Source organism: Xenopus laevis, chromosome 2L (genome assembly GCF_017654675.1).
Source record: "Xenopus laevis strain J_2021 chromosome 2L, Xenopus_laevis_v10.1, whole genome shotgun sequence".
Taxonomy (NCBI): domain Eukaryota; kingdom Metazoa; phylum Chordata; class Amphibia; order Anura; family Pipidae; genus Xenopus; species Xenopus laevis.
Genome location: NC_054373.1, coordinates 150831034 through 151077172, shown reverse-complemented (window position 1 = coordinate 151077172; position 246139 = coordinate 150831034). Strand labels below are relative to the sequence as shown.

At 39.7% G+C, this 246139-nt stretch overlaps 7 protein-coding genes and 1 pseudogene across 13 annotated transcripts; 3 read left to right on the top strand and 5 right to left on the bottom strand.

Annotated features, from left to right (window-relative positions):
* Nucleotides 1-10704: 10704 nt before the first annotated feature.
* LOC108708617 (disco-interacting protein 2 homolog B) lies at nucleotides 10705-137084 on the top strand. 2 transcript variants are annotated; one of them, XM_041582566.1, is made up of 38 exons: nucleotides 10705-11045; nucleotides 67741-67812; nucleotides 81157-81285; nucleotides 88912-89037; nucleotides 90768-90980; nucleotides 91750-91932; nucleotides 94172-94291; nucleotides 95855-96052; nucleotides 99951-100042; nucleotides 106724-106816; nucleotides 109741-109864; nucleotides 110794-110903; nucleotides 111540-111642; nucleotides 112642-112706; nucleotides 113546-113639; nucleotides 114794-114913; nucleotides 115815-115929; nucleotides 116330-116469; nucleotides 117243-117379; nucleotides 118200-118280; nucleotides 118506-118633; nucleotides 118957-119071; nucleotides 119615-119816; nucleotides 120004-120113; nucleotides 120199-120279; nucleotides 120425-120548; nucleotides 121833-121954; nucleotides 122870-122981; nucleotides 124063-124172; nucleotides 124276-124406; nucleotides 124796-124964; nucleotides 126448-126618; nucleotides 126825-126886; nucleotides 130878-130935; nucleotides 131561-131635; nucleotides 132980-133154; nucleotides 134561-134684; nucleotides 135493-137084. In XM_041582566.1, exons 1-38 carry the CDS (start codon nucleotides 10961-10963, stop codon nucleotides 135743-135745), a joined length of 4722 nt encoding a protein of 1573 aa, XP_041438500.1. In that variant the 5' UTR covers nucleotides 10705-10960; the 3' UTR covers nucleotides 135746-137084. The 2 variants fall into 2 exon arrangements, with proteins under 2 accessions (XP_041438500.1, XP_018102996.1); XM_018247507.2 differs by having other exon boundaries at nucleotides 10741-11045; nucleotides 106724-106834.
* A 6960-nt stretch (nucleotides 137085-144044) lies between these two features.
* On the bottom strand, nucleotides 144045-161219 carry trim39.L (tripartite motif containing 39 L homeolog). Of its 5 annotated transcripts, NM_001091577.1 has the most exon segments (8): nucleotides 144045-145863; nucleotides 145865-146346; nucleotides 146492-146577; nucleotides 148707-148729; nucleotides 148844-149071; nucleotides 151663-151758; nucleotides 153461-153882; nucleotides 161037-161127. In NM_001091577.1, coding segments are annotated over 7 exon segments (1386 nt in total). In that variant the 5' UTR covers nucleotides 153881-153882; nucleotides 161037-161127; the 3' UTR covers nucleotides 144045-145812.
* A 9536-nt stretch (nucleotides 161220-170755) lies between these two features.
* On the top strand, nucleotides 170756-186914 carry atf1.L (activating transcription factor 1 L homeolog; the record flags this gene model as incomplete). The annotated part of the gene is given in 10 exon segments (NM_001095495.1): nucleotides 170756-170892; nucleotides 176465-176497; nucleotides 176548-176578; nucleotides 178444-178541; nucleotides 180851-180976; nucleotides 181062-181162; nucleotides 182761-182891; nucleotides 183421-183600; nucleotides 184992-185151; nucleotides 186662-186914. Coding segments are annotated over 6 exon segments (843 nt in total). The 3' UTR covers nucleotides 186807-186914.
* A 3629-nt stretch (nucleotides 186915-190543) lies between these two features.
* tmprss12.L (transmembrane serine protease 12 L homeolog) lies at nucleotides 190544-205163 on the bottom strand. Of its 2 annotated transcripts, XM_018247506.2 has the most exons (6): nucleotides 204887-205163; nucleotides 203555-203692; nucleotides 202339-202534; nucleotides 201040-201302; nucleotides 196826-196968; nucleotides 190544-190833 (listed from the first exon to the last, which is right to left on the bottom strand). In XM_018247506.2, exons 2-6 carry the CDS (start codon nucleotides 203622-203624, stop codon nucleotides 190546-190548), a joined length of 960 nt encoding a protein of 319 aa, XP_018102995.1. In that variant the 5' UTR covers nucleotides 203625-203692; nucleotides 204887-205163; the 3' UTR covers nucleotides 190544-190545. The 2 variants fall into 2 exon arrangements, 1 of the variants encoding a protein (XP_018102995.1); XR_005965509.1 differs by lacking the exons at nucleotides 196826-196968; nucleotides 201040-201302; nucleotides 202339-202534; nucleotides 203555-203692; nucleotides 204887-205163 and adding an exon at nucleotides 192260-192824 and having other exon boundaries at nucleotides 190703-190833.
* A 6627-nt stretch (nucleotides 205164-211790) lies between these two features.
* mettl7a.3.L (methyltransferase like 7A, gene 3 L homeolog) lies at nucleotides 211791-217196 on the bottom strand. Its single transcript, NM_001095444.1, is given in 2 exon segments — nucleotides 211791-212118; nucleotides 216664-217196. Coding segments are annotated over 2 exon segments (738 nt in total). The 5' UTR covers nucleotides 217165-217196; the 3' UTR covers nucleotides 211791-211881.
* A 5607-nt stretch (nucleotides 217197-222803) lies between these two features.
* Nucleotides 222804-226963, bottom strand: mettl7a.2.L (methyltransferase like 7A, gene 2 L homeolog). Its single transcript, XM_018247505.2, has 2 exons — nucleotides 226366-226963; nucleotides 222804-223279 (listed from the first exon to the last, which is right to left on the bottom strand). Exons 1-2 carry the CDS (start codon nucleotides 226861-226863, stop codon nucleotides 223040-223042), a joined length of 738 nt encoding a protein of 245 aa, XP_018102994.1. The 5' UTR covers nucleotides 226864-226963; the 3' UTR covers nucleotides 222804-223039.
* A 4593-nt stretch (nucleotides 226964-231556) lies between these two features.
* On the bottom strand, nucleotides 231557-235442 carry mettl7a.L (methyltransferase like 7A L homeolog). Its single transcript, NM_001092436.1, is given in 2 exon segments — nucleotides 231557-232008; nucleotides 234938-235442. Coding segments are annotated over 2 exon segments (738 nt in total). The 5' UTR covers nucleotides 235436-235442; the 3' UTR covers nucleotides 231557-231768.
* LOC121400135 lies at nucleotides 233114-233267 on the top strand (annotated as a pseudogene).
* Nucleotides 235443-246139: the final 10697 nt, after the last annotated feature.

Below are 246139 nucleotides of genomic sequence, written 5' to 3'. Positions count from 1 at the left end.
GACTGTTTCTGTAGAAAACTGACACATGCCCTCCGTAGGTATTTTTGTCTTTTGGGGGCTATTAAAGCAAATGTTAAGGCTGTGAAGATATTTAGAATTAAGTATAAATTTTGTTGCAGATATGTTGCATGACAAGCACACGGCCGTCGTTGGCTGGCTGCTAACTCAGTCATATTCTCCACTTTTCTCAGGAGGCTCTTCCTCTAAAATTGTCTTTGTGATCCTATGATGATTGCAGCATCCCTCTGTGCTTCTAATACTGTCATTCATTTGCTTTCAAAGCCCAATATGTTCCATTATTTATTATTTTTTTCTTTTAATTTGAAACCTTTGTTAGTTTGTGGATGATTAATTTTGCTGAGTTCTAAATGTGCTTCAGTCTTTTATTACGTTGAGCATTCTCTACCACTAGGAACATGGAGTCCATCACATAAAGTGCCGCACAGTAGAGTCCTGCGCGGGTCCATTTTTTTGGAACCTGTACTCGCAACCTACATTCTTACCTGCTACCCGACCTGACCTGCAAGTACCTTATCCGCAACCCGGGCCCACGACCTGCTGACCATCAAGAATCGGAGTGCTGTCATTGTAAATCGCAAGTAGGCATGATCAGAAAAAAAGGAGTAAAACAGGAAGTGCTGTCGTAAACTGGAAGTGACATCATCGGAAGTAGGCGTGATCAGAAAAAAAGCAGTAAAAATCGCCATTGAGAAGACCTGCAGCCCGACAACCCACAGAACCGCCGACCTGCATCTATACCCACACTCTGAACTACTACCTGCAGCCCGCAGGTTTTTGCGGGTAACCCGCGGGTACCCGGCCCGCTGCAGGACTCTACCGCACAGCTCGGAGCAGATTCATCTGAAACGGGCTGGAAATATATTCCTTTATCTCATAGGTCGGCTCTTCTGTTGGATTGATATTTAGGCCTCATTTACAAAAATCAGACTCCGATTTAACTGGATGTGGGCGGCATGGAATTGGATTCAAATCTCCTGCGTTCAGCGGGATTTGCTTATCATGTATATGATCTGTACAACCAGATTTGTAAGATGCCATTTAACTAAAGGCTCTGACTTCATATACAGTATTTCATTGCTCTTTATCATTTCTTTTTCACGGGCCAATTGTCTAATATACCTCATTGTTTGGGGCCGAATTATATTGGAAACATGGCATGCGCGTTCTTGGAAAGCCGAAAGCGTTAAATCCTGTCCCTTGGAGGGCCGGCGGACTCTTAGCTCTGTAGTAAAGGGGGATAAACACCACTGCCTTGAACTGAATATGATTTTAGTTTGATCAGATGGCAGTAATGAGTGAAACAGGACATGCAGATCAGGCTAATTGCACAGGGACAGTAGCTGTTCCTAATAGCTGGCTGGAAATAGGTTTCCTTGTTTGCTAAGGGGCATGAGCGATTTCTTGCATCCCAGAGAATAGTGAAGCAGTGTTTTTGGCCGAGCACAGGCAGGGGATGCTAATCTCTGTGTGATATTCGCTTGGGTTGCCATTGTATGCAAGGCCTCAGGAGAAATGCAATTGCTGTGTGTGCTGTTTGATATGGAAATGCGCTTAAGCAATCTGAACCTAGATCTGAATGGTTTTATATATATATATATATATATATATATATATATATATATATATATATATATATATGTGTATTTTTATTTGCTATGAATATTATTTTTCTTTATCAGGTCTTTGCAGTTTTAGCCTTGGAACATTCTCCCCACCATAATTCATATCTGTATATCCTTCTCTGCATCTTGTATGGGATTACTTTACCATAGAACCTTAGAATTGCATCGCATTGTTCACTAGTCGGATGATTCCCGAAGGCACAGGCTGATTTGCTCCCTGACCTGGGATGTGATCATGAAACTATGCTTATTTGCAAACCCTTTGTTCAGGTTTAATGGGCCTCTGGCACTTACAAAACTGCTTGTATCAGACATGAGCTGTAATTGTAGCAGTCCTGCTTTGAAGGGTTGTAATTTTTTTTTTTTTTTTTGAACTGCAAATCATATCCTTACCTGGTAAGTTCATCTTACCCCTTGGCATTTTTGAGATATATATATGTATATAATTAGATATAGATATATATTTATATCAGGGATGCACAAAATCCAGGATTCAGTTCGGGATTCAGCCTCTTTCAGCAGGATAAGAATTCGGGCGACTCCTTCTGCCCGGCCCAACCAAATCTTAATTTGCATATGCAAATTATGCATATGCACATTAGGATGGGGAGGGAAATCACATGACTTTTTGTCACAAAACAAGGAAGTAAATGTTTCCCCCTTCCCATCCCTACTTTGCATATGCAAATTAGGATTTGGTTCGGCCGATTTGGGGCATCCCTAATATATATATATATATCTATCTCTTATGTTTGTTTTTTTGTTTTTCCTTTAATGCTCTGGGTTGTTCTGTCATCCTAATTCAAAAGGTGAAGTTAGGTTCATGCTTTAAATGTTAAAATAAAATACATGTATTTGTATTCTGTTTTGGACTTTGCCAAGGTGCTATGGAAATATTAAAATAACAGAGTTAGAAGAATAAAGCTGATTCAACGGATGACCTGTCTCCAGTTACTTGTGTTACTTAGAGTTGATGTTCATGGATTAAAAAATGTACTGCTAGCAGGGTTTTAATCGAGTATCCGCTGGTGGGCTGACTGCAGTATACCGGGGAATCTTGTGTGACATCTAAATATCTAGTCTGGGGGAGGGGTGTTAGATTAAGGGGGTTATTTACCTTTCAAATACATATGATTTGTGACGTCACATGCATGTCTGTGGTGTGGGAAGCATTGCACTTGCAAGGGACGTTTAAAGGAAAGCTATTCCCCCCCAAACAATGTAGGTCTCTCTTAAAATACATTGCAGTAAACAGACATGTGTTAAACCCTGCTTCATTTAAATAAACTATTTTCATAATATACTTTTTAGTAGTATGTGCCATTAGAAAACTGCCACTTTTAAAAATAACGGCTGCCCCCCTGGGACCGTAGGATTCACGGTGCACACACACCTACCAAACAAACCATACATGTTAGGTCTCATGAGCCAATTAACATACAGAGTTGTGTCTTTTGCTTCAACACTTCTTCCTGTTAGAGCTGCAGTATTTCTGGTCAGGTGATCTCTGAGACAGCACACAGACCATCATGAAATGGTGGTTCAAGGTGATAGATGTAAAAGGGCAAGATTTACTTAAATATATATTCCAGTTTGGTAAGATTCTTTTAATATGTCACTTAGAGATACTGACCCCAGAAAATATCCTTTTTTTGTACTTGTCATAACATTGTTTTTGAATGTTATTTATTATTTTGCCATAAAAGTATTTGTGTGATGCTCTTATATTACCTTTCTTACCCCCTGTTCCTTTTGGAGGGTGCTGCCATATTTGTGCAGCAGGAGTCCATTAGCATTAGAAACTGTGACAGGCTAAGAAGAGACAGTCAGGTTGGCAAAACTGTCAGCTTGAGGAACTTCAAGTAGCAATTACTTACAAAATCAGAACTATCAGCGAAAAATGATCATGACCCATTGGTAACTTTTAATGTAGATTGATATTTTGAAAATATATGATGTAAACTATCTGTTGCTTAAAGTGATACTGACACTAAAAAATTAATTTTAGCATATGAATGTACATTAAATGTTACCTATAGGTCATGTTGATCATTTTTTGCGGAGAGGTTTGTTTTTGTATGTAATTGTTAGTTGAAGTTCCTAAGCCTGACACTCTGACTTTGCCAACATCTCAGCCTGTTAGTTACAGTTTCTCATGCTAACGGACTTCTGCTGCACAAATATGGCAGCCCCCTCATACAGGAACATGGGGGATCAGACAGGTAATGTAAAAGCATCATGCAAATACTTTATGGCAAAGTTAGAAGTAGCTTGCAAAGCCAATATCATAATAGATGTAAAAAAAAAAGTTTAATTTCAGGTGTCCGTATTCATTTTGGGAGTAAAGTTTTCCTTTAACAAAAACATTTTTTTTTTTTTAAATGATTATTGGCCTAAACAATCAAGTGGGGGAAGCAACTTTTGGGTGACTGGTGACCTTTAAATGTAGCTGTTAGAATTGATACAACAGTTGCTAATTTTCCACAGATGCTGCTGAAAAATGTATCAACTAATGGAGCAAATTGTAACCGTTCAGAGGCTGTGCCTGAATTACTGAGCTGCCAGACTCAAACACCCAAGACAGGAATATTCAAATTTAAGCCTAGGGACAGATGTAGGGGAATCTGCTCCTCCCTTTGGATGCAGCAGGTTTCAGTGCCGAAATGCTTAAATCTAACGTGTCTGTCTGCACCTGAGCGGAGTCAATGTATTTGGGTGTAGGCACATGAAAGCAGGTGTGGCTTCCCGCCTGTGTTTCTCTGCAGGCCTGACATCCGCTATTTGTCCCTAGCCTAAAAGAGACCTATAGTGTTAGCCTCATCTCCTATTGTATTCCTTCTTCCTTTGAATGTATGTCCTTAAAGAGATACTGACATCAGAAAATAACTTTTTTTTTATTATCTATCATAACGTTGTCTTTGAATGCTATTTATAATTTTGCCATAAAAGTATTTGCCTGATGCTTTCTTACTACCCTGTTCCTCTATGAAGGGGCTGCTATATTTGTGCAGCAGGAGTCCATTAGCATTAGAAACTGTAACTGAGAAGAGACAGTCCGCTTGGCAAAACAGTCAGGTTTAGGAACTTCAACTAATAATTACTTACAAAAGCAGCCCAAGTCCCACCTCTGTCCCTATATCCCTCCCTGTAAAACTGTGGTTAGTGGAGCGGCAAGTTTCCTCCAAACTGTAGTAACTGTGTAAGTTTTACTGTGTCCCAATATCAGCTGTTCGATCTCTTTTCCAGCATTTCTCTTTGTACATCTTGTACTGTGTAGAACAGTCTCCATTAATGCAGTAGCCCTTGGATACTATGGTGTGGGCCACCGCCTCATGTATTTTAGTAACTAGGTGGCCTTCCAGTTGTTACAAGCCGACTGGCTTTAAGGAGAACAACCCCCCCCCTGGCACAAAAGCCCCCTCAACTGCCCTCCATTGGCCCCCCTCATCTCTCCCTTCCTGCCGTGTCAGAGGACCCCTGGTTTATATAAACAAGCTCCTGTGTAGCCATGGGGCCAGCCATTCAAAGCTGAGGGAAAAAGGAGCAATGGCACAGGATACACAACCGATAAAAGATGATGTGTATGGGGTTTTTCAAAATGTATCTGTTATCTATTATGTATGTATTCTGTGCTTGAATGGCTGCCCCATGGCTACACAGTAGCTTGTTTATATAAACTATAGTTTTGTTTATGAAGCAAAGACACACCAGTTTTACCAGTGCAGGGCAACACTACATTATATTATCTTTCATTTAAAATTCTTTCATTTGTTGGTGTTACTGTTCCTTTAAGGATCCTGTCACTATACAATTCTTATTCTGGTTATAACCCAGTCTGGACCTCAGCTGATATCTTTCCTTTAAAGTTCACCTTTAATTTATAGTGTGCTAATCTGTAGTCAATAATCTGTATTCTTTATTATTTGGGGTTTTTGAATTACTTTTTTTTTTTTTTTTTTTTTAGCAGCTCCCCAGTTTGGCATTTCACCCTAGTTCAACCAGACAGTGACTTGAATGAATAGTGAAATAAAAATAGTAGGGCACTGAATTGAATGATAGGAAATTAAAAACTATAATGAACAATATAATTGTAGTCTCACAGAGCAATGTTTTGTTTTGCTGCTGGGGACAGTGACCAACTGTTGAGAATTGGAAAGAGTAAAGTTTATCATTTAGAAACTATAAGCAATATGAAATTTAAAATGTTGCAAGAATAGGCAATTCTGTAACATCCTAAAATTTAACTCAAAGGTGAACAACCCCTTTAATATTTGTTTATTCTAAAGCTAGAATACACCGTGCAGTTTTAGTCTCCAGTGATCAAACAGGACATTATTGAATTAGAGAGGGTCCAGTTAGGAGAAAGAAGGTACCTTTCAAATATTTCCAAAAGGGATGTTTTTTTTTTACAGTGAGAGCTGTGAAGATGTGGAATTCTCTCCCTGAATCAGTTGTACTGGCTGATACATTAGATAGCTTAAAAAAGGGGTTGGATTGTCCCATTTTATGAAGCAAATTGGAGAGACTTCATACAAGGGTTGTTTTTTTGGGGTTTTTTTTTGCTTTCCTCTGGATCAACTAGCAGTTAGGAATGTTATATATAGAGATTAAGGGGGTTATACAGTTTATGAAAGGTCAAGTTTGTGAGTTTTTTTTCTAAATCAAATAAACTCACAGCTTGAATGTTTGCTTATTTAGGACAAAAACTAATGTAAAAAACAGAAATGAATGCAATCGGGTGAAAAACTTGAATACTCATATTGATTGAGTTATAGGGCAAAAAAAAGTCGAATTGATCGAGTTTTCAAGCGCAAACAACCAAAAAAAGACCCAAAAATCATGAAGGCTAAAAACATCTTCAAATGGTTCAAGGTACCTCTGAAAATACTCCTGTCTCATGTAGAAGTCAATGGCAGATTCTGGCTTTTTGCAGCTTTGGATAATAATTGATCTCATAAAATTCTATTTTTTTTATACTGAAGAATTTGAGTTTTTACTGAAGCTACCCTCAAAAAACTCACATTTTTTGGTAAAAAAGTAACTCAACCTTTAATAAATAACCCCCCCAAAGGTTGAACTTGATGGACATTTCTTTTTATCAACCTAACTTACTATGTTACTCATATTAAACATTAGTTAAATTGCGGCACATGTGCAAACTTGATGATATTGTCAACTTTATTGGCACCTGTGATCCCATTGGGAACCTTGCTTTTCCCTAGCAAAGGAAATACTGTCCCCCAGATTTACTTGAGGAGTAACTTCTCATGCTCATTAGATAGTATACTGGATCCAAAAGGTCAGAGGTCAGGGCAAACAGAGGCAGAGTCAAATATACAGGGCAGGGGTCGCAGCAGGTGGCAGCCAGAGTCAAATATACAGGCCAGAGGTCAGAACAAGTGTCGGGGAGCAACTAACTAAGCAGGGGTCGGAACTAGGAAATCCAGGAACAGGCATGAGTGTCTGAAGGATCAAATCATTAGTGACCAAGCGCAGGTAGTAGTTAGCCAGGCTTATATAGTCTCTTGATGACTGGAATGCTACACCCAAATGATGTCACAGAGAAGGGTAATAGCCAATAGTTGCCTGTGTACATGCATAGTTAGCTTTTGCACCAATAGTGTGCCCTCCACACAATATTAATTCACTTACACCTCCTGCCAGCCAGTGAGTGCTGGGGTCGGGGTCCCTGGGGCTGCTATGTTTTTGGCAGATGTTTCTCTAGCTGCAATCCTTTCCCAATATTGGTTGCCTGAGGATGTTGCAAAGGTTCTCTGTAGGTGGGAGAGATGCTGGAAGAGTTCTAAACTCTACGTATTGTGCAAAGTGCAATGTTCAGATGCAAGCTGACTTTCTTTGTTTATACCCATCATTGTGCATTGCCAAGAATTCCATTATAACTGCAGCTACTGAGAGTTGTTCTCCCTGCAGCTGATTCTGATGCACTGAAATGAACACAATACACATGCAGGTTTGCAAAACAAATTGAGGGTAACACTTTTGGGCATTGCATCACACTGCTTTTGCACAAGCCTGCTGTGGGAACCTGGAATTATTGCTACATTGAGGATTGTGGTAGCTCCATGCTTCCCCAGCATCAGTAGGGGCACTTGCATATGATACAGTAGGGGCACTCGTGTACGATACAGTAGGGGCACTCGTGTACGATACAGTAGGGGCACTTGCGTATGATACAGTAGGGGCACTCGTGTACGATACAGTAGGGGCACTTGCGTATGATACAGTAGGGGCACTTGTGTTTGATACAGTAGGGGCACTTGCGTACGATACAGTAGGGGCACTCGCGTACGATACAGTAGGGGCACTTGCGTACGATACAGTAGGGGCACTCGTGTACGATACAGTAGGGGCACTTGCGTACGATGCAGTAGGGGCACTTGCATATGATACAGTAGGGGCCATTGTGTATGATACAGTAGGTGCAGGATGGCTGCACTGGCACTTTGCAGCTTGTGTTTATAAATTATGCTATAGAAGTCATGTGAAACCCAAGCAGGTCAAGACTCTTGCCTTGTTTAGGCCTATTGGGAATGAAACTGCAGTGAGGAATGTCTCCTTGGCCAAGTACAAGGCTTGCTGTACAGGTGCAGTTTAGGAAATCATCAATTTTTCTGGCACAAGTCATTATCTCTCTTTAGTAAATAAACGCCTTAGTCTGCTTTACAGCTACATCAAGGACTCTATCTTCCCTCTACACTTTCCATGAGCAAGCCCAAATGCAAACATAAATTGCACAAATATGCAATCTATATTCTAAGGCACATTAAAGCGCCCATACAGGACATGGAAAGTGCACTTCATTGGATGGGGTGCTGATCCTCGCTGAAAAGCACATGGACCTAAGATCTGTTTCTTCTGAGTGCTGCAAAGCCAACTTTAAAAGGGTTCTTCACCCTCCAACACTTTTTTCAGTTCTGAATCAGCTGGGGGGTCACTGTAAACTATTCTAAATTGATACATTTAGTTGATACATTTCTTATCTTTGTCCCTGCTGAGCAGAATCCCTGAGTTTCATTAAAGGCAGCTGTTAGAACTGATACAATAGTTGCTAATATTGCACAGATGCTGCTGAGAAATGTATCAACTAATGTAGCAAATTGTCACAGTACAGAGTCTGCACCTGAATTACTGAGTTGCCAGACTGAAAAATCAGAGACAGGAAAATTCAACTTTAAACTTCACATTTAGAAAAACAGTAGAAAATAAAAAATGGAAAGCAATTGATAAAAAAAAAAAAAATCTTTATTTCTGGTGAACAATCTGAAAACAACTGAACTGAAAAAAGTGTTTGGAGGTGGGTGAAAAAGCCTTTTATGAGTTCCCAGTGGTCCTTTGGGGCTGTCTAGGATCATTTGCACAGTACAATAATATTTTCAGTGTTACTTTACTGTTTCTGTACTGTTTCTCCCTCTGATGTTACTATAGTGCAAATGTGTATGGTCCTGGGAAAGAGCAGCACTGGTTCAAGGATAGTGCTTATATTCACAGCAGGTGCTCAACAAACTCATGTTATTTGTGCCTTAAAGGAAAAATAATACCAAACAATGGAAGCATATTAAAGGAAAGACAATATAATGTACTGGTGAAACCTCTCCCCCCCCCCCGAAACGTTGATATTGTTTTTGGTGATAATATAATAAAAAACTGCAGAAAATTGGGTGAATGCAGATTTTTCGGAATTTATTAAACCAGGAGGATGGAAAAGTCTAAATCATAAAATCCCGCATCTCAGACCTGTCGAAGTTGCATATAAGTCAATAGGAGAAGTCCCAATGATTTTTATAATGTGCGCTGGGTTTTGTGCAATACCTCGAAGTTTCCGGCCAAAAATCTTGGTTTTTGGGCAACACTACATTATGGGTGTTATTTACTAAACTCCAAATGCAAAAGTCACGAAAAATTTGTGATTTGTTTTTTATCAAATCGGATTCGTAAAAAACAATGAATTTTTCGGAATTTATTAAACCAGTAGGATGGAAAAGTCTGAATCATAAAATCCGGCATCTCAGACCTGTCGAGGTTGCATATAAGTCAATGGGAGACGTCCCAATGATTTTTTGATGTGCTCTGGGTTTCATGTAATACCCCGAAGTTTTCTGAGTTTTTGCCCAAAAATCGGAGTTTTCTGGCAATACTACATCATGGGAGTTATTTACTAAACTCACAAAATCACGAAAAATTTGTGAATTGTTTTTATAAAATCGGATTTTTTAAAAATCACAAATTTTTCAGGATTTATCAAACCCTGAGTTTTCGGGCAACACTACATTAAGGGGGTTATTTATAAAAGTCCGAATTTATCTCAACATTTTCTGCTTCAAACTCCGATCAAATCCGTTCGGGGTTTTTCACGCTTATTAATTATTACATTTTCCAGAGAATTTGCTTTGCGGGAAAAAAATCTAATTTTCACAAATTTTTCAGACTTTTTCATCCGATTTTCACAATTTTTTTCTGTAATTTTCACCCAAAAACTTCACGGTACTGCCCGAAAACCCAGTGCACATGAAAAAATCATTGGGACTTCTCCCATTGACTTATATGCAACCTCTGCAGGTCTGAGATTTTCTGACTTTTCCATCCTCGGGGTTTACTAAATTCCGAAAAATTCATGATTTTTTAAAAGTCAGATTTTATTAAAAAAAAAAATCACGTGATTTTTGCATTCAGAATTTAGCAAATAACCCCCTAAATATTCAGTACTTTAGGACACTTTCATTTTTTGGTGTAACTGGTCCTTTAAGTACCTGGGTAGAACAGAGAGACCTAGGAGTAAAGGATTATGGTCCAGGAATCCCCTAATATGTGATTGGTTGTGTCTGCTTTCCATTGGTACAACCATAGGAGATTAATCCAAATATATTCAAAATGATGCTGTTGCTAAAACGGAGCCAAGTTCTCTGGGGATGAATGCCCTGTCGAGTCAAAAGGCTGGATCATAAAACATATAGCTGACTGGTTGCCATGGGTTACGGAACTGGTGCAAATTTGCAAACATTTCCTCCCCACACATTATAGCGATGCAGTTCCCGTCCTGTCCGACAGGTGTCACTCCAATTCTTAAGATGAAGTCCCACAAACCAGCCGGGGCTGAGAGCTGCAGTACGCACAGTGTCCAGTAGGGGTCGAGAGACTTAGTCCCTGTCGCTGCTCAGGCAGCCCAGATGTCTATGCGTGTGCCTGTGGTCATGTGACATGAGGCTGGGCCTGGCATGGCGGCCGTGGGAAGAGCGATGAGTTGAGACCTGGGTGATTCAATCCCCGTTGCTTTATTATCCGCTGTTACCGACGGCTCCATGGCGGAGAGAGCTTTCGACCTGTCCGCCCTCCCGAAGGAGGTGAGAGAGCAGCTGGCGGAACTGGAGCTCGAGCTGTCAGAAGGTAAGAGAGGAGTCAGCACCTCCCCGGGGATCTCAGGATCCCATTGACTGTTATGGTGGGGGGAGACACACCTCGATCTATCAGAGGCTTCTGGGAGTTGTAGTCCTACTGTCAGACATAGGATTAAATAAAGGACACGGTTCGGTTCAATGGACATGCCAGTGTAGATGGGGAAGTGTGACTGTGGGCAGCTGTACAACTACAACTCTCAACATGTGACAACCCAGCAGGATTGTTTGCTGCACAGCCCCTATTGTGTCACAGCTTATTGCCACTCTCCTGCCCTTGTACAGAGCTGTGTTACAGCATGATGCTTTATACATACACATATATATATGTTCTATAATACTCTGCACACAATCACAGCCGAGCCCTTTATATGGCAGGAAAACAGGAATAATTCACATTGCACCAGGCTGAACAGCAGTAGCAGAGTAAATAGCCTTATGCATTTCGTGCTGTTCATATTTTTATATAGAGTTCCCCCACTACTCACTGTTGGGAGTCCAGATTTTCTTTGTTATTATGGGTCGCTTCCTATGCTCCTGTTATTGGGCACATTCAGAATTAATCTGAGGATAGATCTGGGATCACAGGGCCCACCATACCTCAAAAGTTTTATGTTATGCAGGGAAATGTGTTTCCCCTTCCCCAGCCTACAGAATGAGTGACTACACAGTCGGCGTTAGCCTGGCCCACTGGCATCTTTACTGGCATCCAAAGTGCCATATTAACCACTGGGCCACGTATGCTTGTGTCATGGCCATGATGGTGAGAACAATAAGGAGAATGGAGGGAGGAAGAGAAGAGACTGGGAGAATAAAGAATGGTAGCTGAGACAGCAGGATAAATTGGTAGGAGAGTGAGTCTGTGGTTTTCTGGTGTCCCCCTGGCGCCCCAGTCCAACACTGAATGTAGCATGAGTCGTTTATGTGGACATGAGTGCAGAGGGGTGCAAGAGCGCACAACCTCCTATGTGCCTCTCAGGAATACAGTGCAGCCGAATGCATGCCTTGCTGTATTCACAATGTAGGTCTCTGCGTCTGGAGCTCAGAGACGTTGGGCAATTCTGCAGGGCAGGGGCAAAGCACAAATACATATAGGGAATTGCACCCCCAGAGTGTTAGTTAGTTCTTCTGCCCAAATTGATAGCTAGGATATTGTATATGCATTTGTTGTACTGATGGAGGAGTCAGCCTGGCACTGTATGTGGTTTCAGTAAAGAGCCTCCTGTATCTTTAGATTAAACACATTACCCTGGGAATAAGCTGGTGATTTCTGTGTAGGATAACGTATCTCATGGAGCGGCGGAATGCATTGGCATCTTATCAATAAGAGCGAATTAATTGAGGGGAGATGTGGTTTCCGTCTGGTGGTGAAACAAAGAGGCCTCCTGCTTTGCAGAGTCAGCGCAGTTGTGGCTCCGGCACAGAGAAAGGCGCCGATGTCTTTGTAGCTCCTCTTCTTCATCATCAATGTCTTAGCAGTCCTGGCCTCACCAAGGAGTTGCCTGAGATGGATGCCTGGGGTGCAATTTTGCATTTGAAGCTGATAACGGCACAGTAGGCTTAAATGAATGGCTTTATAAAGGCATTGTGTTAACCCTTTCACTGCTGTAGGTGTCATTTGGACAGAAGCAATGGCACAGAGCGTCACTCCCTGCTTATTGGTTGAGAAACCCACGTGCCTGTGTCTCATGCATCAGTGAGATTATTATGAAATAAGGACCGTGCCTGATATATTGTAATAGGAAAAGCTGTGTCCTAATAACATTAAAGCTCTAAATCACTGCTGCTCCATAAAATATTTACCTTGATATATTGTTTTTCTGTCAACATTGAGTATACTAATGGCATTTGTTATTCTGTGCAGGAAAATATGGCTTTAGGGGTTACTGTACCCAAGAAACCTTATTAATTTACATGTTTGAATTGTGAAAGCTGCCATTCTGGTTAACATCTTTGTTCTCTCACCCATAAGCTCTATTGCAAGTTATTTGCTAGAATCCACTCCCTCACGCACTGAACATTATATCTTACAGACATGGTTTTACCCAGTAGGCAGAGCAGAACAATGAAGTCCTACAGTTGATTTATACAGTTGAACCCATTTTAGTGGGGTCACATGGGACCATGCATGTCATATGGGGCAGCTGCAGGTGGCTGGGCACCCACACCCCTGAACAAATTGGAAACTGCAGTCAGAAATTTCACGGGACCAGCTTTATTAGTTTTTACCCTTTTCTTTAAAAAACAGATGTTGCATGAAAACCATATGTACTCACATGATACTAATGGCCAATATTCTCTGAGATAGTTGCAGTAGAAGTACAGATGAAATTCAGACCAAAACATTAGATTCAGAAACCACATGGAATGAAAATATAAGCCACGAGAAGAGCTTCGAAAAAAAAAAAAAAAAGCAATTCTCTTTATATCAGAATTTAATTTCAACTGGCCCTTTAAATTGGTTGTTTACCTTCCAACCTTTCAGTTGGTTTTAGATAATTTACCAGAAATAAAGACTTTTTCCAATAACTTTCTATATTCTATGTGAGACTGTTTTTATCAAATTGAAGTGTCATTTTTCACCTTATAAAGCAGCTCTGGGAGGGGGGTCACTGACCCTGTAAACTGTTCTGAATGGATACATTTAGTTGATACATTTCTTATCTTTGTCCCTGCTGAGCGAAATCCCTGAGTTTCATTACTGGCAGAATAGAATTGATACAATAGTTACTAATACTCCAGAGATGCTGCTGAGAAATGTATCAACTAAATGTTGCAAAATTGTAGCAGTTTATAGTCTGCGCCTGAATTACTGAGCTGCCAGACTTGAACACCAGAGACATAGACATTAAACTTTAAACGTAGATTTTGGGAAAAACGGTAAAAAAGAAAAAATGTAATGTAGTAGAAAAAAAAAAAGAAAAAGTCTTTATTCCTGGTTAACAATCTGAAAACAATTGAACTAAAAAAAGTGTTAGAAAGGTGAACAACCCCTTTAACTGCCAGTGGAAGCTGGGGGTATAGTTTTCCTTTAAACGGCTGTGCTGTGGTTAATTGGGGTAAATCAATGCACAAACCGCGAATACTTAATGATGGAGCACTTTAATGCATACATACCCTGCTTGTATCTATCATGCTGGTGTTGAATATCAGTCATACACAAATACGCAAACCAATTAATTTGCTTAGAACTGCATTGGTCACTTTAATGATATATCATTATCTGTTGGTTAAGTATTTGTTCATAAGGTTTAGTTTTCCTTTAAAACTCTAAGCCTCTAACACGTCATTAACGTATGTGACTGCTGCCTGCGCTCTTCCTCTGGTCCAGTCATTTGGGTTGCAGGACAATGAATTCCTTTTTTGACTTCCAATCTCTGGGTGTCTCCAGCTGCATTCCTACATGTTTGTACCTTGGTGATAAAATGTTTCCAGGCAGAAAATAAAATTATTATGCCTAGGGTGCCAGCTTTCCTCATTTCTTCACATAAAAATGTGGTTCTATTCATTCAGCCAGAGTGGTACAACAAGGTGGGTGGTGCACGGTGACAGATTGGGAACCAATTAATTCAAATAGTGAAAATAAATGGGTATGGAATCCATTATCCAGAAAGCTTTGAATTATGGGAAGGCCAACTCCCATAGACTCCATTATTATCAAATAGTTCAAATGTTTACAGTACCATGTACTTGATCCCTTCTAAGATATAATGAATACTTATTGTAGGCAAAATAATCCTATTGAGTTTAATTAATGTTTATACTAAACCCTAAAAATGACTGGCTAACAATGCCATCATTTATATACAGAACTTATTGCATCAGCCTAAAGTTTTAACTTGTCAATAGCAGCAATGATCCAGGACTTCAAACTTGTCACAGGGGAAAAGGAAAGTGTCTGTGACACTCACATGCTCAGTGGGCTCTGAGCAGCTGTTGAGAAGCTAAGCTTAGGGATCGTCACAAATTATCAAGCAGAAAATGAGGTTGGTCTGTAATATAAGCTGATGCTACAGGGCTGATTATTAAATTCTGATGCTAATTGCACTGGTTTCTGTGCTGGCATGTAGTAATTATCTGTAACCTTATATTGTGACATTTATATTCTATGTGTACTGTATATTGTGAGTGGGTCCCTAAACTCAGTAAGTGACAGCAGCACAGAGCATGTGCAGTGAATCAGCAGAAAGAAGATAGGGAGCTACTGGGGCATCTTTAGAGATACAGATATTTATTGCTGAAGGGCTGTGGTTGCCTTGAACTGGTACAGAAGCTCAAAATATAATGTTCAACATCTAGCCTACTTCTTTAGTTAAGCTTTAGTTCTCCTTCAAATATTTTTTTAATAGACTTAAGGTATGGAGATCCAAATTACAGAAGGTTCCCTTTTCTGGTAAACCCCAGGTCCCGAGCATTCTCGATAATAAGTCCCATGCCTGTATGTTAGGTTCCTGTGCGGAACCGAAACGTCGGCTTATATTTTATTTGTCTCTCTAATCAAACCCTGTGAGTGCCAGTACATTGGACAGTCTAAATACACACACACACACGGCTGTTGCCCTGGGTCCAATCCAGGTTCAGATCTCTCTCTCTTTTTGTTTTTTTTGTTTTTTTATAGTTGTCGCCTAAAGACCAGGTCAAGCAGGGGAGCCAGTAAATCTTTTAGGCAGATGGCCTTATACAAACACTGATATGATCATTGGGTGTAAGGGGATTACCACCATGTTCAGTCATAATCTGCTTAGTCTCAGTAGTGCGGTTGTTTCTCAGAGAACAGCGCTAGTGGGAGCTGATACTGTGACACCCTCCTGTATTATGAAGTGAGGGGGGGGGATACTGTAATGCAAATGAATAAATAAACCCCTGGGCCAATTATAGGGCTCTTCCTATGAACTTTGTTTATTTCTCCTGTACCACAGTCACTCAGGGAAGGTTGGCTCAAAGTCATGAATCCTTATCTATAGTTTTTACCTCCCCCTCTCAGGGTGTTAGCAAAGCCACTCCAGAGATTCCTGCTTATTGTTTCCTGATCTGTGCATGTGCTTATCTATCAGTTCTACCCACAAACAGTCACCAGTGTGGTCTGTGGTAGATTCTTTTTTGCACAGGGAGAACTGTGACCCGTCTTATCTTCTGATTTCTTTATGCCAATCTGATGCATGTCTTTGTAGATTAACTCTAATGTATTGTTCACGGTGTCCCTGCACACAAGCTGCGTTCGATTTCTCATCCCTGCCTTCTATAGGAGTTAGCCGTGGAGGAGAAATCGAGCGCTGCATGATGGATCGTTTTCCTGTCGCCGTTTCTAAAGCAAACACATAACTTTAGCAGTGTAGGACAAAAGTACATTTTACTTGAATTACTTTAAAACACTTTAATTTATTTGTGTTACTGTTCCTTTAAGTCACATTCACAAGTCATTTGGTCTGATGTGTTGTAGTTTAGTTAGATGGGAGTCGATACTTAGCGTTTCATAAACAGGCTGACATTTGCTCTCGACTCTAGTCCAAGTCGGTAGTTTCTTGGGCCAGAATAACCTTGCTGGCGATTGCCCATATGTCTGTAGGCATAGGTTAGATTAGGTTTGCAGTCCTGATAAATATGCAAAGGCCCATATTGCAAGCCAGTCATTAGCCACGTGATATCCAGTTTGTACTGTTTTGTTGCTGCTGTCAGAAGAAAGGCTACAATTCCAGTGATGGGCATTTGAGCATTACCTGTGTTTGTCTCACCCAATCTGGTCCTGTTACTTGAAAGGTAACTCCAGTTGCACATGAATTGCTTTAGCTGGTGTAGAAAAGCCAATCCCCTGCCTCCCCTGCTTGGGTTCAGCCACACACAGTGGATTTTGGTATGGAAACTGTAAATTATTCATTTTTGTGATAAAATCTACTGTGTGAGTGCTGGCGGGTTGGTCCTATGCCTGTCTGCTACATACGTTCAGGAGGGGGAAGGCAGTGGATTGGTTTGTGATCTGTTTACCGTTGGCTTAAAGGGGTGGTTAACTTATAGGGGGTTATTTATAAGTCCGAAAGTTAAAGAATTTTTAGTGGGAAAAAAACCTTGTATTTTTCTAGATTTATTATACCCTGAGGCTGCAAAAAGTCAGAATATAAAAATCTGCCATCTCAGACCTGATGAGTTTGTATATAAGTCAATGGGAGAGGTCCCTATTCTATTTGGAAGTTTCTGTGGTCTAAGCTGGAATTAGCCCGAAAATCAAACTATTTCGGGCTTTTCGGGGAAAAATCAGAGAAATTTGGCCTTTTTGGGGAAAAGCCCTAAAAAAAAGTAGCAATTCTGGAAAAAAATCTGAAAAAAACATACGATTCGAGTTTTCACTTGATTTTTTAGAGTTTGTCTCCAATCCAATTACATCAAGCTTTTTTTAATAATAAATAAGGTAAAATCGTGGATTCTAATTTGATCAGACTTTTTTTAAATAAAATAATCAGAAAAATTCAGTTTGATAAATAACCCCAAGTGTTATAGCCTGGCAAATTTTATGCAACTTTTCAATTGGTCTTCATTATTTTTTTTTTAATTATTTCCAGCTTTCAAATGGGGCCCATCGAAAAACAAATGCTTTTTAAGGCTACAAATGTATTCTTATTGCTACTTTTTATTACTCATCTTTCTATTCAGGCCTCACCTATTCATATTCCTGTCTCTTATTCAAATCGATGAATGGTGGCTAGGGTAATTTGAAACCTAGCAACCAGATTGCTGAAATAGCAATCTGGAGAGCTGTTGAATAAAAAGCTAAATAACTAAAAAAAACAACAACAAATAATAAAAAATGAAAACCAACTGCAAATGGTCTCAGAATATCACTCTCTACATCAGACTAACATTTAATTTAAAGGTGAACATCCCCTTTAAAACAGGGGAGTGTTGTTACAGCTTCTTGTGAGTTGCTTTCTGTTCAACGATTTGTATCTATTTGCTCTGCTACACGTGTTATTCTAATGTATCACTTAGCTGTAATACTGGAAACAATCAAATGCAGCTTTAATTTACTCTAGAGACCCGAAGTCAATTTTGGGAAGTCCTTAATATAATACAGGATAATACAGGAGCAGACTAAATACATCATTAAGAGGCAGTAAGTCCCTTAATTGAAGTAGAAATATATATAATAATGGACCTTGTTTTAATCAGTCTAAATTGCTCCCAGGGAGAAACTTTTATACTTTGTAGCATTAAGATCTGGGAATTTCCAGCACAAATGAACAAGTGTCCGTTCTGTGGGAGAGTGAAATAGAGCCAGAGCTGATCGCTGCACAGCTAAGTAATACATTGGAGTGATAATTGCTCCTTCTTCTAGGCGAAGATGATTCTTGTGCAGCTCAGTTCTTTGACTGGGTCATGGCAGCACATTCACTTTGTCCTTGAGCCACTCCATTGTACTTTGCTCTTGAGTTTGGGATCATTGTCCTGCTGAAAGATCAACTTTTGCCCAGATTGCAACAGATCTTTTTTGCAGTATTTCCTTGTATTTTGAGTCATCTATTCTTCCATCGAACAAGTTGCACTGTAAGGAAGCTTCTGTCTGTATACATAACTATGAATGTGCTGTAGCAAACATTTATTAAAACAAAAAAAGGAAGTGCATTTTAATGAACATATAACTAGCATATTGCACGCCCTTTTCGTATGGACAGTCAATCCTATTCTGTAAATCAGATATATATATAGTGTTGCCACCCAGCCGTATTTTACCGGCCTAGCCGGTAAAACACCTGCGAAGTCTGGGGCCAGTATTACAAATTTACCGGCAATGTAGCTGCCGACCCCTCGGCCTGCCCCCAATCCCCTGTAAAAACATAGCTTTTGTGGCCGTCTTGAAGTGTCGGTGGTGTGGCCACGCCCCTTTATGACACGGCACCGCCCCTTTTGACTTCACACCCCGCCCCTTTTTGTTCCCGCCCCCCACCAGTCCGGTAAAACAATTCTGAAAAGGTGGCAACCCTAGATATATAACATGTCACTTCAGCTGGGTATCCTTCTGCTGACAATGGGCCAGATTCAATTCAGAAAAAGGTTTATCACTTGAAAAATCATGGACGAGATTCAATTTGAGATACAATTCAAATTCAGAAAAAACATATTTCCAGGTTTATCACTTGAAAACTCTGTTGAAGTCTATGGGGGAAAAACTGGAAGTGAACTAGGAGAAAAGATTTTTCTCACTGAATTGAATCTGACCCATAGTATTAAAGCAGTCATGCATCCTTTGAGGACTGGCAGAAAATCAAATGTAACATTGAGATATCCTGTAAAAAAATAGTGACCACACATGCAGAGTGAGTGCAGTGGAGCTCACTGGTGCCATCTTCTTCTCTTTGCAATCTTCGTGTCTTCTTTCTCCCATTCGGCAATCTCCGTCTCTTTTTATGTGCAGTAGTTGTGGACTGGAATACTGCTCGCTTTGCGAAGATTACCGAAAAGAAAAAGATGGTGCCCGTGAGCTCCACTGTGCTCACTCCGCTTGTGCGGTCGCTATTTCTAGAGAGAAAAGAATTCAGGGGTAAGGGTTAGTCCACATGAGGATATTCGGGGAGAGGAAACTTTGGAAAACCAAGCTCCGCGTGTGCTTTAGCGCAGGCGACTTTTCATTATAGCGGATGGGAAGACAGTTCAGGGAGATTATAGCCCAGAAGAAGAGGTGATTAGTCACCAGGCGACTAAATCTCCCCGTATTTCCTTGTGTGGACTAACCCTAAAGCTGGCCATAGACGCAAAGATACGATCGTGCGAATCATGGAACGATTGCACTTCCCCCATCTCCCGACCTGCCACTAACCATTCCATGAAATAAAGCACAAAAGAACAGATCAGCCGATGTTCTGCCACTGACAGCAATCGTACAAAAGTTATGTCCGACAAAGCTGGTGACAGTCTCCCTCTGAAAATCGTACGATCGGCAATACATGCCGAGATATTATCAGCAGCCGACAGAAACCTGTCTGATCGACCAAATGACCGAAAAATGCCTCCACACACGGTCCGTAAATCGTATGAATCGAGGATTCGTATGATTGGATCTTTGCGTCTATGGCCAGCTTAAGACTGTGCAGGGGGGAGGCAGGGAGGGGGGCCAGTGGGGACTTTTAAGAATGGGTGGTTTAGTTCTCCTTTAAGCTCTATGGGGCTTGTGGGAATTTGGTCAGTTGCCTGTGTGTCCTTCAGCAATATTCCTAGAGCATTTTTCATAAAAACATGGAATGAAATGGCTGTTTTAAAAGCCAAGTAGTTACACAGTGGAAAATCCTGGTATGATTTAACAAAAGAAAATTGCTAGCCTTGCAATAATAATAATCTTGATGTTGGCCAAATGTACTTTTCAAGGTTTAAAATCCTAAGAAGATATATTGATCAAAATGTCATCCACAGATCTATTATTATCGGAATGTCAGACAGAGACATTGCCTGTTGGGCTGCCACATTGTGCACTGCAGACATCCAATTGCTGTGGAGACTTTCTTGCTCTACATGTGCTTTCAATGGTTACCTTTGGGTTTCCTGCCACACTCCAAAATTATAAAGGCAGGTTTATTGGCTCCTGATGAAATTGATGCAGAATCCACAGGACCACAATTATAGAGGTAAAAGCAATATTTATTGATAAAGATAAAAAATACACCTCTCCAGAGGCCCTAAACGTTTCATGCACAATAGGCATTTAGTTGTGGGTCTGTGCCTATCTAACCAATAGGGCCTATAGAGATGTGATGGGGACTTAGATTGAAATAGCTACACTGGGACAGGGACTGATGTGAATGATGTGTAATCACTGGAAAGCGTTGCCACATATGTCAGCTAGATATATATAACGACAATAATCTTCTGATGTTGCTTCTTGGCTCATGGATGGAGAATTAGCACATGACGATGATGGCTGCCATAAAGCAGTTAAGGGTGAGAGGATCTAGAGAGAATAGAATATATAGAGTGGGTAGTTATAGCAGTAAGTGCCTTGCCTGGCCTTACCTGTCACGCATTTCAGAGCCTCTGCCATGTTCAAGGCAATATTTAGCTGATATATGATAATGGAAAACTCCTTACATGGAAACTACTGCCGAGGTCCAGGATGAAACTATATTTAGCAAAGCTTTAGCATACAGGCTAAAATTCCAGCTGCTGCCCACACCTCCACATATATTATTAGAAATTACACATTACACAAATTACATATTTTTGGCTGGAACCTCCAGCATTATATCGATACATTCTATGCTGTTGTTGATATTCATGGTGTGAAATCATGGAAAGAGCAAGAGCTGCGTGTCATGCTGACTAAAGGCTAACGCTGTATTTCAGGAATTGTGCACACTGCATTTACTTATACAGAGCTTTTGTCCTCTTAACATTGACTTTTTGTGCTGGTTGACTGCTTTGGTTCTTTGAATGAAAACTGTAGTGAGATGTTCCATGTCTGAAGCTGGGGTGTTCTCCTTGCATTCTCCTGTCCTCCTGTCACTAAGTTACTGCTGTTCACTTCCATGGAGTCAGTAATCTAGTGTAATGTTTCTGTAAATATACTGTGTGTGCTTCTCTTTTATCCTGCTCTGGGAGTGTATGGCTAATCTTATAGTCACATATTTACTCTCGCAGTGTAAACGTATTTCTCTCATACGTATTATATGTCTGTGCATCTGAAGGCTGACTTATTAATATGTTCAGAGCAGCAGAGTTACATAGTTTATTAGGGACGAAAAAAAGGTCCATAATGTTCAACCTCTCCATATGAACCCCAGTGCATTAGTGATGAGTTGACACGAGGCTTGACATATTGTACGTTTCCCATGAGCCCCCAGTCATGTGACTCTGATAAACTTCAGTCACTCTTTACTGCTGTACTGCAAATTTGAGCTATATCACCCCCCCCCAAGCTTACAACAGAACAATGGGAAGGTAACCAGGTAGCAGCTCCCTTGTAGATCTAAGAATAGCACTCAATAGTAAAAATCCAGGTCCCACCGAGACACATTCAGTTACATTGAGTAGGAGAAACAACAGCCTGCCAGAAAGCAGTTCCATCCTAAAGCGCTGGCTCTTTCTGAAAGCACATGACCAGGCAAGCATGACCTGAGATGGCTGCCTACACACCAATATTACAACTAAACAAATACACTTATTGGTTCAGGAATAAAATATTATATGGTAGAGTGAATTATTTGCAGCGTAAACTGTGTAATTTAGAAATAAAAACTACAGCATAAAATCATGACAGAATCCCTTTAATTAAATCATTAACCTGCTTTGTGGTACTACAGGTATATCAAATGCGTTAGCAACATCTAAGTAGATTACATCCACTGCCACCCCAGGGGCTCATTTCCTCATAGAAGATAATTGGCTTCTCTTAATGGGTGTTTTTGTAGATAAAATGCAGCTACCCTTGCGTACGATCCAAGGAACCCATCAAAACTTCCATACACTGATAAACAGGGTCTGGCCAGTTGGTCTTTCTGTGTTGGGCAGTCATTGGCATGTGCAGGAACTCACTGATATGTACTATTTTCAGCCGTCATGAATAAGATGAATGTTCATCCCTTAAGACTGAACTTATGATTTCTCATCATCAGCAAGTACTGTGCTTTCTTATAGATTTGTTACAGTAGCCACATTGTGGCTTGTTTAAAAGCGCCATTAGAAAGTCAGGTCAAAAGTTAGTAATTTGGGGCAGGCCCTGCATTACATTATCAGTAGCATCCATTGAATGCTCACTAGTGATTGATGGTACTCACTTGAGAGACTTCTCTCTGAGTCACAACTGCTATTATTATGTTATATCATGGTGTAATGGTGTAATACGAAAGGAACACTCAATACATTCTATTTATGTGTATAGAAGAAGATAGAAAAGTCCTTGCTCTCCATTAGCATTTTGGGACAGATAGTGTCCTGTGAGCTTTGTTTTACATACAGAAGCCCTTCCCAAGTGTCAAAACATAAAGGCAACATCTGAATTAGCATTTTTCTAGAATCATCTTTTATATATATATATTTGCTAAACAAATTTCACCTCTATTTTTCATAAGACCTGTGTGTACTCGCCTATTTTTGGATTTCTATGGACTTTGCTGGCTGCACCCAGGCACAGTACACATCGTTTCACGAGTTGCCGGCTTCCAACCGCTTTTTATATGTGTGTGTGTTGTGTGTGTGTGTGTAAAGATGCTTGGGTTTCCGCACTCTGTTTTTGTCGCAGGCGAGGTGCACGATCAATTGGAATGATACAATCGATGCAGGGATCAGCACACTCTAGTAAAGGTCCTTGATAAAGGTCCCCAGGTGGGACTGAAACGCTGGACAATGCTGTGTTACAAATAAAAACACTTTAATTCACCTTTACTAGAGTGTGCTGATGCCTGCATCGATTTTATATAGATATATGATATATATCTATAGATAGATATATATCTATAGATAGATATATATCTATAGATAGATATATATCTATAGATAGATATATATCTATAGATAGATATATATCTATAGATAGAGATATATATATATATATATATATATATATATATATATCTATAGATATATATGACACAGGAAACTGGTATCCTATCCTTGAACATTAAACCTTGTTAAAGGAACAGTAATACCAAAAAATGAAAGTGTTTTAAAGTATTGGAAATATCATGTAATGTTGCTCTGCACTGGTAAAACTGATGTGTTTGCTTCAGAAACACTACTATAGTTCATATAAACAAGCTGCTGTGTAGCAATGGCAGAAATTGAAAAAAGGCTATATGGCACAGGATAATTAGTGGATAGCAGATAACATTATGTTCTACAGAGCTTATCTGCTATTTGCTGTGTAACTTGATCCTTTTCTCCTTTGAATGGCTGCCCCCATTGCTACACAGCAGCTTATTTATATAAACAATAGTAGTGTTTCTGAAGTAAACACACCAGTTTTACCAGTGCAGGGCAATACTGCATTATATTTTTAATAGTTTAAAACAATTACATTTGTTGTTGTTACTGTTCCTTTATTACTTATTAACCTCCTGTATCCAGTCTGTAAAGGCATGGATATTTTTTTAAAACTACACATTTTAAATGTATTTTCTTTTGGCTTTGGATTCTTTCTCTCCTGGAGTTGTAGGCCACATTATAGGACGGAGTCTGAGCACAAGTTGTTTATTTTTCCCTACAATATCTAAAGCATGATGTACAGGAAGGAAAGATTAGGGGAATTCTGCATTAAGCAACTTCTATTTTCATTTCTTTGCAGAAAAAAAGCTATGATACTTTCTTCTGTGACAAGGTGGACCAGTGCCCTGCTTAAATATGGCAGTGGGTCATATCTGTGATTGTTTTTAAAGGAAAACCTATACCCCTCAAAAATGTAATTCTCTATAAAAAGATGTTGCATAAACAGCTAATGTGTAAAACTCTGCTTCATGTAAATAAACCATTTTCATAATAATATACTTTTTTAGTAGTATGTGCCATTGGGTAATCATAAATCGAAAATTGCCATTTTAAAATATAAGGGCCGCCCCCTGGGATCATAGGATTCACTGTACTCACAAACATACCTACAAACTATACTTGTTAGGTCACATGAGCCAATTAACAGACAGAGTTGTGTCTTTTCCTTCCACACTTCTTCCTGTTACAGTTAGAGTTGTAGTATTTCTGGTCAGGTGATCACAAAATGGGGGTTCAAGGCAAGAGATGTAAACGGACAATATTTACTTAAATATATATATATATCTTCTAAATTATTTCTCCAGTTTTGACCGTATTGGCTTACCTTCGGAGATTATTTGGCATCTTGAAGGGAGTTGGACTGCCCAAACTGCCCATGTCATGATCTTGGTGACTGAATGGGGAAGTTGAAAAAAAAGAAAAGATGCTATTTTGCCATCTGCTTAGTGGTGGTGACACTATTCTCCATGGTTTACCTTTAAAGAGGTGACCAGTTAAAGCTGCTTGCTATTGGTTACTGCTCCTAAGCAAACTATAGAGGTTATTTATAAGCAAGTTTACGCCTGGGCTTTAACCCATGGTAACCAATCAGATGTTTGCTTACATTGTTCTACCTGCAGCTGGTTAAAATATGCTAATTACTGATTGGTTGATATGGGTGACTGCCCTGGGGCACATTTGCTGTGTCGCTTAAACTTAACACTATAAAAACATGCAGAATTTTAATGTACAGGTACGGGATCTGTTATCCAGAAAGCTCCAAATTACCAGATGGCCATCTCCCTTAGACTCCATTTTATCCAAATAATCCACATTTTTAAAAATGATTTCCTTTTTCTCTTTAGTAATAGAACAGTACCTTGTTATTGATCCAAGCTAAGACATAATTAAATGAATCCTCATAATCCTTACCTATTGTGAGCATTTAATGTTTACATGATTTTCTAGTAGACTTAAGCTGGCCATACACAGGCCGATAAAAGCTGCAGACAGACCGAGTCGGCAGCTTAATGGCCGTGTGCGGGGGCCCTCCGACGGGCTTCCCCGATATCTGGAGAGTCAGAGAGTCTGCCAGATGTGTATTGGGTAGGGGTAAAAATCCCCAATTCATTGCAAGGGCCTACGATTGGGTCAACCTGATATCGACCACCTTTAAAGTGGACATATCGGGGATAAATCCACTTGTTTGGCGAAATCGCCACCTTTGAGGTATGAAGATCCAATTTACTGAAGGATCAGTTATCTGGAAAACCCCAGGTCCCGAGCATTCTGGATAACAGGTCCCATACATGTACTTTAATCTTGATATAGTTTTCTGTTCTAAAAAGCTGCTCCTTAGCATCATCAGAAAGTGAGAAGAGCAGGTAAGCATGAAATGCTGTGTAACACTCTCATTCTTTGCATTGTGGGATCCTTTCCCTTTATGAAATATTTATAGGAAATAACATGCAGCTGGTATGTGATCTCGTTGCCAGGTGTATTGAGTCAGAATAAGTACAACCAGTAAGTAAGATAAACATTTATGGATAACAATGTTGTTCCAGTGGCATTGAGAGGCCTGAACAATAGGCTGTTATTCTATTGTAGCTCTGAGGAAAAAGGGGCTTTCCCACGTGCTTGTTTTGCTCCTAGTCTATCAGCTTGACAGAGTGACCCATAATGCTCTGATTAGATTTCTATTCTTCTCATGGAGCGCCCTAGGTAGGAATATAGGTAGTTCTTATTATTTTTTGACCTTTTTTGCTCCACTTTCTTTGTTGCCTGGGTTTGAGTCAGAAAAAAGGCTGAGCACATGGGTCACTCTGACAGAAATCGGTTTACTACATAACATTAAAGGAGAAGGAAAGTCTTCTTCCACTTGGAGATGCCAAATGTTAGGCACCCCAAGTGATTGTATATACTTACCTGAAACCCCCGACTTCTTCTTTCTTTTCGTGGTTGCGCATGCGCAGTAGAGTGGAAAGCCAAACTTTAACAAGTCAGCTTTTTCGTTCTACTGCACATGCGTTTGCCCCGGGAAATTTGAAGAAAGAAGAAGCCGGAAGAGTAGGGATGGGCGAATTTTTTCGCCTTGTTCTGCTGCGGAAATGCCGCCCATAGACTTGTATGGCTTTGTGCGACAAAAAAAAAAAGACGCGAGTCAAAAAAAGAATCGTTGTGTAACAAAATTTTTTTGACGCCCATAGACTTTAATGGGCGTCGGTGACATTTCGCCAGCGGCAAATTTTTGGCAAAACGAAACGGGTCAAATTCGCCAATCCCTACGGAAGAGGATTGTTCCGTGTTGCTTACTATTTGTGTTTTTTGAGTTATTTAGCTTTCTATTCAGCAACTCTCCAGTTTTCATTTTCTGGTTGCTATGGTCCATAGTAGCCTAGCAACCATGCATTGGTTTAAATAAGAGACTTGAATATGAATAGGAGAGGCCTGAATAGAAAGATAAGTAATAAAAAGTAGCAGTAACAATACATTTGTAGCCTTACAGAGCATTTGTTTTTAGATGGGGTCAGTGACCCCCATTTGAAAGATGGAAAGAGTCAGAAGAAAAACTATGAAAAAATAAATAATGCAAGCCAATGGAAAAGCTGCTTAGAATAAGCCATTCTATAGCATTTAACATAACCACCCCTTTATGTTGTAGGTTACTTTAGTAGTTAGTACATATACCCCTAGAACTGACTTGGGGAGCCTTTGGTGCTACGGATGTTGCAGGGCTATATCTCCAGGCAAAGCTAATGGTGAAGGGCTGGAGTCTTCTGTGTAATGAGGGAGTGATGCATTTATTGATTTCCCAAGACATAATTGGACACACTCTCTCCTACACAGCTCTCCTGTTATGTCAATACCATTTCCTGATTAAGAAGTGTTGTCTTAATGAAATGAATATCCCAAAGCTGTTAAAACACAGTGCATGGATTTCCGATAAGTCTACAAATCAGTCTATGAAAATTGTGTTTTTACCTTTCTTTTAAGGAACATTTTTGATTCTGCCTCTGGTGTTTGCTATAATAATGAAATATATCTTATTATTCAGATGGGGTGTGGCAATTTAGATTTCCCTCTCCAATCAGAAGAAGGATGGCGGCTGCCTCTAAAATGTAATAATAGAGAGAGAGAGAGAGAGAGAGAGAGAAAAAAAAAAAGAAGAAAAGTCCAAAAAGAAAGCCTGGGTGCCAGTCCGTATTTCAACTGCAAAAGTAAGGTCAATTAATTCAGGTTTATTCAGTCCGACGTTTCGGTTCTATATTGAAACAAATGTCGGACTCAATATACCTGAATTAATTTACCCTACTTTTTGGTTTTTGTTACTATACTCCTTGGAGTGCTGTCACTTGTTGATATATAGTATCAAACGTATGCACTCTGAACCAGTCTTTTGTTGATATATGGTATAGGGTCAAAGCATTTATGTAAAGTTCAAAAGGACCCGCACTCCAAGATTGGCGAGTGTTTTATTCTTTAAACTTGTGCAGAAGTTTGAAGAATATATAAATATTCAGTAAAAATATTTTATTTTGTGCATATCATACATCCTACCTTTCGTTTCCTTGTAAAAGGCCCTAATGTGGGCCGAAACACTGGATGTATTATATGCACAAATTAAAATCTATTACATATATATATATATATAACAACCAAGGGGTCGGTGCACACAGAGCACAAAATGGATGCCTAGGTGCTGGAGCAATTAAACATAGAATGGAGGTAACAAGAAGAGCCCGCACACACAGGACTTGAGTGAAGCAAAAAATTAATTGTTTATTCAACGTTTCGGCCCAGTCCTGAAGACGGCTCATGTGACTGGGCCGAAACGTTGAATAAACGATTAATTTTTTGCTTCACTCAAGTCCTGTGTGTGCGGGCTCTTCTTGTTACCTCCAATATATATATATATACATATACATATACATATACATATACATATACATATATATATATATATATATATATATATATATATATATACGGCACAGCACGTATACTGGTATAAGGTGCCTGGGTGCAGAGCTATGTATAAGTATTTATAATGGCTCAAAAGAAGCTAGCACACACAGGACTTATGAAGAAAAAAGGTTTTTATTTTAACAGAAAAAAAACTAACGTTTCGGCTAGGTCCCACGTTTCGTGCTAGCTTCTTTTGAGCCATTGTAAATACTAATACATAGCTCTGCATATATATATGAAAAATAGAAAAAATATATAAAAAATAAAACCCTGTGAGTGCCGCAATCCTTGTTCACTATATATATATATATGAACAAGGATTGCGGCACTCACAGTGTTTTAGTGAAAAAACAAAAAAATGTTTTATTATTAAGCCTCAACGTTTCGATCCCCCACAGGGATCTTCGTCAGGAGCAAAAACAAACAAACTCCTGACGAACATCCCTGTGGGGGTTCGAAACGTTGAGGCTTAATAATAAAATATTTTTTTGTTTTTTCACTAAAACCCTGTGAGTGCCGCAATCCTTGTTCACTGCTTATTTCCCATGCTGGCACCCAGGTATTAATTTTGTCTACGGAGTGCACCATTCCTTTGGTTTTATTTATATATGTATATATATATATATATATATATATATATATATATATATATATATATATATATATATAGCAGCTGCCAATAAGGACTGCTGGCGTGTGAGCATAACATACATACAGATGCAGGAAAATTGCTCACGTCAGAAGATTTATCTGCTGTTATAATGCTGATGTATTTACACTGCACCTTTAAAACTGTCTTAACCCTTCACCTGCTTTGGTGCCGTGTGTTGCCCAGCAACACATTCTTTTCCCATTCCTTGGAGTGGAAATTCTACATTGCTTTTAGTGAACGGGTTAAAGGATAAAATCCTTTATTAATGTGGCAGCCCTGACCTAATTATTTATATATGGCAGATATGCTGTAAGGCATTTTCAGCTGATCTCATTTTTTATGTTTTACTGTGAATACTCCTGCTTGGTGGGGTCATTCTGACACATCATACCGTTGTCTGTAGCTTTAAGGGCCACCGATCTCCTTAAAGTCATCCATCATATTCTGGGTGAAGGCATTTCAACAGAAGTGCTTCTGGCAGCTTAGTGTAAAGGTTCAGTATTGTCATTATTAGCAAAGAAATTCAGAATAAAAAACATTCCCACTTAGATTGTCTCACTCCTTTCCCCATGAATAGCCAAACGGTGCAACTGTCCACACAGGTAGTGGTTCCATTTGTAGTAGGTCATTGTGTGTTTAAATTGTTACTCTTTTATATTCTTATTTAGCATAAAATGCCATCTCCCAGCACCACAACAGCTGAGTCATGGACGGTGGGCGATTATTGCAGAAGAACAGAACTAGACTATTTATCCATTCAACCTTACATTTTCTCATAACATTAGAGGGGTTTGTTAAAGGCGTTGTTCACCTTTGAGATAACTTTTAGTATGATGTGTAGAGAGTGATATTCTGAGACAATTTGCAATAGGTTTTCATTTTTTATTGTTTGTGATTTTTGAGTTATTTAGCTTTTTATTCAGCAGCTCTCTGCTTTGCAATATAAACATTTGGGTTGCCAGGGTCCAAATTACCCTAGTAACCATGCATTGATTTGAATAAGAGACTGGAATATGAATAAGTGAGGCCGGAATAGAAAGATAAAAAGTAGCAATAACATACAATAGTTTAAAAGACTGTGGCTGTATGGTCGTGGTGCTCTATCCAGAACCCTTGCTGCTTGACTTGGTTCCCGTATTCCATATAGTAAAGAAGTAGGATGGCACACATTGTTGCAATTGTGCTAAAACATAAGTGTTTTATTTGAGATCAAAATAAAACACTTATGTTTTAGCGCAATTGCAACAATGTGTGCCATCCTACTTCTTTACTATATGAAAAAGTATAAATAACAATACATTTTGTGTTGTTACATTTGTTTTTGACTGGGGGTCAGTGACCACCATTTGAAAGCTGAAGAAGGCAAACCGTTAAAAAAATAAATAATTAAGACCAATTCAAAAGTTGCTTAGAATTGGCCATTCCATAACACTAAGGGGCCCATTTACTTAGCTCCAGTGAAGGAATAGAGGTAAAAAACTTCGAATTTCGAATGTTTTTTTTGGCTACTTCGACCATCGAATGGGCTACTTCGACCTTCGATTTCGATTCGAACTATTCGAACTAAAAATCGTTCGACTATTCGACCATTCGATAGTCGAAGTACTGTCTCTTTAAAAAATGCTTCCTAACAATTTTCTGATCGAAGGAAAATCGTTTGAATCGTTCGATTATTCCTTTGATCGTTCGATCGTAGGAATATCGCTAAATCCTTCGACTTCGATATTCGAAGTCGAAGGATTTCAATTCGGCAGTCAAAGATCGAGGGTTAATTAACCCTCCATATTCGACCATATGTAAATTTGCCCCTAAAAGTTAACTTAATAGTGAACCACCTCTTTATGTCTCCCCATAACTATCTTCATTTTAATAGAATCCCTTATAAGAATATATTTGCTATATAGAGGCAATATGTTTTCAATGTTCTGTTCTGTTTATTCCAGCACTGCTATCCATTGGCACTGACCCCAACAACAAACAAACATATACACTGTAAGAATCTAGCTTTATTGTTATTTTTAATTGCACATCTGTCTTTTCTGACCCTCTCATATTGATCTCTACTTTTGAATTACAGTCATTTGCAACTGTGTGATGCAGAAATATTTATGCTAGGATATCCAACATGTGGCCGCAAACTGGGAGCCTGCAGGCTGGATGTGTCTGACTTCTTATGTTACTGTGCTTTTTGGTTATGGCTTAAAGGGGAACTAAAACCTCATTAAATATCAGTCACACCCAGGGTTGCCACCTGGCCAGTATTTTACCGGCCTGGCCGGTAAAAATGATGGTTGATCCCAATGTTATTAATAGGGAAAAATAATAAATCTATAGGAAGGCCGTTTTTTTTCCGGAAAAGGTGACAACCCTAGTCACACCTGATAACCTACATGTAAATCTCTGTATGATGATATTTCTGTTGTCATATTCCTCTGTGCTCTCCTATCTGTAGAGGGCTCTTGCTTCTGGCTTTGTAATGAAAACATGAGCAGTGTGTTTCTCTGAATATTCGCAGCCTTTGACCTGTATTTCTCTGTTGGAAACTATCCATGAGATATTTTTGACCTCCTCTCTTTTTCAGCCCTACATGAGCTTATTTCCTTGGATTGTTCTTTTTAAGTTTATTTTTGTTTCAAAAATATGCTTCCCAGCATGATAATCCACCTTCTCTAAGCACAAGTATATACGTTTAGGGTAATGCTTGGAGAGGGTGAATTGGCTAAACCCTGAATATATATTATACTGACTGCTGTTAAAATTGGCCAGGCCTTTATAATTTTAGTAGACTGCAGATCCCTATGCTTTAGCCCAGGGGTCCCCAACCTTTTTCACTCGTGAGCAACATTCAGATGTAAAAAGAGTTGGGGAGCAACACAAGCATGAAAAATCTTCCTGGGTGGTGCCAAATAAGAGATGTGATTGGTTATTAGTAGCCCCTATGTGGACTGGCAGCCTATTGGAGGCTCTGTTTGGCAGTGCATCTGGTTTTTATGCAACCAAATCTTGTCTCCAAGCCTGGAATTCAAAAATAATCACCTGCTTTGAGGCCACTGGGAGCAACATCCAAGAGGTTGGGGAGCAACATGTTGCTCACGAGCTACTGGTTGGGGATCACTGTTTAGCCCATCTGAATTGTGCTTAGTACAGGCAGATCTTACTTGGAATAAATTAATTGTATACAAGCTGTGAGAATATGCAATTGTTCCCATGGCTTGCATAATTGTCAGGCCAAAGTAAGTAAGTCCAATGGCACCCGAGTATTTTTAGCCAGTGGAAAAGCACCCAATAGCAATACATGCCACCTGTTATTTAGATGAATGGAAACCACCCATCACTGTCCATGACACGTGCTCCTTTTATTTAAATAAGCAGAAGAACAGAGGGATGAGGAGCCAAATAATGCTGGTGGGAAACATGTTATACAGGTATGGGACCTGTTATCCAGAATGCTAGGGACCTGGGGTCTTCTGGATAACTGTTACTATTGCAATTTGGATCTTCATACCTTGTAAAATCATGTAAACATTAGATAAACACAATAGGCTGGGTTTGCTTCCAATAAGGATTAATTATATCTTAGTATGGGTACTGTTTTATTATTACAGAGAAAAAAGGAAATCATTTGAAAAAAAATTGGATTATTTGTATAAAATGGGGTCTATGAGAGATGGACTTTGCCTAATTCAGAGCTTTCTATATAACTGTTTTCTGGATAATTTATCCCATACCTGTACTTGCTATTGGCCATGGCTTATGCCTAAAGACATCATTATATTTTCCATAAATTTGATCACTGAAGGAAAAGAATGTTTCAGAAACACTTGTTTGACATCTTGGATTCAAGAACCGCTTTGTTCAAGTGTTAAAAATGGGTTTAACCCAAGACTTTGCATTTTGAGACAAAATCCGGCGAGTCTTTTTGGTCCGGGCCGGCAAGAAGATTCAGCTAGCGGTTGGGGCTGAAATAAGCCTTTGGATTTCGGCAGGCTGATTTCTGCCCCATATGGCCCTAGCCTTAGTTTGGCAACATATGCCTAAGTATTCTCTTAAAAATATGCAAATTAAAGGACTTAATTGTTTTTTGCCCTATAACAGAGACTTTCTTCTCTAGATGGGGTTGGGATTTGTTTGTTCAGTAGCAGCTCGTGTTGAGTCGAGACATGCTGGAGCTTGTTGGCTGACGCGTGGCCTTTCTCAGTACCATGATATAATGTCAGACATAACCCCCCAACTGCAGCTTTTCTCCATTATTTGTAGGATTTTGGAAAATAACCTTCTATTAGCCCATTGTATAGTGGCTGCAGTGATTGCTGAATTTATGGCTTTATGCCTAACATTAGTGGCTCTTTTTTTCACTTTCAATAGATCTTTGTGCCATTTCTCGTCCCTAACAAAGAGACCTTGTGTGTTCAATCTGGAAGACATCTCTGTCATTGTTTTCCATTGGCCGCCGTTTATCATTCAGTAGCAGCTGATCACATATCGTTTAGTGCAAGTGTAACGTTATATTGCTTGGGTGACTTGTGGCAGCTTTGCTTTACCTGTTATTAAACGTAATTAACTCACTGCTAAATAAAATCTTGATAACAGGGATCTTGCTTGTAGCCAGTCTATGAACTGCATATGAATGACTTGCTGGCAATTTATTTTCCACTGAAGATTAAAGCTCGCCATTCATTAAAAGATTTGCTCGTTTTAATGAGACTAAAAGGAGCGGATATTTCCCTGATGTACCCATTGGATATTGGGCTGATCCGATCTATTCAATGAATATTCGGATCAGGCCAATATCCAACTGTGTGTAATATTATTATTAAAGGAACAGTTCAATGTGAAAATAAAAACTGTGTAAATAGATAGGCTGTGCAAAATAAAAAATGTTTCTAATATAGTTAGTTAGCCAAAAATGTAATATATAAAGGCTGGAGTGAACAGATGTCTAATAAAACAGCCGGAATCCAACTTCCTGCTTTTCAGCTCTATAACTCTGAGCAAGTCAGCGACTTGAAGGAGGGCCACATGGTACATTTCTGTTCAGTGAGTTTGTAATTGATCCTCAGCATTCAGCTCAGATTCAAAAGCAACAGATATGACCCATGTGATCCCCCCTCAAGTCTCTGATTGGTTACTGCCTGGTAACCAGGGTAACCAGTCAGTGTAAACCAAGAGAGCTGAAAAGCAGGAAGTAGTGTTCAGACTGACATGTTATATATAAAATCACTCCAGCCTTTATACATTACATTTTTGGCTAACTAACTATATTAGAAACATTTTTTATTTTGCACAGCCTATCTATTTACCCAGTTTTTATTTTTACACTGTACAAGTCCTTTAATATTATCAATAAACCTTAATGACAAAAATAATGGATGGTCCTATTGCAGAGAACCCCAGTCTGTGGGATACCATCAACGAAGCAGCTTAATTGCAAAGGACCATCAAAAAATGTTGTTCCTTATGCGGCACAAAATGCGTTAGACTGCTTTCCTTGTCCTAATAAATGGCTTTTAATCTTTCATTTATTCTCAATACTGTTTGAACTTTGATGGCCCTTGCATTTAAGCTGATTGACACTCGGCCAAATGATCAGATCTTTATGATAGGAATGGAGGCCGTTGGGACAAAGACCACATCAACAAGCCTCATTCAACAGGATTTTTAAACCTGCCCCATTGCCAACGATTAGATCAAAATGCACCTATGCGGATCCCCCAAGATAGGAATGCATCAATGTGCCAATGTGGTCCCTGGCCGATGGGATTTTTAAACTTGCCCAATATATATCTGGCCAAAATTCTATCAGATAGACATAGTCAGATAGTCAGATAAACTACTGGCTCAGTCTGCTTATGTGTATGCCCAGCTGTAGTTGTAGTTCATTGCAATCTCCTGACCTACAACTAACCAGTTAGATGAAATAAAGTAGTAAAAAGGACAGCTCAGATGATATTTCTGGCCATTACTCCACAGACAGCAATTGTACAAACGTTATATTATGAAAGTTATGACAATTAGTAGTCACCCATTGATATTCTCAGATCGGCAATACACGCCTCATAACTCCCAACATTTGATAAATGAAAAGAGGGACAATATGTTTTGCTGTGCGCAGCATGGCAAAGAAATGTTGACCCTGCCTATTTTATGGCCACACTCCATAATTACCATGTCCATTTTACAAAATTTGGCAGGTTATGAAAGTTTGAACATTTTTTTGGGAGTTTTAGTGGAATGTGTTATAACAGTTTTGCTAATGAAAGTGAATTGCCCTTTAGGGCAGAGGCACACGCAAAGATTCAGTGAGATTAGTCGCCAGTCTTCGGGCGACTAATCTAACTGTCTTCCTGCCGGTTAGAATCTAAATTGCCGGCGGGATGGCACTCGGAGCGCTTTGTTTTCCAAAGTTGCCTCACAAGGAAACTTCGGGCGACTTTGGAAAACGAAGCGCTCCAAGTTCCATCCCACTGGTGATTTAGATTCTAGCCGACAGGAAGGCTTTTCCGGGAGATTAGTTGCCCGATGAAGAGGCATTTGTCGCCGGGCGACTAAATCTCCCGAAATCTTTGCATGTGTCTCTGCCCTTAAGCTGTGTCTCAGTTCTCCCAAGAGACCTGCTTATCTTAAATAGTTACAATTGATTCTTTGGCTTATCTTAAATTGTTACACAAGTATCTAAGTGCAGCTGCTGACTGTTTTGGGCTGTGTGCCAAAAAGCCTTTTATTTTAATTGTTTCAGAAAGTTTGTATCTTTTTCTGGCCTCAGTGCAGGAGTTCAAAAAGAGCGTCTGGACATTTTAGTAAGAAACTCGGGACTGCGGGCTGAGCTGTCAAAATTGAGACTGTCCAGCAGAAAATGGGACTGTTAGGAGGTATGATGCAGAGATTTTAACGAATCCGACAGAAATATTCAAACCTGTCTGATCCGACCGATCTCCATGGTATGAAAAAAGTTGGTACGATCCACACACAGTCCGAAAATCATTCAAACCTTCAATTTAATTCATATGGCTTTATCTATGGCCAGCTGATGTATCTGGGTCTTAAATGCTATGTTTTTAGACTACTTGAAAACACACAAAGTGCCAGAAAAAGACCCAGGTTCCATGCCTCTGTTGGTGCCTGAGTTATCAACTGATGGGCTTGGGGTTTTAAATGAATTGAAAATAAACTCCATAGGGAAAGTGTCCATACTCAATGTAAATATCCTGAAAGCCCCATTACTCAGAAGTGAGAGCTGAACCTTCCTAGCCCTGAGTATTGTCACGCCTAGTAACCTTGAGATAAACACAGAGCAATGATTGCTGCCCTACTGAGTGATACGCATCGCTTGTTCAGTCTTGTTTAAGCTTCGTTATATGAGAGCAGAATGAATAGAAAGCTCATGAGTCAGCAGAGCCATGGGCAGTGCTTTGTACCACTGATTTTGATGGCCATTTATATTGCATTGTCTTCTAGCTGCAGTTTTCCCATATAGAGGATTCCCTGTTTTGAATTAGGCACAGGCCCCTGCAGCCAATTGATTCTGCAGCTTCCTACAGAGATCATTCATCATTCATGTCAATCTCTGCCCCAGTGGAGCTTGCAATCTTATTTCCCTGTCACTTTGACACAACACTCTGCTCAAATGACTTGAGAGTGAATTAAAGGAAAATGAAAGTCTGAGTGTAATTGCTTACCTCTTCTTGCAGGCCGACACTCCTCTTCTTTAGTAAATGAACCAACCTGAGGTCATTTCTCTAAGATGGGCCACCACCAATTTACTCCGTCTTCCCAGGCCTCCCCTGAACTTCTTCATACTTGGTACATTTGCAGTACAGAATTCAGTCATTGACTAATGTCCAGCCCTGGCTTAATGGACTCCTGTCTCTAAGCAAAAACAGTCACCATCAATGAGAAGGGGGCTGTTTATACAGAGTTCAGTTAGTAAGTGTGAAAGCAAAATGTTATTAGTTAGTTTATACAGGCATGAGACCTGTTATCCAGAATGCTCGGGACCTGGGGGTTTTCAGATAAGATTTGGATCTTCATCCCTTAAGTCTGCTAGAAAATCATGTGAACATTAAATACCCCAATAGGCTGGTTTTGTTTCCAATAAGGGTTAATTATATCTTAGTTTGGCGTAAGTTAAGGTGCTGTTTTATTATTACAGAGCAAAAGGAAATAATTTTTAAAACTTTTGATCATTTGGATAAAATGGGAGATGACTTTTCTGTAATTCAGAGTTTCTGCATAACAGGTTTCTGGATAATGGATCCCATTTCTGTAGCACACACTTTTTTTCTACTTAAAAAAAAAAAAAAGAATGTGTTTTTGTAAGTTGTATTTCTGCTGCTATCTGGTTACCTTCCCATTGTTCTTTTGTTTGGCTGCTGGGGGGGAAAAGGGAGGGGGTGATATCACTCCAACTTGCAGTACAGCAGTAAAGAGTGATTGAAGTTTATCAGAGCACAAGTCACATGACTTGGGGCAGCTGGGAAATTGACAATATGTCTAGCCCCATGTCAGATTTCAAAATTGAATATAAAAAATCTGTTTGCTCTTTTGAGAAATGGATTTCAGTGCAGAATTCTGCTGGAGCAGCACTATTAACTGATTCATTTTGAAAAAAATTTTTTTTTCCCATGACAGTATCCCTTTAAGTATATTCAGGGATTCTATAGTTTTTTTTTTTTTTTTGTAAATGTAATTATAAATTCCATTTCCCACAATGCTTTTCACACTTCAGTGATTCTTCTTCTTTATAGATCTGTGTGAAAGGCATTCCAGGAAATGGAGTCTGGCTGAAGGGGTGCACATTACTGGTACATTTTTTCATTAGTGCATGTAGTCGGGACCAGCAGTACAATAAATAGTAAAGCACAGACAGCCATAGCTTATCTGCCAATGTATGGGGCCCTCCAATGGGCTTACTCGACCAATATCTGGGCAAAAATGGTCCAGATGTCAGTTGGGCTGGTTTTATTTTGCTGTTGGATTGAGGATCACATCTGCATGTTGATAGGGCCCTTGAGCCACTTGCTGGCTTAGCGGCATTTATTAGCCAAACCAACTCAAGGTGGGCATATCGGTGAAAATCGCTTAATTGGTGACTTTGCCAAACAAATTGATCGTATAGTGTATGGCCAGCTTTAGATTTGTTGTCTTTATAACCCCTCACCCATTGGTTCCCATTGTTATCGTTTGCACCTTGTATGATTTCTTTTGTTTTGTGTTGTGTAACTGCTTCCTGTGTACCTAAGCCTCTGAGTCACAGCTTTCACGCTGATTTTATCAGTACAGTTGGTGACAAGAACTTTGACTGCTGGATCTGCCAGTGGGTGGTGATGAATGGCAGTGCTCAAGCTGCATAAAGGTTAGAAAATTCACTGGCACACACGTGGCAAAAACAAGCAGGCACGTGCGTGCCAGTGAATTTTCTAACCTTCTGGATTGGGAGGGTGCCAATTAGAGTTCTGCTTGGTACCAATTTCTAAAACCCGGATCCGACCCGCATATTTACCCACTTTGAACCACTACCGACCCGGAACCACAACTGCCTTATATGCCGACCACCATGATGTTGCTGCAGACCGGTAGTGACATCATCAAACGTGCCCGATAGTTGAGAGGGACAGAAGCACACCCTGTGATGTAAGAGAGCTGTGCTAGAAGTCAGATGGGAGACGAGTGGAGGGAAAGCTGCAGGGAGAGAGCTGTAGCAGGAAGAGACCCGCAACCCGACCCGAGGCCCGCAGGCACGCATATATACCCACACCTGAAAAGCCTACCCTCATTCCGCAGGGTACCCGCTTTTTTTGTGGGTAACCCGCGGGAACCCGACACGCTGCAGGACTCTAGTGCCAATCCCTCCATCATTAAGCACCAGGAACGTAAGAATCAGAAGGCCAGGGATACATATCCTGTATGGATAATTAAAGGACCAGTAACACTAAAAAGGAATATTTTGTAATTTGATGTTCTGGTTTTTAATGCCACTCAGTTATTTTTTTGTCTGTTGTATAATCAAAGCTTGTGTTCATTAAATAGATAAGACATATTGACAACCTTACAGACTAACTGAATATTGTTTGTTAATTGCTTTTAGGGAATTTCAATATTCTAGATTTATTGGTCCCTTAAGGGTGGTGGCACACGTTATGATTCGGGGGAGATTAGTCGCCCAGCGATAAATCTCCACTTCTTCGGGCGACTTATCTCCCCAAATGCCTTCCCTCCGGCAAGAATATGAATTGCTGGCGGGTTGGCATATGTATCACTTAATTTTCCAAAGTCGCCCTGAAGTTTCCTCATGAGGCAACTTCGTAAAACGAAGTGCTACGTATGCCATCTTGCCGGCGATTTACATTCTTGCCGGCGGGAAGGTATTGCAGGTAGATTAGTCGCCTGAAGAAGAGGAGATTTGTCGTTGGGCGACTAATCTCCCCCGAATCATCACCAGCCTTAATATTCTCACTTAAGAATTTGCCTGTACCTATAAACTAACCATTCCATTAAGCACTAAGAAGATATCTGGTGACTTTCTACTGTTACCTAAAGAAGGTATTCTACTTTGTTCTTTTATTTTGATAATACATTACAGCAAATAAGCTTTCACTTTAAGTCTCACCCAACTGGCCTTCTTGCTGCCTACCCACCTCTCACTACTCTGAGTATCCTAAGGGTGCCTGTTCCACATTGCCCTAGAGCAGGGAACCCAAACCTTTTCTTACCCATGAGCCAGATGCGTGTGTGTGTGTGGGGGGGGGTACCAAAATAAAGGCTATTTGGTAGTCTATTTGTGGACTGCCACCCTACGGAGGCTCTGTTTGGGATTTCTATGGGTTTTCATGCAACCAAAACTTGCCAAGCCTGGAAGTCAAAAATAAGTACCTGCTTTGAGGCCACTGGTAGAAACATCCAAGGGGTTGGTGAACAACATGTAGCTTAGGCGCCACTGGTTGGGGATCACTGCCGTAGAGGAACTCAACCTCTGCCCAAGGAGGCCTATATACTTGTCTTCCGTCACTGTTCAGTTGGGCATTAGCCCACTGACACATTCAGATGTTAATTTTGGGGTTCTTGAGCTTTGTGGTGTGTTTGTTTTTTTTACAGAAAAAACATGTAGCTACAAAAAGGCTGGCATAAAATGGACCCACTCCTAAAGATAACCCCACTTTTTATACAGCCTCTTTATTCTTGTCTTCATACCAGACATTCTTAGCTACGGTAACTAAATTTGCCCCTTGATTTGTAATTGGTTATTAAATATCCACAGGGGTGCCAAATAATGGCATTATTTATGGCATTAGTCTGTTATTTAAAAAAAATACACACCTTTATAAATAGTTTAATTAGCTGTTAACATATTATTAGCTGTGTAACATATTATTTCTGTTGTAAGAACAACAAAGCTTCATAAATACAGTATGTCATTCATTTTACACCATCTTTTGGCTTAAAATATTTTACACACCTTCATAAAAATGGCCCTTATTGTTCCTAATAGCCTTTTGGGTTATATTTATAAATCTGCTACCTTACCATAGAAGTCTAAAGATTATATTCAGTCTTGTGCTGGTAATCTTCTCTGTCTCCTCTTCATACCGGGACTGCTAAACATTCTCAGGCTTTCTATTTTGCCAGAACTATTGTATCAGCCTCATTTGGCTTAAGGTGGCCATACACTGGGAGATTAAAGCTGCCGATATTGGTCCTTTAGACTGATTTGGCAGTTTATCTGCCCGTATGTGGGTGCTCCCGATGAGCCCCCCCCCAATTGATATCAGGCCAAAAATCGGCAGATATCGATCGGTTTGATTGTTTTCTGTGATCCAGGAACGCATCAGCTAGTTGATGCTGTCTTGCGACCTTGCGGTGCCCGTTCTCAGCATTGTAATCCGAACGTTCAGATTCACTCTATCGCCCAGCCGTTAGTTGGCATTTTAGGTTAAGATTTGCTTGTTTGGCAACCTCGCCAAACGAGCAGATCTAATAGTGTTTGGCCATCTTAATTCTAATTTGCTTTTTTGGAAACCTAGGCAGACAAAATGTTTTTTTTTTTCATGTATGACTGTCCTAAATTGTGTGATAACATGTTCACCATATGATTTACATAAGAACGATGGCAATTTATTCAATATCCAATTCAGTAGGGATGCACCGAATCAACTATTTGGGATTCAGCCGAATCCCTGAATCCTTCATGAAAGAATCGGGCGAATACCGAACCGAATTTGAATCCTAATTTGCATATGCAAACTAGGAAGGGAAAGGAAAAAGTGGAAAAAACATATTTTACTAACTGTAACAAAAAAGTTGTGACAAAAAGTTGCGTGATTTACCTTCCCGTCCCTAATTCACATATGCAAATTCAGATTTGATTCTGCCAAATCCTGCTGGAAAGGGCTGAGTCCTGAACAAATCCTGGATTTGGTGCATCCCTAAAATTCAGTAATAGGGACTAGATTTCTCTCATTTTATACTTCATTTGTCTCTATCCATGAATATTGTTAGAGGACAACTTCCAGCATGCTTAAACCCTTGGTTATAAGTTGAAGCTAGGAGATGTAGTCTAACAACTTCTGGCAACCCAGGGTGAAGGGGACTGGTCTCTAAATGATAGTAGTAGCCATACAAGCGGAGTGGATCCCTTCAGCTTTCTCCTATATTTGTATGAATTAGGGCAGTGCTGTCCATCTGGAGGCCACTTGGCTTTATGCATCCCTCAAGTGACAATTCTGGCCACCAGGCTATTCTAGGCCTCCTAAGACTTTTCTGAGTGGAGAAGAGGTGCCCATTCTTGTGGGCGCCAGTCAGTAGCTAATGCTTTTGAAGATGAATTCTTCCTTTGTTTTTTTCTGCTCAGTGGACCCTTTTTGGTGTTTTGGAAATGAAACATGCAAAGATATTTGCTAAAAGATAAGTGGGAGGAATAGAGAGGAGCTTCTTCCTCATGAAGGAGCCCTGAATGTTCTTTTTAATCCCAAGGCAACAGCCAGACCTCATGTGTTATTCCAGGATCCTCTCCTGGATCATTTGATAGAAGAAAATTAATTATTTGTTCTTTAGTAATTATAATTACACCGACAAGGTGGTGTTGCCTCAGTTCATCCATTTAGCACCTCACGGGGATAAAAGTGAACATGGAACCAACGTGTAACAATAAAAATAGATGGGGTAACTCCTGTTTTTTGGGATATTAGAAATCTGATCATATTTAGTACATTTTGACTGTATAAAGAATGATCATTGGGACACTAAACTATAGGTTGTTTATTTGTAAACACACACACACACTCATAGTCTCTCAGTAGTGTTTGTGGTTTTGGAACAAGTGAAGCTAAATTGTTTGGCATGCCCTTGGGGCTAGTATCAATAGAGTTGTATCACTTGTTTTTCATGAACATTATTTGTTGACTCTTCTCTTAAGAGAGTGGCTGTATTTATGGGGTTGTTTCATGCAATACTTACTGTAGGTGGAGGTTTGAGTAGGTGGTATACATTTTTTCTGTAACACTTTGTAGTGATGCAAAATACATTTCCAGCTATTCCTGATTGGCTTTGTGGGTGTCCCTTTAAAAGCTTATCACATGGTCATTACATTCTAAATTGCTGTGGGTGGGTTGTACTGACCGCAACCCCTGCAAATTACTGTAACTTTATTGAGAAACTGGAATTGTTTGGAACTGATTGAGAGGTTTCCCCACAGCCCACGCCCTCTGTCAATGTTAGCGGTAGAACAAGTCGTTATGGATTTGTATGAGCTGACGAATATCACTCACTACCTTGAAGCAGCAGAGCTTTGACTTTGCCTTTACAATGTAGGACATGCTTCTGTTCTAGGAAAATAAGGAAGTGGTTTCTGTGTCTCTTTATCTCGCCCGGCTTCCTCTCAGCTCCACAGTCCTCTGCTATCTTGAGAACAGATGCCTGGCTTTCCTTTCATGCATATAATGCTGGAATTTCTTGTTAGTGAGGTTGCCACATTCAAGTTCTGCCTCCTACCAGCACTTGTATAGTTGGTGTATTTATTGTGTGAAGATGTTTATTTTGCTTAAAGGAGAAGCAAACCCTCAAACTAATAAAAACTCTCCCCCCTCCCTGTTCCCCCCCCCCGTCACAGGTGTTAATACCTGTAAATGCCCGTAAGTCTTTAATTACCCCTCGATGCAGAGTCAGCTCAGCAGAGCTCACGGGCTCCATCTTCCAGCACTTCAGTAATCTTCAGGTCCCTTCTGCAATTTCCGTTTCTTTCGGCGCATGCACAGTTGTCCTTTAATACACATTATAATTACGATCTTTTGGCCGCTGGAAAGATCATTCGTTTTCTCTACTAGTGGTAAGAGCTGAATTGTCAGATATGCAGGCAGGAACAAAAGAATTATACTCTATCTAATGATTCAGCATTAAGTTTTGCCGATGTACGGGCGCCTATAAAGGCACCCATTAAAAATTTTCCATCCTGTCCGATCAGCTAGATGATTGATATCCAAGCCTTTTGCCAATATCATTCGCCTCGCCTCGCCATACACCTCAGGTTTGGTGGATTCGGGCTGGCTACCGCAAAAAAACTTTGATCGGTCCTCCCTTCAACTCTCCCCGCCCACGACCTGCACCACCCCTTTCGGGACACAGGGGTGGGTGCGGGTCTATAAAAAGAGGAGATAGAGCAGGCCGGATTTGGGTTGGTAGGGGGGCGGGTTTGGGCCGCACATTACTACTGTAGGGGTCTAAAGCTTCAGAAACCCATAAAGGATTAAATTACATTCAAAGAAATATTCCCACAGGTCCAATAGGGAGTTGGAATTTATAAAAATTCAGAATTGTTTCTAGTCTAGTTCTGTCGTGTTGAGGGCCATTTGGTCTTGCTTTTGGGACCTTACCTAAAATTAACATTATTCCCTGCTTTTACAATACCTATTTAGAACATGACTTTAAAATCTGTGGCTTCCATATGTTCAACTTTAATTCCTGGGATCCCACCGTCAGGCTAAATACTGTCATAGGTTCTGAAAGTTGCAGTTCAACAACATCTGGAGTGCTGAAGATTGTCCATGTTCAAAGAAATATGTAGTGACCCTGCTTTTTAACCTTCAAAATCCATTTCTGAATGATTTCTTCAGTGTAAGTTGTTTCTCCTGGTTGTGTAGAGAAAAGCTGCTTGTGCATTACTGCAGGAAGTTATTAGCCATTCCCTAGGGCTACACGGACATCACAGGCAATTTAGCATTAATTATATAGATCTGAAGAGCACTGTAAAATAATATCTATGTTTTCTGCTGTTAACCAGGAGAATGAGAGCAGGTTATAAAGGTTTAAAGTGCACACACGTGATTATGGGAAAGCATAGTTTTCATAGCACCTGCCCGAGATCTGCAGATTAGCAGATAGGTTCCAGAAGTAGGGGAAAAGAAATGTCACATTTCTTTAATACATTTACTGATTTTTACAGAATAGGCCACCTAAACAGGCCTGCCTTGTGCACACAATCTGCCCCTCCTGGAAATTGATTGAGTGGAATCCCCTATAACTGAATTTAAGTACATTAGGATATGTATTGAGATATATAGCAAAGCTATTGCATGTATGGGACCTGTTATCCAGAATGCTTGGGACCTGGGCTTTTTTGGATAACGGATCTTTCTGTAATTTGTATCTATATACCATAAGTCTGCTAGAAAATCATGTACACATTAAATAAACCCAATATGCTGTTTTTGGTTCCAATGAGGATTAATTATATATTAGTTTGAAAGAAGTACAAGGTATTGTTTTATTATTACAGAGAAAAAGGAAATTGTTTTTAAACATTTTTATTTATTTGGATAAAATGGAGTCTGTGGGAGACAGCCTTTCTGTAATTCGGAGCTTTCTGGATAAAGGATCGCATGCTTAATTCATACTGTACCAATACAGCTATGGTAGGCTCTCTATATGGATATAACTGGGGCATTTCCAGTATTTCTGTGACATATTCTTCAGCTGGAGCTACATATCTTTTGTGCTTTGTTTTGCTAAATAGTCAGATATTATGCAGCAGAGCACCTACGCACACATTTTTAGCTGTGGTTGGCAGTTCTTTTTATAGACTTGTGTGTGACGATTATTGAATATGTTCTATTATAGGTTTTCCTCCTGTGGTAAATGCATTTCAGCAAGAAGCCCAAGTGGCCCTTAAAAGTGCAAATACCACAAGCACTTGGGTTTTCAGTTCCCTACATCCTGTAGTGTTAGTGTGATAGACAGAAACTGCCGACTTGGATTGTCCCTAAACACTGCCAGTCAGTCTGACCCCCGACCCGAAAAATGGGCGATACGCCAGGTCCAATATTCATTTTGATTTTACTGTTTTACGATGGCTTTTATTTATATCTTAGAAAAATGGAGTAGAAACCCACAGGTCCTGTACAGAGATCCCAGCTTGTTGGACTCCCTTATATGTCTAACAAAGGATGTTGGGAGTTGTAGTAGGTCATTGCTCGGCTGATCCGGTTGAGAGCATGCTTTGTTTTGTTTTTATGCTTTAGGGGATCTTTTGTGATCTGTGCAGTGTTAGGTTTGACATAAAATCCCTAAAAATCCCCATAGACGCGAAGATTTCTCTTGCCGAACGACCGATTTTAGCGAAGTCCAACCAATCCTTTCGAAATTATCGTGCGGTTAGTGGGATTCGAGCGATCGAACATCTTACGATTTTTCGCCCGACATCCGCCTGGAAATTGATCGGCCAGGTTAAAAAATCTTTGTCGGTCCCAGTGCAATCTATCTATGTTTGCAGGGCCAAGCAGGCAGCTCCCCTTTGTTTTCCTGGCAAATTGGTCTTTTTAGTTGATGGACGATTCGTACGATCGTACGATCGTTCCGAGATAATCATGGTCTCACGATGACGATCGGATCTTTTAAAAATCTCAACATCTATGGCCAGCTTAAGGCATTAACACAAGCACAGAAAGTCCAGTCCAGCCCAGCCCTGCTGCAGTCTTATGCAAGTTTCCAGGTGAATAGAAGGCATGCAAAGGTAAAGAAGGACCAATTTTATGATTTCTTCATTATACAGGTATTATTCAGTAATTATCCCAAATAGACAGATTTGTGGCGTAAGGTTCTTTATACCAGTGTGGGTTGGTCAGTGATGCTCCTCTGTCACTTTTGATGTGTCAGACACTGGCCGCCCAATCACTGATGGGTTTATCTCCAAGGTGAGATTAATGAGGGAAATATCCAACACTCCCGATTCTCACTATTTATCAAACCGAGGCAGCTGTTTTACAAAACATTTCCGGCCTTTACACAATGTTGTGAGGGCTGTGTGCTCACTCTTTGTAAAGATAATGACTCTCCGCAGAGCAAAAACAGCTGGAGGGCTGACAGTTTCACCCACTGGTCTCCCGTGTGACTCATTCATGAGAAGACAGATCTCCGCTTTTAAGCATGTTCTTTGTGAGGTCATTTGCTTGAGGAAATACACCTTGTTAGTGGAGTTTTACTGCCTTATCCGTTATAACATTCACGAAATGTAGCAGTTAGCAGAACTCTCAGGGCAAGAAAATAGATTTTTATATTATTTATCACTGCGGTTTAGGACTAGGATATATACTATGCATCCTATTCATATCAGTCCACTCCAAGTTTTGTGCATTATGGCCAACACGATTTTAAACTTGGGGATTGGTCAGGAAGTCTGTGTTTCGCTCATATATGTATCAATAAGCTGACAACTTGGTCTGGGATGTCTAAGCCAGCAGCTAATAGAAGCTGTTCTATGGTCACCCCAACTGTCTGCATCTAAAATACATTGTTCAGGCACTTACAGTAAATCTGTCATGCAAATGGCTTTATTCTCTGTCATTGACTTATTTGAGTTCATTTGAATTTCTATCCTGCTGAATGTTCCGTTTGGTGGAAATGTATAAGATGCCTTCCCATTATTGGTTTCCCCTATGTTGGAACTTCAGTCATTTATAAACACAGAGTTCAAATAGTTACTTGCATCTGTAGCCTTATATCAGTACATTGCTAGTCAGCACTAAACCTGTATGCAAAATAGGATTCAGCATCATGATAAAGCCCCTTCCTGGTACACTAGGGGCAGGCAACATGCCATGGTTTTACACATAACAACAGATGTCCACTACATCATAGGTGTCTGCGTTTACTCACCAAGTCGTGGTCCGACACCCTTTTAAGGCCCCCATACACGGGCTGATAAAAGCTGCTATGTGGGACCATCCGACGGACTTCCCCAATTCATATCTGCAACCCTTTCCATTATCAGATTATCAAAGGTGGTTCTGTGCAAGTTTTGAAGCCCATTCTCAACCTTGGAGTAGGTGTGGGTTGGGAAATTCCTGATCAAGTTATAGTGCATGGCCAGTTATTGGTAATTTCCAGTTCACTGCATGTAGAAGAGTCTTATGTACCCTTGACCTGTAGGTGTCCCAGGCAAATGTGCCATGGTGTTTATTTGAGTAACTGTCTCAGGCAGTGGGCTACTCCATCTGCCTGCAGGACACCAACTTCATCAACTTTCAGTATTTTCGTGGCACTTATTACTAAGCCCTAAGAGCAAAACAATGTTAATGGTTGTGCTATTATTTTTTTTATTTTTCCTGCTTAGGTGACAAACCCATCTTTGGTTTTGAGGTTTTGCTGGTTGAAGCCAAATTTGTTGCTGAAATGCCGAAACATAGAAATAATTGCAAAAATAAAAAAGAAGGGGGCATTTGACCCCCTGAGGGCACAAGTGCAAGAGTGCTAAGGGGCACAAGACTTGCCCCCCTTAGTGTTCATTCCCTAAGCACTTGTCCTCTTCACTGCTACTTCTACCTCTTGCCTTATAATGATGTGCAGGGGAGGACATCTAGGTGCTGGCAAGCTGGAGGGCTTCAAATTCCTTGGAGGGTCACATATATCCTTTAATCCTAAAGTCACCATGAAAGGGAACTTATATTGAGTTGTAATGGATCAAGTTACATTTTCTGCAATGAAGGTATCATCACAGGACCCAGAATTGGAATAAATCATAGAATTGGGCTAAATAGGCATCATGAGTCAATTAGTATGGTGATAGTAGCTGGCAAACCATCTTACCGAAAACGAGCAGACAAATAAACTACATGGCAGTATGTGTGTTAATGGAACATGTGTAAAGTTGGCTATATGCAGGCTGCTGAAAGCTGGTGACTAGTGATGGGTGAATTTGTCCCATTTCGATTTGAGACAATCGCTGGTGTCAAAATGGGCGCCAGCATCAAAGTTGATGCTGGCGCCCATTGAAGCAAATTTTTTTTGACCCCGGCGAATTTTCGCTGCAAATCCGTGAATTTATTCGCCCGTGACGAAACGGCCAAATTCTGCGCGAATTCACACCTGTCGAATAAATTCGCCCATCACTACTGGCGACATACCAAGTCATCGCCTTATTGGCCCATGTATGGGGCCCACCAACAGGCCTCTCAAACTGATAGGCCGAAAATAAGGTAGATATTGATCATGCAAGTTTAAAAATCCCATCGGGATGTTGAGAGCCTGTTTGTACAAGGATGGCCTGCTTGTACTTGTTGTAATCCAGTCATTAGGACAAAGGGCCAAGTGATTGGATCAGCGCAATCAGTGAACGATTAGCTAATTTGTTGACCTCTCCAGAAGAGTGGCTTTCTACATGTTTTGCCAGCTATATTGTCAAAGGGATACATATTATATAAATATGCTTCTTATATGGACACCTCCTATTTACAGCCTTTCCAGGAACCTATGAGGATGTTGCCTACAATGGATATCATTATCTCATTTGCTTTAAGTTTCCATGAAGAAATGTAGTTCCTAGTAACTATCACTTATTTCTAGTACTTCCAGAAATATTCAAGTCTTATCAGTTCTGTGGCAAAGTCTACATGCAGAAAACATCATTTATTTATCTAACATATAGTTAGTGCTGGCAAACTAAGCAGTGCTTGAAGTTTTGACTTTTAAAGCAATGCTACATTAACCGGCTGGTTGACAGACCTGTAGAAATCATGCCTGACTGACTTCTGCTACATTGTTATAAGAGACTACACCACCTGCGCAGTATGATTGAACTTTTTGTATTGTTTTAAACACACAAAAAAAATCTGGGGTTTGTGAGCTAAACATGCCAGCTGAAGTGACTCTGGCGTGTCCAGTATATCATTAACTTACTGGTGCACAGATCACCGCCCCCTGTTCAGCCGGTAAGAAGAAGGGTAAAACAATTGGCAGAAAGTAAGTTCATCACAAGCCCTATTCATTGCACTCATGTTGAACAAGGGAGTAACTCCTAAGGGAGCCCTTTTAACTTCCAAATCATTCAAAATCTGTACTGGAAAGTTGATTCGAATTCCATTTTATTTAGACAGCATTTTATTTTTGAATTTACATGGCCTTTAAATTATTAAAAATGTCTATGCCCCAGTTAAGCATAAAATATAATTTTCTTTCCGCTGACACACTAGTGTCACTTCATTAGAACTGGTCAGTGCACAGAAGAGACTAACAAGCTAGTGTCCTGCAGCGGGTCGGGTACCCGCGGGTTACCAGCAAAAATCTGCAGTACCCTGTGGGTTGTGGGTAGTTCTGGGTGCGGGTATAGACGCGGGTCGGTGGTTCTGCGGGTTTGCTGTAGTGGGTCGGCCGCGGGTCTTCTCAATAGCGATTTTTACTCCATTTTTCTGATCACACCTACTTCCAATGATGTCACTTCCAGTTTACAATGACAGCACTTTCTGATTCTTGATGGTCAGCAGTTCCGGGTTGCGGTTAAGGTACTTGCGGGTCCAAGCGGGTAAGAATTCTGGTCCGGGTTGTGGATTCTAGGTTGTGGGTACGGGCTGCAAAAAATGGACCCTCGCAGGATTCTACTAGTACAAGCCCCACAGAGATAGTGCCCTGGTTAGAATCAAACGCAAGACCCTAGTACTGAACAGACCAGAAACCTTGCAATTAATTTTACGTGTTTGTTTTATCTAATTGCTTCTCAACCCCTGGTCTATGGCACATTCTGACGTTGGCTTTACCATTCATTATAAAATCTGTTGTTTATGTCAGTCTGCCCATTACATTTTTATTTTTGCACATCATTTCCGTTGGATGATTTGTATTCATGAGAAGAAAAAAAACGTTCCCAGTCACACTTGCCAGTTATACAGCATTTACAGCACCTCGTTGCTTTCTTGCCGTCTGTGGTGAGGGCAGAGCCATGAAACAGTAATTGACAGAGAGCTATATAATCATTAGCCTGTGTCATAGTGTTGGCAACTCCAGAGCGGACATTGCAAGCCTGGCACGAGTAACTGATGAAAACTATATAGACTTATGGCAGTGTAAATGAATTGAGGGTCTGTATCCTTTCTTTCAGATCAGATAACTGAGACATTCATGGTCCAAGGGTAAATTCTTATGTTTCCACATATGGACCCTCCTCAGGTTCCTCCCTGAGAGATAACTAGGTTTGAAAATCTTGCCAAGGCAGGGACTGCATCAATGCAGGTATCCCCCTCCATTATAATCAATTTTTGTCCCGAGGGCAAAAGGATTGGATCAGCCCATTATGGCCAAGCACATAGGTGGCCTCACCAGTGCATCTTTGGGCGTATGGCCACCTTAAAGGACCAGTAACATCAAATTTAGAAAAACGAAAAAAAACAACAACCCACAAGGACAAATTAAATTTTGAAATTACTAAGTCTTTATTAAGAAATAACTTACCGAAAGTCCACTTGCGCTCCTCTTCAGAAAAGGCGATCCATTGTGCGGTGCTCGATTTCTCCTCCCTTATAGGAGATAGATAGCCAGGGAGGAGAAATCGAGTGCCGCACAATGGATTGTTGCCTTGTTGCCTTTTTTGAAGAGGAGTGCTAGTGGAGTTTCGGTAAGTTACTTTTTAATAAAGACTTAGCAATTTTAAAGTTTAAAATGTCTTTGTGTTTTTATTTCGTTGTATACTAACAAATTTAAAAATAAATTATGTCCAAATTACTAGGGATGCACCGAATCCAGGATTCGGTTCGGGATTCGGCCAGGATTCTGCCTTTTTCAGCAGGATTCAGATTCTGTCCGGCAGAACCGAATCCAAATCATAATTTGCATATGCAAATTAGGGGCGGGGAGGGAAATTGTGTGACTTTTTGTCACAAAACAAGAAAGTAAAAAATGTTTTCCCCTTCCCACCCCTAATTTGCAATCTGCAAATTATGATTCAGATTCGGTTCGGTATTTGCCAGAATCTTTCGCAAAGGATTCGGGGGTTCGGCCGAATCCAAAATAGTGGATTCGGTGCATACCTACAAATTACCCTATATGTAATATGAATAGGAGTGGGCCTGACTAGAAATATGAGTAATAATAATATAATATAATAATATAATGCAGTGTTGCCCTGCACTGGTAAAACTGGTGTGTTTGCTTCAGAAACACTACTATTGTTTATATAAACAAGCTGTTGAGTAGCCATGGGTGCAGCCATTCAAGCACAGGACACACAGTAGATAACAGATAAGTTCTGTAGAATCCTATTTTATACTACAGGGCTTATCTGTTATCTGCTGTGTGTTCTGTGCCTTTTCTCCTATTTCATCTTTGACTGGCTACACATCAGCATGTTTATATAAAATATTTCTAAAGCAAACACACCAGTTGTACCAAGGCAGCACAGCAGTACATTATATTTTCATTAAATTAGACTTTCATACTTTGGTGTTACTGTTCTTTTAACAGTTTATTGGGGAAATGTTAAAAAATTCAAATTGGTGAAAAGTAGCATTTCACAATGTCATTTAGACACTTTTTGCTGGTCTTGGATCAATTTTTTTGCCACCAATATGGATATCGGCACATTAGCTACAATCAAGTACACAGTAGCGATCCTAGAGGGGGGCGGGCCCTGGTGCGTGACGCGCAGCTGGGCCCCGCCCCTCCAAACGGCCACATTTGGCCGCATTTTCAGCGGCGAACGGACTGCCGGGGGGCCCTGAGGTGGTGCGGGCCCTGGCCCGCTCGCACCCCCTGCTCCCCCGGTAGTTCCGCCACTGCAAGAACATGGTACTGCTTTATTATTACAGAAAGAACATATAATTTAAACCATGTTGAATTATTTGCTTAAAATGTATGGGAGGTGGCCTTTTTGTAAAATTCTGTACCTATGCATTGCTGATAGGAATATGAAAGGCCTCTATTATAATTTGCTTGTAATATTCTCAAAGCCCTCAATGGTTAGATAGTTATCACTTTCAAGTGTCACCATTTTTGCATTTTTATATATTTGAATTTTAATTTTATACACAATATATTCACATATTCAATTTTAAATAGTAATGGTGATGATGTCCGTAAAGGCTCATAGGTGGTCACACTGAACTCATCTGTTTGTTTGGCAGTGGGATGTCTCAGTGGAGAGAATGGCCACCCTCCAAGCCAAGCCGTGCGGTTTCATGTTCTTAGCCAACAATATTTTCATTTCTGTGTGAGTGATGACCTTGCCCTTGACTGAACTAGTCAACACTTACTGTGGGTACCTGCGGTCATAAAAGAAACCCCTGAACTGATCTCTGGAGCTCAGTGGAGAGTTTTTTTCCCCATTTTTACAGGAAGTAACGTGGAAGTAATGTAACCGTTGGTGTGCAGAGGGGGCTCCATTTTCCTGCAGTAGCTTTTAATGTTTGAAACTCTAGGATTCAGCAGGGTGTACCTCTTAAGGCTCATGTAGCTAATGTTACACACCTTAAATTAATGTTTAGAATATTATAAAACCAGACAGACCAGTTTTTCTGTATCAAAAACGTTTCTGTTGCTTATCCTTTATCAGATACACCTGTACTGCCCGAGTCCTGGCTTTGACTTTGGTTTTCCATAACTAGTTCTGTATATGGAAATTGTTATAGCCACCATAATATAATGTGCCAAAAAAAATATTGCGTTCTAGTGCATGCAAGTAAAACACATCACAGTGAACAAAATAAATAGAACCTATTCTGAAAATGTACTCAGAATTCTTCTATTCTTTGTCTTTATTTCTTAAGAGCTAATCATTGTTTTGTATTTATACTTGCTACGCCCGCTCCCTATCCCTGTAATAAGGTGAGTTTGTTTGAGTAGAGATAATGAACACTGTATAAACAACCCCAGAAGTCCAAAAGGCTATGGGCCACACAAAACAGAAATCAGCCTTCTGAAATCTGTCTGCCGATTTTAGCCTCTTCCGTGGGTAGAAGTTTCCTTCTTCTTTCAAATCCAGTACTATTGTGGTGGCTCCCGTGCGAACGCACATGTAAAGTTTTGCGTTTTCTTGCCATAATCTGCCTAGTGTGTGTTTGCGTCGGAGTCGACACAATGTTTCCAGATGCAAACAGAAGCTACTGAAACCAACCAGTGGATTCCAGCAGACTGATTGGCCCTGTTTAGCCCTAGCCTAATGCCACATGGGGCTGATCTAGCTCTAACTTTTCAATGCCGAAATCCACCGCATGTGCCTGCAACCATGCAATGGTTTCTGGGTGTAGGTGAAGAAGAAAGCTTCTTCTTTTTCTGGCGTTGCAGGTGGTTTATCTGTGCACTGGAAGATTCATATCTCCATTTTCTTGCAAAGCTCAGGAAGTAGAAAAGTGAAACTATATTTTTTCTGTTTTTTAGAAAACGTTTTCAGTACCAGTCCTATTTATTTGATTTGTTATTCAGTAAAATGAGAGTAAATAGGAAAATAACTGCAGAAACAAAAGGGTTGTGTGTGCATTAATGTGTTTCATGCTATCAAGTATATGTTTGATTTTATGCACAGCTTTTTAGATATAGCCGACTACCGGAGACCAGTCTCTGTTGGATTCTCATGGTATTACTGCCCCCCCCCACGAGTGTCTTCTGCACTGAGCACGGTCTCGACAAGTAGTGGTTGTACATATATCTTTCTCCGTCGTTAAAGGAGAACTAAACCCTAAAAGGGAATATGGCTAAAAATACCGATATTTTATATATTGAACTTACTGCATCTGCCTAACGTTCTAGCTTCTCAATAGCAGCAATGATCCAAGACTACAAACTTGTCACAGGGGGTCACCATCTTGGAAAGTGTCTGTGACACTCACATGCTCAGTGGGCTCTGAGCAGCTGTTGAGAAGCTAAGCTTAGGGGTCGTCACAAATTATCAAGTAGAAAATGAGGTTGGCCAGTAATATATGCTGATGTTACAGGGCTGATTATTAAATTCTCATACTAATTGCACTGGTTTCTGTGCTGCCATGTAGTAATCATCCATATTAATTACTAATCAGCCTTATATTGTGACATTTATATTCTATGTGTATTGTATATTGTGAGTGGGTCCCTAAGCTCAGTAAGTGACAGCAGCACAGAGCATGTGCAGTGAATCAGCAGAAAAGAAGATGGGGAGCTACTGGGGCATCTTTGGAGACACAGATCTTTCCTGCTAAAGGGCTGTGGTTGTTTTGGGCTGGTGCAGAAGCACAAAACATAATGTACAACATTTCTAGCTACTTCTTTAGTTAAGCTTTACTTCTCCTTTAATAAAGTGATAGTTACATAGTTAAATTGGGTTGAAAACAGACAAAGTCCATCAAGTTCAACCCCTCCAAATGAAAACCCAGTATCCATACACACACCCCTCCCTACTTTTGATTAAATTCTATATACCCATACCTATACTAACTATAGAGCTTAGTATCACAATAGCCTTTGATATTATGTCTGTCCAAAAAATCATCCAAGCCATTCTTAAAGTCATTAACTGAATCAGCATCACAACATCACCCGGCAGTGCATTCCACAACCTCACTGTCCTGACTGTAAAGAACCACCTACCTTGCTTCAAATGAAAGTTCTTTTCTTCTAGTCTAAAGGGGAGGCCTCTGGTACGGTGATCCATTTTATGGGTAAAAAGGTCCTCAGCTATTTATCTATAATGTCCTCTAATGTACTTGTAAAGTGTAATCATGTCCCCTCGCAAGCGCCTTTTTTCCAGAGAAAACAACCCCAACCTTGACAGTCTACCCTCATAATTAAAGTCTTCCATCCCTCTAACCAATTTAGTTGCACTCAGTCTCTGCACTCTCTCCAGCTCATTTATATCCCTCTTAAGGACTGGAGTCCAAAACTACATTGCATACTCCAGATGAGGCCTCACCAGGGACCTATAAAAAGGCATAATTATGTTTTCATCCCTTGAGTTAATGATAACACCAAAAGTTATCTGCTAGAAGTTCGTTTATGGAGGTGACTCATGTTGTCTGCTCAGGTTCCGTGTTTGCTTCTGCTGACTCATAGATAACAACTGGAGAACATTTGTCTTCTACAGAGATGATGTAGTTAGTCAATGACATCAGAGGTAAATAGGCGTGGTTGTGTTCTGTGTATTTATTTTGTCTGCCGGCTTCTCCTAATAGTCCTCATTAATAATGAACTAGCATCGCATAATGTTATTATAATTTTAATTCCTTTTTATCATTGCTTTAAGGGGCAATATACATACATAGCATTTCAATTTTCTTCAAATATGATTTTCAGGCTGGTCAGACTAGTTATCCCATCAATGTGACAAACCTTCTTGTGTAATTGTTCAATATTAGAGCAGTTTGGACTGGGAATGGCTGTGATGGCAATGACTGAGCGTTTGTGATCTACTTTGTAGGGCTACACTGAATCCAGGATTCCGCTACAGCCGAATAAGGATTGCCTCCCCACACCGAATCTACACCCTTAAAGTTTTATGACTTTAAACCTGTAGACAACTAATTGAGACAATGTTTTGTTCACAGATGGTGCACTTTTTTTTGATTTCTCTTACATCTGAAAATGCAAATTACAATTCTTATTTATTTTGTTATGTGAACCAATAGGTATTCAGCACACAACCCTATTAGACTCTACACATCAACCCCTGAAACAGGATTTGCAATCCTTCTTGTAACATCCTAGTAGTGATGCGGATGAGGGACACAAAAGGCAAGAGAACTTGAAAAAAAAGTCCTTATATTAAAAAGATGATTTCACTTGTAAAATGGTTGTTGGCAACCTGAAACACTTCAATTTAATAAAACTGCAAGTTCTCTTGACCATTCTATGCTCCCTTAACACTACTTTGTTGCATTTTTTACCGGCTTGTATCATCTACCTGGTCTTACCTGCAACGGCTTTATCCACAACCCAACCTTCTACCAACAGCTACCATAAAACCAGAAATTGCATAACTATAGAGCAGGGGTCACATTAACTGAAGGAGGTTGCAAGTAAGGCAGATAATGCATGAACGGCATGCGTCCTTTAAAATTGCAGAATTACCAGTCGACCTTTGGTTTACTGTAGTTAGTTCAGTGCGTTACTTGGTCACACCTTGCCATTACCTTGAATTTAAGTTTCTGCGTGTCACTGAAATCGCATAATTGCAGCAAAATACAGCAGCAGGCATTTCTCCTTATTCATGTGATTTCAGGAGCACAAACACTGGCTGCCTCTTCCGCTATCCAATTGGTCTGCCCCCAGGCCTTATTGGGGGAAACTGTGTAATTTGGCTATCTTTTTAGAAGACCAGGTAGCAATAATGTCCGAAGCTTGTGCCTCTGGTCCTTTAAACTATATTTTATTTGTTATGGGTATTTTAGTGAACGTTTTTATTTAGACAAAATGAAGAAGTAGTTCACACAATAGGAAGAATTTACCTGGTCTCACTAAAGATATGACTATTATCACCCATCTGCCAGATGGGACCAAGTTCCTCTTCTGTTCTATTAAACATATGCTTTATTATCTCTGTTGAAAAAACAAATCACAATGAGGAATAACATCTCACCATATGATTACTGGGTGATTACTTCCTTTGAAAAGAAATGAACAACTGTCCTATAGAAACAGAATTACAGTGATTGATTCAGAGTAGTTTTGAAAATAATTCAAAGGAGGCTATTTATTGGTTTCTGGCCTTAGTTTGGATTTCTGTGGGTAACATGGGGGTTCATTGAGAAGGGAGATCATAATCATAATTCAGGGTGCCTGTGGATTTTTGTCTGTGATGGATCTTTGTGTGTCCAATAAAGCTGCAGTGTTTGGTGGGCATAAAATGAAGTGATACAGTGCTGGGTTCTGTGAAAGGAAAAGTGAAAAATTTGATCCTAATCTTAAACGAATTTGTCACCAATACTGCATAGTCTAATGAATGGGGTTACCTGACCTTAATAAATTTAGGCCCGGCACATATACATGTCTAGTTATAATTAGTGGCAGCATGATATGGGTTTCTGAAATTTGGCAAGTGCCTGATGAATACCTTCAAAGGCTTGACATGCCCGTTAGAGTATATTTTACACTCTAAAGCTATTTTCTGAGAAGAATGCTAGAAATACCCAAGGTCAACTCTTCATTTTATATTTAGTCATAAATTTAATTTAAATGTAATTTTTATTGCTAAGAAGCAAATGCAGTATTTGGTATCCCAACTTTAAATGATTTATCCCGCCCGCAATTTAAATAATTGCCGATGGGAAAGCGTTTTTTTGTCACTTCTGGTTTTATGCATACTGGCTCATCTTGTCTCTTCTTTTGGTCAATGGTCTGTTTGCTATATCCATATGTGTCCAATTTTTGCCCAGAAGTGTATGGGGAGATCCACCTCAGGTCTGGCCATTGGGGTTAAAGTGTTAGTATGTCGGTACCTTTCATCCTTTGTCCTGTAATTATGCCCATGCGAGATTGATATTTGTATGTGTTAGAATGAAATGCTTTGGTGTGTGAAGGAGATGGAAAGACGTGTTTGATAGGAAGTGCCTTAGAAACGTGAAGCTATGAGAGTAGAATTGTGACTTGTATAAACTAACAGCATATCCTTCATCGTTGACATTCTGGAAACCTGTCAAACCGTACAGCTTTATATAAACAGTGTCTTTAACAAGAGCTTTACCCGTGTATAAGGTGAGTTATGCAAGACATTTGCTACAACTAAGTTATGCATATCTTCCAGACACAGATTCAATTTCCACTTAATAGTTACTCACTTTGAATACTACTGTAAATGTGCTTTAGGCTTCCACGTCAAATGATAAAAGACAAATATGTGCCTCCTGGATTATTCCATTTGCTTGCCATTAGAATAGCATAAATAGTTGTATTACTTCTGATGCCAGCTGATAGAATTCCCACTATTTAAGAAATATCACACTGAGAGACGCTGCAGTTGGCAGTAGTGTATTATGACGTAACGGCTACTTGCCAACTGGTATTTTATACTGCAGTTTAGTTTAGGTGCTTTCAAAGGTGTGTTTAAACTCCTTGGAAGCCGTGTTGGACAGTGGTGCCAGGGGCTCACCATAAATCCATAGACCACAGGCCCACTCTGCAAAATATTTTTCCATTTCTCATCACTCATGTTCCTTATTTTCTTAGACTTTTCTCTTTATATCTCTCTTTTCTTATAAAGAAATCAGGAATTGCCATGCTATAGTCATACAAGGGCAGCTAGTTGGATGAGCATAAATTCAGCCACATTCAAATGTAAGAAAAGTGTTGGGGAACCACTCAAGCTCATTGGGGTTGCCAAATAAGTGATGTGATTGGCTATTTTGCAGTGCCATGTGGGCTGCCAGCATGTGGAGGTCCTGGTTGGAGTAGATTTGTATATTTACACCTTTAAAACATGACTCCAAGCCAGGTATTTAAAAACAAGCACCTGTGTTGAAGCCAGGGGGAGCAACACCAAATACGCCTGTAGAATATGCCCAGTGTAACTGACTGTCACATAGGTCTAGAGCATAATAGATCCACCTTGCTCTTAGTAGTTGGCATGTTGTTTTTTGTTTTTTTTCAAATACTTTTTTGCTTTAAAAATACTTTAGTGATTTAGGCCAAAGAGTTTAATTTTTGCGTCATCAATCTTTAGCAATTTAAGCAACAAAGACCTGACCTATATCTGCTAGAGTCCTGCGTGGAAACCATTTTTGAAACTAGGACCCTAACTTGCACCCACATATTTAGCCGCTTGGACCCGCTACCTGACCTGCCTTATCCACAACCAGATCCGCAACCTGCTGCCCACAATTAAAAAAGAAGTGCTGTTGCTGCAAACCGGAAGTGACGTCATCCAGTGAGTGGAGCAGAAACCCATTTAAGAATGTGTAAAGGAGTAAAACTTGCTATAGATAAAACCCGACTCTCAAACATGTATCTATATCCCATCCTACCCGCAACTCGCAAGTTACCCATTTGTTTTTATTCAGGTAATCCACTGCTTCCTGACCAGCTGCAGGACTCTATCCACAGATGTATAAAATTGTAATCAAAATGAATGGGGGTGGATTCTGAGCATTTTGCATGTTGCACACACTGACTTGACAGTCCCCAGGGTGACAAACCTCTGTGAATCCTATTTGTACTCAAATGCCAAATTTAAAGAGAGGATAGATGTTCTTCAGCAATTACACCTAGTGGAAGCATAAGAAGGGCCTCTGAAATTTGGCAAGTGGCTGATAAGTACTTTTAAAAGCTTGACATGCGTATTAAAGGTTATTTGGCGCGCTAAAGCCATTTTGTTACAAGAGTGCTAAGAACTAATGGAAATCGAGGGAGTTCATTACATTATTTTGTTTTGAAGGGAAGTATAGACATGAATAGCATTTTAAAATAGTGCCAATAGGTATGATTGTTGTATCAAGTAGGCTGGTGTGTTCTTTCCCGTTAGTTTTAGTATTTTATGTGACACCCATCAGTCTGTGTGGTATACAATATTAGTGCCCATGGTATTTTTCTTGCAGCTCATATCTCTATGGACTAAGGCAGAGATCCCCAACCTTTTGGACCCATGAGCAACATTCAGAAGTAAAAGTAGTTGGGGAGCAACACTAGCATTAAAAATGTTCTTGGGGTGCCAAATAAGTGCTGTAATTGGCCATTTGGTAACCCTGTTAGGGAGTCCACCTGCATTTTATGCAACCAAAACTTGCCTCCAAACCTGGAATTCAAAAATAATCATCTGCTTTGAGGCCACTGGGAGCAACATCCAAGGGGTTGGAGAGCAACATGTTGCTCACGAGCTACTGGTTGGGGATCAGTGGACTAAGGGGTAAGCGATTTCTATGCTGAAGACACCTACTTTCCCCGCTCGGTATTGTCACCAACCGTGTCACACTCACAGCACAATTATTCCCTTTCATCTACTTGTTCTGTGTCAAACATTCAGTGCTTTTTTCTGCAGGGAATTCATTAAATAAGGCAATAGGATGGGGGAATAGGTGCAGTTGGAATATATTCATGGGAGCATATTGAAAAAGCATTCTTAATTGACCAGATGGATGTGCTCAACTGTGCCAGTGACCCCTGCTGATATTTCCTGCAGTTCTCCAATGAAAACCACAAAGATTGCTCTCATGGAAATCAGATCATTTCATATTATCGCTAAGGAGCCATCATGTTGTGTGGCCAAGTGATTAGCACAGATACTTTACAGGCATGTGGCTACTTGTATTACCTGTGGAATTACAATGCAGATGAACCCAAGGGCTAAACAACGGAATGAAAAATATGATAGAATATGCAGAGGAACTCTGATTTCCATTAGACTGATTTCAGACTAATGGTGGAACTCATTGGGTATGTGATATAGTTGCCATGTTATATGATACAGGTACATGTTTTGAAGTGCTCTAAACCTCCTTTTTCTTTCTGGTTTTGTTAAAACGTGATGCTTTGTTTTCCCTCACAAAGGATCTGCTAGTCTTTCAGGGATTTGCAAGTGTCAGATAACATTATTATTGGGGAATTATATAGAAGCTGTCATCTTTTAATTCAGACCAAAGCAGGACACACAGGTTGTTATGCCAGGTGCATTGTGGGGATGCTAGAATTTTTTTTAATGACTGGGATTAAAACTGCTAGCAGGAAGAACTATAGGTGGGGATCATATCTTTGCTTCCAGGAAAGGAAAGTTGAGTCTCGGCCGGGGGGGCATTATGTAGACAATTTAAAAGAGAAGGAAAGTATTTTTAACATGGGGGGGTTCCAAAAGTTAGACCCCTCCAAGTGATTGTATTTACTTACCTGATACCCTGGGGCCAGTGCTCCCATCAGCAGAAAACTGCATTGTGCCTGGATTCTTCCAGCAAGCACCCAGGTGCGATCCTCCTCTTCCACCTCTTCGTTCTTCAAATTTCTTTTGGCCTCTGCATGCACAGTAGGATAAAATGGCCAACTTTTTTGTTAAAGTTTGGCTTTACTGCTGAGCAAAGAAGGAAGAAGTGGGAAGGGGATTACTCTGTGGTGCTCGCTGGGAAAATCCCAGGCTGGTGAAGTTTTTTGTTGATAGGAGCACCTGCTCGAGGTATCGGCAAGTAAATACAATCACTTGGGGTGCCTAACTCTTGGCACCTCCAATTAAAAAAATACTTTCCTTCTCCTTGCTGCTGTGGTATTGGAGGAACCTTGTAAGCTCCACCGAAGCAAAGAATTATATATATTTCCGTGAATGGTACATTAATGGTGTATAAATAAGTACCTTGTAACTAGGTACATTCATGGCAGATATCTCCAAGATTGGAGAAATTGACACTTCTACATTAGCAACTGCTATGGGTAAGTGAACCCACTCACCAGCTATTTGGAACTTTTGTGCTCTGCCACATCATTTAATTCTCATCCTTTCCAAAGAAGCCCATTAAAGTCTATTGATTGTTTCAGTTTCAGCAGTGACAGTGAATAAAGGAGATCCGCTCCTTTGGTGACTTTTAACCCTGCCCGATTGTCATCTGGCCGACTTTCGGCCAGATATCTTTCGGGGAAGCCCGTTGACTCAGTCTGTCGGCAGCTTTTATTGGCCCGTGTATGGCCAGCTTAAAAGGTTGTGCAGAGGAGACAGACGGCTGCTGATTTTGAAATGATGAAAAGCCAAGTCTCTGTGATTGTCTCAATATTATAGAAAGTGGAGCATGGCTTGGAATGAGTCAGGATAAATAAACTCAGCTTTGTGTATTTTAGTTGGTCTCTGTGGAAAGTGTACGTAGTGTTCATGTACATGTGTTTAACCGTAGTGCAGTCTGTACTGGAAACCAGCTGTATTAAGAATCACTGCTTTGCTCCTGTCCTGACAAAATAGGGTTCCTGTAAACCTATATTAATCTAGAAATTAACTTATTAAAGGTGAAACAGCAGTGATTGTCAAACATGTCTAAAGAACTTTATTTAATATTGATGCCTTTTTCTTGTGCAACTTACTGTATGTATTAAGGGTGATCGGCAGCTTTATAGAACTGAATCAATATACACTGAGTGAATTATAGGAGAAAGAAAGGCTCTCTTTACTGTGGGATTCAAAAAGTTAGGGAAGTGATTGTATATACTTACTTCACACCCGGGGCCAGTGCTCCTATTAGCAGAAAACTGCACCGGCTTGGGGTTCTTCCAGCAAGCACCATGGAGGGATCGGCTTCAGCCATGTTCTCTCTTGGCGCGGTTGCACATGCCCAGTAGTGCGAAAAGCCAGACTTTAACCAAGAAGTCGGCTATTTCGTTCTACTACGCATGCGTGTGTCCCCAGAAATTTGAAGACAGAAGGAAGCCAATCGTTCTTTGGTGCTCGCTGGAAGAACCTCTGGACCGGTGCAGGTTTCTGCTAATAGGAGCACCAACCTGGAGTGTGTGGTAAGTATATATAATCACTTGGGGGTACCTAACTTTTGGCACCCCCAATTAAATAGGCCTTTCCTTCTCCTTTAAGCGCTGCTGCAACTTTTGACACACTGCGCTGTGTGAATTCTCAAGGTACTGTCACCTCCTTACCAGGCGGTAGCTCCGGGGTCCTCTCAGCTCCCTTTGTCAATCACCACAGCAAAGTTGTGCCTAGAGAATTGGGTTCAGATGTCACTCGCATACCAATGGCAGAAATTACATCAGATAGACTTTTAAAATACTCAGCATAACTGTGCTCGATTTACAACAAAGTGCATGCATAGTTTTGCCTGTTTTGACAAATATGATGCACTTGTGCCAGACACAGTGCAATTGTGCCCTATTCAACCCCTGCATTTAAACATATGAATTCTTGGGAGAAATGGTGGGGGAAAAAACATCTTAAATTGTACTTTGCTCGATGTGTAATGGTAATTACAGTAAGTGAATGAGCCTTCATAGCTTGACTGCAGGATTCTGACCAACCCTACAAATCAAGTCCATGTCACCTATCATTTATGGAAGCTTTGTGGCTTCTGATGTAGTGTTACCCTGGTTGTATGCATTTCCTTTTCATCATTTCTGAACAGAAAGTCCCACTGAGATTGAAAGTCTAGTGTCTGCCTTTCAGTGATTGTGTTGCTTGTATGCACTAGTAATTGGCATTCATGCCTTGCTACAGTGATCGTCTCATGTCCTTAGTGTTACCTTTTCTCCCTGCTGATAGATCGTTTCTTGGGTTTCTGAACACCCTTATTGTCATTGTATTTTCCTGCGACCACAGTCTGTAGCAAGTGACTTAGCCAGGATATCCGTGTTTATGCTCAGATATGATTGATTGTGCTTCCTGACACAGCAGGAAACTGCAACTAAGAAATTGACATTCTTCTCTTTTATTGGTTGGTTGCAGTTACCCCATAATAATTAAAGGTTACATTTTTTGCCTTGCACATGTGCATCATAACTGGTTCTTGCCGTGCAGAGAATGTTAACGCCTGGAGACTTTTGATCCTGCTGCATATTAAGATGGAATAGTCTTATAGCAGTCACACTGCAGATACTGTCCTTTACATTATGTTCTTTGCCCTGCCCATGAGAAGGGGACATTTCCCAGAATTTGTCTTTTATGAATAAGGAGGTTTTTTTTATGTTGTCTTATGCTGTGTGCTAAGTAGTGCCGAGAATATTTAGGTATTTTTTAAGGAAACCATGGAGAAAGGGTTGCTTATTTGTTGTGTACTGGCGTACTTGAAACTAGCAAAAACAACAAGGCCCCAAAGTAGTGCAGAAAATAGGGGATTCTGTTCAAGTACTGTGGATGACAAAATCGATTTCCAGAGTCGTCTGAAGTTTCCTCGTGAGGCAACTTCGGGTGACTTTGAAAATTGAAGTGCCACGAGTGCATTGGCGCTGGCGTTTTGTCATTATAGCAGACAGCAGTCAGGGGGAAGGCAGGAAGGGGGAGATTGTCGCCCCGCAGAAGAGGCGATTAGTCGCCAGGCGACTAAATCTCCCCGAATCTGTCCGTGTGCTTGAACCCTAAATGTTGGGGACCCCTGCTGTAGGGGAAGGTCAAAGCTGCAATAAATAGTGTAGCAAGTAAATGGTTAGATCATATCTATTAAAGTAATCTTTTGCTTTGATCTGTGCATGAACAGAGAGTTTGCCATTTTGTGTAAATGCTCATTCATAGGCAAACTGACAGTTGGTTTTGGGGCTACAACACATTTACATTGTTGCGGCTATACACATATTTCATTCCAATTCTTCCAATGCTTCCATTGCATTAAAAATCATTAAGGCAACTCATACTTAACTCATTACCAATCTACTGTTTGTTCAGTGGTGGTTTACACAGTAAACATAGAATGACTAATTGAAGGATAAATACACAAAACTGGTAATTGGAAAAAAATTGATCATCTGACGTCCAAGCATACCACCCTGCAGATGGTCTATTTGCTATCTTGCATAGTTATTAAAGGAGTTAGGGTAGTTTGACATTGGATGCTGAGGATTCAGTTATTCATAACTCACCAAGGGAGAATTTACACCTCCATGATACCCATCTGTATCGGAGGATTTGTATTGCAGATGGAGTGGAACCTGCCATGGAAACGCAAGACTTGTGCTTGATGTGATATTTAATGACTTGAGGTCACACAACTCCTTATTTCTTCCTGAGCACACACCAAACACGTACAAAACACCTAGAGAACTTTGTTTGCTTCTGGCTTGTGTCTAAATGAAAAAGATGAACAAATGAAATATACCAAGTCAAGCACCTATAATTTAAGCTCTGTCATACCAAGGCACTCATCACTTTTGGAGCGCTTTGTGTACTTGATAATATACATTTTCTTCCCCTCTAAGGCTGATGGCACATGTGATGGTATTCACTTCCTGAAAAGCTCCCGGATTGGCTCAAATTGCCTAAAAACACTAATACTGCTGCTTTTTTTTAACTTGTTTTTAAATTATTGGTCATAACGGTGAATTTAATTATATGAATTGAGCTGAATGGGATTGTTGTTTATTACTGGGATGTATTGTGTTTAGAAAGTTTGTGGTCAATACCTACATTGCTGGTGGCAATAAAATTGATCGGGCTTTCCAACTTTGGTTTTATCTTCTCTTGAAAGACATGTTTCTTATTTGACTCTTTGTAGATGGGCATATATGTATGGTGGTCTTATATGACCACGTCCTGCAAGTCACCAAAAGGACAAATACTTTATGAGTATTTAAACTTCTGGAACAGCAGGAATTGAAGAGATGCAACTTTGTTCTAGCTTTCAAATTAGTGTTCAGCATGGAAATGCCATATTATAGGGTATAGTAGAATCCATACATTGTTTAATGGTTTCTAAAGTGCAGGGCTTTATCAAGAGTTCTCAGCTGCTCATATCAGGCAGCACATAATAGTCGGCTGGTGATGTGTTTAAGGAAGTGAAAGTAAAGATGACTAAACAGTTAAAGAACCATTCTAATGTTCTCATATTCCACCCATATATGTGGCTTTCCCATTGTGAAGAACACAGGGAACTCAGTGGTGTATATTGTATGTGCAAGGTAGAATCTGTTCTTATTGTTTTGATTCATTTGAGATGGAATTACTCTAACTCGGGATCATTTGTAATGATCTTTTTTGTATTTAATTTAAAAAGATGCTGGTTCCTATAAATACTCAGCCATGGCTCTGTGAACCAGTAGAGGCCAGCACCAAGTCTCCGGAACACTGAGAACAATTAAAGAAGTAATATTTTTTTCTTGTTGCTGTGGGCTATTGTCAATAGTACCAATTGGTACCTTTAACAGTACAGGTATGGGATCCAGAAACCCGTTATCCGGAAAGCCCCGAATTACAGGATAGCCATCTTCCATAGGTTCCATTTTATCCAAATAATCAAAATTTAAAAAAAAAAAAAGTTTCCTTATTCTCTGTGATAATAAAACAGTCCCTTGTACTTGATCCAAACTAATTAGGGATGCACCGAATCCAGGATTCGGTTCGGGATTCGGCCAGGATTTGGCCTTTTTCAGCAGGATTCGGATTCGGCCGAATCCTTCTGCCTGGCCGAACCAAATCCGAAACCTAATTTGCATATGCAAATTAGGGACGGGGAGGGAAATCGTGTAACATTTTGTCACAAAACAAGGAAGTAAAAAAATTTCCCCTTCCCATCCCTAATTTTCTTATGCAAATTAGGATTCGGTTCTTTCGCGAAGGATTCGGGGGTTCGGCCAAATCCAAAATAGTGAATTCGGTGCATCCCTAAAACTAATATAGAATTAATCCTTTGTACTGGGTTTATTTGATGTTTTAATGATTTTCTAGTAGACTTAAGGTATGAAGATCCAAGATCCATTATGGAAAGATCCGTTATCCGGAAACCCCAGATATATATATATATATATATAACCACGTGTAGATTAAAATATAAAAGGGTATTTGTTTTCTCTCTATAACCTTTAAAAAGTACATTTGCAATTTAAATAGGATTGGAAGTGCATTAGTTACTTTTATACACTTGGAAATTCTCTTAGGGTAGGGACACACTGGGCGATTTGGGGAGATTTAGTCGTCTGGCGACTAATCGCCGCGACTTTTCTCCCCAAATGCCTCCCCTCGCTCTGCGCCTGGCTAAAATGAAAAATCGCCTGCGCTAATCACACGCGGCGATTTGTTTTCCGAAGTCGCCCGAAGTTTCCTCGTGAGGCAACTTCGGGCGACTTCGGAAAATGAATCGCCATTTTAGCCAGGCGCAGAGCGAGGGGAGGCATTTGGGGAGAAAAGTCGCGGCGATTAGTCGCCAGGCGACTAAATCTCCCCAAATCGCCCAGTGTGTCCCTACCCTTAAGATAGCAAAATAAAAATGCTAATTATTTGTCTTAATTTGATAGCACATTTGGACTTCATGATAAATGACTCTGATGTTTGAATTTACAGATGGATGGTTATCTGCCATAATGCCTTTAGGCAAATACATTTTTAAAAAAAGCTGTCAGGGTGTATTTCCCCTTAAAGTGGGAGTTCAACTTTAAGTTGACTTTTTGTATGTTATAGAATGTCCTATTCTTAGCAACTTTTCATTGGTCTTAATTTTTGTTTGTCATCGTTTTTTAGTTATTGGACTTCTTCTGCCTCTTGCTTGGTGAGGCTACAATTTATTTTTGTTATTTTTTCTTTCCTTTATTCATCTCTCAAACCACTACCAGGTTGCTAGAGTAAATTGGACCCTAGCAACCATATAGCTTCAAAAATCCATTAAAAATATTAAAGACTGCTGACAGATTGTCTTAGTATATCACTTTCTACATCACACTGAACTTTAACTTAAAGATGAAGTACCCTTTTAAGAATGCAACTATGTTTTTTTGTTAGATATGCTGCTCTGAATTCAGTTCTGTGGCTGAATTCTGGGCTTGTAATGAAATAACTGGTTGCTGTTCCAGGACACCAATTTTACATGTCTGTTTTGTTACTTAGGTGATATCACCCAGAAGGGTTATGAGAAAAAAAGAGCAAAACTATTGGGTCCATACATCCCCCAAAAACAAGGTAAGCTCTTATATTCAATATACTCATTATTGGATTTAAACAGTGTTTTATTTTTTATTGTCATAAGGTTCCCAGAATTACAAACTTTCATCACGGTATGCTGTAGGTATCTAGGGTTACCACCTTTTAAAAATTTTTTTTTAAAAAATATATAATAAAAGGCACAAACTGCCCAGTTGCTATAACCTATTGCAACCAGTACGATGTTTGTGTTTAAGAACGTGACCGATAAATATGATGATTGGTCACTATAGGTGAGTAGACATTTAGTATAGTTGCATATTACATAATCTCTTATGTCTGTTACATTTCATTAAGGTTGTATATACTAATAAGGTAATAATGTAGTGGCCCTGTGGGGGTTGCAGGTTAGTAATAGCTGGTTGAATGTGAATTGGTTCTATATTGTGCTGGAAATTTAGTTAACAGAGGTCACTTGAGGTAAAAGACAAAAGTTTATTTGACAAGAGCTCTGTAGATGCTGAACTTGTAAAGTCAGATCTCTGAACAAAGAGATCACAGGGTTATTATAAAAAGGGTGTTACCAGTGGGAGAGCACAGATTTATCGCTCCACAGCACAGAAAAACAATTGCTCTTACAGCCAAGCAGGTGGCTCTGTCCTCAAGGCCAGGGTACTAGTGACCAAGGCTAGCTTGAGAATAGAATTTATCCAAGTTAGGGGGGCTCTCGGGGGAATCTGCATACACAGAATTTTATTCTCTCTCAGTATTATACACATGGAAAGCTGCTAGGAGGACAAACAATAAGAAACTAATATTTATGTAAAAAAAGTATTTATATGTATTTTATCCTATGTACTTTTGGATTATGCTTAGTTATGAAAATGACATTCTGTCTCTGGTGTTTTAATTCAGTTTTGTATTTAGGTTGTTCCCTTCAAGTACAGTCATGCTTTGCAGATACAGTTGAACGCAATGTTGTGATTCACGTTATAAGATCACTCATTGCCTTGTTAGTGTGATTGCCAGGCATTGCCTCACTAGTAATTAAGCATATAAAGCCTAAAAGCACTTTGGAAAACACTTTCTTACTTAACATCTGAGGACATAAAAACACTATTGCTCTTGAACCGATCACATAGAAGTAATATATTCTTTCTGGCACAGAGAAAACGATTTTGTTCTCATAATTAATCGAGAAGTTCACTTATCAGCCAAAAGACTCCCGAGAGACAAATCTCTCTGGAAAAAGTCTGGTGTAACTACTGCGTTTCTGAAGGTTATCATTCTGAAGTTATATTTTTCATTTAAAAAATTTGTAGGTCAGCCATGCTCTATTTGTTCCTTACTTTGATGCTTCTTCTAGTACATTGTCACCTTTGTAGTGATATATAGTAAAACAATATGTATAGGTTAAAAGTTTAGAATCCACAAGGAGAATAGGGGGAAAAAGTGAACAAGCCAGGCAGTATGGAAAATATGTGGGAATAGACAGGTTCAGTAAGATGGTGATAGTTTATAGTTTCTCATGAGAAAGAAAAGTGGCTTGGAAGATTGATAGTAATTGAAAGTATTGAAAGTAATGTGTTGTTGAGAAGGAAAGCTACCGAAGCAGTTTATTTATTGGAAGCCCGTCGGGGGGGCCCCATATACGGGCCAATAAGCTGCCCGTATACTCGGTCTGTCGGCAGCTTTTATCGGCCCGTGTATGGCCACCTTAACTTAGGCTGAGGTCTGTTGAGGCCAATCCTTCTACGCTTTATAGGAGATTAGGCACTCCACAAACAACCTCCTCCAAATGCTTTCCCAGTGGCTAACATGCTAATTGCTACTGGTGAAGGACACGCAATGAGAAGTTGCTACTTCGGAAATTAGTCATGCCGTGTATGTTTTCCCAGTGGCGATTCACATGTTAGCCACTGGGAAAACATTTCAAGGAGATTATTCACCTGCACTAGAGAAGATTAATGGTGGGGTGCCTCATCTCCTCATGTGTCATACCCCTGACATATGAATCCAGAGGAATGCAGACAAGTAGCGACATAGGGGTGCCTTGAGTTTGATAGTTTGGGGTAGATAACATTTGCAGTGTTTGTTAGATAACATTTGCAACTATGGCCTGACTAGATGGATTCATTGGCTTAACTCCTGCAGAAAAAAAGGCTAAAAAAGCAGAATAGCTGTTTCAATAGATAATGAACCTAAAGAGAAGTGGCCTAAAGACAGGCTGTGACCAGAAAAAATAAATGATACAGACCGGCTGACTGTTTTCTGCAAAAATGGACTTGGCTTCCTTTGTTGCAGGAAAACCCCATTGTGTTAACGTTCTACTAACTCCCTGCCTGCTTAGCACAAAGCAAGTAGTACAGTCTTGTCATGTGCATAACTTCACTGAACTCATGGGAATCTCTGGCCGGAGTCCAGCTCTCTCTCCGCAAGTGGGATCCACATAAGTATGCGTTTCTCATAGCTAGAAATCCCCAGCACTCCCTCACACAATTTCCCATGTACTGAAAAGGGCTTTCTACTGGCCATTTAGTTTCTGGAATAAATCATTGTTTTCTACAGGCCTCTTGTTTATTATACCAAAGGCAGACCCATATATGATAGGTCTTTTTGTTGAAAACATATTGTTTGTTTAAGCCATTTTCAAGTTACTAAGACAGTATTTTTAAATGTTTTATAGTATGGCAGCTCCACACCTATCCACACAGATAAGTAAGACTCACTTCATATCTATTGCTACTATGGCAGCTCCTTATCAGAGTTTTCTTTGAATATTTATTTATACCTAATGATCTAGGCTGGACATTCCAAAAAAGTGGAATCCTAAAAAAATCGCCTAATAAAAGAAAACATAATTCTAAGCAACTTTTCAATATAAATGTATTAACATTTATAAGTGATTTCAAAGTTATTTGTAAAAACAATTGCTATTGAAAGCTGTATTTGTGGAGCTTTTTTAAACAATGTTGCAAAGTCTTCATTTCCCAGCAAAGACAGATCTGTTAATCAGCTGCCTTGTCTTACATTGTTTACAGTTTAAAAATGCAGACATCTCAGAAACAGCTAAAAATGACAGTTTACATCAATTCATTTGAAGTTTAGATCCCCTTTAAAGGAAAACTATATCCCCCGAACAATATAGGTCTCTATAAAAATATATTGAATAAACAGCAAACAGCTCATATGTAAAACCCTGCTTCATGTAAATAAACCGTTTTCATAATAATATACTTTTTTTTAGTAGTATGTGCCAGTGGGTAATCATAAATAGAAAATTGCCATTTTAAAAAATGTAAACCATACATGTTAGGTCACATGAGCCAATTAACAGACAGAGTTGTGTCTTTTGCTTCCTCACTTCTTCCTGTTACAGTTAGAGTTGAAGTATTTCTGGTCAGGTGATCTCTGAGGCAGCACACAGACCATTACGAAATGGTGGCTCAAGGCAAGAGATGTAAAAGGGCAATATTTACTTAAATATATATTCCAGTTTGGTAAGATTCTTTAATATGCCATTTAATTTGATATAAACCATCTGGTGCTTAAGTATTCATTTTGGGGGTGTAGTTTTCCTTTAAGCTTTTAGCTGGGCAACTAGAAAGAGCTGCATATATCTGTATAGCCTTAGGTCAGAGTTTCTGTAATTATGTTTCATTGTATTTCTTAAACCTCTCTTTATAAGCAGTTGATCTGGCTTTGTTTCCTCCCTATACACAAGGGTTAATTACAGTAGACGGCTACACACCTCCAGGGACTGACTAATAGGCATAAGCTTCTTCCTTGGTTTTGTTGCTGTGACATTGGCTTTTTTGGGGGAACTTTATTCTGTTTTCTGTGAGTTTAGTAGGCAAACTTCCCTTACTAAAATTAGAGCTGTAATTGCACATCCACAATGTGATAATCACTTGATGACTCTAAATCTCCCTAAATCCCTTTCTGTAAATACTTTAACTAATACGTTCTTATTCCCTGGTGAGTACCGTTGTCTTGACTTACATTTCCCAAGCTAGGCAAAATGTAACTTATGCTATTGTGTCTCTGATATTTTACATCATGCTTCTCAAATCATATGCTGCTTTAGTTTTGAGTCCTAAAATATTAATAAAAAATATTCTCCCACGTTTCAATAGGGTGAGATAGTAACTGTAGTAACAGTGGGATAATAGTCTCTGGGAAGAGGCTGTGGGATAGCAGGTATAGAAGGGAGAGATGGTGCCTATAGTAACTGTGGGGATAATAACCTTTAGGAAGGGACTGTGGCTGTGGTATTAGCTGGTATAGTAGGGAGAGATGGTGCCTAATAACAGTGGGATAATAGTCTCTGGGAAGGGAGTGTGGCTGTGGGATATCAGGTATAGTAGGGAGAGATGGTGCCTATAGTATCAGTAGGGATAATAGTCTCTGGGAAGGGACAGTGACTGTGGGATAGCAGGTATAGTAGGAAGAGATGGTGCCTATAGTAACAGTGGGATAATAGTCTCTGGGAAGGGAGTGTGACTGTGGGATATCAGGTATAGTAGGGAGAGATGGTGCCTATAGTAACAGTGGGATAATAGTCTCTGGGAAGGGAGTGTGACTGTGGGATATCAGGTATAGTAGGGAGAGATGGTGCCTATAGTAACAGTGGGATAATAGTCTCTGGGGAGGGACTGTGACTGTGGGATATCAGGTATAGTAGGGAGAGATGGTGCCTATAGTAGCAGTGGGATAATAGTCTCTGGGAAGGGACTGTGGTTGTGGGATAGCAGGTATAGTAGGGAGAGATGATGTCTATAGTAACAGTGGGATAATAGTCTCTGGGAAGGGAATGTGGTTGTGGGATAGTAGGTATAATAGGGAGAGACGGTGCCTATAGTAGCAGTGGGATAATAACCTCTAGGAAGGGACTGTGGCTATGGGATAGCAGGTATAGTAGGGAGAGATGGTGCCTATAGTAACAGTGGGATAATAGTCTCTGAGAAGTGACTTTGGTTGTGGTATTAGCCGGTATAGTAGGGAGAGATGGTGCCTAATAACAGTGGGATAATAGTCTCTGGGAAGGGACAGTGACTGTGGGATAGCAGGTATAGTAGGGAGAGATGGTGTCTATAGTAACAGTGTGATAATAGTCTCTGGGAAGGGAATGTGGTTGTGGGAGAAATGAGCAGAGGAGGAAGGAACAAAGGAAAGTTAATGAAGGAAGAAATAAGGAAACATATAGGAAACTATTTTTGCTGAAATATCTTATAAAGTTATGAATGTTTTATAATTGTGGGTAGTAATGGCCAAGTACCAAAGGAAATATTGAGAGTCCAAAGATGCAGTTTTATTGTAAATGTTTCCAGATTACATTGGGAAGCTGCCAGCATTCTTTCATAGTGGTAACTTTAAAAGACAGGCACAGTTATTCTCTGGTAATATGGTGGGGCACTAGGTGCCCATTCTGGTCACAGTAAGAAGTAAGAAGGTATGTTATGACACAGTGCAGTTCAGGTAGAATTGTGTCTATATTTATGCCTTGAAGAGCAATCTCTGGTCTGTGCAAAACTAGTTGAGGGGGTCATCAAATAAAATATTTATTAAGCAGGGAATGTGACAGAAGTAGAACTTCTATGTCTTCTACAACATGCCCCTTATTTATACTGTGGAGGTGGCCATCTTCAAATCTTCATCCATACTCCAGGGATTGATCAGTGGGAAGCTGGATAATGGAAGAATCTTGCTGATATGTTGCTTGTTTAACATCATTAATATTATTAATCCATGCACTGGCACATTAGTGGCAGTTCTGCAATAGCCAGTCTGTTTCACTGCAAGCCTAATGGGCAAAGTCTCTGACTATAGCAGTAGAGCTGAGCAGTCTCCCTGGGAATATTAAACGGGTCATAGAACTGTGCTGGGGGGGGAGTGAGAGCATGCTGTCGATCAATAGAGAGGGAATAGTCTTTGGGGGGAGAAAACCTGACCTCTGTAGGAAAAATAGGGATCTGGGGATCCAGGAGTAGACTTGTGAGGATTGGCAGACACAGTCTAATTGATACAACATTTCCATGTCTTTGCTAGTATAAAGGCTATTCCCGTTCAAGAGAATGAGGCAGAACTAGAACTTGGCTGAGCTTTTATACTTTGGAGAGCTTTTTCTCCTCTTCGTGAACCTCCCGCAGGGAGTGAGGGAAGGGGGCAGTTAACCCTGAGAATGGGTTTTCTATTCCTGAAGAAAACATCTGTAGAATGATTGTTCCCTTGACACGGCTCAGAGTTTTTTAATTAAGGCAAAAAAAGAAGTAAAAAGAATGATTTGGGTCACATCCAAGCCTATATAAGTATGGCTGTGGAGAAATGATTTATGTGTAGAAGCAACGTTTTTAGTTCTCATTTATACCAACTGTATGAGATGTGCTGTGTGTTCCAACTCTACATGATAGGTTGTATCTGGCTGTGGCTGAGGCTATTGTCTTGTGTACACAAAAATAAACAGATACATGGCTAGAAGGAAGGCTTGCACAGCCATGCACAGCTCAGCAGCATTCAAGGGAAAGTAAGAATCTTACATCACTCTCATACTAACTGGTAAATGTTTGTCAGAGCTTACTTAGGTTTTGTAAATTGTAATACAGGTATGGGACCTGTTATCCAGAATGCTTGGGACCTGGGGTTTTCCAGATAAGGGATCTTTCCCTAATATCTATCTCCATACTTTATGGCTATTCAAAAATAATTTAAACATTAAATAAACCCAAAAGGACCATTTTGACTCCAATAAGGATTATTTATATCTTCCTTTGGATTAAGTACAAGATACTGTTTTATTATTGCAGAGCAAATGGAGAGAAAAAGTGGATTATTTGGGTGAAATGAAGGCGACCTTCCCATAATGTGCCACTTTCTGGTTAATGAGTTTCCGCGTAATGGATCCCATGCCTGTATGTGGATTGTGGTTCAATTAAATGCACAACCTGGGATTATGTAGCTATCTTGATGCCCTGAAGCCTGGGGCAAACAAGAAAATGTACCAGAAGTGGAACAAATAGCACCCTACAGCTCTCTGGATCACAGGTTATGAACCTGCCAAGGAATTGGCACTGAAACCTTGTTACTCGCCCGCCTTCCAGTACCTCATGAAGGACTAGAGCTAACCCTGAAACTAGAATAACACACCCAATTTCTGAGGCTGATATAATATCACATCACAGACAACAATATGACATCACAACTGATATCTCAGGGGTAGGGTTGCCACCTTTTCTGGAAAAAAATAGCGGCCTTCCTCTATATTTATCTTTTTTCCCTATTAATAACATTGGGATCAACCATCATTTTTACCGGTCAAGCCGGTAAAATACTGGCCAGGTGGCAACCCTACTCAGCGGCTACCCTGGTGGCCTTCCACTAATCTCCTCTCTTATACAGGTAGTTACATTTAGGAGACATGTTTTTCAACATAATCAATGGATTCTCTGTGCAGGCAGTTGCATTTGGAAGACATTTCTCTGAGCACAAGCAGATGGAGTCTCTGTGCAAGCAGTTGTATTTGGGAGACATTTCTCTGAACACAAGCAGATGGAGTCTCTGTGCAAGCAGTTGTATTTGGGAGACATTTCTCTGAGCACAAACAGATGGATTCTCTGCGCAGGCAGTTGCATTTGGGAGACATTTCTCTGAACACAAGCAGATGGAGTCTCTGTGCAGACAGTTGCATTTAAATAGCTTTACAAATGCCTAGAGAGCCTGGCTTGGAACTGAACTGCACATTAGTCTGCTTAGCATCTCCTCTGTGTGCCTTGCACTGCTGCCATCATTTCTTGCCATGAACTGCCTTTCCTTCCCCAGAGCCTATCACCTATCCTTGCCTGGGGCTGCATTGTGTGGATGCCTGTTCAAAGCCTTTACTGAGTAAAGGCTGTGTACTTCTCAGTATATGGCAGATTATCTCCCCACTATGACAGAGAAATAAATAAACATTGGCTAAATATTGTAAATTAGAATCTACAGTAAATAGAAGGAAAACACAGCAACATAAAATATTTAATTGCCAAACTTTAATTGCTTACCCTTGCAAACTTTCAAGCCCCTGTATCTGACTAATGAAACGATTCTTTAAGGAAGAGCACGAGCTCAAGCTAGTGTGTGTGTTACTGTTAGACTATTTCACAGGCACTCATCTCTCATAGCTATAAAGCAGGAGAGGGTGGAGGTTGGTTGACTAGAGGCTATATGTAAATGAATGTGCCCTCCCTTATGTGGTATTCTTACTCTATCTGCAATGAGTGCATTCCGGTTAAACATCCATTGACTGATATTCCTAACCGAGACAATACATCGTCATTCTGCCACCTAGTGATCTATCTGTGTGCTGCAATGGACAATAAAGAAGAGTGTGGACATAAAGCCTTTTTGTTGTATGTAAATTTTTTATAATTAGCAGAACAATACATCAATAGAACAAACAGGTCAAGACAATAATAAATATAAATAAAAGCAAAGTGCACTTTCATTCAAGATTAAGAGCTGAATTAGGGTAGCATTGCAAAGGTTTAGAAGACTTTCTGGTGTAATAATGGCTAAGCATAAAATAACCCCAGTATTAAAATCTTCACCAGTACAGGTATGAGATCCATTATCCAGAAACCGTTTATCTAGAAAGCTCTGAATTATAGAAAGTCAGTCTCCCATAGACTCATTTTCTCTGTAATAAAACCGTACCTTGTACTTGATCCAAACTAAGATATAATTAATCCTTATTGGAAGTAAAACCAACCTATTGGGTTTAATTCATGTTTACAGGATTTTCTAGTAGATTTAAGGTATATAGATCCAAATTATGGAAAGATCCATTATCTGGAAACCCCAGGTCCCATACCTGTATTTCATTTCACAAAAAAATATTATTCTTATTTTTCTGTACATATATACATACATATACTTTTATAGGTTTTGGAATGCCAGCCATTGTTTTTCTAATCATAAGTCCATCCCCAATATTTTTAACACATTTTAGTTTTTAGTTTGTCATGGAAAACAAGCCTGGGGCTGGGCATCTTTACCCAGTTGAGTAACCCTGAGGGGCCATGTTTTTATCCCTGTAGTACCCTTGGAAATCACTGACCTGAATTGTCCTTCATGTAATTCATGCATGGCTAATTCTTTTCTCTTGTTTAAAAAAAAAAAAATCTGTTCCACCTCTTTCATACGTCCTTGTCTGACCTACAAGGAAACAAGATTTGATCCTGTCTGGATTTTCTGTGTGCATCAGCACTTTCCAGAAGCAAATATTACTTTTTTTTTCAGTTTTTTTGGATAGTTATGTAGTGCTATATTTTAGGATTAGAAATGTAAAAATAACTTGGAAAGTCCCTTTCCTTGTGAACGTTGCAGAATCAGCTTATTCCTCTGAAAATTGATATAGAACCAGGTTTACTTGCAATTTTGCTCTATAGGGAGACATTTTAGGTTATTAAAGAGGTTCATTGAAACCCAACCTAAACAGCCAGGAGTCCTTTTTTGGGGTACCGACCGAAAGCTTAAGAATCTCTGGCCAACAATATAAGATCAGCGTACAGAGCAGCATGTTTGTATTGTGTCCTCAATTATGTCCCAGTCTTCCTTAGTGTGGGCTCCATATTGGGGTTCTCTCTTAGCTACTGCTTCCCATATTGTGGGGCTGGATGGTATGATAGGCTTGAAGGTAAATTAATGTATTGAAATTATAGGAGAATGACTTTTAATGTCATGTTTTATGTTTTTTATTTTATCTGTCTCCTAAGGGAGAGAATTGCCCCAATTCTAGTCTGTGCTGCTGCACAAAAGTTATTACTTGTGGGGGCAGGCAACTCATTGTGGAACACACAAAAAATGTTTACAGGTACTTAATAAGGCGTCACAACGTTCTCCTTTTCTCTCAATGCTGTTGTTGTTTTCTCAGTAAATGTGTGTATATGTATGAGTAAGTTACAGCCCAGCTGAAATGGTATGGCAATTTATCCATTTGGATTTTGCCACAAACTTGCATATAGGGGTTGAGCACATTCAGTCAGCTGCTCTGTACTATCAGCTGCTCTGTACTGATTCCCTGTCGGCCGCTGTGGGGAGTTACAAACTGTTGTCTTTTTGCCCCCCTTCAGTTCGTTTTGAGAAACATTTTTTTTTCCTGATAATATAATAAGCTTATCTGGTCTTCTTCAAGTTTTATAAACCTGCAATGTAAATGTAACTTGTTCTTCTTGATTAAGAGGCAGACCAGTAGTCAGTCTTTATCCTTTGATACTTGTATCCCTTTATGGCACTGCAGATATTACTGACCATGTTTGCTGGACAGCAGCATCTAGTGACTAAAAACAGTAAAAACACTTGTAAAAATTAGGGTGAAATTATGCACATTTCCAGAGTGGAGAGATTGCTGTATTTAGTTTGGAAACATCAGTTAACATGATGCCACTCATACTGATCAACAGCAGGAAGGGCTTCCATTTAATCTGACTTGAGCCTCCTTAAATCTCTAGATTGATCTGTTTCTTTGTAAATGAAGAGATGCTGCCAGCCTGCTTGCTCACTGCTGCTTTCTAAAGGTGGCCATACACGGTCCGATAAAAGCTGCCGACAGACCAAGTCGGCAGCTTATTGACCTGTGTACGGAGCCCTCCGACGGGCTTCCCCGATCGATATCTGGCCAGACTAAAAATCCCTTCAGATCACGGGCGCATCTGTTCATTGATGCTGTCCCGCGATCCGACCGCCCGTTACCCATCGTTAGGATCCGATATTGCCCACCTCTTGCCAGATATTGCCCACCACTTGCCAGATATTGCCCACCACTTGCTAGTTTCACAGGTATTGGAGATACTCTCACATTACTAGTGTGTGTTGCTGATATATGTGGGGGCAAGCCACAAACTCAAACACAGTATAGAAGAGGAACCTGACAATATTGTAGGAAAATAACTATTTCTAAATATCATTTCCATTTAGGTTTCTTTTGTAAAATATGATGACAGTATATAATCTGAACAAATGAGTGGCTGTGGGTGCTTTTCTATTGATTACCTTTTTGGCATTTAGGTATCCAGCAGTGCAGCCTATTGATTTAGCAATGCATAAAAAAGCTTTGTTTTCCTACTTTGTCCGCTATTTATTGTGCTAAATGGAAGATGGTTAACCTACTGTATAAATATTGTATCTTTTTCTATTCAGTTCACTTGTAAAACTATTTTAGGGGGACATATATCTGCAATTAAATGAATGACTGAGAATTCCTTGCTAGTTATGCAACACTATCTATGAGGATTTGCATAATCAAGATGCATAAGCACGGCTTTCAAACTGCCCTCCTGGAATTTTAATTTAATTTGAATTATGGTAATTTACAAAATAATCTGGATTAGGATGGGGTCATCCTAATCCAGATTAGTTTGTAAATGACCATAATTTAATATAATCTGGCTCCTGAACATACAGTGTATTGACACAGTGATCCATTACATGAGAAAAATTAGACAGTACTGCCTTTCTTATTTACTAGCATTTACTTGACCGTACCAGTTATTTCCATTGCATGATATACAGGTATTTGCTGTGCCCCTTGCTGTGAAGGGATTAAAGCCATTTCCCTTTCACCTTTTCTTTTTGCTATAGGCTGGTTATGCCTGCTTGTTTTGATAGGCTGAGTGCAGTAAGCACTATCAATTGTATTTATTGTATTGGGGAATCTGCTATTCTTTGCACTTGTTCAGTGTAATGAAACAATGTAGGAGAAGTCAGTCTCCAGTCATGTTTCCAGGTCTTGCCAAATAACTGCCTTTAGGGTTGCCATCTGGCTGGTATTTAACTGGCCTGGCTGTTAAAAATGTTACTAATCTTATTAATATGGAAGAAGGATACATTTATAGGAAGGCTTGTAATTTTTATCTAGAAAAGTTGGCAACCATAGCTGGCTTCTGCTACATTGGTTCAATACTCAGAATCAGCAGCGCAGAGAATTGCAAGGGACAGATAGACATTGCTTTTAGTAGCAATGATCTTACTATGCAGCGGCATGTAATCTGTTAACTAGTCCCTTGTGTATCTCTGTGTGTGTGTGTGTATAGTGAATAAAGTACCCCCTCTTGTAAAATATAAGGATTTCCTAATATCTTCATATTTTGCAATAGGGGGTCATTTATTTATTATAATACTCAAGTTTCAGTAAGTCATGTGACAGAAATGATATCACTAAGCATTGTTTATACAGACATAATACAGGATATTCATGGATATATAAAGCGATGAGGGATCAGCACACTCGTTTTGCTTGTGAACAAAGTGTTTTTATTGGTAACACAGCATTATATCCGTATATTACCAGTAAAAACACTTCATTCACTAACAAAAAGAGTGCGCTGATCCTTCATTGCTTTATATCACAAGTATTGATCTTGCACCTCTGCTTCATGCATGAAAGACTGAGTGCAGACACTCTGAGCATTTATATATATATATATATATATATATATATATATATATATATATATATATATATATATATATATATATATATATATATATATATATATATATATATATATATATATATATAATGAAAGGCTGACATGTAGGCAGGAGTCAGCAAAGGAAGGATTAATGAGAGAGCAGCATTTCCATGTTGTGTGATGAAATGTGCACATATCACAGGGCTGCTCATTAACCTTGTTTAGAAAGGAAGGAAATACATTTGCTGTGGGGAGCACATTCTGAGGGGATATTCTGAGACAATTTGCACTTGTTTTTCATTATTTATGTTTATTGAGTTAATTAGCTTTTTATTCAGCAGCTCCAGTTTGCAATTTCTGCAGCTGGTTGCTAGGGTCCAGATTACACTTGCAACTGTGCATCAATTTGAATAAAAGACTGGAATATGAACAGGAGAGGGCCTAGATAGAAATATGAGTACTACAAAGTAACAATAATAATGAGGTCTGTGACCCCTGTTTGAAAGCTGGAAAGAATCAGAAGAAGGAGGCAAATAATTAAAAAAAACTATAAAAGTAAATAAATAATGAAGTTCAATTGAAAAACTGCTTAGAATTAGCCATTCTATAACATACTAAAAGTTAAAGGTGAACCACCCCTTTAAAAAGGGCCCTGCCCAAAAGAGCTTACAATCTAAAAGAGAACTTGAACTTTATGTCCATCCTGCGTTGTTTGAAACAACCTCCATTTATAGCAAGTTATTTTTCTTTATAGGACAGGCCTTTGCGCACAAGTCTCTGGAATTCATTAGAACTTAACTCTCATTCAATAAGACTAAATGAATGCCATGGAAAATATATCATACTCATTCCATGTAAAAATGAATTGTACTGGTGTTTTTTTGCTTTGGGTTTTGCTTTGATGCTCACTGTAATTCATATGGCTCTTTCATTTCAGGTGTTGATCCAGCACTACAGAAAGAAAATCGAAACCAAACAACTGGATCACCTGCTGCTCCTACGCAATCTTCTTCTAAGTACCATCGAGGCCGATCCGGAGGAGCTAGAGATGAGCGTTACAGATCAGGTAAGAATGGAAATTGTAGTTATCAGCCATAGCCACATCCTTGCATAGCTAACAGCTTTTATTATATAACTAACCACATCTTAATAACCTTCAGATATTATGTTGTCTCTGACAACCCCCCATAGTGCTATGAATTGCCCACTTTATTAGAGAGCTGCCAATCACAGTGAGCCTTTCTGGAATATTTCAAGGGAACCCTTCAGCCTCCCCTTTTCCTCAGTCCACAGCTACTGGTGCTCATACAGTTCTTTTTGTTCTAAAGCTTTATTGGATGACTGTATAACTCCAAATGGCAGTGGCCCTAAAGTGATCAACATTTGGTAAAGAAACTACATTTAGTTTAGATTAAAGGATACAGTTCCCATTTTTATAAGCAGGATTTTTTCAGCATAGATTCACTTCCTACCCAGTGACATTACACTCTGTTGAATCTGTTTCTTCAGTGACTTTGGGTATAACTTGTCCAGACTTACCAGGACATCTGTTAATTAATTTCAAGCACTGTATAAAATTCAGTGTAAGATAAGGTAAGTTTAAGGTGAACTTTACTTGGCCATTTAATCCATCATATCTACACCATCTGTGTTATCTTCTGATTGGCTGTGGTTTCCCCTATGTAAGTACAAAAAGTGACTGCAGCTAAAGCTCTATAGTTACAGTTACAACACTACATAACAGTATCCCTTTAAATGACTTCTTTTAAAACTGGCTACCCTGTGTAATGCAATAAAATGAGTGCATTAGGCATTTTTATTAAAAACGCGGTTTTGCTGCTAGGAATGTAATAGTGTTACCCAGCTGCTGCTCAGCTGCCGCCCAGACAGTGCTGTCAGCATTTTCTAAGGATAATTGTTGGAATGGCAGAGATCAGAACCGAAGTCGCTTTCTGAAATTCTCATCTCCGTTCAGTTAATAATTTAGCATGGAATCCATTCGTTCTCTGCAGAGGCTCTCAGATTCCGCAAACAATGGCTCATTTGGCAGCCGGTTTATTGCGTTCCTCCTTATTGTCTGGGTACGTTTTTAATTTCCACAGAAATTATTTAGAAGGATACAAACAGTAACAGGCAATTTGCTGATATAATACAGCAGCAGAATGGAATATTTCGCAGTTAAAGGGGAAGCACATTTCATTTATTCTGCCATCTAGTTCTTAGGTGTCCCTATATGGTTCCCTTTGTGTAGGGTCAGAGTGTCAGTACCAGTGTCATGTGGCACATGCCAGGGAAGTACTGCTTCTCTGAGTAATCTGTTTAAAGAAACACTGCATTTCTTTCCTTCTATTGTGTACACATGGGCTTCTGTATCAGACTTCCACTTTTCAGCATAAACCTCCAAGGCTAAGGCTTGAGCATGCTCAGTTTGCTCCGCTCTCCCTTTCCCCCTCCCTTTTCCCACCTCCCTCCTCCCCTCTCTACTGTAAACTGAGCCCAGAGCTATGAGTGAGCAAGGAGAGACTCAGGCAGGAAGTGATGTCACACCAAGCTAATATGGCAGCTGCTATCCTAAACAAACAGAGAGCTTCTAGAGCTGTTTACTCAAGTATGGTAAAGCATTCTGCAGAATAAATATAGCATTCTATCTTGCACTATTGTCGCTAATCTATTGGCAATAAACTGCTTCAGTAGCTTTCCTTCTCCTTATTATTCTGACCCATCTTTCATACACATTTATAAATATTGGACTCAATATATTGTGTGCGGATATCCTGACTGACTGAGCTGAGATTTCAGGGTCTGTTTCATGGAACACTGCTCCATGCTGAGAATGCACTAGTGCCAGGACCCATTTTCTGTCCTCCAAAATGTCTACTGAGGCACCAATGAGAATAGACAGAGCAACCCCTGTCATTTTGCTATCTTTTACCTGGTGCTATTTATTTTCTAAACTTTGTAAGCTTTGCTTCAGAAAGATTCAAATGATCTAGAAGTTCGGCCTAGTATTTCATTCCTTGCTTAATTGAGCTACAGTATATTTATATTATTAAGGACAAATAAAACCTCAGGAAAAGTTTTGCTTGTGTGTTGGTAGGCTATATAGAACAGCTGTAGTTGACAAATCCTATGGAAACCCTATGAAGAGCAAAGTTGTTATTTTTCATCAGTTCCCATATATTTGCTAAACATTATCTTACAGAAGGGAAACTGAGTCAACGTCCCTTTAAGCAAAGTATTTTCTCTACTTGGAGAAAGGTTTTATCCATGGACCAGCATGTGTCCTGGCATGTTTTATGGAATGTAAGGACATATTTCTAAGGTCAAACCCCCTAAAAAAGTGTTTGACAAGTTCTAAGGGGCAGGATCTAGAGATAAGTGAGGGTATTTAAGGAATGTGGAGGTAAAGGGTGTAGTTATTAGGCATGTAAGGATGAAATCTGAAATGGAGAGCTTCAGGGAAGAACTTGTTTTTATAACCACAATCAGCACCACAAATAACAGTTACTGCTTGTACAGCAGAAAGCTAACAATCAGTTCCTATTTATTTGTCATTTTCTAGGTTACAACACAATAAGTCCTCTGCAGACTTTATTTAGGGACTTGCTCGATCAATAGTGTATCCGGTACCGTTGCTAAACTGTAACAACCAATATGAAAGAACTGACAAAAATTGGACCGTTTACAAAGGTGTTTGTTCCAGTTTGATAAAACACTTTCCAGACTCTCGGTTTAGGGTTAAAAAACGGATACAATTCAAATGGAAATTTATTACTTATCCGTGTTTGAATTTTAGCAACTCTTGCCCCTTTGAATTTGCTGCTCTATGCTGTGTTTACCGATGAAGAAAGTAGTAGCAATAGTGTTCTCTTTTTGGAAGCAATTAAGTTGCATTAAGTTACCCTTTCCAGTAGTTATGATGGGCAGCTGGAGGCTAGTTCACCAGATTTGACCCTCCAGAATGTTTAATTTCTCAGGAATGCATAAAGATTCCATAAATAATTTTTAGTGACATGATGATTTTAAGAGTTTATGGGTGTTATGCAATAAAAGGCACTGCGTTTACCCAGGAGCAGTAACACATAGCAACCAATCAGCAGGTAGCATTTACTGGTCACCTGTTTAAAAGCAAACATCTGCTATGGGTTACTGTTCCTGGGCAAACTTAATGCCTTTTATTAAATATGGGGGTATGTCTTCTAGCGTAGGTGACAAAACGTAAGGAAATTCAACCAGTGTCAATGGGAATGGCAGTTACACAATTGAAATGTTATTTTGTTACCCATGATAAAGTAGATGAAGTGACAACATTTACTGTGTGCCAGTACCCAAGCATTAATGCCACATGGGGCTTCATGGACAGATTTTGGGGCCAAGGCATTTTGATCCTCTATGTGCCTGCACTCGACTCAATGCAGTGCATTTATCTTCAGAGTCAGCTCATTGTTTGCCTTAGACCAGGGGTCCCCAACCTTTTTTACCATTGAGCCTCATTCAAATGTAAAAAGAGTTGGGGAGCAACACAAGCATGAAAAAAGTTCCTGGGGATGCCAAATAAGGGCTGTGATTGGCTATTTGGTAGCCCCTATGTGGACTGGCAGCCTACAGGAGGCTCTACTTGGCACTATACTTAGTTTTTATGCAATTAAAACATGCTTCCAAGTCTGGAATTCAAAAATAAGCACCTGGTTTGAGGACACCGAGAGCAACATGTTGCTCACGAGCTACTGGTTGGGGATCACTGCCTTAAACTATGCATCCCACATCCATCCAGGATTTGCAGAACTGAACATTGTTTATGGGATCTTAATTAAAACCTCTTTTACGTCTGAAAAATCTACCTATAAACTAATGTAGCAAATTTAATAAGTAAAGACAGTTGGCCGCCCCCTGCCTTTTACAGAGTTGCTAATGTTTAACACGAGATGGTGGAAACTAAAACTTTTATTCTTAGAAAAAGGGTAAAAAATAAAAAGCTTTTGAAAAAGCCAGTATTTATGGTGTACTAAAGTGATCATAAAGTTTGCACCCAAACCACCCCTTTAAATTGACGCTATTCAGTTCTTCAGCCAATAAGAAGAAATAACTGACCACAACTGCTCTTCTGGCTCCTTCACTTTCTGGGTTTGCTGCTTTGCCTGCACATCCCATATAATTTATCTTTTTTTGCTGATTTGGGGCAATGGTAAACCCAGTACTGGCAACATGCCCTGAGCTGCTGACAATATGTGTGCTTGCTTTTGCACACAGCATTTGAAACAGTAAATTTATGGGATTTACTATCCAGTATCTATTATCTTTCCTGTAATTTAGATCACCATAACTTGAGTCTGCTAAAAATTAGTTAAACATTAAATAACCCAATCGAAATGTTTTGCTTCAAATATGGATTTATGCAGCTTAGTTGCCAACAAGTACATGGTACTATTTCATTACAGGTATGGGACCTGTTATCTAGAATGCTTGGGACCTGGGTTTTCCGGTAACTGATCTTTTCTGTAATTTGGCTCTTTGTATCTTGACTATTAAATCATGTAAAAATTAAACCCAATAGGCTGATTTTGCTTTCAGTAAGGATTGATTGTATTTTAGTTTGGATTAAAGTGGGCCTGTCACCCACACATAAAAAGTTGTATAATGAAAGTCCTTTGCAAATTAAACATGAAACCCAAATTATTTTTTTCTTTAAAACATCCATACCTGTTATAAACTCATTTAAAAGTTTCAGCTGTCAATCATGTAGCCTCAGGCATAGAGGCGAGGCAGTCACTTCCTTTCACTTTCCATTCAGTACTTCCTAGATGTCACTGCACTTCTTACATTCGCCCTCCCTACTCACACTCTATAATTGTGTATGGTACCATGCATGAGCTTTAGGTCCCCGATTCTGGCAGACAAATGGGGCAACAAATTGCCTTGTCACAAAATAGCACCTGCCAGCTTACTATGATTGGGAATTCCAAGACTGAAGGAAACAAAAGTTAAGTAATACATATAGGGGCCCATTTACTTAGTTTGAGTGAAGGAATAGAATAAAAAAAAACTTCAAATTTCGAATGTTTTTTTTGGCTACTTCGACCATCGAATTGGCTACTTCGACCTTCGACTATGACTTTGACTTTGAATCGAACGTTTCGACTAAAAATTGTTCAACTATTCGACCATTCGATAATCGAAGTACTGTCTCTTTAAAAAAAACTTTGACCCCCTACTTCGCCACCTAAAACCTACCGAGGTGCAATGTTAGCCTATGGGGAAGGTCCCCATAGGCTTCCTAGCAATTTTTTGGTCGAAGAAAAATCGGTCGATCGATGGATTAAAATCCTTCGAATCGAAGGATTTAATCATTCGATCGAAAGATTTTTCTTTCGATCGTACTATTTGCGCTAAAACCTTCGACTTCGATATTTGAAGTCAAAGGATTTACATTCAGCAGTCAAATATCGAGGGTTAATTAACCCTCGATATTCGACCATATGTAAATCTGCTCCATAGTGTGAGTAAACTTAATTTTGCTCAACTAACATGATAGAAAAGCATTTGGAATTATTTCTTATGGTGACAGGTCCCTTTTAAATACAAGCTACAGTTTCATTGTTACAGAGAAAAAGGAAATCATTTTTTAAAATTTGGATTATTTGGATAAAATGGAGTCTGAGGGAGACAGCCTTTCTGTAATTCAGAGCTTTCTGGATAACGGGTTTCCAGATAACGGATCCCATACCTGTATTAAAAAGAAAAAGGAAATAATTTTTAAAAATTAGAATTATTTGATTAAAATGAAATCCATGGGGGTGGCCTTCCCACAATTCAGAGCTTTCTGGATAACAGATTTTCAGATAAAGGATCTCATAGCTGTGTCACTGTAGAACACAAGCATATATATAATTAGATATACAGTATTGCCACCCAAATATAATATATTGTAGTAGGTCATAGCCTTAAGAGATTCATTCACTGTTATTTGCTCCTTATATATTTCTGGTTGATGTGACAATGAGTTCCTTGTAGGATTTCAGTATATTTAGGATATCTTAAAATTACTATAGAAAGTGAAGTCATCCCTGCAATAAAGGTATGTAGGGAAGAGTGGGATGAAGTGTTATTGTGAGTTTTGGCATCAGTGCCCTCCTGTTATTCTCTCCTGCTGTCATGTAAAGCACACAGAGTTCATCTGCACTTAATACTTCTTGTTTTTCACTAGGAATTTTATCTGGAAGTGATGGTTTAATAGTCAGAAAGCAGAGCAGGAGTTACCTCAGATTTGGCAGAAACTCTTATAACCAAGCCAACAACTACAAAGAATTGCTTCTTTCCTACATGTAACCATCACAAAGTGTTATTTTCCAAGGAGAAGCCCTTTGGCAAATGTCATAATATTATATGCACAAATAGGAAATCCTCTGAACACCGCTTGTTGACACAGTCAGTATTGTGACACTTGCCAAAGGGCTTCTCCTTGGAAAATAACCCTGTGTGATGGATACATGTAGAGAAGCACAATAAGAAATGCTCTGTTTGTGTCTTGGCATTTTTTTATGCTATTCATAGACTTGCCCAGTAAAGCAATGGAAACATAAGCCAATAGGTTTCACTGAACATACAGAGAAACAAGCGTGTAGCCAGGACAAATGCAGTAATTGCTCATAACCCTGTGAAACACACCTAATAAAATAGAACGCTTATTTATACAATAATATATTTTTCTCTGTTGCAAAGGAATTACTTGTTGTGCCAAGATAATATAAAATATCATTCCATTACTCCAGTGAGACAGTGCTTGTTTGGTGTAGCCTAGCAATACTATTGGTGCTTAGCATCTCTCAGTCCTGCTAGTCCCCTAGGGACATTATTATTAATATAGTGAATAAAGTACCCCCTCTTTGTAAAATATAAGGATATTACAACTCACTGTTTATAAGGATATAATTTACAGGATATTCATGGTTTTTGTGTATTATATAGTGAATAAAGTACCCCCTCTTGTAAAATATAAGGATATTATAAGTTACCGAGGAGTTTCATGACCATATAAAAACACGAGGCCGAAGGCCGAGTGTTTTTATACAGGTCATGAAACTCCAAGGTAACTTCTAATATCCTCATATTTTACAACTGGGGGTACTTTATTTATTATAATACACACATTTCAGCAAGCCATGTGACAGAAATGACATCAGAACTCACCGTTTATAACTGATGACATCAGAACTCACCGTTTATAAGGATATAATTTACAGGATATTCATGGCTTTTGTGTATTATATTCTTATAATACACAAAAGCCATGAATATCCTGCAAATGATATCCTTATAAACAGTGAGTTCTGATGTCATCAGTTATAAACGGTGAGTTCTGATGTCATTTCTGTCACATGACTCACTGAAACTTGTGTATTATAATAAATAAAGTACCCCCTTTGGCAAAATATGAGGATATTAGAAGTTACCTCAAAGTTTCATCACCTGTATATGGTCATGAAACTCCTCGGTAACTTATAATATCCTTATAATTTACAAGAGGGAGTACTTTATTCACTATATATTGCATCATTTATCACTGGGCAGGCATTATTTAAACAAGGTCTGGTTCAGTGTTGGTTGAGATGTATTGATGCTGGAAATAGTTATGAAAGGAATTCATGAATACTGTTTGGGTTCATATAAACATATAAACATTTTTCCCTTACAGATATCCACACAGAAGCAGTTCAAGCGGCTTTGGCCAAGCATAAAGAACAGAAGATGGCATTACCGATGCCAACCAAAAGGCGGTCAACGTTTGTGCAGTCTCCAGCTGACGCATGTACCCCTCCAGGTATAATATTCAGTTACTTTGTCTGCAAGATTTCAAACTGTTTCTTACCTTAGCTTTGTTTTCCCCTGTATGCTTAAATGTTACTGACTCTGCTTTTAAGGTGGCCATAGATGCAAAGATCCGCTCATTTGGCGATGTTGCCAAACGAGCGGATCTTTCCCCGATATGCCATTAACAGGCATGGCTATATCGGGGGTAATCAGATTACGATGTGCCATGAGCTCCGGCGGGATCGGTCGGGTCAAAATCAAACCTGACCGATCTCCGCCAGACGAAAGATGTCGGCATACGCCACACACGATCCGAAAATCGTATGAATCCTCGATTCGTACGATCGGATCTGTGTGTCTATGGCCACCTTTAGTTTCAGCATTGTGTAAGCTGCCATTTTCTTAGGCAACGAACAACAACTTTCCTTATGTCTTGCCAACACTGTGATCAGCCAGAGACATTTATGAAACTGTCATCCATTTATAAAACAACATTTTTTCTGTGCAGTTGTACAATATATGGGACAGAGAAAAAAAACTCAATGCAATGAGTTAAGGTAGACACAAACGACCGATTTTAGTGAAATCCGACCAATCCGTCAAATTAACTTGAGGTTAGTGGGAATTGAACAATCGTACATTTTACGATTTTTCATCCGACATCTGTCAGAAAATTGGTTAAAAATTGTTTATCGGTCCCAGTGCAATCTATCTATGTTTGCAGGGCCAAGCAGGCAGCTACCCTCAGTTTTCCTGGCAATATCACCTGAAATGGACAAATCGTACATTTAAACGATCGTTTTGAGATAATCGTGGTCTCACTATAACGAAAAGATCTTTTAAAAATCTTTACATCTATGGCCCGCTTAAAACAAAACCAGCAGAAACAAGGACAGATAGCCAAGTTTGGAGAAGCTTAAAATCTAGAGATAACTGTTTAGATTTAAAAGGAATTAGGAAATGACTGATCCAGGTAAATTTTGGGGCAATATGTATATAGTGAATAAAGTACCCCCTCTTGTAAAATATAAGGATATTATTAGTTACCGAGGAGTTTCATGACCATATAAAAACACGAGGCCGAAGGCCGAGTGTTTTTATACAGGTCATGGAACTCCGAGGTAACTTCTAATATCCTTATATTTTACAACTGGGGGTACTTTATTTATTATAATACACACATTTTAGTGAGTCATGTGACAGAAATGACATCACTACTCACCGTTTATAACTGATGACATCACTACTCACCGTTTATAAGGATATAATTTACAGGATATTCATGGCTTTTGTGTATTATAGTGTTATATGTGGCAAAAGCCTCACAGTGCAGATGCTTCGTGTAATACTAGTGGAGCATACATCTGGGGAACTATACATCTATGCAAAAAAGGGATAGTAGATATCAGGGAGATATGGGATGGAGGCTCAGAAGTAGGCATCATATATTCACTCTTGCCCGCTGGTTAACCGGTTAAAAATCAAACCGGTTAACCGGTTAAAAATCAAACCTTCCCGATCGATATCGTGCCCAGGGAAGACCCGTCGGAAGCCCCCATACACGGGCAGATAAGCTGTCAAATCGGTCCAAACGACCAATATCGGCAGCTTTATCTGCCCGTGTATGGCCACCATTAGGATTGCCTGGAGACTGCTTCCAAAGCATGATATCAGCTAAGGTGTCCAGTCACGTTTCTTCTTTGTATGTTCAAACTTCAAATACAGTTTTTCTCTGCACAGATACATCCTCCGCATCAGAGGACGAAGGATCCCTAAGACGCCAAGCTGCTCTCTCTGCTGCTCTTGCTCAAAGTTTACAGAATTCAGAGGCCTGGATCAACAGGTCCGTTCAGGGTTCATCAACGTCATCTTCAGCGTCCTCTACATTATCACATGGAGAAGTGAAGAGTACCAGTAGCACCTTAGCAGATATACTTTCTAATACATACATAGGTATGTCCCATATAATCATGGTGCTGTTGTGATATGGTATTAGAGTACATTGTTTTTTTAATGCTCTGAAACGATGATTAAGCACTGCATTTGTCAGCCTAATGCTTCTGGCTTCTTAACCAAACCAAAAACGAAAATTAGAATTAAATTACCTGTTACATTAGGGACAAACCTGTGCATATGTTGGACGCTCCATGTATATTAAGACAAGCACAACTAAGACCATTTGCTAACTAATATATTAGCAGAGACATGCAGATGCTATCATTGGCTGACGTGAATATCAGATTGGAGTGATCCATATAAAGCAGGTGATTTTCAGCATAAAGTTCTAAAGTGACACTATAAAAATCTATAGGAACATGTCATTATTACTAAGAAAGAATGGCTCCAATATTTTATAATTTAATCGCTCTTTTCTTGCGGGTAATTATTGCAGTTAACACATAGGCTTTAGGAACCTGGGGCTCTGGTTTTCAATAGGTTGGAGTACTGAATACATTTTTGCTCCTTTCTATGGGAGTTGTGTTGCCTTCAGCCAAGCGCAAGAAATAAAGCAGCACTGCTCCTGCTGTATGCATTATACGACATTCATGTATATTCAGTTACCTGGGAGTTAAGATTACAAATTGTTCCATTAAATTCTGTGATAAACGTACTTAAATAATTTCTCTCATTACTAAGTGCCTTGGAAATATTCATGGTCGTATATGGAATAGTTAAATATTGTTGTTTCTTGATGTCTGTTGTATCCTGATATCTATTGCAGACAGTTCACCTGCTCCACCTGATGTCACTAACACCACCAACTCCACAACCACCACAAGCACATCTTCATCTTCTTCATCCTTGTCTTCAGTCCGCCCAGCAAACATTGACCTTCCACCTGCAGGCCTGGTTAAAGGGGTGCACAAAGCAGCGAGAAGGTCTAGCTTAATGGATACTGCAGATGGTAGGTGTACTGTGGGGTTCATTCTAGATCAGTGGTTTTCAAACTTTTTTAGTTCAAGTTCCACTTAAAGGTCCAACCTTTTGGACACGGCCTGCTTGAAGGTCCAGCCGTTGGTCAAGGCTCCTCTTCACTCATGAAGTGGGTACAGATATAAGGGTGCCAGGTTCACACTTTAAAAAATTCTCAGCTTGATAGAAGAATGTCTATAGTGTTTCCCCAAAGATGTCAATTTGGGTCACTTACATCAGAGAAGGCAGTGAGCAAAGTGTAAATAATCGGTGCAGCTGGCCATCTTTTGCACTTTGTGCCGTGTCTCCTTTTTTGTTATTAGAATTGCTGCAGGTCTTGAGACCAGAGGCTCCCCCAATGACGACATAAAGGCCTTTATTCTGCAGCCCTGTATTCATGAGTGGTGGACTGGGTGAGACTCTACCTTCTGCACCTTGCTTTTGATTTTTTTAATCTGATGCAAGGTGTAAAGCGTAACCTGACCATGGGAATAAGTGTTTGCTTAATGGGGGCACTAAGGGGTAGGTTGTTGCATTTCTACACCGCTTCTAAGTAAATGACTTGTTTTGCACTTTATACTTCCCTTCCCCCTTCCCGGTAGACCAACATGGGGCTATAGACGCTAGTTAATGAGAACTATTTCTAGTAAGAAGCCTTATAAATCTATGTGCAGTTTTTTGTAAAAGGTACATGGATGTTAGTTAATACAAAATTAATTATTTAGCTGTTCTTAAATTTCCTAGGTCTGATTACTGTGTTTTCTGTTTTGTTGCTGTCATCAACCTGTTGTGTTGCAATCCTTCTCTAAAGTTTTATTATCTATTTTACCACTTTCTCTTAAAACAAATAATTTCCTATATTATTCATAAGTTTCAAATGCAAATCTCAGAATCCTTTCCTGTAGCCAACCAAATGCTGAGCGAACATTTGCTCAAAGGGATACCGTTGTTACATAATTTCCCCTTTTTTATCATACAGTGTAATAAATGGGAGTCACTGACCTCATGTAAAAACAAACGCTCTGTAAAGCTACAAATATATTGTTATTGCTATTTTTTATTACTCGTCTTTCTATTCAGACCATCTCCTATTCATATTCCAGTCTGTTATTTAAATCAATGCACGGTTGCTAGGGTAATGTGGACCCTTGCTACCATATTTCTTAAAATGCAAATCGAAGAGCTGCTGAATAAAAAGCTAAATAACTCAAACACTTTGAATAATAAAAAATGAAAACCAATTGCAAATTGTCTCAGAACATCACTCTCTACATCATAATAAAAGTTATTTTCAAAGGTGAACAATACCTTTTAATATGGAGTGATTATCTGTGTTGTGTAAATTATGCACAGATGTTTTAATTGTTCAAATGCCCAAACCCCTATTCACAATTTTCCCTTAAAGAAGTGGTTGCAGTCCTTTTTAATTTTTATCTTTGAAAATCCAGTATTTGGTCAGGGCCCCCAATGGTTTATAAGGTGGCAGATTCCACGGTCGCTGGTAGAGCAAATTTACATTCACCAAAAATTTGAGGATGATTCTGTATGTCTGTTTGTTTTAAAGAGGCCCTTCACCCACAAACCATTGTAAAGTGTCAACAAAAAAAGCAAAGCTATACGGTACATTTATATAGTGAATAAAGTACCCCCTCTTGTAAAATATAAGGATATTATAAGTTACCGAAGGCCGATTGTTTTTATACTGGTCATGAAACTCCGAGGTAACTTCTAATATCCTCATATTTTGCAACTGGGGGTACTTTATTATAATACACAAGTTTCAGTGAGTCATGTGACAGAAATGACATCAGAACTCATCGTTTATAATTATAAAATTTACAAGATATTCATGGCTCTTGTGTATTATATTGATATAATTGATATTTAAAGGAGATTTTGTCTGACTGTTTACAGTCTCTCTCTTAAGGGGAAATAAGCTGCGTGAGACAAGCGATGTGATCCTTACTTTAAATCTATACACCGGTACACTACTTTATGCAATATTACACATTGTTTCCAAGTCTATTTTGATTTCAGTATACTTTTAAGAGCTGGCGTGTCATCAGTTTGATGGCAAAAATAATCTGCACTGCTGGGCACTTGCTTTGGGACATTTCTCAGGCTGCCTTCTAGGAAATGTACTTTTCTTGCTATTACAGTACTGTAGAGCTTCATTTTTTCCTTGCAGAACCTTTTCTACAGGGGATTTAAATGCCATGTTGGTTTTTTAGGTGTTGCAGTGAACAGCCGAGTATCAACAAAAATCCAACAGTTGCTGAACACCCTCAAACGACCAAAGAGGCCTCCATTAAAGGAATTCTTTGTGGATGATTTTGAAGAGATTGTAGAAGGTAAAGATCATTCTAAACTAGATTTTCATCTATGTGTGCCTGTATTGCCATTATTCACTACAGTATGTGGCGTTACAATGACCAACAGATTCCTTGTAGTTCAGGGATTCCCAACCTTTTTTACCTGTGAGCCACATTCATATGTAAGAACTTGAGTTGGGGAGCAACACAAGCATGAAAAAAAGTTCCTGAGGATGCCAAATAAGGGCTGTGATTGGCTATTTGGTAGCCCCCAATGTGTACTGTCAGCCTACAGGAGGCTCTGTTTGGCAGTACACCTGGTTTTTATACAACCAAAACTTGCCTTCAAGCCAACAATTAAAAAAATAAGCACTTGCTTTGGGACCACTGGGAACAACATCCAAGAGGTTGGTGAGCAACATGTTGCTCACAAGCCACTGGTTGGGGATCACTATTGTACTTGTTATGCTTTATGCCCAGGTGCTTCATATGTTATCATGTTACAACCCACTCTTATGAATTGACAGCTTTATACATCTAACTTCTCTCACCCTCTGCTTGATGAGGTGTCACGCTGCATACTTATAAGAAGTATAATAAAGAAAGTGTGTAAGGTGTAGAGTTAAAGCTTACTACTGTGTATGGTGGGCCCGGGTGCACACGCCCCAGACCATCAGCAGAGGGAGTTAACACCAAGAAACATCAAAGGAGCCTGGCACATACCGAACCACACCGAGTAGAGAAGCAGTAGCCGGATTGTAATTATAAAATATCACATTTTATTTCTCATAATTAAAAGCAAAGGCCTGACGCGTTTCGTGTCACCAGGGACACTTAGTCATAGACTGAACACTGAGTACAACATATGTGGTATATAAAGGGAAAGAAACCAGTGGGAAATGTGTGGGTGGGCTACCAATGTATCAATCATTGAAAAGCTATCAAAGTCCAATAGAGCATTTTTGAACACCCCCCCAAGGCTAATAGACAATGATAGCTTAATTAGGAAATACAAAATGAATATAACAATGTAAAAGTGTTTGAGATTCCTTATTATTAATACTAAAAATCTGCTGTCTATTCCTATCCTTTAACTTGCGACTCGTTTGGCCAACATATTTTTTTTAAACATTTTTTCACAAGTGAGGAGATAAATTACATTCTTAGTGTTGCAGTTAATTTAGTGTTTGATTCCATAGGTTTTTTTTTGCTGTTGGTTGAAGTAAAAGATTTAGTTACAAATCCACTTTTCCCATGAGCCTTAGCAAGCCTTAGTGTTTACGAAATTTTAAATATAAATGGGTAGGCTATTGCCTTTTGTGTGAAAGGTATGCTCATTCACTTTACAGCTGTTACATTTCTATTCCCCACAGACATAAACATAAACCACGTGTTGTTTGCCATTTGATGGTACTGTTTATTTAGATTCCCTGTTTACTATAGAAGTAGAAATTAATTGGTGTAAAACTAAACTGACTTAAGATTTAAGAAGATTTTAAAGATCAAGAAATCCTTATAATTGGTACTAGATGTGATCACTATATGTACTGTGTCCAGACTCGAAGTTTCAGTTTATTATACACAAATTGCTTTGTATTGCAGTACCCCAACCAGATCCAAACCAGCCCAAGCCAGAAGGTCGCCAGATCACCCCTGTGAAGGGGGAGCCCCTTGGTGTTGTCTGCAACTGGCCCCCATCAGTGGAAGCTGCACTGCAGCGCTGGGGAACAACACAAGCTAAATGTTCATGTCTCACCGCTCTTGATGTCACTGGAAAACCAACTTATACACTAACATATGGTGAGGCACAGTTCATTCTCTCTGTTGTTATTCTTACATGCTGGGTGTATTTGTGTTCTTGCTATTAGCAGAAAGCAGCCAAATATATGGGGAATCATTGTTTTTGCATAAAACACCTTGCTGTTGTGTGATACTACAATTTTATGGTTATGCTTACTTTTATTTGTCATATTTCTATATAGACCCCCCTCCTAATCATATTGCAGTCTCTCTCACTGAAATGACTGGTTGCTAGGATAAATTGGACCCTAGCAACAAGATAGCTGCTGAAATTCCAAACTTGAAATCTGCTGAACAAAAAATACACAAAATACCAATTGGAAAGGATCTCAGAATCGTTGTCTAAATCATAGTACATTGTTTACTTTACTTTCTCTTCTTTGTTCTCTTTTAATCACTTGCATTACAGTTTTTTCCAAGGGTGAACCTCGCAACTGTATTAGTATTAGTAAAATGGAACAAGTTTGCATATTCAGATTGATTGAAAGCTGAAGAGAGGCAAACAAGAGGCAACACAGAGCCAGGAGAGTTGTTTGCTTTTTACTAGGCAGGTTTTAAAGGACTGCTAAAAGGAAGAAGGAGCCAGCTTCATCTTCTGCATTACACCACCGGGAGAGGAACATTATAGGAGGAATACTTTATTTATTAATGCTTTTGCATACATGGACAGACTTAAGAATTAAGCACAATCATTTATATTGGATGTCCCATCTGCAGACCTTCAAGTCTTACTTTAGCTACAGTTCTCATCAACCATGTACAAGCAGTGCTGAAATTCCGGCGGGCCCAGGTGTCAGTTGGCCCTCATGCTGCTAAACATTTGGCCTATTTCCCTATTTCTATGAGAACAAAGGCTAAATAGATGGAATAATAGATTATAGTATGTAAAGAAAGAGGGAATAGCAGAATAGAGGATGAGTAAGAAGAAAAACAAAATAGTACTGAGAGTGGGCCCTTGGTCTAAGATGAAATGGTGGGCTCCTGGTGAAATGTTTTTGGGTGGGCCCCTGCTGTCCCAGTCCCAACACTGCTTTTGTACATGTAAGCCATTATCTGCATATATGGACTGACTTTATTATTTTATTATTAACATGTATTTATATAGCGCCAACATATTAGTATGATGAAGGAACATAAGTGTAACGGCAGTATAGGAAGTCATACTGTTCATACAAAGATTTTGCAGGCAGTTTGTCCAGTTTTCAAGACACTGCAAAACCATCTGATTATGGTCCAAACAGAAATATTAGCTGCACATGGATGGCCCGTTGACAAATAGAGAAGTTAGTGGAGAGGTCACTTAAACTCAGATATGCTCATTTAGGCCAATCAACTAAACAAACAAAAAAATCTATTTAGCTGGCACAAATTGCCAAAATGCATTATATTCAACCCTTGGCCTTTTGGGTTATTTATCAGATAACAGGCTGGTCGGTCTGTGTATGTCCAACTTTACAGGACAAGTAACACTGAACATTTATAAGTAAAAAAATTATTACTCCCCCCTCCAATAATACTGGCATCCTGGACAAAGTTATCTATCTCTTATATTTAATACATAAATAATGCCATAAAATCTCACTTCCGGTTTGTTTTAAAAAGGCGATTTAGCGACCTGCACTTACGCGTGCGCTCTAATGTGCTGCTAGCTGGCTTCTTTTTAAAACTGGAAGTTACTTGCTCTGCATTACGGATGATTTTCAGCCTGCCTTCTCCTTCTTTTTTGCGTTCCTGACGCATTTAGGTTTGGGGAGACGGTGTGTGGTAATTATCTCTTCAGCTTCACTTATCTCTTTAAAGGGATACTGTCATGGGGAAAAAAATGTTTTCAAAATGAATCAGTTAATAGTGCTGCTCCAGCAGAATTCTGCACTGAAATCCATTTCCCAAAAGAGCAAACAGATTTTTTTATATTTAATTTTGAAATCTGACATGGGGCTAGACATATTGTCAATTTCCCAGCTGCCCCAAGTCATGTGACTTGTGCTTTGATAAACTTCAATCATTCTTTACTGCTGTACTGCAAGTTGGAGTGATATCACCCCCCCTCCCTCCCCCCCAGCAGCCAAACAAAAGAACAATGGGAAGGTTAGCAGGATAGCAGCTCCCTAAGGGTAGGGACACACTGGACGATTTGTCGCCAACGTTTTAAAAAAGTAAATCGCGGCGACAAGACGATCGTCTTTTTTGAACAGACGATTCACAGCGACTATTGGCCAGAGCGATTTGTATCCCATTACTCTGTGCGGTACGTGCTCCACCCAAACCGGAAACGGTTTATGCTTCCCGCTGTAACCTGGCGTCTTTACGTTCTTGCGTCATTGTGTTCGCATTGTAATTTGAATACAATTGCTGCTACTTATCTGTATGTGTGTGCGTGTCTAGGAGATTTCAGTGCTTTTCTAAGTACATGCTATTTCTGATAAATCGCTCGGAAAAGGGTCTCAGTGCGTTTTGGAGCTACAGGCGATTCACAAACGCACTGTGGGCACAGGAGCTGGCGTCTTTCATTTGGTTTTGTTCAGAGACAAAACGAGCGTTATGTCGCCGCGATTTGCTTTTTAAAAACGTTGGCGACAAATAGTCCAGTGTTTCATTACCCTAACACAAGATAACAGTTGCCTGGTAGAACAACACTCAATAGTAAAAACCCATGTCCCACTGAGACACATTCAGTTACACTGAGAAGGAAAACAGCAGCCTACCAGAAAGCATTTCTCTCCTAAAGTGCAGGCACAAGTCACATGACCAGGGTAGGGTTGCCACCTTTTGCAAAAAAAAATTCCGGCTGGTGGGGGCGGGTACAAAAAGGGGCGTGGTGTGACGCATAGGGGCAGGGCCACAGTTCGGCCAGGACAAAAATCGAAGGACAAGCTAAGTTTACAGGGGATTGGGGGCGGGCCGAGGGGTCTTTTTAAGGGTATTACAAATTTACCGGCAGCTACAATGCCGGTGAATTTGTAATACCGGCCCTGGCCTTGGCAGGTGTTTTACCGGCTAGGCCGGTAAAATACCAGCCGGGTGTCAACCCTAGACCAGGGGCAGCTGGGAAATTGACAAAATGTCTAGCCCCATGTCAGATTTCAAAACTGAATATAAAAAAATCTGTTTGCTCTTTTGAGAAATGGATTTCAGTGCAGAATTCTGCTGGAGACTACTGATGCGTTTTGAAAAAAAACGTGTTTTCCGATGACAGGATCCCTTGAAGACCTGTGAGCCATGAAGGCAGCAGACAGGTTCATCCATAAATCTGTCAAGGACCGAAGAAAACCCAGGACAAAGTCAGTACGTTCATGCTCTTGCTCCTTTACTGCTCCCAGCTCTTGGGGAAAGAAATCACACTAACCAAAAGGAAGGCTGATAATCATCTGTAAAGCAGAGCAAGTACTGTAACTTCCGGTTTAAAAAAGGAGTCTAGCAGGGTATCTGAGGGCACACGTAAGTGCAGGTCGCCACATCGCCTTTTTAAAACAAAACGGAAGTGAGATTTTTTTGCATGATTTATGTATTAAATATTAAAGATTGTTAACTTTGTCCTGGATGGCAGTATTATTGGAGGGGGGGAGAAATTAATTTTTACTTATACATTTTTAGTGTTACTTTTCCTTTAAGCTTGTGCACAAGTGGTAGAAGAGTGGCTCCTACTTGGATCTACATAGATAAAGGTTTCATTGTTTGTTTTGGGCAATAAAATATACTTGTCCATATGGAAAGCTTACACCTATTTCTAGCCTTCTACAGGTAGCAACTACTAATTTCCATGTTACTATCCTGATAGGTGTAAAAGAAACACCATAAATAACTATCAGTAACACACACTGACGATAAGTGATTGTTTTGTTTTTCTGTTCTGCAGAGACTGAAAATTTTAACAAGTTTTATTTGCATTCATTTCCAGGCAAGCTATGGACCAGAAGTGTTAGACTGGCGTATACCCTACTGAACAAACTGGGCACCAAAAATGAACAAGTGCTGAAGCCTGGGGACAGGGTAATGCAACATATTTAAACATACATGTGCCTGTCTTTTCTTCCCTTATCTGTGAAAAGCTGTGATTGATTGTTTGTAGCCAAGAAAAGAAAGTGGCTACCTCATGGAACCAACACACAAGCAAGTTATGTAGTACTGGAACCTCTTCTTTGTTCTGGTCAAGGAGAGGCAACCTTTCTGCCAGCATTTATAATACAATACATTGCTAAGAATATGTACAGTAAGGTTAGAAAGGAACCTTTTATTGTTATATTTGCCTTTATGGTTGGGTGGGTTTCCTACTTGGTGGACAGGTGACAAAATATTCTGAATTGCCCCCCCCCATCCCTTTATTTGGGGAATTTCCTGCACCTCCAGATACCTGTCAAGCTTGGCACCACTAGATCGGCAAACTGTTTGAGGTCACTCCCTGTACCATTAGCCAGAGGAGTGGAGAGAAAGGCGGGTTGCTTATCACTTATGGCAGGGCTGTCCAACTGCCGGCCCGTGGGCCATGTGGCCCTCCACATCAAAGTCTGCCTGCTGTGGTTACTTACCATATGTAAGGTTTAAAAGGTATCACTACAGAGATTAACTGCCCCCTGCATTGTTTAAACCTCAAATTAAAACTAATCCCCTGCATTGTTCACACCTGTGATCCCCCTGCATTGTTCCCACTTGTGACACCTCTATTGTTCACTCCCCTAAAGCCCTGTACTGTACACACCTGAGACCCAGACTGAAACTGCCCACATTGTTCAAACTTTATCCAAAATACTAATGGGGCACCAGCACTGTGTCACTGTATGTAGTACATATTAGAGTGGTCCTGATTCCTGTCTCCTGCTCTGTTCTGTCTTCCCTATGCTCCCTGTGTGTGTCATACTTTGGTATTTGTTCTGGGAGTTTGTTAGCATTTGAAAATTATTGTTAGTGGCCCCTAAGGTGTTTAATCATATGATGGGGTAGGGCAGGGGAGGAGGAGGCATATGAATTTATGGGTATGTCTTAATATGACTTAGCTTTTTTTACATATGAGTGGCAAGAGCTTCAATCAGTGCCCCCCTGTCCTGCATTACCATTTCCCTCCTTACCATGATGGTTTTTAAATAAAAAGAGCAAGAAAATGTGCAACACTTTTTCATTTATATTACTGCCCCCTGTACCTGTACCAGCAAGCTCAACAGTCATCCATCATACAGCCCTCCTGCAGCCATCATATTGCCCCCAATCTTTACCTGTGTCAGCAGCAGCCAAAAATAAATCTGATCACATCATATTGCCCCCAAGTATATATGTCACTGTGCCAGAGCCCGGCAGCAACAACAAACATATGGGCCCCAAATCTGTACCTGGCTGTGCCAGCCAGAAGCTTCACACTTTACAGTAATAGAAAGAATGTCTTCAGTTCAGTGCAACTGTGCAAGGCTGAGAGCAGTGAGAGCCACACCAAGCAGCCCCCCAGCTCTCTGCCTCTATCTCTGTCACCCAACACATCAGTGACACCATTGATGCGTGTATGCACGTTGCGGTGCACTGCACAGAAGGAGCTATTAATTGCCGGCAAGAGGGAGAAGGGGAAGGAGATGGATTCCACCCAACTGGGTGACCATGATTACTGAAACAAATTATTAAATAAACGCTTGAAAAAAGTGCGCCCCTCAATGATGGCGCCCTAGACAGCCGCCTACTCTGCCTACCCCTAGTTCCGGCCCTGATCCCTGCAGTGAGCACCAACCATTTAGTTTTTTGGTGTGCTATTAATCTGGACATGGTCTTGGGGTAACATGGGTGTGGTTTAAAGTGGGTGTGGTCTAAAAACAGGGAGTGGCTAACACTGGCTTCCGTTATCGGCCCTCCACCATGTAGATTGGAAAAATTCCGGCCCTCGGTACCATAGAAGTTGGACAGCACTGACTTATGGCATTTGTAGGATGGAAACCATCCAGGGTCATCCCCTCTCTAACTCCTGTTGGATTTGCTCTATTTTGGGGTGCCAGGCTATTGACTTGAGACAGCCTGATCTTTAAATAAGTGGTTTTTATTTACAAAGAAATTAATAGGTGTAAATTAAAAAGCAAAGTAACTAAGATGGAGGCAGGAAGAACGGGATAGGGAAAGGTGCAATGGAGGGGAGTGGAAAGTGCCTAACTACCAAAGTATTCACAAATGCTCTTTATATGCACATAAGGAAGACCATTCAAACAAGCATATTACCCTTTTCCCAGGACAACCACACACAAAAAACAGTCCCAGCCAATCAAGTCGATGTTAGCTGTTTTTGGAGATGATTCATCTCTTCTTAGATAGACAAGGGAGTGAAATCAAGTCAGGATGCACTGTGAATGAAATTCCATAGTCCAATGCCCCAGGTTTCCCTTTGTTGATCCAGCAGAGTCTCATTTCCTTCTGAATTATCCCTGTACCCACACCAGTGTGTCCAGTTATTTGCATCTCTTTGATATGGACTTTACTGTAGCTGCAAGGATTGTTTTATTGCAGGATGGCTGTTGTCCAGGCTTCACAGTTGCCATTAATGGAGAGGCAGATATCTGTTAATGCACATCAATAGATGAAGGGCTGGCACATACCGGACCACACTCCGTAGGTAGATGTAGTAAAAAAGTATTTATTTAAGCAAAAAACATCACAGCAAGGCCTAATGCGTTTCGTGCCTTAGAGGCACTTTATCATAGGCTGGCAGCCTATGAACTTACACTGCACTCAACACTGAATGCCTTCTTTCTTACAAATTGCAGATATTGGTTAACCCATTGTGTGTATGGGCTTACTGATGAATATCCAAAATTCAGTACTACAACTCCCTATTTAGGTGTGCAAGAGACAGCTTCTGGCAGAGGCCTCTGTGCAACAACACAGGCCAAAGTGGGAGTTGTGGGAGAACAACTACCATCAGTTATCTAAACTGACCTGCAAATCAATTTTGTTGTCACCGATTTAATGAGATTTCCTTCTACTTTTAATTTCTTGGTGGAATGTTGTAGTTTCATTTTTAGTGATGATCTTGTATCATTTATTCAATGACTTGTTACTTCTAGCATTAATATTCAACTTCTATAAATGCCATCCTCCCACTGTCTGTCTCCATTCATTGCCTTCTTCACAGTACCAAGATCACTTCAGAGAGGGAGAGGGACATTGAGACAAGTGTAAAAATAGGGAGCCCAGCAGCCAACTTGATACTGAGCCTTGTGTCTTCTTGTTTGGATTTGGGAGGAGAATGAGTTCTAAGGAGCACTGGTTCAGGGGTTTAAAGGACAATTCAACCTGTTCTGAAAATAACTTTGACCCCCCCCTCCCACCCCAGGTAGACCCCCTCCCTCCTCCCCCAGGAGATACCCCATACTCCATACGTACCCCTTCGCCGCAGATTCTTCCAGCGAAGTTCCACTCGTCCATCTTCTACGTCCTCTGTAAGCTGACTGCGAGATTGGTATTGGCATGCGTGGAATTACACGGAAATTGCCAATCTCGCAGTCATCTTACAGAGGACGCAGAAGATGGACGCATGGTACTTCGCTGGAAGAATCTGTGCCGAGGGGTAAGTATGGCTTATGGGGTATCTCCCAGGCGGAAAGTTAACCTTTTGGGGAGGAGGGAGGGAGGGCTGCCTGGGGTAGGCTTTTTTCCCCACAGGTTGATTTCTCCTTTAAGTGATGTGCTAATTATTTATCTTTATGTTGGAGGGCCAATTATATTAAAATAATGATACCATACAAAGAAGTCTATAGGACCTTTCAGCAGACAAATGCCATAAAAATTCCTTCTAACCCATGGGCCTGAGTTGGGCAACTCTGAAGTAGATGGTGTCATTAATAAATTACTTTCTGTCAGATGATAATTACCAAGTCTTACACATAAAGGTATATGATATCGTTGTGATTTTTTTCCTTATAATTTCCTTAACAAATGAGAAACGAAACTTCTAAATGATCCTCTGTTTTTTGACAATTAATGTTGACTCTGGAGACTATTCCATTGTACTTGGTGATGTTAATGCACTGCCCAAATGATACTGTAGTTCTTATATTGTATCCTTAATGATAATATCATGGTCTTTTCTTCTGTGTCTTCTTATTGCCCTGTCACCGCTGATCATGTACATCCGTTGGATGAGTATAATTTTTTCTTATATACATCTATATATATATATTTGGCCAGCGGGAGCATAGCATCGCATGGCTTATTTTCATGAGCTCTAAGTGGATTATGTTTCATTTTCATTCATTAAAACCATGATGAATAATGCATGTAATCTCACTTAACTTAAGATACTCACATAGGGACATGAATTAAGTTGGTTTAAGTGCGGCACATGTTTCTGGGCATATTTTCTTATTCACATGCAAAGTGGGGAATTCTGACATTTCTGCATACGTTTGAAGGTGAATAGATTTTAATATTTTTTAGGTAATTTTTTAAATTTATTTATTTATTTTACTTCTAAGAAGCACAAAGACTTCAGTTTTCTTTCAGTCAATGTTGGTTGCAGACAGTGGTGTAACTATGGAAGAGGAACTGGGGGAACAGGGGGCCCATGAGAAGGGGTCCAAAAAAATGGACTTTCATTTGCCTCATTGCTGTGCTTTTTCTAGTAGATAATCAGGTTGAGTTGCCACCTTTTCCTGACCCTCTTTCCTGGTTGGTGTTTGGAGATGACATCATAGGGGAAGTGGCTGTGATGTTGCCGGGTGGGGTGATGACAACACGGGGTGGGGCGATGATGTGGTGATCTCTGTGTCAATTTAGGGGAATTGTGCCCAGTTTTCCTGATTTGGATAATGGGGCAATCAGTTTTGACCTGCGCAGCCCTTCTGAAAACCAGGCTGTCCAGGTCAAAACCTGATGGGCGGCAACCCTATAATAACATACCTCCCAACTGTCCCTCTTTTGAAATCTCAACCCACAGTCCCTTGTTTGTTTTGGAAAGTCACAATTTTCTCTGCACTGAACGGGCAGAAAAAGAAACAATGTTTCTAACTTTATTGGCTTTTGGCAGAGAGCCCAGAACAGCTACAGCTGCAGATAAGATACTTTTGTAACAAATTTGAGATAAGCAAATAAGTAGTTGTAGCAATATAAGATAACAGGTCCCTTGGGAAAAGTTAGACTCACAGCTTAAAGTGAAATTCGCCTTTATTAGCAAAACAGTAATAACTGAAAAAAAACACAGAAATATGTACAAACTTTCATAACCTGCCAAATTTTGTAAAATGAACATGGTAATTAGGGGGGGTGGTCACAAAAATGGGCGTGGTCCAAAAATTTGCCCACTGCACGCGACAACTTTTATCCCTCATGAATACAGCTATTTTGGAGCTCAGTGACCTGCTGCAATTATTAAAAGTGCAAGAAAAACAATAGTCCATAGTGTGCAGGTCTCTCATCTCCAAAATGCCCTGTACTTTATACAGTAAGTGACCCCAGGGGCCTATTAATGCATAGGCTAACCTAGGCTATAGCCTAGGGGCCCACAGTGCTCAGGGGCCCATGGGGCTATTTCAAATTAGTTTTTTGTTTAAAAAACACTTTTTTAACTGTGCTGCAGGGCCCAGTACGGTGCTGTGCTGCTCCTTACCCTTACCTCCTGCACAGGCAGTACCTGCTTTCTACACGACTTCGGAGTATTGTCAAGCGTTAGTGACGTCACCACCATACGCCGAGGCAGACACAGCATGTACAGCACACAGACACGCGCCTTGCCTAATTTTCTTCCTGCCAGAAAGCAGGTACCGGTTGTGCATGGGGGCAGCATGGCACCAGACCAGGTCCAGCAGCAGTTGGGGGGCCCTGTGAAAGGGGGGCCTCTGTGGAAAGTGTAGCCTAGGGCTCTCAGGTATTATTAATCCGCCACTAAGTGACCCATATGGTGTATATAACATCAGGCACTAGCTGATAATATGGTGTATGGCTTTTGGATAAGTTGTCGCATAAATCCTCATCTTTCTACTTGTGCCCATAAGTACCACCTTCATTCGTTGCATTTAGCAGGTGTAGCTTTCATCCTTCTTCAGCTTAGTGAATAGTATTCGTATGTACAATGTCAAAGTTGGGTACCTCTGTAGCACTTGTCATAAAGGCCATTTGACTCGGAAGAGGGTATCCTGCTGGCTGAATCACTGCTCTCCATAAGTTATGTCACTTCTCATTGCCAAATGCACCGTTCCCAGCATGGTACAGCCTGTGTGCACTACCGTGAAGCAATATTCTGTAACTCATTACTAAGGAAGCGCCAAATCTTGGGTTCAAAGGAATCCAAGCAATTTAGTACCAGGCCAAATCTATTTGATTTTAAAGCATTGAACAACTAAGGAATATAAAAATCAGAATATAAACCGCTCAGGTTGGGTTCAGTATTTGGCTGAATCTTTTGTGCAGGATTCTGTATTTCCCTACTCATTAGTGTGGTGAGCAGCTCTTTTCCTATTCCACAGCCAATTCTCCCCTATCCAATAACTTTTATTTGTTTTATGTATATGTGTGTAAGGTTATTAATTTAGTCTTACTGCTTGGGGAGAAATTGCGGTCACAGAATAAGAGTGGATTCTCTATTGAACTTCATGTCAAAGCTTTGTCATTTACTTTAAGTTATATAAGTATAATGTGATTTACTTTAGCTTGAACTTAAAATGCCATTTTTGGATACCATTCATATATCTTTTTATCGGTGATGTCTTTCAGGTTGCCCTGGTTTACCCCAATAACGACCCAGTGATGTTCATGGTTGCTTTTTATGGCTGTCTCCTGGCGGAGGTGATCCCAGTGCCGATTGAGGTACCTCTTACTAGAAAGGTAACAATGACGTTTCAAAGGCTGTTGGACAGATAAGTTCCCAGCCACACGGATCTCTTGTGCGCTGTTACAGTTCATGCAGCAATTAATAGTACATTAATGATAGGCCAATGGTTCCATAAATGTCTACATACAGGTCATTGTCACATGGATGACCAGACCTCACTGATTCAATCCTCCAATCAATGTTAGCTGTGGTGGAGTGGGTGTCGATTGACAGAAGTCATGGCATTTCTGGTTTTGTAAAAGGACATAATATGTAATCAAATTGTCCCTTCTAGTTTCCCAATAAACTCCTGAGGCATAATATGAATTTATTATATAGAGCATGTTATCTATCCTTAATTTTTTTTCATTTGGCTAATTCTGTGGGTGTCAGGAGAGGGAAAATGTCTGTATACAGTCCCAACATCCATCCAGCCATAAAGAAAAAATGAAAGCTTTACAATGGTTTTATTATGAGCATAGGAAAAGCATCTTTAAACCAAGTACTATTTATCTCACAGGTCTGATCTCATAACTAAACGCTTAAACTTTTTTTATCTAAACAAATGTAATTTCGTTTTTTTCTAAAGTGATTATATATTTAGAAAAATAAATAAACACATAAAGCAAATCATACTAGTATTTTTTTACGTTTATTAAAGGAAAACTATACCCCCCAAACAATGTAGGTCTCTATTAAAAGATACTGAGTAAAACAGCTCATGTGTAAAACCCTGCTTCATGTAAATGAACCATTATCATAATAATATACTTTTTTAGTAGTATGTGCCATTGGGTAATCATAAATAGAAAATTGCCATTTTAAAAAATAAGGGCCGCCCCCTGAGATCGTAAGATTCACTGTGCACACATACAAACCACATGTAAGGTCACATGAGCCAATTAACAGACAGAGTTCTGCCTTTTGCTTCCACACTTCTTCCTGTTACAGTTAGTGTTGTAGTATTTCTGGTCAGGTGATCTCTGAGGCAGCACAGATAGAGTCACGAAATGGTGGATCAAGGCAAGAGATGTAAAAGGGCAATATTTATGTAAATATATATTCCAGTTTGGTAAGATTCTTTAATATGTCATTCAATTTGATATAAACTATCTGTTGCTTAAGTATTCATTTTGGGGGTATAGTTTTCCTTTAAGCTAATTTTTCCTTATTATAAACAAGGCTTGCCTTCCTTGTATTCCATTTAAATACACTGGAAAGCAAAGTTAATTAGTTTTTCTTTGAGTTTGCAGTTAAACTAGTTGTAACTAGCTCACTAGTTATGTCAGTAATCTGCCACTAGGTGGTACATGGTCTTTGGAGACTCTCTTCAGATGCAGCAAATACATCTATTCTGCATACAAAAATGACTATTATTATGCTATATTTATATAGTGCAGACACATAGTTATACAGTGCTTGCTCATAAATTTTATTATGCCCTTCCATCATTCCCACTTGAGCTTACAATCGAAGATCCCTTCAGACACATGATTGTCAATTTTATCAGGAGCCAATCAACTTGCCCGTATGTTTTTGCAATGTGTGAAGAAACTGTAATACCCACAAAGACACAGGGAGAATATACCAACTTGTTACTCAGGTTGGGATTGAACTCAGGACCCCAGATCTGCAAGGTAGCAGTGCTGAAATTAACTGTTAAATACAATGAGAAATGTGCAACCCAAATATATTATATAGTACTGTGCTCATAGTTCAGTAAACCACAATAACTTGGCTTTCATTCATTGAAACTGATGATTGGTGCTATGTATCAAAGGACCAGTACAAACTTTGCTAATGATACTATATATAACCTTTAATGTTCCCAAAAAAGACTTGATTGTTCTTAAAGGGGTGGTTCAACTTTGAAGTCACTGTTAGTATATTGTAAAATAGCTAATTCTGAGCAACTTTTCAATTGGACTTAATTTTTTATAGTTTTTGAATTATTTGCCTTTTTCTTCTGACTCTTTCCACTCTTTCACTGACCCCATCTTAAAACAAATGTTCTGTAAGGCTACAAATATATTGTTATTGCTATTTTGTATTACTCATCTTTCCATTCTCCTAATCATATTTCAGTTTGACCCTAAACAAATTTGAGTCCCAAAGTCAATTGTGTTCACAATCCTTATCCGGCTCGCACTTGTATCCGCTCAAGCCCGAAACAGTATCTAGAAAAAAAGAGCCATCGCCATAGGCACAGGACCAACAAACAAAATATAGGGCAATATTGTTTCAAATAACCCCACTTTGTGCTCAGAAGTAGGGCCCTATATTTTGTTTGTTGGTCCTGTGCCTATGGCGCTGGCTCTTTTTTTCTAGATACTAATTTTGACCCTAGCAATGATATTGCTGACATTGCAAACTGGAGAGTTGATGAATAAAAAGCTAAATAACTCAAAAACCACAAATAATAAAAAATGAAAACCAATTGCAAATGGTTTCAGAATATCATTCGCTTCATCATACTAAAAGTTAATTTAAAGGTGAACAAGTGATGATGTGATAATTGGAACTGTCAATTTATGCATCACAATCAGTGGGATTTGGGCTGCAGGGTAGTCCTAATACACCATTGCTCTTATCAGTTTTATTCTAGTCCCTCTGTATTAAGACCTCAGCAGTCAAAAGGAACATTTTTGTTCTGAAAAGGAGGTGTGCTGCAATTTGAAAGCAAGGGCCAGAGAGTGCAGAGCCAGGTCCGAAATGAGATTTAAAAACCAGGCCCTGGTATTTCAAGTACAAGAGCCTCTCACAGGGTCAATAAATAGTGGCTGTCTATGGCATCTTGTTGCCAGGCTTAGTACAGATAGACTGGCATGAGTAATGACAGCCTAATGTAAACCTAGATAGGTAATGGATTGCGTGGATTAGTCGTTTAATTATTCATGTTATGTTCCTTTTTCCATACTAGGATGCTGGAGGACATCAGATTGGATTCCTGCTGGGAAGCTGCGGTGTTAAGCTTGCTCTTACTACTGAGGTTTGCTTGAAGGGGCTGCCCAAAACACAGAATGGGGAGATTGTGCAATTCAAAGGTGCGATCACAAGCATAAATATTATATGTATAGTTGCAAAAACGTACCAGTTTTTAAACTGAGACTATTTCATGCCACTGTTAACCCTTTCCTGACACAGCATATATGGAAAATAAAAAAACATTTATATGTTAATGTCTGTATCTTATGGTCTTATGATTATAATGAAATCTTCTGGTTCTGAGCCCGTTGCCCCTAGCCTGCCCTTTCCTAACCTGAACCTGAACTGAGTCAAGAGACCTTAGGCATTTTAATAACCTTGATGCAAAGATGTCAACCAATGACCATTCCCTTAAGTTTGCTGCCCCTGGCCTGAACATGAGTGTGAGCCTGGATTTTCTACTGTGCTGTAATGTGCAGGTTGCATTACAGTTATGCATCACTATTCTATTTCCCTTAATGTATTTATTATGGCATTTTTATTCATTATAGGTACAAACAGCATAAAGTTGCGTTCAGTTTACTGCAAACACACACATACACTATGGGGCAGATTTATAAAGGACGAATTGAAAATTAGAATTTTCGATTTTTTTTTTATGGTCAAAACTGTCAAATTCGACTAGGGAGTTAGAAAAAATTCAAATTAGATTTTCAAGATTTATCATACTCTGGCCCTTTAAGAATTCGAATTAGACTATTGAATTATGGGGTTGCATGAATTGGAAATTCGACCCACGATAAATGTGCCTCTATGTTACGTACATGTTAGTTATTTAGTTTGAACTCACTTATAACACCGACTGGCCTTCCATCAAATATCAGCCTCTATCATCATATTCCAGTGCCAGGGGGAAGCTTCAGTGTATAGTGAATAAGGCCAGTCTAATAGCTATAGGGGAGTATAGGGGCACTTTGGGGGTTAATGCTTGGTTTTAATGTATATATATTTACATATTGTATCAATCTCTCTTTTGGTATTTGTTTAGGCTGGCCAAAACTCAAGTGGGTTGTAACAGACTCCAGATACCTGTCTAAATCACCAAAGGACTGGCAGCCGCACATCACCAATGCTGGCACAGAACCAGCATACATTGAGGTAAATCCCCCCACACAGATATGTGGGTAAATCTTCTATAACTTGGTGCAAATGTATTTCTGATATTTCCTTTAATTTGCTGAAAATGAAATACTCTGACTTAGGGAAATACTATTGAAACTCAGGCATTGATTGGGCTGATCTTGTGACCAACACCGTTTATTTTATTATGGTGACTGTACTAGACCATCATTGTGCTAATATACGTTCATTTTTTATTAATGGAAATATGTATATTTCGTTTCCATTTGTTTATATCTCCAAAGATTCTTCAAGGTACTACTAAAAACGAGCCATTAGCTCACTTTAGGTTGACCACAAGCTCTTTACCACCTCCCTTAGGGCTTCAATTTGGTTTATAATCCCATTTCAGGAAGCAAGAATGGATCAAGGCTTGACAAAGAGTAATGCTGTGGTGTGACCTGTTGAGCAGGACCATAAACAGCTCCCTGTTTTCCTATAACCTGTGAAGAGCGATATGATAGCATTGTCATTTTCCTGTATTAAGAACATTTCTAAGCGGCCCTTTTAAAGACAGCTGGTTACTATTGGTTGTAGGACCTTACTACACAACAACCCATAGTGACATGACTGCTGTGTAACCTAAATGATTTTTGCCCTCTTCTCTTTTATTAGTACAAAACAAGCAAGGAAGGCAGTGTGATGGGTGTGACTGTGTCTCGGATAGCCATGCTGTCTCATTGCCAGGCACTCTCGCAGGCCTGTAACTACACAGAGGGTAAGTACCCAAAAAGAGTGAGTCTCCTTTGTGACATTCAGATCCTGAGAACATTTATCGCATTAAAACCTTTAAGTACATTTTCACTTGAAACTCCCCCGTTGAAGAGGGGACCAAATGCATGGGGATGTCCCAGCGCCAAAAACAGATGTTACTGGAACCCACAGTGGAATTGTTTAGGAATCCCTGGCTTCCCAAAACATGGGGAAGGTTTAGCACATGTCTCCAGAAAGTTGCTGGGGGTTTTAGCTCATATTTAAAAACAGAAGTGGCACTGAAAGAAATGTAACTGTTATAAGTTAGATCTCTATCAGTTTCATTTGGTCTGTTATGTTCCGCTATGTGGGCTGGTTTTCATATCTGTGTTTACAATATTTGGCTGGAATTTCTACTAATTCATTGATGATAATGGTGATGATACAATAATTGCAGAAATTATTCTTCAAGACTGCTAAAGCCCATTCATTTTGTTGCAAGTATGAGATGTGTTGTTATCCAGAAACCTGCTATCCAGATATGTGGCAGTTCCTATAGTCCCAATAATGTTCCATATAAACAAACATTATCACATTTTTATCATTACTCTATGATAATAAGACTCTACTATATATTTGGTATACAACAAACCCAACATAAATCCACTAAATTAATCCTATTGCATTTTTAATGGTTTAGATTTTTTTATTAGCTTTATTTCCTGGTGCTGCACATTAGTCTGAAAACCCCCATGTCCCATTATGCATAATAGGTCCCATACCTGTAAAATAATGAGAAATAATGAAGTTAATCATGTTTATAATGGATAAACTAGAAAGATATAGAAACAGAGTATGTTCCCAGTACGTTTGCCTTTGACAGCTGCTGAATACGCCTCCTTGTTTTCTATTGTGGCCGCCTCAGTGTCTAGCATAGAGTATAGAAGCCAATATTAAATGCTTTAAATTCATATTCAATTGTTAATATGAATATCATGATCACATTTGATTCCTCTTTGTTCAGCTGAGAACATTGTTAATGTCCTGGACTTCAAGAGGGATGCAGGGCTGTGGCATGGTTTATTAACGGTAAGCTTCTGAATAACATGGTAAAGAGGAAATCTCCCAAATTATCTTCTTTTACCAGAGCTGTACATTTTCTAATGGAGAGCATGAGCATCATTCTTCACTGAATGCAATACTGCTCTGAAATGGCGTTTCAGCAGTTCCTGGCTCATCATTACTATGTTCTGTATGGAAGGAAAATTGGCTTTTCCCAATTAGCTTTTTTCTTAATGACCAGTTATGTTATAGGCATCTGCAGAAGGTATGAGCTTCTTGTGTAAGCATTGCGTTAAGGAGTATTTCATAAAAATGTTTTGGAGCAATCTTATAGGAGCTGAAATAAATGTATTTTTTTATCCAAAAAAATACCCATTTGAACCCTGAACATTATGTAGATAAAAGGATGAGTAACTGGAGTAACTTAACTAAAATTTTCTTATGACCAGTCTCTTTTCTGCTTTTCTACAAACTCATAGAATGGAGGCTTTTACTGTGAGTAGCCACTTCAATAGGTTTTCCTGGTCTTCCCATTTTAACAGATTCTGCATCGTGTGTGTTTAAAGCCAGCGTGCAGGTACCAGAGGGTTGTGTGTGCAAATTAGGCAGAGAATGGGCAATACATGGCTTTCATGCTCTATGGCATGATTGCATCCAGAACATTAAGTATTTGACGAGGTGGCCTGAGAGCAAAAAAGTGCTTCAGTAACTTAAGCAAGAACACTTCATCCTATTACATCCATTTGTATATACCAATAAAGTCATTGGTGATATAGCTTTGATAGGAAGGACAGTATTGACTTGTCAAAACACAGAATATAATAGGAAGTTGAGTATATTTTTATATGTGCATTTTTCTCTTTCAGAATGTAGTGAACAAAATGCATACAATCAGTGTGCCGTACTCGGTGATGAAAGCATGTCCATTATCCTGGGTGCAGAGGGTGCATGCCATTAAAGGTAACAGATCTTGTCATCACAGTTCATCAAAAAATCTTCACTGCATTACATGCAGACACATGAATTCATATACTGTACATACACTTGAACAGACGTGTACTGGTATATGCAATATCAGTTTTGGGTAAACATGTGTTATAGACACAAGCATAGATAACACATATGATTTAGACCAATATTACAGTGGCAGTAGCTATACACAGTTGCACATATGCATACTTGCTATATATATATATATATATATATATATATATATATATATATATATATATATATATATATATATATATATATATATATATAAATATATATATATGCAAGAACATAAATGGCCTGGGGAAACCCACACTGTGTTTGAATAGTTCATCTCTATTTAAAAGCTCAGTGAGAGACGTACTTAGGTACTTCACTCTAATCAAGGGGGCCGCTCCAAGCCCACAATCTCAAGTGACTGCTCCCAAGCTTCCTCCCGGGTGCTCTGTCCACAGCATCCCCAATGCACACAATATATGGTACCAAGAATTCAGACGACACTCCGGTAAAAGGAATGTTTATTGCAGTGAATCTGCAGTAAATACTGCAATAAATCTGCCTTGCTTTTACCGGAGTGCCGTCTGAATTCTTGGTACCGTACATGGGATATTGTATGTTTTCATTTGCATTGGGTTGTCTCCAGATTATCTTGAGATGACTACTGTAAATAGTATTGCTATTTTCCGATGAGAAGTGCAGAGTAATAAAGAGCAGGGTAATTTGGAGGTTTATGTTTGTCTGTTTCTAGTTAGTTAAAGAGACTGTGTCGGCATCTTTGGTGTAACTCAAGAGCCTAAAAATTCTCTTAATATCTTAATATTAGGCAGGCTGTTGCCAGAAGGTAGACATGCTTTAGAAAAAGGAATACTAATAATGCTAATTGTTTACATGATGCAAAGTCTCTTTAAGGCCATTATGGATACACCGCCAGCGGATGCAATATTATTAAACACATTTTCATGCTTGTACACTTTATACAAACCAGGCACACACTAACCATTTGGTATCCTCATGAGGAGTCTATAATGAATGTTCATTTTTGTGTTTTACTTTGTCTTATCCCTGCTGAGCTTTGTATAATAATATAGAAAGCAAACTCTTTGTTCTTTCTTTCCTGGCAGCCAGAGTTGCTGTAGTGAAGTGCCGGGACTTGCACTGGGCCATGATAGCCCACCGAGACCAAAAGGATATCAGTCTGGCCTCTCTCCGTATGCTCATTGTCACAGATGGAGCTAATCCTTGTAAGTTTCATGCTGTGTTATGTGCCAGGACAATTAATGAACAGTAAAGATAAAATAATGGCGTGTGTGTGTGTATAAATAATAATATATATGAAAAAAAAAAAATATATATATATATATATATATATCAGCAAGATGTACCCGCACTCCAGATATTGTTTATTCTGCATTACAGTGTATCCAATGTGCACGATAAAACGTCATATTACTTATATAGTTCTCTGGTGTACTCTGGTGTACACCGGTGTAATATGATATTTTATAATCTGCACTCACAGGTCAACATTAAAAGATGAGAAAAAAAAGAAAAAATATATACGTGAGAGGTGGCCCTGCCAGAATTGTGGCTGATGCATTAAAACGCATGCAATTTAACATAATCTAATCCAGATGCGCTGAAAATCTCAGGATGTCGTCAATTCCAGCGCAGTGTCAAAACAGTGTTTTGATATGCGAAGAGGCAGCTTTGTGAGCCCATGAACTACTGCCACCTTCGAGGTGTCAGGCAAACAGACTGCTAGGGCTTTTTGGCACTTTCCAAGTGCAAGGACACCAGTAACTTATAATGAAAAGTGCTGATTTGTGCAAGGTCTGTGCCAGAAGCCGTGAATGTTGTTCTAATAATTTTAACTCTGGCAAATTTCTTATCTTACAAAGTGTTGTGCATGTTGATTACCCTTTCTTTATCTGGAAATGCACGCAATCTATTACTGCCCAACTCCATCTGCATTTCACTGCTTTGATGTACAGTGGAACCTGATGCAGCAATAAGTAAACATGACAGCATGTTGAAGAACCTCTGCTTCCCCTTGTTATACTCTGGTGTTAACATAAGCTGTTTTTAGATGGATATTGCTTACATGGTTGCTTTCTTCCTATATGTAATGCTTGTTTCCTACAGGGTCGGTTTCCTCGTGTGATGCATTCCTGAGTTTATTTCAGAACCATGGCCTAAAGCCGGAGGTCATCTGTCCATGTGCAACTTCTCCAGAAGCTATGACCGTCGCCATTAGAAGGTAAAGTGGTCAGCAAGAAACTGCTTCACAGTAAATATACATCACTTTATCAAAGTAAAATTACTTAAATTCTTTATTCATGAATTGGCAATCTGTTCCACCAACCTGCATGTCGATAATAACACATTATGCTGAAATCTGATTTAAAGGATGTATCATAAGTCGCACAAGATTCTACAGAGCATGGTTATAAATGGGTTAAAGGGAAATACATTCAGTTATATACATTCTTTTTACAACTAGGATTAACCCCGATCTGATCCTAGCTATAAATGTATAGTAAAATGTAGCATAGATCTAGGCAAAGGGATACACTAAAAGTTGTCTAAGATTCTTAAAATGTGTAAACTGAGCAAACTGATAAAGAGATAATAATAAATGATGTCCCAAATTTATTAAGGCCTGGAGTACCTGGTGCCCCCCTGCCTGGAAGAGCTATTTTATCTATGAATGGTTTAAGTTATGGCGTGATCAGGGTTAACACAGAGGACAAGAATTCAGCACTGACAGTCCAGGACGTTGGTCATGTTATGCCAGGAAGTAAGTAGATCAACACAACGTTGCAATGAAACTATCATGAAGAACAGCTGAATTATATCAACAAATCATACACTTAGGGGCAGATTTATTAAGGTTCGAATGGTAAATTCAAATTTGGAATTTTCAAATAAATTTTTTGGTCAAAATTCACAAATTCGAATTTTAATTCACCTACTCGATTTTGAATTCAAATGTGAGATTTATCACATCTTGACCCTGGAAACAGTTCTAATTTGAATATTCGCCACCTAAAACCTGCCGAGTTCATTTACAAGTCAATGGCAGAGGTTCCATCACCATTTGAGGATGTTAATTGCCTTCCTGACATTCAAAGTTTTTTTTCGGAGGAAAACTCGATTTGAATTTGATTCAAATGTTTGGGTCGTTCATATTTGATCGAATATTGGACCTTCAAGTTTTTTCAAAATAACCTCCCTTTCGAGTTGTGAGTTCGAATTTATCTGAGATAAAAAAAATTCATATAACTTTGAAATCCAACCTTTGATAAATCTGCCCCCCGTGACACTAACATTTTCTATTTATTAATATTGAATCCAGGAAGATCATCTGTTGCTTAAGAAGAAATTCCATATTTTGAATTGATACATATATCCAAAATGCCTGGCCAAATTGTATGCCCCATATTTCATTTTTTTGATTAAAAGTCTTGTGGTGGTTTTACTGGCATTCATTATACAGAGGGGCTTTCGGGTTCTAGCTTTAGAGAAGGGTCATGTTAACACAATAAAACAGCATTATAACATTTCCTGAAGGTGTAATGTGCACTGTGAAACCAGAAGGTGTGCCCCAGCTGTGCAAAACGGATGAGATAGGAGAAATCTGTGTGAGCTGTAAAGGAGGAGGCACAATGTACTATGGCCTGGCAGGATTAACAAAGAACACATTTGAGGTATGTACTTACACTGTGCATTTAGCTTGTAGATGGAGCTCTGTGTTTAGATTGATGGGCAGTGATAATATATGTGTTTATATCAAGCAGTATCAAAAAACTCATACCTTTTTTCTCTTTGTGGCTATGGAGTTAATCACATTAGCAGCTAAATACATTGTCACTGCAGGAATTTTACTGGCTATAAATGTAAGGAGCTTATAGTTTAATCCCATAAACAGGTGTGCCTCTCCAGAATTTGCTTGGGAAAATACATTCTAGGGTCTTTGTTTGCCTTTCATCTGACAGGCCATCTGTTACATCCAGCCATGCTCTATTGATTGGTGGAAATAGAAGTCATGTTGGTCTTGAGCACAGTCAGGTGGATAGAGGCTCATGGGTTTTTGCTCCTGTGTCAGACCCAACTGTACACTTGTTTGTGTTGTTGTCGGCTTAGTTTCTGAACTATTTGGGTCTTTGCTCTCTTAGTCTCCGCTATGGTAGGTATTGACAGCGGCAGTTAAAACGCCCCATGGGATAGAGGCTGAAAACCTCTTTTAAATAAAATAGGACTGTTCTTGCCAAGAAATCTTTTAATTGCAGGTGCTGTACAAATAGATATAACCTTTTTCTTTTCAATAAAATATTTTCGCTTTATGGCGTTACTGAATTCTTCAAAAGTAAAACAAAATATGAACAGCTTGTTTACCTTTGCTACCATCTGAAGAACATGAGACTTTCAGACAGTTGTTGGGTTCATGCTTGCATGTGATTTGCTGCAGTCCAACATACACTTGTTGTTAGTTTTATCTTGACTTTTTTTTTTTGTCATTTCTTTTAGGTCTTACCAGTTAATGCTTCTGGCGCTTCTATAGGAGAAACACCCTTCATCAGAACTGGGCTACTTGGATTTGTGGGGCCGGTAAGTATAACACTGCCTGCTGTTCATTTACAGGGTGAAACAATAAAGGAAGTAGACAGACAGAACATTTCATTTTACTAAAATCTATGAACTTTAATTGTTCTATTGATCGTAATCATATTTACTGCATTGTAATGCTAGAATTTAAGTATGGTCATACCCTGAGCTGTGAAACAATAAATCTGTTGGTCTTTGACCTGATTTTAGTTGAATTTTTTTTTTTAGGGCAGTTTAGTGTTTGTGGTGGGAAAGATGGATGGCACAGTGATGGTGAGCGGGAGGCGACACAATGCTGATGATATTGTGGCTACTGCACTGGCCGTGGAATCTTTTAAAACCTTGTACAGAGGAAGGTAAATATTTATATGAAATATGCACTCAGAGTTTTATATGCATGGAGCAGCAACAAGAAAGATATTAAAGTGCTGTGAAAGTGGGAAGAAACAAATGCAAAATATATGTCAATGTGACTAAATGTAGAGCTTCATCTGCCAGACTAGATTCAAAACACTGCCCTCTTAGAATTTGTTTGATCAGAATACAGTAGAACTCATGTATAGTAATCACCATGGCGCCTTCATTACATGTGTTTATATTGAATGCTGGATAATTTATGTGCTTTTGTATTACTGACCCAAATACACAAGACTCATTGCTTTGGGGTATATGCTTGCAGGATTGCTGTGTTTTCAGTCACAGTATTTTATGACGAGCGGATTGTGGTGGTGGCGGAACAGCGTCCTGATGCTTCTGAGGAAGATTCCTTCCAGTGGATGAGCCGTGTTTTACAGGTATGAATGTGTTATAAACTGTCACAAGTACATTTGGACTTATTCAGGCCGTAAATGGATGAGGCTTGGGCCAACTGACCAGTTAGTGTTCTGTAGCGCTACTCCCATTGCACTGAGTCTGTTGAAGGGCAGGTGCCAGGGTGGTGATTGGCACACATCCTATTGTTTTCAATTGCAGTACTCGCTTGGATGCTGAAATAGGGTTTCCTTTAGCTTGCGCCACTTTGCTCCTCCTTGTACAGGTGCCATATTTATCCTGTGCCAGCATTGTGTAAAGACTTCAATCACAATGCAAAATATAGCCTGTGTTGTGTGCCAGTAATTCACTGGGCATGGGTTAAGCAAAAGAAATGGGATGTAGCTTGGCTACTTAAAAAAGGAATTCATACAGAAAGTTAACTGATATAAATCCATATGTGTGTGTGGCTTTCAGTAGAAGGCAAATATGTTTATAACCTATACATGATGCTCTTGAGGTAAATGAGTCTTGTAGACGGAGTTCATCTCAAAGAAATGAACTTAAAACCTTGCTTTTTCTTTCAGGCCATTGATAGTATCCACCAAGTGGGGGTTTACTGTCTTGCCCTGGTTCCAGCCAATACGTTGCCAAAAACTCCACTGGGAGGAATCCATATATCTCAAACAAAACAACACTTCTTGGAGGGCAGATTGCACCCGTGTAACATACTCATGAGTCCTCACACATGTGTAACCAACTTGCCAAAACCAAGGCAAAAGCAGCCAGGTAATGCCACATCTGTTTATTGTTGGTAGCGGTAAATTGGGACATGTCAGACCCAAAGGAGGGAAGGTTTGCACTAGTTACAGATGTGAAGGTTTATTTATTGTACAGAGTTGCAGAATATGTTGCCGCTTTATAAATACACGTTAATAATAATAGTGTTTGTATCATATATTTTTTATAAATGAAGGCGTTGGGCCAGCATCTGTCATGGTGGGTAATCTGGTCGCTGGAAAAAGAATTGCTCAGGCCTCCGGAAGAGATTTGGGACAAATAGAAGAAAACGATTTGGTGAAAAAGGTAAACATTTTACTTTGGTAAAATGCATTCAATAATGTGTGTCAGACTGCACACTCCATTAACCTGCTCTTGGTTGTTCCGACAGCACCAATATCTGACGGAATTCTTACAGTGGCGAGCACAAACCACTCCCGAGCACGTTCTTTTTATCCTCCTCAATGCCAAGGTACACTAATGTGTTCCATTACAGTTTTACTTTCTCATTTTCTTAACATAAAAGAACAGGAAAGGGCTTAAGCCCAAATACTTGTTTTTTTTAAGGTGGAAGATATAGTCATTATAAAAGTTAATCATTATTTAATTGTGTCTAGGGAACGGCAATTTGCAATGCCACATGTTTACAACTACACAAAAGAGCAGAAAGAATAGCAGCTGCCCTATGTGATAAAGGTCATCTCAATGCCGGCGATAACGTGGTGCTACTTTTTCCTCCCGGTGAGTCACATTTCTCTATGATTGAATTGCCGCTTTCCACACATCATCCTGTCAGGTCATCTTTATACCAGTGGCAGCCGTGTAATACTGTGTCCAGTATAGAAATAGAGATGGTGGACTTGATGTTCATGATCTGTAAATCAATGAGAAATTATAGTATTTTCCATAAGTCCACCAATGGCACTGTGGTAAGGGGATATAAAGCATCACCAGTGGGTGTAAGACAGGGGGAGCAGCTGTAATGAGTGCCTAGCGAATCAAGTTAATAAACACAGATGGTGTGGATATCTGATTTTAAAGAAAAAAGTATATATATATATATATATATTAAGTTACAGGAGATGTAAATATCCCCATATGGTTTTGTGGTCAAACCCCAGTTAATTAATAATTGAAAGAGACCCATGGATAGTAAATACAGTAGCAAAAATAATTATAAAAATTGAAGATATTTGTTAGGACATGTTTAGCCTAACGCGTTTCGTGCCAACTGGGCAAGGACAAGGGCACAAGTGGCTTTTTTTTTTGAATGTATGTTGAACGTAAATACGTACAAAATGAAGTCCTATTGAAAATAATGGAATACGCATTATAGCAATTCCCACGGGGCCAACATCAGCCACAAGACAACAGTATTAAGAAAAGAAAACTACAGGCTAAAAAACGCATATTATCATGTGTGTGGTTTCATTGGCTTATTTACGCTCGACCACGCATTTAAACATGAAAAAAGGCCACATGTGACCTTGCCCTTAACCTATGAGTAAGTGCCCAGTTGGCACGAAACGCATTAGGCTAAACATGTCCTAATAATTCTCTTTGACTCTTGTAATTATTTTTGCTACTGTATTTACTATCCATGGGTCTCTTGCAATTATTTTTGAATTAATCCATGTAAGAGTTTAAAGGCATATTAGGCATAATGTCTGTTCTTTAAAGTTAGTTTGCCTAGTTTTTCCTTATAAGATAGTGTATGTTTCACTGAGATTGTAAAACTATTTACTATATGGGAAACTCCTTGTAGCACCCTAAGGTCTCCTGGAAAATGCTGGCGGCACAAACAAGTTCTTTGTGACTGTTGCTGGGCTACAAGAGATAGTGGCATGGAATGTGCTTCACTTTGCATATGTGGGCAATATACCCAACTACAACTACAGTTTATCTAAACATCCATTTAGGCAAATGGTTTAACCACAGCTGTATTATCACTCAAGCACTATGTGGCATCTAGCCATTGCCCATCTTCTGCTCTCTCATTGCTCCTGTTCATCTATTGATTTCCAGGAATTGAGTTGATAGCTGCATTCTATGGCTGTCTGTACGCCGGCTGCATTCCTGTAACTGTCCGTCCGCCTCACGCACAGAACCTCACTGCCACCTTACCTACAGTACGAATGATTGTAGATGTAAGTCACAAACCTTGTTTATTTATTTATGTCATCCATTGGGTTGGGAAACCATAAAGAAAATCCTGAGTACTAAGACTGAAAGATTGATAGATGAAGAATAGTATTAGGGGAATAATGATAGAATGTCATTAGGGCTACAGCCTCCCTATTTCAGTTACAGTAGAGTAAATAAAAATAAAAACACTTTATTCTGTGCAATAATCAGCAGGTCCTTTAAATGGGTAGTTTACCTTTAAAATAGATTAAAGACAATATAGAATGGGTAATAGAGCATCTATGCTCCGAGCACGGCAACTTCGCTCCACCCAAGTAAAGAAATTAATACACATGATAAAATAGATTAAGGTACTGAAACAATTTGCAGTTGTATGTTAACTATTTTTAAATTATTAGTTTTATAATTATTATTTTTAAATTATTTTTTTTTTGGATGCAATATTTTCAGTTCAGCAAATCTCCAGTTTGGAATTTCAGCCGCTATCTGGTTGTTAGGGTCCAATTTACTCTAGCGACCAGTCAGTGGTTTGAATGAGAGGATGAAAGATGAAGAGCAGAGGAAAATGGAGAGAATAGAAAGTAATACAAAGTAATAATGAAATTGTAGCCTGTATCATGTTTGGTTGCTAGGGTCAGTGACCCCCAATTGAAAGCTGGAAAGAAGGAGAGGAGGAAGGAACATAACCTGAAAACTATTTCAACAATTGAATAAGAATATGGCATTCTATAGCATAGTACAAGATAAATTAAAGGTGATCTACCCCATTAAGGTTTTATTTATTTTACACATGTTCTGCCAAATTTATGGCTGTTTTGCCATAGTGATCGTTTCATCTTTTCTATTCTTGGACTTGTGTTGCTGAGGTTACTTTTCTATCCTTCCCACCTATGAAACATTTCTTCTTCTTATTGTAGGTCAGCAAAGCTGCCTGCATTCTCACAACACAGACATTGCTGAAATTGCTCAAGTCCAAAGAAGCAGCAGCAGCCGTGGATGTGAAAACGTGGCCAACAATCATCGACACTGGTATGTTTTGATTCCTTCTCTATACAATGCTGAAAAATTATATTTCTGATTTCAAAAATAACCTGCTCATACAGGACAAGCTACTTCATCTAGACATTTAGCACATAAGGTCAGGGCTGAAACTAAGGGAAGGCAGGACATGCACCTGACTAGGATGCATTACTCTGGGTGCGGGGTTCTGTTAACCAGATTAATCAGATTGCCACAAATACCATGGTCAGTAAATATAATTCTTTTAGGAGTTATTAGAACAAGTACAGCATTGACATAAAGGTGTGGGACCTGTAAGGAAGTTCAAATTTTAGACAGAGAGGAAATTAATATTTTTAAGCTTATCTTAATCATAGATTAATTTAGGACTTAACCCCTAGTAGACCGATTAGTAATGCAGTACAATAATTATCATAAACATGTATAAAATGGCAATATTTATTCACAACCATGCCAACAAATATTCAATTAAAAACACATTTAAATACCATTGGTAATACTAGAAAGAGAACGGGACCCTCCTATAGTTATATACAAATTGCTACATCCAAAATACTAAAAGGTACTTTAAAAATGTCGACAATAAGATTATACCTTATTAATAAATAACTTATATAGTTGCATCTTATTAAAAGACAAAGTGTTTCACCATATTAAGCATTAGTGATAAAAAAAAGTTTTGTTATAATAATTAGAAGGCATTAGTCTCTCAGCACTATATCCTATGAGTGATAGTTTGGATGTAGCATATTAAGTCCACCAAAATGTTTATAGATACTTCTTGAAAATCTTCATATCGATAGGAGATGCACAGTGTTTGGAAAGTAGCTTCTGAAAATATAGGACAGCAGTCTCAAGAACTTTAAAGTGATCCGATCATGCCACACATACATGTAAGTCCTGAAGATTTGCAATGATAAACTGGCTACTGGCCATGTGCCAAATGGCCCCAAAGTTGAACACTCTTGGCTATTCAATACATGTCCCACACCATCTCAGTATGGGCTCAGTATTTCTTTATTTATTAGGGTTGTTAATATTTTTAAGCTGCAGCAACTGGTCTATAGGTTATAATATAATGTCCTTTCAGATGATTTGCCCAGGAAGCGGGTGCCACAGCTGTATAAACCACCTACACCTGAAATGCTGGCTTATCTGGATTTTAGTGTGAGCACGACTGGCATGCTTACAGGGGTTAAGGTCAGTATCATGTATAGGGTCTCGTACAGTTGCCTCATTCTCATACTCACATACACTTGCACATATTTGGCCTCTACATTAAACAGTAATTTCTGTGTTTCAGATGTCTCATGGATCAGTAAGTGCACTTTGCCGGTCCATAAAACTGCAGTGTGAGCTGTACTCTACTCGCCAGATCGCCATTTGTCTTGATCCTTATTGTGGGCTTGGCTTTGTACTTTGGTGCCTTTGTAGGTGAGTATGTTATGTTTAAAAAAAGGGTAATTGTATTAAATTCAAATAAGACTATGCAACCTCCATAATGCAGATGGAAATGTTGACGAATGATCACTGCTCATCATGACTGATATTTGTACAAGGCCATACACCTAGATTGCAAGGTCAGAAAAATGATTGGATCCTTCTCTGATATGCCCACCTTGAGTTGGGTGATATTGAGCTGCAGGTCCATCCGTGGGCTCTATACACGGCCAATCATCAGGCAGAGTAGGCAGCTTTTATCGGCCCATGTATGGCCTCCTTTCTTATCAGTTTGTGTGCAGGCATATAATGCAATGATTTCATGATTTCATTTCTGTATGTACTACTTGCCATTAATTCATTACCCTGACTTTGTCTTGCAGTGTTTATTCTGGTCATCAGTCTATATTAATTCCTCCTATGGAGTTGGAATCCAACTTATGCTTGTGGCTCTCTGCTGTGAGTCAGTATAAAATTAGGGACACGTTCTGTTCTTATTCGGTTATGGAGATGTGCTCAAAGGGACTGGGGAACCAGATTGAGGTGCTGAAGGTAAGACAATAGAAACAACTAAATGCTTCAACATTTTGCTGTAAAGCAGAACTATATGTTAATCAAAGCATTAGTCTAAAAGTAAAACAAAGCATTAGTCTAGACAAATTCCACCATACCAGCCCAAGGTCATCACAGCCCTGTACTAATGAGGATCGGTGCCTCTGAAGATGCCTCCTCTGTAGCTCCCCATTTTATAGTTCCCCATTTTCTTTTCCATTGACTTACAGCACATGCTCTGAGCTGCTTTCACTTACCTGAGCATAGGGACCTATGCACTATATACAGTACAGAATATATTTACAGTGCAAGACTGATTGGTAATTCATTCAGATTCCTATTGCTTAGTTAGTAAATAGAAACCAGTGCATTAGCCCTATACCGTTAAAAGGGTGGGTCACCTTTAAGTTAACTTTTACTATGTTAATGACCCCATCTAAAAAACAAATGCTCTGTAAGACTACAAATTTATTGCTATTTTTCATTACTCATTTTTCTATCAGGACCTCTTCTATTTATATTCCACTCTATTATACACACAGAGCTACGTGTAGCAACTACTTGTCACGTCTATGAAATAGACAATAGTTATAATTGGCTTTGCTAAGACACTACATGTGTTTTAGCAGAGACAATTCTCAGTATTGTCTATGGCAGGGTATTTTTGTCATTTTATAGCCACAAAAAGTAGCTGCTACCAGTAGCTCTGTGTGTGTTCATTCTAAATGATTACATACCATGATCCAGGATGGAGAGCTGCTGTGTACAGCTTTGAAGGCATGGACCATTACTGTTATAGGGGTGCTGAATCTCTTGGTGGGGACATTATGTTCAGTATTTAAATTACAACATTTCCAGCCAAAACAGAAATAAATGACACCCTGATCCTTAAGACAATTCTGTTGGTGACAAGAAAGATATAGATGTGAAACTATTCTTCTTATTCTGTTCCTTTAAATGTCACTGTAGCTAGAGGTTCTGTCCCAGAGTCTACAAATGTTACTCTAAACCAGGGGTCCCCAACCGTTTTATCCGTGAGCCACATTCAAATGTATAAAGAGTTGAGGAGCAACACAAGCATGAAAAAAGTTCTTGTTGGTGCCAAATAAGGTCTGTGATTGGCTATTTGGTAGCCCCATGTGGACTTGTAGCCTACAGGAGAGTCTGTTTGGCAGTACACCTGGTTTTTATGCAATTTAAACTTGCCTCCAAGTTGGGAAATCAAAAATAAGCTCCTGCTTTGAGGCCACTGGGAGCAACATCCATGGGGTTGGTGAGCAACTTGTTGCTCGTGAGCTACTGGTTGGGGATAACTGCTCTAAACCAATAAAAAAGCTATAGCACTCATACTAATACATAAAACCCTAAATGATTGCTGTTTGTCGCTCTGTGGAATTGCCTCTGCATGATATTCAGTATGAAGTCTCACATGTGCTCAAAGAGTAACCAAACCAATGGAAACAATCTCTTCTGTATTGTTTAGACCAAAGGCATTAATCTGTCCTATGTACGGACCTGTGTGGTGGTGGCAGAAGAACGTCCGAGGGTTGCTTTAACGTATTCCTTTTCAAAACTCTTCAAAGACCTTGGACTGTCTCCCCGTGCTGTGAGCACAACCTTTGGATCCAGAGTTAACACAGCTATATGCTTGCAGGTAAGAAAAATAAAACATTCCCATGTTTCCCATCTGCGTGGTCACATGGTATAATAAAGCACCTGTTTCCAGCTACTGTAACTATATTAGATACATTTTTTATTTTGCACAGTCTATCTATTTACCCAGTTTTTATTCTTATACTGAGCAATTCCTTTAAGATGAGATATCATGTAACAATTTTTTCCTTCTTATATCATCCGCAGGGAACCTCAGGGCCAGATCCTACAACTGTTTATGTGGATCTGAAATCCCTCCGGCATGACAGGTACTATGATCACTGCTATGAACACTGCTAAATGTTTAATATGAATGATATAAAGATATGGATGCAAGCATTAATCAGAAAGAGCTCTGTATCTACGCAAATCTGCATTCATATGACCAAAAGAAGAGTCTAGCCTAGTTATTCTGTAATATCACTGATAAATCCCGGGATGTCAAAGAGCTAATGTTAAAGCTGGCTCATCTGTTGCAGAGATTCTTGCTATTTCTGACTGTGTAACAAACGGCAGGGACTGAATCCTGTTATGACCTTGGTGCTAGAGGATAAAGATGTAGTGATTTTGGCAGACTCAGACAGCTCTGTTGTTAAACCCTTCAGTAGTTGACTAATCTCATGCCAATCATATGCATATTGTATTTCTAATAATATGTCACCCTCATTTATTTTGGTAAACAGATGTATCCTTTTAATAGGAAGTTCAACCGAAAATTCTCTTATTGTGTCCTGTAATAAACTTTGCAGCATCTGCTCCAGCTCTGTCTGGGTTTTCTGCTGCTGCTTTGTTAAACCAGTAACTGTGGCTGCCAGTAAGGAGGCTGCATTTTTTATTTTTGCTGTATTCACTGCTATTGTGCAATTGCTCTCTGCACCACTTGCACTTTTGTTAGTGTATCTGGTGCAAGTTGCTAATGCAGCACTCTGGAGCACAAGGGAGACCTGTGCTTAAAGGAACAGTAACACCAAAAAACTTGATGTTATCTGTTTAAAGTAATGGAAATATCATGTAGTGTTGCCCTGAACTGGTAATCAAAAAACAAGTGTTTAAAGGGATACTGTCATGGGAAAAAAAAATGTTTCAAAATGAATCAGTTAATAGTGCTGCTCCAGCAGAATTCTGCACTGAAATCCATTTCTCAATTTTGAAATCTGACATGGTGCTAGACATATTGTCAATTTCCCAGCTGCCCCAAGTCATGTGACTTGTGCTCTGATAAACTTCAATCACTCTTTACTGCTGTACTGCAAGTTGGAGTGATATCACCCCCCTCCCTCCCCCCCCAGCAGCCAAACAAAAGAACAATGGGAAAGTAACCAAATAGCAGCTCCCTAACACAAGATAACAGCTGCCTGGTAGATCTAAGAACAGCACTCTATAGTAAAAACCCATGTCCCACTGAGACACATTCAGTTACATTGAGAAGGAAAAACAGCAGCCTGCCAGAAAGCATTTCTCTCCTAAAGTGCAGGCACAAGTCACATGACCAGGGGCAGCTGGGAAATTGACAAAATGTCTAGCCCCATGTCAGATTTCAAAATTGAATATAAAAAAAATCTGTTTGCTCTTTTGAGAAATGGATTTCAGTGCAGAATTCTGCTGGAGCAGCACTATTAACTGATGACAGGATCCCTAACATACCTATGTATGTTATATATGCAGTGAAAGTGTGCCTGCCATGCATATGGATGTCCATGTAAACGTTTCATTCACAAGTAGGAGAAGATGTAAGCTTATGGTTCACTGGGATCCTTAGACTTAGCACTTGCTCAAGGCAAGTGTTAAAGGAAAATACTATAGCTGGTAGCCGCACCTTCTAACCAGTTGTTTTTCTTTAGGGTTGCCCCTTAAACCGAGAGTTAGAAGCAACTTGACATGGATGTGCTGACCACTCCTATATAAATATTTGGTTTGGTGCTCAAAGGAGAGACAGAAAGCGGAGTATATAGCGTCGCACAATCCTGAATTACCCTTGTGTTAAACAATGTGTCTGCCTGCCTGAAGCGATCAACTTGTATTGAAATAAATAAATAAATTATTATATTCGTGTTGTGCTCATTGCAATCATGTCTTCTGTGATTAACAAAACAAAATTAATTAAAGTGCATTTATAAACAGTTCATGGTGACTTAAATATTTAAAGTGCATGGTGCTTGGTTGTGAACATGGGAATGTGCTTGAACCTGCGGCTTGGACTAATTAAAGAGACATCATAAAAAGTAACTTTTATTTCATCTACTAAAAATTCATGGATAGAGAGGAGGTTAATTGTTAAAACCACTAAAAACAAGTAAAAATTCAGGGTGGAAATCGGATCTAGATTTGGTATAGAAAAGGGGTGACAGTAAAATGTTTCCTTTAGACTGTTCCCATATCGATCTTACAACACCCGTTTCCCTATACTGGCTGATTAGTAGTATGGGAGTACGTTAAGAATAAATTAGCACTGTTGCAGTGATCTCCAAAAACGACTGAGCGAAGGTAAGTGAGGATTGGGGGTTGTGGGGAGGTGCCCCTTAAGTAGATAAGCGTAATGTGCCAGCCACTGTACAGTAGCTCAGCCGCTAACTTAGCGGTTTAAATTTTGGGAACTATAAGGAATCTTACCAAAGCACGCAGTGGGTTAGAGGACCAGGGGGGAAGGATCGGATGATAATTTCTGGGTGGGGGAACCTATCCTCAGAACGTCCTGCTCAGCGGTTCTGTCAGTGCGATGTGTCGCTTTTGTAGTGTCTAGGGAATAGGCCACAACTCATTAGGTGCCTCTGAGAGGACACAGTGTCAGTTAAATTTTGCGCACATCATACTGTACAGTGGCTGGCACATTACGCTTATCTACTTAAGGGGCACCTCCCCACAACCCCCAATCCTCACTTACCTTCGCTCAGTCGTTTTTGGAGATCACTGCAACAGTGCTAATTTATCCTTAACGTACTCCCATACTACTAATCAGCCAGTATAGGGAAACGGGTGTTGTAAGATCGATATGGGAACAGTCTAAAGGAAACATTTTACTGTCACCCCTTTTCTATACCAAATCTAGATCCGATTTCCACCCTGAATTTTTACTTGTTTTTAGTGGTTTTAACAATTAACCTCCTCTCTATCCATGAATTTTTAGTAGATGAAATAAAAGTTACTTTTTATGATGTCTCTTTAATTAGTCCAAGCCGCAGGTTCAAGCACATTCCCATGTTCACAACCAAGCACCATGCACTTTAAATATTTAAGTCACCATGAACTGTTTATAAATGCACTTTAATTAATTTTGTTTTGTTAATCACAGAAGACATGATTGCAATGAGCACAACACGAATATAATAATTTATTTATTTCAATACAAGTTGATCGCTTCAGGCAGGCAGACACATTGTTTAACACAAGGGTAATTCAGGATTGTGCGACGCTATATACTCCGCTTTCTGTCTCTCCTTTGAGCACCAAACCAAAGTGTTAAAGGAACACTAACATTAAAAAATAAGTGTTTAAAATTAATAAAAATGTAATGCAGTGTTGCCCTGCACTGGTAAAACTGATCTGTTTGCTTCAGAAACACTACTATAGTTCATATAAACAAGCTGCTGTGTAGCAATAGAGGAAATTGAAAAAAGACTATATGGCACAGGTTAAATAGTGGATAACAGATAACACCATTATGTTCTACAGAGCTTATCTGCTATCTGCTGTGTAACCTGAGCCTTTTCTCCTTTGAATGGCTGCCCCATTGCTTCACAGCAGCTTATTTATATAAACAATAGTAGTGTTTCTAAAGCAAACACAGCAGTTTTACAAGTGCAGGGCAACACTACATTATATTTTTATTAATTTTAAACACTTATTTTTTAATGTTAGTGTTCCTTTAACACTTGCCTTGAGCAAGTGCTAAGTCTAAGGATCCCAGTGAACCATAAGCTTACATCTTCTCCTACTTGTGAATGAAACGTTTACATGGACATCCATATGCATGGCAGGCACACTTTCGCTGCATATATAACATACATAGGTGTAAATCTTGCAGCAACAAATGTCTGCTAAGAAAAAACGGTGCATTTTGGAAAAAGCCACGGTGATTTGTTTCTGTATTTTGCATATAGCACACTGCATCATTTTTGTAAATGAGCCCTCAAATCTCTGTCTCTATTTTGCCGGTGTACAAGTGATAAATGTGGTGCAGATCAAAACACAGATAAGAATAGATACAGATTTCCAAAGTGCTTCAAATAAATAGTAAAGAATTCTCTTTCCTGTATGATTCAGGGTGCGCCTGGTGGAGAGGGGATCTCCGCAGAGTTTGCTCTTATTGGAATCTGGAAAGGTAATTCAATGCATTGATGGTATCTTTGTATGTTACATGATATAGATATATTTCACATACATGGAGTCAGGGTCGTCATCAGAGGGGGACAGTTATAGGGGGCTCGAGGGTAAGGGGGGCCCGACCACGCCACACTTACTTGATTAGCCGGGCCCCCCATCCACAGCCCAGGGGGCCCAGGAAATGTAGTCATATGGGGCCCTGTGATTTCTGATGGTGGTCCTGCATGGAGTGATCATGTAAAGCAGTGATCCCCAACCAGTAGCTCGCGAGCAACATGTTGCTCCCCAACCCCTTGGATGTTGCTCCCAGTGGCCTCAAAGCAGGTGCTTATTTTTGAATTCCAGGCTTGGAGTCAACTTTTGGTTTCATAAAAACCAGGTGTATTGCCAAATAGAGCCTCCTGTAGTCTGCCAGTCCACATATGAGATACCAAATAGCCAATCACAGCCCTTATTTGGCACCCCAGGAACTTTTTGCATAACTGTGTTGCTCCCCAACTCTTTTTATTTTAGAATGTGGCTCACAGGTAAAAAAAAAGGTTGGGGACCCCTGATGTAAAGGATAGCGTTGGTTGGGACATAACGAGGAGCATTTCAAAGTAACCAATTTGTTTGTGTTTCAGATTTTACCTGGTGTCACCGTAATTATTGTTAATCCAGAGACCAAAGGACCATTGGGAGATTCTCACCTTGGAGAGGTATGTTGTGCTTTAACATAAATGTGCCAAAATCCACTTAGTGTATTTTAGTTTCCAAAAATTCAATGTCATTTGACTTTTTTATTCGTAATTCATGTTACTGGCAGAGCTGCTGGGTTCATAAATCTGTCTTCTCTGGTCCGAGAGAGAAACTTGACACACTAACCATATCATGTTATATCCATAAATCAGTTTATTGTAGTTCATTTTAGTTAAACAACAAGGAAACTTTCTGGACTGGCTGAGGAAAGTGGCACCGCCATCTTCCTTATTTTCCCAGGTCAGTGGTGTAATGATCAGGCCCACACACAACTACGCAGCCTCCTTCTGCCTCCCGCTCATTTTCGGCCAGCAAGTTAAAGGAGAAGATGTGTCTGAGACCATGGGGGTCTGCTGTATGGTAGTCGCTGTCCCAGATATTCTTTGTAAAGACTTGGGATGAGTTTATTCTCTGTACAGGAAGTACTAGCATTGCTAATTTGCACACGAGCCTAGCCCAAGTTACACAAGGAATGCCTGGGACAGAGAGATGGCAGCGCTTCCCTGTACCACAGAATGGTGCTTTTTATTTTATATAGAAGAGACACTGTGGCCCAGGGCAGGAGGTTGTTAGGCACCCCCCAAGTGCTTTAAAGGGGTGGTTCACCTTTAACTTAACTTTTAGTATGTTATAGAATGGCCAATTCTAAGAAACATTTCAATTGGTCTTCATTATTTATTATTTTGTAATTTTTTTAGTTATTTGCCCTCTTCGTTTGACTCTTTCCAAACATAAACTCTGTAAGGCTACAAATGTATTGTTATTGCTAGTTTTTATTACTCATCTTTCTTATTCACATTCCAGTCTCTTTTATTCAAATCAATGCATGGTTGCTAGGATCATTTGGACCCTAGCAACCAGATTGCTGAAACTGGAGAGCTGCTGAAGAAAAATCTAACTCAAAAACCACAAGTAAAAAATGAAAACCAACTGCAAATTTTCTCAGAATATCACTCTCAAAAAGTTAACTAAAATGTGAACAGCCTCTTTAAGGTTTCCTTATTCCTTAATAGCTGCTACAAATAGTAACCATACTGTTCACACTCAGTCCTGTGACCCATAGTAACTAGAATTGCCATTTTTTGCACCAAAATTTACTTCTAGGTGTAAAAACTGTTTTGTACATGTTCTGTCTGTAAGCCAGTCGTAATGTAGCCAATGTAGTTGATTGAGATTGGGGGGTGCTTGTTATTGCACTAATGGGGGTAACATTTCTTAGAAAGAATTTGCAAAGCTAGATTTAAGTGTTTATGTCTGCACTTTATACAGACTGTTTAGTTGCTTTTGTTGTGTTCTTATTGCAGATATGGGTGAACAGCTGTCACACAGCCAGTGGATACTACACAATATATGACAGTGAGACTCTGCAGGCTGATCATTTCAATACCAAGCTGAGCTTTGGGGACACACAGACACTTTGGGCCAAAACTGGGTATCTTGGCTTTGTCCGCAGGACAGAATTGACTGATGCAAATGGAGGTAAGTTAATGTGTCTTCCCCTTTAGTTTTGTTATACTAGTGGAGACATGGGTGTCTCACAGTATTCCTGTGGAAGGGAGGCTTGTTATCACTAAAATGTTGCTGGAAAGGTGTTTATTCACTTTTGTACCTGCTGTATCTGTTGTGGCTCATTGAAAAGCTGACTCAGCTGTAAGCAAGGGGCTCTATTTGGCTTCCCATTATGTGCCGCAAAGAACTGAGTTAAGGTGGCCATACACGGGCCGATAAAAGCTGCCGACAGACCGAGTCGGCAGCTTATTTGCCCGTGTATGGGGCCCTCCGATGGACTTCCCCGCTCAATATCTGGCCAAAAGTCGGGCAGATTTCTATTGGACGGGAAATCCCATCGGATAACGGCTGCATTTGTTCTTCGATGCGTTCCTGCGATCCGACCGCCCGTTAGCATCGTTAGGATCCAATCGTTGGGCCCTAGGGCCCACGATCGGATCAGCCCGATATTGCCAACCTCAAGGTGGGCATATCGGGGAGAGATACACACGTTTGGCGACATTGCCAAACGAGCGGATCTCTCCGTGTATGGCCACCTTTAGAGTTAGAGAGATGCCCTGTTCTTGTGAATCCAATTGTGACACCCTGAATACAGATTTAATAGATGCTGTTTAATAGCTTTGTATTGGGTGCCCCCCCCGAGGGTGATCTGGACATGCACAGGGCCACTGACTATGGAATCCCATTAAGATAAGGACCCCCAAAATAAACGGGTGCATGCATGCTGATTTTCATTCAGTTTCATAAGGCTCTTGTACCATTTGCTCTGTACAAAAAAAGGCTCTTGAAACAAACATTAAAACCTGTGTGTCTTTCTGCTCTGCAGTTTCACAAACCAGCATTCCATATTCAAACTATATTCACACTCTAATATGAAATATGTTTTCACTAACACCCACATAACTGCAAGAGCGCAGGCGTCTTCGAGAAGAGGAAAGAGTTTCTCAGATGCAACTGATTGACTGATGCCCTTGAATCAAGCAGCCATAAAACATTAAATCAACAAAAATAAATGGCTTGTATACAGTATCTGCTCTAAGAAATAATTGCAGAATATAATAACGTGCAGTCTCACTACATAGACCCCAAAGGTTACCCAAAAACTGGAAAAAAAAATAGTTACCCAAAACTGGAAAATATCACTTAAGTATAGAGACCTGCTAACAATGAATGCAGCAGCAAAAATAGCTGTAAAATGTAAAAAGTCTTTATTAGGCTTTAGGCTATACAAGTCCTAATGAAGACTTTTTACATTTTACAGCTATTTTTGCTGCTGCATTCATTGTTAGCAGGTCTCTATACTTTAGTGATAATTTCCAGCTGTAAAACATTCCTTTGTGACTCATGAGTTTTGTGTTTGTGTGGCCTTCATACAGAGCGACACGACGCGCTGTTTGTGGTCGGAGCACTAGATGAAACGCTGGAGCTGAGGGGCCTCCGTTATCATCCAATTGACATTGAGACTTCAGTTTCACGCATACACCGGAGTATTGCCGAGTGGTACGTAATAATCCTGCCAGAAAATGTGAAAAGTGGGGTCAGTAAAACCCAATGCCAATGGTTTGTCCGCCCAGAGTCTCATGCATAGGGGTAAATTTATCAAAGAGTGAAGTTAGAGATCACCGCAGTCCTCTACAGTGAAATTCCGCCACTCTCCATTCATTTCTATGGGATTGTTAAAGTATTTATCAATGGGTGAAAGCTCATCCTTTGATAAATACGCCTTTCAAAATCCCATAGAAATGAATGGAGAGTGGCAGAATCTCACTCTAGAGGACTGCGGTGATCTCTAACTTCACTCTTTGATAAATATACCCCACAATGTTTCTTCTGTAAATCCCTAACTGCTCAATACAACACCCCTTAATATTCCAGCGTATTGCTCGGCTTTGGTGCCTGAAATACAGTTCTTTCCCTAATGGAAACTGAACGCTTTAAGCCCATTTAAACCTTTGGTGAGGGTCCCATCTCCCTTATTTTAAGGTTACAGATGTAGTGTTTCAGCCATAGTTTTAACAATATATAAAACAGCAACTAGTTTGCCCCCCCCCCATCCCACTATGATTTCTAAAAAAAAATATAAACATTCTCAACTCTCAATTGATTGGACTGAGGAGCTCTCTCAAGCGCTACCATAGGGGTGAGTTCCACAAAGGGGGTCTTATAAAGGGGTCAGTCTGACCATTTGGGGATCACTGGTGTAACTGTATTGTAGTGGAGCAGGAACTTCAAAGACAAATCTTCCAGACAGACTTGTAAAAGTAGTTGTAGCTGCCTGTGTGTAACGTTATTCCCTGTCTGTATTCAGCGCTGTTTTCACATGGACCAACCTGCTGGTAGTGGTGGTGGAGCTGTGCGGCTCTGAACAGGAGGCTCTGGACTTGGTTCCTCTGGTGACCAACGTGGTGCTGGAAGAGCATTACTTGATTGTGGGAGTGGTGGTGGTGGTGGACCCTGGTGTGATTCCCATCAATTCCCGAGGAGAGAAACAACGGATGCACCTGCGGGACAGTTTCTTAGCGGACCAGTTGGATCCAATCTACGTGGCGTACAACATGTAACCCTGCTCCCAGATTCCACTCAAGGACTTGCGCTTCTGTTTGTCTCTCTGTAATACCCATGCCTGATGCTCGTCTCAAACGTCTATTATCTTCCTAGAATAACGTCTAGTGAGTCCTGCTCTCTCTGCATTCTTTTCTGAAAGGGAACAGTTGTGCTAAGTAGTATTAAATCACTGGATGCTAGCGGCCCCCTCCCTGCGCAATAACAGTATAAGTGCAATGCTTTGTTAATGCAACCTCCATGTAGCAGGGGTTTCTTTCCTCCTCCTTCTCCTCTTTCTCCTCCTCTACTTTCTTCTCCTCCTCCTCCTCGTCCTTTTTAATCTCCTTTTGATTTGCAGCCGTCGCTCCTTTTGGGTTTACTGTTTGCCCTTTAACTTAATGCAACTGCTTCTATATACATCTATATAAAGGTGCCATGATCACCTTCTGTATGGGCGGCACAGGTAGGGGTAATGAGCCTCGCTAGCCCTGCAGGGGGTGGGGATTGAAAAACAGAAATTTGACTAAAAAAAAAAAAACTAGATTTTTTTTCCATTTAGAGATGTCTTAAATGTAAAATATTATGCTTCTATTTTAAATATGTAAATATTAATATAATGTTAAGGTAAATATGGAATCGCTGTGGAGCTGTTCTAGGACTGCAATTTGAGGGTCTTTGCATTTTACTAGGTTTTCAATGTATAGACAACGCAAGTGATAGGAGGATTGTCTTGTTCCATACAGAAGTATTTTGTTGCTACTAATGTACATGTGCTGAATGTTTCACCAGTCGCTCCGTGGGAATTGGCTAACTCTCCCGCCGTTTGCCAGCCGCTTCCTTTGATGCACTTTGTCATAACTGCCTTGCGTCCGGCGTAGTCGAAAAGACTTTATTTTTGTTCATTCCTAACCAGCATTCTGCGCCCTCGCCCAGGCCTCGTTTATTTAATGCAGCCTCCTTTTTCTAACAGTGTAACGTAGGGACGGAAATGTGAATGTCGATAGAATTGTCTATAGAAGAAGAAATGGAAGCCTGCAGAGCCGTATGCTTTAATCATACCCGCGTATGTTCAATGGCCTTTGCATTTCTTAGCACAAGCCCCGTGATACAACAGCCTTATAATGTGCATTTGTGTTACCAGACTCCTGTGTGTCCCCACCAGGGGAGAGATACAATATCATAGAGCTGCTCTATCACCAGCCTGGGAAAAGCCATCAACAACTGGACAACATTTGCCATTTAAGTGCCATTTAAAAGGGTGGTTCACCTTTAGGTTAACTTTTAGTATGCTATAGAATAGCTAATTCTTATCGACTTTTCAATTGGTCTTTATTATTTATCGTTTTTGAATTAATTGCCTTCTTCTTCTGACGCTTTCCAACTTTCAAATGGGGGTCACTGACCCCATCTAAAAACCAAGTGCTCTGTAAGGCTACAAATTTGTTGTTACAGCTACTTTTCATGACTCTGTCTATTCAGGCCTCTCCTGTTCATATCCCAGTCTCTCATTCAAATCAATGCATGGTTGCTAAGGTAATTTGTACCCTAGCAACCAGATCGCTCAATCTGCAAACTGGAGAGCTGCTGAATAAAAAGCTCAAAAAAGCTACATAGCTCAAAAACCACAAATAATAAAAATGAAAACCAATTGCAAATTGTCTCAGAATATCACTCTCTGCATCATACTAAAATGTAATTTAAAGGTGAACAACCTCTTTAAGCAGATTTGCACACACAAGTATTATTCACAGAACCATCCCCCCGGCTTGGCCGTGTATGCGCAGAAGCATGGCGCTATATTTGCATAAATGGGGGTAAATGTAATAAAAGGCGCAACAATTGCTACACGTCTAATCACCTCTATCAGCCAATCAGCAGTAAGCATTTGCTGGTCACCTGCTTTAAAAGCAGGCTTCTTATTGGCTTCTAGCGGCTGCGCTGTACATACTAGTGATGGCGGCAGCTCTTCCTGGTCACAGATATGGAGTGACAGTTGCACGACTTGCTGTTGTTGGTCGCCAGTACAATGTAACGTGTCATTACACTGATTTTATTTAACATTGACTTTTATACTATGGAAGATGATAACTAGGGCTCAGATCCGGCTCATACACAAGAGAATATTTCATTGCAACGTGTACAATTCCTGTTCTTCTCAAAGAAGACTTAAACCATTTGCATTAAACTCTTATTTTTATTTTTGCCCTTGATTCATCCACTTATGTGTCTGTTTTTCATCTGTTCCATTGTACGCCATCAATAACTGACAGTTTATGTCTAGTCTTATAGGGCCGACCTGCTGATGATGAGAGAAGCATCTAAGCGAGTCCAGATCATTATATCGAATTAGAAGGTGCCCTATAGAGAGTTAAGAGCAATGTTTTCATTTTGAAGTATTTGACCTGTTTACATTTTTGTCGGCAAACTGACAAGTAACAAGATGTATTTACACTATTTTGGGAATTCTAATTATTCTTCCTAGTTCTAGTCTAAGCCAGCCAGGCACTCTAGGCTAAAGTCTTGTTTGGGTCCAGTCGGGCAGACCCCTGTATGACCTGGACCCACTCACTATACTTCCCTACCTAGAACCACTACCCAACTCGGCCTGCAAATAGCTCACTGACCTACTGACACGGCACTTGCAAAACCAGACGTGACATCACTTTGAACTGGAAGTGACATCACACCAGAGCCTATTGTGCTAGACATTTCACCACAGGTTCAGGGGAGGGCAGGAGGGACCAATTCAGATACCTAGATGCATACCTCCCAACTGTCCTGTTTTTCGCGGGACAGTCTTGATTTTGACAGCTCAACCAGTAGTCCCGGATTGTTACTCAAATGTCCCGACTTTCTCTTTGATCTCCTGCCCTGAACAACCAGAAAAAGTTTCTAACTTAATTGGCTTTTGGAAGAGAGCCCAGAATAGATACTTTTGTAACAACATAAGATAAGAAGGTCTCTTGGGGAAACTGTGACTTGCAGCTTAAGGGCAGAGACACACGTGGAGATTCTGGGAGGTTAAATCCGCCTCTTTTTCGGGCGACTAATCTCCCCAAACTGCCTTCCCGCCGGCTAGAATGTAAATCCCCGGCGGGATGTTACTCGGAGTGATTTGTTTTCTGAAGTCGCCCGAAGTTTCCTCGTGTGCAGACTTCGGGAAAAAAAGAGCTCAGAGTGTGATCCCGCCGGCAATTTACATTCTAGCCGTCTGGAAGGCAGTTTGGGGAGATTAGTCGCCCGAAGAAGTGGCAATTTGTCGCCGGGCGATTCACCTTCATTAGCAAAACTGTAATAACACATAAAAAATGTGTTCAGACTTTCATAACCTGAAAAATATTGTAAAATGGACATGGTAATTAGGGGGACACAAAAATGGGCGTGGCCAAACATTCTCAGAAGTTTCTGCACAAAACCCAACTACCTTGTGGATATTCTGATCTGATGCCCTAGGCACCACAGTTGGCCTCCTCTTCCCAGGAGTGTGAGTCGCTGGTGGGAGGGGAGAGAGTTGAGCTACAAGGGCCCGAACTAGGGGTGGGACTAGAGGTGAGTGACAGATAAAAGTACATGCCTACCACTATCCACCAATGAGCCGTAGCCCCACATGCCTCTTCTGCCTACCACTAGTTCCAGCCCTGGTTCTTCCAAAGATAATATTAGAGGTCTGTACCATCTTAATGATTATAATTATAAAGTGATTTTGGCCCTGACCTGACTTGAGGCCAGAAAAAGCCACTGGAGGGCCTCCTCTTACCCCAGAGCCTCCAATTGGACAGTCCTGCTTTATTGATATATATGAGTGTGGTGTTGCTTAATGGTTATATGAAGAGTTATCTCTATAGATATAAAGCAGGGGGAATACAGAAACAGAACAGCCAGTTCTACTACCAGAATCCCCATTTCCACCATCATGAGCTTTAGCCCAGAGGCTACTCCATGTTCATGGGGATTTTAGGAATAAACGTGGATTCCTTTCCCTGTGCTTTGCATACAAATGGGGAGAAATGCTCCATTAATGTTCTTGTTTGATAAGGCAGAGTCGTCTGACATGTGGGGTCCAAGTAACGTGTAGAGATCTCCATAGACCTTTACGTGGTATGTTCACTACAAGGAAAATGTGGACATCACGTAACTAAGAAATAAAATATCTTCCCTTTAAAAGGGACAAATTGCTCTTCATTTTATTTTGTATAATTTTACATTCTAGGCCTTCCTATTCTGCTTCTTTCCTGCAACTAATACACTAATAGTAAAGCTTCTCTTCACTCATTCTTCTGTCCATCCTCTACATGGCCTCTAACTGCTGTCTGGTTGCTAGGGTAATCATTCACCAGCAATCAGAATTCTAAATACCGCCGCTTGGAGCTACAGAATTGAAATCATTTTAACTCAAGAATTAAAAATAGTGTTGGGGAGGGAAATCTCGTGACTTTTTATCACAAAAAACATGTTTTTCCATGTTTTCTTTTCCTGCCCCTAGTTTGCATATGCAAATTAGGGTTCGGTATTCGGCAGAATCTTTCACGAAGGATTCGACCAAATCCCAAAGAGTGGATTTAGTGCATCCCTACTTTTAGCATAGTCTCCACTCGGGTGCAGACAGATGTGGCGGATTTTGGCAAAAAAATACGAAATTTCGCATTTCTCAGCCAATATCTGGCTGCTCCTGAAACTATGCTTTCAGAATCAAGTACTTCAACCAGAACAACAGCAGCAGCGAAGAAGCAGAGCCCAAGCAGTAAGAACTAACTTGTCTGCCATGATATGTTAATCAAATCCCAGGAAAAGCTGCAATCTTGTGTATTAACCCAATGCCACCCGTTCTCTAAAAGGAAAACTATAACCCCAAAATGAATACTTAAGCAACAGATAGTTTATATCATATTAAATGGCATATGAAAGAATCTTACCAAACTGGTCTATATATGTAAGTAAAAACTGCCCTTTTACATCTCTTGTCTTGAACCACCATTTAGTGATGGTCTGTGTGCTGCCTCAGAGATCACCTGACCAGAAATACTACAACTCTAACTGTAACAGGAAGAAGTGTGGAAGCAAAAGACACAACTCTGTCTGTTAATTGGCTTATGTGACCTTACATGTGGTTTGTTTGTGTGCACTATGAATCGTACGATCCCAGGGGCTGGCCCTTATTTTTTAAAATGGCAATTTTCTATTTATGATTACCCAATGGTACACACTACTAAAAAAGTATATTATTATGAAAATGGTTTATTTACATGAAGCAGGGTTTTACATATGAGCTGTTTTATGCAATATCTTTTTATAGAGACCTACATTGTTTGGGGGTATAGTTTTCCTTTAACCCAGGACTCTGCAGTCTTTACCAGACATGATCCAATAGGTCCGTATTTTGTTGCCAAACCTAAGGAAGCTCTTCTGTGGGCCAGTTTTTATTTACTGGATGTGTTGCCTCACAGAGAAGCTGCCAGTTACTGCAGTGCAATGATTGTCCTTAGAGCCACAGCCAATACTGGGAGCATTTATATAGTGAATAATGCCCCCCCCCAGGATAATTTAAGTCACAGAGAAGTTCCATGACCATATAAAAAGCACTAGACCAAAGGCTGAGAGAGTTTAGACAGGTCACAGAACATATGATATCACACTAAGCAATGGTTATGGGATCTGTTATCCGAAAACCCGTTATCCAGAAACTCTAAATTACATGATGGCCATCTCAGACTCCCTTTAAAGGAAATAATAAAAATAATAATACAACAGTTATAAAACAGTTCCTTGTACTTGATCCAAACTACGATATAATTAGTCCTTATTGGAAGTAAAAACATTCCATTGGGTTTATTTAATGTTTAAATTATTTTTTTTAGTAGATTAAAGGTTTGGTGATCCAAATGACAGAAAGATCCCTTATCTAGAAAGCCACAAAAACAGTTTAAAGGGGAGGTTCATCTTAGTAAATTTTAGTATGTTACTCTTTTTTTTTTTTAATTCTCTTTTTAATGAATTACTTAATGGAAAAATCAAGGGCAAAAATAACAGAAAATGGTTCTAAGGTGATTTTTTTAATATCAATATTTAAAATTGCCTTTTTACTGAATTATATTTAATTGGTAAAAAAAAAAAAAAAAGTCATAGTTGGTTTTATACTCCTGTGGTTCAATTCAATCCTTTGTTTTACAGACTTTTCCCCATTGTTCACTATTTCAATGGCAGGCGCCACAATCAGATATAATTGTAATGCTCTGGCTTCTGTGTTTACTGGAATTCTCTGATAGGCTGAAATTCTGATGATGGATTCATTACATAAAATACACTGCAACTGGAAAGTCCATAAGGCATTCTAACATAAAGGAAGATCTAATGCTGAAAATGACCTTGCGCTTATATGAAAAGCACATTTACTGTATATCATGTGATACGATGTGCAATAGGATACGTAATGTTCCAGCAAAGTGCCGTATAGACTAAAGGGCAGCTATATCAAAAATTGGCAGTTTTTGTTACTTGACCTCACCAGTGAAAATTCCAGATCTGGCGTCTCACTAGTGAGTTTATATTGGTAACAAAACCCGTGTGATCAGACGCAAGAAAGAAGATGTCGACCATTGATAAATCTGCCCTTGAGTGTATGCATTAGGGATGCTCCGAATCCAGGATTCGGCTTGGGATTCTGCCTTTTTCAGCGGGATTCGGGCAAATCCTTCTGCCCGGCCTAACCGAATTTGCATATGCAAATTAGGGGCGGGGAGGGAAATTGTGTGACTTTTTGTCATAAAACAAGGAAGTAAAAATGTTTTCCCCTTCCCACCCCTAATTTGCATATGCAAATTAGGATTCGGCCGAATCTTTCACGAATCCAAAACAGTGGATTTGGCGCATCCCTAGCATTAAACTCAAACAAATTTAACCTCTGTCTGTTCCGTTTTCCTGTAACATCACTTCCTGTCGTTTGTTGCGGGTGATTGTTCAGTGGCGGCCAGGAAGTCAGAGGTTAAAGATCTCTGTTCATTCTCTTTCATATAGGAGAAACGTCAGTTTGAGCTTTACTGTTCCTTTAAAATGTAACACTTGTTTACATATTAATAAAGAAAAGAAAACTTGAACCTTTTTTGTACACTGCAAGTGAATTTGAGGCAGATTTGCCAATTGAAAGAGTTCCGTAACTGTATGTTTTGATAAGTGGGGGGAAATGGAAGCCATTGTTATATTGTCAAGATGTCTTTTTACAAATTATACGTGTGTGTAAAACTAGTAACGCCTTTGCCCTCGTGATTTCATGGTGAACTGTAACGAATGCTGCAGTGCAAACACAATAATGTGCACACAGAATGGAGCAGACCCAGAATGGACAATAAGCATTTGCTCTTAGAATATCACTGTCTGCATCATAATAAACTTTCATCTTAAAGAGGATGGAAAATCAAATAGGACATTTTACATAACAAAAGCAAATTGAATTCTAAATATTCAATATTCTGATCATTTAATAATATAATTGCTACTGGAAATAGTATTTGTCCTATTCCCTGCAGTCCTGCCTACATGCACCTTTACAACGTAGCAGAAGATATTGGGGTGCATTTACCAGGATAGATGATAAATTTGAGAGCAGTTACCCAAGAGTATTTTTTAAATTTGTAATTAGTAAAAAAAAAAAAATTAAGCAAGAAGCGGTGGGACCCAGGGAGACACATTTATCAAGGGTCGAATTTTGAATTCATGCGAGTTTTTTTTAAACTCCCATAAATTCGAAAATCGACTAGTCAAAATTTATTAATAAAATCAAATTATTAAAACTCGGACGAATTTAAACGACCCGAAAACTCGAATCGAATTTGATTCTAATTCAATCAGACTAGATTCGAGTTTTGTCTCAAAAAAAATAACAAAAAAAAAAAACGAATGTCAGGCAGGCTGCAAACATCTCCAAATTGATCCCTGGATCTCACCCAATTTTTTGATGTGTGCTGGGTTTTGTGCAATACCCCGAAATTTTGGGATAAAAATTCAGAAAAAAATCGTGAAATTCAGATGAAAAATACCGCAAAGCATATTTTCGGGAAAATGTAATAATAAATAAAAGTAAAAAATCCGAGCAGATTTGATTGGAGTTTGTAGCAGAAAATATTGAGATAAATTCAGACTTTGATAAATAACCCCCTATGAGTTTGTACCTACGAGGTTTTGCGTGTAATAGATCTTGCCAGACTAAGCTTGGTTTAGGCAAGAGTTTGAAGACGTCTCCAGTCCAAATCAGCAAACACGCTACTAAAAGTTACCAGAATGAATATATTATCACAGTTACGTCACATAAATAAATGGTGCATCAGTTGAAATGAATACATTTTATTATATCCATTTCTAATCTCCAGCAAGAAAGGAATAACAGAGACTTATACTGCAGAATTGGTGTCTTTTTTAAATAAAAACTGCAAAAGCATTTTAATTAAATGTACTTTTTCCAAATATGGTCATAGCCCAACAGTTCATCTGTATATCCTTTTCCCCACCTGACATAAAGCAAACAATAATATCCATGTTTTAGTAAAGCTAATTAAAATGGCAGTAAATATTCTTCTTGCTTTTTGAAATACTTAAAAATCTCCAGCCTTCCGAAAAAATTGATTTCTATTCTTACCATTTTTTTTTTAAGAAAATTATATTTGTACAGGGTGATGTAAACACCGATAAACATGTATCCTTAATCTATGTCTGTTAAATGAAAGAGAAACAATTAAAATTATTAAAAGTGCTAAACCGTGTGACACAATAGGGCTGATTTGCAGTGGGATAGGTACAAGGACTGACATGCCCATGGGAAGAAGAACCTTTAGCACTTGCACTAGAAAGGACACAGGGTTGGAATCAGGGTTGCCAGGTGTAATTTTCAAAACCAGCCCAAAACTAGCTGAGAGGCACTTCAAAAGTAGCCCAAAATAACACATTTGCAGTTAAAAAAAAGTCTAAAAAATAAATGAATATATGTGAAAATACGCCTTTTTCAATATTTACTGATTTGCACATTTTTTCGTGAAGCAAAATGGGAAATACTCGCCACCTTCACCAGGGGCATAACTACAGAGGGGGGCCCAGGAGGTATAGGGCCCCATGAGGCCCAAATACATATAAAATGTCAATAAATATTGGTAAAAAATTCAACCTCTAGCCATTTTGGTGGCCAGCAGATTTTTGTCCCAAAATTGTCTGAAATTGAGCAAAATCACTGGAAAATGCAAGAATTGGAACACTCAGGTTTGGCACATTAGGGCTAGAAAAAGCTTTGGCTGTTTCCAAAGTATAAACCAGCCAAAAAGTAGCCCAAATCCATACCTTGGCTAGTTTATACTTTCAAAACCTGCCCGGACTTTAAATTAGTAGCCCAATTTGGCTAGAAACCAGCCAACCTGGCAACCCTGCTTGGAATAACCCACTAGAATACCAGGAAAACTCCTGCAGGGTCCCTGATCACCCAACTATTTGCCTTGTATGTTTATACCACTGTATCAGCGGCATAACTACTGGCACGGGGTGCAACAGGGCCCGCACCCCCCCGGCAGATCGATTGCGCTGCAGCCGGCTGGAGTAGTTTGCAGCCACAAAGAAAATGCGCACCGACGAGGGAGGGGGCCTGGCTGCATGGCCCACCCCCACCTAGTTCCGTTACTGCACTTTATCCTTTATTTATATATTAGAACAAAGACATGGTAGTAAGGATACAGTACATGAGAATATGAAAAACATTGTGGTCTGAAGGTTTTTGGTGGGTTCTGGAGCCACAACTGGCACAGAGCACATTGCACCTCTGATTTGAAATTTTTTAAATAATTTCCTGTTGTAGATCTACAACTTCCCAATCTGCCCTCCTACATACAGGAAGCAGGCCCAGCCCGAACATGTGACATTATTAAAAATGGCAATAGCTCCATTTTCTAACAATGGCCAATTACCAGACTCAAGCCTATGCAGCAATTATATATGTGGCGTGATATTGCAGGATATGTAAGAAAATTAAGAAATACCAAAATTCGGTGGAAATTTATATTATGAAAAAAGAAGAATCTATGATTCATATCTGACTAAATCTGCATGATTCTACTCAAAAAAACTCAGATATCAAGTCGCAGTTCTGTTCCCATTGCTCCAACACAAAAAAAGGGGAAGATTTTATCAGCGGAATGCACGTCGTTGAATGTGTGAAGATGCTCAAAGCTGTCGGCATTGAAAAAGGAAACGCGCTGCTCATCGCAGTTCAGAAATACACCAACGACGACAGGGCGGTCCCTGGGGTGCAAGAGTATGTCGGGACTGGTGAAAGCATAATATCTGTCAGTGTACATCCCAAGTAAGCCAATGGCCCAAATACCACCACTAGGCTCAATCTTAAAGGGTCCTTTTCTGCAAACAGAGTGTGCGGCGACCCCAACACTCCAATATATCCCACCACCCACTTCTACTTCCCAGTAACGTTTCCCTGATCGGTATCCTGTGCTTCCTAAGACACAAGGTTTCATGTCAAATCTTTCAGGATAATTGACCAGATTCTTTGGATACTCCTCATATCGGACGATTTTTCGATTTCCAGAAATAATCAGATTAGGATTGGCAGTTTTATGGTCCAAGGTCACAGGAACTAAGGAGACAAAAAAAAAAAGAAGTTATATTCTCCACTTTTTTTTTTCAACAAAGGAATAATAGATTAACCCCTCAGCTTGGTGATAGTTCCAAGAATTCTGAAAACAGGAGAACACTGGGAGATACACGGCAAATGGCATTACCAGTAAATCTCTTGAGGGCAAATGTTGCAGGCATTGTCCCACCATGTGAAGGCTTCTGCTGAGGATCACTTAGATTCTGAGAAAGTCTGGAAAAATAGAAATGGTCAGATCATTTGCTTCAAAACATTGTTACTGACTGAAGTGTGGAAATATTTACATCACTTATACAAAGGAAGCGTTATTTATATTTTTTCTTGCAAGGGGAAGTGCGAAAACGTATTCAGACTCTTGCCCCGGTTTTTTTTGTTTTTTTTTACGGAATACACTGGAACTGATATTTACTTTAAATCAGTGAAAAAATTTGTTTTTTAATGTGACTGTTTTATGCTTAATGAAAAACTTCACACTTACTTCACACTTTCCTATATACACATGCAGTGACGGCTTTAAAGGGATGGTACCCATAAACCCACTAACTACGCTAAAAAGCTTAATGTGCCTTTTTAAAGATACCCGTATATGCTCAATCTACTAGGAGTCGGCACAGGATTTTTGCCAGAGGGTGGAAATTTTCTGGGAGCGCGGTGACATCACCAAATTAGCTATGCCCTTACTCTTTATAATGGATTTTCTTCCGCGCAGGATTGTTCCTGGTTATTTGGATGATGGTTGTGAAGTTCAGTTACTTTGGCCTTCATACTTATTTTAGCAGGACAATGTTGTAAGATACACATTAACTTTTGCCTAAGACTTATTTTATTTCAGCAAACTGAATCAGGTTTTTTTTTTTGTCGCATCAGGGGGGGATTTCTTATCCTTTATAACTGCCCACTTAATATCAGTTTTTTAAGTTTCCTTCTTTGAGGGTGAAGGTTTCCATTAAGACACTTTGAAAGGAATACTTTGGTCAAGGACTATTCAGGACACCTGGGGAGATTCCAGGTGGTATCCCAGAGAGCTTCCGAAGTAGGACAGCCTGATGGGTACAGAGGATTTAGGTTCAGGGCTGCCAGACCATCAAACTGTTAAGTCTTCCAGCGCAACAATGAGGGAGACAGTAGAGGAAGGATATCATTTGGATTTTATAGCAGACATCCCCATTCAAGTTCTTTAGGTCTAGATTGCGCATCACCTCAAATCTCAGTTCTGGAGCAAACAAGTGGAATTGTCCTGGAGAAAACTGGTTGTTCTGACCAATTTTAGACATGAAAGGTCGGTGTCGGTGAGGAGACACTTTGATTAGCAATATGGAAAATGGAACTCTTGATATCCTTAGACATTGGTGATGGATATTCCAAACTAGAACACAGTCTCATCACTATCAGATTGTGTTACAACCATGTGGTCTATCCTCAGAGCCAGAACTTTTCATGAGCCTGGTGGTGATTACAGTGTCGACTGATGATATTCTAGCGTTTTTTAGTAAAACCAAAGCTCAATAATCTCCTTTTGAAAGTCAGGAAGAAGCTTCAGGACAGAAATTGTATAGTTCAGGCAACAGCCAGGTTTTTGAATCCAGTCCACAGCCTGGCCATTGGATGAAATTGTTGGACCTCGAGTTGTTTTTGATTAAATCTTTTTCTTTTTAGTAGGCAGGATGACACAGGGTTGTACTTGTGTTCAGTTGCTGACCTTTTTGGTCTTAGTTTTCCTCTGTTGTACCTCTGGTTTCCTAAAGGATAAACCTTTTATAAACAAAATGACATTAGGCGGACCCTGCTAAAGGTGTAAAAGACGGGTGGAACTGGTACAGCCTCATAATATTCTGCCTTCTGGAGAAAGAAGCTTTGCCCCATTTTATTTTCTTGAGGTATTGCCGCAGCAGACACCCCGTCTCTGCTGATAAAAGCAGCCCTGCAGCAGGCTACTACTTTACTGCTGCTATAGGTCAACTGTGCCAAGAGCTCTGCATAACAACCTGTATGGAGAGCGGCACAAAAGAAGTACAAAATAACATGACGTTGACCCAATTGAGACGTAAGAGAAAGGTTTTCTGATCAAATGAAACTAAGATAGAGCTAAAGTTAAGAGCAATTTATGTGGTGTAAATCTAACACTTTACCTACTGTACCTACTGAAATACTGTATGATGGTGGTACCATAAAGATCAGCAGGGATTGGTCGTCTTGTTAAAACAAAATGGATAATGTTAGTGGGTTTGATGTGAGGAAAACACTTACTATGATAGTTATATTCAGAAAACAACTTGTTTGCACCTGTGTCCACTTACAATTAAAAAAAATGGCTTACAGTGTAATTAAAAACAAATATTTACCTGCCCACTGCAGATTTTGGTTCCTTCAGAAGTCAAGCAGAGAACAAATATATAAAAAAAAAAAAAAAAAAAAAAATTTTTCATATTGTTATAGGAAAGTAAATGAAACAGGTGACTCAATAATCGTAAAGTCTTACCTCATATATCTGACTAGGAGGGAGGACATTTTGCTCAATATCCATGATGAGTTTCTGGAGAGATGACAGCTTTTCGTTCAGCTTACTGGTCTTTTCATTTGTTCTTTGAATGATCAGTTTCTCAATCACTTCAAAACGATCTTTGAGTTCTCTCTCACGATCATTTAAAATCTCACGCAGGATTTCAAATTCAGAGGCCAGCATTCTGCGCTTTTTCTCAATTTCCTTCTGCAAAAGTTAAAAGTCATGAGTAAAACTCATATAAAAACTCCTCACTGTTGTACTTATGTCATGGGAAAACATTTTTTCCCCAAAATGCATCAGTTAATAGTGCTGCGTCAGCAGAATTAAGCACTGAAACAGATTTTTTTATATTTAATTTTGAAATATGACATGGAGCTAGATACAATGTTGGTTTCCCAGGTGCCCTTAGTCATGGCTCTGATAAACTTTAGTCACCCTTTACTGCTGCACTGCATGTTGGAATGATATCACCCCCCCCCCCTCAATGGCTGGTACCTCCCTGCATGGTAGCATTTCTTGGGATGCAAAATAAAAATGTTTCTAATATAGTTAGCTAGCCAAAAATGTAATGTATGAAGACTGGAGTGACTGGATGTCTAACATAATAGCCAGAACACTACTTCCTGCTTTTCAGCTCTCTTGCATTCCACTGACTGGTTACTCTGGTTACCAGGCAGTAACCAAGCAGAGACTTGAGGGGGGGCCACATGGGTCATATCTGTTGCTTTTGAATCTGAGCTGAATGCTGAGGATCAATTACAAACTCACTGAACAGATATGTCCCATGTGGCTCCCCTTCAAGTCGCTGACTAACTCAGGAAGTTGGGTTCTGGCTATTATGTTAGACATCCAGTCACTCCAGCCTTTACACATTACATTTTGGCTAACTAACTATATTAGAATTTTTTTTTATTTTGCACAGCCTATTTACACAGTTTTTATTTTCACACTGAACTGTTCCTTTAAGAGAGAGACGGCCCAGACCAACACCTATATTTAAAAATACAAGACCACCATTTAAAGGGACTGCAACGCTGTGGTCTTGGCAAATTATTTTGCACGTCTAAAGACACATATTTTTCTCAAGAAGTTGCAAGTGGTCCAGCTAATGAGATGATCCAAAAAAAATTTGCTATCCAGACTGGAGATAATTCTATTGAGGCTGATCAATGGTAGATAGAGAAAGCCCATTTATATCTGGTTGCATTTTCTACACCTATAAAACCAGCAAATTAAATCGTGCAAACACCAACATTAATGGTTCCAAAAACAGAAGAGTCAAAAAGTAATGATGATTCAAACAGAGTTCCAACCATTATCTGATGACGAAACTATGCAAAGAGAACCCTTAGATTTAACCTACGAACCATCCGTAGATACATTCATGAACACACAAGTGCTGCTGGCTATGAATCCACAATCTCTCAAGATGTATTGTTTTTGAAGGACAGTTTATTTATGCAGATGTCAAGACATCTCACAGTTTCTCAACAGAATTAAAGACAAGGGGATAGATGTGAAAGTGATTGCCACGGATCTCCATCCTGATATATGGAAATTGCAGTCAACAAAATTCTCAGATATTAAACATCAATTTGACTTTTTTTTTTTTTAGTATTGCCAAAAAATTGTCAGCAAACAGCAAAAAAATACAAAAAAAAACCCCACAATCCTGAACATTACAAGAAATGCCAACACAATGTATCTCACAGAAAGTAAATATAAAAAAGGATTACCACTACCATGGGCGTCCACAGAAAATTTTGCAGGGGAGCAAGTAGGTAAAGTAGTAATGAAAGTATTGCAAATAATTAATTTTATACCAATATTTTGGTGGCAAAGACACAAGGCTTGAGTGTTAGCCTGCATTATTTATTCAATCATAACATTTATTAAAGCCCCTCACCTGTGACATACACACTGCTGCCCATTCCACAATAACAGAGTTTTAAACAAATCTGAAAGAGCTGGGGGTGCACATATGGAGCGACGAACTATTGGGCAAAGCGCTAAAGGCAAATGCGCAGAAATCTGTTGTTAGTGCAAGTGCAACAGGAATGAGCCTATGATTAAGGGAGTTGCTCCTGAAACGCGTCAGGTGATGTTGATTTATGATTTACGTTTCTTTTTAACCAGAGTGCCGCCTTTCTATCCTCTTGAGCATATTTTACTACAGTGGGAATGCTGGTGGCAGAGCACCCGGTATATTAAAATGGAGCTGCACTAAGGAAAGGGTGAGTCTAGAGCGGCCCAAACCTTTTTTCTACAAGATATATAGGTCCCTAACTGAAATATAGAGGATCCCCACATATGCTGCTCTTGACCAACAGCAATGGGAGAGTAATTATGAGCATATCAAACCAAGTAAAAGCAAGTTCACTAAAATAAACATAACATGGAGCTTTTACATATGATTACAAAGAGGTACGAGGTTTCAATGCTTCCATCCAAAATAAAACCAGATTAATGGAGAGCCTACATGTTCTGATGTGCCCTGGTGGGCAATTGCTTTTTTATTAAAAAAAGATCCTGAATAGGTAACTTATTGGAATCAGCAATGTATTTAGTTTCAGTTCAACCCTATGCATGAAAACAAATAAAACCATTTGTATAACCAGAATGCAGTTAATATGGATGGAATCCCATTAAAGGCACTATATGATGTCTTAGACTGGCAACTGAATGTTTTCAAAGTTCATGTAAATTCTCATCCATATGATTTAATTCTCTAGATTTTACATATTCAAGTGTTAATTCAACTTCCAGCTCTTCTTACAGGCTGCTCACATACCTACCTGAAGTTTCTCAACTTTTTGCTTGTCCTCAGACTTTGTTTGAATGATGGTTGCTGCCTCTTTCCTTAATGTTTGAAGGCGATCTCTGAGCTGAACCTAAATACAATCATATATTTACATCAGTTGGTGTTATATCAAGGCACTGGCACAAAAAATAATCAGAAGCTTTATTTCCTGGTATTAAATATTGTCTGAAACATATTCAATGAATGTGCCTGGAAATACATTTTTTAACCTATGCAACACGGCTAGTAAAGGCATAGGGACATATTTATCAAGAAGTGAATTTAAAGATCACTGCAGTCCGCTAAAATAAAATTCCGCCACTCTTCATTCATTTCAATGGGATTTTTAAAAGAGTATTTATCAATGGGTTAAAGTTCACCCTATGTTAAATATGGCTTTTAAAGGAAAACTATACCCCTCAAACAATGTAGGTCTCTATAAAAAGATATTGCATAAAACAGCTCATATGTAAAACCCTGCTTCATTTATATAAACCATTTTCATAATAATATACTTTTTTAGTAGTATGTGCCATTGGGTAATCATAAATAGAAAATTGCCATTTTAAAAAAAATAAGGGCCTTCCCCTGGGATCGTACGATTCACTGTGCACACAAACATACCAAACAAACTATACTTGTTAGGTCACATGAGCCAATTAACAGACAGAGTTGTGTCTTTTGCTTCCACACTTCTTCCTGTTACAGTTAGAGCTGCAGTATTTCTGGTCAGGTGATCTCTGAGGCAGCACACAGACTGTCATGAAATGGGGGTTCAAGGCAAGAGATGTAAAAGGGCAAGATTTTCTTAAATATATATACCAGTTTGATAAGATTCTTTAATATGCCACTTAATATGATAAATATTCATTTTGGGGGTATAGGTTTCCTTTAAAATGCCATAGAAATAAATAAATAAAGAGTGGCGGAATTTCACTCTAGGGAACTGTGGCGATCTTATAAATATACCCCATAGACAGAAAAGTTTGGAGCTTTGGTGTTCTGGTTTATTTGAAGGGGGTGCTTGGGAAATAATACCATGATGGAAGCAGGCAGGAAGCCTCAACATGGGTCTCTTTGATAAAAGTCATTGAACTTTTTTTTTTTTGAATGGGAATTTAGTATTATGGAGACATTATTATTAAATTTTTCTATTACTTCCCGTTTTGTACTGCTTCTCTCTAACCAGAAATGTAGCTGGGGTCAGTGAAGTCTTTCAAGCAGAAGTATTCATTCAGAGGGCAGATTGTTAGCATTATTATTGTGTGTGTATTAATGTTCCGTCTTCAGTTGACATTCCAGTCTGTCATTGAAACCACTGACTGCTATGGTTAGAGAAGCTAGTTACTGAAACAAGATAGAGCGATCGCACACCCTCAGCAGTCCTTGCAGATTGTAGCTTGGTGCTCAGTATGAGAAGACACGGCAGCCTGCCAAATATATCAGGAAAAGGAAATACTGGCACACAGAGCGTTTGCAGCAGGTAAACCTTGCTTTAATTCAAAAAGTGCGGAATGTGCAACGTTTCGGGGTCACGCCCCTTTCTCAAGCATATGCTTGAGAAAGGGGCGTGACCCCGAAACGTTGCACATTCCGCACTTTTTTGAATTAAAGCAAGGTTTACCTGCTGCAAACGCTCTGTGTGCCAGTATTTCCTTTTCTAGAGAAGCTAGTTACCCCCAATGAGGAGAAACGACCCATCACAAAGAATAATAATTGTACCACAATGTTGGCAGCAACTGTTGGACTCATGGGAACACACTCACACAAATAAGTTGTATCATTTTCATCACCTTAAATTCTCTCGTAGATTCCTCCACTGGTATCACAGTATGGGTCCGATGCTCCACTGACTCTCGGCACACCAAGCAAATTTCCCGCCCGTCCACTTGACAATAGAGTTTCATTGGTTCCTGGTGCTTTTCACATTGCTTCTTACTGACTGGAGAAATTTTAGAGGCAGCAAGACGTTCAGTTATCTCCACCATATTTTCCACAAGGCGATTAGGCCGTAAAAACTTCCATCTGGATACGTTTCGACACTGGGGACATTCGAAGTAGCTGTGAATTCCTCTCCAGGAGCGGTTAATGCAGGTTCGGCAGAAACTGTGCCCACATTCAATAGAAACGGGTTCACTAAAGTGATCCAGGCAAATAGGGCAAGTCAGTTCCTCCTTTAGCTCAGTAACTGGATTTCTGTTTGCTGCAGCCATTGCTGTAAGAAACACACAAATACACAATGTCAGTCAAATTCAGTTGCGCATCTCTTGTATGACACAGGTCCTTCATGTCATTGACAGTGCACGGAGGATTTCTTCTGCTGATTTGTAGCTCTTACCCACACCAAGATATTTCCTTTGCCGGTCCACAACTGCAAGCTACGTCACCCTTAATAAGTAAATAGTTGTTGATTCAATAAATTGCAGTCAACTATGATATCATTTTGATCTCTTTAACTCATGTTAAAAAAAAAAAAAGCTTTATACAGTTCTGGATCTGTTATCCAGAAACCCATTATTGTAGTCTCCCTTAGGGCAGGGGCAGTTATGGATCTGTTATCCAGAATCCCTTAGGGCAGGGGCAGTTATGGATCTGTTATCCAGAAACCCATTATTGTAGTCTCCTTTAGGGCAGGGGCACACGGGCAGATTCGGGGTGATTTTGTCGCCTGCCAACTAATTGCCTCTTCTTCGTTGCGACAATCTCCCCAAACGGCTTTCCGCCTGCTAAAATAAAAAAAATTGCCTGCAGCAATGCACTCGCGGCTCTTCGATTTCCAAAGTCGCCCGAAGTTTCCTTGTGAGGCAACTTCGGAAATCGAAGCGCTGCGAGTGCGATTGCGCTGGCGTTTTATCATTATAGCCGGCGGAAGGCAGGGGGAAGGCAATTCGGGGAGATTGTCGCCACGAAGAAGAGGTAATTAGTCGCCACGAAGAAGAGGCGATTAGTCGCCAGGCGACTAAATCTCCGCAAATCTGCCTGTGTGCCCCTGCCCTTAGACTCCATTTTATCAAATTAAACCAATAAAAACAATTTCCTTTTTCTCTGTAATATTAAAACAGTAGCTTGTACTTGATCCAAACGAAGATATAATTAATCCTTATTGGAAGCAAAACCAGCCTATTGGGTTTACATGATATAGTAGACTTACGGTATGAAGATCCAAATTACAGAAAGATCTCCAGGTCTCAAGCATTCTGGATAACAGGTCCATTACATGTAGTAGCATTTTGTTTATAGCTAGTCTTGCCTGCCCCTACAAACCACTGGATAGACTCAATCAGGTTATGAATATATATGAGTTTGAACTATTGCAAAATGAAAATTTAATATAAGCTTCATCACACTGAAAATAAACTTTCTAAATAAAATCACTTAAAAATTCTGCATTGTTTTTGAAATAATCCAAGTTTACCTTCACTATCCCTCTCTCAGCATCAATTTCTCTTCGTTCTGTCTTCATGCAGCAGTTGGGTGTCAGATGAATGATTCAATATATCTTACAGGGAGGGGCTCCTTTTGCCTAGAAGATGTATTAGAGCTCACTATTAAAATCACCAGAAATACTGTCTCTCTACATGCAGAATTTGTGCAAAAGTTACATATTGTTAGATTTTGTTTGTACTGGAATCAGTTATTTGAGTGAGCTCTAATACATCTGCGAGGAAAGGGAGCCCCCCTATAAAATATAAGATAAGATAAGAGAAACAGATGCTGAGCGAGGGATAGTGAATATAAACTTGATTATTTCAGAAACAATGCAGAAGTTTTAATCAATTGTATTTAGTAAGTTTCTTATTTCAGTATGATGAAGCTTATATTCAATTTTCATTTTGGCGATAGTTCCAGTTTACATGAACAAGTAGTGTAATTTGCCCTATTGTGTGGGGATTGGGTATATAGCAGGCAACTCAAATATTACTAAATTAAGTTAACTCAGAGTTACCGGTGCCGCCCCTTTATTGAATGTGCACTAATTAATGCAGGCATTGGCTTAGCTGCAGCAGTTAAAGACAGATCGTTTACATTTCTAAAGTGAGTGGCTCATTAACATATAAAAAAAACGCACCTCATTTACATTTATAGGTGAGTGGCCCATTGGGCATTTGCCCAAACCCAGGAGATGGCCAGTCCGTGCCTTGTTGGGTTGACATACAGGGTTCATAAACAGTGAGAGCTGATGTAATTAATATTCACTGCTTCCAAATTGGAGAGCATTAAATGCCAGTATTTTAAAGGAGAACTAAACCCTAAAAATGAAAATGGCTTGAAATGCCATATTTCATATTCTGAACTTATTGAACTAGCCTAAACGTTCAGTATCTTTATAGTAGTAATGATCCAGGCCTTTAAAGTTGGCACAGAAGTTTCCCATCTTGTATTTTGTGTGTGTGTCAGTGACACGCACATGCTCAGTGGCCTTTGAGCAGCTGTTGAGATGTAAAGCTTAGCGATCGTGGCAAATCATCAAGCAGAAAATTAGGTTTGACTGTCATACAAGCTAAAGCTACAGGGCTGATTATTAAGTTCTGATGCTAATTGTGCTGGTTTCTGAGATGCCATGTACCAATAATCTGAAATATTTACTAATCAGTCTTATATTGTGACATTTGTATAATATATATTCAGTATATTGTGCATCAGTCTCTAAGTTCAGTAAGTGACAGCAACACAGAGTGAATCAGCAGAAAAAAAGATGGGATCTACTTGGGCATCTTTGGAGGCACAGATCTTTACTAATAAAGGGTTGTTGTTGCCTTAGGATGGTATAGAAGCCCAACACATATTGAACAATATTTCTCCCCTACTTCTTTAAGAAAAAAGTGGGTGCATTAATAATGATTTACAAGGCCCATTGTGGGCTTTAGCTAGATTTAATCCATCTTTGCTATTTACATTAAAAGGGAAACATTTTGATGTGCAAAAGTCCCTACATTTATCTTCCTTCAAGGGGCCAGCTGGTACCTGTATAGATATTTCCAACCTTGAATGCAGCCGAGTGGGAGTGAGAACGAGCCCTAACAAACAAAGCTACACAGATCAGTCCTTTATGTACCATTCACTGCATAGCTCACTTACCAGAGCACTTCCCAAGTAAACATGTAGGGTGAGATTTGGGGTGAAAATGTACTTGCAGGGGCATGGCCTGCAGCTTGATGTGAGCAGACATGTCTCTGAGCTCTCCTTTCCCAGGGCAGGTAAGATTCTTATTCTACCTGATAAAACCTGAAAACACAGACCCAAACCAGAAATTCTGGGAGCCACTGCCGCCGTTCCATCTGATAGTGCTCCCTCTTCTCTTTCACCACATGATACTCTCACTGAACCTACACAGCAAGATGTCCTGCTCAGGATTTCTTTTATTGGAGTCCCCAGGCGGCCTGGGCTCAAGCGCCCGCCAGCGAATGTGGTTTAGTTTTGTTCAGATCACACTTTGGGCCCAAGCAGGGAGAGGTATATTCCCAGATTTATCCCTACATTGATTTAGAGCTCACAGCCTAGATAGACGGCCTTACTAAAGAGACATTCCCCCATATGTTGTCTTTTTGTATTATGGGATGAATTCTACACTCGATTGGGGTTGGGGTAGAAGGCAAGGCAATGATGTTGCCGGGAATGTTATGTTATTGAAGTTAATGTTTAACTGTTCAAACTCAGAGTGTCCTGTTAAAGGAACAATAACACCAAAAAATTAAAAGCATTTTATAGTAATTAGCATACAGTAAAATATACTGTTAGCATGCACAGAATAGCCTGCATGGCTACACAGAAGCCTTTTTATATAAACTATACTAGTATGAAGCAAAAATTACAGTTTTACCAGTGCAGGCAACACTACATTATATTTTAATTACTTTGATAGACTTTCAGTTTTTGGTGTAGCCTCAAAGGAACAGCATAATTAATATGCACAGTTGACATGACATGAGTGTTTAAATCGTCAGCTGAACTGCCCAATGAAAAGAAGACTAGTACTTGACTTTTTCTAAAATAGAAGGCAGTAAAAATATCTTTCCTACAAACACCTGACTGGCAGTAGACTGCTTGCCCTGAGTAAGACGTGGATGGGTTGGGCATGCCATTCCACATATTCAACTCACTTCTCAGGCATATCCATATCAATCCATTTAAATTAAATAAGATACAAACTGATGCCAAGGGAAGGTGTGTCTTTCTCCATCGCTTTGTCAATGACAAAGCATTATATAGCTTTCTGTTCAGCAGTTCTCACTTTGCAAGTTTAGCATTTAGGTTGCTAGAGTTCAAATTACCCTAGCAACCATGCACTGATTTGAATTAGAGACTAGACAGAATATGAATAGGAGAGGCCTGAATATAAAGAGGAGTAATGAAAAGTAGCAATTACGATACATTAGTAACTCTACAGAGCATTTGTTTTTACATGGGGGTCAGTGACCCCTATTTGAAAGCTGGAAAGTGTCAGTGACCCCCATATGAAAGCTGGAAAGTGTCAGAAGAAGGAGGCACATCATTTAAAAACTATAAAAAAGAAAAAATTACAGCCAATTGAAAAGTTGCTTAGAATTAGCCATTCTGTAACATACGAAAAGTTAACTTAAAGGTGAACCAGCCCTTTTGATGGCTGTTGAGCCATTTGTAGCAGTAGTGTAGGGGACACCTGGGACTCCAAAACAATATGGCAGCACAATGCCCACAGGAAATGTACCCTAGTCAAGCCTTTAAACTGGCATAGAAAGAATCCCCAATAATTGCCATTCTTCTGCCCAACAGAATCCAGGCAATGATAGAATGGGCTATGCAAATACATATGAATTCATTAACTGTAACCTATCAAGCCAGTATGAAATGTACTCTGCAGATAACACCATTGTACAATGATTTAAAAAGGTGACCTATTTCATTACTTTATATTATTATTTTGAATAAGGTAAAGTTCTAGTCCTGGCTTGTGTTTTCATAAATTCATGTTCTTTTTAGATCTTTGAAAAAAAAAGTTTATTAACTACCACCGAGCTGTTCCAGCAGGAGGAGACGATGTGAAACTTGTCATCACAGGGGAATGTAGCTTATTATGACCATCTCATTTTTAATGTTATACCCAACTTTTAAAGTCATAAACCACCTTAAAACTAGTTTGTTTTTTTTTGGAGAAAAATACCTGCCCTCCTATATATATGATGATTTTTTCTCCCTATTAATAACATTGGTATGCAGCATAATGTTTACAATGTTGGGTCATTTTAACCATGTTGACTTGTAAGCCTGCATACTTTTTAAGTAATGTGCAAAAGCAAGAATAGGAAATTAAAAAGGATACTTTTTAGGCCAAGCCCACTTTTGCTGGCCAATCTCAGACAAGCATAGACTTCCACTCCATCGCTTGAATTTACCCATTGACTCCCAGAAACAAAGCTCACATTAACACTCCAGATTCAAAGGACTTTTTGACTCCCAGAGCTGCCGAGTACTGGGACTTTCCCCAGTGGGCCCTGACCATAGTGGGCCCTTTCATTTCTGGAGTGCAGAGCATTGACTCTTTTCTATAATTTGAAGGTTCTGCTTGTGTTTTATTTATTCCCAGCAGTGTGAAAGATAGGAAAGAGTAAAGGTGGCCATACATAGACCAATAAAAGCTGCCAACAAACTAAGTCAGCCCGTGTAAGGGACAATCTGATGGGTTTCCCAACCAATATCTGCTGGAAAATTGGCCACACATTAATCAGATGGGTTTATATATCCTGTCAGAGCAAGGGCTGTATCGACTCATTGATACAGTCCTCGATGGCCTGTATCACGGGCATATCAGGGAAAGATACTCAATTTGGCAAGGTCGCCAAACAAGCAGATTGATTAATGTAACTTTCAGGCTTCCAGACCCCTGTTCCAACCCCTTTATCCGCGATACATGAGCGTTTATTTACCACTGCTTGATCTCCAGCAGGCCCGAGGGGGAGCGGCCCCTGGTGCAATTGTGCCCCCTACTCCCCCGGTAGTTATGCCACTGAATGTATGGCCAACTATAGTTTGGGAGTCTGGCAATGGGCCAGGGAAATGACTAAAGCCAAATTTACTGCCACATAAGCAGGAGAATCCAGGGAGGGTTTTAATTATATTGGGCTGGCAGGGGGAGTATCTCATTTACACAGTATAAACAGAAGAACAAGAGCTAATAGATTCCTCAAAGGATCACATAGTCTGAGCTGTAAACAGCATGGGAATAGAGATGTTTTGCCTGCAAACTGCCTGTCTGTGCTATTCTCTGCAGTCTGTCTGTATACACTGCATTGCTCTGTGCCAGGGTCAGACTGGGCCGACGAGGCACCGTGAAAAATCCCAGTGTGACCCGCCAGCCCAGAACCAATCCCTGCCCAAATCCCGTCACTGCTCCCCCTGACCTCCCTCTCCTGCCCCAGTCACCGCAAGAAAAAGGTGTGTGTGCATGCGGGGGGGGGGGGGGTTGAATGAGGTTCTCAGCAGGGGGCCCAGAGGGGGCTTTGTGGCAGGGGACAGCCCCAGGCCCACAGTCCGATCCTGCTCTCTGCTCTTACACAGCCCAAACTAGCAATAATGCCACAAAGAGAACACACAGGAGAGCACAACTGCCCACATAGAATAAGCCCTGAATGTATCTTTATGGAAGCAGCCACTCTGGTTGCTGTGATGGATTTATGAATAAAATGTTTCCCATAGATGTCAGTGAACTGGCACCTAGTGGGCAGAAATAGTGCTAGGCTATGTTAATTAGTGAAAGTTTAACAATGACTTTCTCAAACATGGGGATACCAGAGTTTTTCTCAACAACATTTTAGAAATAAAAAGACATTGGGGTTTTTGTCACCGTGTCAGCTGAAATGTGTAATTACACAAAAAGCTGCACTTTAGTGCAATTACAGAAGCAGCAGATAGGGATGTGGCGATTCCAATGTGCTGTTAAACAAAGGCATTGTGTCATCTGTGGGGCAACGCGATTTACCACAGTCAATACACCCACCATATGGCATTGGCCATATTCCTGATAACAATGAATACAATTTATTTTTCCTGTGTTCCAATGTGCTTAGAGCTGAGGTAAATCACAGCCAGCGCCCCCTGCACAGCACACTGCTCCCTTTCTGGCAGGTTCCTGGTAAACAAAAGGCACCATCCCCCACACTGCTTACCTTGCATTCCTGCTAAAATCAAGAAAACAAAAATGCAGTTGTGGACTAGGAATCCATCTTTACTTCAGGCAGCTGACGCAGCTGCCCTCATGTTGTGCTGGAGGCTGCGTCACATGGAGTTCTCAAAACAGAAGGGGGGTAGGCAGAGACTGAGAGCAGGACAGAGAAGAAAAGAGCAAACTAAATGAATGTAAATGCTGCTTACTAGATAGCAGAGTGCTCTTACCTGCACTCACTGCACACAGGTCTTTGCTCACAGGAAACCAGAAGTCAGCACATGGGGAGGGGGATATACGAGAGCTGTGGAGAGATCCTCTCTGCTCAGTGTCTGGACTGTAATGAGGGATGGGCGTGTGTTTTCATTCTCACACAGGAAGTGGTCATAACTGTGACAACGAGACCAGCCCAAGCTCTGCCCCATGTTTCTCTGCTCCATGCCAGGCCAAACTGCCGCCGAACACATATGGAATCCACAGCCTGCATGGCTAATTAGCAATTCATTTAGATGCATGATGCAGACTGAACTGATTCATGTGCAGCCATGCATCACACATCTGAATATGAATTGCTAATTAGCTATGCAGGCTGTGGATTCCATATGTGTTTGGTTTTAGGGCTCTTACACGAGGTCGATTTTTTCTGCGATTCCCTGCGTTGCATCTTCCATTCAGTTGCAGGGAACGCAAGAGAAGACACACTCAATTATTGTCAAGGGGGCTGTACTCACACAGACGCATGTAAGCAGCAAGCGCAGGTGGGACACATACCTCCCAACAGTCCCTCTTTTGACAGCTCAACCCGCAGTCCCTCATTTGTACTGGAAAGTCCCTCTTTTCTCTGCACTGAACAGCCAGGAAAAGAAACAAAGTTTCTCACTTAATTGGCTTTTAGCAGAGAGCCCAGAACACCTAACAGGTGCAAATAAGATACTTTGTAACAATTTTGAGACACAAAAACACAGTTTAGATAAGGAGAAATATTTTCAAACTTTCATAACCTGCCAAATTTTGTAAAACAAACATGGTAATTAGGGGGTGTGGCCACATAAAGGGGTGTGGTCAAAAAATTGCTGCGCTACGTGCGGAAACATTTTTTTTGTCCCTCTTTTTACTTCCAAAATGTTGGGAGGTATGCAGCATGTTGCATTTCACCTGCGTTTGGCGCATACATGCGTCTGTGTGAGTACAGCCCCATTCACAATAATTGAGTGTGTCTACTCTTGCGTTCCCTTGCGGATGAATGGAAGAAAGTGCAACACAGGGGAGAGCAGAAAAAAACGCCTATGTGTAAGAACCCTTAAAGGGGTGAGGTGGCAACCCTATTTTCACATCTTTATCCAACAGCACATAGCCAGGCCCGAATTTGTGGAAAGGCCACCAAGGTCCGGGCCTAGGGCAGCAGGATCTTAGGGGGCGGCATGCTGCCCAACCACACCCACATTTCCCATACAATCATTTTTCACATTTCCCGTACATCAATACCCATTGCTCCAGTCCCGATGATGACAATTTGCAGGAATAAAGGGGAGAGGACAGGGGCGACGAACGGCAGTGGGCCGAGGGGCGCCCCACTATGTAAATCCGGCCCTGCACATAGCAGTTAGTAACCCACCAGCTGTGACAGAAGGAAAAGCTCCATAATAGCCCTGGCAGGCTGTATATAACAAACACATTCTGTGCTTCTAAGCATAGAAAAACAAGGAACGGCCCAAATAACCAATGAAATGGTTAAGGTGATAATGACCAAGGTTAGCTTGAGAACAGAATCCATCCAAGTCAGGGGTTCCACGGGAAATACACAGAATTTTATTCTCTCAATACCAAGCCACTGCCACAGGCGACTGCAAGATTTGTGTGTCATAGCCACAAGATTTACAATCAGGACAATGGCAGGCATTTTGTCATCCTCAGGGAGCTCAATTTGCCTTTGTAACTATAAGTAAAACATGAATCATTATTTTTGGATGAAAAGGCGTACATCATTGAAGCCTACTTTTATCAGTAGCATCTGCTAAATATTATCACAATCCTTATTTTCAGTAGAACAGCCATAACAACCATATCACCCAACATTTTGGAAAGAGTGACAAAAATACTTGCCACGCGTATCGCAATAATTTGTGACCATCTAATCTAAAATTGTTACAACATTTTTTACAAGTGCACCTGCTGAGTGTTCTAGGCTCTCTGCCAAAAGCCAATTAGGTATTAGAAACTTTGTATTTTTTTTCTGGCTATAGTAGCAGTGGGATAATAGCCTCTGGAAAGGGACTGTAGCTGTGGGATATCAAGTAGAGAGAGAGAGAGAGAGATGGTGCTTATAGTAACAGTGTGATAATAGTATTTGGGAAGGGACTGTGGCTGTGGGATAGCAGGTATAGTAGGGAGAGATTGTGCCTATAGTAACAGTGGGACATTTAACTTCTGGGAAGATAATTTGGCTGTGGGATAGCAGGTATAGTAGGGAGAAATGGTGCCTATAGTAACAGTGGGACATTTAACTTCTGGGAAGATAATTTGGCTGTGGGATAGCAGGTATAGTAGGGAGAAATGGTGCCTATAGGAGCAGTGGGCAAGGCCTGATTTTGACAGTGGACGCCCTGAGGCCGGCATCATCCCCTGGCGGTCAGCCCGCACCCGTGACCCCCAACCCCTTAGGACGACTCCCATGCAGGGGGATGGGATGCGCAGGCACATATCCTTCACCATTCTTCAGTCTCCCCAGGATCATGTGCAAAAGCGATCAGTGGCAGAGGGATCAGAGAGCGTATAGACCTGTGCTCCTGTGCTCAAGACACGTGGAACAACCTCATAAATATTGCTGATACACTAAAGACTTTCAAAGACTATGGGGAAGAGTGCTACCTATTCAACAAAGCACTAGAAGAGGAATACTCAATATCCGATTTCCTCACAAAATGGGATGACATCAAGGCAACTATTTGGAAGGAAGTTACCACCATTTTAATTATAGGGGACCTGTCACCCTAAGAAATCATTCCAAATTATTTTTTATCATGTTAGTTGAGTAAAATTAAACTTACTTACACTACATTTATTATTTAAATGTTGTTTCCTTCAGTCTTGGAATTACACAATCACAGCACACAGGCAGGAGCCAGAGAAGAGTTCCTAGAGATGTTTGGGGAAACTCACTAAACACCACGGTTCATGGCATTTATGTATCATCCTGTACAGACCGGATTTTCATTTGCAACCGCCGAATTTTTTCTCAAACACTTCTCCCTTCTGAGAGCTTCCAGAGAGAAGTGTTAAGAAGACAACATCGCAAGAGCAGCCAATGCCCTTACAGCTGCCAGAGGCATTACAGCATTGGCCATGGTGAAGTATGTGTTTCATACTTATGCGCCATCTTTACTGGCTCAGTGCTGCCTTAAAGGAGAAAGAAACCCATACTAGAAAAAAACCCTACCCTGCGTAAACCAACCTCCCTCCTCCCCCACAGCCTAACAGCCCCCCGGGCAAATGGCCCGAATTTTTTCCTTGCAGATCTGGCCTCTGGAATTCATCGGCGTCATCTTCTTTTTTCGGTCTACTTCGGAATCTGAGCGGAGTTTTGGCACATTCGCAGTTGGAGTAAATTTCCTTTCACGAACGACATGCTCTGAAAGTAACGAAAATTTCAGAAAACTTTTCGGAAATTATCGTGCTCAGGCCTTGACAGGCAACCTGTGAGTTCTGGGAAATTACAGGTGCGGAGTTGCTGTAAGGGAATCAGTATGGCAGCTCCAATATCAGGGGTCATCCCTGGAGACCTGGCGATGCACAATATTCACTGGGCTGAAATAATGAGTCACGAAACATGCGACAGACTACTGATAAAGCAAGGAAAAACCCATTTATTAATCAGTGATTACTGGAAAGTAAGCCCTTAAAGGATCAGTAACATAAAAAAATGAAATTGTTTTAAAGTAATAAAAATATAATGCAGAAACACTACTATTGTTCATATAAATAAGCTGCTGTGTAGCTATGGGGGCAGCCATTCAAAGGAGAAAAGGCTCAAGTTACACAGCAGATAGCAGATAAGCTCTGTAGAACATAATGTTATCTGTTAGCCACTATTTAACCTGTGCCATATAGCCTTTTTTCAATTTCCGCCATTGCTACACAGCAGCTTGTTTATATGAACTATAGCAGTGTTTCTGAATAAAACAGATCAGTTTTACCAGTGCAGGGCAACACTACTTGATATTTTCATTACTTTAAAACACTTTCATTTTTTGGTGTTACTGTTCCTTTAAAGTGGACCTGTCACCCAGACACAAAAATCTGTATAATAAAAGTCCTTTTCAAATTAAACATGAAATCCAATTTCTACTTTTTATTAAAGCGTTCATAGCTGCTGTAAGCTCATTTAAACATCTCAGCTGTCAATCAAATATTGTCTGCTCCTCCTCTATGCCTTAGGCATAGAGGCGGGGCAGACAATTACTTTCACTTTCCATTCAGCACTTCCTAGATGTCACTGCTCTCCCCACATTCCCCCGTTCGCTTCACCGTTTAATTGTGTAGCCAGGGCATAGGGATGGACATCGGGTTCCCCATTCTGGTGCACAAATTTTGAAATGATGCAAGGCTTGTCTTAATAACAGTGTCCACAAAATGCCTCCTGCCTTCTTGCTAGAATTATAAGTTCCCAGACTGAAGGAAACAAGATTCAAATAATTTATATAGTGTAATTACAGTTAATTTTGCTTGCTTTTGGGTGACGGGTCCCCTTTAACCAACCCTAATCACTTGCTAAGGAAAACAGATAGGTATTAAGTTACAGTAACAGCTTCTCTTACTTTCTTCTAATGTCAAAAATGTGTTGCCAGTCTGTGTACTGTTCCATAGGAGGTTAATCATACAATATGGCAGGAATCAGTCTTAAAATTATCTCCTGGAATGTCAGGGGTAGAAACGACAAAGTGAACTGGTCACTAGTGTTGGATTTTCTTAGGAAACGGGGGGGGGGGAGATATTCTCTTACTCCTGGAGACTCATCTGATAGGCCAAAGGGTTCAGGCGTTAAAAAGAAGGTGGTCAAGTTATACCTTCCATGCGGAATATTCTCCGTACTCCCGGGAGGTGGCCATCCTCATCAGGAAAATAGCTAGAGTTAACATTGAAAATGTGGTTTCTGATAGAAATGGCAGGTTCATTTTCTCAAATTAACAACTGTACAACAGACTCTGATATTGGTTCATATGTACGCCCCCCCCGCCTGGAGAAATATCTTTATTGCAGGACATGCTACTGAAGATAGCAGACTTAGGGGACCATCCCACCCTCTGGATGGGGGACTTTAATCCCAGACCCAGAGATGGATAGGCTCCGGCCACTCAGGGGGGAATCTGGGGCTCTGGGGGATTGGCTGAATGCCACAAATTTTACTTATGTGGGCAGATGGGCATACACAACAGAGAAGCAATATTCGTGTTACACCACGTCCACCTCAGCGCTGTCCAGAATAGACTTGGCTGTAGCATCTCCCAAAGCCCTTTCTATAATAAAATCTATCTCCTTCATCCCAAGAATATGCTCGGACCATGCTCCCCTCCAGGTAGAGTTGCAGCTGGGAGGGACTACAGCAATGGAGACTGCCTTCAAAGTGTATTAGTCATGGGCAGGTTAGGGATGCCTTCGATACACAGTTTAAAGAGTATGGACACGTTTGACCAGGTATGGGTTGGGAGACGAGTTTGTTAATTGGGTTAAAGCTCTGTATGACTCACCCAGAATATTGGTGAATGCGGAACAGTCGCAGGAGTTTGCGTTGGCAAGGGGAACGAGACAGTGGTGTCCGCTGTCTCCTCTGCTCTTTGCGCTGGCCATACAGCCAATTCCATTAGAATTTGAAATAACCCTAATATTGAGGGACTTAAATTACAGAGGCTGGAAGAGAAAATCTTGCTTTATGCGGATGACATGCTGGTGTACCTTGCCAACGCAAACGATTCCCTTAGGGTCAATTGGGGGAAGTCAATTATATTCCCGATAGATTCGGGTGTCCAAAGAGACCAAGACACACAACTTCAATGGGTCTCCTCATTCACTTACCTTGGTATCAGAATCCACAAAGACCCAAAGAAATATGTAGAACTAAACTTAGCCCCGATAGTTAGATTCCTGAAAACTAAATTACAGCATTGGGCTAATTTATCCTTATCCCCCCTGGTCGTGTCAATATCTTTAAGATGATATGCCTGCCAAAGTTCCTTTATGCATTCACAATGCACCAATTACACTCCCGAAAGCGTGGTTTAAGCAGCCTGAGTTATGTATCAGAGACTTTATTTTGGCAGGAGAGAGGCCTAGGATTAGCATGCAAATGTTGCAGGTCCCAGTAAAGAAAGGGGGACTAGCTCTTCCTGACCTCCAAAATTATTTCTATGCTAGTCAGTTGGTATATGCATGGTGGTGGATCCATCCGGACCCCAGTAACCAGGTCACAGTAGTAGAGGCGTCAGTCAGCTCTTCCTTCGAAGCTCTAGCCAACCAGCTGTATAGAGGCTTACCCGCGCTGTACCCAATGACCCCCCCCATGAAAACAGTAATCCAGGTGTTTCAGAGGATTGTTGTGTCAGGGCATAAAAAATCTCACACCTGGTCCAAATGGACCCCTCTCTGGGGCAATAATGCACTATTATTTCTGGGCTAATTCCAAAGTGAAATACCTAGGGGATATAATTAGAGCTGGTGAGCTAAAATTGTTTGCCCAGCTCAAGGAGGAATATGGCCTTCATAACCAGATGTTCTCTAGATTCTTACAATTAAGGCAAGCATTCGGGCCCAATTTCCGGAGGAGACCCCACAGATAGCTGAGTCTACCCATGAACGCTACCTTTATAGACCCGAATTAACCAAGCCCCTCAGTTGGTTTTATGCAATTGTGCTTCAAGGGAACTTTGATCCCATACGTCAGGTGTGTAGGAAATGGGCCTCTGATTTCCCATCACTAGATGAAGGAATATGGGCAGATATACTTGAACAAATTCCAGAAACCAATATATGTATCAGAGATCGCTTTATTCACATTAAATTCTTAAACAGAGTGTATTTAACCCCACACAGGCTGGCACGAATGTATCAGAGTCATCCAGATGTATGTCTTAAATGCAATGCGGAAGCTGGTACCTACCTGCATGTTTTCTGGGGCTGTCCTAAGATTCAACAATATTGGGCCACAGTTCTTAGATTCATGAACACATTTTTGGGACTACCTAACATAAGGTCTCCAGAATTTTGTCTCCTTGGACTATTTGAAGGACTTACCATGCCCTCCAGTGATAGACTATGCCTACAGCAGTTGCTCCACTATGCCAGGAAAGCACTTCTCTTGACTTGGAAAGCTCCTGAACCCCCTACACTTGGCTTCTGGTAAAAAATAGTAGATGACACCCTCCCTAGGCAAAAACTGACATATACTGCCCGTGGTTGCCCTGGAAAATTTGGGAAACTCTGGGACAAATGGCTGGCGATCCCTTAAATGGATATGGTAACCTGTTTTTGGGTAAACAAATACATGATATGTGTGACTCAAAGGGGATGTAATTTTATGTAGCTGGAAAAGCTCATCTTGCTTTGTTTCTCTTTTCTTCTATCTCATGGTAATGGAAAATCAATAAAAGAAAATCTTTTAAAGTTACAGTAACGGGACGATTCACTGATCATTACAGCCTCCTCCAAAGTTGCCTTCTTTGTTCTTATGTCCCTTTCTCATCTCTGGTTCTGACTCCCAAAACAGTGCAGCAGAAATCAGTTATCCTCCAGCTGGTTTCTGCTACATTGGTTTGGGAGTCAGAACCAGGAGTGCAGGCAGATACTGCTCTCCCTTGCCATTACATTTGCACATATCTTGAAAACTTTTACTACTGGATATTGGGTAGACTTGCTCATTTAAAATAACATCAGATATAAGCACATGCGCATCTGGCAATGTAGCAAAGTGCTCAAGGTACGGTTGCCACCTGGGCGGTAAAAATGATGGTTGATCCCATTGTTATTAATAGGGAAAAAAGATAAATATATAGGAAGCCCGGTATTTTTTTCCAGAAAAGGTGGCAACAAGGGGAAGTGCTGCAATGAAGTTAATGTAGCCAAGTTCCTTATCCGATTAAACGCTTGTATAATTTTAATATACTTTTAATAGCGCCATTTATCTAAGGACAAAGATATCATAATGCCTGCTGTGCCCGTTCCTTTACACCTAGTAACCAAGGACACTGACCACGGCATCCATACAGTAGTGGCACGATGTGACCTTATAGATGATAAACTTGGCTGTAGCAAGCAATGCCAGTCAGCAGCATCAAGGGCAAATAAGGTCTTGAGCTGTATTAAAAGGGGCATAGAGTCAAGGGAGGAGGGGGTCATTCTTCCACTGTATAGAGCACTTGTAAGGCCCCATCTAGAATATGCCGTACAGTTTTGCTCTCCATCACTCAAACAGGACATTATTGTATTAGAGAGGGTACAGAGAAGGGCAACTAAGCTGGTAAAAGGTATGGAAAAATCTTAGCTATGACGAGGAAAGACTGGCCAAAATGTTCACGCTGGAGAAGAGGCGCTTAAGGGGTGATATGATGACTATGTATAAATATATAAGGGGAGCATATAATAATCTCTCTAATGCTTTATTTACCAGTAGGTCTTTCCAGCTGACACGAGGTCACCCATTCCGATTAGAAGAAAAGAGGTTCCGCCTAAATATTCGTTTTTTTTTACAGTGAGAGCTGTGAAGATGTGGAATTCTCTCCCTGAATCAGTGGTAGAGGCTGATACATTAGATAGCTTTAAGAAGGGGTTGGATAGCTTTTTAGCAAGTGAGGGAATACAGGGTTATGGGAGATAGCTCATAGTCCAAGTTGATCCAGGGACTAGTCTGATTGCCATTTTGGAGTCAGGAAGGAATTTTTTCCCCCTCTGAGGCAAATTGGAGAGGCTTCAGATGTTTTTTTTTGCCTTCCTCTGGATCACCTATCAGTTAGGCAGGTTAAAAAATAACTAAAAGGTTGAACTTGATGGACGTGTGTCTTTTTTTTTCAACCTTACTTACTATGTTACTATGATACAGTGCAAGATGCCAGAATGCCATGCACAGACACATAGTCCATCTGCTTTAGGCGGCAATCAAACAGTTTAAAGGGCACGTTCATCTCTTTTAATATATGACATACAAAGACCAGTTCTAATAAAATTTCCCAGTTGTTCTCCATTATTTATTTTGTATGTGTTTTAAATATTCGGGTTTCTATTCAGCCTTCTCCCCACCCCAAGGCTGCAACTGAAAAAAACAACCATTTTTTGGGGGTCACTGACCCCAGCAACAATTATTATATTTTAATGGGTTTTCTTCTTTTCTCCTAATAACTTTGTTATTGTGCTATTCCCTTTGCTATTCACCTGCTCACTTCCACACTGCTGATTGGCTGTTAGGGTAATTTAGCCCTGGAAACCAGCCCGAGAGCTGAAAAGAATATATCTCAAAACAAATATAAAAAAGATATGAGGAACAACGGCCCGTTGTGTACATTATTTAAAAGTTGAACAAAAGCACCTAGGTATAATGTAGAAACAACGAACGAATTGGAATAGTTCTTTTAAACGTTGGTTATTGTGGCTGTACCGAAAAACAAGTGTCCCGCACTTTTCAGTTTCAATGTATGCCAGCAAGTATCTACGCTCGACGGTCACGTGCGAGTGACGTCATTGGAGGAAGGCTTGCCGCTAGGAACTAGTCTCGTGCCCTCCCCTATCATCCGGGTATCTGAACGGAAAGGGAAATGGATCCCGCCTTCCCGTATTTAGAACGTCACCATGACAGTGACGTCACCAGGTTGGCTGACGTCAGGCAGAGGCCTACTGTACGTCGTGTAGTGTTCTCACCCTGTGTTGATGAGACTGGCGCGTCCAGTGAGGACTCGGCACCGCTGAGTTTGGCAATTGCTCCAGTGTCGGCGTCTTTCTTCCTGTGACGGTATCCGGACGGGAGGCGGCTCCCGAGGGGGACCCGAGACGTTCACCCCGGTGATTGGCTGGAGCGGATGCCTGATCTGTGAGTTCAGAGGCACGCAGGTAATTACAGCCAGATCGGAGGAGGAGCGGAGCTTTAGGGCTAGGACAGCACCTAGGCCTGTTCCACTGTGTCCCAGGCGGGGGAATCCCGGACACTAATGATCTTGTCACGTCCTCCTCATAACTGTGTGTTTGTAACATAGGGAGGAGGCGGCCCTCCAGCTCTCGGCGCTACAACTCAGCTGGGAGTTGCCATTGAACAAACAAAAACACAAAGTCTGTCATCGGCTCGTCTCTATGAGCTGCTGCTGCTTCACCAACACGGAGCTGGTCCTGTAACTTCTGGGCCAATGAGCTTGTTCATATCAGCTACACCTCCCGCGCTGCACTCCTGGCCCAACACTTGTCTAATGAGCTGCCTAAACTTACACAGTCTGCTGCTGCTACTGGGAGTTGAAGTTGAAGCCTTTTCTCCTGCGCTTCATTGTACATGTATTTGTTTATATAGTGCCTGGGCACCGCATTCAGTCTTTGGCAGGGCTGTAACTACAGAGGAATCAGACCATGCAGCTGCAGGAGGCCCTAATTCATATACAGCTTCAATAAATATTGGTATAACAAGTAAACCTCGAGTTTTTGGAGGCCTGAAAAAATAATTTGCCCAGTCAGGTTCCTCAGGGCCCCATCCCCTGCTCGAGGAAGGGGTCCATGGGGATTTTTTCCTGGTGTCCCTCCGGCCCAGTAATATCTAGATATGTCACTGGTCTGGGGGCTAACTGAAAAGAGAAAAACTGCATTTATCCGCTGCCACTGCCAGGTTCAATTTTAACACTAACCACGTGGGGGGGTTTGCACTTTTTGGGATCACCGCCACCATTCCAAGTCTTAACATTTGACCGGGCCTCCCTAATGAGAAGGTTCCATACAGTGGTGTAACTAGATACTACTGGCCCCCACAGCAAATTTTACTTTTCAGGCCCACAAAATATCTAACGGTTGACCTGTTTTATGAATATTTACTGAAATTGTATGCAGCCGCAGGGTCTGCTTCCTCTGTAGTTACGCCCCTGGTTGCATACATAGACAAGCATTGCAAAATCAGACGTGTTAGTCCAGCTCTGAGGCCAGTGCAGACAAACATAATCAACAATGAGACCCCTAGCCTAAATTGGTGTGTTTTATATGCACAATTATTAGTGACACTTGCATAGAGAATAGTGATGTGCGGGCCGACCCGATACCTGCGGGTGGGGCGGGTTCGGGTCGACCTCACACTGCTCCTCGCCACCTTCAAATGCCGACTTCGGGGTTCTGGTTTTATAGTCTCGCGTCTGCTCACCCCACCCATTTTGTGACGTCATCAGCGGGGCGGCGTGGGTCTATAAAAGGACCCCTGGAGCAGGGTCGGGTGCGGGTCAGGAAAGCCCTGACCCGCACATCACGCATAGAGAACCCTTTCCTAACATTTTGTTTCAAAAAAAGAAAGGAACCACTAGAAGAGTTGTTACAGTCGCACAATCCAATATTTCTAAATAGAAAGTGATTGACAAAGCAAACGCCTGCCAGTCGCTTAGCTCCAGCTATACACGATTTTTATTGTAGATTGAGATGTATGTATACTATTGTTTGGCGATGCCTAGAATTCACAAGTAATACGGATCAGGCCACATGATTATAGGTGCCTCTGAGAGGACATAGTGTTAGGGATCTAGGACTGGCAACCAAACTTGGCTCCTAACTCCTGATTTGCATTATTGACTGAATATATGAATTTATTGCATCCTCCATTTACTCTACATAACTATAATAATTACTTTTGCTATACCACAGCGCAACACCCCTGTTCTTCCTTCAATCTGTATTTAAAGGGGTTGTTCACCTTCCAAACCCTTTTTTCAATTCAGTTGTTTTTTGATTGTTCCCCAGAAATAAAGACTTTTTTTCAATTACTTTCCATTATTTATTTTTTACTGTTTTTCCAAAATCTAAGTTTAAAGTTGAATGTTCCTGTCTCTGGTGTTTGAGTCTGGCAGCTCAGTAATTCAGGTGCAGATTCTGAACTGTTACAATTTTGCAACAATTAGTTGATACATTTCCCAGCAGCATCTCTGGAGTATTAGCAACTATTGTATCAATTCTAACAGCTGCCTGTAATGAAACCCAGAGATTCTGCTCAGCAGAGACAAAGATAAGAAATGTATCAACTAAATGTATCAATTACAACTAGTTGTTTGAAGGTGAACCACCCAAGGGGGGTTGTTTTCAGATAGAACACCAAAAATAACGACTTTTTCGGATGACTTTCTATTTTCTATGTGTGACCATTTTTCTAATATTGAAGTGTAAAGTGTCATTTTTCACCTTCTAAAGCAGATCTGGGAGGGGGGGTCGCCGACCATGTAAACTGTTTTAAATGGATACATTTAGTTGATACATTTCTTATCTTTGTCCCTGCTGAGCAGAATCTCTGGGTTTCATTACAGGCAGCTGTTTGCTGATACAATAGTTGCTAATACAAATATATCAACTAAATGTTGCAAAATTGTAACAATTCAGAATCTGCACCTGAATTACTGAGCTGCCAGACTCAAACACCAGAGACAGGAACATTCAACTTTAAACTTAGATTTTGGAAAAACAGTAAAAAATAAATAATGGAAAGTAATTGAAAAAAGTCTTTATTTCTGGGGAACAATCAAAAAACAACTGAATTGGAAAAAGGGTTTGGAAGGTGAACAACCCCTTTAATCACTATAAGCACTTTATATTTATGAATTTTACAATCTATTTGCACAATTGATGAAGTAACCACAAATAGAAGTTTTTTCTTATCACATGAAATTTATTTCAGTTATAAGAACTTTATGAAAGCGTTCCAGTTTTGCTTTTTCCCTTGTCCATACAAATCACTTTATATTTACAAATATATGGATTGTGCGACTGTAATAACTCTTCTGGTGGTTCCTTTGTTTTTGGACGTTTTTAAACAAATTGTCATCTATGCAGTTGTCCGCACATCCATAAATATTGGACTCATTAATGGCAATGGTGCGTTGTTAGGAGGTGTGGATATATAACAAAGAATGTGTAATACCTTTCATAACATTACCAACCCAAAGAATAAATAACCAAGGAGAGTGTAAACTTGAAAAAACAATTGGGTAATTAAGGCTTCATGACTTTATTAAGGCCTGTGACAGAATTATGTCTGAATTATTACAGGAGTGGGATCTCTTGTCTAGAATCACAATATCTGGAAAGCTCTGAATTACTGGAAGGACATCTGTTAAAGATTCCATTTGAATCATTTATTAATTTTTATTAAACATGTTTGTCCTTTTCTCTAATAATAAAACAGTAGCTTGTAACTGACTGTAACTAAGCTGTGTGAGTCTGTATTATTAACTTTATTAAATATTTTTTAGTTGCCTATTTTTTAGTAGCCTTTATGGGATTATTTACCTTTAAATTAACATTTAGTATGATGTAGAGAGTGATCTTCTGTGAAACTGCTCAATTTGTTTTCATTTTTTTTATTTGTGAATTTTGAGTTATTTAGCTTTTATTCAACAATTCTTCTGTTTTCAATTGTAGCAATCTGGTTGCTAGGGTCAAAATTAACATAGTAACCATGCAGTGATTTGAATAAGAGACTGTAATATGAAGAGTGGGCTTAAATTCAATTTCAATTTAAAGATAAGTAGAAAAAAAAAACAACAATAATAATAAATTTGTAGCCTTACAGAGCATTTGTTATTTTGATGGGGTCAGTGACACCAATTTAAAAGCTGTAAATGATCAGAAGAAAAAAGCAAATAATGAAAAAAAACCTATATAAAAAAAAAAGATAAAATGAAGACCCTTTGAAAAGTTGCTTAGAAGTATCCATTCTATAACATACTGAAAGTTAACGTAAGGTTAAACCACCCCTTTAAGGTATAGTAATGCTAGTTATAGAAAGATCCTTTATCCAGAAAACCCTCAAACCCCATTCATTTTGGATCCTATACCTGTATTATTACTTATATAGCCCTGTTGTTCCTTGCAGAATGTTTTTAAGCAGGGGATACACATACAAGATATAACCGTTACATATACAATCGAGGAAGAAGACCACTTTAATCCTAAATATAAGCCTTTGAAGGAAAACTATACCCTCCAACCAATGTAGATCTCTATAAAAATATATTGCATAAAGCCACTCATACTTAAAACCCTGCTTTATCTAAAAAAACCGTTTTCATAAAAATATACTTTTTTAAATGTAGGTGCTTTTGGGTAATCCTGAATAGAAAATTGCCATTTTAAGTGCTAAGGTCCAGCCCCTTAGGTCACATGGAGGTGTGATATCACTCCAACTTGCAGTAAAGAGTGATTGAAGTTTATCAGAGCACAAGTCACATGACTGGAGGCAGCTGGGAAATTTACAAATTGACAAAATCTGTTTGCTCTTTTAAAAAATGGATTTCAGTGCAGAATTCTGCTGGAGCAGCACTATTAACTGATGCGTTTTGAAAAAAACATGTTTTCCCATGACAGTATCCCTTTAAGTGTTCATTTTAATCATCTATTGTAACTAGTCATTTAACCTTTATGAAGATATAGGGTAAATTATATTCTGGATTAAGTACAATGAAAGACAGATCCACTGGGACTGCCCATTTTTGTAAAGTGCTGCCCTGCTATCTTTGTCTATATTCCCAGTGTTTCCCGGATGATCCATTGGCCAGAACATGCACTGTATAATGTGCTCCCTGCAAGAAAACACTTGGATTATAAGCAGGGTTGCCACCTTTGAGTTCTGGCCCTACTGGCCGGTGACATAGAGGATGGAGGCAGGACATGGAGGGGTGGGATTGTGATGTTTCGGGGGCGCTCCACACCTTGGCTGGTATTTTATCGGCGAGGCCGGTGGAATACCGGCCAGGTGGCAACCCTAATTATAGGTAAAGATGGTGGCAATAATATTTAAAAGGAATTCTAAAAATTTACAGTTTTTATTTAACATTTTTACCTTTTGTGGCCTTTGTGTAGCATTCAAAAAGACCAGCAACACTGGGAGTTTTGGTGAAACAAACAGCAAATATAGCTCTTTAATAACATTAAAATTATAACATATATATATATATATATATATATATATATATATATATATATATATATATATATATATATATATATATATATATATATATATATATATATATATATATATATATATATATAATTTTTTTTTTTTTTTTTTTCTCCAAACGTCTATATTTTTTGGAAGAAAAAAAAATATATATATCTATATCTATCTATCTATATCTATATCTATCTATATCTATCTATAGCTATCTATATCTATATCTATCTATCTATCTATCTATATATATATATATATATATATATATATATATATATATATATATATATATATATATATATATATATATATATATATATATATATATATGTTATAATTTTAATGTTATTAAAGAGCTATATTTGCTGTTATTTTCCCTTACAATCTTCACAATGTGCTGCTTTGCCTTTTCATTTGATCAGCATGTGTTATGTAATGGTTGTCTTGGTGCTTTATTACCAATGGCCTTCAAAATATTCCACACATTTTTATATTCCTGATCAGTTTATTATGGAAGAGGTTTCCAAGAGGAGCAACAGCAGTACAGGAAACCCACAGAGACTCGCAGTACCTTCTTCAGTGTTCCAAGCAGCTCAGATCTGTCAAATTCCTCAACAGGTATCATATGCCCTAGCTATAAATATTTTGCTTTTTCCCTTGGTATTTTCTGCTTACTTTTGAATGCATTTAGAGTTCACAGGTTTCACTTCACATAGCTGTTGAATATATAATACACAATTTTTGATATTTTGATAAGTATGCATTAGCAGGAAAAACTAGCGCAGGTCTCACTTTACTCGTGTTGTTGCTTTGTTTTTAATTTTTAAATTCTGATTCTGGGTTAAACTTTGGAACTGTAATGGACAGGCACCTGTTGTAAAATACTTCTCAAAGGATGAAGTACAACTTAAAGGTGTATAAGTTACATTTGTTTCTGAGTAAAATTATCAATAAATTGAGTTTGAGAATAGTTAAGATGGCCATACACAGGCCGATAAACGTTTATAAGCCAGTGTCTTGTTTGTTGGCTTGTGTATGGGGCCCACAGATGGGCCTGCCTCACAGATATATGTCCAAAAATCAGCCAGATGTCTATCACACAGGTTTAATAGAACAAAAAAGGCGTTTTAAAGTAAAAAGGTCTATTTGGACTGATCTGAACGTTTGCTCAGATCGAATTGTACACCAGGGCCTATGTAGCCCCACTGAATCAATGCACATTGTACTCCTCGTCCAGCTGGACTTATGAAAGTGTTTTAAGGCAATTAAAATATCATGTACTATTGCCCTCTGCTGGTAAAACTGGTGTGTTTGCGTCAGAAACACTACTATAATTTATATAACAAGCTGCTGTCTAGCAACAGAGGCAAATGAAACAGCTAAGCTCGATAAAACACAATTTTATTCTACAGAGCCTATCTGCTATGAAACACGAGACTTTTTTCTTTTGAATGGCTGCCCCCATGGCTACACAGCAGCTTGTTTATATAAACAATAGTAGTGTGTTTGAAGCAAACGCACCAGTTTTACCAGTGCAGGGCAACACTGCACTATATTTATTACTTTAAATCACTTTCATTTTTCGATGTTACCAAGTTGGACGAGGAGTGTATCTGTGCATTGATGCAGTCTTAGTCCAGTGGGCCTACATAGGCCCCCAGTGTTCAATGCGATTGGAGACAAAGTTCAGATCAGTCTTATTAGGCCCTGCTCTTGGGTGGCACAGTCGGACCCAGATCTTCTTGTTTGGCTACCTAACCAAACAAGCGGATCTGGCAGTCTATGGCCGCCTTAAAGGAGAACCAAACTCTTTTTATTAAAATCTCCTACCCTACATAGACTCCCCCCAGACTAGGTGTTACCACGGGTAAATGCCCCTAACTCTTTACTTACCCCTCGTTGCAGATTCAGGGCATCAGAGTTCACAGGCGCCATCTTCTTCTCTTTGTTAATCTTCGTGTCTTCTTCCAGCACTTCGGCAAATTTTACGTGGTTTTCGGCGCATGCGCAGTTGTTCGAGACCAGCAGATAGTGCTAACTGTGCATGCGCAGGCACGCCACTCTCTTCCCGAAGATTACCGAAGAGAAGAAGATGGCGTGCTTGAACTCTTATGCCCTGAAACCCATGGGAAACAATCAGATTGGTGGATTCATTGTTCTATTTGCGGCAGGCCGAAAAATGCCCTGGGTTACTGCCCACAGGCAAATTTGCCTAGTGTTGATAAATTACCCTTAGTAGTGTTTATAAATTACCCTTAGTGTATTTTGACACAGATGTGTGAAATAGCTGCAATAACCTGCAATTTTCATTTAGGATTGGGTTTATACCTATACTATCATCATTTTAAAGGCCCTGCTATGCATTGTCATTCTTTATACTGTTCGGCTTCAAACTAGCTTTAAACTGGAAACAACTGGAAAATTCTATATATTATATGATTCTCTATATAATAAACATGAATGTTCTTTATTGTCTTGCTCAGGTGATCCAGCCTCGTAAGTTGCACTAAACTCCATCCTTGAAAAATAATCTACTTGCTGATCCCTCAAAAGATATCGCTTCTAGCAAGAAAACGTAAAGGTGAAAGATAAAGTACTTAAAAACTAACTGTAAAGCCAGGAGTCAAAATATGGTGTTCTGTTACCAAAGTTGAGAGGCAGCTGGCTTTACTTCACTTTGAGTCATGAAATTTTTAGTTAGGGCACTCAGTCTGTGTTTGAATACAGATCTGATCTGTTATATTATTGTTTTGCCCTTAAAAATGCTTTGTCAGAACATAAAACACACGTATATTAAAATATAATTGTTTAAAGGGGTTGTTCATCTTTGGGTTAACTTTTAGTGTGATGTAGAGAGTGATATTCTGAGGCAAATTACAATTGCCATTCATGTTTTATTATTTGTGGTGTTTGCGTTATTTAGCTTTTTATTTAGCAGCTCTCCATTTTGTAATTCTGGTTGCTAGCAATCATGCATTGATCTGAATAAAAACTGAAATATGAATAGGAGAGGGTCTCAATAGAAAGATGAATAATAAAAAGTAGAAATAATTCATTTGTAGCTTTACAGAGCATTTGTTTGTAGACAGGGTCAGTGACCCCCATTCAAAAGCTGGAAAGTACAGCAAGTAATTCAAAAACTATACAAAAGTTTCCTAGGATTGGTCATTGTATAAGATATTAAAGGTTACTTCAAAGGTGTACCACCCCTCTAAATAGTTTCTATTTACATTGTAGACCAATAAAGTATGTAGTGTTTTACAATGGGGAACAAACATTGCATGCAGTAAAGGAGAACTACACTTTGGTTAGAAAACAAACACATTGGGGGTCATTTATAAACACCGGGCAAATTTGCACTTGGGAAGTAACCCATAGCAACCAATCAATGATTAGCTTTTTTTCAGCCAGCTGCAAGTTGAATGCTGAAAGAAACAATTTGATTGCTTGCCAAGGGTTACTGCCCAGGGTTTATAAATGACCCCCAGAAGGTTCTTGATGAACAGTAGTTCAGAGGTAGTTTTCCATAGTATTTCGCTATCTTGATGATCTGGGTTTCATTGCTGCCAGAAATCTGTCATCCTGCATGATGTGTTTTTCAAGAAATAATGGTTAGAGATGGCAATAGATTAGACCTTGTGCACATCTGTATATTATATATGATAACTGCATGCTTTTAATATTGGGAGCAAGTTCTTTCATCAACTCACACTGAAGTAGCAATGCATGTTCAAACAGTGTAATTGGGCAAATTTCCACTCATGGTTGCAGCATGCCACTACTTTGTTGTGATCGTGACACTGGAAACTAACCCAACTGCCCTGTTTAAATTCTCACTGTAGCTTTAGCGGCAGACAGTGCATGCAAGTTGTCTGTCCCCCTGCAATCACAAACGTTTCATTTTTTTAAATTTTTTTTTTTAATGTGAGCAGTTGGAAACATGCTGCCTGTTGGATATTAAGCAGGGATCACTCTTGATACTAGTATAAACAAAAACTGCCTAATAAGGGCATGAATATGGTTATACTTTGTAAATGTATACCATATAGGTACATGTGTTTACCTATATGCACCATTCTGTTATATCTCTGTATTTCTTAGGGGTTAAAACACACTGCAGCACAACTGTAATTTGATCAGTTTCACTTTGTGGGTCTGTATCTGTCCCTATGATACACAGCACTCTGCACATGCCTTAAGAAGATCTTACTGGGTTAAAATCTATTAGCAAGTATTTTTATTATTACCATGTATTTTTAGAGCCCCAACATATTGAGCAGCGTATCTGCCAGTGCCTTCATACACTTGGTAACTACCAGACTGCGCTGTCCACAGCTGCCCATAGAATGGATCCATTTTTTCTTTTAATTTTCCCTATGGGTATAGGCTTGCAATGCCATGCAGTGAAACTTTTTTTCTGTGCTTTACAATTCTTCCTACTTCTAAAAATTTAATTTTATGCCCCTGTATCCTGTTGGAGAACCCATGGTCCCTGCAGTGAAGATTATTTTAGGGGACATAAATTTGTATGAATTTAAAAAAAAAAAAAAAAAAAACACGCTCTTTGCAATTTCAGCTCACAGTATACCTTTCTGACCTTTTGAATTTGGGAGCTGGGAGTTTTAAAAAACATAGTTTTGACTTTTGAATTGATCTGCTGCCAAGATATTTTCATTGCTTGAAGAAATAAATGGGGTCACCAGGATGGTTGCTTTGTTGCGGTTGTTCCAAGAAATGTAAGTGCTCAGTGGTTGATATTCCAAATAAAATTATTTAGGGGTATTACATTTCATCAGCTGCAGCTGCCATTGTGTCTTCATACCTTTTGACCATCTTGTGTATTTATGGAAGGTATAAAACTGTGACGTTTCCAATTAATTTATGCTCCAGATGTCGTTGCGAGACACAGCTCAGATTAACATTGTGATTCCTGGGGAGCAAATTCAAGTTCAGGGTGTTATCCAAACTGCACAGTCATCCTCCGTTATTCACTCTCCTCAGGTTCCTGCAGCACAGGTAAAAGAGCAAGCAAAACATACAGGGGGATATAAAATGGTTTCTGGTTGATCTCAAATTGAAAATGACTGAACATTTCTTCTAGGCTTCCTCACTCTCTGAAAGTGAAGACTCTCAAGATTCCTGTGACAGTGTTGATACTCCTCAGAAGACACGTGGCATTTTGTCTCGTAGGCCATCCTACAGGTGAGCTAATTCTGTATATTTAAATAGCAGCTCAGACAATATCATTTATCGGCTTGTCTTCCTACAAATGATACTGACCTTCTTGTGAAATTGGTTTTATATCTGTTAAAATGTATAATCACAGAGTCTCTCCCTTTCCTTTTTAACTCCCTCCTCTGTTTTAAAAATGAGTTTGTTAAATATTATCGTTTATTACACAAGTTTGGGCGCCAACCATAGGACTTTATTTTTTTTAATTTTGTAAGTGAAGAGTAGAAAACTACAGCAGGAGTTAGTGTTAATGCGCAGTTACATTTCATTTCAAAAACGTAAAAACATACGAACAAAAAAAAAAATAGTAAGGCACTTGCAAAAGTTTTTAATTTTTTTTTTTACCAAAGTAAATATTTACTGTCACCCCCTTTGGAACAGATCACAACTCTTAAACGCCTTTTGTGTTCAGAGTTTTTAAAATTCTTATTGTAGGATGTGTCACTCTTCCTTGCAGATCGCTTATAAATCCAAGGTTTTCATGTTCTGTTTAAATGACATGTTTAAATGTGCCCGCTGATTTTCAATTTTCTGTTGGATATACTCTATTTACCCCCATTTGTTTTTCAGAATGTGTTGGCACCTTAGAGATACCTTAAGGGGTTGTTTACCTTTAAACGAACTCTTAGGGGCTAATTAGGGGTTAATTAACCCTCGATATTCGACTAGGAATTAAAATCCTTCGACTTCGAATATCGAAGTCGCAGGATTTAGCGCAGATAGTTCGATCGAAGGATAATTCCTTCGATCGAACGATAAAATCCTTCGAATCGAACGATTCGAAGGATTTTAATCCAACGATCGAAGGAATATCCTTCGATCAAAAAAAGTTAGCCAAGCCTATGGGGACCTTCCCCATAGGCTAACATCGACTTTGGTAGCTTTTAGATGGCGAACTAGGGGGTTGAAGTTTTTTTTTAAAGAGACAGTACTTCGACTATCGAATGGTCGAAAAGTCGAACGATTTTTACTTCGAATCCTTTGATTCGAAGTCGTAGTTGTAGTCGATGGTCGAAGTAGCCCAAAAAAAACTTCGAAATTCGAAGTTTTTTACCTACGAATCCTTCACTCGAAGTTAGTGAATCGGCCCCTTAGTATGATACAGAGTGATATTCTGACAATTTGCAATTGATTTTAATTATTTATTATTTGTGGCTTTTGAGTTATTTAGCTTTTTATTCAGCAGCTCTCTAGTTTGTAATTTCAGCAATTTGGAGGCTAAGGTCCAAATTACCCTAGCAATTATGCTCTGATGTGTATAAGAGACTGGAATATGAATAGGCGCGGCCTGAATAGAAAGATGAATATTAAAAAGTACCAATAACAATAAATGTGTAGCCTTACAGAGCATTTGTTTTTAGATGGGGGTCAGTGACCCCCATTTGAAAGCTGAAAAGAGTCAGAAGAAAAAGGTAAATAATTCAAAAACTAATTAATGAAGACCAATTGAAACGTTGCCTAGAATTGGCCACTCTATAACATACTAAAAGTTAACTTAAAGGTAAACCACCCCTTTGATAATGTGTTTATGTTGTGTTTGTATAATGCAAATTTGTGTTTTGTTACAGGAAAATCTTTAATGACCTGTCTTCAGAAGACACCGGGGATAGGAAAAGAAATGACGACAGCCCTGGTGTGTCTGCTGTTGCATCTATGACATCTGGTACAACCATATACCAGACAAGCTCAGGACAGTATGGTAAGGGCCAACCTGATATTGTACGGAAGATACTTTCACTCTTTGACTGTTGCATAATGTGACACCTGCCATACTATCCGTATATACTACATACTTGTAATGTAAACCTTAAAATGCTATTATATACATAACGTTATACCTTAAATGTTTGCTATTTAAAACATTATTTTATTTTATAAATAACGTTTTTGTTTTGTTTTTTTTCTCCCTCCATGGGAGGGAGACCAAGACATCAAAATGGTTGTTTTCTGTAAAGAAAGGCAGCTGAGATCTTACAATACTTGCCGGTCATCTGTAAAGTACTGCAAGCCCAGTATGGCATCTGCTTTTGATTTATTTGTCAAAACCTGCTGGGGGTTCTTATATCTTGAGTTATTGAGTGCTGGGCCTTTAAAAAATCTTGTCTGGATTACTGCATTGCTTGGACTGAATGTTAACCTATTACCTGTATCACAGATTAAAAGCAATAATTTAGCAGTGAATGTTTGAGGTAATGTTAAACTTTTCTCCTCCCTCCCCCTTTCTTTAGTCACCATTGCCCCAAATGGAACGCTTCAGTTTGCCACCCCATGTGCAGATGGTGTGCAGAGTTTGCAGGCATTGGCAGTGACAAATGCTAATGCTCAGTCAGGAACTGCAATATTACAGTATGCCCAAACTTCAGATGGCCAGCAGATCCTTGTGCCGAGCAATCAAGTGGTTGTACAGAGTAAGTGTTTATATAAGTGTGTATCTTTGCATCTCTTGCTTTTGTTTTCATTAACATGTGCCGCCTTTCATCATTCGTCTTTTTGGGTTTTCATCAAAACAGTCCCTCACCGTATTGATTGTTGCTTTCTTTTACACTTGACTCCCTATAAACTCAGAAAGCTACTCTCTTTTTTTCATTTTATACATTGCTTTTATTGCTGATTTTCTAGTTAATTGTGTTTTAGCCGAACTGCAAAAATATTGTAAATACTAGAAGGGCCACTAAACACTTCTGCTTCAATCCAGTAAAGGCTATGAGAAAATGTAAAGTTCTAGAGTTCTATTTATGTTCCCTAGGCTTGTCATATCCCTAGTCACATTAGCACATGCCTTCCAGGTTCTTATGTAGAACCCCCTGTACCTTCTTTTAAAGGGATTGTTCACCTCTGAGTTAACATTTAATATGATGTAGAGAGTGATATTCTAAGACAATTTGCAATTGGTTGTAATTTTTAATTTTTTAAATTATTTAGCTTTTTATTCAGCAGCTCTCCAGTTTGCATTTTCAGCAGTCTGGTTTCTAGGATCCAAATTAGGAGAGGTCTGAATAGAAAGATGAGTTATAAAAAGTAGCAATAACCATACAATGACCCCCATTAAAATGCTGGAAAGAATCAGAAGAAAAAGGCAAATAATGAAAAAACTATAACAAATAAATAATGAAGACCAGTTGAAGAGTTGCTTAGAATTAGCAATTATATAACGTACTAAAAGTTAAAGGAGACCCACTCCTTTAAGATGCTTGTAGTACAAGGGGGGAAGTACAGGTGTTGGTAATGGAGATTTTTTTTCCAGCCAGTCTGAGATTCAAAGGGAAGAGTAAAAATGTAAGCTGGCCCTTTATCATATTCAGACATAATAATTTTAAAATATCTTCATGATATTCTTATTATACAAATATAAAGGGCAAATACTGAAGGTATTCTGTCTTTTTTTTTCTATTCAAGTAAATAGCATTGCTTCAAAGTATGTATATTGTAATGAGCAATGTGCTAGGTTTTTTGTAAGCATGCTTAAGTTCTAATGCAGTGATCCCCAACCAGTGGCTCGAGAGCAACATGTTGCTCGCCAACCTCTGGGTTGTTGCTCCCAGTGACCTCAAAGCAGGTGCTTATTTTTGAATTCTTGGCTTGGAGGCAAATTTTGGTTGCAAAAAAGGTGTACTTCTAATCATAGCCACCTGAATGTTGCCAGTCCACAGAGGGGATACTAACTAGCCAGTCACAGCCCTTTTTGGCACCCCCTGGAGCAAGTTTCATGCTTGTGTTGCTCTCCGACTCATTTTATATTTGAATGTGGCTCACAAGCAAAAAAGATTGAGGACCCCTGTTCTAATACATTCTTTTCCAGCTGCCTCGGGAGATATGCAAGCCTACCAGATTCGTACCACCTCAACCACTACTTCCCTTCCACAAACTGTGGTTATGACCTCACCTGTTTCATTGTCCTGCTCAACGACTAAAACAGATGACCCACAGCTGAAGCGTGAGATTCGGCTATTGAAAAATAGGTATGATTAACACCTTATTAACCATCTTTTTTTTCTTTTTTTTTTTTTAGCACTAAAGCTGGCCATAGACGTGCAGTTTTATCCTTATGTCGGACGAACAATCGTCCAATGCAATCTTCCAAACTACTACTACTAACCATTCAGATAAATAAAGTAGTAGAGAGAACAAATCGCACAATGCTCTGCCCATGAATTGACAGACAGCCATTGTACAAGTTATATCAGACAAATCGTAGTGACAATTTCCCATTGATATCATCAGATAAGCAATACATGCAGAGATATTATAGTTAGCCGACAGAAATCCTCTAACCTGTCCGATCGACTAAACGAGCAATCGCCATGGTGCGACCCATACATGGTGAGAAAATTGTACGAACCTTCTTTTTATAGGACTTCTTTGTGTCTATGGCTAGCTTTATTTAGGGCAATGGCAGGCGAGATCTGTTGCCAGTGGTTATTATGTGCTATTGCCTGACATGTGAATCACCAAAAGTAAAGTGGATCCGGCTTAATCCATGGAAATTGCAAAAGAAGAAAGTTTCCTACAATTAAGTTGAATAGCCCAAAAAGCATTTTGAGAGATTTGTTGTCTGCGGTTGTGCACATTTTACTGCGGGCATTGAATCGTCTCATCTGTCTTGGCCCTTAAAAGAGAACTAAAGCCTAACTAATGAAGTAGCTAGAAATGTTGTACATTATGTTTTAAGCTTCTGTACCAGCCCAAGGCAATCTCAGCCTTTAGCAGTAAAGATCTGTGTCTCCAAAGATGCCCCAGTAGCTCCCCATCTTCTTTTCTGCTGATTCACTGCACATGTACTGTGCTGCTGTCACTTACTGAGCTTAGGGACCCACTCACAGTACACATAGAATATAAATGTCACAATATAAGGCTGATTAGTAATTCATTCAGATAATTACTACATGTCAGCACAGAAACCAGTGCAATTAGCATCAGAATTTAATAATCAGCCCTGTAGCATCCGCTTATATTACAGGCCAACCTCATTTTCTGCTTGATAATTTGCGACGACCCCTAAACTTGGTTTCTCAACAGCTGCTCAGCACCCACTGAGCATGTGAGTGTCACAGACACTTTCCAAGATGGTGACCCCCTGTGACAAGTTTAAAGTCCTGGATCATTGCTGCTTAAACTTTGGGCTGGTACAAGTTCAGTATATAAAATATGAAATTTTAGCCATATTCATTTTTAGGGTTTACTTCTTCTAAGCTGCTGTGTAGGAGGGTTCCATGGGGAAAGTAAGGATGGTGCTTTATTTGGAAGCATTGCTCCACATGCGTGTCACATTTATTCATTAGCCTTGGGCCGGGGCAAACTCCCCTGGGGCTTTGATGGATCTACAACTGTCTGTACTGGTGAGTTCCATGCCAGCTTGAGTGCCACAAGTTGTATATGCCTGGTATCATTTATTGAATATATGACCCGTCCTATGCTTAAGTATTTAGTGCTATTGTACATTTCAACCATTTTCTTTTTGTTGTTTTATAGAGAGGCAGCCAGAGAATGCCGTAAAAAGAAGAAAGAGTATGTTAAGTGCTTGGAAAACAGAGTTGCTGTCCTTGAAAACCAAAACAAAACTTTAATTGAAGAGCTAAAAACTTTAAAAGATTTGTACTGTCATAAAACAGTTTAAGTTTAAGAATTTTTGTGAACTCGATCCCTTTTAGAGCAAGAGTTTCTTGTTTTATTTTCCTTTTTTTAAACAAATTTTCTAAGATTAAAGTGAGAGGTTATAGATGAATCTTTTTTTTTTTATTTTATCTATCCTTCACAACCTTTTAAAGCAAGTGTAAGCGCTCTGTAAGAACCATAGAAGAATGAAGAAATAAAATGCATCCATTCTCAGTTAAGTTGTGCATTTACACAGTTAGGTAATGAGTAAGCAACAACTAGTAGGAAAGTATTTTGTTCTGGATTGTATAGCAAGCATCAAATTATTCTTATATGGGACCTGTTTTTTCCCACCTACACAACAGCAGACGTTTTGTATTTAGCAGGTTATGTATTTTGCTTTTGTTTGTCACAGTTTTGAGGTTAAAGAGGAAACTTACACTTATGAGTAATATGAAACTATTGTGTTGAATGAACAGTCCTATCATTTGTCCTATTTTATAGTATGGGGAGCAGTCCCTTGTAAGACTTTTTCCAACCCTCCTGCACTAAGTCATTGTCGGGGGGAGAGAAGAACTTCTCTGCCAGGAGAAACTATATTATCCCCTCTCCTTCGACAGTGACTGCAGATTCCAGCCGTCTGGGGCATTGGGTATAATGAAACTATTCTCCTTTACACACTTTAACAATAGATGACTTCAAAGAATAAAACACATTTCAGCATTAAGAAAAGAAATGTTATTATGTAAAAAAAAAAAAAAGTGCCCCCCACCAAAAATATGATATAATTATTTTTATTCCTAGATTGAAAAGAACCATGATAGTCTGCCTCTTAAAGGGGATGTTCACCTTTGAGATAACTTTTAGTATGATGTAGAGAGGGATATTCTGAAATAATTTGCAATATGTTTTAATTTTTTATTATTGAAGGTTTTTGAGTTATTTAGCTTTTTATTCAGCAGCTCTTCAATTTGCATTTTCAGCAATCTGGTAGCTAGGGCCTAAATTACCCTAACAACCATGCATTAATTTGAATAAGAGACTGGAATATGAATAGGAGAGAGTCTGAATAGAAGGATCATTTTTAGAAGGGGACAGCTACGCCCATTTGAAAGCTGCAAAAAATCAGAAGAAAAAGACAAATAACTATAAAACTACAAAAAATAAATAATGAAAACAAAGTGAAAGGTTGCTTAGAATTGGTTGTTCTATAACATACTAAAAGTTAAATTAAGGGTGAGGCCAGACGAGGAGATTCGGGGAGATTTTGTCACCTTGTGACTTATCGCCACGTCTTTTGTGCGACTATCTCCCCGAACTGCCTCAGCGTTTTTTCCCCATAGGCTACAGCGCAAAATCGCCTGCGCTAATGCACACGCGGCGATGCGTTTTAAATAGTCGCCCAAAGTTGCCTCACTGAGGTGAACCACCCCTTTAAGTTAACTTTCTGTATATTATAGAATGGCCAATTCTAAGCAATTGGTTTTCATTATTTAATTTTTATAGTTTTTTCAGTTAATTGCCTTCTTCTGACTCTTTCAAATGGGGGTCACTGACCCCATCTAAAAATCAAATGCTCTCTAAGGCTACAAATGTATTGGTATTGTTACTTTTTAATCCTCGTCTTTCTATTCAGCCCTCCCCATGGTTGCTAGGGTAATTTGGACCCAAGCAACCAGATGGCTAAAACTGCAAACTGGAGAGCTGCTGAATAAAAAGCTAAATAACTCAAAAGCCATAAATAAATGAAAACCAATTGCAAATTGTCTCTCTCTCTCTCTCTCTCTCTCTCTCTCTCTCTCTCTCTCTCTCTCTCTCTCTCTCTCTCTCTCTCTCTCTCTCTCTCTCTCTCTCTCTCTCTCTCTCTCTCTCTCTCTCTCTCTCTCTCTCTCTCTCTCTCTCTCTCTCTCTCTCTCTCTCTCTCTCTCTCTCTCTACATCATACTAAAAGTTAATTTAAAGGTGAACAACCCCTTTTAAGAATCATTTTTCGGGTCCCTACAAGTCAGTGCACTTTGATCATGTATGTCTGTATAATTTTGTTTAGGTGGGGGGGCGGGTAGTGGTTATGCACCTCTTTTTTTCACAAAGTTTATGCTCCTTTTTAAATAAGCCCAACGAAATAAGCTTATTACAATAATGAAACCATTTGTTTCTCTTTAGGACTTGGCTCGTGTTCACTATAGGTTTAAATTTCCTGTTTCAGCTAAAGGTTTTACTGCAATGTAAATGCCTTCTCCTTTCAGCTTGTTACATTTGTTTTGCTGTGTTTCATGTTCTTCATCTATAGATGTTCCAGGGGTTTTGGAGCTCAGCGGTTGCCTGTGCGGTTGTTGAGGTTTTACCGCTAAGGGGGGCCCAGGTTGGTCATCCCGACTTCAACAGGTCATTTTTGTTTCGATTCCACTAGTAACCCTCGGCACCTACTTTATTAGTGATGAACTGATCATGCCACGTCCGTTAAAAACCAAATGTTAGTGGATAGATTTTAACAGAAATTGTAAAATGTCTTCATATTTTTTGGCTACTGGGTGTGATAAAATTTCTATAAATACATAATAAATTTGTGTGAATATTTACAAAACTAGTGTGTTTTTTTTTTTTTTTATGACCTAAAGTAGGACAGGCTAGAAAGTAGCTTGACGTAAGTTCTGGGGTACAAAATATAAATCAGAATTGGTGACAGAAAGGGAAAGTAGTGTAATTATACCAAATATTAGATGACTTTTAGAAGTTTTACTTTACATTCACGAAAGGAAAAAAATACATTATGCTGTAATATTTTTTTATTTATACTTTACATAAATATATATTATGACACTATGAATCCAGATAGGAACATTAAGTAAACGTTTGAAAACTGACAACAATAGTATTTATTCATCTGTTAATATTTTCAGATTTTAAAGGATTTTTGACTTCTATTATGATCTAAAGAGTGATATTCTGGGACAATTTCCAGTTGGTTTTCATTTCTTATGTGTGTTTGTTTCATTATGTGTGTCTTTAACTTTTTATTCTGCAGCTCTCCAGTTTGCAATTTCAGCAATCTGGTTTCTATAGTCCAAATTAACCTAGTAACCATGCATTGATTTGAATAAGAGTCTGGAATATGAATAAGAGAGGCCTAAATAAAAAGATGAGTAATAAGTGGCAATAACAAAACATTTGTAGCCTTGCAGAGCTTTTTTTTTATTTTTAGGTGGAGTCCGTGACTGCCATTTAAAAGCTGCAAAGTGAAAAAGGCAAATAATTCAAAAACAGAAAAAAAAAATGTAATTTTCATATTGATGCATGGTTGCTAGGGTAATTTGGACCCTAGCAACCAGATTGCTGAAATTGCTAAATTAAAAGCTAAATGGCTCTAACTCTACATCATAGTAAAAGTTTAAGGGTTTGCAGTTTGTTCCATTAAACATAAAAAGTGCTGGGATTAAGCTGTGTCCTGACATGAATCCTGAATTCAGCGCACCTCTTCATGTAACTCTTATTACTATTTTCAAACTGAATGACAATTGCATTTCGGCTAATGTTTCAAATGGCCACTGGGAAGCGGCATGTGTGCAGCACTTTCCTATATTTAATTCTTCCAGTACACACACAGTGTGGCAATGAAATGCAATGCCTGCTGTTAAAGGGACACTAAACAGGAGCAAATGATTTGCAGTACTGCGAAATGTAAATAACGGATCTATAAGGGAAAGTCAACTATTAAACAGTATTTGAGTCATACAGGCAATAACATAGACCAAGCCTTAATGGCTAGTAGAGCAGGAAGGCAATGCCCACTAGCCATATGAACGTAACAATCAGGTGCACAACACTTGTGTTTCTCTCTGTGGCATTGTTTAGGCGTTCACTGCTCCCTTCTGTGTTGCTTGTCTCTTCAGATGCTATACGGGCCTTTATCCAGCTCACGTAGCTCTCCACTTTAGTGTATACTCCAGGGAAATTCGCCTTCCCACAGCCATATCCAAAGCTAGTTATGCCCGTTTGGTAAAATCTCTTCTTTTCTGCATTATAACAAACAAAGGGTCCTCCGCTATCCCCCTAGGAAAACACACACAATATTAGATTATTGACACCGTTTAATCTCAGAACATTAAAGCGTTTGGTCACTTATAATTCAAGCTTTAGTATGTCAGAAAATAGCTTAGTATTGGAAATGTTTCTATCAGTCTTTTTTTGTTGTGCCTTCCCAGTTCTGCCATTTTTTAGTTTGCAAATTAAAATGCTAGTCGTTGGGTGTCACTGACCCCATCAACTTAACATTCTTGCTCTGTGAGGCTACAGTTTTTTGTTAAAGGAGAACTGAAGCCTAAGTAAAGAAATAGAAATGTTGTACATTATGTTTTGGGCTTCTGTACCAGCCCAAAGCAACCACTGCCCTTTAGCAGTAAAGATCTGTGTCTCCAAAGATGCCCCAGTAGCTCCCCATCTTCTTTTCTGCTGATTCACTGCACATGCTCTGTGCTGCTGTCACTTACTGAGCTTAGGGACCCACTCACAATATACAGTATACAGAGAGCCCCAGTTATTAGTCTACCACTTGCATGGGACTCCTGGTGGGTCCAGCCAACATGGGCGAATTGGGGCCCCAATTTAAAAAAAAAAAAAAAAAGGTAACTTGGCCATTCTCACTCCACTCACAAGCCCTGGCTATTCCGCAGTGTGTCATACAGTATGTCAAACCACTGCAAGTATAAGTCTAAATCTATGGCACATATGGAGGCTTATTATTTGGACTATTCACAGGGACTGTTAAGAATGTTTTGCAAATATCCTATGCTGTCTTTCACCATGGGGTGGAGCTATTTTATTATGGTAATTAATAAGGGTATATGTCGGGCTATTTGTGCGAATATTTAATGAAATTATATAAAATTATTTAAAAGAATTTAAGGCTCCTTATAAGTAATAAACAGGAGGAGTCTTAAATAATATATGCCCAACTCTGAATTCGATATTGAGCTTTCCCAATCAATTGGTACAAAGGGTGAAAAATCAGGACAACTATTTAACAAAATAATTAATTTATTTATATATAATAATAACAAATCAAATTATCACTTCTTTTAAAATCCACCAAATACTTCTTAATATAAACACAAGATAAAATTTATCAACAGATATTAATTGATAAGACCAAAATCATTAATATGGCGAGCATCCACAAGACAATATACACTCTTATTAATAATAAGGTATTGGAATCAAAGGAGGAATATGTGACTGATTCTGATTTGCTAGGAATTCTGTCCTTAAATGTTCCTATTTCCCCATTAAATCGTTAACTTGGATATCATATATATCTATATTAATGAAAAATAAAATGGACCCAAATTAAACAGATTATTCCCAGTTTGCAATTCTGGGAAAGTCAATGTTTAGGGTATGACTATAATATACATAGGAATAATAAATATCCAAGCATACAACTTAATCGAGGAAAAGTATAACAAAAATTTATATTTACCAGATGTAGAGTTTTCACTGGCCTGTGATGTCACCCTGATCTCACTTTCTGGATCTTTAAAACCCACTGGTTCTTTTCTTTTTAGTTGAAGAATGAGTCTTCTTATAGTTGAGTCTCCAAGTAGTTTTAGATTTCTTTCCTTCTCTTTCTTTCAGATGTAGAGTTTTTCTTCTTCAGTCAGCCCTCCTTTTCTTATCCTTCCTTCTTATTTTAGTTTCTTCTTTTTAATTCTTTCCTTTTTTTTTTTTTTAGTACCCCAGTGTCTCCTAATTTATCCCTCCTTTCTGTCTAAAACTCAACCCCTGGGATTAATTAACTAACCAATTGGAATTGAAGGGTAGTCTCCAAAAGTTAAACTATCACCATCTAATCTAAATATTTTGTAAAATGTCAATCATTTACCCCTGGGCGTGATGTCCTACACTACCTGTAGATGGCACTATTGCTTCAAACATCGTGACCTAAAAATATCTAAAAAATACATAATAGCCTTTGACCTCCTTAGTCTGGTGTTAAACATTACTGTTGACATTGTCTGAGACTGAAACAATACTTTATGATTCCTTAATACTTTCAGTACACATACAATATACTTGTGAATGCACTAGCCATTCAAAATTGGTTTGTCTTTGATTAATTATTACCCTCTCAAACAGGTGTGCTCTATACTGTGGATAGTTTGTAAAATCCTTCAAGGTGTTCTCATTTTATTAACACAGACACCAAGGATTATACAACCTTTGAGATTTGTTTTAAGCACAAAGGCTATACACCTGTGTTTAGGAGTCTGATAAAACATCCTTTTCAGAGCAGAAGTTTCTTACCAACTAACCATTAATTTACATAAAACAAAATATAACTTCATTTCTCACCACTATATGATTAATCAAATATGCATAATATCAATCATGAATATGTATTCTATTGAGTAAAATAATCATACGTTATCATTAATAAACCTGAATATTCTTATAGTTAATAATCATCTTATTTGAAAATCCGACATATATAACACTTCTTTGTGTGCAGTTTTACAGGTCTGTGGTCTGCTCCTGAAAGCTGGGTGTGGTGTTTATACAAATGGCCTGTAGATGTCACTGTGCTCTAGACTTAAACTGTGCATACTTTCTATACAGCTTGTGGTGTTAGAGTTGCTTACTGTTGTGTAATGGCTTCATGAATCTGCTAATAAAGCATTGTTATATTCTACTCCTCGGCTACCAAAACATAACAAATGGCGACAAGGATGGCTCTTCTACCTCTGCAGCAGCCTGCAGCTTTTCTTCCAAACCCTGGTGAGCCTACCATAACTTTTACCGCTTGGATCCGTATGTTTGAAAATTACATTACTGCTGCTGACCAAGGGGAGATTTCTGCTTCTAGAAAGCGCGCTTTACTTATTCACTGCCTGGGAGCAGAGGGACAGCCTATATTCTATACATTACCATTACCTGATGAGACTTATGAAACTGCTCTTACTGTTATAAAGAACTTTTTTGTGCCAAGAGTAAATGTGGTTGCTGAAAGATAACGTGGACAACGTAATGGCGAATCCATGGAACAATTTGTAGCAGTTTTGAGAGAGCTGATTGTTACCTGTGAGTTTGGGAATCTAACAGATGAAATGCTAAGAGACCAAAAAGTGGAAAAAACAAATTCACCTCTCATTAGAGAGAGACTGCTCCTAGAGCAGGATTTAACCCTTGCAAAGGCTATTACAGTTGTTAGCCAAATTGAAACAGTGGCAGAGGCTAAAACTCTCAGTCAGGGAACTGCTGGGAATGTACAGATTGTGAATTCAACACTGTGGCCTAATAATGTACAGTCACAGGCAAAATAAAGTGCTAAGGAAAGGGATTCACCTACACTGCAAAACCGTGCAGCAAATACAAATAGAAAATACTGTTTCCGCTGTGGTTCAACACAACACACTGCAAATTATGCTACATGTCCTGCAAAAGCTGTACAGTGTCACAAATGCTAAGATCTGCCGTAGTTCTGCTAAAGATGTTCATGAAGTCACTACTACAAATGTCACAGTATTAAGTGTGGATAAAGCTGGTACATTTATTCCAGACAAGTTTATATGCACTGGCAGTGTCAGTACTGCTTCTGCTGACAAGGGACACTCCATTAACCTGATGCTTGATACAGGTTCAGCTGTTTCTATACTACCAAAGGATATTTTCTTGAAATACTTTGCAAAAGATCCGCTTGTTGCACCTGCCCTGAAACTGGTCAGTTACTTAAAGGATCCAATCCCTGAGCTTGGTTGCTTGCCAGTGACTGTACAATTTGAATCAAATACTGCACTAAATGGGACTTTTGCATTGTGAATAAGGGTACTGCTATACTTGGAATGGAGCTCTTTGCTGCATTAAACCTACAATTAGTTGATGGTCTCATTACTACAGCACCAGTGCCTGCCACACAGCCAGTGTCTAAAATTTCACCACAAAGCAACACTGGACTGGGTTGTGCAAAGAACTTTGTACACAAAGTTAAGGTGAGACCAGATGTAAAACCAGTACCATTCCCTGATTCAGCATGGGAAAAAACTTGCTATTGATATTGTGGGTCCTTTTACAGATGCTCCTATAGATTGTAGATTTGCTATAACCTTGATAGACTATTACAGTAAATGGCCTGAAATTGCATTTGTTTCTCATATAACATCAGCTACAGTAATAACATTTCTGTCTACAGTCTTCAGCAGAGAAGGTAATCCAAAGGAGTTAATATCAGACAACGGACCACAGTTTGTCTCATATGAGTTTGAATCCTCTCTGAGAGAGAGGAATATTGTGCATAGGAAATCTTCAGTGTATTACCCACAAGCAAATGGAGAAATCGAGCGATTCAACAGAAGTCTGAAAGAAGCACTACAGACAGCAAATCTTACTGGGAAATCTTGGAAAGTATTTAAAACAGAGTTCCTACATAACTACAGAGCAACGTGCCATGCAACAACCCAATCATCTACAGCTGAATTATTAGATGAAAATTTGCAGAATAAAGGGGCGGGGACAGGGAAGACGAACGGCAGTGGGCCTACTGCTAACATTGTGAAACGTCACTAAACCAAATGCAAGGCTTATACTGACATAAAACTTGGTGCCAGAGAAGTGCACTTTCAGCCTGGATCATTAGTCACAATTAAGAAACCAGGAATACTGAAACAAGGACAATCTAAATTTACTACACCACTTAAAGTGAGACGCCAGCGAGGACCATACACATATGAACTGTCTGATTGTCGCATATGGAACGCAAGTCGTCTTGCTCCTGTTAGATATGACTTTGGAAAAGCTCCATTTGACGAAGGACATTTTCCTACTCCTGATGTCAACTGCAATAGGCCTGAAGAAAGTGAACCTATAAGACGTACTGAGAGAATCAGAAAACTACCTGCATGGACCATGGACTTTGTGCTGTGAAGAATGTATAATATTGTTTTAAAATGCATACTGTTTAATTGTTGCTGTTTATTTTAGTTGTCCAAATGCTTTCCTACTATAGGGGGGATATGTGGTGTTTATACATATGGCCTGTAGATGTCACTGTGCTCAAGACTTATACTGTGCATACTTTCTATACAGCTTGTGGTGTTAGAGTTGCTTACTGTTGTGTAATGGCTGTATGAGCCTGCTAATAAAGCACTGTTATACTCTACTTATCCTCGGCTACCAAAACATAACACTGGGGTTCGCCCCACTTCACTTGCCGCTGTGTGCATAGCAATTCATTTTGACAACACAGGGAGGTTTGGCCACTGTAGTGCTCAAGCAGAGTACAGCAATCAAAAGGCTGAAAAATGCACGTAACACATTTATATTATATGTGTAACTGTCCCTTTAAGAAAAAGGTAGCTAAATTATCAGCAACAAATAAACCCCTGTATAAATTAAATCCTCCTTATCCATAGACCCGAGACAAAGTCAATATCAGGAAAGGGCTCCTTTTATACATATATACTGTAATTTATTATCTCTATTTCAATAAACTCATGATTACAGTGAAAGTTGGTCAGAATTAAAAAAATAATATCCATTATTGCTTTCTAATAATAAAAAAAAGAAAATCTGGAATTGTTTCACTTAATAGACAGAAGACATTTCAAACACAAACCCTATTTATTTTGCTTGTTTAACTCAGAAGCATGAGGTAAAATGGGTAAAGTTTTGCTTAAAGGAGAAGGAAAGCCCCAGGGCGCAAAACCCCTCCCCCCCTCCCCTGTGTTGCCCCCCCTCCCTCCTCCCCCCTGGCCTACCTGTCCCCCTGGGCAAATGCCCCTAACTTGTTACTCACCCCTCTGCGCAGGTCCTGTCCACGGAGTTCACAGTCGCCATCTTCTCCCACGTGCGTCTTCTTCCTGCTCTGACCGGCGTCTTCTGGCGCATGCGCAGTAGGAACAGGTACCGGTACAGCTCTACTGCGCATGCGCCGAATGTCACGAAGTTTTCCGATTTCACTTCGTGACATTCGGCGCATGCGCAATAGAGCTGTACCGGTACCTGTGAATGTCCTAATACAGATATATATTGATAGCCATGTCGATTTGTTTACCTGGCATGAATCAACAGCTCCACTCTCATCTCCAGCACAAATCATACTGTGAGTGATGAATCCATTATATGCCGAGGTCGAGTTACACACAGAATAAGCAATGGTATGTACTTGTGCTTCTTGTAAAATCACTGATATTGAGCCTGCAAAGTAGAAAGAAAAAATAATTCATCCTTAACAAAAAAAACAAATTGTAAAAAGGTCGTCTCTGGGGCAGTAACAATAGTGATAGCAGTGGCACGAGGATGGGGGGAGATTTATATGGGTTTTGACTGGTGCAGATTCTTTTTACAGGTATGGGACCTGTTTTTCAGAATGTTGGGACCGAGGGTTTTCTGAATAAGGGATCTTTCTGTAATTTGGATCTCCATACATATGTCTACTAAAAAAAAAAAAAAATAATTTAAACTCCCAACAGGATTGCTTTTGCCTGCATGTATGGGACATGTTCAGAATGCTCGGAACCTGGGGTTTTCCTGGATAAGGGATCTTTCTGTAATTTGGATCTGCATACATTACATATACTTGAAAATCATGAAAACATTAAAGAAACCCAAAAAGCAGGTTTTCTTTTTAATAAGGATTAATAACTGTATATCTTAGTTTGGACTGAGTACAAGGTTTATTACAGAGGAAAAAAAGGAAAGCATTTTTAAAATTTTGGATTATTTAATTATAATGGAGTCTATGGGAGACGGCCATTTCTTAATTCAAAGCTTTCTGGATAATGGGTTTCCAGGAAAATGGATCCCATACCTGTAATAATATCTATTCTTATATCTTTGTTAGGATCAACTACAAGGCACTGCCTACTCATTACAGGGAAGAGGAAATAATTTTTTAACTTTTAAATAATTTGAATAAAAATGAGCCTATGGGAGATGGGGCCTTCTTGTAATTAGGAGCTCTCTGGATAATGGGTTTTTGGATAACAGACCCCATACCTGTATGTGTATGAAATAAGCTCCACTAAAATCAAAGGAATGGAAATGGGAACACAGATTGGGTAGGGGTTTACGGTACTTCCAGCCGCACTTGACTTTAGGTGTGGCTATCAGGGGTCATTAACTCTCATTCACCTTGCACACAGGTTAGACTAACGCAGGGTGTCCTAACTTTTTGCAACGAGGGCCAGATTTGGTGAGGTGAAAATGTGTGGGAGGCTGACCATTCAGCCTGAGTCCATTCCGAGATAGCTAGCTTGTGATCAGGATCATTCACTCCTGGAGTGGAGCCTATTTGGACTTATTCTCCGCTCCTCATTTAAACAAGGAATCACAAAGCCGTAGCAGTAATATTTGGGCACATTAGTGAAATGATCTGCCACTTAGTCTATACTGCTGCCTGTGTGCTGGAGGTGTTAGCAATAGCTCTCACATACTTCTTTAGTTTAGTGTACTTGCACGTCAGTACGTCCATTGACCTTCAGCCCTAAAGAAGTATGTGAGAGCGGTGCGTCACTCAGTGCCAGTACGTGTCTATTGCTAACACCTTCAGCACACAGGCAGCAGTATAGACCAAGTGGCAGATCATTTCACTAATGTGCCCAAATATTATGGCTACGTGATTCCTGATTGCACTGTGCTGGGGGCCTCATTATTATTAATTTCATGATGGAGGCTGCGGGCCGGTGTAAATTTGATAACGGGCCACAATTGGCCCCCGGGCCTGACTTTGGACATGCCTGGACTAACGCAAAAGCACCCCACAGACCAACCAACACCCAGAAAATGAATCTGCAGTCGAAACCTAATGTGACTATTTCCCTGTTCTCTCTAACAGGTAATAACTCACATTACACCAATGCATCAAACACTCTCTCACTATAGTCAGGGTTAGTTCCTACTGATTCAACCAGTACTCCAGCACACCAAGGGTTAATCAGCATACACACAGACTAGCATTTCCATTCAGCATGCAGAAGGTTAAAGCTCACAGGTATACACTTTCAGGCTAGGTTTGTTTAGAGCCAGTAACGTAACTAGAGGGGGGTGGGCCCTGTTGCGGGACGCGCAGCCGCCCCCCCCGCCCCCCTCCGTACGCCCGGAACCGCCCAGAATCAGCAGGGAACCGCCCAGAATTCGTGGCGTGCAAGCTGCCGGGGGGCCCTGAGGGGGTGCAGGCCCTGGCCCAAACGCACCCCCTTCTCCCCCAGTAGTTACGCCACTGTTTAGAGCATCAAAGACAAACAAAGTTATATATATTTGATATTATAAAAGGCATAACAGTGCATTTAACAAAAAGATGTTACAAAAAGAGACATGCATTTAATAATACAAACAGTTTATAAAATAAAAGGGAAAAAATTTGACTTCGACCATTCGCCATCTAAAACCTATTGAATTGCTGTTTTAGCCTATGGGGGACCTGCTAGAACCAATTTGGAGTCAATTGGTGGACTTAATTAATTCGACTAAATTTCGGTTGGTCTTCTTGAATTCGAATTTTGAAGTTTTTCAAATTCGAAATTCGACCCCTGATAAATATTCCCCTTAGATTTAAAGATATAGAATTCCTGGTCCTGGAGGCAAGGGGAAACAAATGGGATAACCTCCAATCGCAATTGGTCCTCCTAAGTAAATCCAAATCTTAAGGTGGCCGTAGATAATATCGTACAAAACAATTTTTCATACGATATTCGGTGCGTGTGGTGGAAAAAAAACCGACTGATATCGGCAGAAGACTTAGATATCAGTGGGTTCGTTGATCGGGCTGGACAGAAAATTTTGATCGGGTGCCTTTGAAGTCACCCAAACATCGGCCATTGTTAGTGCTGAATCGTCAGATACAGGTAGAATTCTATTGTTTCTATATGTATATCTGACGATTCAGCTCTACACGTGTCTGTTGAAACGAACGATCTTTCTTGGAAAGATCTTTTCCAAGAAAGGTCGTAATTGTTACGTCTATAACCACCTTTAGTCAGCTGACTATTTATCGGTGATTTCAGGGCATCAGGTAACTGCACACTCCCCCCTCCCTCAGGAATGCAAGGGGCGTGGCCTAGTAGGACACAGATTGAGTTTTTTATGACCCCCTGTGAGTAGGAACAGGACCAAGAATATAATGACCATAACTCCTTATTGGAACATAGGAGAGAGATGATATTATATTCATTGGTTATTAATTCTCTCATGGATTCCATAGATACTAAACATCAATACTGTGTGACCTGCCCCTGCCCAGATATTCACATCTGATATACAGAGTACCAAACCCAGTCATGTTTGGACTCATCAGAAAGTTGATATTACCTTGAACCCATCACCAGTTTTTTATACTGTTGGTACAACAGGTCTGGGCTCTGTGAGGATAAATATATTTGAGTATACATTATATGTGACCTTCACATTTGCATATGCAAATTAGGATTTGGATTCGGCCGAATCTTACTGAAAAAGGACAAATCCTGGCCGAATCCCGAACCGAATCCTGGATTCGGTGCATCCCTACCAGAAATAAAGACTTTTTACAATTACTTTCCATTATTTATTTTTTACGTTTTTTCCAAAATCAAAGTTTAAATTTGAATGTTCCTGTCTCTGGTGTTTGAGTCTGGCAGCTCAGTAATTCAGGAGCAGACTCTCAACTGCTACAATTTTACAACATTTAGTTGATACATTTGTCAGCAGCATCTCTGGAGTATTAGCAACTATTGTATCAATTCTAACAGAGATTCTGCTCAGCAGGGACAAAGATAAGAACTGTATCAAATAAATGTAAAACAGTTTACAGGGTCGGCGACCCCCCACACCCAGAGTTGCTTTAGAAGGTGAAAAATGACACTTTACACTTCAATATTAGAAAAACAGTGACACATAGAAAATAGAAAGTAAATGGAAAAAGTCGTTATTTCTGGTGATCTATCGGAAAACAACTAGTTGTTTGAAGGTGAACAATTCCTTTAAGTTCTTCCTCCTTGGGCTTTTGCCCCTCCCCATGGAATGGCTCTTATCAGCCAGGGCTTGGAAAAGGGCATTACAGCTCTGACCCCTCTGACCATAGTGAAAAGAGGCCTGTTATGTGTCAAAGTTAGATGAAGAAATGTTTGTTCATGATACATTGGCCTGTTTTACTAACTCTATCAGGCCTGTATCATGACAGGTTGGGTCTGATTGGTTCTAGGACAAGTAGTTGACACTTGTATCACTAATACATATGCACATACATACAGCACCATCATTTGCACCTACACTGAAGGGGAACGGCATTACCTTTTTCTTTTGTGGCTCCCCATCCAGTTATAAAGCAGGGGGTGTCTGCATCTTGTATTGTTCCACTGCCCAAGCAAACTGGATGGATATAGTCGTTATACCCTACAATGTCATGCAGAAGCAGTAGAGCAATATCATTTCTTATAGCTGCATGATCATAGCTTGCATGGATGATTATCTTTTTGATTCTGGCCTTCACAACGGTACTGCCTTCCATTAATATATTATGAAGGCCCAGAACAACTCTCCAATGTTCAGGATTTCTGTGAAAGGAAATCAAATTAATGGGCAAGTATTGCACATTGACTTGCAGTTGCTGTATAAATAGAGAGGTTATAATGCCAGGAATTCTTTACTTCTTCTTCCTGAATCCTCACTCTATGGCCCCATCCAGCAGCAAAATGAAGTACTGAACCGGCCGCAGCGAAGACCCAAGAACAGGAAGAAATTTGTCATGTTGTGCTCCTACAGTACAACCTGGGGTTTTACAGATAAGGGATCTTTCTGTCATTTGGATCAACATACATTTAGGGGCCCATTCACTAAGTTTGAGTGAAGGAATAGAGGAAAAATAGTTCGAATTTCGAATGTTTTTTTTGGCTACCTCTACCATCGAATTGGCTACTTCGGCCTTCGACTACGACCTTCGACTTCGAATCGAACGATTCGAACTAAAAATCATTCGAATATTCGACCATTCGATAATCTAAGTACTGTCTCTTTAAAAATTTCTACTTTGGCTACTTTGTAACTCCCAGTCAGTTTTATGCCTTTATACAGGAGACCATTAAAGGAACAGTAACACCAAAAAATAAAAGTGTTTTAAAATAATGAATGTACTGTTGCCATGCACTGGTAAAACTGATCTGTTTGCTTCAGAAACACTACTAAAGTTTATATAAACAAGCTGCTGTGTAGCAATGGAGGAAATTAAAAAAAAGGCTATATGGCACAGGTTAAAATAGTGGATAGCAGATAACACCATTATGTTCAACAGAGCTTATCTGCTTTCTGCTGTGTAACCTTAGTCTTTTCTCCTTTTAATCACTGCCCTAATTGCTACACAGCAGCTTATTTATATAAACTATAGTAGTGTTTCGAAAGCAAACACACCAGTTTTACCAGTGGAGGGCAACACTGCATTATATTTGTTACTGTTCCTTTAAGTGCTAAGTATTGTATGACAGCTATTGGTTATTAGAGCTGGTGCAAACTTTGCGGCTTGTATTTGCATTGCATTACCCCTAAAGTTAATGAATACAGATTCTATACAATATAGAGAATTCAAAGAATACCTACTGGTTCTCACGAAAGCAATGGGCTGCAGTTAGCACCCACTTATTTTGAATAAGTGAGCCGCCACATCTGTGACTGTAGCCAGAATACGTCCTGAAATACTGAAGGCTAACCTGCCACGGCCAGGCTCCTGGAAGTGCATCTTGGCCACCCACAATTCGAGATCCAGGTGTATCTACTAATGGACGTTCTCCACAGACTAAAAAAAAGTGCAAATGTAAGAATGTAATGTATTGTCTTTAAGTTATGACACTGACACATTTCTCGATTATTTAGTGATTATACCATTATTCTTGAGACAACATGGTAGCTTATTTCTCGATCCACCGTCCAGCATTACGATGCCAGACTGGATCCTCTTCTGAGCCCATGGTGTGTTTAGTTTTCATGCCGGGCTATAGGAGGTACAAGCCTCTGATCAATGGATTTGTACTTCAGCCCATTAGAACTTTGTACTTCCACAAGCCTAACGTGGGTCATGAGTGCAGCCATTAGAAACATCCAAATGATGATGTCACACAAATTTATGATGTCACACAGATTTATGACATCACAGACATATTTATATGTCACACATATGTGCCTTTACACACATTTGAACAAATATTTGTACATAATGTGCAGGAATATTTTGGTTATCTTTGGCTAATACTAGGAGAGCCATTGGGCCTCAATATGCTAACAACTCCCAGAAAACCCCAGGAAACTAGAAAGCTATTTAAGAAACCAAGGAAATCCAACAGCAGCAAAGTGATACGTTTGACAGACCTGTCCTAATGGCTTAATGTTACTAAAGTTCTATTTTTATTTTCTATGAATTATTACTCCGACCAACGCAAGTGCTTTGTTAACTAAATTCCTATTCAGACACTTGCCGATGATGTAAGGCCTCTTGTTTCTTAAGGCCCCCATACACAGGCTGATAAAAGATAAAACAGAGTCGTCAGCTTATTGGCCCGTGTGGGGACATCCAATGGGCTTCCACGATCGTTATCGATCAGGCAGGTTAAAAAATCCCGTTGGATCGCAGCCGCATCTGTGCGTCTATGCGGTCGCCCATATCGGATCCATTATGATCCGATCATTGGGCCCTAGGGCCCACAATTGGATCAGCCCAAAATCGCCCACTTCAATGTGGGCATATCGAGAAGAGATCCGCTCGTTTGGCGTCATCGGCAAATGAGCGGATCTCTACGTCTATGGCCACCTTTAGACTTACCTTCTGAATCAATAGCTTGAATGATCCCAGCCCAGCACAGAATCAGTGTGAGGTGTAGTACGGGATCCATCTTTGCCTTCGATGTCCCTCACCTTCTGCAGTTCTAAAAGTAGTGGCCAGAGATTCCCAAAAGGCAGCCTAGTGAAAGTGAGAAATTGACAGAGATTCTGAAAATAAAACACCACCTTTATTTCTCCCCATATTATTGTTCCATTCAATTCAGCTGTTTTAAATGCTGCAGCAATAAGTGAGATTGCAGGTTGCCCATTATAGTTTGAGCTGCATAAAAACAACGTATGTGTACAAATGACTGGAACTGTATAGTCATTATCCTGCTTTTGTGGCCCCTGCCTCCTTCCTGCTCATCTATTTTAATTGAAACTATTTGGGGGAAGCCGTATCGGATGGTAGCGCAAAGGAATTAAATGTATTGAAACCAGAACAGACAGAGAAAATAATCAAAAGGTGTTCCATTTACAAAACCACTAAACAATATACTGCATTTACATGAATTTATTACACATATTAATATTTATTAAATTGACATTTACTTGGTTGGATAGTTGTTTAGAGTCCCCCTTCATTTTTTATTACTTATGGTTTTGAATTATAGGTATGGGACCTGTTATCCAGAATGCTCAGGACCTGGAGCTTTCCGATGATGTATCTTCCATAATTTGGATCTTCGTCTACTAGAAAATCATGTAAACATTAAATAACCCCAAAAGGCTGGTTTTGCTCCCAATAAGGATTCATTATATCTTAGTTGGGATCAAGGACAAGATACTGTTTTATTATTACAGAAAAAAAGGAAATCAGTTTTAAAAATTTCGATTATTTGGATAAAATGGAGTCTATGGGAGATGGCCTTCCCGTAATTCAGAGCTTTCGGGATAACGGATCCCACACCTGTATTAGTCTTCTGCTTTCTGGCACTGACATTGGCTGTGAGGATTCAGTTCATTAGTTTCATTTTGTATTGTTTATCTTTGTTGAGGACCATTACTATTCATCTTCCACTCTGACTCCCAAACTTCTGCCTGATTGCTGAGAGTAATAAGCCCATTCATACCTAAAGCCTACTAGAAAATCATGTAAACATTAAATAAACCCAATAGGTTTTGCTTCCAATAAGGATTAATTATATCTTAGTTTGGATCAAGTACAAGGTACAGTTTTATTATTACAGAGAAAAAGGAAATCAGTTTTAAAAATTTGGATTATTTGGATAAAATGGAGTCTATGGGAAACAGCCTTTCTGTAGTTTGGAGCTTTCTGGATATCGGATTTCTGGATACCAGATCCCATACCTGTACTGTGTTTTTTTCTTACCTTGGGCTTGTCTGTTTTTCAGAGGAGGCAGGTTCACTGGTGAATATAAATAAAATACATTTACAGCTACTTTCCCACATGTGAACCCTCAGTGGTGGGATCCCAGAGTGTACCAACATGTCCCTGCTCCTGGGTAACTATTTATACTAGTAATATACTTGTAATATCAACCGACCAGATAACAGAAAATAGTTTCCTATTGAGTCCCAGGATCAGTGCTTGGGGTAGCTTTCCCTAAAACATTTCTTGGCGATGAGTTATAGTTTTACTAGTATGGACTTCCCCTGCAGCAAAATTAGATTGGCACAGTCCATACAACGGAAAAAAGTGCTTTAAATAACATTGTTCAATAGAAAGCAATGTCGTATTAGCTACTGGGCAATAATACAAAGAACGAAGGAACAAATAGACCGTTGCTGTGCAAGGACTGTATCTATAACAACTGACACTAAGGGCATATTTATCAAGGGTCAAATTTTGAATTGAAAAAACTTCAAAATTTGAATTCAAAAAGACCAACCGAAATTGAGTCAAAAATTTTTTTTTATTGAATAGGTCCATTTTCAATAGGTCCATATCCGGCCGAATTTGAATCTTACGAATCGAAGGTATAGTGAATTTGATTCGAACTTCGATTTTTCAAATTCCACCAATTGACTCCAAAAAGGTTCTAGGAGGTACCCCATAGGCTAAAACAGCAATTCAGCAGGTTTTAAATGGTCAAATGGTCAAAGTCAAATTTTTAAAGAGGCAGTACATCATACATTTCGATATTCTAATTTTTTTCAAATTCAAATTAGGACTATTCTCTAGTCTAGTCGAAGTACACAAAGAATAGCTCGAAATTTGAATTTTTTTCATTTGAAAATTCACCTCGACCTTTGATAAATCTGCCCCTATGGGTTTTCAAAGTTTTTTCAATTCGAAATTCGACCCTTGATAAATAGGGTAAATTTATAAATATGCCCCTAAAAATAATTTTTGTCTCATTTCCATCAGTTTGTAGGGAGGCACCAATCTCTTTGTGTGTGGGGTTTCACCAAATCTCAAATCCTGGGAAGCAAATGCACAATATGTTAACTCAGCAAAATAAAACTGTATATGTACAGCCCTAGTGGGTGCAGAGGACACATGGGTAATTGGATGTGACATGTCAGCATAGCACTTTCCTAGAAAGTATCCCCCCAAACTGTACAACTGAATTGATCCAAACGGCATATTAAATTGATCAGTGATAATAAATGAGCATTAGGGATTGAGCAAATCAGCCCAATGCATTTAACTGAATAACTTCAGACTTCTTACATAATAGTACTTATATTCATGTACATAGCAGTAGCTGAGGTTGGAAAAAGACACATCCATCAAGATTAAAGGGGTGGTTCACCTAAAAGTTAACTTTTATTATGTTATAGAATGGCTAATTCTAAGCAACATTTCAATTGGTCTTCATTCATTTTTTCTATAGATTTTTAATTGTTTGCCTAGCTTTCAAAACACAGTACAGGTATGGGACTTGGTATCCAGAAATCGGATAACTAGAAAGCTCCAAACTACAGAAAGGCTGTTTCCCATAGACTCCATTTTATCCAAATGATCCAAATTTTTAAAACTGATTTCCTTTTTCTCTGTAATAATAAAATAATGATAAAAAAGTACCTTGTACTTGATCCAAACGAAGGTATAATTAATCCTTATTGGAAGCAAAACCAGCCTATTGGGTTTTTGAATTGTTTGCCGCTACCTCTTCTGACTGTTTCCAGCTTTCAAATGGGGGTCACAGACCCCCATCTCAAAACAAATGCTCTGTAAGGCTACACATTTATTGTTATTGTTAATGTTTATTGCTCATATTTCTATTCAGACACTCTCCTATTCGTATTTCAGTCTCTTATTCAAATCAATGCATGGTTAGAAGGGTAACTTGGACCCTAGGAACCAGATTGCTGAAATTGCTAACCGGAGAGCTGCTGAATAAAAAAAACGTAATAACTCTAAAAGCATAAATAATAAAAAAAATCAAAACCAATTGCAGATTGTCTCAGAATATCACCATCAACATCATACTAAAATTTATCTCAAAGATGAGCAGCCCCCTTTAATACATTTTTAATCAGCATCTAGCTGATACAAAGACGTTTTTATATGGTAAGCAGTACATGTATTGTTTATCTTTCTATCTTAAAGCAAGTGCAATTTGCCCTTTAGCACAGGATCCATGGTACAGTTGTGGGTGCACTATGGATAATGCATAGGCATCAATCGTATATACAGTTTCATATTAATTACAGGTCTCTGCTACCTTTGCCTTTTAAGCCTCTATTAGCATCTCCTTAGTTATTTCTTTTCATATTAAGCTCTAATAGAATTATTATCAGCTTTATCTGTGCCCCAATGCCATCTGTAATAATGTACAATACATAAAAGCACAAAAGTTTATTAAGTGAATAAAATACCCCCTCTTGTATAATATAAGGATATTGGCAATATAAAAGCATGAGGCTCAATGCTCAGCATTAATGCTCAGTGATGTCACGATCACATGATTCACCGAAATGTGTGTGTTAAAAGTCATTGGCCCAGATTATGCATTTATACAGTAACAGTCCCCTTAGACTCCAACTAGTTCATATGCCCAACTACCTTTCCTATCTGTTGTTCTACAGTTTCATATGGCTGTCATTACGTCTGGCATGGCATGCTAGTGATGAACAACTCTCCATACGATCACAGTCAGGGTCAGTCTATTCAGCTTTAGCTCATAGTGGAAGATTTTTTATTTCCCTATGGCTCAGATGAGTGATAGTGTGACAATACAAGAATAAAACTAACACACACATAAGGTATAGTTCATATTGGTTCTAGGACTGTCAGGCCTGCAGTATCGGTCTCATTTATTTTATTTAACTGGGAAACATGAGCACTGCACATACCAACTACCTTTAGGGTCAGGCCACATCGGGCGTTTGGGGAGATTTGGTTGCCTGGCGACTAATCGCCTCGTTTTTGCGGCTACCAATCTCCCCAAACGCCTTCCCTGACTCTGCGCCGGCTAAAATGAAAAAACCGCTGGCGCTAATCACATGCGGAGGTTCGTTTTTCAAAGTCGCCTCACGAGGAAACTTCGGGCTACTGCTGGAGAAGATCTGAGGTCCCTTCTGGGGGCTTGTGAGTGAAACAAGTAGGGATGCACTGAATCCAGGATTCGATTCGGGATTCTGCCTTTTTCAGAAGGATTCAGCCGAATCGGCCGAACCAAATCCGAAGTTGCATATGGAAATTAGTTTTGGGAGGGAAATCGCGTAACTTTTTGTCACAAAACCAGGAAGTAAATAATGGGTTTTTTTTGGATTCAAATTCGGTTTGGTATTCGGGCGAATCTCTCGCGAAGGATTCAGGGGTTCGGCCGAATCCAAAATAGTGGATTCGGTGCATCCCTAGTAAGAAGGCAAAAGGTGAGAGGTGGAGTTCATACATTCATTTATTGTAAAAAAGCAGATGACACCAGATCCCTCTTATGTAGGTTTATTACTGGTTCCTGGAAATAAACCTTATATACGCTAGGCAACATACTTGTAGCAGGTAATGCTGAGGCTAGCAGAATCATGATTCATTGGGGGGAATTCACAAAAGTGTCGGGAATGGAAAAAAATGTGGTAGAAAGCGTTGTACAAACAGCCGGCAAATTCACAGAGCATTTATCAGCCAATTTTCCAACGTGTACGACACTTTTCAAATAGCGTCGTGAAAAGTGGGCGTGGTTTTTTTGGTGCCACTTTCCCAACATTTTTATGAATTGCTTGTAAACTCATTTGTTTGGCCGACAATTTTTCCGACACATTAGGCTCCCCAAAATTCAAATTGTCTTTTGAAAACGCTCGGTGAAATGTCTTCTGTCCGAACCTTTATTCAGCAACGCCACTGTGCCGTGATGCCACATTTTTTCTTGAATTTGCCGTAATTATGACAATTTTTCTAAAATGACGTTCCTCCTATGAAAAGATATACGACATTTTAGAAAACTGACAGACTTACGAGACAATCAGAGACGGTAAGATCTGCATTTGTGAATTTGTCGTTTGTACATTTTATAAATTTGTCGACCGACACTTCTCGGTTACTTAATTTACCGACACTTTTATGAATTCCCCCCATTGTGTATTAGTGAAGTGTGGGCCAGCCTAAAATTCATTGAATCCACAGTTTACCCATGGGTTAGGGCCAACTTCCACACAACTTCTCAGGCAGGTTCCAGCTGAACTTCAACATGAACCCACCCACCAGTTACTGTGCCACCGTTTCTGCCTCCAGTCATCATTTTTTTTATAGATTTGCTACTGCTTTAGTTTTCAAGATATCAGCAGGTTGGTGACAGGGTCTTTTTAAGAATATAAGCCACATAAATTCAATAAATTCAGCAGATGAATTCCATGTGATATTCAAGGGAATGTTGTGTACAGTTCAGTGCTAAGATGCTCCATCCCCATGGGTTGAAATAGATAAGAGCCTGGTTGGAAGGCAGCTAGATAGCAGGGAATTCCTGTGTCCGTAGGGAGGACTGGCTTTCTCCTTTCTCTTTTTGTTGTTCCTGTGTGTGTTTCAGTAGCAGTTTGGGTGGATTATTTCTGTTTACTTTGTTTTTATTCAACTGGCTAACCACCATATGTGAGCATTATAAAGTCAATGACAGATGTAGCTGTTTGTTGTCCACAGATCGCCTCTCACAGAGTCAAAAATATCTCAAAATATTTTATAATGCAGAATAATGGGGATTGCCACATGTAAAACACTTCGGGGCACATTTACTAAGGGTCGAATATCGAGGGTTAATTAACCCTCGATATTCAACCATCGAAGTAAAATCCTTCGACTTCGGATATCAAAGGTGAAGGATTTACAGCATTTAGTTCGATCGAGCGAAAAATCGTTCGATCGAACGATTAAATACTTCGAATCGAACGATTCGAAGGATTTTAATCCATCGATCGAATGATTTTCCTTCGATCAGAAATTACTTAGAAAGCCTATGGGGAAGGTCCACATAGGCTAACATTGGTGCTCGGTAGGTTTTAGGAGGCGAAGTAGGTAGTCAAAGTTTTTTTTAAAGAGACAGTACTTCGACTATCGAATGGTCGAACGATTTTTAGTTTGAATCGTTCGATTCGAAGTCGAAGGTTGAAGTAGCCAATTCTCGATGGTCGAAGTAGCCAAAAAAAACCTTCGAAATTCGAAGTATTTTTCATTCTAATCCTTCACTCGAGCTAAGTAAATGTGCCCCTTCATATCCAGCAATCCAGTTTAATTGCAGGAAAACCTGGAATGTGGTCTCTATTCATCTGTATTCAAGGTATTTTCACTACTTTGTTGCCTGCAGGGGATCCTCACGGGTGACAAACGGCTCCATTTGTCGTAGTCCTGCTCATGGGTGGCAAGGACTATGCGGTAAGATACCATTATTTTAATATACTGTAGGCCACACACATGGGGTATAGGTGATACTATGCCCACTGCATGGAGCACATTTATTGGCACTGGCCCATGTATTCAAATAAAAATAAACAAATATCCCTCTGCTCTCTTTGTAGCCATGAATGTGGTGTTTTACTTCATCTACTTATTTCCTCTGCTCCTTCATGTGCATCGTTCAATCAACTGGGACATTTCCAGCAGCAGTTTTCCAGGAACCGTCTCATTTTTAGGGCTAGGCCAGGCGGGCAGATTTCAGGGAGATTAGCTGCCTGGCGACTAATCGCTGTGTCTAAACTCCCTGAATGGCTTGCTGGTATCTTGCCCCGGCTAGCACTAAAGTCGCCTGCGCCTATTCACACATGGCGACACGTTTTTCAAAGTCGCTCGAAATTGCCTCGAAATTCGTATCGCCGAATGTGAATAGGCGCAGGCGACTTTAGTGCTAGCCGGGGCAAGATACCAGCAAGCCATTCAGGGAGATTAGTCGCCTCAAAGACGCGGCGATTAGTCGCCAGGCGACATCTCCCTGAATCTTCCCGTGTGGCCCTAGCCTTAGGAGGGAATGGATGACAATCAAAGACTGCTTCACAGCCTGCTTTGGGACTACAACATCTGAAACAGCCTCGAGGAAGAAGAGGATTAAATCCCCTCTACTCCACCCCCTCATTTTTGGATTGAGACAAGTGAACTCCACTACTCATTCCCCACTTACCTTTCCAAATCCACTTCCTCTTCCCTCTGTAGCTTTATTTCTACACAATTGTATATTTGAAAAGTGTTGCAACCAATCTCTAAGGTGTGGGCTTGTGCGTGTGCTCACTCATTTTGAGGCCAACGAATTTTGTGTGAAACACACAAGATTTTGCATTATTCTGACCTGAGCACACAGCTTTTAAAAACTATACACAAAAGTTGAAAAGATTTTTTTTAGCGCACAAAGCTAAAAAGGAATTGGAGGGAGCATTGGTTGCAAAGTAAAGATGATTGTTTTTTCATATAAGTATATTTTTAATCAAACCAAACATTTCCATCAGCATAAATATAATTATGTTCTGGTGGGAAATAAAAATATATGCCACCCAGTATGAATACTGCTGCTAGATCAGAACTACATGAAATCTGTTGTCAGTTGCTGAACTAGAGAGAATGCTGGGAGTTGTAAGAGGCAAAAGTAAGGCACAGTTCTGCCTGGAATAATATATACCTTGGTAAATCTAATTAACAGGCTCCCAGTGTTCAGTGAACAGTTTTTGGGAAAACAGGGTCCACTAGAAATGAAAAGGTTTGGTAATCAAAGCTGTATTATAGGCCATACCCTATTATTTTCAGAAGAAAGACCAAAGCCAAGTTCACTTGCAATTGATAATAATCTATATGTAGTTAACATTCAAACATTATATACAGTAGAAGAATGATAGAACACTGGTTGCATTTAAAAAGTGGGAAAGTCTTTAATTAAAATGTACTTTAGTGAAGTGATACATAGAGGGAAGATATAAGTGTTACATCCGCCGGATAAGGAAATGTTATTTTACAGCATAACCAATGATATGAGGCTTCACTGGGCTGTACTTAGAAGGTGCTTGGATGTGTCGCAGTTTAACATCAGAGAACTTGCCACTTTCCAGGTATTTCCAGGTCTCTTTTGTAAGCTTGCACCCGTCTCCTATGTATTTCCAAGTTGGATCCAAGATTCTCTGGAAAAAATAATTCCAGGACGCAGGGTCTGCTCGTACATGTTCCAAGAAATAGTAGGCTCCGCCCTTCAATTAGAAGTTAGAAAATGAAAAGTATTAGCAAATGGATCTACAAAACCATTCTACATACAAATGATGTGTTCTTTTCATTTTAAAGTAATTTATTTACCATGGCAGATTGGGTATAGATTGGGTATCCTTATAATTTAGAATAGGGGTACATTATTCACTATATATTGTACTAAAATCTATTTTATGGCTGTAGAAACTAATGATGTGTCGATCAGTAATTTCCTGACCTGCATTGCCCCTTCACAACCCAGACCCAAATTAGCTCGAGATTAAGAAGGGAATCGGCCTGAGCCCAATCTGCTCTCTCCCATGACGTCCCACCATCAGTGCAGACACAAATTGTGCAATAATTCGTTTCTGGGTGGAGGTAATGTAACCAGATCACTTGAAAATATAGGGACACATCACTATAGGTTGCACTGATCGCATTCAAATTGAATTACAATCAGTGCAGCACTTCTAGGTGGATTCTTTAGATGTGTCCCTGAAATTTTTAAGGGATCTGCAAAACGCTAGACTGAGGACCCCTTTTAGTGGTGTTCTCTAATAGCAGCCACTGGCAATCAGCTGAGCCGTGGTTCACAGGGGTATAATACTGATGGCGAATGAATGCTGCTGGCGTTCCTCATCACATACACACAGCTCATTACTGCAAATTCCTGTCACCAGTATAAGTATACTTCCCAGCATTCAGCAACTGTCAGCCAACCAGTGAATGCATGACATTGTGCACGACTCCCTTTGTATGCCAGGAATGCTGCTTTCAGAGAGCAAGTAATGGGGTTGTTCACCTTTAAATTGACTTTTAATACGATGTAGAGGGTGATATTCTGAGACAATTTGCAATTGGTTCTCATTTTTTATTATTTGTGTTTATTATTTTAGTTATTTAGCTTTTTATTCAGCAGCTCTCCAGTTAGCAATTTCAGCAATCTGGGTCCAAATATGGCCTGATTTGAACAAGAGACTGAAATATGAATAGGAGAGGCCTAAATAAAAAGATGAGTAATAAAAAGTAGCCCTAACAATAAATGTGTAGCCTTACAGAGCATTTGTTTTTAGATGGGGTCAGTGACCCCCCATTTGAAAGCTGGAGAGAAGAAGGCACATAATTAAAAAGTGATTAAAAAATAAATAATGAAGGCCAACTGAAAAGTTGCTTAGAATTAGCCATTCTATAACATACTAAAAGTAAACTGAAAGCTGAACCGCCCCTTTTACATCATTTAAGTATTTTACAAAGTTTAGAACAATGTTTCTATTCACAAGCACCAAGACAACTCCACTTCGGAAAACGAATCGCTCCGAGTACCTACCCACCAGCGATTTTCATTATAGCCAGCAGGTTTGTGGGAGATTAGTCGCCCTGAAGAAGAGGAGATTTTTCGCTGGGTGACTAATCTACCCGAGTCTGCCTTTGTGCCTGGACCCTTATAGATGGACGTGTCTTTTTTCAACTTACTACTTACTACTAAAAGGAGTTGTAACAGCAATTCTCTAAGTTTAGAAAATCTGTTAGCCAATCAGAAATTAGTAAACTTGTGCGTGATGTCATGTTTGTTCGTATTCCTTTTATCAATTGTCCTTTAGATTGTCAGCTCCTTCCTCTTATCTTTTATCACTTGTACAGCACTGTTTACACAGGGGATTCTGGGAGTTGCCATAGCTAATGCACAATGTCATTTAACCCATTATTCACAGTTTCTTACTCTCCTTCTGTAGCGCCATGCTGCAAAGGTTACTGTACTACAATTACAAGCAGACAGTATTTGTGGTCAGGAATCCTGGAAAGCGTTAACAGCACAGGACCGGCTCAGAGGACACAGAAAATGGAATGCCTGTGTATAAGCTTTATGTGTTTAACTGGGGGAAAGGCAGAAGAAGAACACAGGAGTACATTGTAAAACGGTTGCACCAAAGCTAAAAGGCTTTTTATGAGAGATAAAGAAAATTGCCATGGCCTTTGTACATTTCTCCTGTGCTTGTCTTTACTGCCAAAAACACGGCTACTGATTATGGAAAAGGGTTTCTTTGTTCTATCCGGGCCTGTGGCTATGGATACACTGCACAAAGAATGGCTACCGGACCCTTCCAAATTTTCTTTACAGAATTTAGCTAAATTCTGGCACATATTTTGGGTTCTTTCACCTTGAAAGCAAATTAAAGAGTGTTTTTATTTCTATGAAGGCACTGTTTATTGGTACAAGGGCATAAATGGTTCTGCAGACTGGTTTATCCTTGTAGTAGAGGGGAATTTAAATGGGCCCAATATTATTCATATCAACTGTAGAGGAATTATAACTTATTTTGTCCCACTTCGCTGTTTAGTTATAATGGAGTCTTGGGTTCTAATTGGTTAAATGTATTTTTAAAAATTACATTTCACAATATTTTTCTAGAAGACAACGATAAGCATACCCCCAAACAGCATACCCCCAAACTGTCCTGTTTTTCACGGGGGACAGTCCTGATTTTGACAGCTCAGCCCACAGTCCTGGATTTTTATTAAAATGTCCTAAAAAGTTTCTCTTTGGTCTCCTGCGCTGACACCAGAAAAAAGATTCAAAGATTCGGAAACTTAATTAAATAAGAGGCTTTTTGGCAGAGAGCCCAGAATATTCAGCACCTGCACAAAGATACAATTGTAACTAGTGAGATAAGTAGTTCTCTTGGGAGAACCGATTCTAGCAGATATATAGGATAAAAAAACTAAAATTTTGTAGGCAATTATGAGTAATATATGGTGCTAAAAATGTATATTATCTTGAAAAATATCCCCTTTATTGGGGCTCCCTATAGATGTTCTCTGGTCCCTGTCTGTGTTTTAAATGAGGGGTGGGCGTGTCCTAACGGTCCCTGCCAGAAGCACAGTAGAAGGGGGACAGCCAATCACAGCCCTGCGGTCACACAAGCAAAGACAGGCTTTAGTTCTCTATCAGGTCCTGCTAGCTGCTGATTGGTTCCTGTCCTACAGTGCAGTGAGCTGAGAGATGCCAGCTCCCCTGCACAGGCTGGGAATTCAGGGAGCAGGAAGTGGAAGGGAGTGATTATTAGGGTTTTTGCAGAAATATTCAATAAATCAGCCTGAAACATTACTTTTTAACCACAATTCTTCTAAATCTTAATGAGTATAATGCACTAGTACATTCTCATTTTTTACACAAAATGTCTCCTTTAAAGGAAAAGTTCACCTTCATTAGCAAAACTGTAATAACACACAGAATATGTACCTAAAAACCACCAGAAATGTGTTCAAACTTTCCTTAACCTGCCAAATTTTGTAAAATGGATATGCTATGTAGGGGGGTGTGGACAAAAATAGGAGGGGGAATTTTTTTTTTGCTGCGCTAAGCACAACGGTGCTTTTTGTCTCTCTTTACAATTTTCAAAAGTTGGGAGGTATGAGTATGAGACCCCCCGACCCCTTTGAAAATTAACTCATGGGAACAGGTTGTGCCTGAAACAGGGTTCTGTTTGTATTTCTGTTTGTATTAGAATGTATCCATGCGCTCCTCTTGAGCATTAAATAAGCTCACGCATGATAAATAGGCCTTAAAGGCAGAGACACTATTTCTGCTATTTCGGGAGAATAATTGATTAGTCTTCGGGCGACTAATCTCCCCGAACTGCCTTGCCGCCGGCTAGAATGTAAATCGCCAGTGGTATAGCACGCAGAACGCTTTGTTTTCTGAAGTTGCCCGGAGTTGCCTCATGAGGAAACTTCGGGCGATCTGAGTGCCATCCCGCAGGCAATTTAGATTCTAGCTGGCGGGAAGGCTTTTAGGGGAGATTAGTTGCCCGAAGAAGAGGCGTTTAGTCGGCGGGCGAATAAATCTCTCAGAATCTTCCCATGTGTCTCTGCCCTTAGTGTTTGGAAAGCAATAACAGTTCCCAACAGTACAGACAAAATTCTAAACCTGTATACTGTGCAGTCTCCCCTGCCACCAATGGTGCGTCCAACATTTGACCAGTTCTTGTCTGAATCTGTCAAAAATTCTGGGATCCTGCCAAAATTCCAGACTTATTGGATCCCAAGGGATGTTTCTACTTTCCCAGTTCATGCAGCTGCTGCTCAGTGGGCCCCACAACTAGGGTTGCCACCTGGCCGGTAAAAATGTTACTTGATGCCAAAGTTATTTATAGGGAAAAAACATTAAAATATAGGAAGGCTGGTATTTTTTTTTAACCAGAAATGGTGGCAACCCTACCCACAGCTCATGGTCCCTGGGATGGTGGCCCCGGGCCACATACACTGATATACACATACTATATTCATGGCTGGCATTAGAGAAGAGGAGGAGCCTGGGATTGCAGGGCCCAAAGCTTAGTAAAAGGAAATATAAGAATTAAACTATAACTTTTCAGCTGTTGCTCAACTGCAACTCTCAACTTAATGGCGAGTATACTCAGAGTTGCAGATCAGCACTTGCTGTAAATCTATCAATATGATTAAACAATATGTCTCATGTACATATCCCCCCTCTGATGCCTAAGTTCCATGACCCTGATAACAAAAATATCAGTGTGTGAACAACTCACAGGTCTGAGAACCCGCAGCACCTCGGCGAGCACCGCCTCCACCTCCCTGACTGAGCACAGGACCAGAGTACAGACCACCACATCCATGGAGTCGTCCCTCACAGCAGGCGACATATTCTCCCCGGGCGCCACTACAAAGCGCTGGAAATGGACGTGCTGACTCTCGGCCAAACTCCTGGCCAGGAACGACTGAAAGTTGGGGTTGGGGTCCACACACGTGACTTTGCTGCCCGGCGGATAGTACTGGAAATTGGCCCCCGTGCCGCAGCCCAGGTCCAGGATGGCGAGTTTCCCAGAGGCACCGGCGAAGTCACTCATGTTGCTGAACAGTTTCCTCTTCTCGTCTCCCATTTTCCTGTTGTATTCCTTAGCGATGCGTTCCAATAGGTATGGCAGCACCTTCTTGGCTATCCTGTCCCACAGCCCCAGAAACGCCAAGAGATGCACCGGCAGCGCCACCAGCCCCACACAGATCTGCAGCAACAAAATGTGCAGCGCCATCTCCAGCTAACAAGGATGGACAGTACCTGTTGTACAGCCCGCAACTGTCAATTGCAGCTGACGTGCGCGTTCCGGTAGCTTCAGTAATGCGAGCGCGCTCCTTCGTTGTGCATGAGGCGCGTGCACTGCGGACTGTGAGTGACAGGACATTTCCACGGTTACTGGGTCACACGGAGCATGACCAGCAGCAGCAGCCTCTTATGTTCCCTAGAGCGTTGGAGATTCCCCGAGGGCAGGACATGGGGTTTCAGAACGTTCCAATCGTGCAGGACAAACAAGCCCTTGTTATATTACTATTCATTGTTATATTGACCTAACACAGTAAAGAGATGATTCACCTTCGTTTAATTATCAGTGGTCAATTGTAAGCAACTTTTACATTCGTCTTCATTAGTTTTACCATTTTTTTTTTTTTTATGATTTGCTTTTCTCTCTCACTTTTTCCAGCTTTCGAATGGGGGTCACTGACCCCATGTAAATAAACAAATGCTCTTAAACGCTACTAATCAGGCCGGGACTGAGAATCCAAATAGGCCCTGGCATTTCAGGTACACAGAGGCCCAATCAGCCCACACAGAAGCCCAAACAGACCCCACCAGCCCACTAAATGCCCTCTGGCATTTGCCAGAACCCACAGATTGCCAGTCCAGGCCTGCTACTAATATATCATTGCTACTTTATATTACTCATCTTTCTATTGAGGACAACTCCTAGTCCAGTCTCTTATTCCAATCAATACAGGGATGCTAGAGTAATGTAGACCCTAGCAACCAATTGGCTGAAATTGCAAACTGGAGAGATGCTGAATAAAAAGCTTAATAATGTTTAAGCTGGGATTTTATCTTTGGTTGTACAGTTTGGCCAATATCAGCTAAACTAATATATATGTATATACTTTGTGTCCAGTGCCTGCACTCTTACCGGATTCAAAACAAATTCGGAAGATTCTTCATATAATATAATGGAAGGACCCGCACTCCATATTCTCGTGAACAAGTAGTGTTTTATTTAAAGGGATACTGTCATGGGTAATATAAATTTTTTCAAAATTAATCAGTTAATAGTTCTGCTCCAGCAGAATTCTGCACTGAAATCCATTTCTCAAAAGAGCAAACAGATTTTTTTGATATTCAATTTTGAAATCTGACATGGGGCTAGACATATTGTCAATTTCCCAGCTGCCCCAAGTCATGTAACTTGTGCTCTGATAAACTTCAATCACTCTTTACTGCTGTACTCAGGGGCGTAACTATAGAGGAAGCAGACCCTGCGCCTGCAGGGGGGCCCAGGAGGTATAGGGGCCCCACGAGGCCCTAATTCATATACAGTTTAAATAAATATTGGTAAAACAAGTCAACTGCTAAAAATTTTGGGGGCCTGAAAAACAATTTGCTGTGGGGCCCAGTAATATCTAGTTACGCTACTGGCTGTACTGCAAGTTGGAGTGATATCACCCCTCTCCCTTTCCCCCCAGCAGCCAAACAGAACAATGGGAAGGTAACCAGATAGCAGCTCCCTAACACAAGATAACAGCTGCCTGGTAGATCTAAGAACAACACTCAATAGTAAAAACCCATATCCCACTGAGACACATTCAGTTACATTGAAAAAGAAAAACAGCAGCCTGCCAGAAAGCATTTCTCTCCTAAAGTGCAGGCACAAGTCACATGACCAGGGGCAGCTGGGAAATTGACAAAATGTCTAGCCCTATGTCAGATTTCAAAATTGAATATAAAAAAATCTGTCAGTGCAGAATTCTGCTGGAGCAGCACTATTAACTGATTCATTTTGAAAAAAAATTTTTTTCCCATGACAGTATCCCTTTAATGCATATCCAACGTTTCGGCCCTTTTTAGGGCCTTTCTTAAGGATATATATATACACACACACACACACACAACTACCAGGTTTGGGGGGGGCTGTTTCCACAGATAATGTTGATTCTTTTGGATTGCAGATGATCTGACCATTGAAAATCCATCTGCCAATGCATCATCATATGGAGAAGGGTTGCACATTCTCTTCACTTTCTGCAGTTGCCACCATTTCAGTTGACCACGCTAGAGTTGCCACCAGGCCACAACTTTTCCAGAGTAACCAGGAGATTAAGAGCCAAGGCCAGTGTAGGGGACTGATAAATAGTTACCCATTTGTTCTGGCGGACCCCTAAAGCTTAGACATAGAAACAAGTTCTTAGTTTTAGATCCTCTTCTTGGATTAAAGACTCTTCTTGCAGTTTAGCGAGAGACAGGGAGGTGTCACTCTTCAGGTATATATAAGCTAAAGATATGTGCTTTGGGCTCTTCCGTTTGCGAACTCCATCTGTATGGACAGGAACCACCATTTTGTGATAGTCTGTGTGCTGCTTTAGAGATCACCTGACCAGAAATACTGCAGCTCTAACTGTAACAGAAAGAAGTGTGGAAGCAAAAGACAGAACTCTGTTAATTGGCTCATGTGACCTAACAAGTATGGTTTTTTTGGTATATTTGTGCGCACAGTGAATAGTACGATTCCAGGAGGCAGCCTTATTTTTTTGTCCCTGCGTTTGGAGTATTGCCTTAAGATGCTTATACACTGGCCAGCAGTATGGATACCATATGACTGAACATACTCGCATATGGACGCATTCTATTGTTTCTACTTCACTTCCATATTTGCTGATGTAACATGCACCCACCTTTAAAGTCTACAACCAACATTTGAATAGAGTGTTATATCTATCACACCTTGTGTGCTCTATGACAGCATATCAGTAGAGAATTCACAGATCTGCACACACACTATTATCTGCAGTCAGGGGAGGTTAACCCCCCCCAGAAACGTTGATCTTGTTCGTGGTATAAAAATAAAAAGAGGGGCCACGTCCCCGACTGCAGAATATAGTGTGTGTGCAGATCCATGAATTCACTACTGATACTCTGTCATAGAGCATACTAGGTGTGATAGCTAGGAGTAGGGTAGTAAGTAAGCAGCCTGAGCTCCACTGAAGAAGTTTAAGGAATATAGTGCTGGGTGCACTCCCTTAGAGTAGGGATCCAAGTGTATAGCTCTAGAGATACAAGCTGTCCCTCCTAGATTCCATTTGAGAGGCCTTAATGCTGTGGTGACACTTTTGAGTCACTATATCCATTGTACTCTTATTGGTTATTGGGCAAAGTCTTTCCTGATGAGAGTATTGTGAATATATGCTTGAATCCTATCCGTTATGCTTGGTACTTAAAGTTTTCTGGTCAGCCCTTTTTGCAGGAAAGGACTGATTCCTAGGTCTGCCAGGTTTATAATGTTTGGCTTCTCTAAAAGAATTCCTAGGAATGCTAGCGGTGTATCTTTTCTCTGCATTCTTGCCGTAGAAAAGGATTTCCCAGCAGATGCTTTAGATATTTTCTGATCGAACTCTGGGCCGAATAAGAAACAAAGGGAACACAGATTGTGCTTGGACTGGGATTCTGCATTCCAATGTTTTAGCCATAATCCCCTTTTGGCCACCACTGACAAGCTCATAGATTTTCCCGCTAGCTTGATAGAGTCCATAGATGCCTCCACTGTAAAATAATTTGCCATTTTGATGTCCTGAAGCATATCCATTAACTTCTCTCTCTGTTGCTGCTTCCAACTCTAGTAGCCATATTTTATTGGCTCTGGTGATTGAAGTTATGGCAATAGCTGCTTTACGTATAGTTCCCACAGCGACATTGTCTCTTTTTAAAACCACATACTGCCTCCTCTCTAGTTTTTTTCAACAACTGAAAGGATAGTTTATCTGGCTACACTAGTGATGGTCGCATCTACTATAGGTGGAATGTCCCAGGATTTAGTCCGTTTTGGCAGGAAAAGAGAACCTGCTTCTTATCAGGGTTCTCCTATTCTGTATTAATAGTGGATTGAAAGACTTTGTTCACTGGGAACAAATGATTCTTTTTGGACACAGACTTAAACATCTATTTTGTTAGGAGGATCTCCTTGCTCTTCCAGATCCAGTTTTTCTGACTGCCTTTTATGAGAGGCTCCATCATATCTGTATTAAAAGATGCATCCCCATCATTTCCTGAATCATAATCAGAGACTTCTCCATCAGACCCAGATGACCAGGTGTTTCCTGATGGGGCAACTCTCAGTGGAGGATCCAAACTTTTTTAGATATTGTAATTTGGGAAAACCACTGAGGTCATTGATTGGTTAAATGCTCCATTCATCCAGTTCATAAACTCAGAGAATTGCGCAAGATTTGCTCTAGAGGCATATTGGAGACATTTAGAGCATAGTCTTTTATCTGGTAAGGCAGGTAAGAACCAAATATAATGTAGGTAAACATGGCCGTTTCCAACTCAATCGCACACCTCTGTAGTGTGGCACCTGGTACACGTGAAACATTGACTTTTAGGAAGTGTGGTTGTCTGAAGTTTCCAGAGAGATAGAAGTTCATTTAAAAAAATAAATAACCCCTTTAATGTTGGTAGAATCCAGATGATACTAATACTTGGTTTAGATGAAGAATATCAAGGCCACTGCAATTAAAATGGTAGCTTTTACAGTTATAAAATGGGAATTCCCAACAGATTCTATTCAAATGTTGGTTGTAGACTTTAAAGGTGGGTGCATGTTACATCAGCAAATATGGAAGTGAAGTAGAACAATAGAATGCGTCCATATGCGAGTATGTCCAGTCATATGGTATCCATACTGTTGGCCAGTGTATAAGCATTTTAAGGCAATACTCCAAACACACAGACAAAAAATAAGGCTGCCTCCTTTGACCGTACGATTTACTGTGCACACAAACATAACAAAAAGCCATACATGTTAGGTCACATGAGCCAATTAACAGACAGAGTTCTGTGTTTTGCTTCCACACTTCTTTCTGTTACAGTTAGAGCTGCAGTATTTCTGGTCAGGTGATCTCTGAGGCAGCACACAGACCATCACAAAATGGTGGTTCAAGGCAAGAGATGTAAACAGGCAATATTTACTTAAATAGCATTATATATTCCAGTTTGGTAAGAATATTTGGTATGAAACTCAATATGATATAAAATCTGTTGCTTAAGTATTCATTTTGGAGGTAAACCTTTCCTTTAAAGGGCATGTAAAGGCAAAAAAATAAAATCCCATTTTTACTTTCTTTAATGAAAAAGAAACCTATCTCCAATATACTTTAATTAGAAAATGTCTACAGTTTTTATAAGAAACCTGACTGTATGCAGTGAAATTCTCCCTTCATTTACTGCCGTGGAAAGGAATTGTCAGACAGTCCCTAACTGCTGAGCAGGGAAACAATCATACTTATGAACAGCAGGGGGAGCCCCCGCCTTACTTCCCAGCCATGCAGAACTCAAGCAGCTTTGTTTATGACAATCCCTAAGCAGCCCAGACCACACTGAGCATGTGCACAGTCTTAGTCTTGCAAAGATGTTTAACAAAGTTACAAGATGGTTGGTGACCCAATGTAGCCAACTTTGAAAGCATAAATTATTTGTTTGATTAGGCTTGTGGTGCAGTAAGTTCATGTTTATATTTAGTATACAAAATACAGCATTTCTAGCCTTATTCTATTTTAGACTTTACATGCCCTTTAAACCAACTATAGAGAAATGAGAAAAATATTAGTATGAGGGTTCTGAATACAGACAAAATGTATGTAGAAATCATAAATTCACTTTATTTCAAATATAACAGATTTCAGTTAAGGCATGTCTTTTTTAATAATAAAAAACATGTGGAAAACATTTACAATTATCAATTTCAAATTTAGCAAAATGTAACAATTGTAAAAGGATCTTGAAATGTTTGCAAGAAATTATACATGAGGGAGTGTGTCTTCTGTAGTTCGAGTCAAACTAATGTTACAGTTTTCTTTCTTGCTGGCTTGTCTTGTTTATTTTACAGCATATCCAACAATGTGGGGGATTACGGGCTTTATAATAGTGCGTGCCTGAATATGGCGTAGTTTCACTGTAGAGAATTTAGCATTTTCTAGTTCCTGCCAGGTGAATTTTCTTAAATCACAGCCATCAAAAACAAGTTTCCATGTGGGATTTAGAATTTTCTGAAAGAAACAAAGCCAGCTAGCTTCATCCGAGGAAGCCACGTGTTCCAGAAAGAAGAAAGCTCCTCCCTGAGAAAAAAAAAAAAACATGGTCCGTGTAAATATTTTTGGAAAGAGTTTTAGGGCAGGGTAATCACAGTTTTGTTATTCTATATATGTTGTAGTTAGACTAGTGTCTAAGGACAGGCTGAGAATCAGCCCCTATGCTACAATCTGCCCCTTACATTCCTTGCACCCTGAACCATTGCATCGGCACGGGTGCAGGCACATACAGCAAATTTTGGTGTCAATGTGCAAACTCTCGCGTTTTTGTGTTACAGACACTAACGAAAAAAGAAATTAGGAGCTTCCAGAGACAACTTTGAAAACATGCATTGTTTATGTCATTCTCTTTGCACAGGACAACAGGCTGCCAACTTGGACAAGGGTTGCTGAGTTGGCAGCCAAAAGTCCAGTCCACGTATGTACAAGTTATACTATTACTCTGCTTAAAGGCCAGCCAAGAACCTAATACACATTACTCTCAATTGCATCAATTGTAGCTTGGCAGATACAGTATGAGAGCAGTACTGTGAGGCAAATTATTATTTTTAGGCTTCGCTACCCTTTAGTCCCATCAGGTGTTATGCACTGATTCAAACCAGAGACTGCTCAGTTTCTCACTGACTTTTTTAACCACTGACCAAAGAAGTCAGTGTTTCTTTCAGGCAATGATGGATTAACCACTTGACTGAACAATATCAGTCCGCAATTCTCAGTGAACAGCAAATGTATTGTGCAGTGTTATATTTGCACAATGTGTTTTGGGCAATGCTCATTTTCAAGTTCACACTTGGAAAAAGGGGCACTACACGTGTAAATATAACACTGCACAATAAAATAGCAGTTCACTGAACACTGAAGGTAATTACGGTAGCTGCGATTATAATATTGCTTTTGTACTGTAATAAATCCCCAACACCAGCCAGTCAGAGTCACTCCCTTGCCTTATAAAACCTCCCCTTTCCTCTAACCTTTGCTTGATCTACCCAGAGCACTGTTCCTGTCCCTGAATCTGCTTTGTTTACTGCCTGTCCTGACTTCAGCTTATTTCAGTTTGTGTTTTATTCCTGCCTTACTGTTGCCTTTTCTGCCTGTCCAGTTCATTACTTCACCCAAGCTGTTCTTTCTCTGTCCAGTCTTGTACTTAGGCCCGGATTTGTGAAAAGGCCTCCTAGGCCCGGGCCTAGGGCGGCAGGATTTTAGGGGGGTGGCATGCTGCCCAACCACACCCACATTGGTTCAAAAACACTGGGGATACACTGGAGATACAATAATTTTTTAAATTTCCCATGCGCCAATCCCCATTGATGATGAAAATTTGTACGGATAAAGGGGAGGGGACAGGGGCGATGAATGGAAATGGGCCTAGGGGCGCCCACTATGTAAATCTCGCCCTGCTTGTACGTAGGCTGCTTCAGCCTGTCTCTGTTTATTTTTTACAACAGGGGGACATTATTTATTATAATACCCAAGTTTCTGTGAATCATGTATTTACTTTAAATAGTACAGGGATCACAATTACTCCCCCCTCTCTATCTCCTTGTGCCTCTGAAACATAAAGAAATCCTATACGTTATCTTGGGAAGGGCAGGCTGCATGGGGCTTCTGTAAAGATTGACTGTGCAAAGCAGATCAGATTTATCACTCCCAAACCAGTCTTCAGTGCACACAGATATTGCAGAGGATTTTTTTTTACAGAACTTTTTTCTAGAAGTAATATTCACAAATGCTGATAAAAGTATACTAGAGAATTACTTTCTAAATTATACCTTATCCTATGTATTATTCTAGACCTGTACTTCACCCACATCGTGCCATTCTTGTCCACTCCTATTCACCTTCACCTGCTCTTCCCATCCTTGCCCAGTCTTGTACTCCTCCTTCTTTTACCTATCTCTGTCCCAGAATTGTACTTTGCCCACCCCTTCCTGTCCGTCTTCAGTCATGAACTTATAATGTATATTATACTATCTATATTTTAGAATATTATTCTCTAGTATACTTTTATCAGCATTTGTGAATATTACTTCTACAAAAAAGTTCTGTAAAAAAATCCTCTGCAATATCTGTGTGCACTGAAGACTGGTTTGGGAGTGATAAATCTGATCTGCTTTGCACAGTCAAGCTTTACAGAAGCCCCATGCAGCCTGCCCTTCCCAAGATAACGTATAGGATTTCTTTATGTTTCAGAGGCACAAGGGGGGGGGGGGAGTAATTGTGATCCCTGTACAATTTAAAGTAATCTTTGTAACATGACTCACAGAAACTTGGGTATTATAATAAATAATGTCCCCCTGTTGTAAAATATAAAGGATATAGATGTTATCTCAGAGTTCCATGTCCTGTATAACAGCATTTATCCTGCAGCTTTGTGACTATAACTGGCTATGGAACTCCCTGGTGACCTTTAATATCTCTGTTATTTACAATAGGGGGTAAATTATTCCCTATCCAGTGTATGGCAATATTGTAGCATGTATTCAATCTTACATTAGTATACATTTTTATGAATTGACTGTCTTAAGGACATGGCTCAGGAAATATATTTAGTCCAGCAAAATATTGCTGGACTAAAAATATTGCCATTAGTAGCAACTTGCAGGAAAAAGGAATGGACCAAAATATCAAATATCTGAATCCTTTACTAAGTGGTAATGTAACCCTTCTGACCTTTTTTGAATTACCATTTTACTTTTATACTACTGTTCCAGTGTTGAAAATAATCTGTCTGAATCCTTCTTCAAAACAACCCCCCTGCACCTGATATGCAACAGGGAGCAAGGATTCGGATGGGTGAACAACACTGAGCACTGTTATTTCAAGCTAACAATGACGTTCAACTGTTCAAAGCAAACTCATTTGAACAAACTGACCCAGGTATCAGCTTTGATAAATGTCTTTTATAAACTTTCCTAACTGCCAGGAAAGTTTTGACCATAGGCAAAGGTATTGGTACTTTTTTTCAGCAAAGCAACTCTTCATAAAAGGAAAAACATGCAAAACTGCTGGATAAAAAGTCATACTTATATAAACATTTATTTTTCAGTATTGAAATTCTAATAGACACATATAGGAAATATTTTTTTTTTTTTTACAAATGATGTGACACTTACCGGCTTAAGAACTCTCCACACTTCTTCCAGCACCTTGGGTGTGTTGGGCACGGAACATGCTACCAGGGTGCAGACCACCACATCTTGGGAGTCATCAGCAACCTGCTTCATGTTGTCTGCAGAGGCCACCAAAAACCTCTCAAACTTCAGATGGTTGTTTTCTGCTTGGCTTTTACTCACAAACTTCTCAAAATTCGGGTTGACATCCAGACAGGTTACCTTGCAATTACTTGGGTAGAATTTAAAATTGGAACCACTGCCACATCCAATCTCTAGAAGCCTGAAGTCCTTGGAGTTACTTGCAAAATCACTGAGGTTGCTGAAAAGATCCTTTTTTGTTGAATCCATTAATTTGTTGTAGCTTCTCATGGACGGTGCTAAAATATAAGGGAATATTTTCCTAGAAATCACATTCCAGATTCCAAGAAAACTCAGAAAATGAAGAGGCAAAAACAAAACAGCTAAACACAGCTGCAGAATGTATATGACAAGAGACATGGCTGTGAGAAGCAGGCCCTGCTGTGTGCTGGTCAACGGCTCAAAGTTGAATGCAGCTCAGCATTCCTGCTCATGAATCTGCCCGAGCAAACTCCAACCCACTGATTTAGCATTAAAGGGGAACTGTCATCACATGCATTACCTTTTCCCTACTAACTCTTTAGACAGGCTGAAATAGTGTCTTACAGTGTCTTATACTGAAGTCTTTTTTTTATAAAAATCCATATTTGTTTTTGTTTACTTTAATTTTTTTTATCTCTAATGTTTTGCTTCATATTAACTCCTTACTCATGATATGATTTAGCATGTGAATTCATTGAAATCTTATAGAAATTGCATGTCATAAAGAAGTCTAGCAGCATTTTTTCAAAATTTCTTTTTTTTTTCTTTTTTACTTTTGAATAGTATAATCTCATGAAAATTCCTTCTGCACTTTCACATGAATAAAGTGTGAAGCATTTCCTGTATTCGTTGACACTTAGTCATTCACAAGGAGATTTCCCCACTGGTGACAAAGGGTCCTGTGGAGATTGAATTTTACCTTCAGATGGGCTCCTAGTCCCGTTCAGAGTTACCTTGCTTTTTTAGATATGTCATTAACTGGTTCTTACAGCTCGGATATTTTGTTTCTCTTAACATTGTCATCAACTTTCATTTATATCAGTTGAGCCAGTGAAATTCTCCACAAATACCTCTGTCACAAGCTAGAGAGAGAGAGTTCATAAAATTGCAGTGAAGGTTGCATTTGCTGAGCTTGGGCAGTAAAGGAATCCTAGACCCCCCCCCCTCTGTTCCCCATGGGGAGATTTTCAACCAGTATAACATAAAATATTTTCTTCTGGTTTAGCTCTGCTCAACCCTACATGTGTACAGTTCTGCCTGAGATCTCTGTGTAAAAGAAGAGGACTTACACAGAGATGCCCAAACACTGTATTCTAGACAAACCTGTTTTGTTTTTTGCTCTGTAAGCTGCTGGAACTTGAACACACGTGGAAAGTGAAGTCAGCGCCCATGAAATTAAGGCTACAGTCTTGGGTGAATTTATACTACATGGTGAAAGTGAAAATTTGGAGTAGTTTCACCAAAAATGAAGGTTCCCCCTCAACATTGCCAATTTACTAAAAGGAGAATACAACACGTTTTGGAGAATTAACTTTGCAGTGGTAAAAATTCTCTTTGCATGGACGTAAATTCACATCACTTCTCCGGGAAAAATTTCTCCAGGGAATATCCTCCAATTCACTAAGAGCACAGGATTGTATGTAAGGGTACATGGTGGTCCAGTGGTACGGTGGGGGCACCCGCTGTGCTCCTCGCTGGGACGCCAGCAGCCACTGCTTCCTTTAGTCTGATGTGAGTGGCAAAACATGCGCACTCATCCTTTTATTTTGACACCAGTGCATGACGTAACCGTGCACTTGCGAGAAATTCAAATATTTAAAGGACCCTTGACCTACTACTTATTGCCCAAAGTAGGTCTATTTACATAGTTGCTGGGTGCCTGTTCCTGATCTTGCCTGTCCCTGACCATTCCTAGTATGCTGCCTGTCCTGACCTTTGCCCGTTTATTGACTACTCTCTTGGATCTCGATTTTGTACTGCTTTACTGTTGTGTTTGACCTGGTCTGTGACATTAACTACTCTCTTGTATCCTGATTTTATATTGCTTTGCCCATTTGGAATTGACAAGACAACAACGCTCCTTGTTCCCCGTTCCTCCTGCTAACTTTGGTTCCCGTGTCTGGTCGTCTCACTATAAGACCTGGCGGCATCTGAGTAGTGTAGGGCTCCTCCCTTACGTAACAGCATTTTCGCCAAGAGAAGTTTCTCCAGGTTTAGGCTGGCGAGCTACCATTATAAAGATAGAGCAGCCACTTTTGAATCTCATTATCTATACCACCCCCATACTAATTTTCCACATTCATCATTTTTTTCATGGTGAAAAATCTCTAGAGACTTTTCCCCACTAGAACTGTATGAGGAAATTAAACTGGTAAATTTACTCCAGCAGAAAATTGACCTTTTTCTTGAAAATGTGTACGAAAAAGTGTAACAATTTTTTGTAAATATGAGATGTGTTATGAAAATACATCTAGTGATTTTTTTGGGATGGAAAGGGTCAAATGTTGGTGTAATTTTATTAAACACCTAGAGGCACATTTATCAAGGGTCGAATTTCGAGGGTTAATAAACCCTCTAATTCGACCCTTGAAGTTAAATCCTTCGGATTGGAAGGATTTAGCGAAAATTCTTCGATCGAACGATAAAATCCTTCGAATCAAAAGATTCAAACGATTTTAAGCGATCTATCGAAGGATTTTTCTTTGATCAAAAAAATGTAAGAAAAGTGCTGGGGAAGGATCCCATAGGCTAACATTGTACCTCAGTAGGTTTAAACTGCCGAAGTATGTAGTTGATGTATTTTTTAAAGAGACAGTACTTCGACTATTGAATGGTCGAATAGTCGAACGATTTTTAGTTCGGATCGTTCTAGCCGAAGGTTGTAGTGGCCTATTCGATGGTCGAAGTACCCAAAGAAATACTTCGAAATTCAACTTTTTTTTCATTCGAATCCTTCACTCGAGCTTAGTAAATGTGCCCCTTAGAGCAGTGCTGTCCAACTTCTCTGGTACCAAAGGGTCTGGCCTTCATGGTGGAGGGCTGATAATGGAAGCCAGTGTTGACCACTCCCTATATTTAAACCATACCCATGTTAGTACAAGACTATGTACATATTATTGGTGGTAGCACACCAAAAAAACCAAATGATTGGTGCTTACTGCAGGGATATCATTTATCACTCATATGTGAAAAAAGTTATGTCATATTAAAGGAACAGTTCAGTATAAAAATAAAAAGTGGATAAATAGGCTGTACAAAATAAAAAATGTTTCTAATATAGTTAGTTAGGCAAAAATGTAATGTATAAAGGCTGGAGTGACTGGATGTCTCACATAATATTAAATAATAGGATAGGAAGCACACCATCCTCAGGCTTTGCCTTTAAAACATTTTATGTCAGCGGAATTCACACACGTGTGTGAATTCCGCTGGTATAAAATGTTTTAAAGGCAAAGCCTGAGGATGGTGTGCTTCCTATCCTATTATTCACGATAAGGAATTTGGCTGACTTGGAGGCAGCTTGGGAGTGGATGCACCCTGAAAAAGTAAGTGGTGTGCTGAAGAAAAAATTGTTTTTGGACTGTCTCACATAATAGTCAGAACACTACTTCCTGCTTTTCAGCTCTCTTGGTTTCCACTGAGATGTACTACATACAATAACACAGTGCTGGTGCCCATTAGCATTTTGTATAAGGTGTGAACAGGTGAACAATGTGGGCAGTTTCAGTCTGGGTCTCAGGTGTGAACAGTACAGGGGCTTTAGGATATAAACAACAGAGGTGTCACAAGTGTGAACAATACAGGGGGAATCACAGGTGTGAATAATACAGGGGACTAGCCTGAATTTGATTAAACAATGCAGGGGCAAGTTATCTCTGCAGTGATATCTTTTAAAGTTTACAAATGGTAAGCAGACACAGCAGGCATGCGGCCACAAGTTGGACAGCCCTGACCTAGAGGAAGTGATATTGTGATAAATCTGTCACATAAATCAGTGCCGGGGCAGGCCGGGCAGTCGCAGCGCCTGTTTGGTGTGCACGCATTTGCAATATAGTGCGCATGCGTGAAGATTGCAAAAGGTGTGAAGAAACGGGCAGAGAAGGGAACCGGACTTGGGGTAGACGACAGAGGAGGTACGTGCCTGGTGCCCTAGGCATGTGCCTACTCTGCCTACCCCTAGTTCCGGCCCTGACATAAATGTACAATCACTGAATCACCAGATAAGATCAGCAGCTGAATTCTTGGGCACCCCCATTTGACCAGCAGGGGATCCCACTGAGAAACTCAATGAGAAGTCCCAGTGACATTGTTATTAGATGGGGCAGGCCTTATAATTTCCTGATCCTTTCTCAGGAAGAGCGCATTGCGAACATGACTGCCGTGATCCCAACAGGAGAGAAACTGCACGGAGGGGTCAGTAACAAGTTAGGGGCATTTGCCGGGGGGAGGTAGGGAGGTTTTTGGCGCCTAAGGGGTTGAATTCTCCTTTAACAGCCTGCTTGATGTCCGAGTTTTTTCCAGAGGGTTTTGCCAGAAAACTTGAATGATTAGAGTGATTTTTTAGCTGAAAACTCGATCAATTCGAGTTTCTCTGGTTGCGGGACTCGAATGCGCATAATCAGGTTTTTCACATTCGAGCTTTTTCTTAGATAAGAAAAAGCTGGTTTGAATTGAGTTCATTCATGGTAAAAAAAAAAAAACTAACACTTGACATTTGATAAATAACCCCCTGTGCTATGCTTGAAGGACAGAGGTCAGATGGTTATTAGGGGGAAGAGCATTTTTGGCTGGCTGAACAGTATCCCAGATCCCATAGCTTACCTGAAATACCAAACTGGAGAGCTGCTGAACAAAAAAATGTAAAGAATTGAAAACCCCAGCAAATAAAAAATGAAAACCAATGGCAAATTGTCTCCAATTATCAGTGTCTATATGAAACGAAAAGTTAATTTAAAGGTGAACAACCCCTTTAAGACAACATTTTCAAACAGAAGGGCAAGTCTGAATACAGACAATATGTATGCAGGAAGCACAAATTAGCTTTTTTCCCCCCAAGTGTAACAAATTTCAGTAAGAGAATTGCTTTTTTTATTAATAAAAACATTTACAAGTATACATTTGAAATTAAGCAAACATGTAATAATTGTAAAATGATCTTAAAATGTTTGATAGAAATTACACATCAGTGAATGCCTTCTATTGTATATTAACCCCTATTTACTAAACAGAGCTACTGTAGGTTGAGTCAAACTAACATTACAGTTTTTGCTATGCTTTATTTGTTTATTTCACAGCATATCCAACAATGTGGGGGGTTATGGGCTTTATAAATGTGCGCGGCTGAATATGGCGTAGTTTCACTGTAGAGAATTTAGCCTTCTCTAGGTCCTTCCAGGTGAATTTTCTTAAGTCACAGCCATCAAATACAAGTTTCCAGGTGGGATTTAGAATTCTCTGAAAGAAGCAAAGCCAGCTAGCTTCATCCGAGGAAGCCACGTGTTCCAGAAAGAAGAAAGCTCCTCCCTGAGAAATAAAGAAAACAACATGGTCTGTATAAATATTACTGCGAAACCTTTAAGTTTATTTCCTATTGAATAACAGAAGGACCTCATCTTAAACCTAATAAACACCAACACAAAATGCCTTTTTTTTTTATTACAAGATGTATGAGATGGGGAAATCTGATCGTTCGACGATTTGAACGATCGGATCTTTGCATCTATGGCCAGCTTAAAGGAGAAGGAAAGGTTAAAACTAAGTCAGCCTTATCAGAAAGGTCCATCTAAATATACCAGTAAAACCCCAAAGTAGTGCTGCTCTGAGTCCCCTGTCAAAAGGAAAACTGCATTTCTTTCCTTCTATTGTGTATACATGGGCTTCTGTATCAGACTTCCTGCCTGCATCTTAAACCTCATTGCCCTGGGCAAGAGCATGCTCCGTTTGCTCCTCTTCCCCCGCCCCCTCCCTTCTCTACTGTAATCTGAGCCCAGAGCAGGGAGAGACTCAGGCAGGAAGTGATGTCACACCATGTTAATACTGCAGCTCCTATCCTAAACAAACAGAGAGTTTCTAGAGCTGTTTACTCAGGTATGGTAAAACATTCTACAGAATAAATATAGCATTCTAGCTTGCGCTATTGCAGCTAATCTATTGGCAATAAAATGCCTCCGTAGCTTTCCTTCTCCTTTAAGGCTTTAGCTACCCTTTGATTTCATCAGATGTTAGACACTGATAAGATTCAAGCCAGACACTGCTCAGTTTCTCACTGACTTTTTTTTTACCACTTACCTAATAAGTCAGTGAATATCTTTCTGGTAAACTTAGAGGAACCACTTGACTTTATACAACAGAGTGAGGAATGAGTCGCAATTTGCAATGTACAGTGATCTTCTAATTTTGCAGTGTTATGTTTGAACAATATTTGCTTATTTTGAAGTTAACATTTAAAAAAGGCATTGCCAGAAATACGCTGTGTGAATATAACACTGCACAATAACAGCTCACTTAATATAGCGAATTGCTGACCGTTTTCTCACTATATTGTACGTTCCTGTTATAAGGTGTTACACAGACTCAAATGTATCGGCAGCAGGACACAGAAGTTAATCAAGGTAGTTGTGATTATAATATTTCTTCTGCTAACGGCCTTTTGGCTAAGATCAAGTGTAGTATCTGTTCTTATCAGGAGGGGTGTTAAAGCCTCTGCTGGTGTGACAGAGAAACATTTTATCCTCTGGTCAAAGGCCCTAGCATTATAAAAGCCCGAGGTATTATGCCCCCTACAACGGGTGCAAGACTCACGATGGGGTCTTGCACAATGCCTTTTGCCCAGCAAGACATTTTTTTTACATTTAATTTAATTTACTACGGCACTTATTTTTATATGTGTGTCTCACTTTGCAGGGGTGCAGTCCACCCTTTTGGGCTCTGACCCAGGCTTTTGATTCCCTGGAGAAAGCTTTGGTGGAATCCGGGGAAAAGGGCCTCTCCCTAACTGTGAGGTGAAGGAGAGTCTGAAAACCCTTGGCCCAAGTCTGTGCCTTTTGTGCCTGGGGGTTCGGGCACAACCGGACTTTGTCTAGGGTGCCTTTTGGCCTGGGGCTCACGAGTAATTGGAGCCCATGCCTTCGGGTAGGACTCAGGGCACCCTGCACTTTAGCACTGTGGACTTAAGGGTGAAGAAAGCACAACCTCGGGCTTTCAGCTAAAAAAAAAAAATTGCTTCTGCCAACTACTTGTGTATTGTAATAAATCCTTGGCTAATAAGCACCAGCCATTCAGAGTTCGTCTCGTTATATTAAGCCTTCCCTTTTCTCCAACAAGAGAGCTGCTCCTGGCTCTAGCCCCTGCTTCTGAATCCTGATCCAACTTTCAGATCTGTAAAGCTGTACCTGACCTGTAATACTTGATTTGTAAATTCTGACCTTGGCCTGTCCCTAAATCTCTGTCTGTAAGTTCCTGCCGAGCCGTGTCTGCCCAGTCCAATTTATTTCTTCACCCAAGCTCTTTTGTCTCTGTCCAGTCTTTTACTATATTTATATTATTCTTACAGTATCTAGCATATTTTTATCATTAGATATTGCTTACTTCAGTCCCAAGAGTTGGTGTAAGCCATTATAATACACAAGAGCCATGAGCATACTGTAAATGATATCTTTTTAAATGCTGTTTAGTGATGTCATCAGTTATGACATCATTTGTATGACATGACTGAATTATAATTAATATGTACCCCTGTTATAAAACACAAGGATAGCAGAAGTAATCTCAGCATTCCATGATCTGTACAAAAGCTCTCTGCCATCAGCCTCATGTCTATAAATGGTTACATTTTTTTTATATGGGGATACATTATTGTATATTGACTGTATTATGGAAAAGGCTCAGGAGATATATACAGTACTTTCATATGCTTTAGCCCAGGGAAAGATTGTTGCCATAAGTAGTAACTTGAATGTAAAACTAAGGGACTGAATTATCAAACACTGGAAAACATAAGAGGTAATATTAAACTTTTCCTGACCTTTTTGGATTTAACAATTTATTTTACTTTTATATGAACTGTTCCAATATGGAAAATAATTGTCCGAATCCATTCTACCCGCAACAGGGAGCAAGGATTCGGATGAGCGAACAACACTGAGCATTGTTATTCCACAGCTAACAATGACGTTCAACTGCTCAAAGCTGTTAAACACATTTGAATGATCCGACCAAGGTATCCGCTTTGATTAATGTGTCAATTTGTTATAAAACAATCCTGACAGCCAGGAAAGTTTTGATAAATGGGGAAGGTATTGGTACATTTCTCACCAAAGCAACTCTTTATAAAAGGAAAAACTGCTGGATAACAAGTGATATTAATGTTTTTCAGTCATCAGATTTTAAATGAATATATTCCCAAAGTCTTCAGGAAATAAAAAAAACTGTTTATAAATGATGTGACACTTACTGGCTTAAGAACTCTCCACACTTCTTCCAGCACCTTGGGTGTGTTGGGCACGGAACATGCTACCAGGGTGCAGACCACCACGTCTTGGGAGGCATCGGCGACCTGCTTCATGTTGTCTGCAGAGGCCACCAAAAACCTCTCAAACTTCAGATGGTTGTTTTCTACTTGGCTTTTACTCAGAAACTTCTCAAAATTCGGGTTGACATCCAGACAGGTTACCTTGCAATCATTTGGGTAGAATTTAAAATTGGAACCACCGCCACATCCAATCTCTAGAAGCCTGAGTTCCTCGGAGTTACTTGCAAAATCACTGAGGTTGCTGAAAAGATCCTTTTTTGTTGAATCCATTAATTTGTTGTAGCTTTTTATTAAGGGGGCTAAAATATAAGGGAATATTTTCCTAGAAATCACATTCCAGATTCCAAGAAAACTCAGAATATGAAGAGGCAAAACCAAAACAGCTAAACACAGCTGCAGAATGTATATGACAAGAGACATGGCTGTGAGAAGCAGGCCCTGCTGTGTGCTGGTCAACGGCTCAAAGTTGAATGCAGCTCAGAATTCCTGCTCATGAATCTGCCCGAGCAAACTCCAACCCACCTATTTAGCATTAAAGGGGAACTGTCATCACATGCATTACATTCCACCTTTGTGACTCTTTAGTGCCTTATGCTGAAGTATTAAAATCTAGTTTGCATACTTTTAGTGTTCTGTGGCTTAGGCTATCTTTTTTTTTTATAAACATCTTTGTTATTAGTGAGCAGATGGGCAATACACATCACAGGCAGAGTACATTTTTGGTTTGGTGGGACAGAGGTTTTACAGTAAATGACAGTTAATAGTTACAATACAAAATAACTGGCGGATCCGGAAGGATTATTCTTTTTGTGTACAGCGCTAGCACTCGTTGTTTTTCAGTAGATAGTGTTGTAATGTAGCTCTCCTTTGTTTCAAAAAGTTATTTTACTCGCATTTATTTCTGCATAGAGGCTTCAATCCAATCCACGTTGAACAGATGGGACAGTTTTGATGTGAAGAGAGAGATGGATGAACGTTGTAGTTTAATCCAGTTCTGATTACATTTTTTTTGCTGCTGCTGAGATTCGGATTAGTAACCTTTTACTACCCCATGTCAGTCTGGTTGTAAGGCCTAAGGTAGCCCATTCAGGCGTAATTGGGGTGTCATTGAGGAGGTTAGCAGCGAAGAAATCTCTCAATTTCCTCCAAAATTTCTTACATATTGGGCTATTCCACAGAGCATGAAACATGTCTGCATCACTTTGGTTACATTTTGGGCAGATGCTATGTTGCCATATCTTAAATTTGTATAATTTTAGGTCAGAGACACACGCTGCGATTTGATTTACATTCTAGACGGCGGGAAGGCAGGGGAGGCAGTTTGGGGAGATTAGTTTCCCCAAAGAAGAGGAGATTTGTCGCCAGGCAACTAATCTCCCCGAATCGCAGCGTGTGTCTCTGCCCTTAAAGGGGAATAAGAGCAATGAGCAATTTTGGCTTAGGCTATCTTCACTTTGTTAAACTAACTGGGTTAACTTTTTCAAATGAACCCATTACTTTAAAAAGATAAGAGACAATCTCTGATTCAGAGCAGTGTTTGCCAGGCGATGGTTAACTAGAATGCTTGTCAAGCAATTTCAATGGTACACTGTGAGGGGATGTTTTTGGTTCTTCAATTTTAGGCTAAAAACCAGGGCATTTCACATAATCCTGGAACCCCTATGCCCCATGGGGACATTTTCAGCGAATATCATTTAAAGATATATTTCTGGCTTAGCTCAACCTTACATATATACAGTTCTGCCTTAGATCACTGTTTAAAGAAAGGGGGATTACAAGAAGTCTTCCAGACAAACCTGTTTTTGTTTCTTGCACTGCAGGTTGCTGAAACTTGAAGACCCTATGGAATGCGAAACCTGTATCCATTAAATGCAGACTATAAGGGTGCAAAAATGGCCTACAAAGAAGCCCATTGTGAGACAGTTGCAAGGAAGATTGTGAAGCTGCAGAGATAGCACAAGCAGATAAACCCAGTGAAGGGTAAAATGGCTGGATTGGGTTGCTAGGGAAGAGTTCTCTTCAAACCAGTTGCCCTGTAGCCCTGACCTGCACACAGTAATTACACTGTCACACCCTGCCATTGAATCACAAGGGATAGGTTACACGAGAACCAGTCCACAATTATTATCTGTTATCCACTATTTAACCTGTGCCATATAGTCTTTTTTCAATTTCCGCCATTGCTACAAAGCAACTTGTTTATTTGACCTATAGTAGTGTTTCTGAAGTGCAGGGCAACAGTATATGATATTTTCATTACTTTAAAACACTCATTTTTTGGTGTTACTGTTCCTTTAAGCAGACACTAACAGCAGATGGCTTAAAGCAGAACATTTCAGCATATACAATATGAATTCAAGATAGGGGCAGCCACCACAGCAGCTGTAGGTTCAGCAAATAAAAATGGGAAGTCTATTGCGTAAAAGGCTTAAACAAGGCCAAAAAGTGCTGAATATTCAAAGAAATGTCTTCGTTGTTTGCCAGTTTTCTCATTCAACAGGTGTTCCAATGGGTCAAAAATAAGTTAAGGGGCACCATCTTGGTCGGAGAAGCCTAAGATGGAAGCCTTTTTAGCCTTCTAGAAGAGACCAATCAGACATTGGTCAACCAGCTCTCATAGAAAGCAATGACCAGGCTGTAAACATCATTCTAGCAATAAAGAGAAAGCTGTAAAACAGAAAGGGGTGAAGATTGTTTGGTCATTATGCCATCTATCAACTAATGTAGAGCAAGATGCATATCTACAATTTTCAAAGATAGATGGAAACCCAGCCATATGTGCACCTTCATCGAAATATAGAATTACATAAAACATATTTAAAGGTAGAGCACACTCTGCATGGCCCGGGCTACGGAGATATATATTATGATTTGTATGATGGAACTCAAAAAATCATATGTCCTAATGGGCAGAGGAAAGACTGTATAAAGTCTTTTTTATATAATGGGGTGGGGGGCTTAAAAATGCTTTTTTTTTTTTTACAGATTCTTATGAGTAATGTGAATTATGATTGGAGATAAAAGTAAGAAGTGTTTCATGTAGCACTAGTGTTTCTAGATAAAAAATACTAATATGAAATAGTATTATGTGTGCTGGGTTTATACTGAGGATGCTTTCCTGTAATGCTAATGGGTTTTAGTGGTGAATAATAATTAAAATAGTATTAACACACTTCTTAATGATACTTAACAGACATAAGCTTGTGTTTAAGTGGAACTGGCAATATTACTTATTTCCATTTAGTTATCCATTATGCATATTAGTCTATTTTCCAAGCACTGTTTTAAATGTCTGCATCTTAAACTCCAACCTTCCTTCTCTCCACTTCCATGAGCAGGTTTATAAATTTATATATACTAAATACAGTACACTACTAAATCCTGTTAGAGGAAGAGTCTGCTTCAAAAGCTACAACTACAGAGATGCCTGAACAAGCAGGTTATGTAAAGACATGGGAGGTATGCTTGCAGTGTATGACAGTTGAAAGACAGATTTACTTTTCACCAGAATAATATGTACATTGCCTGCAACAAGACGCAAACCAGTGTAACTTCTTTTGCAGCAACTTTTTACATTATACAAACATTTAGCATTACCGATATACTGCAGGGGTTTTACTTTGTATTGCTAGGGGAATGGACTGGAGCTGCTGATCTTGGGAACACTGAGATTTGTTGGCTCTGAGGTCAATATAGACTTCTCATGGCACAAAGGTGTTAAAAGACAATTCAGTGTGTGTCCAGAACCATAGAAAGTACATGCACAGATTTCTATATGTGTGTTCGAAAGTGCTTTCTCAAAAAAAAAAAAAAAAAACAGTCAGCCTTGCAGTGGTTATAATTGCAGAAAGCAGCTTACACTAACGCTGGGAACACCTGAAATGGTGACAGAGAACCTATGAAGCAGAGAGAAGTCAGAGAGTCTGAATCAGGGATAAGGCAATACTTGTGGTCAGAGAGATCCAGGTCTGGACAGGAGGCATAGGTTCAGCACTTAAGTCAGGCAGCAAACAAGCAGAAAAGTGAAACAGGCTACGTCTGAATGGAGAATTCAAATATAAGAATGAACTAGGAAGCAGAGAAAGCTCTTGGACAACAAAACACTGCAACAACAGCAGGATATCCCTAAATCTGAAAAAAGGGGAGCAAAATTCTGGTGTTTTGCATCAGGAAGGACAAACATAACATGTATCAATACATGAGGATAACCCTTCATTGGAGTTGGTGCTCAGGGTTGGACTGAGCCCATGCTGCTTCCCAGTGGCGTAACTACTGGGGAGCAGAGGGTGTGATTGGGCCAGGGCCCGCACCCCCTCAGGGCCCCCCGGCAGCTCGCGCGCCACTGACTTCTCCCGTGTTTACGGGCGTATGGAGGGGGCGGGGGCATGGCTGCACGTCCCGCGCCAGGGCCCGCCCCCCTCTAGTTGCGTTACTGCTGCTTCCTGATCTCCTCTACTGGCCCCAATCTTACTTTGCGTCTAGAAGGGAAAAAAGGTACGCACAGGGTGGTGGGCCATTGAAGGGGGACCAGGGGTGTGTGTGAGGTCCCCTGACATGGCAACCTGGCAGGCCCTGGACCCCCAGTCCAACTTGATGCATGCTTGTGCACAGTAATATGCTGACGAGGGACCACAGTAATTGTACTACTGAATTAGGGCACTGGAGAAAGTCATTGTTTGATATCAGATGAATAGACAGAAGGAAAATGTTCACTTTATTACAAAAACAGCATCCACAACTTAAGTGACAATTTCACTGAAACAAAGCCAAACAAAAGCCTTGCTTCTCTTGGGCTCTAGGCTAAACACAGAGTTTAGTCCCTACCTACTGTAGTCCTGGTTCCCTACTGGGATTTTCAGTAGACAAAGCCAGGTGACTTTGCTTTATAAAACAAACACTTTCTAGCAGCTCTTCACTCTCTCACTTCGCAGTTACCAGCTCACAAAATCAAGAGAACTGACTGCTGCTATATGGATTTAACAGTTCCAACACAGAGAACAGAAAGGGATATAAACAAACAGTGCTTTTAATAGCAATTACATTTACAAATGTAAATTAAAACCATTGAAATTTGAATTCATGTATATTGGAAAGTTACATTCCTTATCCAGAAACCCGTTATCCAGAAAGCTCCTAATTATGAGAAAGTCATCTCCCATAGACTACATTTTATCCAAATAATCCAAATTTGTTAAAATAATTTCCTTTTTCTCTTTAATAACAAAACCGTACCTTGTACTTGATCTCAATTAAGATATAATTAATCCTAATTGGAGGCAAAATAATCTTTTGGGTTTATTTAATGATTAAATGCTTTTTTGTAGACTTAAAGTACGGTGAAGCATACAAAAAATGGGGGTATCGGGCACTCAAAGGATTCCACAAGGGCCGGCAAAATTAACGTTAAAAGTATAATATTTATTGTAGATTCATTAATGAATCTACAATAAGTATTATAACACCTTTTTTGTATGCTGCTGGTTTATCCACTACCTAAGATGAGGGTCTGGTGTACCTGGACCACCTGTTCTATGTGGTGAGTGATCCTTTTTTGTTTCCTTTTTCTTTGGGGGTTTAAAGTATGGTGATCCAAATAACAAAAAGATCCCTTACCCAGAAAACCCCAGGTCCAGAGCATTCTGGATAACAGGTACCATACCTGTACATAAAAAATGTTTGGAGGAGCCCTTTCACCGATACAAATATAATGCTACTTTTTTTTTTCTTTTTACACTTAAAGAATACGCAAAATACATTGTCAGCACTAGTTCTATACGTTGGGCTTCTGCTGAACAGAAGTGGACTTTGTACCTTTAACTGCAATGTGATTCTGCCTTATGTTATTTCCAGCTTTTATTGTGTGTATTTGTACATTTAGTGGGTGGTTACAGGATTTCATTAATCTTATTTACATATATATTCTACCTCCTTTGTTTTCTTTTTCGGAATACAGGAAGAATATTTTATACATATTTTTAGCAATTTTTTTTGTTCTTCTCTGTTTCCAAAGTAACAGCATGCTTCTGATTTTGATTATGGAACTATTTTATTGAAATGGATTAATAACACCTAAAATCCGTATCTGTTTATTATCCATAGGTAGTCATGTTTAGTTTTGTTTGCACTGAACTTTTAAGGACACATGGGTGTAAAGTGAATCGCTGGTGGTAAAACCCACATGCTGTTTCAGTTTTCCGAAGTCGTCTGAAGTTTCCTCTTGGGGCAAGAGGAAGAGACACATCGGTTTTACCACCAGTGAATCACTTTATCGCCAGTCGGTTAATCTCCTGGTGTTCCATCACCCTACAGCTTGAGATCAGTTCAAAGCAAAGACTGCATTAATACCACTAGATGTCAGTGTTTCCATGTGTAAAACTATCTTTTTTCGTTATGGAAGATGACAGAAAAATTCTCTTAATGGGAAAGTTTGACCAAACTTGTTCCCAAACATGGCTTCATGTTTGAATTGTAAGAAAACACACTGTTTTTAACAAAAACAGGGATACTGGTTAGACATAACCCGCCATTGGGAATGCACAGGATTTCCAGGAAGAGGATTTCATCCTTATATTACATAAAAACATTATCTGTCCATTTCCATTGGCTGCACATTTTGGTTGAGCTACAGGGTTTGTCCCTACACGCAATCCCTGGCAACTAAGTGGGCCCCCCACAGGTTAAAATAAAATCTGTTTAGCAAAGAGGTCAGTTGAAAAGTCTAAATGCTGGGGATAAGGGTGGATAGAGGGGACAGAATATAAGAAATTGCTGGTCAAGGGGACATGGGTGCATGAAGTTAATGAGGAGGAGGACTTGTACGGCTGCACCAAGTTTTGCAGCAAAGCTCAATGGACAGGCCTGCTTGGTCCCCAATGTGCTCTTCCAACACACTCTGATAGACAGCAATGGCATGGACAGAGTCGGGAAAGAATGTGACAGCTGACCTTTTCATTTCTGCTGAGTCATAATTACATGGATGTTCAGCTGCAGCTCAATGGGTGGGTTAGATAAAAAAAAACAAACTCATAAGTAAGATTGTGTTCAAAGAGCAGGAATTCACGGCAGGCTGCAGCAACAAACGGCACAAGGGGTGAAAATATAGCAAAGAAAAGTGGAACAAGAAATGCAGAGAATGTTAAAGGGCATTTTTATGACCTTGGGGAATATATGTGTGTGAAAGACGTGCATTGTTCTTTGCCCTTCAAGACCCCCTGAGGGAGCCAAACATTGCAGAAACTAAAGCTGGCCATAGATGTTGAGATTTTTAAAAGATCAGATCCTGATCGTGAGACCACGATCTTCTCAGAACGATCGTACGATCGTACGAATCTACCATCAACTAAAAAGACCAATTTACCAGGAAAACAAAGGGGAGCTGCCTGCTTGGCCCTGCAAACATAGAGAGATTGCACTGGGACCGACAAAGATTTTTTGACCTGGCCGATCAATTTCCCGACAGATGTCGGCCGAAAAATCGTAAGATGTACGATCGTTCGAATACCACTAACCGCACGATAATTTCGATGGATTGGTCGGGCTTCCCTAAAATCGGTCGTTCGGCAAGAAGAATCGTCGCGTCTATGGGGAGCTTAACACCCCAATGTTCTGTTTGTAGATGTAAATATACTGTAGCATACCTTCTAATAGTTAGGAACAGGGGCGCGCCGCCAATGAGGCGAGCTGAGACGCTCGCCTCAGGCGGCAACGCCGAAGCGGTTTCCAGGGGCGGCAAAAAGCCGCTCCTGCACCTTTAAGAGCCGAATTTCCGGTTTTTAAACCGGAAATTCGGCTTTACTAATGCGAGAGAGCGCAATTGTGCTCTCCGCATTAGTGTTCCTGCCTCCCCTCCCGACAAGTAAGTCGGCGAGGGGGGGCGGCATTGCAGGAGCCGCCTCAGGCGGCGCTTAGGTCTGAATCGGCGCTGGTTAGGAAGTAGATGTGATTAAAGGGCAGACTAGTTTGTTCTAAAATCACTATTTTGGTGAATTATAATATATATTTTATATATGTGACCAAGTGATATAAATATATGTATGTAGACACTGGTTACAAAAATGCCTTGGTGTGCCTCAAAGTTCTGCTTTAGTCAATCTATGTAAAGATAGTAGAGCCAGGCACTCACAGATCAACTGCAAATAGTTTTATTAGTACGACATGTTTGGGGCAAGGCCCTTTATCAAGTGTATCGAAGGCCTTGCCCGAAACATGTTGTACTAATAAAACTATTTGTAGTTGATCTGCGAGTGCCTGGCTCTACTTCCTTTACATATATAAATATATGTGTACTGTTAATGCTGTTGCATATTATACTTTCCTCATCAGTATGAACTCACTCTTCCTTCCCCAGCTGTGGTTCCCTAAAGGCTCCCTCCACATCCGTAAACTCATAGTCAGAAATCCACAGCCTGCATGGCTAATTAGCAATTCATTTAGATGCATCAATCCTATGCAATTTTCCCAGCGCTTCCCTTAACTTCTAGTAAGTGGGCTCACCTTCTTAATTGGGTCACACCGTAAAGACCAAAAGATTCATCAATACACTTTGTATGAAGGAGGCTGCAAAACTTTTATTCCAAAATAGACGACATGTTTCGGGTCAGCAAGGAACCTTTCTCAAGAATAATTAGCCAAACGTGTGTATAAAATTTAAAACCATATAATGCTCCACCTTCTCAAGCAATTATCCAATCAAGCAGTGATGAAATCACATAGCAGAGTTATACAATCGTATCTTGTTTCAAGTGGGGAACACCCTCCAATGTTTAACATAGATACATTCACCATGATGTGTTTTTAATAAATATACATTGTGTCAGAATTCAATATCCAAAGGTTAAAACGTCCATAAAGTGCAGTAAAACATTTCTGTTTTTCACAACTCTGAAAGGGAAAATGTTCGAAATGATTAAATTTTAATTTAAAACCTTTATCATAAAAACAGTAAAAATAAACAGAAGGTGGTACTACTCTCTATTGGAGTCTAATTGTCCTGTACACGAAAACATAGCGTGTTGAACTATAACTCCATACTAAACACAATGGACTACAATTTAAACTTTTAAAGTAATTGGATAAATAGAAATGCCAGGGATAGTATTATCTTACGGTACCCCAGGCTCAGAGGCAACTTTTACTGTAGGCATCATTTTAATATCTGTAAATCATAGATATGTTGATATTACACATAAATCAAAGAAAACACTTCAAACTCCAGGTATCATTGAGACCTATAGGGCTAAGAGTATTTAGTCTAGAAATCCACTTTGCTTCTCGCTGTAACATTTTTTGTTTGAAGTTACCACCCCTTCGTAAGGGTTGAACTACTTCCAGAACTACCCATTTAAGTTGCCCATGGGAATGTTTCGCTTCATTAAAATGTCTGGCCACTGTGGTGTCTGTATGGGTCACTTTTATGTTCTTTTATTCTGGTTTTCACATTTTGTGTATTTTGCCCTACATGTGCCAACCCGCATGGGCATTTAAGCATATAAATGACTCCCTTGGAGTTGCAGATGGCATAATCCTTAAGTTTAAAGGGATCCTGTCATTGGAAAACATGTTTTTTTCATGTTTCTCATTTCTCAAACGAGCAAGATTTTTTTATATTAAATTTTGAAATCTGACATGGGGCTAGACATTTTGTCAATTTCCCAGCTGCCCCTGGTCATGTGACTTGTGCCTGCACTTTAGGAGAGAAATGCTTTCTGGCAGGCTGCTGTTTTTCCTTCTCAATGTAACTGAATGTGTCTCAGTGGGACATGGGTTTTTACTATTGAGTGCTTTTCTTAGATCTACCAGGCAGCTGTTATCTTGTGTTAGGGAGCTGCTATCTGGTTACCTTCCCATTGTTCTTTTGTTTGGCTGCTGGGGGGAAAAAGGGAGGGGGGTTATATCACTCTAACTTGCAGTACAGCAGTAAAGAGTGATTGAAGTTTATCAGAGCACAAGTCACATGACTTGGGACAGCTGGGAAATTGACAATATGTCTAGCCCCATGTCAGATTTCAAAATTGAATATAAAAAAATCTGTTTGCTCTTTTGAGAAATGGATTTCAGTGCAGAATTCTGCTGGAGCAGCACTATTAACTGACTCATTTTGAATTTTTTTTTCCCCATGAGAGTATCCCTTTAAGTTTTGTCCCTTGTGTTGGGTGGTTTATGCTTGGTTAATTATTGATTCTCAACAGATGCAGTTAAGGCACGGATACGTGCCATTCCTTTGTATTCCCAGAAACTGTTGGTTTAGCTTTATATCAGGTTCGGCTGGACAAAGTTTATTTCTAATACTTTTCCCCTTTTTATAACAAAAGAGAGGGGGTGAGCTAAACACTTTTCCATAGTTTTTGTTTCTTTGAAGGACTGGCCAATATTTTTTAATCACCTTTTCAATATGTTTGCTCTGTTCACATATTTAGATATAAAAGGGATACGGGTGTTACTTTTTCTATCCTTTTTGTCTTTATGCGATAAATCTGCTCGAGGTATGGACTCCACCGCTCTCATGGTCCCTTCTATATGTTTTAGATCATATCCTTTTTGTACACAAATTCTGGCTTGATAATACATAATCATTCATTGTGGATGCAATCTTTTTAGCCCTAAGAAATTGTCCTTTAGGGATCACCTTTATTGTGTTAGGGTTATGAAAACTATTTGCATGCAGTAAATTATTCCTGTCTGTGTCCTTCCTATACAATTTAGTATTAATCACACCATCCTTCAGTGTCAGTTGGATGTCTAAGAAGTGTAACTCTGTCTTAGACATTTCTACTGTAAACCTTACGGTCTCATGCAAGCTATTTGCTTCATTTACCATTTCATTTAGGGTATCAGGGGTTCCATTCTACAAGATAAGATATTTTCAACATATCTTAGGTACAGCAGGATATGTCCACCCAGTCTATGTTTTAAGAAGAAGTTTTCCTCCAATTTATTTACAAAATATTGGACCGACGCCCCCATTGAGGTCCTTTGCTTCTGCCATTAAAATTCACCTTCAAACATAAAATAATTTTTCTGTAACGCTAAAGTCAGGCAGTCAATTAAAATTGATTTTCTATATAAGTGTTCAGCAGTGCCTTCTCAACATAACGGACTCCCTCCTCTTGAGGAATGGAGTTGTAT

Bases quoted from the DNA above. Each gene is read 5' to 3' on its own strand.
- LOC108708617 (XM_018247507.2), top strand. From the start codon at position 10,961: ATGGCGGAGAGAGCTTTCGACCTGTCCGCCCTCCCGAAGGAGGTGAGA. The intron at 116,470-117,242 runs GTAAGTAGATCA...CATTTCCTGAAG, and splicing joins TGGTCATGTTATGCCAGGAA to GTGTAATGTGCACTGTGAAA. The intron at 124,965-126,447 runs GTAAGACAATAG...TGTATTGTTTAG, and splicing joins ACCAGATTGAGGTGCTGAAG to ACCAAAGGCATTAATCTGTC.
- mettl7a.2.L (XM_018247505.2), bottom strand. From the start codon at position 226,863: ATGTCTCTTGTCATATACATTCTGCAGCTGTGTTTAGCTGTTTTGTTT. The intron at 223,280-226,365 runs GTAAGTGTCACA...TTTTTTTCTCAG, and splicing joins TGTGGAGAGTTCTTAAGCCG to GGAGGAGCTTTCTTCTTTCT.
- tmprss12.L (XM_018247506.2), bottom strand. From the start codon at position 203,624: ATGGATCCCGTACTACACCTCACACTGATTCTGTGCTGGGCTGGGATC. The intron at 202,535-203,554 runs GTAAGTCTAAAG...ACTTTTTTTTAG, and splicing joins TCAAGCTATTGATTCAGAAG to TCTGTGGAGAACGTCCATTA. The intron at 201,303-202,338 runs GTAGGTATTCTT...TTCCTTTCACAG, and splicing joins CATTGCTTTCGTGAGAACCA to AAATCCTGAACATTGGAGAG.
- trim39.L (XM_018244996.2), bottom strand. The intron at 151,759-153,460 runs GTGATGAAAATG...GATTGTATTTAG, and splicing joins AATCTACGAGAGAATTTAAG to GTTCAGCTCAGAGATCGCCT. The intron at 146,347-146,491 runs GTAATGCCATTT...TTGTCTCCTTAG, and splicing joins TGCCCTCAAGAGATTTACTG to TTCCTGTGACCTTGGACCAT.